Source organism: Narcine bancroftii, chromosome 4, assembly GCF_036971445.1.
Source record: "Narcine bancroftii isolate sNarBan1 chromosome 4, sNarBan1.hap1, whole genome shotgun sequence".
Classification (NCBI taxonomy): Eukaryota; Metazoa; Chordata; class Chondrichthyes; order Torpediniformes; family Narcinidae; genus Narcine; species Narcine bancroftii.
The window spans coordinates 177,290,478-177,505,237 of record NC_091472.1 but is presented as its reverse complement, the minus strand read 5'-3'; the positions used below and the strand labels follow the sequence as shown (position 1 = coordinate 177,505,237).

Here is a 214,760-nt window from a genome sequence, read left to right as displayed (position 1 = left end):
TTCTGCTCACATTCCCATCAATTCCAACCAGATTGCATCACCTTCCTTCACTCTCGGGAAATTTACAGTGCCATTTATCTGACAGGTCTTTTGTACGTAAGAGGGAACTGGCATAATTGGATGAAATCCACACAGAAGCACTAGAGGTCAGGGTTAAGCCCACAACACTGGAGCCATGAGCAGCTGCACAATCAGCTATGCCGTGCCCATGCCAGTGCACTTCCCACCTTTGGAGATGCTGAGTGTAAGGCCATCCTTCTTTACACTTCTGTGAATAAGTTAATGATGGCTTGGAGTTTGTTTTTGTACTACATTTTGACTATTTTTTTGTTGGAATGACCTTGGTTAACACATGTAGAAAAGTTTCATGTTTGTTCAATATTAGCTTATTCTCTTGGGAAGATGCTTGGAGGTAAAGTGTGGCTGATGCCTTTCCTACAAGACTTTCAAATGCATCAAAGAGAATAGACTTTGGATACAACAATTTATACCGTGTAGTCAGTAATAGGTGTTCATTTTAGGATACATCAGTCAGTGTATCAGAAGATGAAAGTACTGTAGGTGGATCATAAGTATTGCAAATTGAGAACTCTTTTAAAAGTGGAATGAAAGCATTAGTTTTGACATCAAATATCTTCTCATAAAGCATTCAGGAATTTTCTTCCTTTGGGATAAAGGAATTACTCAGTGGTAGAAATTGAGGACAATGAGGCTTTGGTGTATGTGCGAAGAAATCTTATCTGCCAATAATGGTCCTTAGCCATGCATCTGACTCAAGCCCTCTGGGTGAATGTCTGGGTGGATTTCCTCCGCACCCTGTCCAATTTATTCATGCCCTTCCACAAAGCCAATTTTGAATTCAATTGGCCAGCTCCCCTTGAAATCCATGCGATTTACCCTGAAAGATTAACCTGCCGTGTGGGTCCTTGTCAAAGGTCTTGCTAAAGAAGACTGCCCTGTCATCATCAATCTGCTTTATCACCTGTTTAAAAATCTCTTTTCAGATTCATGAGACATGATCTCCCACACACAAAAACATGCCGACTACTTCCAATCAGCCCATGCTATCAAATGCTTGTAGATTCTGTCCCTCAGAAACCCTTCTAGCAGTTTTACATAGAAACATAGAAGATAGGAGCAGGAGTAGGTCATTCGACCCTTCGAGCCTGCTCCGCCATTCAACGAGATCATGGCTAATTTTAAAGTTCAGTACCCCGTCCCTGCCTTCTCTCCGTAACCTTTAATACCCTTATACTGAAGAAATATATTCTGACCACTGATGCCAAGCTTACTGGCCTGTAGTCCCCAAACTTGTCTTTGCTGCCTTTTTTTAATAACTGCTCAATATTAGCCACCCTCCAGCTTTTTAGATCTTCACCCAGGCCTAAGATTATGTAAAATATCTCTTCCCTAGCTTCCCACAAGTTACAAGGAATCATTTCATCTGGCCCTAAGGATTGTTCACCTCAATATTCTCCCCCAAGATTACCAATAATTCCTCTTGCTACTTCTGAAATGGTCCTGGACATTGCAATGCATTTCCTTCAATTCCTTCACTTCCACGATCTTCCCCACAGTAAAAATTGAGGACAAATATTCAAGTGAAATTTCACCCAACTTCTGTGAGTCCACACAGAAACAGCCATGTTGATCTTTATTCTAAACTGCAAAGTAATAAATGGATCTAGTTCTTTGTAGCTGGTCTGTTGGCTCCAGCATCAATTTTTACAAAATCAAAACAGTACCCGTGAGACTCTAATCTTTTGCTCTAGTAAATAATAAGATAAATCTATATAAAAATGTAAACCATGAACATGCACTCAAAATGATTTTGATGTTCGTTATCTGGTAGACTGACCTATTTTCCCTTAATTTATGGACGTTATTCACGTTTTAGGTTACATGGGATCCCAATCAGCTCATGATGTTTTACGTGCAAACAACCCGATTCTGAGAGATATAGTTTCCAACAAAAGTCAGTCCTCTTCATCTCACTACAGGATGAATAAAATACTCTGATAATGAATCATTGGCCGAAGATCTTCATGATCAGGTTAATAATGAAGACATATTGTGCCTAATGCATTTTAAGAAAGTTAGAATAGATTACAAATCAAAAATATATGCCACAATGCCAGAAAAACCTAGTAAATTCTTTAAGCAAAAGTGGATTGCAAAAGGAGTTTATTTCACAATTCAAATATGGAGCAAAGAATGGAATCAGTAAAATAAACATGATGCAGTGTCGCAATTGCAATTTAACACCATGGCTGTTCTGCCTTTTAAAAATGTGTCGTAAAGTTTTAAGAGTTCTTGAAAGCAACAGAAAACAAGTACTGGTTTAACAAGGGAGAACCTGGTGCAAAAGCACCACATGACAAAAAGAGTTACAGCTTAAGATAAGCACAATATTTAAAAGTTGCTTCAATTGGATCATGTAGGTACATTTCAACCGCAGTGAACAGTCACAGCCAGCACAAAAGAATATAAGGGCAGAAAGAAAGAAGCATGAATTTGACTTTTTGTTTCTGCTCCACCATTCAATAAGATCGTGGCTGAAATTTCTTCACATCTCAGTTCTAAGTGATGAATACTTGCAATGTGCGTTTCCTCTTCATTCTTAGCCCAGAGACATGTCATCCTCGCATCTTTCCAGTCGAGTCCGGAAGAATGAACATTTAAAAGCCCGCAGATGCTGGAAATCTGAAACAAAGTCAGAAAATGCTCGAGACACTCAGCAAGCCGCACAGCGCCCGTGGAAAGAAAACGGACGATATTTCAGAGTTGTGACTCAGTGTCAAGGCACAAGAGTCTATTAGAGTCCAGTGCCTTTCATTCAGGCCGCCTGCACGCAAGGAACCAGAGGTCCAGAATCCTCCAATGACAAATGGGCCAGCGGGTGAATCCCCCGCCCCCGGGTGTTGTCAAAGATGGGCCAAAATCCGAAATAAAGAAAAACAGAAAGACAGCAGGCGTCTGTGGAGAAAGAAGGAAAGGTTCGCCCAAGCAGGCGAGTATCCTTTGCATTTCGCCTCGTTTGTCATCCGGAACCAAGTCTCGATGCCTGGGGTTCCAGCCGGTGCACTTTGAAGATGGACCGCGATCAGCGGGGAGGGGAGGTGCAGCGGGAGAAAATGTCCGGGTAGTGGGGGACTCCAGCCGGGGTGTTGCTGCTGGAAGTTTGCGGTCATGGACTATGGGCGATAAGGATCTGGCAGCATTTCGACAGCAGTGGAAGGACGAGATCTCGGGCCGCGACCGCACCAAGAGGGGAAACGGCCCGGGCGAGAGGTGCAACAAAAGGCGGCGCCAAGGGGTCCCGGGGCCCGGCTACCGTGGGGACAAAGGGAGCCCGGGGCCGGGTGGTCATGGGACCCCAAGGCCCGGGGACCAGGGCATCCCCGGGCCCGACCCCGAAGGGTCGGCGAGTCGCAGCTCTCCGCCGCCCGATTACTTCTCCCTGGCGGAGAGCCTGCTGGAGGGGCGGACCAGTCCGCTCAGGCACCGCATCCAGAGTGAAAGACGCCGCCGCCCGAGCGGGCACGTCGCTGCAGGCCGCAGAGGGTCGGGCAAGCCGGCCGAAGGCTGCGGCAGTCCTCCAGGCCGAAGCTCACGGGCCGCGGGCGGCGGCATCAGCAGCGAGGAGAGCCTGCTCGACCAGTTGATCAGCGACCTGGTAATCACCACGGCTTCTTCTCCCGACCCCTGGTTTGATCATCGCAGGCAGCCCGCATTTAATTGTTAGGATCATCGGTTCAGTTAGCATTTTGCATATGTCTCGACGTTATTACCTGCTAGACTTGGGGCACTCTGTTCTTGGGATCACTTGTGCATTAGTTCAGTCTTTTATTGCTATGAAGCGATTAGCGATCAATGGAGTCGAGGAAAGCAGAAACTGCGGAATTCCCTGGGGAAAAGCTCCGTGTTTGATATTACTGTAACGTGGTTATTTGCGGTTGTATTGCACCATAAGTCAAACTGTTTGATCACTGATGAGTTAAGGTCAGAGGCGCAGCTGACAGCCGTGATACGACGATTTCACAAGCTGCAATTTTCGAGTTACTGTAAGTGGTGCTCTCTTCTCAATGCTACTTCTCAGCGGAAAATTGCGCTCAGAAACTGAGCTGTGTGTGTGGGAGTGAAAGTCATTAAGGAACTAACCACCAAGGGATCCCAAGGGTACAGTTATGCCTCTTCATTACATCTGCGGCAAGTCATAAAACTAATTGAAGATTGTTATTTGCGAGTGATCAGCTGAGGTATTGGAATTAGAAGCCGTTGTACCGATTCAACATGATGCTTCATAAGTTGTATTCGTTTGTTCCAACGTATCAAAAAAAAAGAGATAGAATGAAAACGTGGAATTGCAGTCATATGACAGCAGATTGTTCTCTTGTCATTTCAGCAGTTAAGAATCCAGCGTTTCCTTCACCAACTAAAACAAAATGTTAGCGATGTTTGTCAGAATAAACATATCATGTTGTTTCCATGTGAAAATAGAATGGTCAAATTTGATAAATCAATTGATTTCTCAGAAGGGCAGTTGCAGAAATTGTATGACTTCTTGTTTCAATATTTTAGATTTTCATGGGTATCATTGTATACTTTTATGAGAAATATTTCAGAATTTTTGGATTCAGATTTAAATTAATTTTGTTATAATGATCGTGATTGAATTATGGCAGCAAATGTAAATGAAAAGCAAAATAATCCTGTAAATTTTATCCATCTATTTCATGAAGAATGCTGGAAATACTCCGCAGGTTGGGCAGCATCTGTGGAGGAAGAAGCAGAGAGTACTGTCCAAGGGTGGTGATCTTTCAGAAGATCCAGGAGAAATAAGAAAACAAAAATGTTTAAAGTTGCAGAAAAGATGGAAATGGGGGTAAGAGAGACAGAGCTCAGTAAAAGTGATAGTGCCTACTGAGTATGGTGAGTATGCTTGTTTAGCATAGAGGAGATGTGAATAGTGGAAGATGAATGAAGATAAAGCAGTTAGAAAAAACAATGCTGAACAGAACACTCTAGTTGCAGAAAGTGCTAAATTCTTTTTGTTTTTCTTTCTCTCTCAGTGGGTTTTTAGGTATTTCCAAGTCTCATTCAAAGTGTATTTAAGATAAATACAATTTTTAAAAAAAAGTAGATTCTTGAGTTGTGTATAATTCTAGAATAATGAGTGGATACAATTCTATTTTAAAGATTCCTCTGATTAAAACTACTCCAAATTCATTTTGATGTTTTATTCCATTTAAGTAATTGCTGGATTGCCTTACACTTAGGGAAACAGCGAAATTTGGTTTATTTGGATTCGATAATTCTTAAAAACAAAGACTCAATTTAGGCAAAAGAGGTTTTGCTTGTTATTTACAAGACATTAACAGATTTCAAGTCTCCTTTCCTCCGGCTCCTCACCCTCCATTCTGAGAGTTACCTCCCCTGATCAGCTTTTTTTTCTCTGACCGTCCATCTGTAACCTCTTACCTGTCCCTCCCACCGCCCATTTTTTTCTCCTGTTTTCTCCTCCCCACGTCATTTTGTTCAGAGACCTGCCTGGTTTTAACTCATGCTTTGTCAAAGGGGTCAGGCCCAAAATATTGGTAATCATTTACTTTCTATAGATGCTGTGTGACTTGCTGAGTTTCTCCAACACTTTTGTGTATTGCACTCAGCTTTACTATTGAAAGGTTCATTCAGTAGTCTAATAACAGCAGGGAAGAAACCGTCCTTGAATCTAGTGGTGTGTGATCTTGCACTCCTAAAATTTTCTTTCCGACTGGGATGGGGAGGGGCAAGGGAAAAAGAGTCTGGCTGGGGTGGGATGAGTGTTTTAATATTTTGACTGTTTTTTCCAAGGCAGTGGGAGGTATAGATGGAGTCAATGGCAGGGAGCGTGTGATGGATTGATTGCTGGGGTTGGGAATTGTCAGGATGGCAACAGAGTACATGGAGGTTCACCAGGATGATTCCGGGAATGAAATGGTTATCATACGAAGAGCATTTGACAGCTCTTGGCCTGTTATTCATTGGAATTTAGGAGAATGGGGCGGGGGGGGGGGGGGGGGGGGGAAAGAAGGGCCTCATTGAAACATTTTGAATTAATAGATTATTTCTGCTCCTATGTCTTATGGTCTTGAAACCTTATGATTATGCATATATCCAATCAGCAGGTGTTTGGCCCCTACTTATTTACGATATACATCCAAGGCTTGGCTGCGACCAATGTAGCAGTGTGAGTGAGGATAAGGATGCAAGTGAACTTCAAGAGCATATTGGCAATCAAACAATGTTAAAGTATGATGTTTGAAAATACAAGTTTTTTCACTATGATATAAAAAAACCTTGAAATGCTGAATATTTTTAGAAATGGTGGGAAAAGAGATTGAAAAATGTTGATATTCAAAGGGACAATGAAAGCTAATATACAGGTGCAGTATACAATTAGAGACAAAAGATATGTTAGTCTCTATTGCAAGAGGATTTAAGTTCAAAAGTAGAAATATATTTAAATTATATAGGTCCAAGATTGGAGAATTCTGCATAGTTTTAGTCTATTATCTGAAAAAAATATACTTTGCATTGTGAGAACATAACAAATCATCAGGTTGATTCTTGGGGTGGTGGGACTTTCATTCAAGGAGAGATTCTGTAGTCTATGCCTTTCTTCTCCAGAATGAAGAAAAATGAGAGGGGAACCGTGTGAAATGTACAGATTTTTTAAAAGACTCCTCTGATAGAAAGAGGGAGAATACTTTTTTTGTCTAAGAAGTCAATAATTAGTGGTCATGGCCTCATACAGAGGAATAGGTCTTTTAGGACTGAAACAAGGAGACGTTTCTTCATTTGAATGGTGGTGAGTCTTTGGAGGGGGGTTTGTGGAGGCTCATTCATGGATTGCATTCAAAACAGAGATTGAATGAATTTCTTATATCAAGGGGATTATGGAATATGGGGATTGGGCAATGAAAATGCTGCTTGTTGAAGAGTAGGGCAGGCTTGATGGAGCAAATAGTTTATCCTTGATCCTATTTTCTGTATTTCCAATAGGTTATTAGCTCATTTTGATCTAGAATTTTTTTATCATTTGATGGATTCTCCACCATAACACACTAATTTTCTCATTGTTGGGAAATTATTGGAGAGCAACATGAGATATACAAATTTACTGAAGTTACCTGCCTAGGCTATTTTCACATCCTGTAACCTTTGGGACAAAAAGATGAGCAGTGAGAGCATGGGTATACCATTACCTGCTGTATTGGTCTGCAACATAATGCTCCCTCCTGATTTGGAAATGTGTTGCTGTCCCTGCATTGTTACTGAGCCTAAATCCTAGAACTCTCCACATAACCACATTGTGGGAGTAGCTGGACCAAAAAAAAATGCAATGGTCCAAGAAGGTGATCCACCTCATTAAGATCTGCTTCCCAAAATTTTAATTTTAAAAATCTGAAATTCTTGGGAAAGCCTTGTGTGATTATGTGAATTTTCCCTCAGCCACATTCTTGTAGATTTCTCTTCGATTTCTTTCCAATGTTTTGGAACATATTTCATTTGCATTATTTAAAACATCCACTTCCTTTGCTTGCTTAAGTGTTCTGACATCTTAGTTTTATTTCATTGAATTGCATAGAAGCTATCAATCACTATTAATTTAAGAGATTACTTTGCTAACTTGTATTAAATTAAATCATTAGGAAGGGAGATTAAACATTGTGGTTAGTTATTAAGTACAAAACAAAAATTGCTTTTGATGCCAAAGATATGAAACACTCTCATTGGGCCTTAAGCTATTTTCCACCTCCATTCCAATGAATAATGTAGTATTCAATATACAGTCAAAATATTGAGCTGTTGCAAATCATATTTTAAAATAAATTATTTTACAAAGTAGCTTCCCCATCAGGCAATTGATTGATTATACCTTGAACTTACTATTATTTGAATAAATATTTCATGTGGTACATTTAACAATGGTCAAAGTAACAAATAGATCTAAATAGAATCAACATCTTGCAGCACCGGTGGAACTGTGCCAGCCTTTTGGAATAACCATCCAATTAGTCTCACTCCCCTTGTTTTTCCCATGACACTTTAAAAATGTATCCAATTCCCAGTTGACAGTTGTGATTAAATCTGTTCTGCACCCTTTCAGTCAGTGCCTTCTAAATCAAAACTTATTGCATTTAAAATGATCTTTTCCCTTCTATGTCTTTTAGTAAATTATTTTAATTTTTTGCCTTGGTTACTGATGCTCCAACCAGTGGAAGCAGCTATTTATTCATTAAAATTCCTCAATCTTTGAGGCCTGTATTTGATCTCCTCTTGATCCTTCTATCCAAATGGCCATATGTCCTGGTTCCAAGATTTCAATAAAATTTAAATCCTTCTTTCTTAGTATAATTTTATAAAATCTCCTTTGTGTTCTTTGTGAACATTCTTCCTAAGCTGTGGGACTCAGAAATTATTACTGTAGTTGAGCTGAAGTTTAACCAACGATTTAGAGCAGGGGTGGCCAAACTTGCTTAACATAAGAGCCGCATACCATAAAATTCAGATGTTTGAGAGCCATGGCAATCACGTGATCGCAAGCCACATCCACTAACACTATCGTTGGCCCCTTTCAGATGGCCATAATACCCGAATGTAAAGCCGCCTAAAATACCCGAATGCGGCTGTCAGGAGGTCACCTGAAAGCGGAGAACCCGTCCCTGAGGTGTACTTTCTCAACCCACATCGGGGAGGTATATTCTCCGCTTCTGAGCGCTCCCCTGCTAGGCACCTGAAAGCAACAGCCTGAAAGCGGCTAGCAGTTTTCAGGTGCGTAGCAGGGGGCGGGCTGATGACAATCAGGTGGCGACCCAACTCCCCGCTGTCTGACGGCCCCTGGGCGCAGGGCATCAGGGCTGGGGCGGCTGGCGCGGGACTACGCAGCTGGGGCAGCCGGCGCGGGGCTGGGGCGGCTGGCACAGGAGGTTGCCCACCCCGGTACAGTTTTGTTGGGGAAAGTATTTTCCAATCCTTGCCTTGCAAATCATCCATTTTGTCTTGCAAATCACTGCAGATCGTGAAGAAGCCCTGTTCCGAAGGGAGCAATTTTGGAAAAGATTTTTTTTCTAATCAACTCTACACACCCAACGTTAAGTTTTTCTGTCTTGCCCCTTTAGCCGCTTTCAGGTGCTTGGATGCAGATAACGTGCCCGTAGAGTCTTTTGCCTGGGAAATGCGGCTCCGGAGCCTTGTGGGTGCGGATCTTTCAGGTGGCAGTGCTGTTCTGCTAACTGAAAGGTCCGCAGCGGGGAGAGGTGCCGCGGAGCAAACGCCGGCTCTTGGGGCTGGGGCGACTGGTGGGGGACGTCGGGGCAGTTTAGTCTGGCCTCGGAGTAAGTGTGGTTCGTGGGTTGAAGGGCCTGTTCCTTTCTATATTTTTATGTTTAATGAAGTTTGTCCATTATTAACTTAATAATGTTAAGATTAACAATAATGGCATTTACTGGTCCTCAATAAATACATATTAAATATAAAATAATTATCAAGATCAAAAATGTATGTAGATAATACAAGCATCAAGACTCCAATCATTCAACAGTGTTGGTCAAGGAAATGATCTGCATGCCCAACAATAGACTTCTGAAACAAGCACTATATTCCCAACTTCATTGTGGGAAAAAGTGCTTCAGGCACCATGGTCTCTGAAGGAGCACACCCTGTCAAGCATCACTACCCCACCTGTCGCTGAGTGTACAAATCTCATATTGTACTCTTCAGCCATGTCAGTACCCACAGTACTGCAGTACTGTGCACCAAACTTGGCCCTAAAGAACTGCTGAAGAAATGGTCTGTTTTTTTTTAAACTCTCTGGAATTTAATGAAAGCTGTTAAAATATAGCCTTGAGCATGCTGAGTATTTACAGGTACATCATCAGTAGTCAATTCATAGCAATCTTTTAAATTGTTTACTGCATCATTACTGCACGCACTATGGCTAGGGCCTAGCAGGTCGAGCAGGGAGCCATTGGAGTTGGGCTCAGAGGCGTCCAGGGGAGGCGCGGTGAGGAGTGACTGACAGAGAGGTAAGTACATAACCTTGTACTTACGGGCAGTCGGGCCTTGTGTGTCGAGGAGTCAGAGGAGCAGGAGGTCGGCAAGAGGAGAGGTAAGTACTGTAATTAAAGTACTTACCAGGGCTAGGGCCTAGCAGGTTGAGCAGGGAGCAATTGGAGTTGGGCTCAGAGGCATCCAGGGGAGGCAGGGTGAGGAGTGACTGACAGAGTTAACTGGAAGAGGGCAAATAAAAAGAGGGTAAGGTAAAAGAGCGGTCAGGGAAGGAGCGGCGAGCAGAGGCTGAGGTCGAGCTTGTCAAGTTAAGATAAGACTGTTTAATTGCTTTCGTATTCTTTAGAAATTTCTGCTTGTTTGAGGAAGGAGGATAGAGAAGGGATGAATGTGAGAGCAGTTTGCTGTTCTCTCTGTGTCAGATGTGGGAAGTCACGGAGTCTTCTCGCCTCCCTGACGTTCATATCTGCAGCAGGTGTGCTGAGCTGCAGCTCCTCAGAAACCGTGTTAGGGAACTAGAGCTGCAGCTCAATGACCTCGCTCTCGTCAGGGAGAGGGAGGTCTTTTAATTCAGATTTGTTTTTTCTTCTTTTTTGGGGTTTTTTTTTTTCTTTTTTCATATATTGTTATTAATTATATCTTTTTTTTAGAGATAGTTCACACCCTAAACTGATCTAAAAAATTTTTTTATGATATATTTTTATTCTGTAATATTATTGTTTAATATCTCTGTATTAATTCATTACTTACTATGTATTTTTTATATCTCTTTGAACTGTATGTGTTTATAAATTATAATAAAAATAAAAAGATTGAAAAAGAAAGAAAGGGAGAGGGAGGTCATCATAGATAGGAGTTACAGCCAGGTGGTCATGCCTGGAGGAGGACAGGTTAGGAGAGGGAAGAGGAATAGTAAGGTTGTAGAGAGGACCCCTATGGCTGTGACCCTCAACAACAGGTACTCCTCTTTGGATACTGTTGGGGGAAACAGCCCATCTGGGGAAAGCATCAGTGGCAGTGCCTCTGGCACTGGGTTGGCCATTGAGGCTGAGAAGGGTAGGGAAAGGAAGAGGAGGGCAATAGTCATAGGGGACTCGATAGTCAGGAGTACAGACAGGGGATTCTGTGGACAGAGCAAGGAGAACAGTATGGTGGTTTGCCTCCCTGGTGCCAGGGTCTAGGATGTTGCTGATCGAGTCCAGGACATCCTAAAGGGGGAGGGAGATGAGACAGAAGTCTTGGTACATGTAGGTATCAATGACATAGGGAGGAATAGAGAAGAGATCCTGAAAAGTGAGTACAGGGAGTTAGGTAGAGAGTTAAAAAGAAGGACCGCAAAGGGAGTAATCCCAGGGGGTCAAGAGGGGGAGGGGTTGCACTATTTATTAGAGAAAATATTACAGCGGTGCTTAGGTGCGATAGAATAGAAGGCACGTCCAGGGAGGCTATTTGGGTGGAATTGAGGAATGGGAAAGGGGAAGTTATAATTATAGGGGTGTATTATAGACCACCAAATGGGAAATGCGAATCAGAGGAACAAATTAGTAGGGAGATAGCAGATATTTGTAATGAGCACAGGGTAGTGATGGTGGGGTATTTAAATTTTCCGAATATTGATTGGGAAACCCATTCCGTAAAAGGGCTGGATGGGTTGGAGTTTGTAAAATCTGTGCAGGATAGCTTTTTACATCAATACGTGGAGGTACCAACTAGAGAGGGAGCTGTGTTGGATTTACTGTTGGGGAATGAGATGGGTCAGGTGACAGAGGTATGTGTGGGGGAGCACTTCAGGTCCAGTGATCATAGTGCCATAGCTTCAAGGTAATTATGGAAACGGATAGGTCTGGGCCCAGAGTTGAGGTTTTTGAGTGGGGAAAAGCTAGGTTTGAGGAGATGCGAAAGGATTTACAAGGGGTGGATTGGGACAATTTGTTTTCTGGGAAGGATGTAATAGAGAAATGGAGGGTCTTTTAAAGGAGAGGTTTTAAGAGAACAAAATCTTTATATACCTGTTAGGTTGAAAGGTCAGGTCAAAAGTTTGAGAGAGCCATGGTTCTCAAGGGATATTGGAAACTTGGTTCGAAAAAAGAGGGAGTAATACAATAAATATAAGAAACAGGGAAAAAAGATGTTTGGGTACGATATTGAATATAAAAAGAATCTTAAGAAAGAAATTAGAAAAGAAGGTATGAGGTGGCTATAGCAAGCAGAGTGAAAATAAATCCAAAGGGTTTCTACAAATATGTAAATAGCAAAAGGAAAGTGAGAGACAAAATTGGTCCAATAGAGAATCAGAAAGGACAAATGTGTGTGGAGCCGAAAGAGATGGGGAGGTCTTGAACAATTTCTTTTCTCAGTATTTACTAAGGAGAAGGATATTGAACTGCGCAGGGTAAAGGAAGCAAAGGGGGTAAATATGGAGACTATAGAGATTAAGAAAGAGGTAGTACTGGAGCTTTTGAAACATTTAAAGGTGGATAAGTCTCCAGGTTCTGACAGTATTTTCCCCAGGTCCTTGAGAGAAGTAAGTGAGAAATAGCGGAGGCTCTGGCAGTGATTTTTCAAATGTCATTAGAGACGGGTATAGTGCCGGAGGATTGGCGTGTTGTGCATGTGGTTCCTTTGTTTAAAAAGGGTTCAAGGAGCAAGCCTAGCAATTATCGGCCTGTAAGTTTGATGTCTGTGGTAGGTAAATTGATGGAAAGCGTTCTTAGAGATAGTATTTTTAAGTATATGGAGGGACAGGGTCTGATCAGGGACACTCAACACAGATTTGTGCGTGGAACGGTGGTGGAGGCAGGGTCAATTTTGTCATTTAAGAAAGAGTTGGATAAGTATATGGATGGGTGGGGGGGGAATGGAGGGATATGGGCAGAGTGCTGGTAAGTGGGATTAGAGGAGAGTTCTTGGATCAGTGCGGACTAGAGGGGCCAAATTGGCCTGTTTCCGTGCTGTAATCATTATAGGGTTATATAGATGAATTTATCGATGGGATCATTGCTTCAAACTGCACTCGCTTTTTCTTTTGAAGTTTATAATTATTAAACATATTCTGGAGAGGAAAACTTAATTTCTGAACGACTCACCATTGTTTTTGCAAGAGACGCTTGTGTTTTAAGCTCTTGGGTCAGTTTTCTATAATGTAGGACTGCTATAGTTATTACATTTTTACTTTTGGTTCGTGTAAGTTATGCACCCCTCACTGAAAACATGAAGGACCTACAAGTGTGCTACAAAAGATTAAATAAATATGTGAACCAATTAATAAAGTCAAAGTTTTGTTCCCTGGAATTAAAAGTGGAATAATTCATAAATGTGGAGCAGGGAAATTGCAATAGTGTGAAAGACCATGAGTAAGTCAGCCTTCCAGAAATGTTAGTGAATCAAGAATCTAATGAAGTTGAAGAACTGAAGAAAATTAGTTCTATCAAGAAAATAGTGCTAGAAAAGCTGATTTCAAAACCCAGAGCCTCTTAATTTGCATCCCATAACATGAAAGGAGGTAGGCATGGAAATAGCAATGGATTGGTTATAATTGTCTGGAATTCTATAGTTTATGCAATTGATCTTCAGATTGGAGGTGTTTTAATACAGAAGAGAGAGAGAAACATGGAAACAAGCGGATGAGTTGAAATTCTAACAGTTAAGGACAAAATGTATAAGATGCGGTGTAATTATAATGGATGAGATAAGGATATATTTGGAAAATATCAATGGGATTCAATAGTCAATATGGAATTCTGGGAAAGAAATTATGTTTGATATATTCACTGGACCTTGATGAAGGGCTCAAGCCCAAAATGTTGGTTATGTATCTATCTTTTGACCTGCTTGAGTTTCTCCAGCATTGTGTTTTTGCTTCAACCTCGATATCTGCAGACTTCCGTGTTTTACTTTTAAAAGATGTAACTGGTTGAATAGAAAAGGGGAAATAAAAACAATGAAAGTTATGTACTTTATAAAATTTTTATCGAAGGCATTTTTGCAAATCCAGGTGCTTGGATTTCAAAAAGCCTTTGATAAAGCTGCACATAATTAGAGTAAAATTAGGGATATTCGGAATAATGTATTGGCATAGATTGAAAATTGATTGTTATAGACAAGAAACTGAATAAAGGGGTCTTTTTCAAGGTTTAACAAATGGTATGCTATAATGATCTGTTTATGTGCCTCAACAATTCATCTTTCTTTGGCTTGGCTTCGCGGACGAAGATTTATGGAGGGGGTAAAAAGTCCATGTCAGCTGCAGGCTCGTTTGTGGCTGATAAGTCCGATGCGGGACAGGCAGACACGGTTGCAGCGGTTGCAGGGCAAAATTGGTTGGTTGGGGTTGGGTGTTGGGTTTTTCCTCCTTTGCCTTTTGTCAGTGAGGTGGGCTCTGCGGTCTTCTTCAAAGGAGGTTGCTGCCCGCCAAACTGTGAGGCGCCAAGATGCACGGTTTGAGGCGTTATCAGCCCACTGGCGGTGGTCAATGTGACAGGCACCAAGAGATTTCTTTAGGCAGTCCTTGTATCTTTTCTTTGGTGCACCTCTGTCACGGTGGCCAGTGGAGAGCTCGCCATATAACACGATCTTGGGAAGGCGATGGTCCTCCATTCTGGAGACGTGACCCATCCAGCGCAGCTGGATCTTCAGCAGCGTGGACTCGATGCTGTCGACCTCTGCCATCTCGAGTACTTCGATGTTAGGGATGAAAGCGCTCCAATGGATGTTGAGGATGGAGCGGAGACAACGCTGGTGGAAGCGTTCTAGGAGCCGTAGGTGGTGCCGGTAGAGGACCCATGATTCGGAGCCGAACAGGAGTGTGGGTATGACAACGGCTCTGTATACGCTTATCTTTGTGAGGTTTTTCAGTTGGTTGTTTTTCCAGACTCTTTTGTGTAGTCTTCCAAAGGCGCTATTTGCCTTGGCGAGTCTGTTGTCTATCGCATTGTCGATCCTTGCATCTGATGAAATGGTGCAGCCAAGATAGGTAAACTGGTTGACCGTTTTGAGTTTTGTGTGCCCGATGGAGATGTGGGGGGGCTGGTAGTCATGGTGGGGAGCTGGCTGATGGAGGACCTCAGTTTTCTTCAGGCTGACTTCCAGGCCAAACATTTTGGCAGTTTACTTCATTGTTGCCCTCAGACAGCTCCAAGAAAAGTGCAGAGAACAAAACAAAGGACTCTACATCACCTTTGTTGACCTCACCAAAGCCTTCGACACCGTGAGCAGGAAAGGGCTTTGGCAAATACTAGAGCGCATCGGATGTCCCCCAAAGTTCCTCAACATGATTATCCAACTGCACGAAAACCAACAAGGTCGGGTCAGATACAGCAATGAGCTCTCTGAACCCTTCTCCATTAACAATGGCGTGAAGCAAGGCTGTGTTCTCGCACCAACCCTCTTTTCAATCTTCTTCAGCATGATGCTGAACCAAGCCATGAAAGACCCCTCAACAATTCATAATATATACATATATATATATATATATATATACAATCCTTTATCTAGAACCCTTGGTGGACAGTGTGTTCTGAATTTCGGGTTTTTCCGGATTTCAGAAAGCCCATCCGAATTGTGCTGCCATATCCACCCCCACCCCCTTCCAGTTGCCCAGCAGTCTCCTCCGACCGCCGCTCCTCCGGCCGCCGCTCCTCCGGCCGCCGCTCCTCCGGCCGCCGCTCCTCAGGCCGCCGCTCCTCCGGCCGCCGCTCCTCCGGCCGCCGCTCCTCAGGCCGCCGCTCCTCCGGCCGCCGCTCCCTCGGCTGCCCAGCAGTCTCCCTCGGCCACCTGTCCCCCAACCACCGGTCCCTTGGCCACCTGTCTCCCGACCACCGGTCCCTCGGCCGCCCGGCAGTCTCCCCCCCCCAACCGCCTGTCCCCGACCCCTCAGCCACCTGGCAGTATCTCCTGGCCACCTCCCCCGACCGCCGGTCGCTCGGCCGCCTCCCCCGACCGCCGGTCGCTCGGCCGCCTCCCCCGACCGCCGGTCGCTCGGCCGCCTCCCCCGACCGCCGGTCGCTCGGCCGCCTCCCCCGACCGCCGGTCGCTCGGCCGCCTCCCCCGACCGCCGGTCGCTCGGCCGCCTCCCCCGACCGCCGGTCGCTCGGCCGCCTCCCCCCGACCGCCGGTCGCTCGGCCGCCTCCCCCGACCGCCGGTCGCTCGGCCGCCTCCCCCGACCGCCGGTCGCTCGGCCGCCTCCCCCGACCGCCGGTCGCTCGGCCGCCTCCCCCGACCGCCGGTCGCTCGGCCGCCTCCCCCGACCGCCTCCCCCGACCGCCGGTCGCTCGGCCGTCTCCCCCGACCGCCTCCCCCGACCGCCGGTCGCTCGGCCGCCTCCCCCGACCGCCTCCCCCGACCGCCGGTCGCTCGGCCGCCTCCCCCGACCGCCGGTCGCTCGGCCGCCTCCCCCGACCGCCGGTCGCTCGGCCGCCTCCCCCGACCGCCGGTCGCTCGGCCGCCTCCCCCGACCGCCGGTCGCTCGGCCGCCTCCCCCGACCGCCGGTCGCTCGGCCGCCTCCCCCGACCGCCGGTCGCTCGGCCGCCTCCCCCGACCGCCGGTCGCTCGGCCGCCTCCCCCGACCGCCGGTCGCTCGGCCGCCTCCCCCGACCGCCGGTCCCCACTTGCTGGATTTTGGAGCTTTCTGGATTTTAGATGTCCGGATGATTTGGATGAGGGAACAAAATACCATATTTGGAACTTTGCTGATGGCACAAACCAAGGTGGATTGTGTCAAGATGAATGAAGTTCAAATTGGGAAGCAGGCTGAGGTTACCAGAGGAAGCAGTTTTGAATGTGTGATTACAGACACAATGATATTTAAAAGATTTATAACAAACATGTACATCAATCTGCAAGAGAAAGAGAACGATGAAATTAGCTGTAAACCCAAACAAAAGTGGAAACAAGATCTAAACATAAAGATAAAGAATGAAACATGGGAAAAGCTATGCTCCGGAACTATAAGAAATACAATAAACACGAGGTTACGCATGATACAATATAATTGGTTACACAGGCTATACACCACGCCTCAAAAGTTAAATAAATGGGATCCAACAGATTCAGATAGATGTTTTCGCTGTAAGAAGGAAACGGGAACAACAGTACATGCAATTTGGGCATGTGAGAAAGTGGAAAAGTTTTGGGAAGATCTAAATCAGATATTAAATAAAATCACAAAAAATAACATGACAAAAAATCCAGAGATCTTTCTTTTAAGTAATATAAGAAGTAAAGAACTTGGCCTCGATTTACAAAAAAGATTTATTATGGTAGCCTCAGCTGTAGCAAAACAATGTATAATGTCAACCTGGAAATCAGAAGAGAGCCTGAGAATACAGCAATGGTATATAGAAATGAATAAATGTATTCCATTGGGAAAAATAACATATAATTTAAGAAATAACATCACAGTATTCGAACAAATTTGGGAACCATACATGGAACACAACAGAGAAGTCCTATCGCAGACCTCCACCAACTAAAATGACAGAATGAGAAGAAGACGAACTGAACTGACCCAGTGTGTAAAAGTAGAAGACACAATTTTCTTGTTTATTTTCATTCTGTGGTGACATTGTTTAATGGGTTTAATGTATCATATTTGTTGAACGTTGAGTGGGTGGGGAGGGGGGGTAAAGGAGGGAAGGAAGGGAGGGGGAAAAGGGGAGAAAATGACACTGTGTATATTCAAGAGGGAAATGTTTATGTGTATTTTGGTCAATATGGTTCATAGTGTGAAAAATAAAAAAATAAAAAAAAATATGAATGAGGTTTAAATGTGACAATTGGGCAAAAGCTTAGCAGAAACATTGTAACACTGCTAAATCTGAAGTCAACCCATTTGCAAGGAAAGTAAAATCAGTGTACCATGGAAATTATATTAAATTAGGAGAGTTGATGTAGAAAGGGACGCGTTTTCTTGATCACCAATCGTTAAAAACAAAAGTCGTGCAAGAGAAATGGTGTAGTTGCTCTCATATCAAGAGGATATGATTGGAAGGAGCAAATACGTCTTATTCAGTTGGCGAAAATACTACCTGGAGGATTCAGCAGTTTTAGTCTCCTGAGGCAAGAAAGGGTATGTGCAGGGGAAGAATTCTATTGGAATTTCAATTGATATCCTTGTCTGAGTTTCCTACATTTTGCATGTTAATTAGAACTATTACCTCAATACTGTGGGGAGAATGGATTATTTGTTCAGCATTGGTGCTGTTTTTCAACTGGAAAAATAAGTAAAACTTCGATGCACTGCCACTGGAATTATTAGAAACAACCAAATAGTTTTGTATTCGCTGAAATTTGCGTAATTTTAAAAAAACAAAGAATAAATAAATCAGCGAAAAATACCTCCTCACACTTTAGATTTCAGTTTCTTCGATCATAATTAAACTTTTGCGGACATTCTCCCTTCTTTAAAATATGCAAACAGTACTAAAGTAAAATATCATAGATAGATTCAGTAGTATGGAGTTCAGGTGTGGGAATAAGCATATTCATGTAGCCAGAGACAGGTAATCTTATTTCATTTGAATGTAATCTCTTGCATTGAAATACATGATCTAATTTCACACTTGTTCTTTTGTTGCAGAATGAAGTAAATGAAATTCCTTTCTTTGATATTGACCTGCCATACGAGCTGGCATTGAGAATATTTGCTTATCTTGGCAGAACTGAACTTGGAAGATGTGCTCAAGTAAATATAGCAGTTGAATCACATTATGAATATTTTGTTTTGGTGTTGGGCTTTTCACCTTACACTGTTTGAATACAAATCTCAGAAAGTCTTTCACTGAGTGAATGTCCATTTGATAAACCTTGAATTTGAACATTAGAGTACCAAAAGAGAGGTTAGAAGCAAATAATGCTGAAATAATCTGTGAATTTGGAAGTGTCTTCAGCAAAATGATCGTAATTTCATTTAATTTGAACTCCATGAAAAACTTTGCAATTCAACAAGTGTCAAAATAAATTCAAGTCTATTTACATTTATGAAAAAATTAATTAGGCTAAGCAGGGTATTATGGAGTTTGATGGCAAATTATTAAGAATAAATCCATTTCCTTTGTCTCTGTTTCTCTTAAGGTTAACAAAAAGCCAGAGAGCAGTGAAACAACTCTTTACACCCAAAGTATTTAAAACCAACAGCTCTTGGGAATGCCTGATCAGGGCCAATGACTTGTTTATTTCTTTTTTGGAAGTTATAAGCATAAATGTACCACTTTGCACATTTCTGGGTAAGGGTAATATTCCTCCAAGTTGGAAATAGATGGCATATCTAAATCCAGATTTAGAATCTTCATTTTCTATTTCTCAGGTGAGTAAAACATGGAAGATAATTGCTGAGGATGAAGTGCTTTGGTATAAACACTGCTTGAAGGAAGGCTACCAGACCAAGGCGGATATTGGTGACTTCACAGGTTGGAAAGCTGTTCTGCGCGATTCCATGCAGAAGGAAGAAACACTACAGACTAATTGGAAGGTAATATCCTTATTCCATAAAGCCTTATTATTTACTTTATTTTAATATCTGAGTTATGACCATGAAGAAGTTAAGTAATCTGAGGCATTTAATATGGAGTCACAATATTGGACCTGCGGAGGTTCTGACCCATCCAACCCTCCAGACAGTCGATGTCCAAATTAATATTGGGAAATTTAAGGTTTCACATGAAGATTACTGATTCTTTTGAAATTTTATGTAATCTGGCAACATAACTGTTCCTCCATCTCATGGTGACTGTTGGGAGGCTTATGCTATAGCACTATCAGACAGATTATACCTTTCTTATTTCTGATTTCTACCCATATTGCTGCAGTAAATGAGCCCACCATTATATCCTCTCTGAGTGCAGCAGTGGCATTCTCCCTAATAATGCAATGTTTCCACCTATTTTACTTTCCCCCTGTTCTTCTAAACCAGTGATTTTCATACTGCCCCCCGAAACTCACATACCACTTTAAGTCGTCGGTGCTCTGTGATTAGTAAGGGATTGCTTAAGATGGTATGTTAGTGGGAAGGGGAGGTTGAGAATCACAACTCTAGACCCAATTGTTACTGAAATATTTTGCTTGAGAAAAATTGTCATTGGCCCGTTTCTTTGGGAGTTATGAAACCGTGCACATAACGAGTCAATTAGATTCAATTAAAACAGTGGTTTTCAACCCTTTTTCTTTCCACTCACATACCACCTTAAGCAATCCCTTACTAATCACAGAACACATGGCATAGGTATTGCTTAAAGTGGATTGTGAGTTTAGGAGGGCAGTATGAAAACCATTATTCTAAAACAACAAAACCCAGGAATGTTGAGCTGCCAATCCTGTCCTCGTTGTAACCAGGTCTCTGTAATGGCCACAACATCATAATTCCAAGTACTGATCTAAGTTCTAAGTTCATCTGTCTTGCCCACAATGCACCTTGCATTGATTTTAGCCCATCACTCTGGCTGTGGCCATTCATCTGTCCTTTTGTATCCCTTCTTTCAGACTTCCTTGCCACAATATCTGCCATTTCTTGAGCTCCTCCACTTGTTCAAACACCTCCTTGCCCTACCACTCCAGTGAAACACTCTTATGTAGCATCAGCAAACTTATCCGTCACCTCCTCCCTCACCACAGTTCTGGGCACCAAACAGGTCTTTTAAGTGAAGCAACACTTCCTTTTGTATCCGCAGGAGTGATTTACTGCATCTGGTACTCTCATTGTGGCCTTCTCTATGTCGAAGAGATTGGGCACAGACTTGGAAATTGTTTCAGAGAGCACCTTCGCTCTGCCCACATCAGTGACAGGGACCTCCTAGCGGCCAACCATTTCAGTTCAGTGTCCCACTCCCATACTCGCATGTCTGTCCATAACTTTATGTGCTATCCCATCAAGATATCCCGTAAATCTGCGCTCTCTCCAGCCAGATGGCATTAACATAGACTTCTCTGATTTCTGCTAACCTACTCTCTGTTCTTCCTCCCTTCTCTTCCCCCTGTCTTCTTTCCCTCAGGTCTCCACCCCCTTCCATCTCTATTCACCTAGCCATCCCTCCTCCCCCTGCTTTGGTGCTATGCCCTCCCTCTTTTATCCTCCCTCCTGCCTTTGGGACTATGTTCTTCCTCCCCTCCCCCCCCCCGCCTTACCTTTTTGTTTGGATACCTTGATGATGGGCTCAAGTCCAAAATGTTGGGTTATGTATCTTTCTTTGGCTTGGCTTCGCGGACGAAGATTTATGGAGGGGGTAAAAAGTCCACGTCAGCTGCAGGCTCGTTTGTGGCTGACCAGTCCGATGCGGGACAGGCAGACACGATTGCAGCGGTTGCAAGGGAAAATTGGTTGGTTGGGGTTGGGTGTTGGGTTTTTCCTCCTTTGCCTTTTGTCAGTGAGGTGGGCTCTGCGGTCTTCTTCAAAGGAGGCTGCTGCCCGCCAAACTGTGAGGCACCAAGATGCACGGTTTGAGGCGTTATCAGCCCACTGGCGGTGGTCAATGTGGCAGGCACCAAGAGATTTCTTTAGGCAGTCCTTGTACCTTTTCTTTGGTGCACCTCTGTCACGGTGGCCAGTGGAGAGCTCGCCATATAATACGATCTTGGGAAGGCGATGGTCCTCCATTCTGGAGACGTGACCCATCCAGCGCAGCTGGATCTTCAGCAGCGTGGACTCGATGCTGTCGACCTCTGCCATCTCGAGTACCTCGACGTTAGGGGTGTGAGCGCTCCAATGGATGTTGAGGATGGAGCGGAGACAACGCTGGTGGAAGCGTTCTAGGAGCCGTAGGTGGTGCCGGTAGAGGACCCATGATTCGGAGCCGAACAGGAGTGTGGGTATGACAACGGCTCTGTATACGCTTATCTTTGTGAGGTTTTTCAGTTGGTTGTTTTTCCAGACTCTTTTGTGTAGTCTTCCAAAGGCGCTATTTGCCTTGGCGAGTCTGTTGTCTATCTCATTGTCGATCCTTGCATCTGATGAAATGGTGCAGCCGAGATAGGTAAACTGGTTGACCGTTTTGAGTTTTGTGTGCCCGATGGAGATGTGGGGGGGCTGGTAGTCATGGTGGGGAGCTGGCTGATGGAGGACCTCAGTTTTCTTCAGGCTGACTTCCAGGCCAAACATTTTGGCAGTTTCCGCAAAGCAGGACGTCAAGCGCTGAAGAGCTGGCTCTGAATGGGCAACTAAAGCGGCATCATCTGCAAAGAGTAGTTCACGGACAAGTTTCTCTTGTGTCTTGGTGTGAGCTTGCAGGCGCCTCAGATTGAAGAGACTGCCATCCGTGCGGTACCGGATGTAAACAGCGTCTTCATTGTTGGGGTCTTTCATGGCTTGGTTCAGCATCATGCTGAAGAAGATTGAAAAGAGGGTTGGTGCGAGAACACAGCCTTGCTTCACGCCATTGTTAATGGAGAAGGGTTCAGAGAGCTCATTGCTGTATCTGACCCGACCTTGTTGGTTTTCGTGCAGTTGGATAATCATGTTGAGGAACTTTGGGGGACATCCGATGCGCTCTAGTATTTGCCAAAGCCCTTTCCTGCTCACGGTGTCGAAGGCTTTGGTGAGGTCAACAAAGGTGATGTAGAGTCCTTTGTTTTGTTCTCTACACTTTTCTTGGAGCTGTCTTTTCGATATAAAGTACATTGGTTGACCTGCTGAGTTTTTCCAGCATTCTGTTTTTACTTCAACCACTGGGTCTGCAGACTTCATGTTTTACTTCCTTGCAATGTTATTGGTCCCTCTCCTGTTCAGGTTTGACCCATCGCTCTTGTACAGGCCATACCTGCCCTGGCTGAGAGCTCAATGACCCATGTATCCCTCCTTCACCATCTCCTTAGCCATGCATTAACTGCACTATCTTTGTATTTCTTGCTTCTTTTGCACTTGGCATAGGTAATAATTTTTTCTAACCTTTGTTCAAGAAGGGAAATAGGGAAAATCCAGGAAATTATAAGCCTTTAAGCCTCATATCAATAATTGCAAAAATAACGGAAAGGATAATTAGCGATAAAATTTACGCATGCTCGGAAAGTCACAGTTTGCAAGTTGCAGGCCATATCTTACTAATTTGAGTTTTTTGAGCAAGTGACAAAAGTAGTTAATAAGGGAAGGAAGTGAACTGACAGTCAATACAGAAACGGTTGGCCCATTGATGACAAAGGATAGATGTAGAAGGTGCTGTTCTGGTTGGAGGTTTGTTGCTAGTATTCCAGAGAGATCAATGTTTAGGCCTCTGGTGTTTATGATTTATATCAGCGACTTGGATGAAAGAGTAGGCAGATGTATTGGCAAGTTTGCAAATTACACAATGATCAGTGGAGATGTTGACAGTGTAGAGGGCTATCAAAAATACAACAGGAGATAGATCAGTTATATATGTGGGCAAAGAAATAGCTGATGGTGTTTAATCTGGACAGGTGTGAGGTGCTGCACTTTGGGAGGTCAAATGTAAGGGAATGTATACATTCAATGCCAGGACTCTGAAATGGATTGATGTGCAAAGGGATTTGGTGGTTCAGATCTACAAATCCTTGAAAGTAGACACACAAGTACATAGAGTGGTAAGGAAGACATAGTGGTAAGGAAGACATAGTGGTAAGGAAGACATAGTGGTAAGGAAGACATAGTGGTAAGGAAGACCTATGGTAAGGAAGACCTATGGTAAGGAAGACCTATGGTAAGGAAGACCTATGATAAGGAAGACCTATGGTAAGGAAGACCTATGGTAAGGAAGACCTATGGTATGCTTTGCTTCGTTGGATAGGGATGACAGTAAATTTTCCTCTTTGGCTGGTATGTTTGAGGGTTTCAAACTACATCTTTATATCAGTGCTCAGTAACTTTGTGTGGTGACAGTTGTACCTAGCGAGCTCTCATCAGTAGTTCTCATTGGAGTTTGTATTCCTCCCAATGCTGATTACAAATAGGCCCTTGTGGAGCTGCATGATATGGCCAGTAAACAAGAGACGGTCCACCCTGATGCACTACAAATCTTAGTTCCAGACAAAAATGGAAGCAACGAAGGATACACGACAGATGTGGCAGGGCCTAAATTTTACATAACTTGCTATAAAACTAAATCTGGTGCAGTAGGAGACAGCAAAGCTTCACTCTCAGATGAACTCGAAGCCTTCTATGTCTAATTTGACCACAAGAACAAGGAAGAGCAACCACTGCACACCCTAATGTCTCCTCTCCTGTCTGTATACAAGGATGACATGCAGGTTGCCTTCAGGAGAGTGAATCCAAGTAAAGCATCCAGTCCAGACCGAGTACCCAGATGAATATTAAGAACCTGTGCTGACCAACTTGCCAATGTATTCACAGATACCTTCACCATCTCACTCCGGCAGGGCATGATACCCACTTGTTTGAAACAGGCTTCAATCGTATCAGTGCCTAAGAAGAGTGTGGCAACCTGCCGAAATGACTAGCAACCAGGGGCACGCACATCCACAATGATGAAGTGCTTTGAAAGTCTGTTGTTAAAGCATTTCAGCTCCTGTCTGAGTGGCAACATGAATCCTTTCCAATTTGCCTATCGTAGCAACAGGTCTACAGTGGATGCCATCTCACTGGCTCTACACAAAACCCTGGAACATCTGGAGAGCAAAGATGCATCCATCAGAATGCTCTTCATTAACTGCAGTTCGGCTTTTAACACCATCAACCCTTCAACAATGATCAGCAAACACCAAGACCTGGGCCTCAATACCCCTCTGTGTAATTGGATCCTGGATTTCCTTGCCTCCAGACCACAATCAGTGAGGATTGGTAACATCAGTACTGGAGCACCACAGGGCTGTGTTTTTAGCCCCCTGCTCTACTTGCTATATACCTATGATTGTGTGACTCGGTATGACAGCAACACCATTTATAAATTTGCTGACAAAACCATGGTGGTGGGTTGTATTTAAAGGGGTGATGAGTCAACATACAGGAAGGAGTTTGAAAACTTGGCTGAATGGTGCACCAACAACAACCTCGCACTCAATGACACCAAAACTAAGGACTGATTGTTGACTTCCGGAAGGGTGTGCAAATTTAAGTTCCTGTGGGGGTTATTATCTCGGAGGATCTTTCCTGGACCCAACACTTTAATGACATTGAGAAATAAGTACATCAGTGCCTCTAGTTCTTCAGGAGTTTGTGGAGGTTGGTATGACTTGGGAAACCTGGCAAATTCCTACAGATGTGTGGTGGAAGGTATGCTTACTGGCTGCATCATGGTCTGATATGGGGTCACCAATGCCCCTGAGTGGAAAACCCTGAAAAAGATAGAAGACACAGCCCAGGGCATAATAGCAAAACCCTTCACACCATCGAAAACAACTACAGGGAACACTCCCTTCAGAGAGTAGCAGCAATTATCAAGGAACCACACCAGGCAGCACTCACTACTACCTCAAAAAAGTGGTATAGGTGCCACGTCTCGCACCACCAGGTTCAGGAACAGTTGCTACCCCTCCACCATCAGACTCCTTAACAACAAACTCAATCAAAGACCTATTTAAGGACTCTTGCACTTTTTTTATTGATTTGTTTTCTCTCTCTGTATTGCACAGTCAAGTTCTTATTTGCATACATGTATATTTATCATCTTGAATACAGTTTTTTTGCACTACCAATAAGTGGTATTTCTGACTTGTCCACACGAAACTCAGGGTCGTATGTGATGTCATGAATGTACTCTTGACAATAAATTTGAACTTTTGAACACACAAATCCAGTTTTGCGTTGAATCTTTTAATGAGCATCAATGCCAAGATTTGTTGGAAAAATTATAAATAAATATTATTTGCTTCAATTTTTTTAATATTCTACGAGACCTTCTAATTTCCAACAGAATCGTATTGGAGCCACAAGCCAGTTACATTATGATGTCGGAGGAATATTATGCGATGCACATTCTTACAATGGAATGGTAGTTTCTGGGTAAGAATACAGTATAACTTAAGTATTTGAATATTGCAAACTTATAGTGATATTACAGTAGAGTTCATTATTACTGTGTAAATATTAACATATTCCCTCGAGTAATTAATAGTTAGAATCTCTGAAGGGTGGGAGCCATATAAATTTGAGACAAAAATGCTTTTGAAATTTTTAAAATATTGTTAATAGTTGCATGTATAATTTGATGCATGCAATTTCATTGCATTTTCTTAATAGTTTATTCTTTTCCTTACCCTTGCATTTGACTTTCCAAAGTGCAATAATTCACACTTGTCCAGATTAAACTTCATCTGGCCAAGCCAATTTTTGTTTAATTCAAGGAATAGGTGCTTTTCATAATCTTAGTTTGACTCTTTTGTTTTTGGATCATTTTATTGTATCATGTAGGAAGGAGACTCAGTTAAGTCTCTAAATTGAAGTTTGGTACTTTTTACAGCTCAGAATAAAATGGATAGAAATGCAATTTCTTTGCATTTCTGACTTAAAAGTGTTGAAAAACCACATTGTAAAAGGATTTGCAAGGTTGAATCTGAGTCAGATTGCACAGTTGAGTTTCTGCCTCTTCCCTTGTACCTCCTCTAGCTACTGCATAATCATAGGACTCTTTCTGTTCCCCAAGCTTACTTGGTGGATCCTTGCCACAAGGTTTTAATGATGCATGTACTCCTTTGGAAACCCAGATCTGTTGCAGGACTGAATATCAGTTGAGAATGACCAATGCATTATTTTCGTTGCTAGAAGTAAAGAAAAAAATAGCAGCACTGCTGAAGCAGTTGCTAGTGCAGACCCGGGGGAGCGGAGACACATTGCTGGTGTGCAGGGTCCTTTTCCCCAGTGCTGATACCAACAGCTCTGTACAAGCTGCAAATGGCCAGTTAAAGATGACAATGGTGGTTTTTTTACTGAATTTGTGGAGGTCGGTGCCCAAGATGGTGATGCCTTTGCCTGATAGCATACCATGAGGAGTTGCAAACTCTATGGGACCAATGCAGGACACTAGAAACAGAGAAACACCTCCCATTGAGATGGAGAAGCAAAGGAAGCAACTCTACAGGATGGTGCTCACAGTAGCAGACCAGCAAGAGCCTTAGCAGCTGAAGGACCCACATGGGCTGCGGGGTGTGGGTAACTTGCAATCGAAGGACTCTCACAGGCTCTAGGCTGCTGGAGACTGGTTCTTGGAAACCAGACTGGAAACAGGATTTGAGAGAGGGCTGAGGGCATGAAGGGCTTTCAAAGGGCCTCGGTTGTTTTTTTTTTAAAAACTTTATTTAAAAGATTATTGAACAACTAACAATCGAACAACAGAAAGAAATCAATTTATATATATATATTTTATTTAAAAAAAAACAAAAACCCCTCCCACCCCTTCAGCCAGCCCCCGTAAGGGGAGCCAAATATAAAAATAAAATGTAGAATATATACAATATTTCAGAGTTTTTCCAAATTCATATATTCCAAATAGGAAGACCACATTTTAACAAAAAAGGAGTAATTATGCAAGTTACATGTAATTTTTTCCTTAGTAATACAAGCTCTCAATTCATTATGTCAATGTGCTATATTAATCTCCACATTATCTAAGTACTAGCTACACATTTTCATGCTACAGACAACACTAAGTGTACAAATGCAATTTGAAATTTATCCAACCCCAATCCCTTCAAAGAGACCATATAGCCTAACAAAAAAAATTGATGGATCTAATAGTAATTTAATTTTAAATAATTTTTCCAAAACCAACCTAATTCCTTCCCAAAATGGTTGTACTTTAACACAAGACCAAACGGCATGTAAAAAAAGTTCCAGTACATAATCCACATCTAAAACAAGAGTCCGAATTACTAAACCCATATTTTTTCAATTTCCTGAGGTTTATAGGTAACCATTGAATTCTTTTTAACAGCATTAATAGTTTGCGATGTCTGTCCGTTTTTAATTGCCATGCTAATACCTTATGAGCTCTCTCACCCAGTTCATAATAAAGTTGCTTAGATCGGTGAATTAAACACTCATACTGGTAAGTTTGTAATGTATTATAATGTAATTTCAACTTCGTTAAAGCAGCTTTTTTATCTTCTGTAACATCTTTCTGAAATTCCTTTTCCAACTTAGTAATTTGTTTCTCCAATGTTAAACTTTCCGCCACATATTGTTTTTAATTTTCGTAATGTAACTGTAATTTGCCCACGCAAATATGCTTTCAAAGCGTCCCACAATACAAAATTACTACTTACTGAATTAATATTCTCAGCCAAGAACAAAGTAATTTGTTCTTTAACAAAAGTAATAAACTCTGGTTTCTCAGTAACATTGTGTTAAACCTCCATCTATAAGACAATTGTACCACTTCTTGACTTGCACAGGAGAAAAACAACATAGTGATCTAATATAACCTGACTTTTATATTCTGCCTGTAGTATTCTACCTTGCAAATGTGCCAATACCAAAAAAAATCTATTCTACAAAATGAATCATGTCTAGATGAATGAAAAGAAAAATTTTTCTCTGTAGGATTTACTCTCCTCCAAATATCAACCAAATTCAAATCTTTCATCAGAGCTCCTATTTGTATTGCTGTATTTGATTTCCTTATACTTTTCGGAAATCTATCCAATAAAGGATCCAAAAGAAAGTTAAAGTCTCCGCCAATCAAAATATTTTAATTGGCCTAATTTAACAGTAAAAAAGCCTCCGACATGAACCGTTCATCATCTACATTATGTGCGTAAATATTTAACAAGGTCCATGGTTCAGCAAAAATTTTACAATTCACCATCAGAACCCTCCTAGCATTTCCTTCAAATGATTCCAATTCAAATGGTAATTTCTTATGAATTAAAATCGCTACACCCTTGCCTTAGAATTAAAAGAAGAAAACACATGACCAACCCAATCTCTCTTCAATTTCAAGTGTTCTTTTTCAGTCAAGTGCGTTTCTTGCAAAAAGCAGTATCAACTTTTTTTAATGTAGGCCAATACTCGTTTATGCTTAATTGGATTATTCAATTAAATTATTAAAAGTTGCAAAATTCAAATTAGACATTTCTTTAATATTATATTTCACACTACTATAAAATATTGCTCCCCTTTCTAATTCCCTTAATATTCTAAACCCTCCCTCCTATATAAAAATTCCAAAAAGTCAAAGAGATAGAAACACAATATACTACCCCCCAACAAACTACTAGAAAGTAGTAACTCCCTAAAAATCTGGGTGTGGTAAAACCCACTAGTGGCAGATGACTATAAGGTCTCAATGTCATCCACCCCCCCCAGTCAGACTTTCACAAAGTACTTCATCAAATATATTCAACCCAATGATTCCAGTCCCAATGATTGTTCCGGGTCATCAATATCAAGAAGACTGGGTCAATTCAACTTTCTTTCCATTCTTTCCGTGTTTTCCATTCTTCCCATTTCCATTTACCCTTTTAGGCGACGATGATGGCGACCGTCCACTTCCTCGCATATCAGGCAATGAATTAGCAAATATTAGTGCATCATGATCATTTTCAAAAAATTGAGATTGGAAATTCCCATAAAAAAACTTTCAATACAGCCGGGTAACGAAAAACAAATTTATAATCCTTTCGCCACAATACTTCTTTAGCTGAATTAAATTCTCGGCGCCTTCTAATAATTTCTTGACTCAGTTCAGCGTAGAAAAACACTCTGTTATTTTGAAGTCTGATTTTGCCGCGCCTTTTGCACCGCAACTCGTAATATCATTTCTCTGTCCTGATATTTCAAACAACGAATCAAAACTGCTCATGGTGGTTGACCTGGAAATGGTTTTTTCCGCAGTTCTCTATGTACCCGGTCTAGCTCCAAACCATCCGGAAAAAAATTCATTGCCCAGTACCTCAGGAATCCATTTCTTAAAAAACTTTACCGGATCTGAACCTTCCATATCTCTGGAAGACCTACTATTTTTACATTATTTCTTTGACCTTTATTCTCTAATGAGTCAATCTTCTTCAATAATTCCTTCTTCTGAATCCCCCAATCCACAAAAGAATCCTCAACTTTTTTCATTTTTTCTCTATTACGATCCACTTTGTTCTTGCATTCAAAAAAAGCTTCTTCAATTTAAAAAAAATTATCCTATACAGTGTCTACTGTTTTAATACATCTACTAACATCACTTTTAACTACAGTCATATCTTTCTCCATAGAAGTCATCTCTTCACATATACTGTTCATTTTAGTTTTCACTTCCATAAATCCTTGATTTATCTGAGTAGACATCTGCATTGACATATTTTCCATTTGATGAGCAATCCCTTCCAATATTGTAAACACAGAATCCAGTCTAGGTTCCATCACTTCTCCTTGAGGCCTACCTTCTCTGGTCCCAGTCCCCATACATTCTTCCTGTGTTGGTTCCAATAGCACTGGGCTCTCTTCCTCTTCTGACACGATGTTTCCTCTTCCAGTGCGGCTGCGGGTCTGAATACCTGTCATCAGCGTGCCGACCTCGTCAGCCCACCGTCTTTTGGGCTCCCCCACAGCCCACACCTTCTCTAATAATTCCCGAACTCGCGACGCATCACTCATGCCCGGAAGAGTCACCGACCGCGCAAGTGCATCCTCTGACACTACACTGCGTGTCCCTAGAGCACCAGGCACTACTGCGGGGTCGCGCGTCTGTCCCCACTTGGCCGATCTGCCTGCACGCCCAGGCTCACAGGGCCGCGAGTCAGGGCCGGCCGAGCTTATCACAGAACCGGCGCCATCATGCGAACGCACGATCGGCGCCGGCATAATACTCAGCCGAGCAGGGGTCCTTTGAGGCTTGGGAGCTCCAGTCAACGACTCCGTGGTTTCAACTTGGTAGGTAAGCTTCAATTCTTCGACACTTTTATAAGGTCATTTCTTTTGTAACTGAGTTTTTGATTTCTTCACGTTTGTAGCCATTTCAATCCTCCACTATTCCAAAGTCTGTAAATACTATTTTTAATCACTTTTACAACTTTTAAAATCGAGTATTTATAAGCCTAACTGGGGAAAGGTGGAACTGCACGTCTTCCCTTTACGCCATCTTGCCACGGCCACCCAGGGCCTCTGTTGTTGAACACTTTCTGATTGTTTTAGAGGTTTGGATCTGGAGCTCGGGTTGCTGATGGTTTGAACTGGAGTCTCTGACGGGACTCTCTTTTGCTTCTCTTTTTAGTATTGTGAGGGGCACTGGACAATGTTCATGGTGACTCTTTGCCTTATGGCAGACAAAAATTGAGGTTTATCCTGTATGATACACTTTTAATGTATTATTATGTGACAATAAAAGAACCTTCTGAACCTTTGATTCTCATTTGAAGTACTTATTTGCACGATTGTGCAGCTATGGATTATTTTATAAAGTTGACCTTGTGGTGATGTGGCTGTTTTGGAGTTTAGGATCATCTTAAACTTATTGTGTTACAATGTGAAAATTGATCTTGTATGACCCTATATGTTTTAATTAATGCTTGCAATTGTTTGAGGTCAGAAATGACAGCACTACTCATAAAATTTTGAGCATGTTTGTTGAATCAGTAATAATGTTAAAATTGCACATTTTGTTTTCTTTGTTTGCTGATTTTATTTTACCCTTGATTTTTTCTTTCTTTCTTTGGCTTGGCTTGGCGGACGAAGATTAATGGAGGAAAACCACTTTTTATTACATTTGTGAATTACATGAGAATGTAACGTTTATTAGCAGATAGCTATGGAATCTTTCTACAGTTTCCAATATTTCAACAGTCAGTAGGCTACCAAAGTATTGAATTTGGTGGAAATAGCTTTGGGATATTCTAAAAGTGACGTAATACAGAATCCGAATCCAGATTTATTGTCGTGAACAAGTCATGAAATTCGGTGTTTTGTGGCAGCATCATGGGGCAAACATACATATTATAATCATCTTACAACATTACTATAAAAAATAAAGTAATAATAATAATAATGCGTGAAAAGTAAGATGGTGTCTGGTTCATTGTTTATTCAGGAATCCGATGGCAGCAGGGAAGAAGCTGTACACAAATGTGTATCTTTTTTTTCTAATGTCTACCTGTAACTTGCTGAAAAACCTCCACTTAAAAACCTTCTGGTGCTCAAAATTTTTCAAGATTTTATTTTGGCTGTCTTAATTAATGGTGCATGCTCATAGTACTCTGATTGGACACAGGATTAACAAAGATTGTTGTAATATGTCCAGTATGTTTCCACTTGGAGAGTAAAGAATTGCTGTGTTTCACAGTGGAGCCGACAGCAAACCATAATTTGACATTTGAAGTAAAATGTGAAGATAACATTCTACTGGTCTTACTATCCTTGAGCAGTAAGGGAATAAATGAGTTTGTTGGCTTGGCTTGAAATGTAAATTCTCTAAGAAATTGTTGCATTGTTTGATATAATAGGGGCACTACAACTGTAGAAAGGGGAGGGGAAAAAAAAACATGCTACCATAAGCTATTTAGCCTGTAGTTAGTTGCTGTGAAAATGTTTGGATTTAAAATTTGACGTACAGTAACAGGATTTTTTTCAAAATGATGGTCACGTTGTGGCAGATCTGCCAAGATGCACCAGATTTGCTGCATCTTGTGGCTTCCACCTGCTCAGTGCCAACTTCCTCAGTTTTCTCCCTTGCAAAGCCTTCCTCACAAGCAATTTATATCCAAGTTGGAAGAGAGTCACAGCTTAACTGGGCATCTTTGAGATATGGTGATCTACCAGCAGGATGATTGTTGTCGTCTATCACTGTCAGACATGTCACTCTGCTATTACTTCTGAATCTTGGAGCCAACTTGAAGAATATGCCAAAGAGATCAACCGTATATACCGTAGTTTAAAAATTAGGTTCCAACTTGCTGAAGCTGCAATACTGGACTGCTAAATAGCAAGAGCTCCAAGCACAGGCCGAGTTGAGGATCGCAGAACCAGTAAATCAAACTAAATTATGATGGATTGCAGTGGGGAGGAAAAAAGTGAAGAACTTGTAATTCTATAGTGTCTAAAGCAATGAGTGGAAGATCTATTTTTGCCATGTTACAAAGTACTTAGAACCATTATAGACTGACATTAATTCATTCCAGCATGGGTTGGGAAACAAATAATCATAGATTCATTGAGTTTTACAGCCCACAGCCCAGCTTATCTATTCCAAACAACAGCCCTCTTGCTTTAGGCCTTGCCTGCATTAGGCCCATACCCCTCAACCCCCTTGATTCATATTGTCCATAAGATATAGGAGCAGAAATAGGCTATTCAGCCCATCAAATCTGCCCCACCATTTATGGAAGCAAATTCCACAGATTTACCACCGACTGGCTGAAGAAATTCTGACACCTCGGTTCCAAGCAGACACCCTTCAATCCTGAAGTTCTGCCATTTTGTCCGAGACTCTCCTACCATGAAAAACAACAACCTTTCTACATCTTCTCTGTCCATGCCTGTCAAAATTTGAAATATTTTAATGAGATCCCCCTCATTCTCCTAAATTCCATTGAATATAGACCAAGAGCTGTCAAATGGTCCTCATACGATAACCCTTTCATTCCCAGAACCATTCAAGTGAACCTCCTTTGAAACCTCCCCAATGTCAGCACATCTTAAATGAGGGGCACAATACTGGAATTGAGGTCTGTATTCAGACCAAGAGCTGTCAAATGGTCCTCATACGATAACCCTTTCATTCCCAGAACCATTCAAGTGAACCTCCTTTGAACCCTCCCCAATGTCAGCACATCTTAAATGAGGGGCACAATACTGGAATTGAGGTTTCACTAGTGGCTTTTCTAGCCTCAACATCACATCCCTGCTCATATTCTATTCCTCTTGAAATGAATGCCAGCATTGCATTTTCCTTCTTCACCACTGGCTCAACATGTAAGTTTACCTTCAGGTTATCCTGTCCAAGGATTCCCAGGTCCATTTGTATCTGGGTATTTTTAAATTTTCATCCCAGTTAAAAATGTATCACCATACACTTTCCAACATTATATTTCATTTGCCATTTATCTACCCATTCTCCTAATCTAAGTTCTTATGCACCCTCTATGTTTCTTCTACACTACCTGATCTTCCACCTACCTTTATATTATCTGCAAATGTGGCTACAAAACTATTAATTCTATAATCCAAATCATTAATATACCACATAAAAAGAAGCAGCCTCAACACTGATCCCTATGGAATGCCACTAGAATCAGAATATGATCCTTGTATTCCAAATCTCTGCTTCCTGCCAATCAGCCAATGCTCTACCCACACTAGTATATTTCCTGTTATTACTATGGGCTCTTGTTAAGTAGCTTATGTGCAACATCTTGTCAAATGCCTTCTGAGAATCCTAATACACAACATTCACTGCATCTCCTTTATCTAGCCTGCTTGTCATTTCTTCAAAGAGTTCCAATAGGTTTGTCAAGCAAGATTTTCACTTAAGCCAGAAACCATGCTGGCTTTGGTCTTTCCTGTCTTGCTCCTCCAAGTACTCCATAACTTCATCCTTTCCAATAGACTCCAACATCTTCCCAATCACTGATGTCAGGCTTACCGGCCTATAACTTCCTTTCTGCTGCCTTGCTCCCTTCTTAAATAGTGGGGTGACATTTGCGATTTTTCAGTCCTCCAGGACCATGTCAGAATCTATTGATTCTTCAGCACCTGAGGGTGGAATCCATCTCATCTGGGAGACTTATCCACTCTTTGACCTTTCAGTTTTCTAAGCATTTTATCCTTTTAAATAGTAACTGCACTCACTTCCCTTCCCTGATACCCTTCAACAACTGGCACACTGTTAGTGTCTTCAACAGTGAAGACTGATGGAAAATACTCATTTAGTTCCTCTACCATCTCCTTGTCTCCCATTATTACTTCTCCAGCATCATTTTCTGATTGTCCTATATCTACTCTGACTTCTCTTTTACTTTTTATGTACTTGAAGAAACTTTTTGTGTCCTCTTTGATATTATTTGCTAGCCTACTTTCATACTTAATAATTTACCTCCTTATGAGTCTTTTTTAGTTACCTTTGTTAAAAACCCCAATCCTCTATCTTCCAATTATTTATTTTCATTGTCTGCCTTCTCTTTTGGTTTGACTTCTCTCATCAACCACAATTGTGACATCTTTCCATTCAAATATTTCCTCTTTTTTGGTACGCATATATCTTCCACCTTCTCAGTTTCTTGCAGAATCACCATCTATTGCCGCTCTGCTGTTTCCCCTTCTTACAATCTACTTTTGCCAGTTCCTCTCTCATGCCACTGAAATTCCCTTTACTCCACTGAAATAATGACACATCTGTCTTCTGTTTCCACTTGTTAAATCTCAAATTAAACTCAATCACATTGTGATCACAGCCCCCTAATGGTACCCTTACTCTAAGATCTCTGAACACCTCACGTGCACTACACTACACCCAGTTCAGTACAGTCAATTCCTTTATGGGCTCATCAACAAATTTCCCTGAAAGGCCTTTTTGTGGGCTTTGTATGAAATCTCTCTCTTGAGATCCAATCCCAACCTGGTTTTCCCAATCTACTTCCATGTTAAACTCCCCATGACTACCATAACATTGTAAAAACACATTTCTGAAGAAACTCAGCTGGTCAAACAATGTCCTTCATATCTTTGGATTGGCTTCGCGGACGAAGATTTATGGAGGGGTAATATCCACGTCATCTGCAGGCTTGTTTGTGGCTGACAAGTCCGATGCGGGACAGGCAGACACGGTTGCAGCGGTTGCAAGGGAAAGTTGGTTGGTTGGGTGTTGGGTTTTTCCTCCTTTGTCTTTTGTCAGTGAGGTGGGCTCTGCGGTCTTCTTCAAAGGAGGTTGCTGCCCGCCGAACTGTGAGGCGCCAAGATGCACGGTTTGAGGCGATATCAGCCCACTGGCAGTGGTCAATGTGGCAGGCACCAAGAGACTTCTTTAGGCAGTCCTTGTACCTCTTCTTTGGTGCACTTCTGTCACGGTGGCCAGTGGAGAGCTCGCCATATAACACAATCTTGGGAAGTTGATGGTCCTCCATTCTGGAGACGTGACCTACCCAGTGCATTTGGATCTTCAGCAGAGTGGACTCAATGCTGTCGGCCTCTGCCATCTCGAGTACTTCGATGTTAGGGAAAGACAGAAGACAGAAATACACAACCAAAGTTTTGGGCTTGAACCCTTCACCAAGTTATGGAAAAATATTAGCAGGCATCTGAATAAAAAGTGGTTGCCAAGGAAGGAGAAAATAGGTGAGATGGGAGGGAGGGCTCAGCAACAGCCAGGGGAGGAGGGATGGCTAGGTGAATAAAGGGAAGGGGTTGGAGAGCTGAGGGAAAGAAGGCAGGGAAGGGAAAGGAGAGAAGGTTAGCATAAACTAGAAAAATTGTACATACCATCCTTCAACGTATGGGTAGGTTTGGTAGGATAGTACATGATCCTCCAATTTATCATAAATTGGAAGATTTTTCATCTGAGCACTCTCCAGCCAGATGGCATTAACATTGACTTTTTGGTTTCTGTTTACCTGCCTTCCTTCCCCCTTATTTCTTTCCCTCAGCTCTCCACCCCTTCCCTCTTTATTCACAGTCATCGCTCCGTCCCTTGATTTTTGCTGTCTTTCACCCTCACCTTTGTGACCATGCTCCTTCCCCTTAACCTTTTTTATTCTGACACCTGCCGATATTTTTCAATACCTTGTTGAATGGCTCAAGTCTGAAATTTTTTTAAAATCTTTTCAATACAAAGGATACTGTTTGATCAGCTGAGTTTCTTAAGCATTGTGTTTTTACTTCAACCACAGTGTCTGCAGACTTTTGTGTTTTTCGACATGACCATAGCATTGCCCTTCTCACACGTCTTTTCTATCTGCTGATGTCCATATCCCAACCCCCAATAATTCTATATCTTTTGATCCTATGTCACCTCTTTCTAATGATTTAATTTTGTTTTTTATCAACAGAGCCATGCCATCCCCTCTGCTTACCTGCCTATCCTTTCAATACACTGTGTATCCTTGGACTTTCAGCTTCCGATGACATCTATCGTTAAACAACGATTCCGTGACAGCCAGAACGTCATACTTTTCAATGTGTATCTGTACTACAAGATCATCCATTTTATTTTTTGTCCTGCATGCATTTAAATTCAGAATCTTCAGCCATTCATTTGTTACATTAGACTGTGTTCCTGCACTCCAGAATTATCGGTGCTCCCGAGCAATTGCTGGGGCAGTACAATAGCAAGTATGTCCGACAAACAACAGGACAAATTTCATATGGCCAAATTCATCTTCATCACAGTATTCTCAGTCTGATTGATTAGCACCATGTTTCCTTTCCCACCATTGGTGTAACTGATCAGCAGTACATCATGTCCACAAATGCAACTTTTTTTTTGTCAGCACCTCCCAAAGATGTGATCTCTGTCAATGACAAGAACATTGAAATGCTACCTCCTTCAAATTGTACCCTGCCCTGATATATACATACTTTGTTGATCTTCATTGTTGTGGAGTCAAAATTCTGAAGCACCCAATCTGACATGCAGACTGGTTTTACTCAAGAAGGTAACTCACACTGCTTTCTCCAAGGCTTGGCAATCATTTGTAATGTCATTGATACTGAGGTCCCAAATGCAAGCAAAACAACAAACAATTTTGGGTATGAATTCTCTTTGAGAAAATTAATACAAATATAACAAAAATACTTTATAAATTGAATTCTTAACTCTTTTGAACCCAGAAAAGAACAAAGACATTTTTCACAATCGTTTAACCACTGTTTGTGTCGTACATTTTCTTTATTTCCTATCATCGCAATTGCATCAAAAAAAGTGTCTGCACTGGAAAATCTCACCAAGATTGATGAAAGAGAAGCTATTTATTTTCAAGGTGCTGTGTGAAATTAATTAAGCAATATACATTTAGGTTCTGGTAGGTTATGGAGTAGTGTCGGTTAGAAATGGATGTTGAGCTACCTGTTTCTGAAGTTTGTGCAAATCATACAGAAGGAGCTTTTCACTGTGTTTACAGTGTAAATTGCTTCCATAAGTTACTATTTCCCCTTTCCTAATAGGCAGAATGTGTTTGGGATTGTCTGATCTTAGAAGCTAAGCAGCCACGGGACTGGTCACTACTTGGAGGGGAGACCGCTTAGGAACACCATGTGCTGTACATTTCTGTGATGGGCGCTTGTCAAAGTGGCAACTCTGTCTGCCTTATGGTAGTCAAAAGTTAAAGGTTTCTATGTATGTTACATTCTAAAATGTAGTTTTACTTGACAATAATGGAACCTTTACCGTTAAAATCGGGAAATATTCCACTCCTTGTGTTATTATCCTTGTCTTTATGGGCAAACAATTTCAAAAGATATAGTATAGTCTGCTTGTTGAGATATTAGATCCTGATTATGCTTCTTTATTGAAGTGTTACTGATTGGTTTCGGAAATTGCTTGAGTGTGCAGATCTCCAATGAATAGGATTACAGTTTTTGTCTTGCAAATGTTGAAAAATCCACAACATGCACTTTCCAATATTTTATTTAAATAGCAACTTATATTATTTGATGGTTTAGAGTGGGCTGACATGAAGTGAAAGCCAGATCTTGTTCATGTCCATTCTCCATGTTTGAGTATTTTTATCAAGGTATTGTTAGACAGAATTGGGGGCCAGGAAGTTTAAATGACAATCCCCAGTTCAGAGCTGAACAACCTTTCTGTTAGCCTAGATTTAATTGCTTAATTTAGGAGTTATCAGGGTTCTCCTGACATTTTGCATCTGTATGACTAATATGTGTGCAATAGTGGGACATGGTAATTAGTACTGGAGCAACTGTGTTGCAGAACGAGAAAATGATCAGACAAAGTCAAATCGAACTTCAGTAAAAGTCGTTACTTAAACATTCACTGGCAGCTTTTGAAAACCCCGCACATTCCAAATTGCGTCATTGCATTGTGACGTCATGACGTCACTTGGAACCTCCTGAGGCGGTTCGATTAAACCTCTGATGAGCTGCTACATGGACCCCCCTTCCCCCAAACCGCTGGTGATAGGAGGCTAAACCTCTGATGCCATTACTGCCCACTGCTCTTGGGCGGTTGTCTGCACCGTCACACCAGGGGTTGTGGCAAGGGCCGATCAAGGCCGAGATGAGTGGACTTTAGTCAGTCAATCATAAATGTTCTGTATGCCCTCCAATGTTCAGTATACAAATTGTATGATTATTTCATAGCACTCTGAAGGGGCCCTCGCATGGCCTCTGTAAGGATAGGCCTTGTGGATCTCAACGCACAAACACAAACGAACAGTTCCAGAGTACCTTTGGGATGAAGGGTGTCACTGTTCCATGCCTTGACATGGGAACTGGGGCTAATTTTCCAAGCCACTCCCGCAGTCTGCCTAAGACTTCGGTTAGTGGCAACTCCTATCCGCGTGCTATGGGCACGAACTCCCCAGATACAATGAGCTGGCCTCCATAAACCAATGACCGTTGATGAGTTGAGATCCTCTTTGGGTGACGTTCTTATTCCCAGGAGGATTCAGGGCAGATCGTCCGCCCAATCAGGACCCTGGAGGTGGGTCATCAGTGCAGTTTTCATGTGCCTATGGAACCGCTCCACCAGGCCATTCGACTGTCGTGTGGTGGAGCTGCATTCTCAGCAGTTGTGACAAAACGTCCCAGATTGTAGAGGTAAACTATGGGCCTCTGTCCGAGGTGATGTGTTGGGTAGGCCAAAATGAGATACCCAGGCAGAAATAAAAGCTCTGGCACATGAATCGGCTGATGAGTCTGCCATAGGAATTGGCTCCGGCCACCTAGTAAATGTGTCGATGACCGTTAAAAAGTACCTAGACACTCGTGACACCAGAAGTGGGCCGACAATGTCGACGTTCACGTTGTCGAATCTGCACTGTGGTGGCTGGAAAGGCTGAAACGGCGCCTTCACGTGCCTTTGGATTTTAGCAGATTGGCAGTCCGTGCACGTCTTTGTCCAGTACGTGACCTGCTGTTTGAGTCCATGCCATACAAACCTGTTGGCTATTAAACAGACCTTAGCTCGAATGGAGGGGTGGGACAGTCCACGAATGGCATTGAAAATGCAATGTCTTCATGCGGTAGGGATGATAGGGTGAGGTTGACCTGTGGAAACATCACACAGGCGAGTTGTACCTTGTGCCCCAAAGGCTACATCCTCAAGTTGCAGGCTCGTGACAGTAGTTCTATAAAGCTGGGAGTTCATTATTCTGGCTCTGGGCTTTGGCAAGCGCCATGTAGTCTACACCCAGAGAGAGGGCACGAACTGCTTGAATGAAGGAGCAGGACAGGGCATCAGCCACCACATTACTGTTAACGGAGATATGTTTAATCCTGGTTGAAAACTCAGATACATAAGATAAGTGGGGTTGCTTGTGGGCTGAGCAGGGATCTGATGCCTTCGTGAAGACAATCGTTTGTGGTTTATGGTAAGTAAAAACAGAGAAGTCCCTGCCTTCAAAAAAAATTGCCTAAGAGTCTGACCACTAGATGGTCCCTTTTGGATGTGCTGTATTTTGTTTCCAGAGAACAGAAATGCCTACTAAAAAACGCTAGAGGCTTCCATTGTCCATTGGTTGTGACATCTATTGTCAATGTGGTTGGTGCAATGTTGCATTCGCTAGGGTGACTTTGGTCTGCTGGAATGCTACCATCACCTTCTTTGTCCACTCGAGTTCTTTGGCACCGCTGGACATAAGGTTAAAGAGGGGTTTCATAACATGAGCTGCAGAGGGTAGAAAGCAGCAATAGAAATTGACCATCCCCACAAATTCTTGGAATCTTTTGATTGTATCAGGTCACAAATTTGTGGGGATGGTCAATTTCTAATGCTGCTTTCTACCCTCTTTGCCTTTGGAACAATGGAACAGTATCCCGGGTGCTGATCTGATGTCCCAAGAACTTGAGAGAGGACTGCTCGAATTTGAACATGGCAGGGTTCACAGTTAGCCTAAACTCCTGTAGGTGGCAGCAGAGTAAATGCAGATGGTGCAGGTGCTCTTTGTGGAAGTGGTTGGTGACAAATATGTCATCCAAGTATCCAAAAAGGAAGTCCATGTCACACCCCACTGTGTCCGTTAGTCACTGGAATGTTTGTGCAGCATTTTTAAGCCCAAAAGGTAGTCTCAAAAATTCGAAGAGGCCAAACGATGTTATGATGGTGGTCTTGGGTGATACCCACCCACCAAGTCAATTTTAGAAAATATCCTGGCCCCATGAAGATTAGCTGTAAAGTCCTGCACTTGAGGAACTGGGTAGCGATCTGCAGTGGTAATTTCCTTGAGATGCCTGTAAACCTCGCAAGGTCTCCAGCCTTCCGTGGCTTTGGGCACCATATGTATCTATCAGACCTGTGTATGATTCTAAGTTCCTCCATTCTGTGTAACTTGTTTGGCAAGCCGCAACTTGTCCGGGGGAACATGCACCCTTGTCGCCGGAACTCGTGAAGCCTGGGCCTTTGGGTGTGACGCAGCACTAATTTCTGTGGACCTTGTGCCTTGCTGTTTCACGCGCCACAGAATGTCTGCACGGATAGCCACTGTTCAAGGGTTATCAACGTCCTCGTCACCCAACGTGAGGTGGTTGTCTTCTGGCATATGTTCTAAAAACAACTGCTCAAAGAGCAAACAAGGCCTATGACTGTCTGCCAGGTCAGCATGTCATTCATTAATTCCGAAGGGGCGCGGTCCCCCAGGCTAGCAATATGGCGATGCTATGCAGTTTGCTAGCGCCGTAAGTGACTGTAAATCCAGAGAAGGAGGGCTTTTAGGGCTTCATACTTGCCGAGAGCTGGTAGGTCCCGAAGGAAATCCACTGCTCGACCAGTCGTACTTAGTGGTGTCCACTTCTATTTTGCGAATGTGGAACTGTGCCTCAGCCTGCCCGAATCAAACTTCAGGTTGAATAGTCCAAAAGATGGGCAGTTTGAGGGAAACTGCTGCATTGTCCATGTTGGTCCAAAATCCGTTTGGGCCCTTCGGGGTCACCACTGTTGCAACTGTGTCGCAGTATGAAATGAAGAACGATAAAATGATCAGACGTAGTTAAGTCAAAGTTCACTAGAAGTCGTTACTCAGTCACCCGCAGCTTTTTAAAACCCCGCATGTTCTAAATGACATCATGACGCCACTCGGAACATCCCGAGTTGGTTCAATTAAACATCTGGTGAGCTGCTACAGTGCACTATTTCCTGGTATTTCACAAATTGAAAACAAGGTATCTGTCTGACAGTTGAGTGGACACATTATAAAAAGTTTATTTACTTCAGTCAGATACAAAAACCTTCAATCCAAGCTATGTGGAATTTGGCATAATTAATTGGCTCCATTTGGAAAAGCTATCTGCTGTAATATCAGGTAGTTGCTTTTCAACAAAGTCCCACGAGGGAGGTCAGTCAGGAATGTTCAGATGCTCATTTTTCATGGTGAAGTAATAAAATGGATTCAACAATGGCTGGACAGAGAAACCAGAGAGTTGTGGTGGATGATTGTTTTTTAGACTGGAGGCCTGTGACAAGTGATGTTCCTCAGGGATCAATGGTATGACCATTGTTGTTTGTCACCTATATTAATGACCTGGATGATAATGCAATAAATTTGATCAGCAAGTTTGCAGATGACACTAAGATTGCAGGCATGGTGGACAGCAAAGAAGGTTTTCAAAGTTTGCAGAGAAATCTGGATCAGCTGGAAAAATGGGCCTAAAAAAAATGGCAGATGGAATATTATACAGACAACTGTGATGTGTGGCAGTTTGGAAGGACAAACCAAGAAAGGGCACACACAGTGGGGCATTGAGGAGTGCAGTAGAACAAAGGACCTGGGAATACAGATATATAATCTCTGAAAGTGACGTCACAGTGGATAGAGTTGTAAAGAGATCTTTTTTGCATATTGGCGTTCATAAACCAAAGTATTGAGTACAGGAGTTGGGGATGTTATGGTGAAGTTGTATCAGACATTGGTGAGGCCAAATTTGGAGTATTGTGTGTAGTTGTGGACACCTAACTACAGAAAATCTATCAATAAGATAAAAAGAGTGTAGACAAGATTTTACTTGGATGTTGCAAAGATGTAGGAATTTAATTACACAAAAGGTTAAATAGATTAAGACTTTATTCCATGGAGCATAGAAGAATGAGGGGAGATTTGATAGAGGTGTTTAAAATTATGAGGGGGATAGACAGTAAATGTAGATAGGCTTTGTCCACTGGGGGTGGTTAAGAGAGAAAGGAGAAATGTTTAGGGGGAACATGAGGAGGAACATCTTCACAGAGAGAGTGGTGGGAGTGTTGAACGAGCTGCCAGCTGAGGTGGTGAATGCAGGCTCAACATTTAAGAATTTGGAGTCAAAATAATGTTAAGAACTAAAGACAAGGTACAAAATACACCTTCCCAAAAATTGGAAAGAGAGGGACATAACCATAACGTATGGTACAGTGTACCTTCTTAAGTTAAACATTTAGCACATTTAAAAGAAAGATTAGAATAGAATTTAGCTAATTGGACTTGGGAATAGTGGATCCGGTGTACTACCTTAAATTGTAATAATGAGGGTCTAGCACAAAGAGAGGATGAATGCACTCACTTCAAAATAAAGTCCCATGTAATTTCAGAAATTAACTGTTGAAAATCTTGTTCCCATAGTCCCTCCTTGGGTCTTAAAAGTAGTTCATAAAGGAATGATCACAGTCATTTGTGATCGGGTTTAAAATTATAAATCTTCCCTATCATATTAGGTTCCAAATCTTGAAGGAGCCGAAAGATCAAAGAATTCAAGAAGTAAATAATGAAAAAAGTAATGTTTAGGTATTAAATTTGGTGGATAATTATTCAAAAGAAGCAAGATTCTGGTCAATTTAAAAAATCTAGAAAAGATTAGAAACCTAAATTTGACCATTGATGGTAACCAGTATCTTGAACCAAAGGTAAAAAGAAGGAATTACCTAAAATAGGACTAATTAATTAAAATCTCTGGTACCCAAAATGTTTTCTGAATTAAAACCAGATTCTCAATGTATCGCTGACAACAAAATTATCAGTTAATTTGGAAGCTGTAAAAGATAGCAGTGCTCCAAGCATCGAAAGAAGAGAATACTTTTGAGTAGATTTAATTTCTAAATTAATCCATCTTAAAGCACTTCAATGTTCCAGATGATGGATCCAATAAAAACCATTTAATATTGGCTGCCCAGTAATAAAACCTCATGTAGGTTAATGCCAAGGCTTTGTTTTTTAAAATATATATTGAAGAAAAACTTTTTTAAGATGGGGGTGCTTATTTTTCCATATAAAAGAAGAAATGAGAGAGTCCAGTGAATTAAAAAAGGATATGGAAACAAAAACCAGTACAGCTTAAAAAATATATAAAAATTTAGGTAGGATATTCATCTTAATAATATTGATGCTTCCAATTAAAATGTTATCAAAAGAGGGCACCACTGTGTCAAGGACTTCTTGACATGATTCATTAAGGTAAGACATTTTTCTTTAAACAAATTATTAAATTTTTTAGTAAAGGTAATACCAATTTTTGTCTTAAGTTCTTGACATTACTTTGACTCCAAATCCTTTTCTTGCTCTGATATTGACTACTTCACAATCCCATGTAGTTGCCGTCACCTCCTTTATTGCAAGAAGGGCCATATTAATGAGATGGAAAGATGCTGGCCCTCCCACTCATACTCAGTGGTTGTCCGATATGATGGCATGTGTGACTTTTAAAAAAAATTAGATGCTCCACTACCGAAATGAATCTTAAATTTGTTTCCTGATGGGATTCTTTTCTTAATTATTTTCTAAATGTGTTCAGTTTTTTTCCTTTTTTTTGATCCCATTGATCACCTTCCCTTTTATTATTAGGTTGTGGGCTGTTTATGTTTAGCCAGTAGCCTCCGAAGGGAGGAGATTGACAATTAGTCTAATATTTTTCTTTAGGTTTTTTCTCTTTTCAGTGTAACATAGGTCTTAACACCATTTTTAATTATTATATGTGATTTGTTAATACTTTATTATCATGTACCTATGTAATATTTACTTGACAAAATCTATTAAAAATATTGAACATTGAAGAAGAATTTGGACAGATACATGGATGGAAGAAGTATGGAGGGCTATGCAGTATGGGTGTGCAGTTTGGTGAGACTAGGTGAAAAAGAGGTTCAGCACAGACTAGAAGGGCTGAAGGGGGCTGTTTCTCTGCTGTATGGTTCTATCAGTTGTTGGAATGAAGTAGAGACACCATAAATGTTCAGAGAGTTCTTGATGCCGATAATGAAGTGGTAATTGAATATTGATCCATTCCTAATAAATATCTACTACCCTCGACAATCCCAAAATGGAAACAACGAAGGATACACGACAGTTGTGGCAGGGCTTAATTCACATAAATTCAGGCAATGGCAAGGCTTCACTCCCAGATGAACTGAATGCATTCTATGCCTCATTTGACCATAAGAACAAGGAAGAACCACCACTGCGCACCCCCATGTGTCCTAATGATCCTCTCCTGTCGGTATCCACGGATGATGTGCAGGCAGCCTTCAGGAGAGTGAATCAGAGGAAAGCATCCGGTCCTGATGGAGTACTCATCCGAGTACTTAAAATCTGTGTTGACCAATTTACCGACGTATTCACGGATACCTTCAACATCTCACTCTGGCAGAGTGTGGTACACACCTGTTTCAAACAGTCGTATCGGTGCCCAAGAAGAGTGTGATAACCTGCCTAAATGACTATCGATCAGTGGTACTCACATCAACAGTGATGAAGTGTTTTGAGAGGCTGGTGTGGAAACATATCAGCTCCTATCTGAGTGGTGACGTGGATCCATTCCAATTTGCCTATCGTAGCAACAGGTATATGGCAGATGCCATTTCACTGGCACTACTCAAAGCCCTGGAGTACCTGGACAACAAAGATGCATACATCAGGATGTTTGGCATTTAACACCAAACTGATTAGCAAACTCCAAGACCTGGGAGTTAACACCCCACTGTTTAATTGGATCCCTGATTTCATCACCTCCAGACCACAATTGGTGAGGATTGGTAAGAACATCTTCTCCACCATCTCCATCAGTACCAGAGCACCACAGAGTTGCATTCTTAGCCCTCAGATCTACTCACTTTACACCTCTGACTATGTGGCTTGGTACAACATCACCATCTAACATTCACTGATAATATCACGGTAGTGCGGTGTATAAAAAGGGGCAATGAGCCATTATAGAGGAGGAAGATGGAAAACTTGGCTGAGTGGTGCACCAACAACAGTGTCACCAAAACTAAGGACTGATCGTTGATTTCAGGTAGGGAAAAGCAGAGATGTATGACCAAGTGATCATTGGGGGATCAGAAGTGCAAAGGGTGAGCAAATTAAAATTCTTGGAATTCACTATCTCGGCGGACCTTTCCTGGACCCAACACAGTAATAACATCACAAAGAAAACACGACAGTGCCTCTTCTTTCTCTGGAGTTTGCGGAGGTTTGGTATGACATCGGAAACCCTGGCAAATTTCTACAAATGTTTGGTGGAAAGTGTGCTGACCAGTTTGATAGGGGGACACCAATACTACTGAGAGAAAATCTCTGCAAATGTATTGGACACAGCCCAGGACATTACAGGCAAAACCCTTTGCACCATCAAGGACATCTACAGGGAACACTACTGTCAGTGAGCAGCAGCAATCATCAAGGATCAACACTACCCAGTACACGCTCTGCTTTTGTTGCTACCATCAGGAAAGAGGTAAAGCTGCCACAGGACTCATACCATCAGGTTCAGGAATAGCTGCTACCGCTCCACCATCAAATTCCTCAGCAATGAACTCAATCAGGGACTCATTTAAGGAATCTTTTGACTTAATTGATTTTTTTCCTCTCAGTTTATGTACAATTCTTTATTTGTTTACATGTGTATGTTGTGTACATTTTTTTCTTGCAATACCAATTATTGGTAATTCTGCCTCACCCACAGGAAAAAGAATCTCAGGGTTGTATGTGATGTCATGTAGGTACAATGACAATAAATTTGAAATCTAAATTGTTAATAAAGCTCAACTCCAATTTGGAGTAGTAAATCTTAATGTTCCATCAGAGCTAATAATGTTAGCTTTATTGAATAAAGTGGATTACATTGATCCATTCAATTCAAATCTCTATAAAGAGTGGCAAAGTTCGCTACAGAGAAAATTTTAGATTTGATTGAAGTCTCCTTAAAAATAAATGGTGCTATTTAAACAATAACCTGTTGATTCTTTTTTTTTGTTGAAAATTTTATTTAATTTCACATATGCATCAAAAAAACTTGTACATAAATTTCTTATTCAAAATTATTAAAAATTAATATATAATGATTTTTTAAAAATTCCCCCTCCCATCCTCCACCCCCTTCCCCCAACAGCCCGATAGAAAAGAAGGAAAAAAAAGAAAACTTACTAAAACTATCAAATAAAGTCTTGCATATTTTAATTTTTAGAAGTCGGAAGATTCAGGTTGGGTGATTACAACTTAATTTCTACAATTTGTAAATAGGATTACCAAATCTTTTGAAAAATTTCAAATTTATTGCATAAATTATATGTAATTTTTTTTAGTATGGCCCTTTCCCAAATACGCATCTGATTTCCAAGTTACTGCAACACATTTTCCAGCTACCGCTAGGGCTATTTTAACAAATGTTAACAAATTATTTATTTAATTTCAATTTCAATTCTGTGTCAAAGATATTTGGATCTTGAGGAAACTTGACTTTTGTAACTCTTTCCAAAAATAAATTACAACCTGTTAATTCAACTGTGCTCTGAACATCTGAAGCTTCTCCTATTCAATATCTTCAGATCGATTGAAGTTTCAAAACTTTGAATTGTAAAATGTGATTAAAGGAACATATTAAAAATAGCTCTTTGATGATTAATAGAGAGGGGCTGATTTTCCTCCCTTTGTCTCTGGGAAAAATTTATACATTACGTAGACCTGGGGGAAAAAAAGTCTGTGTATATATTCCTTCGTATTGCCTCATTATTTTGCAGATTTTTTACACAGGTTAGTAACAATGTTAGGCAGGCAGCTTGCTCTGATTGTACATTCATCATTGAAAGGATAATGTGAATGGAGGAGTACTCTTTCCATATCTTATGTTAATGCTCCAAAAGATAACAATAGGAATTTGTTTGAGGACCCTCTGTAGGTTAGTAGGTCAGAGGTAGATTGGAAATAAAGCAAAAAATTGGAACATAATTGGAAAAATAAGTCCGTTTAATTTTCAAGCATAATATTATTCCAGCTTTTGTTATGCCACAGAGAGCATAACATCAGTGAGCAGATTCACTGCTCTTTCCAATCCTAGTTTCTCAAAACCCCTCTGCTGAAAAGCTTACCAAAATATTATAACACCGTTCATGGATGGATAACACAATCAAATCTGTTGTTCCTATCCAGTATTAATATTTGGCGATATGGGAAATCAGTTAATTGTTTTTTTTTCTGTTAAGACATCTTGTCAGCAAAAGCACCAGGTGCTCAATCCTGTTTAAGGATAACTAACCACTGCTGATCCCTGGCCTATGCTGTAGTAGTTGATCTCAATTAAGCAACAGTTGGGATCCTATAGTTGGCTTCAGTGCTTCCATCTCGTCTAGAAAATTCCACATGGCTTCTTTATGATTGACTCTCATGGACAATCATAATCCTTTTTCACGCATGAAGACATATTATAACCCGAGAAAGTGGTCTGGATTCAGCACCCAGTATCCTTGAAAGAGGGCAGAGGAAAATTGGGAAAAAATTTCAAGAGATTTATTGACCACCCCTACCCCACCCCATTTGGTTACCACCTTGTAATATAGAGAATAATTCTGAAAAATGTTTAGAGCTTGAGGACTTGATTAAAAAACAACTTTTGATAAACAGTTATTTCTACTGAATTCACTGTACCTGTCATATAATGCACATCACTGTGTGGTTTTACGTACTTGACAGTTTCACTGCAAGCATGAATTGTAAATGCTTTTAAAAACTGCTACATTAATGGGGGTAAATCTAGTTTTATGATAATTCTATAAAATTCTGTCAACATTTGATTCAATTTTATCTGTCTCTTATTTAATTTGCCTTAAATTAGATAATTTCAGTAGTGCAACCTACAGGTCCTTTCATTCCCACGAGAGATTCCTCTTTTTTTTTTCATCCCTGCTAATTTACTGAGTGCAACCAAGAAGAACAGAGCAGAATTTCATTTATTGATTTGATGAAATATGAACTGCACAGCAATACAGTCTTGTGACTTTTTCTCATGACAATAGAGCTTCATGTTTACAGTGTGACATAAGCCAATTTAATCCAGCATCTGCTCAGACTGTCTTGCGTATATCATTAAAAATTTATCAAGTGGTAGAAGTGGCTGTATACTTGGTCAACCCTTGATCCTTGTCATTTGAGACCGTGACTGTGGTTACCTCATGCTCAATCAATGTTGTACAATCCAGATTTTCATTGCTTCATTTTCAACTTGCTGAAATTTAAAACCATTTACAAAGTCCTTCATAAATTTCAATTGTAGCAAGCTCTTGCTCCCTGCACAAAATGAAACTAACCAATCGCAATGTATTCCAATGTTACAAGCTGTGTCTCATATTTATAAAAAGAAATTGTTAATTGCACTGTTTTTTTTTGATGCAAGAGGATCCAATATGGTTTTCTCTGTGATAAATTAGCAACAACAACATCGTTTAGTTATATTTAACACTGCTTGAAATTCCTCTGGATATTTTAATCATGTTTCAGTCAAATGCCAATCATGTTGCACAGGAAATTGAATCAAATTTTTTCAGGAACAATCTGGACAATCAGTAGTCATTTGTAGATCAACCATATTTTGTTAACACTAATGGGGAAGAGACACCAAGGTAAAGCAGGTCCTTCTATTCACCTTTTATTCAAGCCCCAACTTCTAATGGACAAAGGACCCATCACTGACCCAACTTTTGATCATTACCCCAGGCCAGACACCTGATCACATCCTCTCACCTGTCCTCTTTCATGAACCTCTCAACCCTTATGGTTTATCGCACACTGTGCCCACACATCAACTGATGTTATATGTGAGCTATTTGTGTGATGTTGTCACAAAGTGGAGCAGGAATAAGATATGAAAAATCTTCAAATCTTTTTAGGTTTCTTGGAATTCATGACTAAGTGTGAGTTGAACCAGGCAACTCTCCGAATTTAATTTTATAACCCTTGTATTTTATGTTATTTGGCTTGAGGTTCATTTCCAGTTCAAGTAAAATTTAAAAACCCCTCCACTTTTCAAGACGATGAATGCTAAGTGTATTGAAGTGGATTATTTAGAAATGCAGCATTTGATTGGAAGAGATTGTGGGGTTATAACATGGCTTTAAGCGCAAACAGCTGTAATATCAATCCGGGGAGGGGAATGGTTGGATGTGAGAAATGTATGCAGGGATAAAGCACACTGATTCATGTGTTTGACAGGCTGAATATTATCTCATCTTGAGCTAAAATATGCACTCAGCATTTTGATGGTACTGGTGTGTACACTGTAAGGGTGCCATTTTGATGGTACTGGTGTGTACACTGTAAGGGTGCCATTTTGATGGTACTGGTGTGTACACTGTAAGGGTGCCATTTTGATGGTACTGGTGTGTACACTGTAAGGGTGCCATTTTGATGGTACTGGTGTGTACACTGTAAGGGTGCCATTTTGATGGTACTGGTGTGTACACTGTAAGGGTGCCATTTTCAGCAAAATGTAATTGTTTCCAAAAATGTGACATTCCTCTTGCATAATTTTGTGATCTGTAGAATAGCAAACCATGGGATTGATTGATCTTAAAAAAAAAAGGCAGACCATTAGGCTGCTGTCTTCCAAGTGATTTGGTGGTGAGTTGGAAAGGGGGGGGGGGAAAAGAGAGAGAGAGAGAGAGAGAGAGAAGAAAATAAAAGTAGGAGAAGGTCACCTGTACTTCTGAGCCATTTGATACATCATGGCTGATTTATGCTGGCCTCAACTCCCCTTCTGTTCCATTTCTCCATACTCTTCTATTTAATCCATCAAATATTTATCCTCTCATTTTAAATGCTTCCACTGATGCAGCTTCCATCACCTGCGTCAGAGAATTCCAGAAATTCAGCTCCCTCTGTGCAAAATATCAATGTACTTGAGTTCTAAATGAACAGTCCTTTATTTTATCGCTATGTCCTGTTGTTCACAGCTCTCCACTAGTTAAAGCATCCCAACATCTACCCTAACAACTGTCCTTGAAATTTTATTTGTTAAGGTTACTCCTCCTTACTCCTCCTTCTAAACTCCAAGGAATACAGACCCAAACTAATTAATTTGTCTTGGTGGGACAACCCTCTCATTCCAGAAATTAACCAAGTAAATCTCCTTGGTTCTCTTTCCAATGCTACTATTTCATTAATTTTAGGTAAAGAGACCAAAACTATATGCAGGTTTCAGGTGAGGTTTCAAAATATTTCTACAGTAAAACCTCTAGTATCCAGAATTCATGCAACGAGCAGCCTCAAGCAACCAGAAAGTAAAATTGAGGAAAATAGATAAAAAAAGTTTTTAAAAAGTAAGAATAAAATAATAGGTTAAAAAAATTACATAAATTTAAAATTGTGAAAAGTAAATGTTCTCCGAAGTAACACATAAATCTTTTTTTCTCTGGAAGCACACCAGTTTCAGTTGCCTGCTTCAATACTTCTTTATATAACGGAAATAACAAATCATTAAATTTTTTTATGAAACTCTGTTATAAATCCATCTTCTCCTGGGGATTTCCCACTAGGCATTAAACGAAGCATCTAAATCTTTAGCATCCACCTCACTCAATAATGGCAAATTCAAATTAGATAAAAAAGAATTAATTTGATCAATTTCTTGATTATCCTCTGGTGTATATAGATTTTGATAAAATTTTTAAAATTCTTCATTAATATCCTCTCGTTTATAAGTAATCTCTCTATTCTTCCTAATAGCAATAATTGTTCTCGATACTTGCTCAGTCTTAAGTTGCCATGCTAAAACCTTATGTGCTCTTTCACCCAACTCATAATAACGTTGTTGAGATCACAAAATCATTTTTTCATATTTATAAGTTTGTAAAGTATTATAACGTAACTTCAATTTAGATAATTGTATCTTATCATCCTCAGTACACTTTTCCTGAAATTATTTCTCCAAACTTTCAATTTCTTTTTCCAAATTTGAACTTTCTAATAAATATTGTTTTTTTTAAATCTTTGCTGTATAACTAATGATCTGACCCCTCAAATATGCTTTCAAAGCATCCCATAAAACAAATTTATTCTGTACTGAATCCTCATTCATTTATAAATAGAAACTAATTTGATCTCTTATAAATTTAACGAAATCTGAACTCTTTAATAACTTCTCATTAAATCTCCAACGATAAGGTGTCTCAATTACTTCAGCACCTAAACATTTAACTAAGAACAAAGAATGATCGGACAGTAATCTACTTTTATATTCAGCATACTTAAATCATCCTAGTAATTGTGCAGAAATCAAAAATAAATCTATTCGAGAAAAAGAATTATGATGAGTTGAATAAAAAGAGAAATCTTTTTCGGTTGGATTTAACTTCCTCCATATTTCAACTAAGTTCAAATCTTTTATCATCTTAAGCATTCTATTTGCCATTTTAGTTCTTTTCACAGTTTTTGGAGATTTATCCAGCAAAGGATCCAAATCACAAATAAAATCTCCCTCGACCAAAACATTTTTATTCGATTGATTCAAACCTAAAAAAAAATCAGAAATAAATGCTTCGTCATCCTCATTCGGTGCATATACATTCATTAATGTCCAACTTTCTGAAAAAAATTTACAATTAACTATCAAAACTCTTCCTGCATTGGCAGAGAAAGAATCCAAACTAAAAGATACTTTTTTATTTACCAGTATTGCAACCCCTCTAGCTTTTGAATTAAAAGAAGAAGCAATAACATGTCCTACCCAATCCCGTTTCAATTTCAAATGTTCTTTCTCTGTCAAATGAGTTTCTTGCAAAAATGCAATAACCATTTTTAGCTTCTTAATATAATCCAAAACACGTTTCTGTTTTATCGTATGATTTAACCCCTTAACATTAAAAGTTGCAAAATTTAAACTATTCATTATATCTTACCAAATGGAACCCAAAACAGTACCCTTACACTATATTTGGCTCCAACTAAAACTAACCCTAAAATAAATAAAGGAAAATATAAAAAAAACACAAACACCCCAACCCCCCCCCCCCCCCCCCAAAATAAGTGCACTAGCAGTATCTCCCCTCTATTAACCAGGTGTGGTTAATACCAACAGTGGCTGATGACTTCGGATTTAGCTGGGTCATCATCTTCTCCCCAACCGGACCACTCCAAATGATCCAATCAAGTATTTGATACTCCTGGAAGTTCCTCTTGTAAACCACCAATTGTTCAGATTCCAGTCTTCTATCACCTTGTCCATTTCCGACTTTATTCATGGTCACCAACGGCTTCGTAGAAAAATCTAGAGTCAACGTAGAATCTGGCAAAGAATTTGCAGAAGTTAATGCATCTTGTGGGTTTTCAAAAAAATTGAGACTGATATTGCCCATAAAATACCTTTAGAATTGCTGGGTATCTAAAAGTAAATCTGTAACCTTTCTTCCATAAAACCGCTTTAGCCACATTGAACTTTTTCCGTCTCATAATAATCCCCTGACTCAAGACTGCATAGAAAAAAACCTTACTATTCTGTATTATCATCGGACCTTGATTCATATGACCCTGCAAAATTGCTGCACGCAAAATAATTTCTCGGTCTTAGTACCTTAAACATCTCACCAAAACTGCCTGAGGTGGTTGACCTGGTAACACATGATGAGCTCTCTCTAACTCCAAACCCTCCGGAAAATATTCTGGATCCAAAACTTCAACAATCCAATCTTTGTAAAACTTTGTAGGATTTGTTCCTTCAAAACCCTCTGGTAACCCCACTATCTTTCCAATGAGTCCATCTTCTGCAAAAAACTTTTCTTCTCTATTTGCCATCCAGCAACCACTTCAACTTGGTCAACTCTGTCTGCAATATTCTTGATTTTATCTTCAACCTTATCAACTGCTGTCAAACACTTATTAACATCCACCTTCATTGAAGCAGTTTCACCAGACATATCAGTAATTCTAAGTCTAATATCAACAAGTTGTTGGTCAACATTTTGAAAACTAGAAGTCATATATTCCATCATACTTTCATTTTGTTTGGTTATTGTTTCCAAAATAATTATCATATCTGAACCAGGCGTAGGGCTCATTGTACTAGGGGACTTATATGGCGAAGGTAATTTTAAAGTTGTAGGTATACCTTACACTTTAGCTGCAGCCATTAAAAGTTCAGTGTCTTCTTCTTCCAGATATTCTTCCAGTTCCTCTTCCACCTCCTCTTCCATTAAATTAACCTCCCTGTTTTGACAATGGGTTTGCACTCCACTCCACATTGTGCTGAATTCATCAGCCCAATGTTGAGAGGGAGCCCCCGCAGCCCTCACCCAATCCAGTGTTTCACGCATGCGCGCTGCATCCCAGCAGCAGCGACAGCGTGAGGGTAGGTTCCCCTCGACGTGTATTTAACGTGCTGCATCAAAGACGCAGCTGTGAGCTCAGCGTCGTGGCCCCCGATGCTTGGCCACGCTATCTGAGGCGCTCAACGCAGCGCTAGCACGCACCTCACGTGTCTCCCAGAGCAATGTCAGGGAGCTCGCGGTGACACCATCTTGCACCGCTGCGCGCACAGAGGACGCCGCCGCTACATTCAACCTTGCTGAAGAAGTTCATGGAGTCTTCGGATCCATCTGTAATTGATGCTGTAGGTAGGCCCAGAATTTTCAGATTTTTCTCGTACTTTAAAATGCAATTTTATTGATTGTTGAGCTTTCCCTCTTCCCACCACTTTCATTCTCATATCATAAGCACTTTTTCCTTGAAATTTTCAGATATTTATCGTCATTAAATTCGGGTTTTGAACTGTCCAATTGAGGAGAGATGAGTTCCCACATCTTCACCCTACACCATCTTGCCACGCCCCCAACACATAAATCTTTGATGAAGATGGGAGCAAAAAATTCAGCTAGTGGAGTGCCTTGGTTGTGCTTTGCTCATAGCAGCTGTTTGAATAAAGTTCTATGTCGCCCAGGATGAAGAGCTGGTTGATGCTGCTCGCCGTTGGAGTGATTCTCTTAAAATGTCTCCTTATCCCCACTTATAAGAATTGCACTGGTCAGAGGCTGTAAACTTGGGGGAGGAGCTGTGTTAATTAAGTATAATGTTACAGAACCCTGACATCCCTCTCTATTTCATTTACTTTGAGGAGAAATTTCTTCATCCAGAAGGTGGTCAGTCTATTGAATTTATTGCCACAAACAGCAGAGGCCAGGTTATATTTAAAGTGGAGGTTGTTAAGTTCTTTAATTAATAAGGTTGTCAAAGTTTATGGGGAGAAGACAGAAGTATGGGTTCAGATGAAAAATACATTAGCCATGATTCGAATGGTAGAGAAGTCTTGATGGGCTGAATGGCCAAATTCTTCCCCAATGTCTAATAGTCTTTCATTGGTCATGCACTTAATATTCTCAAGAATTTATTATGACTGCATGGTGATCATATTCTGTTCACGAGGAAATTTTCAGTTTTATGAGAGTTACTCCAGGCATTTTAGCTACTCTGAAACCTTGGGGTTCTGGGAACTTTCTCACCACAAACATGCATCCTGAACCTGTGAAGCATCCTGGAGATTCCATGAATTCAGGAAACAAGTCCCAACTAGTTAATCGTTCAAATATCCTGTTAGGACTAATTAATGTTCTTTAAAAATGGTGGCTCTGCCAGAGCCGCTGGTAATGGCAGCACTGCTGCTGGTGCAGACCTGTGGAGAGCGAGGGGAGGAGATGCAGCACTCCTCTGCAGGGTTCTGCCCAGTCTGATTGTCGAAGGCTCTGCACAGGCTTTAAACGGCCTGTGAAAGGAGCTGACAGGTTTATTTTAAAATCATGCAACTACAGGGACTGCACCTAAGATGAGGGTGCCTGTGACCGGCAGCACCCAAGAGGGGTTGCAATCTCTGGTGTTAAGAACTCAGACATTCATCAAGACTGTGATATATTTTAAATAATATTTTTAATATTAATAACCAATAAGATAAAACCTTATCTAAACTTATTTGAACTGAACCCTCAACTATGCACAAATGTACTTATGTGTGTGCAAGTACCCCAAGCCATTACAGCTTAGGGTTAATTTTGGAACATCCATTCAAAGTTCAGTCTCAGAAACCCAGTGTTGACACGCAGGCTTTAAATCAGTGTTTCTCAATCTTTTTCTTCCCACTCACAGACCACTTTAAGTAACCCCTATGCCATAAATGTTCTGTGATCAGTAATGGATTGCTTAAGGTGGTCTGTGAGTGGGAAGAGAAGGTTGAGAATCACTGCTCTAGACCCAATCGTTACTGAAATATTTTGCTGAGAAAAATTGTCATTGGCCCATTTCCTTTAGAGTTAAGAAACCGTGCACATAACAAGTCAATTAGGTTTTCAAATGTTTTCTTTCCACCCACATACCACCTTAAGCAATCCCTTACTAACCACAGAGCACTTATGGCACAGGGATTAGTTAAAGTGGTATGTGAGTGGAAAGAAAAAGGTTGAGAACCACTGCTTTAAATTGATGCAAAGAAATAATCACAAAGTAGGTGGGAGGGACTGGATGACAGACTGTTGTAAATTCACAAAATCCTTCTCGACATGCTTCCAGAGAAATGTCCTTTCAGATGAGTGGAAGTCAAAACTCCCTTTTTCTTTGCATATGGGAAATGAAGCGAGTGGCTTTCACTCAGCTTCCAGAACCCTTTTGTGGTTCAACCAAAATGACTGTCACAATGGTCATGGTGTGGTTCTCTAATTCTCCTTACTGGGAGAATACAAACAAATTGTCCATTACCACACGGGGCCACTTCAGCACAGTACTCCTCCAAAGAGCTGCTGCTCCAAGTGTTACTTCCTTAAAATGGCCCTTGATCAAACAATATACTGTTTCTTTAATATGTTGGACACATGACTCTGCACCTATATTCCTGGAACACGTCCACTCTCTTTTCAGAAGTAGCGAAGTGAGTACACGCTATCCCAGTCTGCTGTCAGCCACAATGCTCTCCAAGCTTGCAGCTTGATTGGTTAGCTCTTAAAGTGACAGTCTCACTAAAATGGAAATGAAAATAGGAGCACATAATACCAGAGAAGCAGAGGACTGGTGCAGGGCACTAGAAAATGGACTTAATTATCTAGGTCTCACTATTACTAAAAATTACAATAATCTGTTTAAAGAGAATTTTCTTACTTCATTGAATTACGTAAAGAAGCCCTTTGCTCAAAGTCTTCCTCTTTCAATGCCCTTAATTGGGCAAATTAATGCTGTCAAGATGAACATTTTACCAAAGTTTTTTTTTTCATCTTCCAAGCTGTTCCTGTTTTTGCCTCCTAAAACTGTTTTTTTTTGATTCACTTGACTCAATTATTTCTTCATGTATTTTGAAAAATAACCGTCCTCATCTTAGTAAAGATTTTTGACAAAATCTTAAAAAGAAAGATGGTTTGGCATCTCCTAATTTTAGATTTTACTATTGGGCAGTTAATATTAGATGCCCAATTTTGGATTCATTGTAAGGATAGAATGGACGCTTCAAATTTAATTAATTTAGAAATTAATTCTACTTAAAAAAAATTATATTATTTCAATACTTGGAGCACCATTACCTTTTACAACTTCTAAGTTAACAGATAATTTTGTTGCTAAACACACTTTGAGAATCTGCTTTCAATTTAGAAAATTTTTTGAATATCACAGATTTTTAATTGCTCGCCCTATATTATTTAATTCTTTTTTTTTCTCACCTTCTGTGCAAGACTCGACTTTTAGTGGATGGTTTAATTTGGTTTCCAGTCCTTTCAAGATTTATTTATTGATAATAATTTAGCTTCGTTTGAACAACTATTTTCTAAAAAAAATCAAACTACAGAGGCGGTACTTCTTTAGATACCTGCAAATTAGGAGCTTTTAAAAAAATTATTGTTGAGACTTCCTCAGGACATTTGTATAAATATTATAGGGATGATTTATTATTAAAGTTGAGGGACAATTTCCTAGATAAAATTAAGAAGTTACGGGAGCAATATTTTCAGCTTTCATTTTCGGATATTACATGGGATTCTATTTTAAAATTAGTAAATTCTTCTTTTTGTGCCCATCACTCACTTGCTCAATTTAAGGTCATATTACATCGAGCCAACTTTTCTCAAGTTCAATTGGCTAAATTTTCCTTCCATGTTTCTTTGTAATGTGACAGGTACAGGGCTGAAGAGGGTATGTTACTTCACATGTTCTGGTCTTGTGCTTCTCTTTTCCTTTTTTGGGAAGATATTTTTCGTACTTTATCTTTAGTCCTTAATGTAAATTTGAGACCAAATCCCTTAATTGACCTATTTGGATTAACTAAGAATACTGACTTGAATTTAAAAGTCTCTCAATCCCTGTAATCTCCTTTGCTTCCCTTATTGCTGGACATTCAATATTTATGAAATGGAAAGATGCTGTCCCTCCTACTCATACTCAATGGCATGTTTAACTGGGAAGAAATCAGATGCTCTACCAATATCACGGGTTTGAATTAAAAAAAAAAATTATGGGTTCCTTTCATAATTTATAAGATGATTCAGATTTTTTTTGTGATGTTAGTCTTCTCTATATGGTAGTAAATTATTATGCAGCTACCAACAACTTCAGAAGGGAAGGGGGATTTTGTAGAATAGTAATATTTTGTCTTTTTCAATTAGCCATTTTATATTTGTTTAAGTGTGTAATATACTTTTTTATCTTTCTTTTAGTTTGTTTGTTAAAGAACTTTGTTTATATATAATAGTGTTTTCTACATGTAATTGCTATACCTGTGTATTCCTTTTTTATGTGCTTACTCTGTTTAATGGCTTTTAATTGTTTATTATGCGCACTGCACTCCACCTAAAAGCTCCTTTGCGCAGGCCCGAGGACAGGTCCACGTCCTCCCCCTCCACGTCCTCCCCTCCACGTCCTCCCCCTCCACGTCCTCCCCCTCCATGTCCTCCCCCTCCACGTCCTCCCCCTCCACGTCCTCCCCCTCAAAAGATGCTCACAAACTCAAGCTAGCATGCTGGAACATCAGGACCATGCTAGACAAGGCTGACAGCCACCGACCTGAACGTCGGTCTGCCCTCATTGCACATGAACTCCTCAGACTTGACATCGACACTCTCAGTGAAGTTCGCCTGGCAGATGTAGGCAGCCTCCAAGAATGTGGCGCGGGCTACACACTCTACTGGTCTGGCAAGCCTTCGGATGAACGACGCCTATCTGGTGTAGGCTTCATGGTCAAGACCTTCATTGCCTCCAAACTCGAAAACCTTCCGACAGGCCTCTCGGACCGAATCATGTCCATGCGACTCCCCCTTCAAAACAAGCGTCACATCACCCTCATCAGTGTCTATGCTCCAACCCTCCAGGCGGAACCAGCAGAAAAGGACAAGTTCTACACCGACCTGCGCAACCTCATCCAACGCACCCCTACAGCCGACAAGGTTGTCATCCTGGGCGACTTCAACACTCGTGTCGGCAAAGACACAGAAACCTGGCCAGGAATCCTGGGCAAGCATGGCGTCGGCAAGTGCAACGACAATGGGCGCCTCCTGTTGGAGCTCTGCGCAGAACAGCGGCTTGTCATTACAAACACCCTTTTTCAACAGAGGGACAGCCTTAAGACCACCTGGATGCATCCCCGATCCAAACACTGGCACCTCCTGGACTACATCCTGGTGCGAGAAAGTGACAAACGAGATGTGCTCCACACCAGGGTCATGCCTAGCGCGGAATGCCACACTGACCACCGGCTGGTTCGCTGCAAGCTCAACCTTCACTTCAAGCCAAAGCCCAGGAACAATAAAGCCCCCAGAAAGAGGTTCAATGTTGGAAACCTGCAGTCAGACGAAGCGAGAGGAAACTTCCAGGCAAACCTCAAAGCAAAGCTCGACGATGCAACCCGCCTCACGGACCCGTCCCCTGAAACCCTCTGGGATCAGTTGAAGACTACCATACTGCAATCCACTGAAGAGGTACTGGGCTTCTCCTCCAGGAAAAACAAGGACTGGTTTGACGAAAACAGCCAGGAAATCCAGGAGCTGCTGGCAAAGAAGCGAGCTGCCCACCAGGCTCACCTTACAAAGCCGTCCTGTCCAGAGAAGAAACAAGCCTTCCGTCGCGCATGCAGCCATCTTCAGCGCAAACTCCGGGAGATCCAAAATGAGTGGTGGACTAGCCTCGCCAAACGAACCCAGCTCAGCGCGGACATTGGCGACTTCAGGGGTTTCTACGAGGCTCTAAAGGCTGTGTACGGCCCCTCACCCCAAGTCCAAAGCCCGCTGCGCAGCTCAGACGGCAAAGTCCTCCTCAGCGACAAGATCTCCATCCTCAACCGATGGTCAGAACACTTCCAATCTCTTTTCAGTGCCAACCGCTCAGTCCAAGATTCCGCCCTGCTCCAGCTCCCTCAACAGCCCCTAAGGCTAGAGCTGGATGAGGTTCTCACCCTGGATGAGACATATAAGGCAATCGAACAACTGAAAAGTGGCAAAGCAGCAGGAATGGATGGAATGTCCCCAAGAGGTCTGGAAGGCTGGCGGCAAAACTCTGCATGCCAAACTGCATGAGTTTTTCAAGCTTTGTTGGGACCAAGGAAAACTGCCTCAGGATCTTCGTGATGCCACCATCATCACCCTGTACAAAAACAAAGGCGAGAAATCAGACTGCTCAAACTACAGGGGAATCACGTTGCTCTCCATTGCAGGCAAAATCTTCGCTAGGATTCTACTAAATAGAATAATACCTAGTGTCGCCGAGAATATTCTCCCAGAATCACAGTGCGGCTTTCGCGCAAACAGAGGAACTACTGACATGGTCTTTGCCCTCAGACAGCTCCAAGAAAAGTGCAGAGAACAAAACAAAGGACTCTACATCACCTTTGTTGACCTCACCAAAGCCTTCGACACCGTGAGCAGGAAAGGGCTTTGGCAAATACTAGAGCGCATTGGATGTCCCCCAAAGTTCCTCAACATGATTATCCAACTGCACGAAAACCAACAAGGTCGGGTCAGATACAGCAATGAGCTCTCTGAACCCTTCTCTATTAACAATGGCGTGAAGCAAGGCTGTGTTCTCGCACCAACCCTCTTTTCAATCTTCTTCAGCATGATGCTGAACCAAGCCATGAAAGACCCCAACAATGAAGACGCTGTTTACATCCGGTACCGCACGGATGGCAGTCTCTTCAATCTGAGGCACCTGCAAGCTCACACCAAGACACAAGAGAAACTTGTCCGTGAACTACTCTTTGCAGACGATGCCGCTTTAGTTGCCCATTCAGAGCCAGCTCTTCAGCGCTTGACGTCCTGCTTTGCGGAAACTGCCAAAATGTTTGGCCTGGAAGTCAGCCTGAAGAAAACTGAGGTCCTCCATCAGCAGCTCCCCACCATGACTACCAGACCCCCCACATCTCCATCGGGCACACAAAACTCAAAACGGTCAACCAGTTTACCTATCTCGGCTGCACCATTTCATCAGATGCAAGGATCGACAATGAGATAGACAACAGACTCGCCAAGGCAAATACCGCCTTTGGAAGACTACACAAAAGAGTCTGGAAAAACAACCAACTGAAAAACCTCACAAAGATAAGCGTATACAGAGCCGTTGTCATACCCACACTCCTGTTCGGCTCCGAATCATGGGTCCTCTACCGGCACCACCTACGGCTCCTAGATCGCTTCCACCAGCGTTGTCTCCGCTCCATCCTCAACATCCATTGGAGCGCTTTCATCCCTAACGTCGAAGTACTCGAGATGGCAGAGGTCGACAGCATCGAGTCCACGCCGCTGAAGATCCAGCTGCGCTGGATGGGTCACGACTCCAGAATGGAGGACCATCGCCTTCCCAAGATCGTGTTATATGGCGAGCTCTCCACTGGCCACCGTGACAGAGGTGCACCAAAGAAAAGGTACAAGGACTGCCTAAAGAAATCTCTTGGTGCCTGCCACATTGACCACCGCCAGTGGGCTGATAACGCCTCAAACCGTGCATCTTGGCGCCTCACAGTTTGGCGGGCAGCAACCTCCTTTGAAGAAGACCGCAGAGCCCACCTCACTGACAAAAGGCAAAGGAGGAAAAACCCAACACCCAATTTTCCCCTGCAACCGCTGCAACCGTGTCTGCCTGTCCCGCATCGGACTAGTCAGCCACAAACGAGCCTGCAGCTGACGTGGACTTTTTACCCCCTCCATAAATCTTCGTCCGCGAAGCCAAGCCAAAGAAAAAAAATTATTGAAAACAATAAAATTATTGAAAGAAAATGGGGAGACCACATCCTGTTTGAGAAGAAGAATCAGAGGTGATAGCCCTGCAGGACATTGATCTCTGCAGCAGACTAGTGACGTGCTCTGTGGCTGGGCTGTTGGCATCTTGAGGCAGGTAACCCATGCAGGCTGCAGACTGCTGGGACTGCAGTCATAGGATTCACACTAGGCTGTGGACTGATGGAGACAGGCCTGTCACTGGCTTAAGAGGTACCTGATATCGGAACTGGGATGGGAGAGGGTGCTGAAGGTGTTGGAGACTACCTGATTGTGTTGGTCTTTTGGATAAGATGTTTGGGTTACTGATAGTTTGCACTAGAGTCTATGTAGCTGTGCATGGGAGGGCTGGGGGAAAATCCGGGGGGGATTCATGTTTGCTTCTCTTTCTCTAAATGTAAGAGGCGCCCGACAATGTTTGCTGATAGCAAATCTGTCTGCCTTAATACAGACTAAAGCAAATTTTACACCTATTTTATTACATGACAATAAAACTATCTTGAATCTTGAAATAATTCACTTATATTTATACCGCTCCTTGTATTAAAGCAGTTATAACCCTTTTTCCTTCCATCTTGCCATTTTCAATTTTTGCTGATTTTTCTCTTTGGAAAATTACTGTCATAAAGCAGTCTCATTGGCAAATGGCAATCGAAGAGTCAGTTGGAATAATTAAGTGGCTAGATATTCTTTTATAACTGATTAAAAAAAACCAAGCCTGAAACATTGACTCGGTTTCTCTCCCACAGATGCAACCTGACCTGCTGAGTATTTCTAGTATTTTCTGTCTTTGATTTGGATCTGCATTTTAACTTCTGTTTTAAAAGTCACTTTGTAATCAACTGCACCCAGAATCTTGTACTTTGGCTTGGTGGAGATACTATTCTATTTAAGGTTACATCTATTTGTTATCAATTTATCAAATATACTGATCGGTTTAGTTAACAATTAAAGTGAAATAAATATGGTTGTTAAGTAAAACTCAAATTATTGCATTTTACTTAAAAATATTATTCTAATGTCACAATTAAAGACCAAGAATGAAGCAAAAAATTGGTATTAGACATGTGCGCTCATGGGACATTGGGGAAAAGGCTACATTTACAGAGAACTGTGTAGCCAACAAGTACAATAGTATTCACAGCAACTAGGCAGGATGCCCATCATCCACATGCCATTCAGTAACTTCTGCCAAACCAAAGCTGGGGAAAATTATGCCAGTGGTTGCTATTAGTAAAGCCTGTAGTACCACAAATTGGGTCAGAAACAGCACATTATCAGTTATAAAGAATTCTGGATTTGTTAATAGAAAGTTAGACCTTAGATAAGTTCATGGCTTTGAGATCTTATTTAATTTCTCTATCCTTCAAAACTAATTATTTTCAAATGATGACAGTAGAAGCTATAGAATTAGCCATTGTGGACTTTGTGTTTTTTTTTAGAATACGAATCATGATTGGAGAATCTCTATATTAAGGGTTGCAGTAGCTGAATATTGAGGTCACTGTTTGCAATTGCTTGATTTTTCATGCACTTTTAAGGAGTAGCTGTTCGATTAAAGAATCCTTACTCAGCTCATTCATCTAAACTATGAGATATAAATTAGAATCCTTATTTAATAATTGCTTCTAATTTCTTAAGTGCCTTGTTTATACTCAAAATCAGTTGAGATTACCTTGTATTTATGTAAACCACTGTAATGAAGTGTTTAATTTATTAACAATTCAAAGTAAATGATCTCTTGTTATAAACTAATGCGCTGTATATTTTTTTCATGGATTATCTTTTATCCTTTATATTGTGGCAAAGGTTATAGTTCCCCTTGTGCATTCATCAATGTACAATTTTTAATCCATTTAATATGCATAAAGGTAGTATTGGTGAGCAAAGCAGAGGCCCTCAGACACAAAAGCTAACTTGCAGTCATACAGATTATTAGAAAAAAATGTTATTTTAATGGAATAAACATTCAAGCAGCTTTTCGTAAAAGAGATTGTGAATGTTTCAGAAGATTACTGATGCCTGCTGTTTATCAAGACTATACAACTGCATACATTTACATTTTGCTGAGAATATCCCTATCTTCTGTAGTTTAAATTGTGCTCTGTGATCACATTTGGAGCTTTTGAGTCATAAACATAGCTGCTTATATTATTTCTAATTAGTATTTTCACTAGGTGGCCAGCATTGTGAATAAACAAGCAGATAATTGAACTGGTTCTTTCAGATACACTTCAGGAGACGTGAGAATGTGGGATATAAGCACCTGGGACAGCAGTGCCTTGTATCTGGAAACGTCACGCAGCTCTGCAGAACTTGGACTACAGCCACACGTCTCCTTTGTGAGGATAAATAGCACCATAGCAGTGGCGGCTTACAAGGGTGGTGAGTACCAAAAACACCACCACAGGGCTGTTCAACAATTAACAGTGGCAGCTGCTGCAGACATTCACTGTGAGGTTTAGAAAGGAACACTTCTGGCCAGTAATCTAAATGCATTAGTGGGCACCACAAACCCATTACCATTAAAGTTTCTATTATGTCATCCTAAAAGTGAAATGCCAGTATTTCAGTTCCAGTATTGTATTGAGGAAAGAAAGCATTTTGGCTCTTTGTTGTGGATTTAAACCAAATTCTTAATGCCTTATAAAACTGAACAAGGCAGTACACTTCAAAAGACAAACATGAGCAGCCAATTGACCAAGGGAAATCAATGAAATTACATTGTTTGATGGTACAGGTTTTTTTAAATTTTTATATTCCACTGTAAAAGGTGAGCTGATTTATATTCAAATAATTTATAAAACCGTATATATTTGTAATTTTAATGCAGAAATTTAAATACAGTAAAACTTTGACAATAATTTTCTGGACAATTGGATGTTATTTTCATTTTTACCCCAATACATTTTATTATATATTGCGCAGTGAATTTTCTTGTGATCCAGGCACGTTTACCATGCAGCTTAAAGACTGCTTGGAAATAGATACCTTGTTGAATGTAAAGGGATACGACAAAACTCTTAAATCACGTCGACTACTAAAATAAAAGATTTGTCCGCAGCAGGAAGTTTTTGAAAACTTGCTTTGTTACATATCTCATGTTCGTAACTTAACTGGATCAGATACTCATGGTTTTTATTGCATGATATATTCACAACTCATTTGTAATCAACAGATAAAATTGAGAGAGTAAGTATGTGTTGGTTAATATTAACTTTTTATATTTGGTTTTGATTGACTCTTTAATATTTGGTTTTGATTAACTCTTTGGATAATGCAACTATCTTTTCATTAAAAGAGTACAGAATGTGTTTACATGTATGATTATACAAGATCATCCAAACACTGTGTCACCAACTAATTAATCTCAACATATCTTTAGTCACGTTCAGGATGAAATTACATGATATTTAAAGTGCAGAAACAGACCTTTCAGTCTGGTTCGTCCCAGCTTACCATCCCTCTTCAGCCTGTCAACCTATTTCTTCCTCCTCTAGTATTTATTTAGATTCTCCTTAACCACAACAATAACCCCGTGGCAAAAATGCTAATTCTAACTGCTTTCTAGGTCAGCCATTCTCAACGGGAGAAATATGGCCCTTCTGAGGGCCACAGAACATTTAAGGGGGGTGGGGGGCACGGTCTGAAATCATAAAATGTTTTTTTATGTAGTCAGTAGGATACGGGCATGTGAATTTTCCACACATCTACCTCCATGTTTTAAAATCCACCGTCTCATTTTATTAGGGCCCTCCCAGCCCACTCTGACTCCCTCTGCTCGTTCCGTGCAGTGCTAGGATGTTGCTCAGCTGACTATGGCTGCCACGTTTCCTGCAGTATAGCAGCAGCGACGCATCCCCCCCCCCCCCCCCCCATGCACTCCCCCTCAGTTGCAAAGTGTTTCCGACGTGTTGTAATGCTATGATGTTTGTATTGTGTTTTTATCCTTATCTCAAAAACAATTGGGAAAGACTAATTGCTTTTAAGGTCAGCTGAAGAAAATCCCTGAGTAATAGATGAACATCAGTGCAAAGAAATGGTTAGGGATTGGGCAGGGCCTGCCTGGTGATTGAGGACAGGTTGGGCAGGGGCGCTGCATGGCATGCTAGGTGCTAGTTATGAACAAGTACTGCTTAGTGTCAAGAGAACCAGACAGTCTGGTTTGAGCATAGGTCAAGCAGATAATGCCTGGTGATGTGGAAGGAGCTTGGAGTCTGGGTACAGGGGGTTGTGTCTGATATACTGAGCTTGCTATAAAAAAAAATTGATTTGGTTAAAAATGACTAGTTTTTTAAAAATATCTTGAAACTGGTAATTTTTTGTGTACATTTAAAAAAAACTCCCACCTCCAAGTTATTTGCCTCATGCAAGCGCTTGGCTCTTTTCCTCTTTTTTTTTGACCTCAATCACATGCCTGAGGAGAGAAGTAAGGAAAAAAAAAGCAACTAAACTTGACTGCTTCACAGAGAAGGTGGCACATAAACTATGAGCAAAGTCCCTCAAAAAAATTGAGAATGGATGTATTTCAGGATTAACCTTTCTGAAGTCCTTTTTGACAACGTCCACTGCCTTTCCCTCATCACCACCTTTGTCACCTCCTCAAAAAAGTAAACCAAATTTGTAAGACATGATCTCCCTCACATAATGTTATGCTGACTGTTCCCAATCTGACCAGGCCTTTGCAACAATCTGCAAATCCTATCCCTGAATATTCTTTCCACTAGCTTCCCTGCTATTAATTTCCTGGATTATCACCATTTCCCTTCTTGAACAGAGATACAACATTAGCTCCTCTATAGTCCTCTGGGACCTCACCTGTTGCCAGTGAGGACACAAAGATCTTCATCAGTATCCCAGCAATCTGCTCACTTCCCTCTTTAAATTAGCAGGGATATACTCCATCAGGTTCTGGGGACTTACCCACCGTAAAATGTTAAAGAGACTCTTTCTCGATCTTAAAATGCCCTAACACACTGGCATTCTCCAGACTGCTTTTATCTTCCATGTTCTTCTTCTGATAAATACTGATGCAAAGTACTCATTTTTCACCTCACCAGTTTCTATGACTAGACTGCAAGCATAAATTCTCTCCTTTGTCCGTGAGTATTCCTATCCTTTCCCTAGTTATTCTTTTGCTTTTTAATTTAAGTATAGAATGTCTTGGGATTCTCGTTCATCCTAATCACCAAGGACATTTCAGTGTCCCTTTTGACCTTTGTAATGCTCTGCTTCAAACGTTCACAGGTGTACTGGGGAAACTATACTGACTAGTTACATAGTTTGGTAATTCGTGGGCCCAGGAATGCAGAAGGTAGCAAACATAGCCAAGTCCATCTCAGGTGCTGAGCTCCCATCCACTGAAGTCATCAAAGTGAGACGTTACCTCAAGCGGTAGCCAACATCATGAAGTGCCTCCATCATCCTGCTCATATTTTCCTCTCACTGCTACCTTCGGGCAGAAGGAACAGAAGCTTGAAATCCAGCGCCTCTTGGTTCAAGAAAAGTTTCTTTCCAAAAGCCATCAGTCTCCTGAACCTCCCCTTAGTCGCCTGATCATAAATTACAAAGAGATCTGACTGCACAATTTAAACAGCACTTTTTCTGTCACATTGCTAAAACTGTGAATATGTATTATCAATCTTTTATACTCAGCTCTTTCTGTGTACCGTTATTTAATATTTACTATTGGAGTTGTTTTATTTTATAAAGCACCCGTTTGGCTGCACCAAATAAGAATTTTGGTACATTGCACTTGTGCATGACAGTAAATGCACTTTCATTATCTTTCACTCATCCTTAATCCCAAATATATCCCAGTGGTGTCAAAGACAATAATTCATTTTTATTGCTCCAATCTGCTTCCCTATTCACCTTCTCAAAACCCATGGTGTGACACTCCCTTCTATTGGGAAAGGGGACCAATTGACAGAGATAAAATACCTGGTCTCTTTTGATGAAATTTTTGGTCCTTGAATGCAATTGAAGTTTGATGCAGGATGCTCAAGACAAAGAGACTGGTGGCACCTTACCTCTAGAGTAAGTGCAATGAAATTTCTGAACAAGACTTTGATTTGAGAGTAAATTAAATACCCGTGCAACAGAAGGAGCAAGGACCTAGTGATGAAATAACTGCCAGCTCAATTTAAAGCATTGATAATTGGCACTTTATTGACCATTGCAGGTTGGGGTATCGTCTGATATTTTAAAGGCACATGGGAAATAAAGTGTGTTAACACCAAGCATATTTTATTTCAGTTTGGCTTGAGCACTATTTCTTTGGGTATCCAAGTGATTCCTATCGGGCCAGAAATGCTTCATCTCACAATATTCCAACTTGTACATGTTTATCTCATGAATTATTTTTTTTAAAACAAAGCCATGGAAATGACCAGTAGTCCACAAATCAACCAGTGAAGTTGAAATTTGTAATCCATTTTTCACTGCATGTTGATCATTGATGTTTGTGTTTACATGCAATATTTCACAGTTTATGATCATTTTTTGGCCAAATTATGAATTGTAGGGAGAACTAGTGACCCCTGAGAAGGAGAATGCAGCTAAAAAGGGTACAACTCTGTTATAAATAACCATCAAGGACATAGCTGAAGTGGAGAGTCTGATTGAGATGGATTAGAGCAAGCTCCTTCTTAATAATCCAACAGATCTAGATGATTTTTAAGATTTACAACTGTAAACAAGATTGTCAGAAAAGATGGAAAATCTTTCAGGTCATCATTAGGTACAATCACTGAATCTCTTTTCTTCCCAGTTGTGCAAAAACAGTTGTTTTTTTTGTTGTTTAATTTTTCAAGCAGTCTGAAATGTCTAATCCTTGGAGCAAATGTGAGCCAATTATATTTACAAAGCCTAGATACTATAACTGGAGGCATTGCCAAAATTTTGAAAATACCCCTCTTCCCACTGAATACTCAGAAAAATTGTGGGTACCAGATGGATTATTTTAAAATAAATGATTTATACTCCAGCAAGGAGCAATAATTATACTAAATTAATAATTTATTTATGAGAATTATTCATTACTAACTGATTAATTCAAAAACTGCTTTGCAGGATACATTTTTCAAATTGTAAATCCTTTAGGCAAGGAATTAGATCCAGACTAACACAGTCTGCTAGAGGAATTCAGTGGTTAGTGGAAGAAAAAGAATAGCCACATTTTGGGCCAGCTGGTCAACTGCTTCTGCTGGTCATACTTCACTTCCTCCTGGTCAACCAATCCACCTAGTGACCCCAGTCTAACCTCTTGCACCCTATCCTCATTTTGCCACCTATCTCTTCTCCATACTTTTAGTCTTGATGAAAAGTTGTGGCCTGAAACATTGACAGTTCTTTTTTTGATGATACTTGACCTGCTGAGTTCTTCCAGCAGATTGGGTGCTGCTCCAGATTCCAATATCTGCAGTCTCTCAAATAACTCCTTTGTTCCAGAATAATTGTGTACTGGATTTGAAATGAGAATGATAGAATCTAATGTCATGCTAGCAAAAGAAAATAAGAAGCATGAGCAAAAATTTTTGTCATCAGCAAGGTTTTTTGAATCACAGTAGAATGAATGAAGTGACTAAAAGTGTCAAGTGTGGTGGCTCCTACTCTGCTCCTGCAATAACACACACAACCAGATGGATTGAACTCAGTGAGCAGACTAGTTTTTTGCAGACTGCTGGGCTGCACTTATACTCCCAGCCCGGACCTGGCTGAGGACCACGCTGGAGGGTGCTGACGTCATCTGGGCGTCACGTGGTCCAAGCCTGGGTTTCTGGAAGGAAGGGAAACCACTGATGGCACCATTTTGGCCAGCTGCCCCACCGCGTGGCTTACAAGTGGGGCCAGTTCGCCTGCCTTGTGGCGAGCCGCCACACAGCCCCCCCAGAACCGGCACCAATGTCCTTTTTTGCCGGGCGGCCTCGCTTCTTGGTCTGTGTCACGACCACGGGCTCAGTGGGATTGAGGTGCACTGGCTTCAGCCTGTCCATGGTAAACAGGTCCATAAACAGGTAATGGTTGCCCCGGGAAACAGGTAAGGGCCCGACGATGTCCACGTGAATGTGGCTTAACTCTTCCCGGACATGCTCAACCTCCTGTACGGGCACCCTGGTGTGCCTGTGCACCTTGGCAATGGGTGCATTTTCTGGCCCAGCCTGCGATATGCTTCCGCAGCCCTGCCATACGAACTGTTCGGACACCATCCAGACCGTGGACCTGATGGACGGATGTGAAAGGTCGTGGATGTGACGGAAGACCTGCCTGCACCACTGCTAATGAACCACTGGCCGCAGGGTGCCCAAGGAGATATCACACATGATGGTGCCTTCACCGCTCAGAGTTGGGAGGTCTCGGACCGCAGGCCAGTGATGGCAGTCTTGAAGGCCCTCGTCTCCTCAACTGCTTCCTGGTCCTGGGCAAGCTGGTCGAAGTCGAGGCCAGGAGTCAGCGCGCAGATGGCCGGTCACGAGAGTTCATCGGCAACCACATTGTCCTACCCCGCCTTGTGCCGAATGTCGGTGGTAAACTCTGACACGAAGGAGAGGTGACGCTGCTGGCGGGCCGACCAGGGATCCTTTGCCATTGCGAGTGCCTGGGTGAGGGGTTTGTGGTCGGTGAAGATGGTAAAAGTCCTCCCCTCCAAAAAATAGCGGAAATGCCGCACCACCAGGTACATGCCCAGTAACTCGTGGTCGAAGGCACTATAATTGCGCTCCGGCGGGCGGAGCAGGCGGCTGAAGAATGCCAGCGGCTTCAAATGCCCATTCACCTGCTGCTCCAGGACGGCACCGACAGCTGTGGCAGAGGCATCGACAGAGAGTGCCATATCCAGGTCGGTGTGCAGGTGGATGAGCATGGCGGCCTTCGCGAGGGCGTCCTTGGTGGCCTCGAATGCAGTGCAGTCTTCTGAGTTCCAAGCGAGCGTCTTGTGATTGGCTGCAATGAGGGCGAACAGGGGCTGCATGATGCGTGCAGCTCCCGGGATGAAGCGATTGTAAAAGTTGACCAGACCCGCGAACTCCTGCAGCCCCTTGAGGCTGTTCGGGCGTGGGAACTCCCTGATGGTGGCAACCTTCACAGCGGTGGGCGTGGCTTCTTTGGCCATGATGTTATGGCCCAGGAACTGCATGGACTCTTTCCCAAACTGGCACTTGGCCGGGTTGATGGTAAGGCCGAAGTCAGCCAGCCAGGAGAAAAGGGCACAGGTGGGCCTTGTGTTGCGCCCAGTCCTTGCAGGCGACAAGGATGTCGTCCAAATAAATAAAGACGAAATCCAAGTCCCTGCCCACAGAGTCCATGAGGCGCTGGAAGGTCTGAGCGGCGTTCTTGAGCCCAAACGGCATGTGCAGGAATTTGAACAGGTCAAGGGGATTGATGATGGCCGTCTTGGGTATGTCCTCAGGGTGCACCGGGATCTGGTGATATCCGCGCACCAGGTCAACCTTGGAGAAGACCCTCCCACCATGCAGGTTGGCCGTAATGTCGTGGATGTGAGGGATGGGGTAATGGCCAGGGACGGTTGAACCGTCGAAAGTCTCCGCAGGGACACCAGCCGCCGGAGGCTTTCGCGAACAGGTGGAGCGGCGAAGCCCACGGGCTGTCGGATCGCCAAATGATCCCAAGCTCCAACAGGTGTGAAAACTCCTCCTTCACTACCTGGAGATTGTCAGGTGGGAGCCGGCATCCCTTGGCGTGAACAAGCGGGCCCTGGGTGGGGATGTGGTGGAACACGGCGAGGCAGTGGAGAACTGTGGCTTGAGGAGTGTTGGGAACTCATCCAGGATCTGCTGGAACTTGTCTCTGGGTGTGCTGATCGTGGCCATCTGTGGTTGCTCCGAGCGGGAGGCGTTGAGGCGAATGGCCTGGAAGGTACGGTCATTCACCAGGCTCCTACCTTGAATGTCCACCAGAAGCCCGTGTGCGAGGAGGAAGTCTGTACCCAGGATGGCAGTTGGGAGGGATGAGAGGGTGAACCTCCACGCGAAATTCTGTTGGCTGATCTGGAAGTGGACTGTCTTGTCTCCATACATCCGGATTGCCGTTGTATTGGCCGCACAGAGGGGTGGTCCATGAGGTTGGTTCCTGGATTCAATGGCCGAGGCCGATATGACGCTGATCTGGGCTCCAGTGTCAACGAGGAACCGCCGTCCACTGACTGAGTCCCTCAGGTAGAGAAGGCTGTGTCCTTGGCCAGCCACCGCAGTCATTAACAACGGCCAGCCTGGTCGTTTCCCTGGAACGAGCAGGGCTGAAGACACTTCCGAGGCTTGGCTCCCCAGCACTGGTGGTAGAAGCAGAGGTCTGAAGCGGATGCTGTGGTCTTGGTTATGCTCTTGGGGGCCCCTGCAGAGGCTGGGTGTTCTACCGCAGCGGTAGGGGCGGGCTTGGCGTGGTCGTGGCTGTGCCTCGTGACCTGCTGGACCACTGAGCCTTCCAAGAATTGTGCGAGCCATAGCTCTTGGGCCTTCTGGGTGACCTTCCTCAGGTCAGTGAAGCTCTCCTGAACCAGCAGTGGGCGGATGACCCCGGGCACATGTTCGAGGAAGAGGCGCCCAAAAAGTGGGCAGTTGGTGTGCTCACCTATGAGTCCATCAGTTCCATCGGGAATCTGTCCCCCAGTTCATCGAGGTGGAGCACCCAAGTTGCACGCTGGCGTCTGGATAATCTGAGGGACCCGGTAAGCATTCGCTTGATGGTCTCGTACTTGTCCTCGGCAGGTGGGTGCTGAACAAGGTGCAGCACACGTCTGGCGGTGGCCTGGTCCAGGGCAGCGACCACATGGTAGAATTTGGTCGTGTCAGATGAAATCTGGCGGAGTTGAAACTGGGCCTCCGCGTGGACGAACCAGGTCTCCGGCTCCTGAACCCAGAATTCAGGCAGTTTCACGGCTATAGGGCTGATCCCAAGCTCGCTCCATGATGGGTTCAAAGACGTTTGAACCAGCCGGGGTCACCAATTGTAGCAGCGGCTACACTGTTCCTGCAATAACACACGCAACCAGACGGGTTGAGCTCAGTGAGCAGACTCGTTTATTGCAGGCTGCTGGGCTGCACTTATACTCCCAGCCCGGACCTGGCTGAGAACTGCACTGGAGGGCGCTGACGTCATCCGGGCGTCCCCCAGCGCGGGTTTCTGAGCCCCGAGCTGGAAGGAAGGGAAACCCCCCCCCCCGACAGCGCCATTTTGGCCGGCTGCCCCGCCGCGTGGCTTTCAAGCGGGGCCAGTTGCGTGGTGAGCCGCCACACAAGCAGAAATATGATTATCTGGACGTGCTGAAAAATCTGTTCAGTAACTTTGAAAACATTACTTCGGTCAGTCTAAATATTTCAGGCAAATAATTTAGGCAAATAAAATGATACTAGGAAGTTTAAAAATAACTGAAATACAAGTGCAAGGATTCGAGATGGATAAAATGATTTAATTTCTTTGCAAAATTCTACACACTTTAAGACATTAAAGAGTTAACGACTGAACTGAAGCTGCTTGCAGTCACATTTGTGGCTGTGAAAGAAACTGAATTTTCTGCACAAGATTTATGTTATTCCTGTAATGTGAGAAAAACATCCAAAGACAATGCTCTGTGAGACGTTCAGATGCATAAATGCATTTTACTTGCTTTGAAATTAAGTATGGATGGAGAGTCCAATATTAGTTTGTGGTGAATAATTATCCATTGCTGTTATGTATTACGAAAGGTGTGATCGTAGGAATAATTCAAAGCACTCGACAAAGGAGTCGTATGAGTTTGATGGACCAAGTAGCCTCCTTTTGTGTCATTACATTTCACTGATCCATTCTCCTACTCTTTCTGAGCACTTTTCAACTATTATCTGTTTATGTTCCACCCAATGCTTTATAATTGGAGACAGAGGTCATAAATCAGATCCCAGTGCAAATGCAGCTTTAAATGCATGCACACCCTGTTATGCATGCAATACTTATGCTCTTTAACTATCTGAGTCCCAATCTGTCATGCTTGGCGGTACTCACAGGCAACTTAGTGGACTTCTGGTGTCCAAGGTCCTCTGTTCTTCATATCGGAGAACATCCTGTAGCAGAAGACCAACCTATTTTTCACATAGGTTGGTCTCCTGCCATTGATACAATCTTTGCTCTCTTGGATAGGGCTCTGGACCTTGTTGCTTTTGAGGTTCTTCCATGATGACCACTAGGGCAAAATTATCACTACCCTTGGTTGCTGACGGAGATTCAGTCGTACTCTTGATGTGGCCTGCTGCGTGCATTTTTACCTGTCTGATTTTTTTTCACCGCATTCAAGCAACTGACCAGCAAATTCCCGAAATAAATGCAGTGGGTCAGTGGCCTAATTAACCATATGTCGTATTCTTTAAGAAAATTTAATCCAAATATAAGTTCTGCATGGTCAGTATATATTACTGACATACATTTTATTGGTGCAAAAAAACTAATGATTTCGTTTTTATCTTTTAATGCTGAAAATTTTAAATCCTATGTATTTGTTTATTATGGTCAATTGCAAAATTGGTGCATCCTTTAAAATATGGGACTGCTGAGATACTCCCTCAAGAAACTAGTCTAAATATTTCATGAGATCAAATATTGTCAGTATTGAATCTGGCTACATGATGCAAATAAATTTTTGTCATGAAAGTAGTTGAAATAAAGGGACATGTCGTTAATGTGAAAATATAACAGCAAATCTTTTTATTGAGGTAGAGGGAACAGCTACCATCCAGTGCGAACAGCAAGCACTACTTCATATACTATAAATATAGTGTTTCGTTGTTAAATTTGCACAACCAGTATCTTTGAAAGTGGTCTTTATTAAATTTGTGTGTAATATTCCAGTAGCCTTATGTTGCATAAATATCTCACACACACATGTATGTTTACATACATGTAATCATAGCCAGATACAAAATATAATGATGAAAAATGAATATCAAATCCATTACATGATGATACAAACCCCAAACCTCTCCCCAAAACAAAAGCCAAGAAAAGAAAGAAAAAGATGAAAATAAATAAAATAAGAAAAAGCATAGAAAAGGAATAAAGAAGAATAGAAACCTGGCTGCCGGAGGACCCCCCTCACCACAGGGTATCAATCATTTGTATCTTTTAATATATTTAAAGATGTTGACAAGGCTTGAAGCTTATGGAAAAGGTCTATAGATGAATTCCCTCAATTTGTAAATACAAGCACCAAATTTTCAAAACTACATCATATTTATTTCTCAGATTATGTAATCTTTTGCAAAGGAATGCAGCTATGGATCTGTCCATTCCTCTGCTTCATACCCAAGTGGGTGTCCGATTTCCATGTTACTGTTATACATTTTCTTGCTACTGCTAAGGCAATCTTTAAAAATTCTTTTTGATGTATAGATAATTTCAATTTGGCTCTTATCCCTTCAATGTTACCTAATAAAAATAATATTGGATTTTGTGCAAATTTAATTCCTATAACCCGTTATAAATAAATAAATCACCAAATTTGACCAAAAAGATTTAATTTGGGGAAAGACCAAGTTGAATGTAAAAAAAATGCCTATATCCTGACCACATCTAAAACATTGATCTGATAGATCTGACTTCAATGTATTTAACTTTTGTGGTTTACGGTATAATTGATGTAAAAAGTTATATTGAACTAATCTTTATCTAACATTTATTGCATTTGTTGTACTCTCTCAGCACAAATCTGACCAATTAGATTAATCAATATTAGTATTTAGGTCTGTCTCCAATATTCTCTTAACCTATGTATCCCCTATTTAAAAGTCCCCTTCTGCAATAAAGTATATATACATGGCTGAAATAAATTTCTTGCTATATCTACTACGAGCTCTCTATGGCTATGGCTAGGTTATAGCTCTCGGTTGTAGCCCTAAGGCTCTAGCTCAAATCCGCAGGAGAAGAAAGATACATACACTAGTAGAGTGTATTCGACACTGAGTTTATTCAGTGGCAGCTCTGCCTTTTATAGTCAGCTCGGCCACGTCACCATCAGGGCTTAACTTGAGCAGGCCAGCTGCCAATTGGTTACCTCAGATGCCCAGGCCCTGAGTTAGGCCCCCTGCGATCCACCGGCAGTAATTAGTCAGTTTCACCGCTCTGCCTACAGACTATGGAAATAGATGTTTTTAGCCCTCGATGATTTGCCGGTCGCCACGTTGGTCGGCCATTGCCTGTAGAGGCCCAGGGCCGCCATCTAGAACTGGCCATCGGGGCACTGTTTTTAGAAGACCGACCCCTGCGCCATGGGATCGAGTGAGTGATGGTCTGGTAAAAGTCCAAGTAGGGCAGTTTCAATGGGTCAAGAGTGAAAGTCTCTTCCCTGCTGCCAATGTCCAAAACACAAACAGAGCTGTTGTGTCTGAGGACACGGTATGGCCTCTCATAAGGCCGCTGTGGAGGTGGCTAGTGAGCCCCGCTCCAAACAAATACATATTTACAGTCAACAAATTTCTTTGGGACGTAAGTGCAGGGGTGGCCGTGGGGTCTAGGTTTAGTGGGGTTAGGGTGCTTAGATGCTCGCGAGCCAGAACAGTGTGGTTGCTGGGAGCTCCCTTAAGTCCTCAGGGACCATCACGAATTCGCTCAATATATCTATGCACCATAGACTAACTCGGCAGAGGATGCCTCAAGGTCCTCCTTGGGTGCAGTGTGGATGCCTAAGAAGTTTGTTGGCCCAGTTAGGTGTGGTAAGCCGTGCCATTAAGGCAACCTTAAGGTGTCTGTGGAAACTCTCCACCAACCCATTGGCCTGTGGGTGATATGCTGTGGTGTGGTGGAGTTGGTCCCCAGGGCATGGGCTAAGGCGGTCCACAGACTGGAAGTGAATTGGGCCCCCCTGTCCGATGTAAGTTGTTCGGGGACCCTGAAACACGCTACCCAATTGTTGAGTAAAACCCATGTGCATACTTCTTTGGAAGCCTCTAATAATGGCACCGCCTCTGGCCATCTGGTCAACCGGTCGACCATTGTGAGAAGCTAATGTGCACCTCTGGATACGGGTAGGGGCCCCACAATGTCAATGTGCAAGTGGCTGAAGTGGCAACATGCTGGCTCGAATATCTGTGATGGTGCTTTGATGAGTCTGGATTTTGGATGATTGGCACTGAGTACAAGACCTGGTCCACAGGTCCTCTTTGCGCAGACCATGCCGGACATACGTGTTCGCCACCATTTTGACTGTAGTGCTGATGGCGAGGTGAGCCAAGTTGTGGACCGAGTCAAAAACCCACCTCTTTCATGCAGCCAGAATGACAGGGCAAGGCTTACCTGTCAAGGTGTTGCAGAGCAGCATGCGATTGCCAGGGGCGATCTGGATATCCTCCAGTTATAAGCCAGTGAACGCTGTACAGTACGCTGAAATGTCAGGGTCTGCTTGCTGCACATCAGCCAGGGCTGTGTATTCGATGCCAGAGGTAGGGTCGTTCACCGCCAAGATAGCCGGACGGGATAGTGTCGGTCACCACATTGGATTTGCCGGCTATGTGTTCAATATCTGTTGTAAATTCAGAAATGTAGGACAGTTGCTGCTGTTGCCTGACTGAGCACAGATCTGACACCTTATCGAATGCAAGGGTAAGGGGTTTGTGGTCCGTATAAATTTTGAACTTCCTGCCCTCCAGGATGTGCCAAATTTCCAGGTATAAGGCTAACAGTTCTCTATCAAAGGCACTGTGTTGAGCTCTGTTGGCCTGAGGTGTTTACTGAAAAAGGCCAGCGGTTGCCATTGTCCAATCACCAGTTGCTCAAGTCCACCCCCGACCGCTGTGGTGGAGGCACCTGTCGTGAAGGTGATCAGGGCATCTGTCCGCTGGTGCACGAGGACGGTGGCATTGGCTAGTGCATTTTTGTTGGCCTGGAAGGCCTCGGTTGCCTCCAGTTCCATTGTATGTTTTTACTGGGACCTGCCATGAGGAGAAAAAGCAGGCTCATGATGTGGACCGCTGCAGGTATAAAACGGCGATAAAAGTTGACGATACCTGCAAACACTTGTAGACCCTTCACCGTTGATGGCATGGGGAAAGAGCAGATAATCTCCACCTTAGTGGGTAATGGTCTGGCTCCATGTTGGTCGATACGATGACCCAGGAAGTCAATAGACTCTCAGCCAAACTGGCACTTGGCTGGGTTGATGATTAGGCCAAAATCGCTCAGCCTGGAGAATAATTGTTTTAATTGGGCGGCGGGCTCAGAGGGGGTGTGGCTGGCGATTAAAATGTCGTTGAGTAGACAAAGGCAAAATGCAGATCCCGGCCCACTGCATCCATCAGCCTCTGGAAAGTCTGAATTGTATTTTCTAACCAAAAGGGCATGCGGAGAAATTCAAACAATCCAAAGGGCGTTATGATGGTGGTTTTTGGAATGTCTTTGGGGTGTACCAGGATCTGGTGATAGCCCCTGATGAGGTCTACCTTTGAGAATATCCAAGCCTTGGATATGGGGCACGTGATATCTCTCCTGCATGTTGGCCTTGTTGAGGCGGCGGTAGTCTCTGCATGGCCTCCAACCACCTTGGAGACCATGTGGTGAGGGGAGGCCCAAGGACTGTTGGAGCATTGCACAATGCTGAGTTCCTCCATCTTTTTGAAGTCGTCCCTGGCTAGGTTGAGTTTCTCGGGGGGGGGGGGGTGGAGGAGAACGCTGTGCCCTGGTGTGGAGGGGAGGGCTTTGGTACCTTACCCCATGCTTGGGTTCTTCCAATTGGAAGTGAGGCAGTGATGGAGAGGAATTCTGCTAGGACCCGAGCGAATTCATTGTCGGCAGTAATCACTGAGTGCAGGTAGGGCTTGTGAGTTCAGTGCCCTTGAGCGAGAGTGACTGAAATGTCCGGGTGTGCACCAGCTGGCGCCACTTGATATCCACCAAAAATGAATTGGCCCACAGGAAATCTGCACCAGGAATGGTTGTTGCATGGCTGCCACCATAAACTTCCAAGTGAATTGTCTGTCCCCGAAGCATAGGGGAATGTTGCAGGTGCCGAATGTTCAGTCGTTGGAGCCGTTTGCCGCTCGGAGCTCCAGGCTCATCTTTCCGCAGCAGGCCTCCAAGCTGGTCGGGGATATGATGCTGTATCGTGCCCCAGTGTCCACCAAGAAATGTCAGCCCAACAGGGAGTCTTGAATGTGTAGCAGGCTATGCAGATGGTCAGTCGTCGCAGCCATTAATGACAGCTGGCCTGGGCGTTTCCATGGAATGTGCAGAGGGAGCGGTATCGACAGGCCTTGGAACCCCACAATCGGTGATAGAAACAGTACTGCTCACTGGTGGGGCTGGTTTTCGGATGCAACATTTATAATTGTGGACAACATTTGTGCCAGCGTTTCCCAATCTTGATTAATATGTGCATGTTGTTTGCTGGTTGAGCCAAGGCAGATCTATGAAAGAAAGGGAGGCTTACAATTACATGTTCCCTTTTGTGAACTTGGGACACACCAAAGCACATAGCAGTAAGGAAGTACTGCTTAATGCAGGAAATATCCTTCAGGAATTTCTCCTGATTTCATTGCTGTTAAGAAATATATTTATCAACTGACTAAACAAGAATGTCATAATTTAGAAGCACAGGTACAATTTATTGCATTGTTCATTCTTTAAGATCAAATGATTAATTGAAAAAAATATCTTTAAGAAAATGGAACTCAATTGGTTTCCTGTTGTTTTTCCTCGAATGAGTAACTGAACTGAGGAATGTAAATAGATCTTAAAAGGGCACATTAGTTCTGACAGCAACATAGTGAATGAAAGAACAATAATTTTGTTTTGCAGAAAACTCTGAGCAGTTCTAAGAGAGTAACTTATAATACTGTTTCTTTGGCTTGGCTTCGTGGACGAGGATTTATGGAGGGGTAATGTCCACGTCAGCTGCAGGCTCGTTTGTGGCTGACAAGTCCGATGCGGGACAGGCAGACACAGTTGCAGCGGTTGCAAGGGAAAATTGGTTTGTTGGTGTTGAGTTTCTCCTCCTTTGTCTTTTGACAGTGAGGTGAGCTCTGCGGTCTTCTTCAAAGGAGGTTGCTGCCCGCCGAACTGTGAGGCGTCAAGATGCATGGTTTGAGGCGATATCAGCCCACTGCCGGTGGTCAATGTGGCATCTCGAGTACTTTGATGTTAGGGATGAAGTCGCTCCAATGAATGTTGAGGATGGAGCGGAGACAATGCTGGTGGAAGCGTTCTAGGAGCCGTAGGTGATGCCGGTAGAGGACCCATGATTCGGAGCCGAACAAGGGTGTGGGTATGACAACGGCTCTATATACGCTAATCTTTGTGAGGTTTTTCAGTTGGTTGTTTTCCAGACTCTTTTGTGTAGTCTTCCAAAGGCGCTATTTGCCTTGGCGAGTCTGTTGTCTACCTCGTTGTCGATCCTTGCATCCGATGAAATAGTGCAGCCGAGATAGGTAAACTGGTTGACCGTTTTGAGTTTTGTGTGCCCGATGGAGATTTGGGGGGGGTGGTAGTCATGGTGGGGAGCTGGCTGATGGAGGACCTCAGTTTTCTTCAGGCTGATTTCCAGGCCAAACATTTTGGCAGTTTCTGCAAAACAGGACGTCAAGCGCTGAAGAGCTGGCTCTGAATGGGCAACTAAAGCGGCATTGTCTGCAAAGAGTAGTTCACGGACAAGTTGCTCTTGTGTCTTGGTGTGAGCTTGCAGGCGCCTCAGATTGAAGAGACTGCCATCCGTGCGTTACCAGATGTAAACAGCGTCTTCATTGTTGAGGTCTTTCAAGGCTTGTTTCAGCATCATGCTGAAGAAGATTGAAAAGAGTGTTGGTGCGAGAACGCAGCCTTGCTTCACGCCATTTTTAATGGAGAAGGGTTCAGAGAGCTCATTGCTGTATCTGACCCGACCTTGTTGGTTTTTGTGCAGTTGGATAACCATGTTGAGGAACTTTGGGGGGCATCCGAGGCGCTCTAGTATTTAATACTTAGGCAATGTACAGTTCCCTTGGGGAAAAGGAAATCATGCAAATATAGCTTTTCTAAGTATTTAATCTTTTGTAGTTTGCAGGTGGAGATGCAAATGGGTAAAGGTTAATAGCTTAATGCTTGGTTCATCAGTTGTGTCTGGAGCATCTAAAGTTGATTTCTGGTAAATTGGATATTTAGTTTACATCAGAGGTTTTCAACCTTTTTCTTTCCACTCACATACCACCTTAAGTAATCCCTATGCCATAAGAGCTCTGTGAATAGTAAAGGGTTACTTAAGGTGGTGTGGGGGGGGGGGGGGGGGGAAGGTTGAGAACCACTGCTCTAGACCCTACTGTTACTGAAATATTTTGCTTGAGAAAAATTGAAATTGGCCCATTTCCTTTGGAGTTATGAAACCATGTACATAACGAGTCAATTAGGTACGACTGAAACAGTGGTTTTCAAACTTTTTCTTTCCTCTCACATACCACCTTAAATCACAGAGCACCTATGGCATATGGAATACTTAAACTGGTACGTGAGTGGAAAGAAAAAGTTTGAAAACCACTGTTTACATCAAGTAGAGTTCATCAATTACCAATCATCTTGGAGTGATTAAAAGTCATTATCTCGATGTAGGTTTTAAATAACATCAAGTGGGAGAGTAAAAATTGAACAGTCAATGGCCACATTTTGACAACCAGTATATAATGTACATAATGAATTTCATGGTATCCATATATTTCTTGTTCTTTACTCTCTTTTCACGATCAAGTGGAATAGTATGCACTTGCTGTCCAATGACAACCAAATTAAAGTGTTACCAGTGTCAAATGATTGTCGGATAGGCAGTTTATTATTGGGAAACGTGTTGTCAATATATAAATTATGTAATTATTTATGGAGAATTCTACTGGTTAGGAATTCACACATTGAAGAACAGAAGTTGCATTTGTAAAATTAATGAACTGAAATGCAGCAGCAATGTTTTCCATATGGCAGTAAATATACCATCAACATTTTGACTAGATTGAGGTTATTGCATATTTGATGCATGTTTTGCACTGAAGTTGTTGGTTATGTTTTGTGTGCGACTCTAGTGCCCTTGCATATTAAATTTGTTTTCCCACACTTTGGCATTATCCCAGACTGATTTTTATCCCTAATTGCATTGTGAAAATGTAGCTGAAATGAATCAAATAAAATGCTTTAGTTGAACCATTAGATAAAATGGCAGAGTTGTTTTGATAATGAGCAGATGTAGCTAATGCATGGAGATTTGGCCATTTTCAAGTCCCATCTGCTATATGCCTGCCTGCATTTGGCGGCAAGCCACTGCTCAGCAGCCAGACAACTTCTTCACAGGCACATCATTTGTCTCTTGTAACGAGACTGCCTGCAGAACCATTTTCAATTTGAGCAAAGAAAAGCCATTTAGTGTAAGTGAGCACAGTTTTTCTGTGTAAACACATTTATGCATTCTACATTTTCATTATCAGCAGACGGAGGATGTGAAGAGTTGACCAAAGTTGAGAATTAATCAGTTTATTTATCAGATGGGAAAAGCTGGCTTTCATATTTCACGAATACAAGAAGAATTTTACTTTCAGTTGATGGTAGGGTCAGGAGGTAAGGGGAACAAAATAGGAATTATTGCTGAAGTGACAACAATAATTTAATACATTCTTTCACTGTAACTATACGATTTCCATTGTAGTCTTGTGACCATGTGTGCATGTGAGGTGATTCTGGAACAATATTTAAACGTATTGTTCTCATTTTAAGTGTTTTATACCCTTTCTAATTTTTTTTATATGCCAAACCAAGTTAATCCAACAGGAATACATTAGCTATACCGTAAACAATTCGCGGGGATGAAGGAGTAGAAATTAACTACAAAGGATTAAGCACAGCAGTAAAATATAGAAAAGTAATAAAGACTAATAAGAAATGGATTAGAACAGATTGAATTGCTTTTACTCTATGAGTACCTCAGCACTCTTCCTACCCTAACTTCTCACACAAAAATAATTTCCTGTATTTAGTTGGACTAGTTTATTCACTTATGTTAACATTTCTTTATTCTGTTGGAAAAATATTCATTCATTAATTATATCTGAAATCAGGATCAGGTTTATTGTCATGAACATTTGTCATGAAATTTGTTGTTTTGTGGCAGCATTACAGGTGCAAAAATTGCAATAAATTACATTTCCCTAAATACACTATTTTAAAAAAAGCGATTAAATCAAAAGAAGAGACAAAAGTGATGTAGTGTCTGTGGTTCATTTGTCATCAGATTTCTGAATGGATAGAGGGGAATAAGCTGTTTTTGTAATGTTGAGTGATTGTCTTCTGATTTCTGTACCTCCTTCCTGATGGTGAGAAGAGGTCATGGCTTGGGTTGTGAGGGTCCTTGACGGTAAGACACCACTTCTTGTACGTGACCTTAATGGAGTGAAGACTAATGCCCATTATGGCTCTGGCCGAGTTTACAACCCTCTATAGCCTTTTCCTGCATTGGCACCTCCAAACCAGACAGTGATGTAATCGGTCAGAATGCTCTCCACAGTACAACCTGTAGACGTGTTCGGGAGTCTATGGTGTCATATCAAATCTCCTCAAACTCTGAACAAAATGCAGTCGCTGGCAAGCCTTTTTCATGATTGCATCGACATGAAGGCCCCAGGATAGATCTTCAGAGATGTTGCCACCCAAGAATTTAAAGTTCTTTACTCTCTCCACTGCTGACCCTCTCGATGAAGACTGGTTTGTGTTCTGCTGGTTTCCCTTCCTGGTCCACTGTCAGATCCTTAGTTTTGCTAATATTGAGTGCAAGGTAGTTGTTGTGACGCCACTGAACTAGCTGCTCTGTCTCACTCCTCTATTCTACCTTATTGCCATCTGTGATTCTGCCAGCAAATCATGGTGTTGTCGGCAATATTGGAGATGGCATTTGAATTAGGCTTAGCCACACAGTCATGTGTGCAGAGAGAGTAGAACAGTGCATGAAGAATTGAGAGGATATAAAAATGAAAATAATCTTGTAGATGTATCAAATCTTGTTTTTTTTTAACTTTCTGACAGAAAAAGGAAAGGATTTAATTTGGCACACAATTTTTGGCAAGTCACACATTTACTTCATGATTTACTTACATATGCCTCCAATGCTTCATCTAAATTGTGACTACTTTATAATAATAGCATTTTATCCACACCGTGTTAAATTGGTTTCTAACCTATCCTTCAGCGTGTACTGCAATAAATGAATTGAATTTCATTAAAAGGGCAGAATGCCAAAGCATGTCATCTTTGAAGAAAAATAGAATATATTCATTTTTGGGCTTTGATGATATTTATCATCTTATGTTCTTCTCAAACTGACAGGTTGTTTTTCCTTTGAATTAATTACATAAATTTATTATCTAATGATTGATGAACAGTCAATCCAATTCTCTGACATTAAAATAGAGTGATTCAATGACCATATTATGCAAGAAATATTGGAGCATGCTCTCTCAGTGTAACAAATTGCAGAATGAAGTGAATGGTATCAATTTTTCAGAGGTGTGTCTAAGATGATTTCCAAATGTGGTTGTTGCTTTTTCCAGTCTTTCTGTTTTTAAACTGCTTGAATGTGACATTCTTAGAAATGGGAAATTTCAATCCACATCATTCCTCTGAAGTCTGTGTGAGGCATGTCCAACATGCCCCAGAGCAGTGGGGAATGATTAAACATTCAGTTTGGATAATTATTGAGACTTAATAGGATAGGCCCGAATCACTGCCTCAACTATTAGCGTGGCATAATCTTTGTAATAACTCCCAGTCTTTAAATGTACAGTACATAGAACGCTTCCACCAGCGTTGTCTCCGCGCCATCCTCAACATTCATTGGAGTGCTTTCATCCCTAACGTCGAAGTACTCGAGATGGCAGAGGTTGACAGCATCGAGTCCACGCTGCTGAAGATCCAGCTGCGCTGGGTGGGTCACGTCTCCAGAATGGAGGACCATCGCCTTCCCAAGATCGTGTTATATGGCGAGCTCTCCACTGGCCACCGTGACAGAGGTGCACCAAAGAAAAGGTACAAGGACTGCCTAAAGAAATCTCTTGGTGCCTGCCACATTGACCACCGCCAGTGGGCTGATATTGCCTCAAACCGTGCATCTTGGCGCCTCACAGTTTGGCGGGCAGCAACCTCCTTTGAAGAGCACCGCAGAGCCCACCTCACTGACAAAAGGCAAAGGAGGAAAAACCCAACACCCAACCCCAACCAACCAATTTTCCCCTGCAACCGTGTCTGCCTGTCCCGCATCGGACTTGTCAACCACAAACGAGCCTGCAGCTGACGTGGACATTTACCCCCTCCATAAATCTTCGTCTGCGAAGCCAAGCCCAAGAAAAAGAAACATAACTGAAAAGGAGTTGTACCAACATAGGCACCCTTCCCCCCTTTCTATTTTGCTTTATTTTTTCCCCATTTTTTTTTTGTAGCTGACTCCATATGTTCTATATTGAACAAAAAGGTAAATGACATAAATGAAATTCATGGCATTTTGAGGCATATCAGATATCTCATGGTGGACATAAAATTTCAGATTTATTGTCAGAGTACATGCATGACATCACATACAACCCTGAGATTCCTCTTTCCTGTGGGCGCAGCAGAACTACCACTAATTGCCAGTGTAAAAATTAAACTGTACAGCATAAAACTTGTAAACAAGCAAAGAACTATAATCAGATAACGGATGTAAACAAACTGCAATACAGAGAGAACAAAAAGAAAATCAGTGTACAAGTAAGAGTCCTTCAATGAGTCTCTCATTGAGTTTGTCATTGAGGAATCTAATGGTGGAGGGGTAGCAACTGTTTCTGAACCTGGTTGACCAAGTCTTGGGGCACCTATACCTCTTTCTTGATGCCAGCAGCGAATGCAGAACATGTGTTGGGTGGTGTGGGTCTTTGATGATTGCTGCTGCTTTCCAACAGCAGCGTTACCTGTAGATGTACTCAATAGTGGGGAGGGTTTTACCTGTGATGTTTTGGGCTGTGTCCACTACCTTTTGGAGGACTTGACGCTTATTGGTATTGGTGTCCCCTTACCGGACCATGATGCAGCAGGTCAGCACACTTTCTACCACACCTCTGTAGAAATTTGCCAGGGTTTATGAGGAAGTAGAGGCGCTGACGTGTTTTCTTCATGATGCCATTGGTGTGTTGGGTCCAGGAAAGATCCTCCGAGATAGTGACTCCCAAGAACTTAAATTTGCTCGCCCTCGCCACCTTTTATTCTCCAGTGATCATTGGATTGTGTACCTCTGGGTTTCCTTTCCTGAAGTTAACAATCAGCTCCTTAGTTTTGGTGACATTGAGTGCAAGGTTGTTATTGGTGCACCATTCAGCCAAGTTTTCACTCTCCATTCTGTATGCTGACACATCCCCTTCCTTTATACAATCCACTACCGTGGTATCGTCAGCAAATTTGTAGATGGTGTTACTATACCGAGCCACATAGAAATAGGTGTAGAGTGAATAGAGCAGGGGACTAAGAACACAGCACTGTGATGCTCCAGTACTGATGGAGATTGTGGAGGAGATGTTCTTACCAATCTTCACTGATGATGGTGTGGAGGTGAGGAAATCCATGATCCAAATACACAGTGAGGTCTTGGAGTTTGCCAGTCTGTTTTGAGGGGATGATGGTGTTAAATGCCAAACAGCGACAAGATCTCCATCCTCAACCGATGGTCAGAACACTTCCAATCTCTTTTCAGTGCTAACCGCTCAGTCCAAGAATCCGCCCTGCTCCAGCTCCCTCAACAGCCCCTAAGGCTAGAGCTGGATGAGGTCCTCACCCAGGAAGAGACATATAAGGCAATTGAAGAACTGAAAAGTGGCAAAGCAGAAGGTATGGATGGAATCCCCCCCAGAGGTCTGGAAGGCTGGCGGCAAAACTCTGCATGCCAAACTGCATGAGTTTTTCAAGCTCTGCTGGGACCAAGGAAAGCTGCCTCAGGACCTTCGTGATGCCATCATCATCACCCTGTACAAAAACAAAGGCGAGAAATCAGACTGCTCAAACTACAGGGGAATCACGCTGCTCTCCATTGCAGGCAAAATCTTCGCTAGGATTCTCCTAAAGAGAATAATACCTAGTGTCGCCAAAAATGTTCTCCCAGAATCACAGTGTGGCTTTCGCGCAAACAGAGGAACTACTGACATGGTCTTTGCCCTCAGACAGCTCCAACAAAAGTGCAAAGAACAAGACAAAGGACTCTACATCACCTTTGTTGACCTTACCAAAGCCTTCGACACCGTTAGCAGGAAAGGGCTTTGGCAAATACTAGAGCGCCTCGGATGCCCCCCAAAGTTCCTCAACATGGTTAATCAACTGCACGAAAACCAACAAGGTCGGGTCAGATACAGCAATGAGCTCTCTGAACCCTTCTCCATTAACAATGGCGTGAAGCAAGGCTGCGTTCTCACACCAACCCTCTTTTCAATCTTCTTCAGCATGTTGCTGAAACAAGCCATGAAAGACCTCAACAATGAAGATGCTGTTTACATCCGGTACCGCACGGATGGCAGTCTCTTCAATCTGAGGCGCCTGCAAGCTCACACCAAGATACAAGAGCAACTTGTCCGTGAACTACTCTTTGCAGACGATGCCGCTTTAGTTGCCCATTCAGAGCCAGCGCTTCAGCGCTTGACGTCCTGTTTTGCGGAAACTGCCAAAATGTTTGGCCTGGAAGTCAGCCTGAAGAAAACTGAGGTCCTCTATCAGCCAGCTCCCCACCATGACTACCAGCCCCCCCACATCTCCATCGGGCACACAAAAGTCAAAACGGTCAACCAGTTTACCTATCTCGGCTGCACCATTTCATCAGATGCAAGGATTGACAATGAGATAGACAACAGACTCGCCAAGGCAAATAGCGCCTTTGGAAGACTACACAAAAGAGCCTGGAAAAACAACCAACTGAAAAACCTCACAAAGATTAGCGTATACAGAGCCGTTGTCATACCCACACCCTTGTTCGGCTCCGAATCATGGGTCCTCTACCGGCATCACCTACGGCTCCTAGAACGCTTCCACCAGCGTTGTCTCCGCTCCATCCTCAACATTCATTGGAGCGACTTCATCCCTAACATCGAAGTACTCGAGATGGCAGAGGCCGACAGCATCAAATCCACGCTGCTGAAGATCCAACTGCACTGGGTAGGTCACGACTCCAGAATGGAGGACCATCGCCTTCCCAAGATAGTGTTATATGGTGAGCACTCCAATGGCCACCGTGACAGAGGTGCACCAAAGAAGAGGTACAAGGACTGCCTAAAGAAATCTCTTGGTGCCTGCCACATTGACCACCGCCAGTGGGCTGATATCGCCTCAAACCGTGCATCTTGGCGCCTCACAATTTGGCGGGCGGCAACCTCCTTTGAAGATGACCGCAGAGCCCACCTCACTGACAAAAGGCAAAGGAGGAAAAACCCAACCCCAACCAACCAATTTTCTCCTGCAACCGCTGCAACCATGTCTGCCTGTCCCGCATCGGACTTGTCAGCCACAAACAAGCCTGCAGCTGACGTGGACATTACCCCTCCATAAATCTTCGTCCGCGAAGCCAAGCCAAAGAAAAGAAAAGTCGATAAAGAGCATCCTGCATCTTTGCTGTCTAGGTGTTCCAGGGCTTTGTGTAGAGCCAGTGAGATGTCATCCACTGTAAACCTGTTACTACAATAGGCGAACTGGAATGTATCCATGTCACCTCTCAGACAGGAGCTGATATGTTTTATCACCAGCCTTTCAAAACACTTCATCACTGTTGATGTAAGAGCTACTGGTCAATAGTTATTAAGGCAGGTTACTGCACTCTTCTTGGGCACCAATATGATTGATGCCTGTTTGAAACAGGTGTGTACCATGCCCTGCTGGAGTGAGATTTGAAGATATCATTGAATACCTTGGTAAATTGGTCAGCACAGATTTTTAATATTCTGCCCAGTACTCCATCTGGGCTGGATGCTTCCCTCAGATTAACTTTCTTGAAGGCAGCACGCAGGTCATTTTCAGATATGGACAGGATGGGATCATCAGGGGACGTGGGAGTCCGGAGGGGTGATTCTTCGCTGTTACTGTCGTCAAATTGGGCATAGAAGGCAATGAGTTCCTCTGGGAGAGAAGCTTTGCCGTCTGTTACTTTACTGGATTTGTTTTTGTAACAGGTTGTGGCATTTAGTCCCTGCCACAGCTGTGGGGTATCTCTCGTTGTTTCCATTTTCATCCGGAATCTCCATTTCACCCGGGAGATAGCATTCCACAAGACACACCTGCTTATGTAACGGGGTTTCTGCAGGCCGCAGGAAGTCGCCGTAGGTCATCGGCACCATTTTTTTGTTCATGCTTACAGCTGATGCTAACAACGTTTTAATCTACATAAATTTTAAAAACCAATGAAATCATACTTTGTCTCCACATCTTGTACCAAGAAAAGTACCCGTCAGCCTATTATTTCATGCTTAAAAGTTATGTGATTGATATATATACATGATTCTCAGATTTATCAATTGGTAGATTTATTTCCTTTTATATTACCAGAGCAATAATTCTTTTGCAAAAATTGTCACATTCTTGAAAAGATCTACCAGTGCTAGAATTGTTGGTCTAAAATTACACATAATTTGCAAATTTGCACTGAAAATGCAGTGCAGGCATGACTAAAATCACGATAAATGTTGCCAAAAATCTCAGATAATCCTAATTAAATCTTTAAAAAAAACTTAACACCATTAATGTACCAGTAGTGAATTTTAAAATGTTAATGTAGTGATTTAAAAAAATAACTCTGACATTACATTTGTATATCTTCACATTCACAATTAAAAAAATAATCTCTGAAATAATAGCCATGATACTTAATGTGGTGGGTTTCCAAACAGGAGGTGAGGAGTTTTGGTTGGGAAACTTGAATTGTACATTCCTTGGAGTGTATTTGGACATCGTCCTCAATTGCATTTGTTTTTTTATCTAATTAATAAACTCTTCAACATGAAGTCAGCAGATTTGCAGGCAGAGCATCCTGACAGGATGAGGACATCGCAAAGGTTCTTGTAACAAGAGCAGATAGATTTGTTCCTCTTTGGTGAAGAAATGTTAACAGGTGGTGGAATATAGTAAAGGAGAGGGGCCTGGATCCAAGAGACAGTGTTGGAGGAGCCTCAGCCCTGATTTTGTCTCACAAGTCTGTGATTCTTGCTCCTTATGTGGATAAGAGTGGGCTGTAGGAAGGATGAGCCACCTGACTGTGGCACCTTGGTTCAAGAAACCATTTAAGAGGGAGAGAAGAGAAAAGTAATGGTAATCAGGGATAGTACAGTTAGGGGAATAGACAAAGTTCTCAGTCACAGAGCATCCCAAAGGCTGGGTTGTCTGCCTGGTGCTCGTGTACTTTATCTGATCTGGAGAGGAATTTGCAGTGGGAGGGAAAAGATCCAGCTGTCATGGTCCATGTGGGTCCCAACAACATAGGTAGAACCAGGAAAGAGGTTCTGCTAAGAGAATTTGATGAGATAGGTACGAAATTAAAGAGAAGAACCAAAAAAGTGGTAATCTCTGGATTACTGCCTGAGCCACATGGTCCAGAAGATTAGAGAATTAAATGTGTGGCTCAAGCAGGATTGGTGTGGGAGGAGTGGATTCCAATTCAAGGTAAATTGGCACCAGTATTTGGGAAGGAAGGAACTGTTTAAAGGGGACAGGCTCCATCTGAACCGTGATGAGACATAGATCCTGGTGAATCGCAAAACTAGGACTCTGGACAGGACTTTAAACTAAATAGTAGGGGGGGGTGGGTTCAACAGATTGGAGAAAGATGGATAAAGTAAAAGGGAAGCATGTGGATAAAGTAAAAGCAAAAGTTAAAAAAGAGAAAAGTAAGGGTAGAGATGATAAAATTCAAGTGCAAAAGAGACAAAGGTTACCATATTTTAAAAACACAATGAGTATAAGGGCTATATTTTAATGCCCATAGTATTCGAAACAAGGTCAGTGAACTTGTGGCACAAATCAGTATAAAGGGGTATGATTTAATGGCCATTACAGAAGCATGGTTGCTGGGTGGAGAGGTTTGGGGATTAAATATCTCAGGATATCAGATAATAGGAAGGTCAGGCAGGAAGGTAAGAGAGGTGGGGTAGTGCTCTTAGTTAAGGATGAGATCAGGGCAATAGTGAGAGATGATAATATTGAGTCTATCTGGGTAGAGATTAGAAATAGTAATGGGAAAATAAATCACTGGTGAGTGTTGTCTATTGACCACCCAATAATAGCATTAATGTGGCATAGACAATAAACCAAGAAATATCAGAGGCATGTAAGGATAGAATAGCAGTTATCGATGGGGACTTTAACATGCACTTAGACTGGGTGAATCAGGTTGATCAAGGCAACCTTGAGGAGGACTTCATAGAATACATACGTGATGGCTTTCTTGAACTCCATGTTCCTTGAACTACAAGGGATCTGTCCTGTGCAATGAGATAAGTAAAATTAGCGATCTTGTAGTTAGCAATCCTCTTGGAAAGAGTGATTGAGTTTATCATATTTATCATATAAATAGTGCGGTCTAAAACTGTTGTATTATGCCTAAACAAAGGAAACTACAAGGGATGAGGGAGGATTTGGCCAGGGTAAGCTGGGAATGCAAGCTTTATGGAGAGACAGTTGAGGAACAGTGGTAGATTTTCAAAGAGATTTTTCACAGTCTTCAACAAAAGTATACTTCAGTTAAAAGCAAAGACAGTAAGGATGGGGACAGCCAGCCCTGGATAACTAAGGAAATAAAGGAAGCCATCAAATTAAAAACTTGTGCGTTCAAAGTTGCCAAGAGCAGTGAGAAACCAGAAGATTGGGAAAACTTTAACCAACAAAGGACCATGAAGGAGAGGGAAGATCGACTATGATTTAAAAAATTTGCACAAAATATAAAAATGGACAGTAAAATTTTTATAATTATATAAAAGTGAAGGTTGGTCTCTTAGAAGATGAGAAGGGGGAATCAATACTGGGTAATGAGGAAATGGCCGAAGCTTTGAATTTTCCCTTCACAGTGGAGGACACGTTGAACGTGCCAAAGGCATATGTAATGGGTATGAGGTCCTGGATGTAATAACTATCATTAAAGAAGTTGTACTCAGGAAACTTGAGGGTCTAAACATAGACAAATCCTCTGGTCCTGATGGAATACATCTCAGGCAGAAAGAAATGGCAGAAGTTATAGTTGAGGCTTTGGTGATAATTTACCAAAATTCTCTGGGCTCTGGGCAGGTCCCGGTGGATTGGAAGTCGGCGAATATCACACCACTATTTAAAAAAAGATGTAGGCAAAAGGCAGGGAAGTATAGGCTAGTTAGTTTGACATCTGTAGTTGTGAAAATGCCTGAAATTCTCATTAAAGAAGAAATAGTGAGGCATTTAGAATGAAAGGGATCCATCAGGCAGACACAGCATGGATCCAGCAAAGGCGGGTCTTGTTTGCCAAACTTACTGGATATCATGAGCGCGAAAGGTAGAGGGGAGCAGGTTGATATTGTTTACCTGGAAATCCAGAAGGTGACGCATACAAATCTTATGTAGAATATAAGGATGCGTGGAGTTGAGGGTAATAAATTAGCATGGATAGAGAATTGGTTAACCAATAGAAAGCAGGGAGTTGGGGTACAGGGTTTTTCTGGTTGGGATTCAGTGTTGAATGGTGTGCTGCAGGGGTCGGTGCTGGGCCTGCAACTGTTTACATTGTACAGTACATAAATGATCTGGCAGAGGGGGAACAGAGTGTAGTATATCCAAGTTTGGTGATAACACTAAATTGAGTGGAAAAGCAAATTGTGCAGAGCATATGGAGAGTCTGCAGAGAGATAGAGATAGGTTAAGTGAGTGGGCAGGAGTAGAATGTTGGCCAATGTAAGGCTATCCACTTTGGAAGGAAAATTGAAGATCAGAATACTATTTAAATGGCAAGCGATTGCAGCATGCTGCCATGCAGAAAGACTTGGGAACGCTTGTGCATGAATCGCAAAAGGTTGGCTTGCAGGTACAGGAGGCTATCAAGAAGGCAAATGGAATGTTGGCATTCATTGCTAGAAGGGTGCAATTTAAGAGCAGTGAAGTTATGCTGTAACTGTACGAGGTACTGGTGAAGCTGCATCTGGAGTACTGCATGCAGTTCTGGTCTCCTTACTTGAGGAAGGATGTACTGGCATTGGAGGCCGTATGGAGGAGGTTCACCAGGTTGATTCCAGAGATGAAGGGGTTAGCCTATGAGGAGACATTGAGTTGTCTGGGACTGTACTTGTTGGAATTTAGAAGAATGAGAGGGGATCTTATGGAAACATAAAATTAAGAAAGGCATAGATAAGATAGAGTAGGTAAGTTATTTCCATTTGTAAGGGAGACGAGTACTAGGGGACAGAACCTCAAAATTCAAGGTTGAAGATTTAGGATGGAGATGAGGATGAACTGCTTTTCCGATGGTGAATCTGTGGAATTCACTGCCCATTTAAGCAGTGGAGGCTACCTCAATAAGTATATTTAAGACATGGTTGGATAGACTTTCACATAGTAAGTGAATTAAGGGATACGGGGAAAAGGCAGGAGGTGGAGATGAGCCTATCATCAGATCAGCCATGATCTCATTGAATAATGAAGCAGGTTTAAAGGGCCAGATGGGACCGACTACTGCTTCTATTTCTTTTACTCTTATGAACATTATCTTTTTTGTACATTTGCATAATTTTGCTTTGATTTTGTGTTAAATTATTTATTGCTAGTAAATAATCTTTCATTCATAACTTTAACAAAGTAATGCATTGTAAAATAAATGTAAATTTGGAATGCTGCAAGTTCATTCTTTTATATATTTTAAATTATTATATCTTTTATCATTAAATATGCTTCTGTTGCTTCCCATACTGTGGATCCCTTTGTTTGACTTGGACTTGACATCAGAGAAGCATGATGTAGTCTCAACTTTCAATCTGTTGCCTCATTTTGATGAGCAGAGGGCAGGTGTGCATGAAAAGTGGTCAGAATGGGACTGGCGATTAAGGCAATTGGCTTCCTGTTGTTAGTTGCAGTGAAAGAAATCAAATCACCAGTCATTAATTTGCCCTGGTAATGGCACACTTTGATTTTGGCTAAGCCTTGACTTAATGATTCAAGATTAGTAATCTTGTCCTTTTTCATTTCCAAGCACGAAATTGAAAATGAAAATCAAAGAACTACTAAGATAGATTATAGTCATACGGCCCAGCATGAAGTAAAATTCAATGTGAACATCAAAACAATGGTAACGTCATTTCTGTTTTAATTACCAAATATACGTAATCATAATTTCCCCAGTTAGGTGATACTCTTTTTTCAAGTTTTTTTTCTCAGATTGTAACTATTACAGTGAGAATGGTTCTTCTGTGAGCAAGTCGTCTCAAAAATGCACAAGGGGGAAGAGCATGATTACAGAGCTGCAGTGAAAAAGTCGTATCAGTACCGAGGAAGGGCAGCATGAGAGCACTGTTGTTGAGTTGATTGAGTCTGTGGGAATGAAATGGTCTTTAAGCCTGTTGATGGGGCACAATTTTACACTCTTGAATCTTCTCCCTGATGGGACGAGGGAGAAGAGAACGTGGCCAGCATGGGATGGGCCCTTCATTATTTTGGCTGGTGTTGTAATTGGCAACAAAAATGGAATTGATGATTGAAGTCGAACTGTCGCTGCTAGTTTGGACCCGCGGAAGCAGGGGGTGGAGACACAGCTGTGCTCTACAAGGTTCAACTGCTGGGGGTTCTGTACAGGCTTTTTAAAGGACCCGACGGTGTATCAAATAAAATCCTGCAACATCAGGGTCTGTGCCCAATATGGGAGTGCCTATGCTTGGCAGCGGCCACAAGGGTTGAACACTCCGGAAGAGCAGCAGATCGGCCCATGGCACCAGAAACCCCTTTTGAGAAGCAGAGGAGACGACCCTACAGGAAGATGACCACAGCAGAAGACTAGTGAGGGGTTCAGCAGCTGAAGGACGCACACAGGCTGTAGGCAGTCAACATCTTGCAGTCGAGGGATTGACAGAACCAAGATTCAAGAGGGCACTAAGTGCAAGATGGGCTCCTGAAGGGCCTCAGCCACTGAAGGCTTCCTGATCATGTTGAACTGGAGTTTGGGTTGCAAATGAAACTGGAGCCTGTGCAGTTGCAGAGACTGTGGGAACGCTGGAAGCAAATCCACGGACACTCAACGTCTCTGAAGGGACTCTAATGTCTCTGAAGGGACTCTCTTCTGCTACTCTTTCTTTCTTAATGTAAGGGGCACTGGGCAATACTAATAGTGACGCTTTGTCTGCTTTATGGGAGACAGAAGGAAATTTTATTTAATATTACATTTTCGTTTTTATTTTACATAGCAATAAAGAAATCTTGAATCTGTATATGTCCTTGAATGGCCTTTTTTTTAAAAAAAAGAGCAGTTCAAATTTGTACATACAATGAAGGTTAATGCAAATAGTTTTAATGAAGTATTTTAACAGGCAACTGGGGATGATGAGCATCTTTATATATATTTTGGGCTAATTATTCTCTTAACTCGAAGGTCAAACTTTTGTAAACTACCGGTATGTTCTTTACTTAATGAAATTCCTTTATGTATGGTACTTAGAGCATAGAAAATTACAGCACAGTACAGGCCTTTCAGTTCATGGTGTTGTCCTGATCCATAAAAACCTACTGAACCAAGAAAACCTTCCTTGACTCACGTTACTAACTCTCTATTTTGCTTGCATCCATGTGCCTGCCTAAGAGTCTTTTAAATGTCCCTGATATACCAGCCTCCACCATCACCCTGGCAATGGATTCCATGCATCCACTGCTCTCTGTGTAAAAAAAACAAACGTACTCCTCACATCTCCCCAAAACTTTCCTCCCTCACTTTATTCTGTGACAGAATATTTAGCAATATTTTTGGGAGATAAATTGGTAAAATTAGAGAAGGTTACATACATACACACACTTTAAAACAGATCTTATTTCAAATACTGAAGATTTTATATTCACAGTGACTTTACAGAAGTTATGAAGAATGCTATGGAGATTTCACAAGTGGCTGTTAATTGAAGTGAATGAATGGACTATTGTCTTTAAAGCCACAACAAGAGACAGGCTGTCTTCTAATACCTTTTCACAGAAAGGTCATTGAGAGGTTCTTGTTTACCTAAAACAACAGATTAACCAAAAGAGGAACTCCTATTGTTTGCTGGAGAAGGTCAGGGGTTTTGCAAGTGAGAGGGAAAAGGACATGCTGCCTAACAGTTTGAGTCTCAGAGAGGGAGAGAGAGAACAGAAGGGAGTCTTTGACTGTGTGTGACACAGAAAGCTGTAACAAGCCAGGAGAAGCTTGTTGGAACTGAAATAGAAGCTCCAGAGTGGCGGATGGCTGGAAGTGCTATTTGTCTGATGTTTCTCTTGGAATAAGGGGAACGGAAAGGAACTGTGTGATACCCTGAAAAAAAGAGGTTATCATCTGAAGATCTCTGACGGGGCAAGTTTCATCAGCAAGACATTGAGGTGACTAATGGTGGAACCTCAGTTGTGGAAATCCTGGAACAACACATCTCTCTCTGCAAACCCTACGAGAACCTTCTTGAGTGGTAAACATTTACTTTTCGAGCACCAAAGCCTGGTGAACTTTATACATGTTAAATTCTGTGCACAGTATAAGAATTGTCTGCAATCAGTGAACTTGGAAGAATGAGAAGTGAGATTGAACTGTAAACCAAAGAACTTTTCTTAAATTTACACACATTACATACATGTGTGCTTAGAATTAGAAGGGGGTTAGGTTAGATTAGTTAAGTTATATTAGTTAAGTTAATAGTGATAAGTTAAAGTTTGATTCTTTTTTCATGTTTAAAGATAATTAAAAAATAACTTTTGTTTAAGTAAACATTTGTCGTGGTGAATATCTATTGCTGCTGGGTTTTGGAGTCCTTTGGGCTCGTAACTGTACAGATGGCCTTTGGTGTTTGCTGATCTCACCCCAAGAAAAAGATGCTGGCTGTCCACCCTATCTATGCCTCTCATAATCTTGTAGACTTTTAATAAGCCATCTTTTATCCTTCTTCATTTCAAAGAAAAAAAACCCTTAGCTTTGTTAATTTTGCCTCATTAAATACAGGCAACATCCTACTAAATCTCCTCTACACCTTCTCTATAGCTTCCACACCCTTCTTGTAATGAGGTAACCAGAACTGAACACAACATTTCAAGTGTGCTCTCACCAGAGTTATATAGAGCTGCAGCATTACCTCATGATTCTTGAACTTAATCCCTTGACAAACAAAGGCCAGCATACTTAGAGCCTTCTTAAGTACCCTAACAACCTGTGCAGCATCCTTGAGAGAACTATGGATTTGGATTCAAGGTCCCTCTATTCTTCTGCAATGTAAAGAATCCTGCCATTAACTATGTACTCTGCCTTCCCAAATGCATCACTTTACACATTCAGGCTAAACACATTTTGCCACTTTTCTTCCCAACTGCAAACTTTCTATATCCTGATGTAACCTATGACAACCTTCCACACTATCCACAACATCTCCAACCTTTGCAGCTTACTGACCCATCACTCTCTATGTTAGGTCATTTATTTTTTTGAAAAATCACAAAAAATGGAGATCCCAGAATAGATCCCTGTGGAACTCCACTAGTGACTAACCTCCAGTTAGAATATGTTCCATCTGCTATGACCCTCTGCTTTCTGCAGTAAAGCCAATTCTGAATCCACACAGTCAAGGTTCCATCGATCCCATGCCTCATGACTTTCTGAATTACTCTACTATGTCAAATTATTCTACCTTGTCAAATGCCATACTAAAATCCATGTACATCCCATCTTCTGCCCCACCTTTATCATTTCCCTTATCCAACCATCTTTTTCCCTGTCTCAGTGGGGGAAACCAAACCAGTATCCCATTCAAGTGGTCCTGAAACATGTGTCACATTGATTCTGTGCTTTTCCCTGAGAACATCTGTTCCCAATTTACTCTCCTCAGTTCCTGCCTAATCCTATTGTAATTAGCCCTACCCCAATTAAGCACTTTATCATTTAGTCCACTCCTAACCTCATCTATCGGTTTTGGGAGTCATTAACACAGAAATCTTTCTTCACTGAAGGGTCTGTCGCTTGTCCAGGTTCATTACTCAGTACTATATCTAATATAACCACTCCTCTAGTTGGCTTGTCCTAACACATACTGTGTCAGAAATCCTTCTTGGACACTCCTAACAAATTCTGTCCCATTATCCGTCTTGCACTAAAGAGGTGCCAGTCAATATTTGCGAAGTTGACGTCTCCCCATTCAGTGATTGCTCCTTTCTTGTTTCTGACTTCAACTTATATAACCTCTCCACAATGTCCTCCCTATCTGCAACTGTGATACTATCCTTGATTAGTAATTCTACCCCCTTTTTTTTAACCTCCCATCCTATCCCTTTTAAATCCCAGTACCTGCATCAGCCAAGTCTCTGTAACAGGCACAGCATCGTAATGCCTCTTGCATTGACATAAATATATTTCAAACCCTCCAACTGCTCCCTCCACTGCCCGTGCTTCCTCACAAACCCACTGCACATTGCATCAACTTTTTCATCATCTGCCATATTCTTTGTTCTCTCATTTTGGTTCCCATCCTCCTGCCAAACTAGTTTAAACCATCCCCAAGCAATATCCGGCAGGATATTTGTTCCCCTCCTGTTCAGGTGCAACCCATCCTTTTTGTATTGGTCAGACCTTCCCCAGAGAGATCTCAATGATCCACAAATCTGAACCCCTGCCCCAGCACCAACTCTTCAGCCACGTATTCATCTGCCATAACTTTTTATTCCTGCCCTCACTGACAGATGGCACAGGCAGCAATCCAGAAATTACTATCCTCGAGGTCCTGCTTTTTAACTTTATTCCAAACACCATATATTCCCTCTTCAGGACCTCATCACCTTTCCTATCTATGTCATTGGTACCAATGAGGATCATGATAGCTGAGTGCTTTGCCTTCCACTTGAAAATGCTATGGTCTTGAATTGAGACGTCCTTGACCCTGGCACTTGGGAGGCAACATACCATCTAGGAATCTTGATCTTGATCATACAGCCTCCTGTCTGTTCCTCTGTTGAATCCCCAATCACTATAGCTCTTCTTTTCTTTCCCCTTTTCTGAACCGAAGGGACAGTTTCTGCCAGAGACCTGACCACTACAACTTGTCCCTGGTTAGTCGAACCTCCTAACAATATCCAAAGCATCCAAGTTGAGGGGAAGAGCCATAGGAGTGCTCTTTGGTGATTGCCTATGCTCCTTCTCACTCTCACAGTCACCCAGCTACCTGTCCCTTGCCTCTTCGGTGTGACTATCTCTTTATAGCTTCTGTCTTTCATTCCCTCTGCCTTCCTAATGATCTGGAGTTCATCCAGCTCCCTAACACAGTCTGTAAGGAGCTGCAGCTGGATGCACCTCCTGAAGGTGAAGTCATCAGAGTTCCCACGTCCTGTAATTGAAGCATACTGCTGCCCTTTCCAACATCTTATTCTGGGTTATTATGAAAAGATCTTACCAGACCCTACCTCTAGCATCCCTTCAGCCTCTACTTGCTGAAGCCTCTTGACCCAAATATGATGCATTTATTTTCTCTTTGAACCGCAGTGAATTTCCAATATGTGCTTTACATGCTTATCATTTATTTGTGTATTCTTCCATCTTCCTGTTTTAAAAGAAACAATTTCTACTTTTAGTTATTTGAATGCTTGTAAACATACTTCATTATCTACAGTGCATATTCATTTAGAGTGCTATGAGTGAAGCACTCCTCATTGGTTTCCCACGGGGACACGAAGAAGCTCGATCGAAATAGCAAAAAGATATTTCATTTTACAGCTTCAGGTGTAAAGGACTAAATGATCTTTTCTGCTGCAAGGACAAACAGGAGCAGGAGTAGGCCATGTGTTCCTTGTAGGATCAACTCCTCTCCATTCCCTGTTTAGACTCTCAGTTTATCCATCTTAACTTTATATATTTTCACAGTTCTCTGGGATTGAGAATTCCAAACATTCATGACCCTATGAGAGAAGAAACTCTTTTCATTTCCATTTTAAATAAGCAGTTATTATTCTGAAATTGTGCCCCATTGGTCTTGATTCCCCGGTGAAGCAAAATATCCCCTTTGTTCTTAGCTTGTCAATGCCCCTGAGGAAATTTATAAGGCGGTCTCTCACTCTTCCAAACTTTAAGGTCCACATTTTCATTCCAGGAATCAGTCAAGTGAATCTACTCTGAACTGTCTGAAAATACAAGAATGTCCCTCCACAAATAAGGAAAAGGTCTACCCCTGGCTTAAACCTCTACCAAAAAGTCAGTTCCACATGATCTTTAAGAGCCAGTTAAGCTATGTTGATTAACTGTCAATGTGAACGCTTGTGAATTTCTCTAAAATTTATGAATGTTCATGAATCTAAAAAAAACCAATTAAGCACATTATTAAATATTTAAATAAATTACTTGTAATTTGCCACTCCCTTCCAATTGTTCTTTGCCATTAAAATGAATAGAATCTCTGAACTTAATGCAGGTGCTAAGAAATGTGTGAGAAGCTTTTTGCATCAGACTGAACGATATAATAATTTGTTTAGACTTCTGGAAATTCTGTGATAGGCCCAAACTTGCTGAACTGAAAGCGAGCAATCCAATTGGAACTGCTAATATTTTAGTGAAATTTCAGGTCATTATGTCTTTAGTTTTATCCATGTATCTAAGTTCTGTTTTTAACAAAAAGTTGATTTAATCTCCAATTGGGGTATAAGATCCATGTGAGTGATAAAGTAAATGTATGTAGATATTTCAAACAACAGGGTTTTGTTTAAATGTAAAACAGAATACATCTCAAAATTCATCTGACCAGCGTGAATTTACACACTTATTATGTGCTTATTATTAATTATTCATGTTGTTGTATTCTCTTTCTTGGATATAATTTTTTTTTAAAGAGGTCATTCTGTGGTCAGTAGTTGAAATAATATTCCATGTGCAGCTTCACTATTCCATGTGTTTATTTTTGATTATGTTAAATATGAATTAATAGTGTCATTAATATTCAATTACATAATAGATAAGTGATGAAGAATACATACTTTGTATGAAGAAATATTTGGCAGTGATGTTAAGTTGGAACCGTAGCCTATTCAGGAACTAAATTTAGTCATTTCTAATGTAACAAGTACTAAATTTTGATTTTAAAAAAATCACAGTGGTGTTTTTGTATACCTCTTGAGCTTCCAAAAGATAATTGCAACACTGAATTAACCTTGCTGTGAGATTCAATCGTTAAACAAAGATGGAGTGTTTATTGCATTTACAGTATTTATTGCAGTTTCTTTCAATTGCTTGACGGTTTCAATCTGTATAAGCATCCTCAATTGCTCGAAATTTTTGTGTGCTGAATTTCCCCTGGAGTCCAATGGCTGACCAGGAGCATGTTGCAGTTACTCAGTACTTGCAGTGGGACTTTTGCTCTCTGTTCGTGCACCAGGTCAGACCTACACAAGGAGGCTAAAGATAATGTGGAAACATTGTAACAATACTCAACCAAATGATTATTCACTCAATATCTTCTCTTTTTCTAGCGGAGACTCTACCATCACAGATGTCTGTCTTCAGCCATTTTCATTCACTCAAAGCAATATCAATAAATGGCTCAGATGAATGAATGAATGCTCATATCCCAGTTGATCAGTTCTGATACCTTGAGCTCAGAGTCATCTGCACCTCAATTTAAAGCATCCAGTATAGTTACAATATTTGCAACCAGCTGATCATATGGAAATTTACATGAGTGTATTTTGTCCACAAAATGTGGTTCTAATCTAATCTGGCTAATTACTGCCCAGTTACTCTACTCTCATTGGCCATGTTTCTACTGAGCGTTGAAAATTTGGGGCAATGCGCGGTGATGTGAAGTAACACCTCGAATTTTTCCTCAGTAGAAACACATCGGGTAGTGGTCGATGCGCGATGATGCGAAGTGCTCTGTCATCCACCTTTTGAGGTGGTCGATGCGCGGTGATGCGAGGGACGATTTTTCAGTAGAAACACAGCGAGTAACAAATTCGCGGTGTACCAGAAGTCTCGATTTTTCGCCCGCGCTTTTCAATTGATCATTGCATGCACACACCGGCACAGCGCATTATCTTATTGCATATATATACTGCACAAGCTCCCTACTAGCTAGCTATACTGCGTTCATATCGCCTCCGCTGTTCCTTTGTGTATCGTTAAATTGGAGTAATTTCCCTGGACAAACATCAAGCTTGTCTGTCGTTATAATAACTTTTTCGTTTCTTTGTTGGAATATGTCGGACAGTATCAACTGGAGATTTAATCTTCAGCGATTCTTGATCACAAAATGGCAGGAAATGATGGTGAAGGGCATTTTGGATGGGAAAACAAAATGACCTGATATGTGACCTTAAAATATGCAACTTCCTGGTCATCTTGCATCACCCCGCATCACCCTGCATCACCGCATATTTATCGCTCAGTAGAAACAGTTCGGGTAGTTGTAAAATACGAGCTGATGCGGGGGACAAAAATTTGCGGTGATACGAGGTGTCCCAGTAGAAACACGCTCAATCGTCAGCGAAATGATGGAGGGAATTTTAATTTGTGCCATCAAGCCTCAGGCAATGATATTCTCGAGCAAGAAATACTATAATACCCATTTTGACATTCAGGAGCATGATGGAATGCTCTTCACTTTTCTGGGTGAATTGAACTTTTCAAAACTATTAAGAGGTTCAACACCATTTAGAACAAAGGAGTTCACCTGATTGATTCACCGAGTTCTAGCCCTTGTCTCACTCCTCCCTCCTCTTTATGCTGGCTTTCTTCTCTCTCCACTCTGAGTCCTGATGCAGGGTCTCAATCCAAAAAGTCAATAATGCTTCCATAGATCCTGCTTGATCCACTGAGCTCCTCCTTCAGCTTGTTTTTCGCCCACTACTTTAAACTTGTTGGAGTGATATTGCATGGCATTTAATGACAGGCCTTTTACTGCCTCCCTGCTTGAATTTTTATCGGAAATGCAAGCTTATAATGCTTTGGCTAGGGCATTGAAGCATCTGAGCCTTAAGTAAATGAGTGAGCAACTGTGCATTTTGACGATCAACTTGCTGCAAGTATTAAAAAAAGAACCAGAAAAACAACAGAAAATTAGAGTGAATTTGAGCCAACTTGTATGCAGAAAGAAAATCTGAGAGGAATGGAGAGATTGGACAGAGAAAATGAAGATCAAATGCAAAAGAAAGTGGGAAAAAATCCAATTTTTTTTAATGCAAAAAATGTGATTGAACATATTAAATTGTTCCCTTTCAGGGCCAACATTATTGATTAACTAGGCAATAAACATTTTAGATAGATAGTTATGAAGCAAGAGGCAGTAGAATGTAAACCACCCAGAAGGTTGTTGACATTTATAGCTATTACGATCCTCTGAATTTTCTGGCCCATTTGCACATTATTATTATTAAAATAATTTATATTTCAAGTGGGATTTTGCCAAATATGTTGAATTGGCGTCCATCCTAGGTAGCTATAAAATAATAGTTATGTGTTACTTTCTATTTAATTGTACAGCACTGCATTTATTTTAATTCTTGGAGATTTAATTTATTTGTTAACTTCTTATGAAGTCAAAAGAGAAATCAGCACCAGAATTAAACTACTAAAAGTACAACCATCCCTAAAGAATTGCCAGTTGAGTCAATTAATGTGACACTCTTTCAGAGTTGGATGGGAAAAATGATCAGATTATTTACTGATAATACAGTCAGCTAATGAACTAGACCAGCCATTCTCGATGGGGTTCATAGCACATTGAACTGAAATCATAAAATATTTTGCATGTTTTCTATGTCGTCAGTAGGAGAGAAGCACAGAAGAAACCAACTAAACTCAACTGCTTCACAAGGAAGGGGACCCATAAACTTTGAGCAGAATCCTAAGGGGAGCATGGCCAAATAAAGGTTGAGAATGGCTGGACCAGAGATTATATTGGACATGTGTCTCCCAGCTATTGCATGGCAAAGCAAGTCATTAAATCAAAAAGTAGTGTGTTTACTGAAAAGAGATGACAGAAACTACAGTAACACCTCTCAATAACAGCAGGGTGAATTTTCTTGAAAACTGCAATGAATGGAGGATAGTTACATGCAAATTGTGTTCATAAAATCAAAGTTTAAAAGGATCCCTGTCATCGTCACTCTTGTTGCAATCTGAGATAATGTTGAGACAGTTACCTTTCAGAAACCAGTGAAATAACCACATGAAAAGCAGTTGAAGCACCACATACCTGCCTTTAGTTCCATCTTAGCAGTAAATATTGGAAAATGTTCCAAATAATTTATACTTTGTTGTAAGCTATGGTGAAATCCAGCACAGGTCTTTGTAGATGGGAAACTTGACAAGTCTCGAATCAGCTAAAATCTAAGGCCAAAAAGTGCAAAATACTGGAAATCTGAAATATAAAAGAAAAACAAAAAAAAACAACTGAAGATAAAAACAGAATTAACATTTTAGGTCACTGACCTGTCTTTAATTGCATATGTCAACTGTTACTCTGTCTGCAGATGTTGCTTGAGCAGTTCCAGTATTTTCTGTTTTGGTTTCTGCTTTCCAATCACCTATTTTAAATGCAAGTATGATGATACATTGTGAAGAGAAATTTACCAGAAACCAAAGTCCCTAATGAGTAGGATAGAAGATTGGCTGACAGCAGTAAATTTTTCATCCTGTATGAAAATATATTAATTGCTACATTACCCCATAGGTTCGAGGTCACAGATAATTTTTAGCACATCTTTATACAAATATATTACATGGCTTTAATCATTAGCTATTACATTCTCAGTCACAATCTATTGTTCATTCCTGTGATTTGCTTATGCAGTCACTGCTCCATCCACATTAATGCATTTTATATTGATTCCAACTCTTTGAGTTTAGAGATCTTTTGCAACAAACAAGAAAGAGAGGGAGGTGATTTATTTCAACAACTGTATCATAGCACAAAACAGACATTAATTATTGATTGCTAAGTTGTAAACCGAGACTCAGCTTGAGTTGATTATGTCTGGCCATCAGTGAAATGTCAGATTATCAGACGCATTAGCTATGAGGATTAAATTGGAACTGAATATGGTGCAGGATTGTAGAAAACACTGTCTGAAATGATAAAATTGATTTACACTGATGATCAACATTTAAAGAAAAAAATCATTCCTAAATACTGTTCTGTAAATTCCTAATGTTACTGCAGGAAGGACATAATTCAGATTACGTTTGATACTGAAACAACTCTTCCAAGAGCCTCATCTCTTCTAAACAATTTGGCTAATCTGGAGTTTACTGATAATACCCAACAGTTAGATAAACTATCACTGCAGTCTAAGAAAAATGATGGAACCTCTCAGAATAGATAGTGGTGCAATTTATTGGCACTGACTGAGAAGTGATCTCTTTGGACAATTTCGATGTGAAAGCCTGGTTGGTCATTGACTTCAAATAGTTCACACGTTGTCATTTTTGGTCAGATCATTACTAATTTATGAAGATTTTAGCTAGAAAGATCAATATGGAAGAGTAAAATAGTATATATTTACTCATATTGTTCCAAAAATTACTTTGTGTTAGTCTGACATTTATTTCTTTGTCTCCAAATGGATCCTCTTTGGACATTGAAAGAATGAGATTAAAGCTCCAAGTTTACTCAAGCATGCTTTTTCTAAAGTTTTTTTTTGCTGAACTGGTAAAACAAGACAGTAACTGAGCTGGCCAGCAAATGCCTTTTACTGCTCTTAGAATGATGTCATCCCACTACTCAAGTGGTGCCGATTACTGTACAATGTTGTGCAGAGTGCTTCTACTCCGTCAGTTGTGTGCAGAATTTTGGGACCTGCAGGCATCTGTAACTGCTCTCAGAAAATATTTCACTCCATTGCATACCCCATCAAAAAGTAATTTCGCAGAGTAGTTTCCGGCCTCTTCAAGCTAATAATATTGCTAACACACCAGATTTTCTGATTATGAATAACATAAATTTTCACATTCAACTGAAATAATAATTGAATAATGGGTCATCTAGCATAGGCTTACCTCATGAATTAATGGCAAGAATTGGAATGTAATAAATTTAGAAAGTGTAATTATCACTGGATTTTTGGCTTTCTAAGACGTATGGGGTAAGTAGGTTAATTGGTTTCATGGGTGTATTTGGGCAAGCATGGTGTCGGCAAGTGCAACGACAATGGGCGCATCCTGTTGGAGCTCTGCACAGAACAGCGGCTTGTCATTACAAACACCCTTTTTCAGCAGAAGGACAGCCTGAAGACTACCTGGATGCATCCCCAATCCAAACACTGGCTCCTCCTGGACTACGTCCTGGTGCGAGAAAGAGACAAACGAGATGTGCTCCACACCAGGGTCATGCCCAGCGTGGAATGCCACACTGACCACCGGCTGGTTCGCTGCAAGCTCAACTTTCACTTCAAGCCAAAGTTCAGGAACAGTAAAGCCCCCAGAAAGAGGTTCAATGTTGGAAACTTGCAGTCAGATGAAGTGAGAGGAATCTTCCAGGCAAACCTCAAAGCAAAGCTCGACGATGCAATCCGCCTCACGGACTCGTCCCCTGAAACCCTCTGGGATCAGCTGAAGACTGCCATACTGCAATCCACTGAAGAGGTATTGGGCTTCTACTCCAGGAAAAACAAGGACTGGTTCGATGAAAACAACCAGGAAATCCAGGAGCTGCTGGCAAAGAAGCGAGCTGCCCACCAGGCTCACCTTGCAAAGCCGTCCTGGCCAGAGAAGAAACGAGCCTTCCGTCGCGCATGCAGCCATCTTCAGCGCAAACTCCGGGAGATCCAAAATGAGTGGTAGACTAGCCTCGCCAAACGAACCCAGTTCAGCGCGGACATTGGCGACTTCAGGGGTTTTTACGAGGCTCGGAAGGCTGTGTACGGCCCCTCACCCCAAGTCCAAAGCCCGCTGCGCAGCTCAGACGGCAAAGTCCTCCTCAGTGACAAGATCTCCATCCTAAACCGATGGTCAGAACACTTCCAATCTCTTTTCAGTGCCAACCGCTCAGTCCAAGAATCCGCCCTGCTCCAGCTCCCTCAACAGCCCTTAAGGCTAGAGCTGGATGAGGTCCTCACCCGGGAAGAGACATAGAAGGCAATTGAACAACTGAAAAGTGGCAAAGCAGCAGGTATGGATGGAATCCCCCCCAGAGGTCTGGAAGGCTGGCGGCAAAACTCTGCATGCCAAACTGCATGAGTTTTTCAAGCTCTGCTGGGACCAAGGAAAGCTGCCTCAGGACCTTCGTGATGCCATCATCATCACCCTGTACATAAACAAAGGTGAGAAATCAGACTGCTCAAACTACAGGGGAATCACGCTGCTCTCCATTGCAGGCAAAATCTTCGCTAGGATTCTCCTAAAGAGAATAATACCTAGTGTCGCCAAAAATGTTCTCCCAGAATCACAGTGTGGCTTTCGCGCAAACAGAGGAACTACTGACATGGTCTTTGCCCTCAGACAGCTCCAAGAAAAGTGCAGAGAACAAAACAAAGGACTCTACATCACTTTTGTTGACATCACCAAAGCCTTCGACACCGTGAGTAGGAAAGGGCTTTGGCAAATACTAGAGCGCCTCGGATGCCCCCCAAAGTTCCTCAACGTGGTTATCCAACTGCACGAAAACCAACAAGGTCAGGTCAGATACAGCAATGAGCTCTCTGAACCCTTCTCCATTAACAATGGCGTGAAGCAAGGCTGCGTTCTCGCACCAACCCTCCTTTCAATCTTCTTCATCATGATGCTGAAACAAGCCATGAAAGACCTCAACAATGAAGACGCTGTTTACATCCGGTACCGCACGGATGGCAGTCTCTTCAATCTGAGGCGCCTGCAAGCTCACACCAAGACACAAGAGCAACTTGTCCGTGAACTACTCTTTGCAGACGATGCCGCTTTAGTTGCCCATTCAGAGCCAGCGCTTCAGCGCTTGACGTCCTGTTTTGCGGAAACTGCCAAAATGTTTGGCCTGGAAGTCAGCCTGAAGAAAACTGAGGTCCTCCATCAGCCAGCTCCCCACCATGACTACCAGTCCCCCCACATCTCCATCGGGCACACAAAACTCAAAGCGGTCAACCAGTTTACCTATCTCGGCTGCACCATTTCATCGGATGCAAGGATCGACAACGAGATAGACAATAGACTCGCTTAAGGCAAATAGTGCCTTTGGAAGACTACACAAAAGAGTCTGGAAAAACAACCAACTGAAAAACCTCACAAAGATTAGCGTACACAGAGCCGTTGTCATACCCACACTCCTGTTCGGCTCCGAATCATGGGTCCTCTACCAGCATCACCTACGGCTCCTAGAACGCTTCCACCAGCGTGGTCTCCGCTTCATCCTCAGCATTCATTGGAGCGACTTCATCCCTAACATCAAAGTACTCGAGATGGCAGAGGCCGACAGCATCGAATCCACGCTGCTGAAGATCCAACTGCGCTGGGTAGGTCACGTCTCCAGAATGGAGGACCATCGCCTTCCCAAGGTCGCGTTATATGGCGAGCTCTCCACTGGCCACCGAGACAGAGGTGCACCAAAGAAGAGGTACAAAGACTGCCTAAAGAAATCTCTTGGTGCCTGCCCCATTGACCACCGCCAGTGGGCTGATATCGCCTCAAACCATGCATCTTGGCGCCTCACAGTTTGGCAGGCAGCAACCTCCTTTGAAGAAGACCGCAGAGCCCACCTCACTGACAAAAGACAAAGGAGGAAAACCCAACACCCAACCCCAACCCACCAATTTTCCCTTGCAACCGTTGCAACCGTGTCTGCCTGTCCCGCATCTGACTTGTCAGTCACCAACGAGCCTGCAGCTGACGTGGACATTACCCCTCCATAAATCTTCGTCCGCGAAGCCAAGCCAAAGAGAAAGAGGGTGTATTTGGGTGGCATGGGCTCATGAGCCAGAAGGGCCAGTTACTGTGCTGTCTGTCTACATTTAAAAAGTGAAATAAAAATAACATTTTTGAGGAACTTTCCATCCACTGTTATTCTATCTCACTTGGGCAAACTACTAGAAGGTTTACTAACTGGGGAGGTCTGAAAGATTTTGCAGGTTCAAATCCCAATTGAGGGCAGTTTCATTGGTTAGAGTATGTCCTGTATAAAAAGTGCCAACTCTGGATTTAAAAATGTTGTGAATCAGAAATAAATGTAAATGACATGAATTTGTTTATTTTAAGATCCATTTGGGACCTGACTGTAATACTAATTATAATTCTAATTTTAAAAATTTTTTAATCATTTCATTAAATGTGAGAACCGATTTTTAACATGGTAGGTACTCTCCATCAGAATGTTGTGTGGCACGACCACTGTGCTAAATTGCTTTAATGAAGAATAAAGGTAACAGCTCAAAACGTGTGGGCTGTGGTATTTCAAAAATCCTTGGAATGTATTTTTACCATAATTTATGAGCTTGTGGCTTGGCATATCCTCATTCTATCATTACCATCAAACGAGAATCAAAACTTCTGCATTTGTGTATCATGCCATGGTGCTAGATATCAAACAATTGCAGCATGTATATGACATTACTCATGTTTGGTTGGATGCGTTGCAGAGGGGTCCTGAGCATTTTGCCTTGAAATTTGGTGACACTCCATCAACTTCACTGAGAAGAATAATTATGGATTAGATAGATAAAAATGTAAAAGTATTCATTAACCTGACTTCAATTTTCTGTTTGCAGGAGTGTGTTCCAAATAGCCATCATTTTTTATTTATTTATGGAAATACCTCTTAGCATCCTTCCTGGAGGGTCTAATTTTTAACCTATATGGGGGAAAATAATTTCCTTACTGTTCTCCAGAATGGTGTGGAGATTTTTACAGGCTGCATAGGGTGCCTTGGTTTAAAATCTCACCTGAAAAAATGGCAATTCTAATAGTGTAATTGCCCTTCAATGCTTTATTTGAATATTGGCTGAGATACTTAAGCTCATTTCTCTGAAGTGGGACTTGAACTTGTGAGTGATTCAGTTCAGAAAACCATTAGCTGAATTGTGGCTGATAATGTACTGTATGCTGCCTGTTAGTTCAGAAATCATTCTGGTGTCTTCCTGCAGCTGTCCCTCCAGGGTGCAGTACATCTTTTCTAAGGCCTTGTGCCTTGAATTGGTCTCCATACTTAAGCTGAAGCCTAACAAGAGCATAACTTCCAACAGTTTTTATTTTAGTCCTCTGGGGGTAAAGATCAAAATTCCATTATCTTCATTAACTTTAATAAACTATAGTTTATAGTCATTTTGTACTTTGCTAGATTTTCATCTTTTGTAATATCTCTGTTTTAGACTTTAAATTCAATGTGGATGATCAACTTAAATTTAATTTGCGACATTTTCCCCACATATTTAATCTTAGTAATTTTTATCTCCACTGCTTATAAACTTTCCTAGTTTTGTGTCATTTACAAGCTGCAAATCATTTGTAGTTATCCATGCCTATAATACAAATAAATTGAATAAAAGGATTGAATTCTGTTATTGTTTTGTTGATATTAAACATGATGTTCAAGCCACTTTTGAGCTAGATTGATGTGAAGTTTAATCTATAAAAATTTTGTAGTGATGTGGGTAATGGTACACATTTTTAAAATTAAAATCAATTACTGAGTGACTGAATATACTGGACTTTAAATATAATTGTGGAAGACTATTTAAAAAAATTTAAACTATTAACATTTATGTTCAAAAGTCATTGTTGTATAAACATGCTACCATTTTTGTTCATGTTCACTTGCAGGCTCTGTTGATATATGGAGCACACTCCTTGCTCGAGAACCAATACATCATTATCAGCATAGCCAGGACATACAGGCTATAGCTATTGCATCAGATGCTGCTGTCATAGCAACTTCTTCAAGTTATCAAGTGAGATTAGAATCCAGTGATGAGAGGGGATACTGGCACAAAGCATACCAATTTGAACTTCAGAAACTGGTGGGTTTATGTTTCCATTGTTTCTCTTGTGTACACTGATTTGTTTTCGAGTCACTGGTGAATCTTTTGTGAATTTGTTCATTATTAGAGAATCAAGAAGTTTGTGTGCCCTCAGCCTCCATGAAATGGTTTACTGCTTTGTGGGGTGAGAGCTACTCAAAGAAAGAACAACCATCAGCCAATCAAACCTTTTCAGGAGAAATGTCAATATGAATAAAACAATAGTATTTACATTTAGAGAGCATCTTATTCTATTGAAAAGTCTCAGAAAGCTTCAGGAAATTAATTGCTTCTGAAATGCAGGGATTGTTATGACCTAAGGTCATTGATCCATCAAACCTATTTGCATCCAACTGTCAACAGTGTAACTTCAAAATTATGATACTGAAAACCCTCTCCCAAATCATTTGGAGTTCACAGTCAAAACTCCAAACTAGCATTACATTCATTTTTCAGGCTTGTATTTTCTGTGTTCTAAACAGCACAGGAATGATTATTTATTTTGACAAACCTTTAAAAGCTTCAATCGCTTTCTCAAACAGCTATTTATCTGCTTTTCTTTTAAAGATTTAATTGACATCCCAGTAATTTGACTGTTCTATGTAAAGGTAGCATTTGTTCTTCAATCCTGTTAACTCTTGATTATGCTTTTTGTGTGTTGAAACTCAGTCTCTCACAGTGGAAGAATTTGTGAGTTTGGGCGGCACTGCCAAAATATCCATGACCTCTTGCTACGTTGCTTCTTGTAGACATATAAACACATTTCAGATTTAAGACCAGATTTATTGCCAGAGTACATATGTGACATCACATATAACCCTGAGATTCTTTTTCCTGTGGATGTGGCAGACTTACCACTGATTGGTAGTGCAAAAAAACTGTACACAGCGTAAACATGCAAACAAAGAACTGTAATCAGATAACGAATGTAAACACACTGACTGTGCAATACAGAAAGAACAAAAAGAAAATCAATAAAGTGCACAAGTAAGAGCCCTTAAATGAGTCTCTGATTGAGTTTGTCTAATGGTAGAGGGGTAGCAGCTCTTCTTGAATCTGTGGTGTGAGTCTTGTGGCACCTATACATCTTTCCTGATGGCAGCAGTGAGAACAGAGTGTGTATTGGGTGGTGTGGGTTTTTGATGATTGCTACTCCTCTCCAATGCAGCGTTCCCTGTAGATGTACTGAATAGTGGGGAGGGTTTTGCCTGTGATGTCCTGGGCTTTGTCTACTACCTTTTGGAGGGCTTTATGCTCAGGGGTATTGATGCTCCCATACCAGACCATGATGTAGCCAGTCAGCACACTTTTCACCACATCTCTGTAGAAATTTGCCAGGGTTTCTGGTGTCATAACAAACCTCCACAAACTCCTGAGGAAGTAGAGGCGCTGACGTGCTTTCTTCACGACGCCATTGGTGCGTGGAGTCCAGGAAAGATCCTCTGAGATAGTGACTCCAAGAACTTAAATTTGCTCATCTTCTCCACCTCTGATTCCCCCAATCTGGCTTTACTTTCCTGAAGTCAACAATCAGCTCCTTAGTTTTGTTGTTATTGAGTGCAAGATTGTTGTTTGTGGACCATTCAGCCAAATTTTCAATCTCCATCCTATATGCTGACCCCTTCTTTATACAACCCACTACCATGCTATTGTCAGCAAATTTGTAGCTGATGTTATTGTCATAGCAAGCTACATTGTTGAAGGTTTAAAGTGAGTAGAGCAGGGGTCTAAGAACACAGCCCTGTGGTGCTCTGGTACTGATGGAGATTGTGGACCTATCTGTCATAGTCTAAAATTGGGAAAGGCATGCCAAATGTAATGAAGGGGTGCCAGTGAAGTTGACTGACATTTTTTATGTGTTGAGATTCTTGTGTGCTGTTGGAGCAACACTCCTCCAGGCGAGTGAAGAGTATTCAAACAAGCTGCTGACTTCAGCCTTGTAGATTATGGAAATACTCTGGAGTCTGAATTTGAAAAGGCAAGTAAATTCCCCCTTGCTGAAAATAATGATTTGCTTGGACTTGAACAAAATTGAACCTTCTCAGAGTGTTCATGGATCTGGAAATAACTTAGAAGTGGTAAATGAAATTCAGCACTCTGCTGTCATCAGCTAAAATCCCCTTTTCATATGGTAAACTTGGATTAGATGAAGGATCATTTTCTGGGAAATTCTTTCAATGATGTCCTGTTGCTGAGAAGATTGTGCTCCAAATCTTGTCCCATTTTTCTTGGTGCTCGAAAAAAAGAGTTTTCCCCAGATTGCCATTCTCCTTGGTTTTACTATTGTGATATACTGATGTGTTTTCTGCAGCAGGTCTCTATCACTTAAAGTCTGCAGTTCATTTTTTAATCCACATTTGGACCAAGATTGTCTGGAGCTGAGTAGTCCTTGCAGACTGATGATTATTGAACAGGTAAAGTGTGTGCTGGTCCCCATCTGTCATTACTTTGCTGAGCACTGAGAATAGACTGATTGAGTGTATTTGGCCAAAGAGGATTTATCCTTTTTGTGCTCAGGATATAACTGGGCAATTTTCCACACATTTACTTAGAAGCCATGCTCGTAGCCACACTTGAACATTTGGCTAGTTCTTGAGCTCCAGCCTTCAAAAATGCAGAGACTGCTTTGATTCATAAATGTGCATCAGTTCGCTCAGCAATTGATATAATGGCTTTCATTGCAAGTGTAAGTAAGAATGTATGAAAGCAAGAATGCCTGGCTGCAATTATACAGCTGTTTAATGAGATCACACCTGGAATATTTTGGTCTCCATTCCTGGTAATACTTAAAATTAGTGCAGCATAGATTCACTTTAATTATTACTGGGATGCAGGAGAATTTGGTAAGATTTGTTGATACTTTCCAGAGTTTTCACATAAAAATTTGAAAGTTTGTTTTTTCAGGTTAGAGAATTTAGTTTAAGGAGGTATACAAGGTCTTATAAGACACTGGTGAAGGCACATTTCTTAATTCATAAAACAAAGTGCAATATACACAGATACAGATCCTTTCGTCCACCATTTGCACTAGACATGATGCCAATTTGAACCAATCCCATTCACCCAGCACATGATTTGTATTCCCTGCCTGTTCATATGCCTTTCTAAATGCCATTTTATTGACATTTTCATCATCTGCTTTTACCATCTCCCTTTGTCATGTGTTGCAGCCAAATTCTTTGGGAGGAACAAAAACTTGCTTCGCATACTGTATATTTTGGTGTACATGTCGACCCCCATAATTCTGCCTTATTTCAAGGATTTTATGGTATGTCTGGGCAACCCCCAAAGCTTGCGATCCCTGAGATGAGGCATTGACCGGCATATATGTCCCCCCCCCCCATAGATCACGCAGATTGATCTACTGGACATTGGCTGAAGGTGATTGCTCTCATGGAGGTCCATTGACACGACACAGCATGGGATGAAAATATGAAGCGAGCTTTAAGTTGAAAACCAAAACCTGCGCTGCTGCAAGAAAATTTGATGTGCGTAAGAAGTTGGCAAGGGGAAGAAGAGACTTTAAGAAACATACTAAAAAGGCTGTGTTCTTTGAGAAAAGAAATCACCCCTTGGCCAGAGTTGGAAAATCACATTGCAGAATGGGTATGTGAACAGTGGCAAGATTCCTACATAGTCACCTGAAATAAAATTAAGAACATTAGCACTGCAGTGGGGGCCAAGTCACACCCAGACCTCTGTGATGATTTTGAGGCTACAATCGGCTGGTGCAATTGTTTCATAATCTGGAAAAATATGGTATTATGCCAAAAAACAAAAATTCCATAAAAACTACCAAAAGATCTTGATCATAAGTTGTTAATTTACACCAGTTTATTATATGTACCGGCAGAAACTGGTTTGCATTGGCAAATATCGGAAACATGGACACAACCCCCATGAATTTCGACATGATAGGCAATAGAACAGCGGAATGGAAAGGTGTTAAAACTGAGCAAACCAGAAGTACAGGCCACATAAAGACCAGGTTTACCGTGGCCTTAATCGTGCATGGTCAACGGGACAAATTTAAGACCCATGGTAATCTTCAAATACAAAATTTAACTGAAAATGAAATTCCCTGCAGGTATTTTTTTTAACATTTTCATGAAAAAGGATGGATGGATGAAAATGGTGTAAAACTATGGATAGACAACGTGTGGAACAGGCAGTTTATGCAAAGAACAGAGTTTGCTGGTCTGGGTTATAGTTTGTAGCCACTTAACTGAGAACTCTAAAAGTAGATTAGCACAACATAATACTTACCTGGCCGCTATCCCGGATGGTTTGATGTCTATATTACAACCTCTCAATGTCTGCTTGAACAAGCCACGTGTGCGAGGGATGGAATATATGGATGTTGAGTGTAGAAAAATCATTTACAAAAGGCGAGGCAATGCGTTCTGCATCACTTGATATGCTGTGCAACTTCGTGCTCAAGGCATGGGACAAAGTTAAAGGAGAGACTATGATAAAATCATTTAAAAAGTGCAGTATCTCTTGTGCATTATTCATTGAGTATAGACCTAGCCTGTCCAACTTTCACCCATAGGACAACCATTCCATACTGTGATCTCCTTTTTTAAATTTTTTTTATTTTTCACACTATAAACCATATTGCCCAAGATACATACAGACATTTTTCTTCTTAAATATATACAGTGTTGTTTTCTCCCCCTTTTCCCCCCTCCCTTCCTTCCCTCCCTCACTCCCTTCTCCATTTATTTGAAGTTCAATCTATAAGATACATTAAACCCGTTAAACAATGTTGACACTTAATAAAAATAAACAAGAAATTTTACTGAGTCAGTTCTTTTCGTTATCTTCTCCTTCTGTCTTTTTAGGTGGTGGAAGTCCATGGTAGGATTTCTCTATTGTATTTCATGTATGGCTCCCATATTTGTTCGAATATTGTAATGTTATTTCTTAAATTATATGTTATTTTTTCTAATGGAATACATTTATTCATTTCTATATACCATTGTTGTATTCTCAAGTTGTCTTCTAATTTCCAGGTTGACATAATACATTTTTTTGCTACAGCTAGGGCTATCATAACAAATCTTTTTTTGTGCTCCATCCAAATCGAGTCCAAATTCTTTGTTTCTTATATTACTTAGGAGGAAGATCTCTGGGTTTTTTGGTATATTACTTTTTGTGATTTTATTTAATATCTGGTTTAGATCTTCCCAAAATTTTTCCACTTTCTCACATGTCCAAATTGCATGAATTGTTGTTCCTGTTTCCTTTTTACAGCAAAAACATCTGTCTGATACTGTTGGGTCCCATTTATTTAACTTTTGAGGTGTGATGTATAGCCTGTGTATCCAGTTATATTGTATCATGCATAACCTCGTGTTTATTGTATTTCTCATAGTTCCGGAGCATAGCTTCTCCCATGTTTCATTCTTTATCTTTATGTTTAGATCTTGTTCCCATTTTTGTTTAGGTTTACCATTTGTTTCCTCGTTCTCCATTTCTTGCAGTTTGATGTGCATGTTTGTTACAAATTTTTAAATTATCATTGTGTCTGTAATCACATATTCAAAATTGCTTTCTTCTGGTAACCTCAGACTGTTTCCCAATTTGTCCTTCAAGTAGGTTTTCAGTTAGTAGTATGCAAACATTGTATCATGAGTTATATTATATTTATCCTTCATTTGTTCAAAGGATAAAAATTTATTTCCCGAAAAACAATGTTCTATTCTTTTGATCCCTTTTCTCTCCCATTCTTTAAAGGAAAGGTTATCTATTGTGAAAGGGATTAGCTGATTTTGCGTCAGTATTAGTTTTGGTAGTTGGTAATTTGTTTTATTCCTTTCTACATGAATCTTCTTCCAAATGTTGAGCAGATGATGCAATACCGGTGAATTCCTACGTTGCACCAATTTTTCATCCCATTTATATAGTATATGTTCAGGTATCTTCTCCCCTATTTTATCTAGTTCTAATCTGGTCCAATCTGGTTTTTCCCTTGTTTGATAAAAATCTGATAGGTATCTTAATTGTGCGGCTCTATAATAATTCTTAAAGTTTGGTAGTTGTAAGCCTCCTTGTTTGTACCATTCTGTTAATTTATCTAGTGCTATCCTCGGTTTCCCCCCTTTCCATAAGAATTTCCTTATTATTTTCTTTAACTCCTTGAAGAATTTCTCTGTTAGGTGTATTGGTAATGACTGAAATAGGTATTGTATCCTTGGGAAAATATTCATTTCAATACAGTTTATCCTTCCTATCAGTGTTAGTGGTAAGTCTTTCCAATGCTCTAAGTCGTCTTGTAATTTTTTCATTAATGGATAGTAATTGAATTTATATAGATGGCCGAAGTTTTTATTTAGTTGTATACCTAGGTATCGCAATGTTTGTGTTTGCCATCTAAATGGCGATTCTTTCTTAAACTTTGTGAAATCCGCATTATTCATTGGCATTGCTTCACTTTTATTTGCGTTGATCTTGTACCCCGATACTTCTCCATATTCCTTCAATTTCCTATGTAATTCTTTTATTGATATTTCTGGTTCTGTTAAGTATATTATAATGTCATCTGCAAATAGACTGATTTTATATTCCTTCTCTTTTATTTTTATCCCTCTTATTTTATTTTCTTTTCTTATCAGTTCTGCTAGTAGTTCTATAGCTAACGCGAACAGTGAGGGAGATAGTGGACATCCCTGCCTTGTTGATCTGCTTAAGTTAAATTGTTTTGATATATATCCATTTACTGTCACTTTCGCCAATGGCCCCTTATATAATGCTTTAATCCAATTAATATATTTTTCTGGTAGGCTGAATTTTTGTAGTACTTTGAATAAATAATTCCATTCTACTCTGTCAAAGGCCTTCTCTGCGTCTAAAGCAACCGCTACTGTCGGAGTTTTATTTCCTTCTACTGCATGAATTAAGTTAATAAATTTACAGATATTCTCTGTTGTTCGTCTTTTTTTAATAAATCCAGTTTGGTCTAGATTTACTATTTTTGGTACATAGTCAGCCAATCTGTTTGCTAATAGTTTAGCTATTATTTAATAATCTGTGTTAAGTAGAGATATTGGTTTATATGACACTGATGCAAGTGGATCTTTCCCTGTCTTTGGTATTACTGTAATTATTGCTGTTTTGCATGAATCTGGTATGCCTTGTGTTTTATCAATCTGGTTGATTACTTCCAGGAAGGGAGGAATTAATAAGTCTTTAAATGTTTTATAGAATTCTATTGGGAATCCATCCTCTCCTGGTGTTTTATTGTTCGGTAGTTTTTTTAATATCTCCTGTAATTCTTCCATTTCAAATGGTTTTATTAATTTATTTTGCTCCTCTGTTTGTAATTTCGGTAGTTCAATTTTAGTTAGAAATTTATCTATTTTGTCTTCTTTCCCTTCATTTTCAGTTTGATATAGTTGCTCGTAGAATTCCCTGAAGTTTTCATTGATCTCCGTTGGATTATATGTAATTTGTTTGTCCTTTTTCCTTAATGCCAATACCATTCTTTTAGTTTGTTCTGTCTTAAGCTGCCATGCTAGAATTTTGTGCGTTTTTTCTCCTAGCTCATAATATTTCTATTTTGTCTTCATTATGTTCTTCTCCACCTTATATGTTTGTAGTGTTTCATATTTTATTTTTTTATCTGCCAATTCTCTTCTTTTAGTTGTATCTTCCTTTATTGCTAATTCTTTTTCTATATTTGTTATTTCCCTTTCCAACTGTTCTGTTTCCCGATTGTAGTCCTTCTTCATCTTAGTTACATAACTTATTATTTGCCCTCTGATGAACGCTTTCATTGCGTCCCATAGTATAAGCTTATCTTTCACTGATTCCGTATTTATTTCAAAGTACATTTTAATTTGTCGTTCAATGAATTCTCTAAAATCCTGTCTTTTAAGTAGCATGGAGTTTAATCTCCATCTATACATTCTTGTCTAGCTCTATTGCCAATAACAGGGGTGAGTGGTCCGATAATAGTCTAGCTTTATATTCCGTTTTCCTAACTCTCCCTTAAATGTGGGCTGATAACAGGAATAGGTCTATCCTTGAGTATGTTTTATGTCTACCCGAATAATATGAATATTCCTTTTCCTTTGGGTGTTGCTTCCTCCATATATCCAAAAGTTGCATTTCTTGCATCGATTTAATTATAAATTTGATTACTTTGTTCTTTCTGTTAGTTTTTTTCCAGTTTTATCCATGTTTGAGTCCAAATTAAGGTTAAAATCCCCTCCTATTAGTATGTTCCCTTGCGTATCTGCTATCTTCAAAAAGATATCTTGCATAAATTTTTGATCTTCTTCATTAGATGAGTATACATTGAGTAAATTCCAAAATTCTGAATATATCTGACATTTTATCCATTACATATCTCCCTGCTGGATCTATTATTTCCTCTTCTATTTTGATTGGTACATTTTTATTGATTAATATAGCTACTCCTCTGGCTTTTGAATTATATGATGCTGCTGTTACATCTCTTATCCAATCTCTCTTTAATTTCTTGTGTTCCACTTCAGTTAGATGTGTTTCTTGTACGAATGCTATATCAATTTTTTCTTTTTTCAGTAAATTTAACAGTTTCTTCCTTTTGATTTGGTTATGTATTCCATTAATATTTAAAGTCATATAGTTCAACATAGCCATTTCATACTTGGTTTATCTTTCCTTTCCGTTTCCTCATCACCACCTTCCCTTCTTATCCATTTCTGCTTTCTTTTTTTGAACACATTGTAAGATAACATTTCTAAAACATAAAATATTTCCACTATTCTCATATCTAAAATTCCTTTAACCCCAATAGTCCCTCCCCTTTCTGAGTTGCCCTTTGTCCCTTGTCGGGCAACCACATCTCCCCTCTCCATTTGGATTTGCGAATCCGCTCGCAAGCGTCAACTGATTTCGCAATGACCATAATTCTTCCCCACCCAGAAATATATAACAAAGGTCACTCTCTTAATTCCCTCCTTACTTCCTTTCTTCCCTTTCTTTCCCTTCTTAGTTCTTACCAATACTCTATTTTTTATATATACACATATCCTACATACAAACATACATATAGTTTGTTGTCATTTTTGTACTTGTTACATCTCTTCATCTCTCTGTCTGTTTTGTAGTTGTTCTGCAAATTTTTGTGCTTCTTCCGGATCCGAGAATAGTTTGTTTTGCTGCCCCGGAATAACTATTTTAAGTTCCGCTGGGTATTTTAACATAAATTTATAACCTTTTTTCCATAGGGTCGTTTTTGCTGCATTGAACTCCTTTTCTTCAGGAGTTCAAAACTTATATCTGGATAGAAAAACATTTTTTGACCCTTGTATTCCAGTGGTTTTTTGTCTTCTCTTATTTTTTTCATTGCCTTCTCCAATATATTTTCTCTTGTTGTATATCTTAGAAATTTTACTAGAATGGATCTTGGTTTTTGTTGTGGTTGTGGTTTAGGGGCTAATGTTCTGTGTGCCCTTTCTATTTGCATTTCTTCCTGTAATTCTGGTCTTCTTAGGACCCTGGGGATCCATTCTTTTATAAATTCTTTCATATTTTTGCCTTCTTCATCTTCCTTAAGGCCCACTATCTTTATATTGTTTCTTCTATAATAATTTTCCGTTATATCTATCTTCTGAGCTAACAGCTCCTGTGTCTCTTTAACTTTTTTATCAGATTCTTCTAATTTCTTTTTTAAGTCATCTACTTCCATTTCTATGGCTGTTTCTCCTTCTTCCACCTTGTCTACACTTTTTCCTATATCTGACATGATCATCTCTAATCTATTCACTTTTTCTTCTGTACTTTTTATTCTTTTTGTTTCGCTGAATTCTTGTGACTGCCATTCTTTTACTGTTTCCATATATTTAAAAAAAATATATATCCATGTACTTTCCCTTCCCTTCATCTTCCATTTCTCTGTGTTCTTCCTCCTCCTCTTCTTCTGAGTCCACTACAGGATCTGTGTCCTTTACCTGTGTCTCTTCTGGTTTTCTTGTTGGGTTGTTTGTTTTATTTTGTTGGGTATTTTTGGTCTTCCTATTTTTATTAGAAGTGTCTTGGTGTTGGTCTTCTTCCTCTGGGTTGGTCATCTGTTGTTTCTTTGATTTCTTATTTTTATTCTCTTCCTTCTTGTTCTCGTTATTTTGTATGTTTTCCTCTTGCTATTGTGTTGTAGTTGTTTCAGCTGTGGAGATCGACTCCTCAGCTGGTCCCCCCTCCCGTCAGTGTTATTTTTGTCTTGCGCGAGGATTCGCGCATGCGTGGTTGCGCACTTTTGTTTGGCTCCGTGAGCCATTTTTGTAGTCCCGAGTTCGGGGCTTCCACTGACCTCAGGGAGCGGGCTTCTCTCTCCACGGCGGGCCTCCTCGTACCGGTAAGGCCTTCACCTTCTTCTTCCGACGTCCTTCCTTCTTTTCTTCCCGTTGTTTTTGGTTTTTCTTTCTTTGCTGCCATTTTCTCCACACTTGTACTTTCACTTTTTAACTTTTCTGGAGAGGGCTGGAGTTCCCCTACCGGCCACTACTCCATCACGTGACTCCCCCCACCCCCGTACTGTGATCTCTTTAGTGAACTCTCTTCAATAGTAATATCATGAATAAGGAGAGTAAAATCGTGCACAATTTTAAATAAAAATTTTAAATTTTAGTCATATAGCAAGATTACAAGCCCTTCCACCTCATGGGCCAGTGCTATCCAAATAACCCAATTAGCCTATAACCCTTGTATGTTTTGAAAGATGGGAGGAAATTGGAGTCCTGGAGGAAACTGACACAGATATGGGGAGAACATACAAACTCCTTACGGACAGTGCCGGATTTGAACCTAGCATCACTGCTAGGCTAAGAGTGTCACACGCTCTAGGTCTCACCTGTTCATTGTACTATTGTAGTAAGACTTTCTTAATTTTGATCTCCAACCCCAACATTCTGTTATTTTCCCTGAATGTCTATTGTGCTTCCATGATTGTTTCTTTCCCTCACATCAAAGACTTCCAAATCCTTTGGTGACACAGCTTTCTGCCTGCTTCCTCCATTTGAATAAACTATTTTATTGTAGCGGCCCGCGAACTAAGTTGCGACCCAGCTCACAAAATGGCCAACGAATGTGGCTATCACAAGAGCTTTGCAAGGACCAATGGCCATCATACCACATGACCTCCTGCACAGTGGGAAACCATGGGCACTGACTGGAACACCAGCTAGTCGGAGGCCAGCGCTGCGATGACGTCACTCCTGTCATCAGAGGCAGGGAGAGAATATAAACCGAGCTGGCAGAGCAATAAATCAGTCTTCGACCTCAACTCGACTGTGTGCCGTTTACTCCGCACTTCGCATAGTGCGCACAACAATTGGTGATCCCAGCAGGTCCAACCGGCAATTGGAGCTGAAGATGACAGACCAAGCAGCTCTTCGCGCAGTCTCGCTAAATCAGTCAACGTTCTGAACATCGCAGCCACACGTGTGGTTCGAACAGGCCAAGGTCCAGTTCCACCTTTGAAAGATCGCCGCTGACGTCACCCGCTATTACTACGTAATGAGTTTGCTTGACCAGGTCACAGCAGCGAGGGTTGATTTCCTACAGCTGCTTCCAGATAAAGGCAAATACAGTGCCCTCAAAGAGCTACTAACCAGCACTTTTGGCCTATCATGGTGCAAGCGTGCCACCCATTTGCCACACATGGACAGTTTGGGGGACAGGGCTCCGTCTGCCCTCATGAGCAAGATGCTTGCACTCACCGAGGGGCACAAGCCTTGCCTGTTCTTTGACCATATTTTCCTGGAGCAGCTTCCCAAAGATAGCTGACTCTCTCGCCAACGAGGACTTCAGCGACCCGAAGAAAGTCACAGCTCAGGTGGACGTGCTCTAGAGGGCGAAGAAAGAAAACGACCCCAACAGCCTTTGACACCCGGAATGCCAAGCTGGGCCTGGCATTAAGGGCAGCGAACAGCACCTCGATACGAACTTGCAGCACCCACACTATCCCCCTACGATTTGCTGGCCACTAATTTAAGTGGACTTTTACTGTCGCAGCAGTGGTGCAACTACTCCTGGGAGCCGATTTCCTGCGCGCTCACTGACTGCTGGTGGACTTAAAAGGGCGGTGTTTGGTGCACACCATAACTTTTCAAATGATGCACCTGGGGGAATCCAAACTACCAACCACCTCCCCCACCCTTGACTCCGTCACACTGTCCTGTGACATCTACACACGCATCCTGACGGAGTTCCCCACAATCGTGGTGCTATAATTCTCCTCTGTGGAACTAAAGCACAGGGTAAGGCACCACATCCTCACCGAGGGCCTCCCGCTCCTCGACAGGGCGAGCCGCCTCCCCTCCCGAAAAACTTGCCCTTGCCAAAGATGAATTTAAGAAAATGGAGGAGTTAGGATAGTGCAGCCATCGGACAGCTCCTGGGCCTCCCCCCTGCACATGGTCCCAAAGGCAACAGAAGGCAGTGGAGGCCATGTGGTGATTACCGATGCCACCACACCAGACAGATACCCCATGTCCCATATCCAAGACTTTACTGCCAACTTACGAGGGGCACGGATGTTTTCAAAGGTTGATTTAATGAGGGGTTATCATCAAATCCCAGCGCATCCCAAGGACATAACCAGAACTGCCATAATCACCCCCTTCGGCCTGTTTGAATTCACGAGGATGCCTTTCGGGCTTAAGAACGCTGGCCAAACTTTTCAGTGGCTGATGGACGCAGTGGGCTGGGACCTCCCATTGGCATTCATCTACCTGGACGATATCCTCATTGCCAGCCATAACCATTTAGAGCACACAGCCCACCTCAGCAAGCTATTGATCTGCCTGCAGGAGTTTGGGCTGACCATCAACCCCACCAAGTGTCAGTCAGGTGCGACACAATTGACTTCCTGGGGCATCAGATTACAGGTGCAGGATGGCGGTTCACAAAACCTTGCGCCGTGAAGGGGCTGCAGGCATTCACCGGTATGGTTAACTTCTACTTTCATTTCATACTGGCAGCATCCTGGATCATGCATCCCTTTGGAAAAATAAAGGCATTATCTAGGATGGGGAGGCCTCGGAAATGTTCCAGAAGGCGAAGGTCACTCTGGCCAATGCCTCCCTTCTGGTTCACCCCAGGCCGGAGGTGTCAACTACCCTCACGGTGGATGCCTCCAGCACAACGGTCAGAGAAATCCTCAAATAGCTGATTGACGGGCAGTGGCAGTTCCTGGCCTTTTTTAGCAGACACCTCCAGCCACTTAAACTTAAATACAGTGCCTTTGACCGGGAGCTATTGGCACTGTGCCTGGCAGTCAGGCACTTTCAATACTTTCTGGAAGGCAGACAATTTCAGGTCTTCACAAACCACTGACTTTCACCTTCTACAAAATATCTGACTCATGGTCAGCCAGGCAGCAGAGGCATCTTTCCTACATGTCTGAATTCACCACGGACATCCAGCACATTTCTGGCAAGAGGAATGTGGAGCCTGATGAATTCTCCCATCGAATCCGTCCACGCCCAATCCCAGGGCATGGACTATTGAGCCCTAGCCGTGGCACAACACGATGATCCTGAGATCCCGGCATGCAGGATGTTGCTTTCCAGGCTGCAGCTGGAAGATGTCGTCATCGCCGCTGGCAACCAGACGCTTCGCTGAGATGTCTCCACCGGCAAACCCCACCCCCTTGTGCCGGCAGCATGGAGACAGCGGGTCTTCAACATGGTGCACAACTTGACGCATCCGGCCATCAGAACTACTGAAAAGATGGCAGCCAGCAGATTTATCTGGCATGGGCTCTGCAAGCAGATCAGTCAGAAGGCCAAGACCTGTACATTCAGGCAGGCATCCAAGGTGCAAAATCGCACCTCCCCAGACTTTTGAGCCAGCATGAAGTAGGTTCAGCCACGTCCACATCGCATCGTGGACCGCTACCGGTTTCCTGTGGGGTGAGATACCTCCTCATTATGGTTGACTGCTCCATGAGGTGGCCGGAGCCAGTCCCGTTGGCCAGCACGTTCACGGAGACCTGTCCCAGGGCACTAATCAACACCTGGGTGTCCAGGTTCAGAGTCCCAGAAATCTCACCCCCGACAGGGGTTGAGTTTACTTCGAGCCTCTAGGCAGTGCTAGCCAAACCTTTGGGAACACAACTCCACCGTACCATGGTATATCACCCGCAAGCCAACAGGTTGATGGAGCAGTTCCACAGACACTTAAAAGCAGCCCTGATGGCCTGGCTCAAGGGGCTGAACTAGGCGGATGAACAGCCTTGGGTCCTTCTGGGGATACGCAATGCGCCGATAAAGGACTTTAATGCCTTCATGGCAGAAATGGTCTACTGCACACCCTTGGTGATCCTGGGGGCGTTCTTGGCCACTGCCAAGGATCCGGAAACCCCCACGGTTGCACTGAAACAGCTGAGGGAAAAACTGGGTACTCTAGCCACTCCACAGCCTCTGCTGCGCGGCCAGCCCAAATCTTTCGTCCCCATGTGCGAACATGTTTTTGTGCGAAGGGGAGCAGACCGGGCACTCCTCCAACGGCCATACGAGGGACTGTACAGTGTTCTCAGGCATAATGGGTTGACGTGTGTATTGGAAATTGCCGGCAAAGAGGAAGCCTTCATCCTCAATCCCCTGAAACTACCCCATGTAGAGATTAGCCAGCCAGTTGAGACTCAGATCCCACAATGCAGAGGTAGGCCGCCCAAAGTGGCAGCGGACACTCCAATTGCTGGTTCTGGGGTGTGGTGGTGGGGGGGGGTCACGTAGTGGCCTGCGAACCGAGTTGCAGCTCGGCTCATAAAATGGCTGGCGAATGCGGTGATTGTGAGGGCCCCACAGGGACCAACGGCTTTGTCCTACATGATCTCCTGCACGGTGGGAAACAGCGGGCAATGGTGGGGTTGCCGGCCATTCGGAGCCCGGCGCTGCGATGACATCACTCCTGTTGTCAGAGGCAGGGAGTGAATATAAACAGAGAAGGCAGAGCAATAAATCAGTCTTTGATCTCAACTGGACTGCGTGTGTGTCGTTCTTACTCCACACTTCACGTAGCGCGCATTCTACATTATCATCCTCCATTCCAAAGTGAACAACCTTACATTTTTGCACTTTGGAATTTATTTGCCAATGTTTGGACTGATCATTTAATTTATTAATATCTTTCTGTGAACTGTAGCCTTTCCACAGTTTGCCTTTCCTTTGACTTTTGTGTTATATGCAATTTTAGTTACAGTATATTTGCTGTTTTCCTCTGAATCAGCAATATGTTGTAAACAACTGTCGTCCTCGCCTGATTCTTGTGTCATCCTATGGATTGCAAGTTGCCAACCTGAAAATGATACCCTTCCCCCTTAATTGCTACTTTTTGAAAATTAGCCAAATCTTCCGTCAATGCTTATATATTTCCTGCAGCGCCAGGAGCTCTTTTCTTCCAGACTAAACTTTTGTGTGAAACCTTTTGAAAATCCAAATGAAATGCATTCACAAATACCCCTCTTTTCGTTCTGACTGGTACTTCATCAAAGAACTCACATAAATATGTCGCACATTATTTTCTTCATAAAGCCAGGCTGACTCTGTCTGATCAGATTATGACTTCACAAATGTAATCCTGTTATATACTTATGATGGTGAAAGTTCTGGATGACGGCAACGAGTCGGAGGCATTCCCAGTGACAAATGGCGTCAAACAAGGCTGCATTCAGTATGGTATTCTCTGCCATGCTGACAGATGCCTTCCGTAACTATGAAGAAGGAATCCACGTCAGGTACAGGACTGATGTCAGGTTGTTCAACCTCAGGCGCCTGCAGGCAGTTACAGAGACTTCTTGTTTGCTGATGACAGAGCGGAAGATGCAGCGTGAAATGGACTGCGCCTCACAAGCCTGCGACAACTTTGGTCTCACTATCAGCACCAAAAAGACCGAAGTTATGTACCAGCCTACCCCAGGAAAGCCATACCAGGACCTGCACATCACAGTGAAAGGCCAGAACCTCCAGGCAGTCGACAACTTCACCTACCTAGGCAGCATACCCTTTTCTGCGGTGAACAGAGACGCTGAGGTTAACAACAGGATTGCCAAAGCTAGCGCCACCTTTGGGAGACTCCGTGAGAACGTATGGGAGCGGAGAGGACTCAGCCTTACCACCAAGCTGAAGGTCTACTGTGCAGTGGTCCTTACCACCCTCCTTTATGCCAGCGAGACCTGGACTGTCTACAGCAGACACGCCAAACAGCTTAACCACTTCCACCTGAGCTGTCTCCGCAGACTCCTCCACATCAGGTGGCAGGACAAAGTCCCCGACACAGAAATCCTGGAACGAGCTGGGCTCTGCAGCGTCTACACCCTCCAGCTGAAAGCCCAAGCCAGGTGGGCTGGACATGTGATCAGAATGCCAGACAACCGATTTCCTAAGCAGCTGCTGTATGGAGAACTGTGTCAGGGCAAGCTCTCAGTCGGTGGGGGGGGGGGGGGGGGCGGTGGGCAGAAGAAACGTTACAAAGACTGCCTCAAAGCGTCCCTCAAAGGCCTGAGTGTTGAGTGTTGACATCAACACATGGGAGACCCTTACCCTCGACCGTCCAGCTTGGGGCAGCAAGATCACCACAGGAGCCTGTGCAGCTGAAGTCAGGCGCATCATCGAGGCGCAACGAAAGTATGCTGTGCGCAAGGCCCGAGCAGCATCCACTGCCATGACAGCATCCACCCACATGTGGGCAAGACTCCAGGGCCTGGATTGACCTCACCAATTATCTCCAGACCCACAGCCACCAATCTCCAATTTGGCTTTGAAGCCATGGTTATCTTCAACTATGAAGGATGAATAACAACAACAAATACTTACTAATTTTACCAACAATAGATGACAGGTGAATTTACTTCTGTTGGCTGTCTTTTCAGTCCCTCTCTGATTAAAGGAATTGTATCAAAGGTCTTCTAATCCTTTGGTCCTATCCCTTCAGAAACTAAGGAATTTTGGAAGATTACAACTTATTTATCCATAACCTTTTTCAAAATTCCAGAAACAAACCATCAAGCCCCAAAAACTTACAGTTTCCCCCAGCGATGTTTGGGACAAAGGCACTTTTATTTTTCTTTATTTGCCCCTGTGCTCCACAGTTTTAAATTTATAATCAAACAATTCATGTGGTTAAAGTGCACATTCTAGATTTTATTCAGGGTTATTTGTATACAATTTGGTTTGACCATGTAGAAATTACAGCAATTGTTTATTCATAGTTCCCTCATTTCAAGGCATTCTAATGTTTGGGACATTTAGCTTCACAGGTGTTTGTACTCAGGTATGTTTAATTGCTTTATTAGTGCAGGTATAAGAGAGCTGGGCTTGCTTCTAAGCTTTTGATCACCTTAGTGTCTGTAGTTACCGTTTTTCAACAAGGATTAGAGTTGTGCTAATGTAAGTCAAAGTCGGCATTATGAGGCTGAAGAACAGGAGCAAAATTGTAAAAGATATCGTCCAAACGTTAGGATTACGAAAATCAACTGTTTGGAACATCATTAAATAGAAAGAGTGCACTGGTGAGATCAGTAATCGCAAAGGGACTGGTATTCCAAGGAAGATCTCCATAGCTGATGACAGAAGAATTCTCATCATAATGAAGAAAAATACCCAAACACCTGTCTGACAGATCAGAAACACTCTTCAACAAGCAGGTGTGGAAGTATCAATGAAAACTCTCCACAGAAGACTATGAACAGAAAAACAGAGGCTACACTGCAAGTTGCAAACCACTATATAGCCACAGAAACAGGATGGCCAGATTACAATTTGCCAAGAAGTATTTAAAAGAGCCTTCAGAATTCTGGAGTAAGGTCTGGTGGACAGGCAAGACCAAGGTTAACCTGTATCAGAGTGATGACAAGCAAAGTATGAAGGCGTAAAGGAACTGCCCAAGATCCAAAGCATACCACCTCATCTGTGAAAGATGGTGGTAGGGGTGTTATGCCCTGGGGATGTACGGCTGCCACAGGTACTGCTACACTTGTCTTCATTGATGATGCAACTACTGATAACAATAGCAAAATTAATTCTGTGTATAGAAACTTCTTATCTGTTCAAGTTCGAACAAATGCCTTCATCCTACAGTAAGACAATGATCCCAAACATCATGCTAAAGCAACAAAGGAGCTTTTCAAAGCTAAAAACTGGAAAATTCTCGAATGGCCAAGTCAGTCACCCAATCCAATTGAGCATGCCATCCATATGCTGAAGAGAAAACAAAAGGACAAGCCCCATATCAATCAGGGGCTGAAAATGGCTGCAGTGGACGCCTGGCAGAACATCACCAGAGAAGATACTCAGTACCTGGTGATGTCTACAAATCACAGACTTCAAGCAATCATTGCAAGCAAGGATATGCAACAAATTATATACATACCTTTGCTATGTCCAGAATATTATGGTGCCTTGGAATGAGGGGACTATGTATAAAATGTGGTGTAATTTCTACATGGTCAAAGCAAAATGTGTACAAATAACCTTGAATAAAATTTTGAATGTGCACTTTAAACACATATGAATTGTTTGTTTACAAATTTGAAACTGTGGAGCACAGGGGCAAATAAAGGAAAAGTGTGTGCTTTGTCCCAAGAATGAGCCTTCACCCAGTAGATGATCATGGTAATTAATTTCTCCCTGCTTTTTTTTACACCTTCCTTAATTTATGGACTGATTTCACTACAATATAATATTTCCATATGAATGCACATGAACTATCAATATTATATGCATCTCAGTAAATTGATATTTGTGATCCTGCATTAGGTGAGTATTTTTGTTTCTAGTTTTTAAAATAACACATCTGTCTTATTCAGTGTTTCATCAGTGATGTTCCTACCTTCATAACATCAGACGCTGAGGGTGTTCCTGATAATTACACAGTGTTGAATTTCATTTGAAATTTCTAGTAACATTAGGGCATGAGTTAACAAGTGCAAGTAATGCTCCTACCCCTCAAGAGTAAAACAATGACCATTTCCAACAAAAGAGAGTCCAACGAACACCTACATGCATTTTGCTCGTACCTTGGCGAAGGGCTCAGTCCTGAAGCATTGTTTGTATCCTTTTTCTCCTATGGAAGCCAGGTGACTAAATGAGTTTATCCATCACTGAATATTCATCCCTTCATCAACATCCTGGTGTCACTGTTGAACAGGAGCTGAACCTTTCCAGCCAAATAAATTCTATGGTTACTATAGTAGGTCAGAGGGTGTGTATCCTGCAGCAGATGACATATTTTCTGATACACCAAAGCTTTGCCATCATCCACAATACATAGGTCATGAGCATGTCTATTTGACTACAGCTCCAACAATACTCAAGAAGGTTGACACTATTCTGGAAAAAGCTGTCTACTTGATTGGTACCTCAGCTACCCTAAAAATTCATTAGGGGTTTTTATGCACAAAAGCCACATTATCGCCTGTGCAATTTTTTTTTATAAAAAGCGATGAGCCTTTTATGCAGAGGATGGAAAAGACGGAAAGTGCGGTCCTTTGATGTACCCCAGAGCAGCGCACTGGTTTCCCAGAGCTAAAGAGGGCGGGATGCGCAGCATAGCAGCACCGCCCTGCGTCAGCTCCACCACCCCACTTCCTGACAGCACCCCTGCTTCGCTGCCTGTTTCCCCTCCCGCCCCGCTACCTAACCGTTCCCTGCAGAGTCCTGGCCATTGGGTCCAAGGGGTGGCGCGAGGAGTGTGGCAGAGTGATTGAGTGCAGCCTGATAGCTCCACCAGCTGCTCTGTGACAGTTCACCGGGGCGACAGGGCTGTCAGTGCACCCTCAGCTTACAGTTTGGAGCTGCATTCAGCAGCAATCCCTTCATGCAGGAGGTGGAGCGACTTTGCTCCATTTCTGATGCTACCCCCCTAGGCAGAGGGAACGTGGAGCAAGTTGGACCAGCCAATCCTCCTTTGGACCTTTAATGGAGGTAAGTGGAGCGTCTTAAAGGCAGAGGAAATCTTTCTTTACAAATCGCTAATTTTCACTATAAAAGGACCTGTTGAGTCATACAGCATGGAACAAGTCTTTCAGTCCAACTCAAAGTTGGCATTCTGGTCATTTGGTGCATATCCTTCTCAACCTTTCCCATCCATGTATCTGTCCAAATAGTCGTTGAAATTGCACCAGGTTCAAAAGTTTCAATCGTTTATTCATTCCTTTCACCTCTGGTGTAATGTTGCTACAGCATGAGTCCAAAAAGCTTCTTTATTTTCTCCTATTATTTCCTACCAGTTTGCCTGTGCCTCTCCCCTTTCCCTTTCCTCCAACCCCACATTTTTATTCATGCATCTGTCTGATTTTCCACACTTCTGATGAAGGCCTCAGGGCCGTATCATTGACTGCCTTTTACTTACTATTCATGCTGTGTGACCTGCTGAAATTAAAGTATTTTTTTCTGTGGTTTCTAAATCTACTGCTTGATGTGTAAATCAAGCAGAAGGTTGGTTCTGGTGTTAAACTTGTCTTGAGCACAGTGAAATTGAACAATCCAGCATAAAAATGATATCAAATGCTGCCAGTGTTAAATTATGTCAGCTTTCATATAAACTTTAATGGTTTTGTCTCTTCAACAATACTTTTATTACATACTAAATGTTGGAACCACGAAACGAGCTTCACTGATAATAGAGTTGGCAAATATTCTGTGCAAGATGCAAAAGAGGTGTAATGCAATACTGCCAAGTGTAAAAAGCAGAAGATCCAAGAGATGACCTGAACTAAAAGCTTACAATTTGCACCTCTTTTTTTAAATAAATAATTTATATGCAGTCTGACTCAACAAGGTGAATTATATTTTGGAAACATGGTTCATGAATATAATTAAAGAGTAAAACAAATCTATGTAATTGTGGAGCCATCCTGTGGTCCATGGCATAACCTGGTTTATTCAAGAAAATAGTGCAAGCAGATCTGTTACATTCGCCTTGTAAATTTTGTCTTGTAACCCCACCAAAATGTTTTGAAATTTCTGGCCTTATGATTTGCTATGGTCTAAACTGAGAATATCTTTGTGTTGTTTGGTTCTTGCTGTGCCTTTTTTGCATCTCTAATTTCATATAAATAAATTAATTAATAAATAAATATATATAGAGAGAGAGAGAGACTCAGTGTGATGCGATGACTGCATTATTCACTGGAATTCATGAAACTTGTGGGTTTGTTGATGCATTTTACTCAGATAAATTGTATGTCCTCTTTATCATAGTGACCACATTTTAAAATTTTCACTCCCAGTCAAATATTTTGGAACATTAACAGAAAGGGCACACTTGATATGAAAGCCAGTTTGTTCTCAAGTGTGTATTTTACTTCTTAAGAAATTTGGAATGCTTTTAAAACTGTTACTTTGTAAATTGGACAATAGAACTGTGAAGTACTGGCCTCTGTGCCCAGTCTGTAGAACAAATGTGTTTTTAAAGTTTCCTTTCAAGTTGATAAGGCTAAAAAAAAACTGTGTAAAATATAGGTACATTAGATATTTCCCATTTTATCAAGCAGTAAAGCTCGCATTTAACTGGGATACAAAACTGAACAGTTGGTGGTTTTATGAGGAAATAGTTTCTGGAAATTTGAATTAATGTGAGAGACAAGTTATTTGCACAGTAGTTTATAAAATGAGTGAAACCTCACCGTTGGAGTCTTTTAATTACAGTACGTTTCCGATTATCCAGTATGTTTGGGAATGGACATGTATCAGTCAACTGCACTTTCCAGATATCTGAGAACTGGTTTAAGCAGCAGAATACTTGTATCGGCCATTGCTAATCTCGACACCTCCCACCGCTGTTGCCCAGGTGCCTGAGGTCCCCGCTCGGATCCCCAACACCTCCCACTGCCGTCGCTGAACCTACCCGGAAGCCCAAGGTCCCCGCTCCGATCCCCGATGCCTCCTCACTGCCGTCGCTGCACTATCTTAGAGCCCGTGGTACCTGCTCTGATCCCAACCTAGTAGCATCAGCATAAAACAACAACAAAGAACAAGGGAAGGTTTTTCAAGCATGAAATAAAGTTTAAGTCTTATCTTGCATACACTGGAGTACACGAGAGCCCCGTTGGATTCAAAATGGCAGTAACAGTCCATCAGAGTCCTACTTATGCATGGCAGGTTTAAAAAAATAAACTTTTTTTTAACTTGTGGCGTCGATAATTTTCTTGGATAACTGAGAATTTCGATTTCGGTAGTGTTCTTTGGATAATCGGAAACGTACTGTATTAGATTTCTTTTCAGATTTATTGTCAGAGTACATCAAATACAACACTGAGATTCTCTTTCCTACAGGCAAATTGGTCGTGCAAAACAACTGCTCAAGAAGATACATATGCATGTAAACAAATAAAGAAATGTAAATAAACTGACTGTAATACACAGAGAAAAAAAAATAAAGTGCAAAAATAAGACTCCTTAAATGAGTCCCTGATTGAGTTGTTGTTGAGGAGTCTGATGGTGGAGGGGTAGCAGCTGTTCCTGAACCTGGTGGTGTGAGTCTTGTGGCACCTAGACCTCTTTCCTGATGGTAGCAACAGTGAGAACAAAGTGTGAGCTGGATGAGGTGGATCCTTGAAGATTACTGCTGCTCTCCAACAACAGCATTCACTGTAAATGTTCTCGATGATGGGGATGGTTTTGCCTGTAATGGAGGACTTTATGCTCAAGGGTATTAGTGACCCAGACCATGATGCAGCCAGTCAGCACACTTTCCACAACACACTGGTAGAAATTTGCCAGGGTTTCTGGTGTCATACCAAACTTTAGCAAACTCCTGAGGAAGTAGAGGCACTGGTGTGCTTTCTTCACGATGCCATTAGTTTGTTGGGTCCAGGATAATCCTCTGAGATAGTGACTCCCAACTTGATTAACTTGATCAGTCCTTTCTAACTATGATGAATATCACAAAAGTTCATGAATTCTTGTCATTTAATAATGGTCACTGTTTGCACCCACTGAGTTGCTATGACATTGTTTTCTTTCCAAGAATCCTATCATTTTCATTGTTTAATCAGAAGAATATAGAGGCATTGATTTATTTGTACCAAATAAATAAGAATTTTGACAAGATAAATAAGAAATATTCAATCTATTTAAAAGCATTCAATATCTTTGTCCTGATATAATCAGACAGGCTAGCTGTTAATTTTAAATTTAGCAACTCTGCAATGCTGTTTTTACTGAAATTTGCGAATAGCATAACTAGAGGTAGTTCTTATAGCCTTCCTCCATTACTGGTGGTGATTGTCGACTGAGCAGCATGTTTCATCCAGTTTTCTTGGGTTTGTGTGTTGGTCAGGTGTTTTGTTCTGGTACATTATCAGTTCTGATGCCATCTTACTTGCCTGCCAGAATATGGGTGAGAGGAGTAGAAATAAATCCATCTCGCACTGATCTGTTTTAATCCCAATATTCCTGCAGATAATCAAGAACTAGAGTCTTTGAGAATGAACTCATATTAAGGAATAGCTTTACATCAAGATCTTAACTTCCTTCCAATGATCCACAATGTATATCAAACATGTTTAATTGGTATTTCTTTTGTGTGCTGAGACGTAATCTCCAAATGTGCTTGAATTCATTTGTTCTCATTATTTTGTAGGTTAGCGATCTTCAGCTGGTTCCAGACGTTCTGAGCACAAAGGGAAATGAAACTCTAGTAGCAGCAGCTGAAGATACTGTTTATGTGCTCAAGCCTGATGCAGAACCAAAGGTGATTCACTCCATATACGGAAATACAGTGACCTGCCTTGATGTATCCATTAATCAGATTGCCTGTGGAGTCAGAAATTTTGGCTGGATAATGAGTGATGGCAATAAGGTAAACAATATTCTAATTCTACAATAAAAACTAACGTTAAAACCGTGACAATATTTACTTCTGTCATCGATATGTTGGGTGGAGTTGATGATACTAAATGATGAGAGTTTATTCACATATACATAAGTATAATGTATATGGAAATTATTACTTGCTGCAACCAAACAAGTACATAAAATACACCAACTACAATAATACAAATAAAATTACCACAATATGCCAGAATAGATAAATAAATACGAAAGCCTGGATAGATAACTATTCAGTTATATTTCATGCAAGTGAAAAAAATGACCTTTCAGTCCACTCAGGCAGATATTTTGATGTTTCCAGAGTAGTTTATGATTAGGGCAATGGGGAGAGGTTCAAGAACCTGATAGATGTTGGAGAGACACTGTTCTTGAACCTGGAGGTGCTGAACCTCAGATGTCTACACATTCTGAATGGAAGTAGCAGCGAGAAGAGATTGAGACCAGGGTGATAGGGATCCTTTACGATGTTTGCTGCCTTCTTGCAGCAGGGTCTCACATAGATTTTTTTCAATGGTCTGAAGGTCAGTGTCCATAATGGACTTGCCCAGATTTGCCACTTTCTGCAGCCCTGCTGAATTTCTGGGCTCTTGAGTTTCCAAACCAGACTGGAACAACCAATCAGAATACTTTTGACATTATACTTGTGATCATTTGATAGCATATTCAACAACATGCCAAATCTCCTCCTCCTTCATGATGTGCTAGCTCCAGGAACTTAAAGGTACTAACCCTCTCCACAGCCATTCCACCAATGAAGGTAGGTCTGTGGTCCTGCAGCCTCCACTTCTTAAAGTCCACAATAAACTCCTTGGTCTTGGTGACATTGTTGTAGCACCATACTTGCTTGGAATACAGATGATACATGAAGGTTCTATTGCATCACCCACCTCTGTCAGCATGATGTGACTGGATTTAATCAAAAACCTGATCCCTCAATATGATTGGGTCCTTGTTTCCCCAGAAGATGGATTTTTGTTCCACCTCGTGTGTTTATTTAGCATATGTGCAAAACGGTCACCAGGCACATCCAATGATGTCAGACAATGTATAACAACGATTTTGATACTGTTTGGAAATGAATTACCTGGTAAGGATGGGAACAAGGTTTGCATTCCTGGGAGGAGAACATGGATTGTGACTTTGGGAGAAGAGGCTGAGTCACAAGTTAATCACAAGATTGAGGGAGCAAATGAATCTTGGGAGGTGGAAATCTGAAACTATCACTAAGTTTGGGCTTTCTATGCTTGACGATGACCAACAGATTTACTTCCATTTGTACAGGAGTTAGATGGTGGTTCTGCGCAGAGTCTCCAGGACTTATCAGCAAAAGTATTATAAATGGGACCTACTAGATTACATATTCTAGTGTGCGTGCACATAGTAATTGTGAATCAGAACAGGTATCTGCCAGGGATTAATCCTTTGGAATAATCAGATAATATAAAAAGATGAAAATGAACTTTGAGCTCTTGCCTGAATGTTTAAGATAGCATTTTAGTCTTGTGATCCATGCTTGGTATCTGTAATTGATTTTAATAAATGTACGGTCTCAGTTCTGGGGAAGGTCATTATCTTCTTAGTCACTTTTTCTATTAGCCATTGTCAGCCTGCCACATGATACATGTTGACATTCACACAAAGAGATTAATGAATGTGCCAGTATTACAAATGGAATGACTTGCAACTGAGTATCAGATAAACATAAAACTTACCGAGCAGAAGGTTGTTTGTTAGATGTCTAAAGATGTAGGATGTTGTTCCAATTACCATCTCTTATGTTGGTACTTTCTATTTAAAGGCTTTTTTTTAAAAAAAACACACACTTTAATTGTTTTGAGTACATTCTCCCCAGTCACTTCATGTAACTCTTTAAACTTCAATTCCAGCAGCAATATACTAAAAGTAGTTTTTTTTTCAAAATATAAGTATAATACATTTCATTAATATTTTTAATCACCTTCTGAGAAACTGGTGGTCAATATTAGAGATTGAGTCAGACAGCACTGAAGCAGACCCTCTCTGACAATCAAGTGCCCATTTATACTAATCCAATATACCAGCTTCTGATCCATAGCTCTCTGTTCCTTAGTGACTCCAGATAATAGAGTACAGCACAGAACAGGTCCTTCAGCTCATCTCATCCATACTGACCCTGGTGGCATTCTGGGCAGGTTCCATTTGCCTGCCTTTGGTCTAAAGCCTTCTACACCTTTCCTGTCCATTTATCTGTCCAAATGCTTTTTGAACATTGTAATTGTACCAATTTTAGCTACAACTGTCCTCTGAATGAAAAGGTCCCTCTTAAATATCTCACCTTAAACCTATGTCCTCTAGTTCAAGAAATGTTTCTCCTGGAAAATAGACTGTGAGCATTCATTTTCTCCACACTTCTCATGTTTTTATAAACCTTTATAAGGTCTCCCCTCAGCTGACTATGCTGTAGGGAATAAAGATCCTCTTTCTATAACTCAAGTCCTCCAATCCTGGCAATATCTTGGTAACTCTTCTCTGTGCCCATTTCAACTGATTGATATCCTTAGGAAAGTTATGTGAATAGAATTGCACTCAGTACTCGAAGTGGTCTCACCATTGGTATGTAGAGCCGTATCATGAGGACCAAACTTTTGTACTCAGTACCCTGCCCGATAAAGGCGAATGTACCAAATTTCCTCTTCACCATCCTGTCAACCTGAATCATCACTTTCACGGAACTATCCCTGCATCTCTCCGTTCTACAGCACTCTCCAGAGCCCTTCCATTTATTGCCTATATCCTATCCTGGTTTGAGTTACCAAAGTCCAATACCTCACACTTGTGACCTTCCCAACTGATATATGGATCCTGTTGTAAAGTTCCTCACTGTTCAATATACCATACATTTTGGTATCTTCTGCAGATTTACTAACCATCCAAATTCTTAACATAGATGACAAACATCAGAAGACCCAGCACTGATCCTTGAGACATACCTCTGGTTACATGCTTCCACTCAAAGTAATAACTCTTCTACCGTCAAGCCAATTTTGAATCCATTTGGCCAGGTCTCTTTGGATCCCATGTGATCTAAATTTTCAGACTAACCAGCCATGCAAGACCATGTTAAAAGTTTTGTTTAAGTCCATACATACAATGTCCTCATCAATCTGCTTGGTTACCTCTTCAAAGAAAACTCTTTAAGAGTCACATACTAAACTTCAACCAGACCCTGTCTATTCAAATGCTGGGACATCCGGTCCCTCAAAAACCCTCTCATCAACTTTCCCATTACTACTGTCAAGCTCACTGACCTGGAGTTCCCTGCCTTGCCCTTACTGCCCTTTTTAAATAATAGCACAGCATTAACCATGTGACTGCCCTTTTTAAATAATAGCACAGCATTAACCATGTGCCAGCCTTTTGGATGTTTACCCAAAGCCAAAGATGATAAAAAATACATATCTCAGCAAGTGCATCCACAATTTCTTCCTTAGCTTCACACAACATCTGAGACAATGTTGCGAGAGATTCTGCCTCTATGACTGCTCAAGCTGAGTATTCCAAATTCCAACCACCCTTCACGTGAAAAACTCTTCCCTAAGTTCTATCAAAAAATTTTTATGCCTCGATCATGCACTCTCTCAGCCTCCTTTACTCCAAAGAAAACCAACCAAGCCGATCTAGTCTCTCCTCATAATTGAAACATACCATTCCAGTAAACAACCTGGAATCTTCTCTGCCCCCTTTCCAGTGCAAACATAGAGCACTAAAGCACAGTAAAAGCACTCCTGCCCTCGACATTGTGCTGACCCATACATTCCTTTAAAAAAGGTTTTAAACCCATTATACCCCATAACCCTCTATTTTTCTTTCAAACATGTGCCAGTCATTTAAGAGTCTCTTAAATAACCCTAATGTTTCAGCCTCCACCACCATTCATGGCAAGGCATTCCACTTTGAACATAGGTCCCCTGGTATTTGCTCTTCCTGCCCTGGGAAACAGACACTGGCTGTCCACCCTATCGATGCCTCTCATAATCTTGTAGACCTCTATTAAGTCAGCTCGCATCCTTCTATGCTTCAAAGAGAAAAGTCCCAACTCTGCTAACCTTCCCTCATAATACTTATTTTCCAACAAGGCAACATCATGGTAAATTTCCTCTGCATACTTCCTATAATGAGGTGACCAAAGCTGAACACAATACTTCACGTGTGATCTCACCAGAGATTTGTAGAGTCGCAACGTGACCTCTTGACTTTTGAATTCAATTTTCCAATTAATGAAGCCCAACATACTATAGTCCTTCTTAACTATCCTATCAACTTGTGTGGTGACCTTGAGGGATGTATGAATTTGGACCCCTAGGGCCCTCTGTTCATCAACACTCTTAAGTAACCGACCATTAACCCTGTACTCAGCCTTCTGGTCATCCTTCCAAAATGCATCATCTCACACTTATCCAGATTGAACATCCTCATGTCATATTGTATAGGTTTGACAAACTATCTGTTACTGAAACAGAAATCTACTATTGAACAAGAACTTCTTGAAAATTTCATTATGAAAGTTGAGAAAAAATTATCTGTTTTTATTTAAGCAGTAGTGGAAGAGTTTTAAGAAGGCAGATACTGAGAGTGGTTTGAAAGTGTTGTAAATTATAGAAAAACAAATCCATGAAACATTTGGTTTTGCATTTCAGATTTTCACATTTGTTTTACTTTTCATCTCTTCGACTTAATGCAAGGTATCCACAAAAATATTTCATGGATTTTCATTTTTCAATCCATTTTCCAGTACAGTACAGGTATATTCAATCTTCTTCAGCATGATGCTGAACCAAGCCATGAAAGACCCCAACAATGAAGATGCTGTTTACATCCGGTACCGCACGGATGGCAGTCTCTTCAATCTGAGGCGCCTGCAAGCTCACACCAAGACACAAGAGAAACTTGTCCGTGAACTACTCTTTGCAGATGATGCCGCTTTAGTTGCCCATTCAGAGCCAGCTCTTCAGCGCTTGACGTCCTGCTTTGCGGAAACTGCCAAAATGTTTGGCCTGGAAGTCAGCCTGAAGAAAACTGAGGTCCTCCATCAGCCAGCTCCCCACCATGACTACCAGCCCCCCCACATCTCCATCGGGCACACAAAACTCAAAACGGTCAACCAGTTTACCTATCTCGGCTGCACCATTTCATCAGATGCAAGGATCGACAATGAGATAGACAACAGACTCGCCAAGGCAAATAGCGCCTTTGGAAGACTACACAAAAGAGTCTGGAAAAACAACCAACTGAAAAACCTCACAAAGATAAGCGTATACAGAGCCGTTGTCATACCCACACTCCTGTTCGGCTCCGAATCATGGGTCCTCTACCGGCACCACCTACGGCTCCTAGAACGCTTCCACCAGCGTTGTCTCCGCTCCATCCTCAACATCCATTGGAGCGCTCACACCCCTAACGTCGAGGTACTCGAGATGGCAGAGGTCGACAGCATCGAGTCCACGCTGCTGAAGATCCAGCTGCGCTGGATGGGTCACGTCTCCAGAATGGAGGACCATCGCCTTCCCAAGATCGTATTATATGGCGAGCTCTCCACTGGCCACCGTGACAGAGGTGCACCAAAGAAAAGGTACAAGGACTGCCTAAAGAAATCTCTTGGTGCCTGCCACATTGACCACCGCCAGTGGGCTGATAACGCCTCAAACCGTGCATCTTGGCGCCTCACAGTTTGGCGGGCAGCAGCCTCCTTTGAAGAAGACCGCAGAGCCCACCTCACTGACAAAAGGCAAAGGAGGAAAAACCCAACACCCAACCCCAACCAACCAATTTTCCCTTGCAACCGCTGCAATCGTGTCTGCCTGTCCCACATCGGACTGGTCAGCCACAAACGAGCCTGCAGCTGACGTGGACTTTTTACCCCCTCCATAAATCTTCGTCCGCGAAGCCAAGCCAAAGAAAGAACAGGTATATTAGTCAAACAACCTCTTCCTGTGCTGTTTCTTTTCATAATTAATGGAAGATTTAGTTTGCTGCATATTGGTTCAGTCAAACCTCACAAGTGGTGGGAAGTAATTCCGCATTTTACTTGGTTTGCCAGCTGTCAGAATTTTAATTACACTTACTGGTAAATTTAATAAACAGTAGGATCTTGTAAAAGGATCATGTCAGGGTGAGAATGGATTTCATTATCCACAGTAGCTTGAGATCAAACTGTATGTTTTTGATTTAGAAATAAGCTGTCACAGCTCTCATGAGATGTGTGTCAAGGAAGGTCATATTAGATAAATTGTATTTTCTTTTCTGTCTTCAGCACCCTGTCTTTAACAGTTAAGATGGCTTATTCCTCACACATATCAAAGCTGCTTCAGCTTGCAGCATTACAAAGATTTTTTTTATTCAATGAAAGCCACGTGTAGGGCACAGAATATTTTGTGGATTGTCGATAAGGTTTTGCACGTGAGCAATTCCAATAATATTTTATTCAAGGTGTAACATATCATTAGTGAAACATTTTAAAAAATGTTTTGTTTAAATGCCCAAGCTTTATTAACATCTAATACTTCAGAGTTTATTTTTCCTCCATTTAATCTGCTGTATTGTTCAGTCAGCTCAAGAGACTGTTGTGGCAGGGCACACTGAAGCCAAATGTACATTTTACTTTCTTGTTAGAAATGTCTTTCATTGCACCAGTGGAGAACATGAGTTCATATCTGCTACTAATTGTGGTGGTAATCAATAGAATTTCATGTACCAATGTTCTAGGGTACATCTTCATGAACTAAAGTCTCTGCCAGCATAATTGATGTTTAGATCAGGTACCTGTTTTGATTGGACAGTGCAATTAGATGGGCTGCCTGGAGTTTCTCGATATTAAAAGTCTGATTTGTAAAGTAAAGTTTTTTTTTCTGTTATCTTTTGACTTCCCTTTCAACAGATTTAGCTGGTACATTTTTGATGAATTTTCTTAGTCAGAAAAGCAAACTTTATTTGTGAAGTTAGAATCATTTACTTGCATGGATCCCCTCTTAATATATCTTCTGCCCTGAACTTAGGCCTTCGAGTTTTAGATAGCTCTGCCACAGGAAGAAATTTTTGACTCTTACGTCTGTTATGATTTTGTATACCTCCGTTAGAGCCTCCCCAACACAGTCCTGAACCATCCATTCTTTGTCATAATTGAAACCCCTATCTCAGGCAACTTTCTCGCAACTCATCTCTGCACCTGCTCAAGTGCATCACATCCCTGTGGTGCCCATTACTCCAGTTGGAACCAAACCAGTGTTTTACAAAGTCCTACCATAACCGCTCTGCTTTACTATTCCATGCCCTGCCAAATAAAGGAAAGTATTCCATTTGCCTTCTTTCCCACTTCATCTAGAAATGTAAAAGGCAACCTCAAAATTATCTGGTGTAGTCAATGTTGTAACTCATACAGCTTCAAATTGCTTATTGATTTGTAAACGTGACACATTTGTAGAGACACTGCTCTATGCAGTTTTAAAAAAATAGCTGAAGTCATGCTTTGAAATGCAGATTTCTTGCATGAAGCTATCCAAAGCTGCTCTCAGATAGAACCTAGCTCCCCACTGTGAGCCAAGTGGGACTCTACTATGTGTTTGGTTCACGTTGGATTGGCTGCATGGTCTATTGACACATTATGGCTGGTCATTCTGTGCTGATCAGGCTCAGTCCTCTATCCAGCTCAGTTTTGACTCTGTATTAGTTAGATATTCGGCCAGGAACAAAGGACTTCTCTTGGTTTTGGAATGGGATTTTCAGGCATGGATATCAAGTCTGATTCTGTGTCAACAAATGCCTTCTGATCAGGTGTAGAAAAATTGTAAGTACACAGGATTATGTGACGTTTATATTAACCATGATTGGGTGAGATTTTAATTTCATCCCCAAATTATCACTTTTCAAAAACATACACAGCATGCCCAGTAAAATCTAATAACATTTTTTTGCTGATCCCCAGTGGTTCTGTAGCATTACTGCAAATTGATTCAGGGCCAAAGACCTGTCCTGATCCAGCTGGACACCAAAAATTAGCATAAAATTATTCCAAGGATTTTAAGTAAAGTTTTTCAAATAATTCTTTATGCTCTTAATGTTTGTAAAAAAAGGTCAAGATCTCTTATTTTATGTCATTAATATATGCTTTGCCAGCATATGCCTATGATGTGGCATTGTTTCTCATTATTATATTCAAGAATATTTAGTGCCATTTAATTTCAATGAAGGGGAAAAATCTCTCATTGTACCTTAAAGCACCGACCGGTCAGTCAGGGACACAAAACTTTTGCAGCATTGCTTTAATCATTTTAAAACTTATCTGAACATGTTTACAAAACTTTTCAATTGGAAGGTGAAAGGTACACAAGAATAAGATAAAAATAAAATGAAACTGCTTTTTTAAAAATGTTTTGGTAGTTATTTAATTTTCACGATATAGGAGCAGAAGTAGGCCCATTGAGTTCACTCCACCATTCTTACCATGAGCTGATCCATCCTCACTCCCCAGCTTTCTCCTGTAATGCCCTAACTTTATCAAATACCTATAAATCTCTGCTTTAAATACACTATAGCCCTCGGCTAATTCTGGCCATTTACAACATTTTCTTCATTGTAAACATGTTTGCTTCACTGTAACATGTACAAATGCATCAAATATATAGATACTTACAGCAATGGTACATAGAAATGAATAAATGTATTCCATTGGAAAAAATAACATATAATTTAAGAAATAACATCACAGTATTCAAACAAATTTAGGAACCGTACATGGAACACAACAGAGAAGTCCTATTGCGGACCTCCACCGCCTAAAATGACAGAAGGAGAAGGAGACGAAATGAACTGACCCAGTATGTAAAAGTAGATGACACAAATTTCTTGTTTATTTTCATTGTGTGATGACATTTTTTAATGGGTTTAATGTATCATATTTGTTGAACGTTGAGTGGGTGGGGAGGAGGGGGTGAAGGAAGGAGGGAAGGGGGGGGGGAAGGGGAGAAAATGACACTGTGTATATTCAAGAGGGAAATGTTTGTGTGTATTTTGGTCAGTATGGTTCATAGTGTCAAGAAAAGAATATATATTTAGATACTGCTCTCCAGTAACCCAGATTGTAATCAAGCAACCTCCAAGAGGTCAGCTGAAGAATAAGATTATTTCCTGCCCAATAACTTTGTGATGAATAAACTTTGTCTGTTTACCTGTTCTGAATGTGAAATTTAAGCTAGGAAAATGGAACCACATGGATAGAAAATCTATACACACAAGTTTAGTGATCCAATGAGGAGTAGGTTTGCGAAGTAGAGAGTAACACTTCCACAAAGTGTAATGAAAAGGTGATGAAATATATATATAAAAAAACAGCCATTGAAGTGAAGTGTCATTTATTAGGATTTCATTAATAATATCAATCATTACCATTGTTTGTATCTTTAACAGTGTAATTGGATCAGAAAGCAATGTCTAGGAAGATGACATACTTGCAATCAACTAGCCATTTGAGTCAAGTTACTGGAGGCACTCTTTATACCCTGGAATTAATATGGGAAATGTGACTTGCAATATCATATTATTTCCCATGCTGAATGTAATTCCAAAAGTATACTTCTTAGCATAATGCTTGTTGAGAAGTATGAAAATTCTGTTTTCTATCATGCACAATTATTAAATAGTTTTTATTCCTGTCGTGGAAAAACGCAGTCAAGTCATTTGTTTTTAAGTCACAAAAGAAAATAATCTGAATTTTATTGAACCGGTAAAAACTAGGTAAACATTGGATCATCTGCTGCATATCTTGTGAGAATATATTCAGAATAGGTTTGTGTAACTGGAGAGAGAGGTTGGATCCTAAAATCATGATTGGGTTATTTGTATTTGCATAACCAATCAAGTGACTTAATTTCCATGCAGATGCTGCTAGGTGAAAGTTGGTACAGGTGTCTGGATCAACCAACAGGGAAAAATTAGAAATCGGTGACATCACTTTGATTGTCAGGCAGCACAATATTTACCGACTCTGTTTAGCACATGGTTGTGTTTATTTTCTAAAATGGGATGTCTTCATCATTCTAAGAGAACTTAAGCTTGATTGAAACATGAAACATTAGTTCTATTAAATATGGACTGAAAAATACATACTTTATTTGAAGGAAAGAAAATGTTTATTACAGTTGATGACACTCTTTACAATTAAAAATAAACCTCAGGTTGGTTGCTTTTAGAGTATTGCAAATCCTTTTGCTTTCTACCTGGTACTGTTTTTTGATAGTTATTTATTATTTGTGTGTGTGTGTGTGTGTGTGTGTGTGTGTGTGTGTGTGTGTGTGTGTGTGTGTGTGTGTGTGTGTGTGTGTGTGTGTGTGTGAGAGACAGACAACCTGTTACCAGAATAATATTCCTCCCTATCAAAATATTTGTTATCATAAAATCTCATCTTGACTTGGCATATCGTGACTTGATTTGGCTTTCAGCTTTCATTTGTTGATCGCATGATTTTTTTCCCCCCTTGAATGATGCTTTTCCTTTGAAGAAAACAAAATTATAAATGTAGAGACACCAATTTCTTCAAGTGATAGGACTGCAAATTTATTTTAGTTTGTCTGTATGGGTGACTGTTAATGTGGAACATGATCAAAACTAGATTATTCATTTTAGAAATGATTCTGCAGCTTGGCACTTGCAGAATGCAACGTGATCAGATGTGTCTGCTGTAAACTTAACCGATAAATGGTTTGGCATGTATTCAAAGATTACCTCATTTAAAATAAGAGTAAAACTGCTCTTCAGTTTGCTATGCATTATTCATGCACATAAGTTGCTTTGTTATTCTTCCTCACCATTTACTGTATGAATTATTTCATAATTTTTCCTCCCTGGACTATACTGCAGAGTCATTGCAGATCCATCAACTGCACTTAAGTAGTAGGTCTCCAGTCAGCCTCCTGGCCATCACAATTGCTGCTTTTTGTAAATTTGAACTGCAGATGAAGCATTTCTCTGTCCCAAGATGAACTTTTTCATCAGCACCTGTCACGTTAGGACTTCTTGGCCTTTCTAATACCTCAGCTGCTTGACATTTAGGGATTACCAATTCAAACTCGAGTCAGCTTTGATGATTGGAAACATTTAAAGGTACATTATTGTGCCACCCAAGAGCTTATGGTCAGTCTTTATTCCAGATTTTGCTCCAAAGTTTTCACATACATGTCATAAAGCATGTACCATACCAAGTCCATTATTTTGAATCTATTTTACTTTGGAAAAATATTACATTCTTCGTAATTCAAAGCTTCATTTAAAAATAATGCTGTCTTTAGCCCTTTTTTTTATTCTGGCATCCAGTTAATTGGCTGTTCAGTGTCCTGGTTGGAAATAAAACCAGAAGTATGCTTGCTCTGCCATTCAGTAAGATCGTGGCAGCCCTTTTATTTCATCATCCTTCAATTCCCTTTGATCTAATAATCTACTTAACTGTCTTGAGTGTACACATTAGTAATCCTCTGAAGCAGCAAGTTCCAAAGGCATATTATTCTCCAGTCCCTACTGAATGGCTGACCCCTCATTTTGAGATGCTAACTTCTGGTTGTAAACATTCCAGGCAGGATTTTGCATATTTCAGAGGATTTCTTCAAACCTCAACAGAGCATCTCTCTGAATGGTCCATTCACGCCTCCTCCCACTCATCCCAGGGACAGACTATTAATTGTCTAAAGTATACTTCCATTGGTTGAGTGAACATTACGTGTAAACTCCATGATGATGACTCATTTTAAAAAAGTCAAATGTACTTATTTTAGAATTTGAATTTACAAACATGTTGCAAAATCATCTGATGGAGTTGATCTATTGCTTGTAGCAAAGAAATCAGAATCCTAAAAATATGTAGAGCCAAGCACAGAGACAATTCAGCTCCCATTGTATAGATTTTTAAGTAAAATATTTGAACATAAAATTCTAACTTCATCTTGCAATGTTCTTTAATTGAAAAAGTTTCTTAGGCATGGTGCAATTTACTATAAGGTTCAAATCAAATCAGTTTAGCATAATGTCGAGCGTGTTGTTTTATTCAGGGGGTGTTATTGGATGAATAAATGTTTAGTCACAGAAAAGCAGACTATTATAACCATATAATCATTTACGGAGCCTTCGAGTCCGCACCGATTCACTGATTTTCTGCGCCCTCTTCAGGCATTGGTCCCGGTAGATCTTGGGCGAATTCAATGCAGGTGGAATCAGTCGTAGAAATGTTTGTGAAACGTGCAGTTCAATACTTCATAGCTACTCTTCGAAAATTGAATATTCTCTTGTGCTAAAGATCCTAAACTCTGAAAAACACTTTTGATGAAATTATCCTCGAGGTCACAATTCTGTGGGGTAGAGCATTCCAGAGATATTCCAAAGGGGTGGTACAGTAAGCATAGCAGTTAGTGCAATGCTGTTACAGTACCAGCGAACGGAACTTGGGTTCGAATCTCGCACTGTCTGGAAGGAGCTTGTACGTTCTCTCTGTGTGTGCATGGGTTTCCTCTGGGGGCTCCAGTTTCCTCCCACTGTTCAAAACGTATTGGAGGTGTAGGTCCACAGGTGTAATTGGACTGCATGGGTTTGTGGGCTGAAAGGACCTGTTATGGTACTATCTATATTTAAATTTTAAGATATAGCTCCTTTGTAAGGAGAAATCCCATGCACCACAATAGCCTCTCCTTAACTTGTAACTATGCCTCCTCATCCAAGTATATCCCACTAGTAGAAATGCCTTAACATTTACCATGTCATGCCCCTTTACCGTCCTATATGTTTCAACACTGATTTAAACAACACAACATTGTTTAAAACTCCAAAGGATACAGATCCAACTCGATTAGCTGTAAGTGATAAGGCAATTCTCTCATCCCTAGGATTAATTTAGTGAATCTCTCCCATGCTGGTACATACTTAAAATCAGTGCACCAGAACACTCCAGGTACAGCACCACTCACACCCTATACAATTTTAAACTCTGTCCCTATTTGCCTGTGTAAACAACTTGCTACACTGGTATGCTCACCCTTTGTGCTTCATGCACAAGAATATATCGATCTCTCTGTACTCCACTCATTTGCAAATTTTCTCAATTTAGACTGGCTATTGATTGCATCTTCTGAAGCATATGACCTCACACTTTCCTATTACATTATATTTTCCTATGTTACATTAAATTTCCCCACTCACAACCTATTTATATCATTTTGCAGAGTCTAGGAATTCTCATTTCAGCATGCCTTTCCGCCTGTTTTTATGTCAGATAGCCTGCACTCTGCCCTCTCCTCCAAGGCACCTTTCATAAAGCGTCAACAATTTTGGATCAGCTTGGTTGGGCCCTGTTTCCCACTCTTCATTTGAAATTCATTGTGGCGCAATTTTCCATTTTGCCTTTAAATTCACTGGGGGCCCTGTTTTCCCTTCCTGTTTCATGTACTCCTTTTAAGTTGACATGGGTCTCATTTTCCCTGATCCTGTTAGCAGGGTCTTTGTTTTACTGGTTCTCTATAAACTCACTGGGTTTGTTGGAACATTTATTGCACTACAATATAACAATTTTTTTTTTAAAAAGTCAATTGAAGATGTGTCTGAATAGGAGTAATCTCTAAAAGTAAGGAAAATCTGTTACCTGGCACAAATGGTGCTGGATTAGCAGAGTTTTACCACATGTGGATAGTAGATAATTAACACAAACAATCCTTGATGAGCAGATACTCCACAATTTACATTCTTCCAGACTGAAAAGACCCATTTAATCTAACTCTTCAATCAGTCTTGAAGATAACCATCCTTCAATTGATTTTAACATACTTCCCTCAACACCATGAGCTCTTGATCATGAAACGGGCAAGGTTATTGACCACCATCTATCGAGAGCTTCCTGGCTAACTGCATCACTAAATGGTATGGTTGCTGCAGAGAAATGGATCAGAGGTCAATCCACAGGACATAAATGTGTCAGAGAGGATCACTGGAGTCTCCCTCCCTCCATCAATATTGACATGATCTACCCAGATTGTTGTCTGAAGAGGGCGTGCCAAATCATTGAGGATCCCTTCCACCCTTGCACACAGCACCTTTCAGCTACTCTCGTTGGGAAAGCAATACAGGAGCATCAGAGCCAGCATTACTAGGTTGAGAAACAGCTTCTTCCCATGGGCAGTGAGGATGCTGAATGACCAAAGGAACTGCTCACACTAACCATCTGAGACTCTCATATTTACAAAGCAATATGTATATTTATTTGTATACATGCGTGTTTTGTACCAAGGACCGGAGAACATTATTTCGTTGGGTTGTATTTGTAAAAACTTGATGTGTACTTGGTCTTGAACTCTTATCTTATTCACCAGCCTTTTATGTGGCACCTTCTCAGAAAATCAGATGGATTCACTTGTTCTCCTCCTACTTGTTCTTCCATTGGCTTTTTGTGCAAACAAGCTTCATCCATTAGGCTAGAACAATGCACTCAAAGAATCAGATTTAAGAGCGATGTACTTAAAACCCCCTTCCAAAGTCTAAATACCTGGTCCCTGTTTTATTCTTGCTGACTGTAATTGGTCAATTTTAAATCTCCCTTTTATTTGCAACTCTGGGACCTATCATGGTTGTGGGATTGAAGGCATTTAAACTTGGGTCTGATGGAACACTCACTGCAGCTGCCCCAAGTTATACTTGTAGGAAAAGAACCAGAAGTCCTGAAATGGTAAATTTGAACTTAATTTGTGGGGTCAGGACAATTTTGGACAAGCATATCTCACTTTAGGCAAGAAACTGACAGAGAAATTAAGTTAGGCCCAGGAGGTATCCCACTGCAATATTTGTCATGCTCATTCACCTCATCTCATCCATTCACATAAATCTTAGATTTATTTATCCTTTCAGATGTGTCAAATATCTGAATATGGTTATAATGGGAGTGGAAACTAGTAAATTTCTTGGGACAAATAATCAACAAGCTATTACAAGCTCCTGTTTCATTTATAGTGACTCTCACTTAAAGGATTAATATAGGCTGCAAACATTCACAGCTTGAGGTGAAACTGAATGGCACCATTAAGAGCTCTGGAAGAAGAGCAAAAAACAATGGTTGTTTATCCAGAAAAACTGATGGGTCACTCATGTATTTGGGACACTTAAAGAAACAGGATTCATTAATTGACCACCAGCCATCTAATGAACACAGAGGTGGAGTGTCTTTGTGTGAAATGGACAATTCGGATGATTCTTCCTGTCAGGGGAATCTTTGAACCACAATGACCAAAGGAACAGGCACTTTGACTGACCTGTACCTGGATCTTGGAAGCATCACGGAAGTCACATGTTTTGTTTCCCCCCCAAGCATGGAAAAGGGGAGTTGTGACATTTCTCTGGAAGAAAATCGACAAGGATTCGTGAGTTTTCAGCAGTCCAGTCAGTTAGTCTCTCCCACCTCCTTAATGTTTTCTTTAACTGTTCGTACAAGAAAAAAATGGTGACGCTTTCAGAGGTGCTATAACAGCAGCACTGCCGCTGATTCAGGCCCAAGAGAGCGGTGATACAGCACTGCTGTGAAGGGTTCAACCGCCCAATCCTAATACTGGCAGCTCCATACAGGCTTTAAACAGCCCGTTAAAGGAGCCTCCTGCAACTGTGGAGGTCTGTACTCAAGATGGCAGCGCCTGTGCTCAGCAGTGGCCACAAAGGGTTGTAAACTCTGGGGAGCAACGGACTGGTGCAGGGCACCAGAAATGGGAAGAACACGCCCTTGAAAAGGAGAAGCAGAGGAGACGACCCTACAGGACATGACCACGGTGGCAAACCAACGAGGGGCTGAGCAGCTGAGCGACTCACACAGGCTGCAGGCTGCTGGACACTAGGTCATGGGAACTAGGGATTGGTGCCGGGATTCGAGAGGGTACTGAGGGCAAGAATGGCTCCTGAACGGTCTTTGGCACTGTAGACTTCTTGATCGTGGTTGAGGTTTGGATCTGGAGCTTGAGTTGCTGATGAATTGACTGCAGCTGCAGAGGCCATGGGAGGGCTGGAGGCGAATCCACGGACACTCCAGTAGGGGGCGATACTAATGGTGACTGTTTGTCTGCCTTACGGTAATATAACATGTTCTGCACTATAACATGACAATATGGGAATCTTGAAGAAAACTTGCCTTTTAATAATTCTATGCTGTACACCTCAGTTATTCTTCACAAGTTTCACATTCCAAAAATTCAGGATAAAGAAATTGTTCAAGAATATCCTTTTGGATTTATCAATGTCATTATTGAATGAACTTAACAAGATATTGTTCACATCCTAGTTATTTTGAGACTTGCCTTGCCCTGAGTTCTGATTTCTATTCAAATGGAAAGCGTCATTTTTAACTGCATCCTTGTTAATAACATTTGTCACTAGTTATGAACAAGATTTGAAGTCAATCAAAGATTGATCTTGAATACCTATACATAAGGTTTTTTGTGGATGAAATCGTTTATGTTTTCTCGAGGAAAGAATGGCAATCTGATCTTTCCTACTCGATATACATTGTGGTTTCTCTGATTGCTACTGTTACACACGCACACACACACACACACACACACACACACACACACACACACACACACACACACACACACACACACACACCCCTGTTCCAGTCCAAGCTGCTGTTACTGACTGTATCACTGTAGAACTGTTCTATGTGTGTGTCTCTCTCTCTCAGAGAGAGAAAGCCTGTTTGATTCTCTCTGCTTGCAAAACCTCATGTCCCTCCTAGAACAGCATGTTCCCCTCCAGACAGAAGGCAGCTTTGACAAGCTCTTTCATCTGTCGCCTTTTTGTAAACAACAATCCATTAGTGAGGTCTCTTGGGCACTCTCCAAAGTTTTTGCAAAGGCTTTTGGTCCCGACATGTCTAGCATGAGCAGAGCTCCAGTATTTTAAACAAGATCTGTTTTAGAGCATTTGTATGTAACACTAAAAGACCTGCCCCAAGTTATCTCCCCAAAACTTATCTATATTCTGACACACACCACACACACATGCAATTAATATTTCTGCCATATCAACACCATTACCGAGAGAATTGATCCAAGACTTCTGTTGAGCATACATTCTGCTTTTACATTTCCAGTGCTATTTCTAGTTTTGTTTTAGTAATTCTTTCCCGTTTATTCCCAGTTCCATCCTCATACTCTGTTTTGGCAGTTTATGAAATATTTGTTATTTAATTGTTTTGTTCACAATCCTTACCGTAAATATTTATTGGAGTGTGATCATTACAGTATACATGTTCATTTTTGAACATGTTTCAGTTCATTTCCCAGTAGAAAATTGTAGCATTATGCTTAAATTACTGAAAATAAGTTGAAGTTAATGGTAATTTGAAAGTCTGGGCTAAAGAGCCAATGACGTGTTCAAGGTCACAACAGTTGGGAAATGTAAAATCAGCAAATTGAAGATAAAGTAATAGATAATGAATTATGACCATGGATGCATGACTGCCCTCTGAAGTGGCTAAAACATAACAAAATTTGCATCATCGGCACTATATCTATTCGGAATTACTCGTCAGTACCTTCCCAAAGACAATATTAGATTGAATTCTCCAAATAGAGTTTGCTATTGATTGCTGGGCCCTCCCTGGTGATTGACTGGGAGTCATTTCTCAGATATGTCCATTTTGGGATGCATACAAGGTACCTCTGAGAAATGAGACAAAATTTTTCCATCTCGGCCAACTGGGAGGAAGAGTAAAAAATTCAAGAAAAATCTTGAATCCATCTTTGTACTCTTATAAATTGCATGTATGCCCCCCTCAAATGTGGGACCAAAGCTCAGTAGTGTATTAGTGCTTGACACAACTCCACCCCACCCCCGATCCTTTCCAATTCTAAATCCCACCCTCAATATAGTACCTTACCCTTCATTCTTCTCATCCCAGATGAAACTAATGATCCTATTCCTTCCCAGGTGCCACTCATGAGAAACTTTGTTGGAATCAGGATCACTGAAATAGGAGGTTGTCCACTGGAAGCATGGACCAGTTTGACCAGAGTGCAAAACATTGGCAGTTTAGCAATCACCCAATAGTCTTCCCAATCTCATCACCACCTAAATGGAAGCAAAGGCAAGTAGCAGCGGTTTCTCCTGAGAACTATTCGCTGCTTAAGATTAGATCTATCTAATAATGCAAGTGAATTTTGGCACAGGTTCATTTTACTGTGGTCAAGGTAAAGTGTTTATAGTCGATTATTATTCAAGAAGAATGAATTATACTTTCCAGCATATTCCTTTGTGTATATGCTAGCATATAAAAACAGTAGCACAATTAAGGGGCTGCAGAGTGTAACATATGCATTTGTTGCACTCTTCTAAGTGCCATACATGTATGAATAATTTATCATACAGGGAAAGGAAAATGGATGGCTTCTTTGGTCAGCTTGGAAGGAAGAAATGGTGTATGATACTTAAAGCATCTTCATTTATCAATCATCTCTACTGAGATCGCTAATGTTCTTTATCTTTCTCATAATGATAATAACTGAATCTAATAGTAAAGTTCATTTGGGATTTGTAAATGAGTAATATCTTCTCTTAAGTAACTTTTAATCTTGTTCTAATTATGCAGATATTTTGAAGGTAAAATTTCAGTTATTATGAGATTCTCTTCAAGGCTCGCATTAGTCTGCCAATTCCTGGTTATTTATTTGTTTCTAAGCTTTGCTGAATCGCATCCACTTTGTTCACAAGCATTGCTTTGTTTGTGAAAGCCTATTGCAGAAGTATAAAGAAAAACTCCACAAATAAGACACTTGAATTTATGTTGGAAAGGATTTCCTTCATGAATAATTAACGGATGATTGGCCCTCAACATTTGTTCCAACACATGTTGCAAGAGAACCGTAAGTGAAGAGAATACAGCGTGATGTTGAGGAGGTACAAATAAAACAAGCTGTGTAGACTTCACTTCAGAAAATCTTTGTTCTACAAACATGTTAAGTTTAAAGAAGATGTTGGATCATAAAATGAAGATAATTGATATCAAAATCAGAATTTATTGTCATGAACAAGTCATGAAATTTGGTGTTTTGCTGCAGCATCTTAGTGCAAACGTTCACATTATAACCATCGTACGATGTTACGATAAAAAATAATAGTGCACAAAAAGTAAGGCAGTGTCTTTGGTTCATTAATTATTCAGGAATCTGATGGCAGCAGGGAAGAAGGTGTCCTTGTGCCATTGTGTGCTCATCTTTAGGCTCCCCAGTGATCTTTTTAAGACACCTCCTCATGCACATGTCCTCGATGAAATGAAGTCTGGAGCTTGTGATGTCACAGCTGAGTAAACAACCCTCTGGAGTATATTCTTGTCCTGAGAGTTGGCATCTCCATACCAGGCAGTGATGCAACCAGCCAGAATCCTCTCCACTGCACCTGTAGAAGTTAGCGAGAGTCTTCAGTGACATGCCGAATCTCCTCAGTCACCTCACAAAGTATAGCCGCTGGCGAGCCTTCTTTGCGATTGCATCAGCTTGGAGGCTCCGGGACAGATCAACGGAGATGTTGGCACCCAGAAATTTGAAGTTCTTGACCCTCTCCACTACTGAGCCCTCAGTAAGGACTGGGTCGTGTTCCCCAGACTGGGGAATCATCTCCTTGGTTTTACTGATGTTGAGCGCAAGATTGTTGTTGTTACACCATTCAATGAGCTGATCTATCCCCCTCCTGTACCTTCCTCATTGCCGTTTGTGATTCTGCTGAGATGTTGTTTCCAATTCGTACAGACTGTGGTCTTCCAATGAGAAAGTCGCAGTGAGGTTACCGAGGCCTAGAGATTGTAGCTTCTTGACCAGCACTGAGGGAATAATGGTATTGAAGGCTGAGCTGTAGTTGATGAAAAGCAGCTGTATTTATGAATTGCTGTTTTCGACGTGATCCAGAGCTGAGTGGAGACCCATCAATATTGCATCTTGTGTATTTTGTGTATAATTTTACTTTACATTTTAACATACAAACTTCGAACTGCAAGACCCTGCAGAGGATAGTGAGGTCAGCAGAAAAGATCACTGGGGGCTCTCTTCCTACCATGAAGGACATTACAACACTCGATGCAGGCAAAAGGCAGTAAACATTGTGAAGGACTTCACATACCCCTCAGATAAACTGTTCTCCCTTCTGCCATCTGGTAGGAGACACCGTAGCACTCTGGTTCTAACGTCCAGATTAGGCAACAGTTTTTTCCCCCAAGCCATCAGGCTCCTGAATTCCCAAAACATATGTGGATAGTGTACCATGGACTTTTACTGTATATGTCTTTAATATTTTAATGTGTTTAACTTCTATTCTAACTTATATTTATGTAACTATGCTCCAGGGTCCTGGAGAAACACTATCTCATCTTTACCATGTGAGCATGGTATGAACTATAATTAAAGATGAATTGACCTAACTTGATTTATGTTCATGACTTAATACAAATAAACATGTTAGAGACATAGCTGTCTTTAGCATTTAGTAGTGTAATTTGAAACAAACGTTGATTAATGGGAAGGAAAGGGGTACATTGAGATATGATGTTTGAGGAGTGGTGATCCTTGCAATTGATGGTATTGTGTATCAATAAATGAAGGGGTTAGCTTATGAGGAGAGATTCATCAGCCTGAAACTATACTGATTGGAGTTTATAAGTATAAGGTGGGGCTTAAATAAAATAATGAAAATAATTGACAAGATAGAAGCAGGGAGGTAGATTCCTGGGAAACCAGGGGGCATCACCTCAGGATTTGGAGTAGATATAAGACAGAGATAAGGAGGAACTGCTTCTCCCAGACAGTAATAAATCTGTTCAGTTCTCTGCCCAAGGAAGCTGTAGAAGCTGCTTCATCAAATGTTTTTAAGACACTATAGGTAGATTTTTTGAAGAATAGGTGTTTGTTGATGCATTGAATAACTAGACAACACAAAGTGGCAAACTCTGACGAATGCTTTACTGTTAAATTCAACAATACAGGTGCCCCTGGAAATGGTGTCCACCACCAGCCAAGCTCCGTCTCTTTTTTTTAAACTAATGCACTTTGCGGGCACCCGCGCATGTGCAATAGCATAATGACGAGTGCAGTGGGTGCAGACAGCCAATAGAAGTGGCTGTCTACAATAGGGGAATTAAAGGTTATGGGGAACAGGCAGTTCTGGCCTCATTGAATGGAATGATCATTGGACCAGATGGTCTGCTCCTGCTTCTTTTTCTGATGTTCTTGATATGAGATAAATAATGGAAAGATAGAGCTACTTTGGAAAACTGCCTCATTAGGGATCATAAGGGGCAGAGGATGAATGAACTCTGTATTTTTAAGTTGAAAGCACCTTTTCTTGGTGCATTAACACATAGGAATATTTAGTTCTAATGAGGTCCCCAGCAAAAATGAAATTTGTTCAAAGTGCTGTTTGAAATGGTGTTGAGAGTGTTTTCTCTAGAAACTTCTTTGGCTTGGCTTCGCGGACGAAGATTTATGGAGGGGGTAAAAAGTCCACGTCAGCTGCAGGCTCGTTTGTGGCTGACAAGTCCGATGCGGGACAGGCAGACACGATTGCAGCGGTTGCAAGGGAAAATTGGTTGGTTGGGGTTGGGTGTTGGGCTTTTCCTCCTTTGCCTTTTGTCAGTGAGGTGGGCTCTGCGGACTTCTTCAAAGGAGGTTGCTGCCCGCCAAACTGTGAGGCGCCAAGATGCACGGTTTGAGGCGTTATCAGCCCACTGGCGGTGGTCAATGTGGCAGGCACCAAGAGATTTCTTTAGGCAGTCCTTGTACCTTTTCTTTGGTGCACCTCTGTCACGGTGGCCAGTGGAGAGCTCGCCATATAACACGATCTTGGGAAGGCGATGGTCCTCCATCCTGGAGACGTGACCCATCCAGCGCAGCTGGATCTTCAGCAGCGTGGACTCGATGCTGTCGACCTCTGCCATCTCGAGTACTTCGACGTTAGGGGTGTAAGCGCTCCAATGGATGTTGAGGATGGAGCGGAGACAACGCTGGTGGAAGCGTTCTAGGAGACGTAGGTGGTGCCGGTAGAGGACCCATGATTCGGAGCCGAACAGGAGTGTGGGTATGACAACGGCTCTGTATACGCTTATCTTTGTGAGGTTTTTCAGTTGGTTGTTTTTCCAGACTCTTTTGTGTAGTCTTCCAAAGGCGCTATTTGCCTTGGCGAGTCTGTTGTCTATCTCATTGTCGATCCTTGCATCTGATGAAATGGTGCAGCCGAGATAGGTAAACTGGTTGACCGTTTTGAGTTTTGTGTGCCCGATGGAGATGTGGGGGGGCTGGTAGTCATGGTGGGGAGCTGGCTGATGGAGGACCTCAGTTTTCTTCAGGCTGACTTCCAGGCCAAACATTTTGGCAGTTTCCGCAAAGCAGGACGTCAAGCGCTGAAGAGCTGGCTCTGAATGGGCAACTAAAGCGGCATCATCTGCAAGGAGTAGTTCACGGACAAGTTTCTCTTGTGTCTTGGTGTGAGCTTGCAGGCGCTTGAAGAGACTGCCATCCGTGCGGTACCGGATGTAAACAGCGTCTTCATTGTTGGGGTCTTTCATGGCTTGGTTCAGCATCATGCTGAAGAAGATTGAAAAGAGGGTTGGTGCGAGAACACAGCCTTGCTTCACGCCATTGTTAATGGAGAAGGGTTCAGAGAGCTCATTGCTGTATCTGACCCGACCTTGTTGGTTTTCGTGCAGTTGGATAATCATGTTGAGGAACTTTGGGGGACATCCGATGCGCTCTAGTATTTGCCAAAGCCCTTTCCTGCTCACGGTGTCGAAGGCTTTGGTGAGGTCAACAAAGGTGATGTAGAGTCCTTTGTTTTGTTCTCTGCACTTTTCTTGGAGCTGTCTGAGGGCAAAGACCATGTCAGTGGTTCCTCTGTTTGCGCGAAAGCCGCACTGTGATTCTGGGAGAATATTCTCGGCGACACTAGGTATTATTCTATTTAGTAGAATCCTAGCGAAGATTTTGCCTGCAATGGAGAGCAACGTGATTCCCCTGTAGTTTGAGCAGTCTGATTTCTCGCCTTTGTTTTTGTACAGGGTGATGATGGTGGCATCATGAAGATCCTGAGGCAGTTTCCCTTGGTCCCAACAAAGCTTGAAAAACTCATGCAGTTTGGCATGCAGAGTTTTGCCGCCAGCCTTCCAGACTTCTGGGGGGATTCCATCCATACCTGCTGCTTTGCCACTTTTCAGTTGTTCGATTGCCTTATATGTCTCATCCAGGGTGGGAACCTCATCCAGCTCTAGCCTTAGGGGCTGTTGAGGGAGCTGGAGCAGGGCGGAATCTTGGACTGAGCGGTTGGCACTGAAAAGAGATTGGAAGTGTTCTGACCATCGGTTGAGGATGGAGATCTTGTCGCTGAGGAGGACTTTGCCGTCTGAGCTGCGCAGCGGGCTTTGGACTTGGGGTGAGGGGCCGTACACAGCCTTTAGAGCCTCGTAGAAACCCCTGAAGTCGCCAATGTCCGCGCTGAGCTGGGTTCGTTTGGCGAGGCTAGTCCACCACTCATTTTGGATCTCCCGGAGTTTGCGCTGAAGATGGCTACATGCGCGACGGAAGGCTTGTTTCTTCTCTGGACAGGACGGCTTTGTAAGGTGAGCCTGGTGGGCAGCTCGCTTCTTTGCCAGCAGCTCCTGGATTTCCTGGCTGTTTTCGTCAAACCAGTCCTTGTTTTTCCTGGAGGAGAAGCCCAGTACCTCTTCAGTGGATTGCAGTATGGTAGTCTTCAACTGATCCCAGAGGGTTTCAGGGGACGGGTCCGTGAGGCGGGTTGCAACGTCGAGCTTTGCTTTGAGGTTTGCCTGGAAGTTTCCTCTCGCTTCGTCTGACTGCAGGTTTCCAACATTGAACCTCTTTCTGGGGGCTTTATTGTTCCTGGGCTTTCGCTTGAAGTGAAGGTTGAGCTTGCAGCGAACCAGCCGGTGGTCAGTGTGGCATTCCGCGCTAGGCATGACCCTGGTGTGGAGCACATCTTGTTTGTCACTTTCTCGCACCAGGATGTAGTCCAGGAGGTGCCAGTGTTTGGATCGGGGATGCATCCAGGTGGTCTTAAGGCTGTCCCTCTGCTGAAAAAGGGTGTTTGTAATGACAAGTCGCTGTTCTGCGCAGAGCTCCAACAGGAGGCGCCCATTGTCGTTGCACTTGCCGACGCCATGCTTGCCCAGGATTCCTGGCCAGGTTTCTGAGTCTTTGCCGACAACCTTGCACATGAACAACCTTGTCGGCTGTAGGGGTACGTTGGATGAGGTTGCGCAGGTCGGTGTAGAACTTGTTCTTTTCTGCTGGTTCCGCCTGGAGGGTTGGAGCATAGACACTGATGAGGGTGATGTGACGCTTGTTTTGAAGTGGGAGTCGCATGGACATGATTCGGTCCGAGAGGCCTGTCGGAAGGTTTTCGAGTTTGGAGGCAATGAAGCTCTTGACCATGAAGCCTACACCAGATAGGCGTCGTTCATCCGAAGGCTTGCCAGACCAGTAGAGTGTGTAGCCCGCGCCGCGTTCTTGGAGGCTGCCTACATCTGCCAGGCGGACTTCACTGAGAGCGGCTATGTCGATGTCAAGTCTGAGGAGTTCATGTGCAATGAGGGCAGACCGACGTTCAGGTCGGTGGCTGTCAGCCTTGTCTAGCATGGTTCTGATGTTCCAGCATGCTAGCTTGAGTTTGTGAGCATCTTTTGAGCGGGAGGACGTGGAGGGGGAGGACGTGGAGGGGGAGGACGTGGAGGGGGAGGACGTGGAGGGGGAGGACGTGGACCTGTCCTCGGGCCTGCGCAAAGGAGCTTTTAGGTGGAGTGCAGTGCGCGCAGTACTGGCCCCACCCTTTACACCCATGGTTCGTGTGCCGTGGCCAAGCAAGCTGGGACGTGGCAGCGAGGTCCTTGGGTCGTAGGTTTTATATCGGAGTGGCCTTCTCCTATGCAGGTTTCTTACCCGGGCTGGAGGGGCCTGCCTCCCCTCCTAGGTCGGTCCATACTGCCCGGACCGGGGCCGAGGCCGCCGCAGTTCACCCTGTGCCTGGATTGGGGCCGCCGCCTCCCACTCTCTGCCCGGATCGGGGCCTTCGCCTGCCCCACTCGACCGAGGCCGGGGCCGCCGTCTCCCCCTTGCTCCTGCCCGGATCGGGGCCGCCGCCGTCTACCCTTCGCCCGGACCGGGGCCGGGGCCGCTGCTGCTCTCCCTGTGCCCGGACTGGGGCCGCCGCCTCCCACTCCCTGTCCGGACCGGGGCCTCCGCCTGCCTCACTCGACCGAGGCCGGGGCCGCCGTCTCCCCCTTGCTCCTGCCTGTATCGGGGCCGCCGCCGTCTACCCTTCGCCCGGACCGGGGCCGGGGCCGCTGCTGCTCTCCCTGTGCCTGGACTGGGGCCGCCGCCTCCAACTCTCTGCCCGTATCGGGGCCTCCACCTGCCTCACACGACCGAGGCCGGGGCCACCGTCTCCCCCTTGCTCCTGCCCATATCGGGGCCGCCGCCGTCTACCCTTCGCCCGGACCGGGGCCGGGGCCGCTGCTGCTCTCCCTGTGCCTGGACTGGGGCCGCCGCCTCCCACTCCCTGCCCGGACCGGGGCCTCCGCCTGCCTCACACTCTGGTATCCACTGTCTGCAGTATCCCACCATGCCCAGGAAAGAAACTTACAGTAAAATAAAATGTGCACAATCCCCGATAAGATTTCACTAGATATAACATGTTAGCATTTTCAGCTGTCATGATGGCAAGTCATATATGTTAGTCATATGCATGCAGGAGGATTTGAGTATGATTAGAGATGCCTATCTCCAACTACATGCTACAATATTGAATCTTGAATATTGTGTCAATGCACAGGCAATGCCAATTTTATCCACAAAGCAAAAACTTTTCTGAAATAAATAATCCCTATGGCATAAGTGCTCTGTGATTAGTAAGGGATTGCTTAAGGTGGTATGTGAGTGGGAAGGGAAGGTTGAGAATCACTGCTGTAGACCCAATTGTTACTGAAATATTTTGCTTGAGAAAAAATGTTGTTGGCCTATTTCCTTTGGAGTTGTGAAACCGTGCACATAACAAGTCAATGAGGTACAATTAAAACAGTGGTTTACAAACTTCTTCTTTCCACTCACATGCCATATTAAGCAATCCCTTACTAATCACAGAGCACCTATGGCATAGGGAATACTTAAAGTGGTATGTGAATGGAAAGAAAAAAGTCGAGAACCACTGTTTTAGAGGAAACCGGAGCACCCTGAGGAAATCTACGCAGATACGAAGAGAACGTACAAACTCCTTATGGACAGCGCCGCATTTGAACCTGAGTCACTGGTGCTACAATCATATGGTGCCACTACGCTAACTGTAACTTGTAAACACCTAGAAATTCTGTGGGGCTCGGAAAGGCATATTAAACAGTCATGTTCCGTGGAACCATTATCACAAAATATTAATTTTTTTTCTAATTAAGAAAATATTAGACATACTGCACGGTAACAGGCCCTTCCAGCCCAGACACCCACCCCCCAAATATGCCAATTAACCCCGTATGTTTTGAATGGTGGGAGGAATCTGGAATACCAGGAGGAAACATGCAGTTTCAGGGAGAATGTACAAACTCTTTACAGACACTGCCAAAGTCGAACCCGGGTTGCTGGGACTATAATAGGTCTGTGCAAACTACTGTGCTAACCATGCTGCCCAATTACACCAAATCAACCTACAACCCCGAACATTTTAGAGGATGAGAGGAAACCAGAGCACTCTGAGGTAATCTACGCAGACACGGAAGAACGTACAAACTCCTTACGGACAGTGCCGCATTTGAACCTGGGTCACTGGTTCTACAGTCACATTGTGCTAACCACTACGCTAACCGTGTCGCGGAAGGCACACGCACAAATGAACGCTGTGGTAGTGATATCTGAACGTGCTTTCATGCATATGCACATGCCTCAATGTCAATGTGGGCCTGTTCCATAATTGCATGGAGGATCTAGAAACAAAAGCATGAACTTTGAGATAAACTCAATAACAATGCAAGGCTGCTGAATCAATGTACGTACCCACACAAAAAAAAATCTTCTTAATAAGCTAAGCAAAAGGGTGTATATAACTGGTCTCTCATCTTTGGCTTGGCTTCACGGACGAAGATTTATGGAGGGGTAAATGTCCACGTCAGCTGCAGGCTCGTTTGTGGCTGACAAGTCCGATGCGGGACAGGCAGACACGGTTGCAGCGGTTGCAGGGGAAAATTTGTTGGTTGGGGTTGGGTGTTGGGTTTTTCCTCCTATGTCTTTTGTCAGTGAGGTGGGCTCATATCTTTGAATGAAATTATGTCAGTTATTTATTCTTTCTTACCATGCAACTAGTTTTGTTCGGTGGCTGTACCTACTGTAAACTAATTTAAAATATCTTGAGTTTTTCACATGGGATTCTTCACATTTTCATTATTAAAGATCCTTATCCCATGTGTCTTATGTCTGCATTGCATTTGATTCACGGCTCAGAGGTGATGCACTGTGTTCTCCATACACCCCCAGCTATTTAAATAAATTTCCCGAGTGACCTTACAGTATTGATTAATGGTGTATTTTGTTGATTCCAAGATGGTCCTGCAGATTTTTACTCATAGAATTCTGCAGCTTTATTTTGAAGTGTTCTGATATTTGAATACAGAATTCAGTTTTGCAGGTTTCTAAAAGGCTTTTTGTTAAAAACTTATTGTCTGGACTGTTGTTTTACTGTGTTTTAGGACTGCAAGGCCACAAGTGGAGTTATGACTCTCACAAGTATTCTCTCCAGAGAGAAGATCTTAAAACTATACAATAAATCATGTCAGGCATTCAAATTATGATTTATAGCATTTTTATGAAGTAGAATATTACAGTCATATGAATGGTTAATTTTGATCGGTTTCATATCTATTGAATGGCTTGTGGTTAGGATTGCTACAAACTAATTGCACTGATTTACAATGACATTTAATTCCATTATTTTCCTGAACTGTGTTAGAGGACTTCATAAACCTGGGTCTAGATGAAATTACACATAATCAAAACTCTATATTTGCTACATTTATTCAATTGCTAGAATTCTTTAGTTCACCAATGATAGTAAGAAAAGTAACATAAATTTGATTAGCAACTTACTGTAAACAAAATTTACTGTTTTGCAAATGTTGCTTGATCTATTCTCTCTCCTAAACATTTATTCTAACATATTGAATCTACAGTAAGCCTATTTGCAACTGCAATATGTAGCATAATGGTTCATATATTATAATATAGATCATGAAACCACTTTACTAATGCCTCTTAGATCAATACTTTGTGTTTTTAATTTAATTAATACATTAATGAAGACATCCATATGTTACTAACGCCTTGAAAGCTTTTGTATCGTATTTCGAACATTGAACCCTTCTGGCTCAATTAAATATAGAATGTATGTGGATTACAAATTTCACATGTTTGAGTTGGGAACAAAATAACTTAGTAACAATAATCTTCGATATTGAAAAAGAAATGTTTGAGTAGTCTTCAGATTCTTAAATCTAAAATTGAAAAGATCTTTTGGTACTCAAATAAAATCAATTGGATCTTTCAAGGGAGAAGGGAAGAGAGAGAGAGAGAGAGAGAGAGAATCCATCATAATGGTTCACTGTCCTCTGCAATCTTGCAGGATTTTTACAATGTCAGCAAAAAAAGAAATGTCAAAGCACCTCCAATTCATTGCTACATGATTGGAAAACAAGATTTGTAAAGATGGTTACTTGATTACTAGCATAGACATAGTGGACCCAAGGGTTAGTTTCTATGGTATATGAATGTTGCCCAGACACCAAATTGCACAACATTTCATTTTTCAGAATTATGTCATTGGAAATGTGAACAGAAAGCCTATAACAATTCCTTCTGCATTGTTATTTCTCAATCCAGATATTTAATGTGATACATCAGGAGCATAAGACATCCTTGTTTTTTTTTGTGTGTCAGAGCCACATGGGATGTCATCATTCCCAATGGAAAGCTCCTTTTAGAAGATATTGGACCAAGGTGTCCTGGCAGCAATCTCCTGGGATGACTAGGTCTCAACAGCACAACATCAAAGTGCCAAGCAGGTCAATGACTTAATTTCATACTTTGGGGATGCTATGGTCTCCCTTACTCCTCCATACCTGATCTTCATGCAATCCCCAGTGATTACCAAAAGTCACTGATCTTCCACCCCACAATTGTTTTAGTCCAAGGCTCCGACCCTCTCCACAACCATCAGTCGCCCTGATTTTCTACCCAATGCCTGAACCAGCATCTTTTGCTGCTAGTCGTCTGATTACCTCCTCCCAACCTCATATCCCAACCAAAATTCACCTCATATTGTGATATTCCTTTATACAAAACAACTTTTTATCAGTGCTGGTGTCCCATGTTTTTAATCTCTTCCTGTTCATGGCATTTACGAGCTGTGGACACCGACACTCCTACCTGCCCTGACAATTAACCTCTGCACAGAACCATTCGGAAGTGTAGCTGCTGGTCACCTCAAATCAGATTCAGAACAGAGAAACCAGATGGCACATATTTGATCATTGTTGCAGATGGCCTCGGTTTTCTCTCAAATAGGACAATAAATGTATCATCCACAGAAGACCCTATTGTATCAGCCTATGGAATAGGATTGTGAGGTTTTTTTTAGACCGCTCCTTCTAACAGCTTAGAAGTCATTTTCAATTGCATCACTTCTTATTGCGCAGATGGGGTTTATTAGGAGGCAGTGAAGGTTATGAATAAATACGTCTGGAGGAGTAATAAATAGAAAATTGCTAATAAAACATAGATGCAAGAAATGCAGCTCAGGCAGCAGCTATAGAGAGAAAATGGACTCAACAGAGGAATTACTTAGTTCACGTTCTCAGCCACACTGGACCATGAAAGATTATTGTAATCCCCATCATCTCCAGATATTGTTGAATTACTGGCACACTTGCAGGCTCATTTAAGACAGCACAGTACCTTAAGAATAGTCTTAAATAAGTGTGATACAATTACTGCCATTATTACATTTTAGCCATCGTGGAATTATTCATGATCTTGAAGAAGGAATTCTGCATTATGAAGCAATTATGAATAATATTCCCCATTATCTGTACAATACCTTGACATTTCAACTTGATTTTTCCTCATCAGAGGCTGAATACCAAACAGCTCTTTCCACTGACCACTCTTAAAAATCTAATGTCCCACTGAAGAAAATAATTATTTAGAATCAGAACAAAACAAATAAGTTGAACTACTCAATGAGTTCATAAGCCCACTTAATAGAGTCGTAACGATATATAACATAGAATTGAGGCAACTTGCTGGGAGGTAGGGAAGATCCAAAATGAATACTTTGCTTCAGTGCTAATGGCAGAGGTTAAAGGTAAAGGTTCCATTATTGTCACCTAATACTAGAATGTAACATTCATGAAATTCTTTTAACTTTTGTCTACCGTAAGGCAGACAGAGAGTTTCCACTTTGTCCAGTGCCTCTTCTAGAAATCTACAGCACCTAGTGTTCCTAGACAGTCTCCCCTCCATGTACTTACCAGGTCTGAGCCTGTTTAGCTTCCAAAACCAGACAATCTCAGGCGTATTCAGGCTAATAGGGTTCTGAGAGGTTTCTTAAGGTTATAGGTGAGTGGAAAAAATGTTGAGAACCACTGGTGTAGAACGTTGTCATAGGTTACAACAGGATATAGACAGGAAGCAGAATTATGTGGAAAAATGTCAGATGGAGTTCAATCCAGTTAAGTGTGAAGTGATGTACTTTGGAGATCAAACTTGAAGGCAGAATACATGGTTAATGGCAGGATTCTTAACAGTGTGGAAGAGCACAGGGACCATGGGGTCTGAATGTATGCCTCTCTCAAGATTGCTGCACAGGTTGATAGGGTTGTTAAATGGCTTTTGGTTCACTGGTCTTCATTAGTTGTGAAATTGAGTTCAAGAGTCGTGAAGTACTGTTGCAGCTCTATAAAACTCTGGTTTAGCAACACTTTGAATATTGTGTACAATTCTCATCACCTCATTACAGCAAGGTTTCTTTGGAGTGAAGAAATATGAGAGGTGACTTAATCGAGGTTAATAACATTATGAGAGGCATAGATAGGGTGAACAGCAAACATCTTTTTTCCCAGGGCAAGAATAGCAAACACTAAAAGACATCTGTTCAAAATGAGAGAAGGAAATAAGTTTTTTTACAGAGAGTAGTGGATGCTTGGACTGCATTGCCAGGGCTGGTAGTGGAGGCTGATACAATAGGGACATTTAAAAGACTCTCAGACAGGCACCTGGAAACAAGAAAAATAGAGTGTAATGGGTGTGAGGTAGGGAAGGTTTAGTTTGATGAATATGTTTCTATTAATTGGCACAACATTGTGGGCCAAAGGGCCTTTAATGTGCTGTCATGTTCTACATTTAATTCAATGAAACAAGCCTTTCAGTCCAACTCATTCTTGAGGTAGTCCCATTTGTCTGCATTTGGCTCATATCCCTTTAAACCTTTCCTTGTACCTATCTAAATGTCTTAAGAAACATTATAATTGTACCTGCCTTTATCACTTCCTCTGCTAGTTCATTGTGATTTTACAAACCTCTGTAAAGTCACCCCTCATCCTCTTTTACTCCAAGGAAAACAGTCCTGGCTTATTCTGTCTCTCCTTCTAACTCAACCCCTCCAGTACTAGCACCATCCTTGTGAATCTTTTCTGAACAGTCTCTAGCTTAATCATATCCTTTCAATTGAATGACGATCAGAATTGCATGCATTATTCCAGCTGCAGTCACACAACATTTGTGCACTCTAACACGATATCCCAGCTTATAACTTCAGCGGCCACTCCAATGAAAGCAAGTGTGCTGTACACCTTCGTTCCTACCTTCTACACCCATATTGCCACTTGCAAGAAAATATTTATCTGTATCGATTGGTCTCTCATATGCATCTTGAAGAAGGATTTAAATTCCATCAACAATTGGTTGGCGCACTTTCATATTTCTAGATCCTGTTGTAGCCTTGGATAACATTGGTCAATCTTGGTGTCATTGGAAAGTTTACTTATCATGCTGGTGACATTCTCATCCAAACCATTAGTACATGTGATAAACAACAATGGAGCCACCACCCTTCCTGGTGGCACACCACTGGCCATTGCCCTCCAATCTGAAAGACAACCTTTCACTACCACCTTCTGACTCCTACTATAAAGAAGCCAGTTTTGTATCCAATTGGCAAGTTTGCCCTAATCCCATGTGATCTAACCTTCCAAACTATCCTAACACACAGGACCTTGTCAAAATCCATGTATATTACAACTACCTTCCTCCTGTCTTCATCACTCCTTTTGGTTATCTCTTCAAAAAACTCAATAAACAAATTCCTAAGACACGATTTTCCATGCACAAATCCATGCTATCCCTAATCAGTCCTTGCCTTTCCACATACAAATAGACCCTGTCTCTCACAATCTCTTGTATTAGTGTTTGGCTCACTGGCCTGTAGTTGCATGGCTTGTCCTTTCTGGCCCTTCTTTAATAAAGACACAACATTAACCACCCTCTTGTCCTCTGGTAACTCACCCATGGCTAAAGAAAATATATCTTTCCCAGGACCCCTGCAATTGCTTCCTCAGTTTCCAATAATGCCCATGAATAAACTTGATCAGGCTTTATCCACTTTTGTGTAACTCAATACTGCCAACACCATGGAGATAAATCCAACCCTAAACAAGTATTCTTTACCAAGCAATGACCTTCAGATTATTAACATGGGAAGGCTTAAAGTATAGCCCACTGTTTGAATGATTTTTTTAAAACTGCAAATGTTGAAAATATGAAATAAACAGAAAATCATCAATCCCATCAATGGATCAGATCTAACAAAGGGTCTTTATAAATAAACTCAGTTTATTTTGCAAATTATATTCATTTACATGGCATTTTTCTTATGCTTTGCAGGGACAATGCACAAACACTCCCATGCATTCAGCTGATTTACCTTGGTTAAGTCAAGGTTTCCTGACAGATAAATCTATTTAAGTGACTTCACATGGCATGAGCTGCACAAATGAGCAACAATTTTAAAGCAGAATATTTGGTTGCAAAAGAAACTCCGAAACGATAAATCCAGTCACTGGTTGTGTCTCGTAATTTTTATAGTTTTCAATATAGGCTTGGAAACCCGACAACTCCGCCACCGTTCTTTCCGTCCAGCTGCCATCTGGCTCTAGGAGGCTGGCTCTCTTTTTAGCTTAGAGATACAGATGTCCTCTGAAAATGCCCATGCTGAGTGTGTGCTCATGGTGAGCTGTGACGTACCATGACTCTGGAGTAGCAAGCTAAGGTGCAGGTTGCCTGAGAGCTGGAGACCACAGGTTGGATCCTGAGAGGGGGCAGGATTCTCGGTTCCTAAACTGCCAACAAGACTTTCACGGTACCATGGAATGGTGTGAGCAGTTGTTGTTGGCTAGATTGCGTGACAGCCAATCATGGCCTTTAGCCACCTGCCGAGGTTGGCAAGTAAACCCTGGAGCACAGCTGACTGCTCCTTGATAGCACCACCGGTGTCCTGCAGAGCACCAATCTGTTGTCCCTGCTGCTGATTCCGGACTAGCAGAACTCTAGAGTGCCTCACTGAAGGCTAATACAAGCTCCTTCAGCCACCATGTTACCTCAGAATTGCCATTGCTTCAGCCAGAAGGCCTAATTTGTTCCAAAGTGGAAGCAAAGTTCTCCTGGCTCTGCATTGTCTTCTAAGTTAATGTGGATATCAATTCCTTAATCCTCCTCATCAGAACACTGTTGTAAGTATTCTAGATTACCTAGCATAGAAGCTGTTGAATATTTCATTCTCCTGGGTGCGCTCTTTTTTCCAAGGCAATGCCGCTGACTGGACTCAACCTCGATAAATTGAGAACTTCTGTCGGCATCTGACAGACTGCCTCCAAATAGTAACAGGTTTATCCTCTCATACACCCAGCATCTCTCTGCAGGTATCTATGTTGGATATCTTAGATGTGATTATCTGTTATTTGTGATGAAGTTAATAACTCAGAATTGGCAGGGACCATTGGTCACACTTATCAGAGAGGAGTTTTCATTAAATGCTGAAATTACCTATGACGATCCAAGATTATGATGGAGAACCAGATTACAACCTTATATCAGATATCTATGTTTCAGCTATAGTAGGGGTTTGTACAAGTAAAGACGCTTTGATCCCCGAGTCTTATATGGCATGCCACGTGGACTTACTGCACTCTTATAATATTTATACAGTAATCATATCTGGAAATGAGTCCATCTGCAATAAATGAGTTGATGTAAGGCTTGAGAATGTGATAGTATCTCTGACATTTTACACTGGATTGTAAAGTACAAATATATAAACTTTAACATGCTGCATGGCATAAACCTTTGACTCTTTTTGGATGTCCACTTGGCCATGAATGGCTCAGTGATGTGTGTGCTATATGTGATGGCCAGTTTAAATTTCTATTAATGTCAGGACTTGTAAATGAGCCCTTCTGGATATAGGTGGTACGTACACATACAAATGCGTTAGTTGTGGTAAGATGCTATGAATGCTCACTTGATGATCTCAGATTCAGTTGTCTTTCCCTTGGATCAAGAACTTGCTTGTCCCAGCTCACTCTTGACAGGAGACACAACCAGTTTCCCTGAGGTAGACCTCTTTCAGTTTGTTGTGGTAGGCACCTATTTCTGTTGATCCTTGTTTGTGATAGGAAACCATAGCAAGAAATGGATGAGTTGACGTGACTGTGTAGTCTTCGGAGAACTTTGCACAGGATTGCCATGTGGAATGAAGAGTATAGATGTGGGAGGAGAATACATTTGAGGGCAAGTGCACAGTGATTGTCCATATACATTATTAACCATGTATGTGTTTTAAGACAATGGTGTTAAGTAGGACCACGGTGGTCCAGCAGCAACCTGTGCATGTGAATGATGGGGTAGACCAAGAGCAGCAGGAAGAGAAGTGAAATAGCATGACAGTATCTCATTAGTTAAAGGATGTCACCTTTCAAATGTCAGAATCAGAATTTATTGTCATGAACAAGCCATGAAATTTGGTGTTTTGCGGCAGCGTCATAGAGCAAATATTCATATTATAACCATCTTACAACATTATCATAAATAAAAATATAAAAATTGTAGAGCATGAAAAGTAAGGCAGTGTCATTCAGAAATCTGATGGCAGTGGGAAGAAGCTGTCCTTGTGCCGCTGAGTGCTCATCTTTAAGCTCCTGTACCTTTTTCCCGAGGGTAGCAAAGTGAAGAGGGCATGGGCTTGGCGGTGTGGGTCTTTGAGGATAGAGGCTGCTTTTTAAAAAATCTTTCTCTGGAACCTTTCGCATGCTGGAAATAAAGGACATGCAGAATATGTGGAAAGAGAAACAGTCACCACTGCCCCGAAGGTGAGCTTTCATTGGGTCTCATTGTAACAGAGCAGTAGAGATCAGAATTGGTGTGGTACAGTGAATTAAAATAGAAGGTGGATTGAGAGGCTAGTGTATCACAACGCAATCGCTCAATTTGGCTCCAGCGTAGAGCAGGTCGCAATGTGAACACTAAATGCATTACGCAAGATTGGAAGAAGTGCGAGCGAATCCCTGTTTCACCTGGAAAAATTGTTTAAATCTCTGTACTGTGCGAAGGGAAGAGTTAAAAGTGTAACATCACCTGCAGTTGCAAGGGGAAGTGGTTGGCAGATTCAGAAGAGCAGACAAAGAAATAGCAAAGGGAGCCATCCCTACCGAAAACTTCATGGAAAAGCAAATGTGTCTGGAGATGGAATTCTAAACCTTCCATTTCTGTCTGGCCAAACTACTTTTAAATGTAATAATTGTACCCCTCTCTTCAGCTTTTCCTGGCAGCTTGTTCCACATGCACATCACACCCTCGGTTGTTCCACAGTTCCCTTTTAAATCATTACCCTCAGCTTAAACCTATGTCCTCTAGTTTTAGAATTCCCTAGGCTGGAGTAAAGATAATGGTTATCATCGTCTTTACCCCAGTCTACAACTGTGATGGAGAAATAAACAGATAGCAACCAAAGTATAGGGAATGAGGTACATTGCGAACCACTGGAACCAGTACAATGAAAGAAGGGAGCCAAAATGGGGTTTATCTTTGACTGTGAGATTGTTGTGAGAAAAGGTGTGAATGAGGCATGAATGGAGGTGAAAACAATTTTTGCTGATATGATGAGAATTGTAGATATTGAATGAAACATCATACAAACTCTTCAATGCGCAATGTCTGTATTGTCCATTAAGTACCAATTATATTCATTCCATTTTCCAGCCCTCGGTTTCTATCCCATTGCATTTGTATATTTCCAAAATGTGTGGGGATGTCTACCTCCATGTCTTCCTTCAAGGTTTTATGATGCAAACTTCAACCAACCTCTGGGTGAAAAAGATTCTTCTTGAGGCATCTGACAAATCATCTTACAACTAATCTACCTCTGATCATTAACAACGATCCAATGATAATCGGGGGATAAGAGGTGGAGAGTGTGAGCAAATTTAAATTCTTGGGAGTCATTATCTCGGATGGTATTTCCTGGTCTCAACACACTAATGGCATCGTGAAGAAAGCACATCAGTGCTTCTACTTCCTCAGGGGTCTGCGAAGGATTGGTATAACATTGGAGACCCTGGCCAATGTCCGCAGACGTGTGATAGAAAGTGTGCTGACTGGCTGCATTATGGTCTGGTATGGGGACATCAGTACCTTTGAGTGTAAAGCCCTGAAAGGTAAAGGGCACAGCCCAGGCAAACCCTTCCCAACCATTGAGAACATCTACAGGGAACGCTGCCGTCAGAGATCAAGGATCCACACCACCCAGCACGTGAACTATTCTTGCTGATACCATCAGGAGAGACTCCTCAACAACAAATTCAATCAGGGACTCATTCAAGGACTCTTACTTTTGCACTTTATTTTTTTTCCTCTTTTTATTGTAGTCAGTTGCTTACATTTCTTTATTTGTTTATGTGTGTACCTTGTCTATTTTTTTTGCACTACCAATTAGTGGTAATCCTGCCTTGCCCACAGGAAAAAAGAATCTCAGGGTTCTATGTGATGTCATGTACTGTATGTATTGTGACAATAAATCTGCTAAGAGAATTGTTTCTCATTATCTGCCCTATCTGTGTCCCCTACCCCAATTACTTTGTATACTTTAATCAGGCCCACCCACTGCTGCCTCTTATCCAAGGAAAACATCCTCTTCTTAAGCAGTCTCTCCTCATATCCTGGTGGTTCTCTGCTCCCTCCCTAGTGCAATCATCCTCTTCATGTAATGTCATGAATGATCAGACAAGGTACTCTTATCTGTGGGTATTGATGTGGATGGGTGTATGGTCTCTGCATCCCCCCTCCTGAAGTCAGCAATCATCTCCTTCATCTTGCATTGTGTTCACTCAACTTTGATTCATGCAAATTCCTCCAAAGCTTTTCAGTAATCCCTGATGACCCAACAGCGCTACTTTTTTAAATCACAAAGTGAAATACAGAATCACTTTAGAGCTTTTTAAAACATCATCAATTCCTGAAGCAACCCATTTCCAGCTCTATGTTGCCATCTCCAACTCCAATTTCATCACCTCAAACTTGTGCAAAATTCCACGAGTCTAATCATATTCAAATGAAATCACACTAAAGCGTCAAGAGCTTTTCTGCCCATCTCTTGATTGTCATTAGCGGCGACTTGATTAAAAAAAAACCCTTACTCTTCTTTCTAATTTAATTCTGCTGTCCAGTCTTTCTTGCTGGCTCCAAAACACAGATCATACTCTCAGTTTGTCCAGATTCTGTATCCACCCACCTCCCTTCAAGTGATGTTTGCAAAAGAGCAGTGAAGCATCATAGTTAATGGGCGAAGAAATGAAATTGGACAAGTTTCTGGTTGTTTTTTTTTCCCACAGATGTACGATCCCCACTGTTTTATAGAAAAGTGAGAAATATTCAAACCTTTTTTTCAATCTTTATAAAGTTCTCTCTACTTCACCACATGATACCAAATTGCATGACATGTAAATCTTTGTCAAGACCACATTGGCCATTTTCCTACACTTTTAAAAATGTAGAAGTGAGGCTCTAAGTTTATGACATGGAATTCTAATATCAGAAAATAGGATATTTTCACCTGGTTCTCCCTCTTTTATAGAGTATTTGCAATTTATTTTAAACTGGTTAATCTTCTGAGTAGTTGAAAGATGCATTTTAAAAATAATATTTTATGTAACTTAGCAGCCTATCCAAAAGTAAAATAAGGATCTTAACTTTATCTGTGACCTTGGAATAATAACAAGGTAACTGGAGTAGGCTATTTAATCTTTAAAGTATGTTTTGGGATTCAGTGAGATCATGGCTGACCTGTAACCTAACTCCATATACCCACCTTTTCTGCCCATTACATAATATTCTGGATCTTATAAAATCAATTTTTTTCTGGTTTAAAGTTAACAATTGGTTGATCATCAATTGCTTTTGGCCAAAATGAAATTTACATTTCTAGTAACTCCTATTTATGGATCCCATTGCACATTTGAACCTGAAAGATCTTGGTCTAACGTTTGGACTGGATCTAGTTCAGGACTCCGAAACCACTGGAAATGTGTTGCTGTATCTATTCAAAAGATCTCCTTAATAGCTTACTTATTGACAACGGGTGCAAATTCAAGAATGGTTTCAGTCTCCATATTTAGGATTTACTAAGCAACATTCAGTATTACCTGATGTTAGGGGATATATATGCTTCCACATTCAAACACTTAACCATTTAGCATCTTACTGCCAATTTTTGTTTACTAATATTTTCATGTATTTGAACATATTTAATCCATATAAAGTAAAAGAGATACATGAATTACCATATGTTGATTTACAACAAAATAATTTTACAATATTTTAGACTTCTATTGGTATTATTCATTTTCTGTAGTTATTTATTTACAAGGTATTTGTACAGTTTAAGTAATTAAAGCATTAAAAATATATGAAAACTAGAATTGTAAATTTCAAGAAATCTGTTCAGAAATGAGACATGCACATCCCGAAGTGGTCCAATTCTACAGCTTCTAAATTATGCTTTGATTACATTTGATACCAATGGTTTGTCTACTGTTAGTTTTTAAGTGCAGTAATCAGATGCATTTTGAGTTTTTTTGGTAAAATATAGCAGTAATTATGCATAATTCTAGCCTGCATTCTGCCATTCACTCCTGATAGTGTGACTCATTTTCCAATGTGGAATTCTGAAAATTGAATTATTCACTTAGTAGCTTCTTGCAGTCAGTCCATTATTGTTTCAAAAGCCATGGTGTGCTCCTGGGAACATTACTTAACTCTTTTTGATGACCTTCTTAAAATGTTGACGAGTTGACCAAGTACTGCAATAATCAATACATTAGGTAACAAAGAAAATAATCAATTAACTGAGTCTGTAATGGATTCAAAGGACTAATCCTGTGACCTATATAAGATAGCATAAATAGCAGGAAAATTTTGCTGCACATAAATTCAACAGACAGAGCATTCCTACTTTAAAAATGTTTAATTTGATTTTATTAATAATGAGTAATTTATAGTTATCCATCTGCAAACCTGATATCACTCAATACTATACAGCATTTTTTACATGTTGTGAAAAAAATTGCATTCCTTCAATCACAAGAAAGCACTAGATTTTAATATGCTAGTTCACTACATTGGTTGCATGGGCAGATTTGAATTTCAGATCACTACATTCTTCATGCATTGACAATGGAAAAAATGGATTAAAATGGATAATGAATGATTATTCCATTGTTGTAGATATGAATGTTTATAAAAATGCCGTAGAAGGATGGTGTTTTTAAATTGTTTCTTCAGATCCCTTGTCAGTCTTACTTTGGTATAGTTTATCATTACAGAACTTTCATTATCTCCTAGGTCCACATTTATTGCCTACAAACAGCACGTCCTTTGGCAACACTGAGTAACGCTGCAGGAGACTTTACCTGCATCAACTTGAGGGATAGTCCTCCTCATCTGGCTGTTACTGGAAACAAGGACAGGAAGTACGTAGAAAATATTTATCTAAGACTAAATCTTAACATTCATTTCATTTTCATTCCTTTTTCTCTGTTTCTTTAGCAATGAGAAAGAGACAATGTAATTTTGCTTCAGCATTTTAAAGAATTTTTTTGTCAGATATTATTAAACCATATAAATTTCATTTGATCAAATGTTGGGGCACTATTGAATATTATTGAGCTTTATTGTATAGTGACAGTCAATTTATAATTGACTTATGAAAACAAAATTAGAAATGTAAAAATTCCATAAATAACTATAGTCCATAAATTCCTGGATTCATCTCAGAATTAGTGTTGATATGAATATTTAAAGCAAGGAAGGAAGAATTTTCTTGTACACTTATGAAATGAGAAAAGCTTTTGCCTTAAATTTCAAACATACATTCCGATGTTTTGAAGCATCTTCTAGTATTGTTGAGCTTTTGCTAATTTTCCTTTTAATTTTATGTGGACTGTCACTGTTACCTCTGTAATGGATAAATATTGGGAGGAATTTGGTAAGATTAGAGTGGGTTACATACATACACACATTTTAAAACAGATCTTATTTGAAATACTAAGAATTCATATTCAGTAACATTGAAGAAACTTTCGAGAATGCTAAGCACATTTCACAAGTAGGTGCTAATTGAATTGACGTCATGAAATGAATAGACCATTATCTTGGAGGAGACAAACTGGCTGTTTGCAAGTACCTACAGAGTACTCACAGAAAGGTCACTCCTGGGTTTTGTTCACCTAAGACAACAGCTTGCCCAAGGAGAACTCCTACGGTTTGCTGAAGAAGGTGGGGGTTTTTGCAAGTGCGAGAGTCACACGGGCTTTCTGGCAGTTGGAGAGAGAGAGAGAGAGAAAGAGAGAGAGAGAGAGAAGACAAGCTCAACAAGCTCTCTCAGCCAGTGTATGTGACACTGAAAACAGCTGAACAGTGCAAGCCAGGAGAAGCTGGTTGGAAACAGAAAGCTTAAGAGTGGCGGATGGCTGGAAGTGCTATCTGTCTGATGTTTCTCTTGGGATAAGGGGAACAGAAAGGAACTCTGGTAGCCTGAAGGAAAGAGGTGACCATCTGAAAAACCCTGATGTGGCAAGTTTCATCAGCGAGACATTGAGGTGGTACCTCAGTTGTGGAAATCCTGGAACAAATCTCTCTCTGCAAACCCTACAAGAACCTTCCTGAGCGGTAAACATTTACCTTTCGAGCACCATAGCCTGGTGAACTTTATACATATTAAATTCTGTGCACAGTCTAAGAATTGCCTGCAAGCAGAGAACTTGGAAGAAGGAGAAGTGAGATTGAACTGTGAACCAAAGAACTTTTCTTAAATGTACACACACCTCATACACGTGCACTTAGAATTAGAAGGGGGTTAAGGTTAGTTAAGTTAATAGAGGTAAGTTAAAGTTTGATTCTGTTTTCATGTTTAAAGATAATTAAAAACAAATGTTGTTTAAGTGATTACTTGTCTTGGTGAATGTCTATTGCTACTGGGTTTTGGGGTCCTTTGGGCTCATAACACATTATTTCATAGCATATTGAAATAGAAGGGATACAACTCTCAACTATTGGGAGTGAAACAAGGAAGTCTGCTGATGCTGTGATTGTAATGAATACACAAAAGTACTGGAGAAACTCAGCAGGTCCCACAGCATCCAAAGGTGGAAAAGATACTTTAATGAAGGTCTCAGACCCAAGATGTTAGTAAAATATCTTTGCCTTCTATGGATACTGCAGGGCCTGTTGAGTTTCTCCACCTCTTCAGTGCATTCATCTATTAGGAATGTGAAATCTTTTCCAGTTACTAACTTACGGAATTTATACGGCCTTTGGATTAACATCTAGAACATTAGTTCACCAACAAACTATTGCACTTATTCAATTATCTATGTTCAGCAACAGTTTCTTCCTTTAATTTTCACTTTCTTTCATGTTCAATGTTTCCAATCAATGAAATGTGCTGTACCACTCACAAATACACTAGTGTGATGGATGCTCTTATCGAGTATTTACACAATTCCGAGAAAACGGAACTGCATCTTGAGTTCAAGTTTTTTTTTAAAAGTCACTCCAGCAGCACATCAACTGAAAAGACTGCTCCATGCACCTTAGCATGCTTTTAAAGCAGTCTCCTTGCTTTCAAAATGTGAAACACATCCTATGCCTCAACTGCGTTGGAAATAAGACCAACAAATTATTTATCCTGTCATTTTTGGCTTTATTGTTATGATCATTAGGGAAATTATTGATGCAGTAATCTGCTTGGATCAGTTTTACTTGGGTTGCAGAATTATTATTCTGGATCTGGATTCATTAAAAAACAATCTAAATTTGGACAACGAATGGAAAAATTGTAATTTTATCAACAAGTATCTTTTGGGACTAATCGTGCTCAAATATAAATTACAAAATATTGTGGAAGCTTTTTGTTTTATCGTACAGGGGAGCTACATTACTAAACTTGAGCAAGACCCTCTCTGCTGAATATTATATATATATATATATATATATATATATATATATCATGGTGGAGTCATGTACAGAAAGAAGCCTCAGATCTTTAGTGGACAGAAAATGATGAGGAAGGGCAGAAGAGATAAAGGCGAGGGAACTGTTCGAAAATTTTAAAAAATGACGAGGTTAACTTTTCTTTTGAAAGTGTGCTTTGTGTGCTTCGCAAGACAGAGGCTGAAAAATGGGAAATAATAAATCAGAATGGCTACGATTATTTCTTGCAGGAGTGCAATAGAGTTAGCTCAGCAACAAAATATTACAATATTTTTATGATATTTCTGTTGCTATGTTCAGCAAGTTAATATGATAACACTATCATGAACGCTCTCTCTCTCTCTCTCTCTCTCTCTCTCTCTCTCTCTCTCTCTCACACTCACAATTGTGTGATGCTGAAGTCAAGTTCGTACACATTTCCATAAAATCAGAACTGGCTTTGAGTTGAAAGGTTTAAAAAAAAACATTGTACCAACACATCAGGGGCTCGGACTGGGATTATCTGATGTTAACTGACTTCGTTTTTAAATTCAAAATACATTTCAACTTACCCTTTTTCTCTGTGGAAAAGAGCATGGGAAAAGAGAACATATTAAAGCCATTCAAAGAATCTGAAAGAAATAATTATTTCCAGTGTTTTATTTTGAAATTAAAATCTAAAACCTGCAAAATGAAATAATGTTTATTATGAAAGAAAATTGAACCTTTCCAAAATATGAGGTCCCTTCCTACTGACTGCAGCAATTAGGGCTTTCTCTTTTTATAATTTTCCTCTTTTTGGTAAATATAAAAAATACTTTTACATACAACATAAAGTGTGGCTTAGTAGGTCATTTTTATCATTCATTGGTGTAACTTTCCACTGTTTCTGCTACATTTGTGTAGAAAATGGGAAGGACTGCTATGTATCAATAACGTTCCCATGCAGGTTTGAGCCAGAGATATACCTAAACAATACTTTGAACTTGTCATCTCAATAGGGGTCATGAAAAACCAGAAGAGGGTTAGGATGAGTGAAGGCTAAGGAAAAATAGTTTCCACGTTAACATAACGTGAATTTATCAAGGACTTCTATTTAAAACTTGAGTCCCGTGTAGGACTTAGGAAAGTTGACAGCATCAAATATGTGGTAGGAATTGCAGAGGATGAATCCACGTTCTGCTGATGTTAAGGTTGAGGGAAAAAGAGATACTTAGATTGAAGGATATTTGGATGAAGTAAACACTTATTGGGGGGGGGGGGGGAACACCCTCCAACTACGCAACATTTAGTACCTAGAAGGACAAGGGCAGCAAACCTCCATGTTTGTCTTAAAATTTCACACGTTCCCTCTTTTGAAATGTACCTGTTATGCTGGGTCAAAATCACAGAATTCCTGGCAGTTTTAAGGGCCAAGAGTAACGAGCAATAATTAGTGGTTAAAATTGATGAGAAAAAAATGTTTTTTTTTCCCGCAGGTCATGCAGCTTTCATTGGAAACCAATAGGCAGTCAATGTTTTGGGCCTGAGCCCTTCATCGTGGAGTCCAAGATCAGGCAAGCACCTAAATGTGGAGGGAGGCACATAGATCACAGAGAGAATATTGCAAGCAGTTTGCTTGGAAAGTATTGCAAGCATATGAGCTATTCTGGGTCAAAGAAGACCATTGTCTTCTCCAAGCTCCACCATCTGCATTATTTAACACCTGAACGTTATTTTTATGTAAAACATATTTGGTATTGCAACAGAAATATTGACAATTTGTTCATTAATTTATGAAGCTATTGTGATGGCCTGCTGCCGCAGAAATCGAGCCGGCGCTCCGGGCAGCGAGAGCAACCAAAGGCCAGCAGCCTGCGCACTGGCACTGGCCCTAACAAGCCAACCCATTGGGTGAATTGCAAGGGCAGCTTAAAGGCCAGCGACCCCAAAATGGGGCTGGCCTTGCTGCACATCCAACAGACAGGGCCAGCGCACAGGGAAGAAGGGTATTGTTAGGGCATTGTTAGTCAGGAAAGTACCCGCGCACAGGAACCCGCTTTTGTTATGCATGTTGTGACGTCAGCCGGGGGAGGGGGGGGGCACGGCAGGAAAAATGCAAGTATAAAAGTCAGGCCTGAGCCCTAATAAAATTCAGAGCTTAACCTGACTACACAACGTGTGTGTGTGTGTGTGTGTGTGTGTGTGTGTCTTCTTTTGAGTAGCGCGCGGCTACAATTGGTCACCCTGAAGTTTAGACGGCATCTAAACCCAGTGAAGAGCGAATATACAGCAGTCAAAACGCTCATTCTCTAGCTGCCGACCTTCTGGACGAATTGAACACACATGTGGTTTGACCAGGCTGAGGCACAGTTCTAGATCCAGCACATCACAGCAGAATCCACCTGGTACTACCATGTGGTGAGTGCCCTGGTCCAAGATGCTTCAGGCCAGGTGGCCAACTTCATCCAGGAGCCCCCGTAGAAGGGGTGTACACCACCTTCAAGGACTTGCTGATCAGGGAGTCACGTGATGGAGTAGTGGCCGGACGGTGAACTCCAGCCCTCTCCAGAAAAGTCGGGAAAAACAAAGGAAAACACAAAGGCACAGAAATAAAAGTTACAGAAAAGTGAGTATAAAGGTGGAAAGAAGATGGCGACAAAAAAAGAAAAATCGAAAGCAACGGTAAGAAGAGAGGAAGAGAAGACAAAGGAGGAAAAAGGTGAAGGCCTTACCTGTCCGAAGAGGTCCGCTGCGGAGAGAGAAACCCGCTCCCTCAGGTCGGTAAATAATGGACTACAAAAATGGCTCGCAGAGCCGATGCGAATGAAAAAAAACACACCGACGGGAGGGGGGACCAGCTGGGGAGTCGATCTCCACAGCCGGCAACGACAGCTGCAGAACACCTGCAGCAAGAAGAGACCACAGAAGACAATAGAAACAAGAAAGAAGAGGAGGAAAGGGCACCAAAGAAACAACAGATGGTCAACCCAGAGGAAGAAGAAGAGGAAGAGGAAGAGTACAGGGAAATAGAAGAAGAAAAGAAAGGCAAGGTAAAGGATATACTTGCTCTTATTAAAGGATACATGGAGTCATTTAAAGAATGGCAAACACAGGAATTTAAGGATTTAAGAAAAAGAATAAACAACACAGAAGAGAAAATAAATAAAATGGAGATGACCTTAACAGAAATGGGAAAGAAAATGGACAAGATGGAAGAGCGGGCAGTAGCAGCAGAAATGGAGGTAGAAGACTTAAAAAAGAAATTGGAGAAATCTAATAAAAAAACTAAAGAGACACAAGAACTACTAGCTCAAAAAATAGATACAATGGAAAACCATAACAGAAGAAATAACATAAAGATAGTGGGCCTTAAGGAAGATGAAGAAGGCAAGAATATGAGGGAGTTTATAAAAGAGTGGATCCCTAAGACCCTAGGATGTCCAGAACTACAGCAAGAAATGGAAATAGAAAGGGCACATAGAGTATTGGCCTCTAAACCACAACCACAACAAAAACCAAGATCTATTGTAGTAAAATTCCTAAGATATACTATAAGAGAAAGGGTACTGGAGAAGACAATGGAAAAAGTAAGAGAGGGCAACAAACCACTGGAGTATAAAGGGCAAAAAATCTTCATTTATCCAGATATAAGTTTTGAACTCCTAAAGAAGAGAAAAGAGTTCAATACAGCAAAGGCGATTTTATGGAAGAAAGGGTATAAATTTATACTAAAGCATCCAGCGGTATTGAAAATATTTATTCCAGGACAACAAAACAGACTATTCTCGGATCCAGAAGAAGCACGAAAATTTGCAGAACAATTACAAAAATAGACTGAGGGAGGAAGACGGGTAATGAGAGTTAAAATGATCACGATTGATATGTATGTGGGTAAAGACAAAAATAGACTGAGGGATGAAGATGGGTAATGAGAGTAAAAATGATCACGATTGATATGTATGCGGGTAAAGAGGTATAAGAGTGAATAGAGACAATGAGCATACATGAATGTATCTGTACTTAGAGGAAAATATAGATAGTATAGACAAGAATTAATAAGGGAAGGTAATGGAATAGAGAGAATAAGGAGGGAATTAAAAGAGTGACCTTTGTGACATATGAAAAGTGAAATCTTTTCTGGGGAGGCGGGGTGGGGGGAAATAGCGGTCACTGCAAAATCAGTTGACGCTTGCGAGTGGATTCGCAAATCCAAATGGAGAGGGGAGATGTGGTTGTCCGACAAGGGATAAAGGACAACTCAGGAGGTGAAGGGGAGATTGGGGATAAATAAGATAGAAATAGGAGAATAAGGAAAATGTTGGATGTTGTAGAAATGTTGTCTTATAAAGAGTTGAAAATAAGAAAACAGAAATGGAAAAGGAGGGAAGGTAATGATGGAAAAACGGAAAGAGAAGATAAACAAAATATAAAAGGGCTATGCTGAACTATATGTCTTTAAATATTAATGGAATACATAACCAAATTAAAAAGGAAGAAACTACTAAATTTAAATGAATAAATGTATTCCATTAGAAAAAATAACATATAGGTTAAGAAATAATATTGAAATATTCGAACAAGTATAGGAGCCTTACATTAAATACAATAGCGAAAACCTACCGGGGACAAACATTACCTAAGTTGATGGAAGGAGAAGGAAAGAAAAGAATGGACTCAGTAGAATTTCTGGTGTAATTTTGTTGAATGACAACATTGTCTGACTGGCTTAATGCAACCTAGATTGTATACCTAAAATGGATGAGTGGGGGGGTGAGGGGGTTGCTTGGGAGTGGGGGGGGGGGGGAGAAAAAGTCACTGTATATGTGTGAAAAAGAAATAGTGTATATCATGGCTAATGTGATTTATGGTGTGAAAAATAAAAAAATTTTAAAAAAAAAAAGGACTTGCTGATCGAGACCTTCAGGCTCTCACGGCATGAGAAAGGGGCACCTCTGCTCCACCTAGATGGGCTAGGGGACAGGCCCCCGTCAGCCCTTATGAATGAGATGCTGGCCCTCCTGGGCAAACACGAGCCCTGCATCATGTTTGAGCAGGCATTCCTGGAGCAACTGCCCAACAATATCTGACTGCTCCTGGCTGATGCGGATTTCAGCGACCCTCAGAAAGTCACAGCATGAGTGGACATTCTGTAGAAACAGAAGAGAGAGTGCTCTGCATCCATGGGGCTCGTCACTAAGCCCCACAGCAAGACCTGTGCAGAACCAACGAGAGAACAGCAGCGCTCTAGAGGTGGTGATCCAGACGTCCAGTGATATTTGTACCACCAAAGATGGGGCACTGGAGCCCACCAGTGCAGGCTGCCATGCACATTTCAGGTACGTCACTAATGGCTACGACAGCTGGTCACCAAGACAGCCTCCTGTACGTTTGGGACTGACAGTCTGGAAGACGCTTCCTTGAGAACACAGTAGAGATCAGCGTCCTGCCCCCGTCGGACTCCACACTGATGGCTGCCAACAACAGCACGATTCAGACCTACAGTACCTGTAAGGTTCAACTGCAGTTGGGAGGCAGCTTCTTCTCATGGTTGTTCATGGTGGCCACAGCGGAACAGCCGCTCCTCAGGGCAGACTTCCTGCGCGCCAACAGCCTGCTAGTGGACCTCAAGTAAAGGAGATTGGTCCACGCCAAGACACTTCAAACCTTCCCCCCTCAAAGACGCCAGGTTCCAGCACTTCACCTGGACTCTGTACGAGGACAGACAAGTACGCCAGGTACCTGGCCGAGTTCCCTGCAGTGCTCACCCCCAAATTCACCATGGTGATGCCCCGACCGTCCCACATTCTGACCCAGGGCCCACCAATCCACGCAACGGCAAGACGCCTTCCTCCGCTCCAACTAGCGAAGGAGGAATTCAGGAAGCTGGAGGAGCTGGGACAGCCCATGGGCTTCTCCCCTGCACATGGTACCCAAAGCAAATTGGGGCTGGAGACTGGGCGGAAACTACCGCCAGCTCAAAGAGGCCACAACACCGGATCAATACCCTGTGCCACACATCCAGGTCTTAGCGGCTAATCTGTGCGAGGCAAGGATCTTCTCCAAGGTGGACCTCGTGCGGGGATATCATCAGATCCCGGTACACCCCAATGATATCCCCAAGTCTGCCATCATTCAACCCATTTGGCCTCTTCAATGATAGGAAAAAATGAGGTTGTTTTGTGTAAAGTAAAAACAATGCTGGAGAAACTCAGCTATTCAAACAATTACTTCAAGGTACCTTCCTTGATGAAGGGCTCAAGCACAAAACATTGGTTATGTATCTTTATCTTTGCTACATAAAATACACTGTTTGAACAGCTGAGTTTCTCCAGTGTTGTGATTTTACTTTAACCATGGTGTCTGCAGACTTTCATGTTATAGTTTTATTTAAAACTTTGTTTGAAAAAACATGTATTGGGGGGGAAAGACACATAAATTGAAGGCTTTAAGGATGTGAGTCCCAAGGGTTTGACTTTTCCTTCATCGTCTATGTGCGCCATTTGGTTGATTGAATTGATATTCCAGTGAGAACTGTTAAAATTATTCTTTATGTCAATAAAATCTATTTGGCAAGAAAAGTCTAGCTTTAAAATTAAAGACTGAACACTTTTATATAAAACCAGGGAACAAATGTGTCTGCATTGCAGGTTATGGTAGCTTGTGACAAGCTCCAATGAGCAGATTTCAGATTCCATTTAGTTGATTAAAGGCACCCAAAAGATACTTGTTTCAAGTGCTTTAGAGATTTCCTCAGACAGTCTTTTTGGCTGAGCTGCTCAAAATAATAATCCATAAACAGTGGGCAAATGGAACTCGAAGCACAAATATTACAGAATTGTGGCACAAGGCCAAGGTTTAATGGATTTTTGTCTTTGCTTCTGAGAAAACGACTTTTAGTTGTAAATTGTGGGTGCAGTTGGCAGCCCAGTCGCATGGTGGGTGTCAGATTGTGGGGTATGGTGTGCCTGCCAAGGAAAGGATACTCGTGTCTGAGGAGCAGCTTGCAGAATAATTGATTAATTGTCAAATTACTTTATGAACTTTAGATTGAATCATTCTAGAGCACTTTGCCTGGAAAATTCTTACAAATGAATAATAAAAGCTCTTGTTTGTCTTTGTATTTAAATTGATACTAATTCTGCATTAGCAGATGGGAGTGTCTGTAAAAGCATGGGCATGGTAATGAAAGCTCATTGCCCATTGATAATTCTCTTGTCAGGGAAACAATTTGATTTCATAAGTAGCTTTTGGGGAAAAAAGTAGGCATTGGTTTTGTGGCCATTTTGAGTGACAAGCACACACTAAAAAAGTTGAAATACAGAGACAGATGAGAAGTTTATAACTGGGTTCTGCTATACAAGGAAATAATGTGACAAAGTAACTGTGTGCACGAATCAAGAAGAGGCAGAGCTTCTTTTTGAAGATACGCAGGAGCTCAGAACATAAACACAATGCAGTATCCCCCTTGGCCCCTCAAACCTTTGTTCCACCATTTAATGGGCAAACCTCGACTCCACATTTTCAACTACACACAGTATTTTTTTTTCTCCTTTCCTTTTAAATATCTATGATTTCCTGACAAATATTCAACAAATCTATTTCTTCTGTCCTTCAACAAAAGGATCATCAGCCTTTAGGAGAATAAATTACTTCAATTCAGTGTTAAATGGACTGTTCTAGATTCTCCCACAAGAAAAAAAAGTCCTTATCTCATTCACCCTGTCATGATCCCTCCGGATCTTTTGTTTCAATCAGTTTCCCTCCTATTCTTCAGAACACCAGCCTCGCCTGTCTAATCTCATAAGACAACTTGTACATTCCAGGCATCAGTCTAGTAAACCACCTCTGAACTGCTTCCAAAACATTAACGTCCTTCCTTGAATGAAGCACAGAACTCCAGATGTGGTCTCACCAATGATCTACATAACCTCCCCACTTTTGTGTACAATTCTCCAAGCAATGAAAGATTACATTTTGCTCAATAGTCTCAGTCGAACTGTCGTGTGTAAAATAAAGTTCATGATTAGGAAGCTCACCTTTTGCAAATCTTGCAGAGAACTGCTAGATTCTTCAGCATATCATGCGGATAATATAGAACTTGTTTATTTTTACACTGAAATGGACAATTGTGTATTTTCTTGCACTATACTCCATTAGCTGAAAGTTTGCCCAGTGTCTGAGCTTATCTGACTCCGTGATGTCTCCATATGTCTATTTTTATGTAATCAGCAAACGTAGCAGCCGTGCTTTTGGTACCTTTCGCTTTGGGGAAAATAGAGAATGAAAATATCAGAGTAAACCATGTTACATTTGTCTTTTCTTCCTCTTGACATCAATCAGAATCGAGTGCACTTTGGATTCATTTATACAAAAGCAGAAAATTGGTGCCCCAGCACCAATCCTTTGGAAAGCACTTGCTGTATTTTGCCCCATTTATGCCTACTTTCTGTTAGCCAGCCAGTTTTTTATTGATGGCAACATGAGCTTTAGTTTTCCACAATATCCTTTAATACTGCACATCAAATGCTCGTGGAAATCTTGGAAGCTTTCCCTTTATCCACAGCACATTATTCACTTAATGAATTTCAGTAAATTGGTCAAACACAAGTTCCCTCTCAGAGGAGTATTTGTTTTTGGATCCCCTGCCCTTTGAATAAAACTTCAATTTTTAGAAAAAGCAATTTTCAAAAAAAAAATTGAAGTTCATCTGCCTTCTGCTCTATACACTCTCTCTCTCTCTCTCTCTCTTTCTCCCATCTGGAGGTTGAATTTGTTATAATTGCAGGAACCCCCGCCCCCTCCCCCCCCCGTACTATATCAGAATATTCATCTGATGCTTGTTCCCATGCAGCATTGAAGCCTAATTTCACAACTATTGGTGTTGTGTATGGAACCTGGGAAACCAAAAGGACCAGGCTTTCTTGGATTGAGATCATCCATTGGAGTTAAAAGTGTTGTTTAAGTTTCTGACTCAAACCTCATGAGCATTTCAATTTTTCAAGATCTCTCTGTGAATTTACCTTCTCAATTAGAAAAAAAGCGAATTAAATTGAGAAATATATTGAAAATAAACATCAATAATGTAGAGGGGGATGTCTTCATTTTTATCAAAATGATTGTGTGAATGAGTAATTGATTAGACCTTGACGGAGGTTTGGATTAATGTTCCTACTGCAAACATATGAACAATGTCAGCGGTGCAGCTCAATTGTTTCCCAGGAAACCAAGAAATAAATGGGGTGAATTTTTAAAAACTAACAAAGTAATAATATAGCTGTAATGGAATGGAGGCACAGGTCAGACAACCTCTATGGGAAGACAATAAGAGTTAATGTTTCAGATTGAAGATTCTTTATTCAAAGTGTTTGATTTCTCTTTTCACAGATGCTGTGTGACCTGCAAATGTTCCTGCATTTTCTGTATCTCTGTTCATATTATGAACATTAGAGGTAAACAGAAAACCAGCAGATGCTGGAGTCTAGTGCAGTACATAAAAATGCTGGAGAAACTCAGCAGGTCACGTAGCATCCATAAAAAGCACACAGTCAACATTTTTAGCCTGAGCCCATCTTTAGTATGGAAGTTAGAGCATACTCTGCTTCCTGGCTCATCTGTAGGCCCAGTCTATGTTCTCGGGTGGTTCTCCTGAATAAATGTGTACCTCTGACTGACTTCAGTAGACTGTGTTTTGGGTAGATTCCTTCCAATTGTTTGTTTGAATACAACAGGATCTAGATAAAGTGGGCCAATGAATGGTAGATGGAATTTAACTCAGACAAGTGTAGAGTATTGGATTTTGTTAGGTTAAACCAGGGCAAGGCTCTGGGGACTATTGTAGAAGAAAGAGACTTATAGGTTGTTGTTATTTGGCATGGATGATCATATCTCTCCATCCATCATAGTCTCTAACCCTCCCAGTTGTAGTTGTTGCTTCCCTTGTTTCTAACCATGATGTTAATCCATCTATCATTTTCATTCTTTATCTGCTTCTACTTCTTTTTCCTTCCAGCTTTCCAGTTGTAACTAAATGTTCTAATATATCTCTTCGCATGATGTGTCCAAAGAATTTTGATTGATATTTTCTGATTCTTTTAAGTAATGTACGCTTTGTTTTTGTTTTTTGTAGAACTTCTTCATTTGTTATCCTATGCGTATATGATCTGCATAGCATTCTTCTGAGAAACCACATCTCTGCTACATTGATTCTTTATCCCCATTGCATTTGTGATGGTCCATGATTCACAGCCACACATCAATATAGGAAGAATGTAGCAGCTGAGAGTTCTAAGGCGGACGCCAATTGCTATTTTCTTGTTCGTTAGGATGTTTCTCATTTCTATAAATGCTGTTCTTGCCATTGCTATTCTTGCTAATATGTCTAATTCGCATTTGCCATCAGATATTACCCATGATCCAAGGTACTTGGAAGTTGTGAATTTGTTTCAGGATTTAATTTCCCAATACGATCCTACAATTTGGAATATCAGGTTTCCTTAATATTACCATTACTTCAGTTTTCTTTTTGTTTAAAGTTAGACCAAGACTTTCACTCTCTGTGTTGATGGTAGATATTAATGTCTATAAATTTACTCCACTATTTTCTATCAGAACAGTATCATTTGTATAGCGGAGGGTGTGTTTTCCTATACTTATTTGAGGTAGGCCTTGTACGGTTCTCATGATGTTTTTACTGTACAGGGAGAATAGGTCTGGTGATAGGACACAACCCTGTCTGGTTCCTCACTTTATTAGCTGATAGTCACCAATCTCATTGTCTATCCATATGGCTGCACTTTGTTGCCAGTAGAGATCCCTGATTATTCTTGGATCTTTTCCATCAATATTAATATATTTAAGCATTTTCATGATGACATGATGTTTCACTGTGTCAAAAGCTTTTGTGTAGTAATGAAACAGAAGTATAGGTCTTGTTGTACTTCAATTGACCTTTCGATAATATTCCTGAGAATATTAAGTGGCGGTTGATATTACCTTGCCTTCGACAAAGCCGCACTGCCCTTCGCTGATCTGTGCTTTAATTTTGTTTCTTATTCTGAGCAGGATGATTCTAAGTAGTGTCTTTGTGAGGTGGCTCTCATCAAACTAATTGTTCTGTGTTGTCCACACTCTGTTCCAACTGGTTTCTCATTTTTAAAGGATCTTCTGGTATGTTGCCACTGTTATATAGTCTATTCAATATGATTGCTAATTTCTTTTCACCAAAATCTTCTCGCACTTCATACAGTTCAACTGGAATGTTACCTGGTCCTGATGATTTCCCCTTTCGCATTTTCTTCATAGCATGTTCCACTTCTTCCATTATTGCTTGGCTCTCGTTGTTGCTGCCAATATCAAAGTTGTCCTCTTTGTCATCAGATAGATCTTTGATGTATTCTGGCCATACAGCTGTCTTTTGCTTTTATACATCCTGTTGTTATCCTGGTTTACTTCCGATCTGTGACCTCTGTAATGTCATCGTGCATACGTTTACTGTTGTTGGTCATCTGCAATTGTTCTATGAACTCACATTTGTCTTTAAACCACGTTTCTTTTGCTTCCTTGCACTTGGTTGTTATCTGTGTTTGCAAGCATATGTAGACTTCTAGATTTTCCTTACATTTCTTCTATGTTCCATAAGATTCAGAATTTCTTCTGTCATCCATTTATTTTTTTAGCTTTTTTCTGTTGTTTGGGAATAACCTCTTGTGCTGCTTGTGTTACGTTGTCTTTGAGGTTTCCCCATTGCTGTTCTATAGTGTAGTGATGTTTTGTAGAGCCTCGAATTCATTCTTCACTGTTATTTGGAATTCATTTTTGATGTCACTGTTTTTTCTCAAAAGTCCCAAATTCAGCCTTTTCTCTACTTTTGGTCTTTTAAGACTATTGTAGAACAAAGAGACTTGTAGATACAGGTACACAATTCCATTAAAGCGGTGGCGCATGTGGTCAGGTTGGTGAAGAAGGCATTTGGCATGCTTGCCTTCATCAGTCAGACCATTGAATCGGAACAGGGAGCTCATGGTGCATGGTATTGATGAGACCGTACGAAGAATTGTGTGCAGTTTTGGTCACACCGTTATAAAAAATTATATCAATAAGATGACCCTAAAAAAAAATAAAAGAACGACGTTGTATTTTCAAAATCAGGATATTGTGTGACTTTATTTCTGACCCATTGGCCTTTCCATGTGGTGAAGTTGTTGCAGTGAATTTGAAATTGGAGGTACTCATGGCCAGATGGGACATATCTAATAGTCTTTCAATATTCCTATGCAAGATATAGTTGCCTCCAAGCAACTATACAAGTTAACAGGAAGGAAGTCACGACAAGTCCTTTAACGTGAAGTTGCCAATGACCCTATGCAAAATAATTTCTTCTAATTTTCCCTCTTATTTATATCTTTGACTTTTGGTCACCAACTTACTTACCAGAGTAAATAGTTTCTGACTCATTATATTATACATCTTCATTATTCAAAAGTACAGTTCAGATCTTAATACAGATATTATTTATTGTTATGAAATAAAGCAGAAATGTAATATTGCACCAAATTGTCTTTCGTCTGCCATAAGGCAGACAAAGATTCGCCATGAGCATTAGCATTGCCCAGTGCCCCTTTCAGTCAGGAAAAGAGAAGCAAAAGCGAGTCCACTCAGTCACCGAGTGTCTGTGGATCTGTCCCCACTGCTCCTGCAGCTGCACAAGACTTCAGTTCAGTTCAAACCATACCTCTGACATGATGACGAAGCCCTCATGAGCCCTCCTTGCCCTCAGCATCCTCTTGAATCCCAGTTCCGATACCCAGTTCTCATGAGCCAGTCTCCAGCAGCCTGGTGTGAGTCCTGTAAGAGCCATAAGCTTAGTCCTTACCATCAGCTGGTGTCCATCAGGGTCCATAGGCCTCTTCCCGTCAGTGCATGTGGTTAGCTCGGCCCTGGCGGTGGCAATGCCAGCGGGGACTGGCGTGTCCACCTACACGCATACACCATGGAGTGTGGTGACGCATGCGCGCTCAGGTCAGCCCACAGCGCAGCAGTTGGAGCCGGGGCCAGCACTCCACTCAAAGGAGCATGCACAGCGGTTATGTGCATGCTAAAAAGAAGGTTCACTTGCTCATGTCGACAGCTGGAAACGAGAAGGAGGGTAATCATTCAAGTTTCAGGATCATTTAAGTATCATTTGAACATCGGTTAGGCTTGGTTAACTTTTATATGAATCTTTTTTTGTTAAGAATATACTACATAGAATATCAGAAAAGAAGGTTATAAGTTTTGTGTGTTAAAAATAAAGGATTTAAATACAACTGAACTTGTATTGGAAATTATTGAAAACGCATTGCAGACAAATGCTTAACTTTGCCTCCAAGCAACTATACAAGTTAACAGGAAGGAAGTCACGACAAGTCCTTTAACGTGAAGTTGCCAATGACCCTATGCAAAATAATTTCTTCTAATTTTTCCTCTTATTTATATCTTTGACTTTTGGTCACCAACTTACTTACCAGAGCAAATAGTTTCTGACTCATTATATTATATATCTTCATTATTCTCATTACTTTTCATCTTCAAGAGCAATCCCAGTTTTTCACATCTCTTCTACACATGAACTTTCTTGTCTCTGATATAATTCTGGTGAACCATCCCAGTACTTTCTGTGCGGCTTTCACAATCTTCCTCAAGTTTAATTCCCAGAATTATACACATTACAAACCTCTTGCTGGATCTCAGTGCAGGTTTAGCTTAGTTTCCTTTTGTTTTCATTGAATTCCATTATTTACTAAGCTGAGTTGCTAAAATCCTTTCTTGATTATGTTAGAAATTTGCCTTTTCACTTACAAAGAATTTTAAAATTGCTCCTCCCTAAATAGTACCATTAGATGTAAAAACATAATTTGTGGAAATGATACGGCCAGTCAAAACATTTGTCGGAACTAATTGGATCATTTATATCTACTTGTTTCGTATTCCAAAGTTCATAGGTTATAATCAACTCCATTAAATTACTTCTGTATAAATGTTATTTCATAGTGTGTCTCTTACTAAAACTTAATACTACAATTTTGCCAAAATTTATATTCCAGAAAACTTTGAAAGTGTTCCACTACGCAGGACTAGACCTCTGATATGTAATGTAAAAAAAACAATAATTCAAGGTTCCTTTTATTGTCATGTAACAATACATAAAAATGTTTTATACATGATGTACTTCAACTTTTGTTTGTAAAGTCACTCTGAATATTGCCTGACGCCCCAAACAATAAGGGAAAGAGAAGCAAAAGAGAGTCACTAAATGCCCATGGATTCATCTCCCGCACTCCCACGGCCTCTATAGCTGCACAGAGTCCTGTTCAAACCATTGGCAGCCCGAGCTCCAGGTGCAAACCTCTGATACAATCAGGAGGCCTTAGGTGCCCAGAGCCCTTTGTGTCCTCAGCACCCTCTCGAATCCTGGTTTTGATACCTAATTCCCGTGAGCCAGTCTCCAACAGCCAGTAGCCTGTGTGTGTCATTCGACTGCAAGCCACCAGCAGCCTTCAGCCACTGAGCCCCTCACTGGTCCACAGCCATGTTCATCTTTGCTGTAGTGCCATATCCTGTTTCTCCTTCTCAATGAGGGATGTGGGGTTGTTCTCCTTGTTTCTAGTGCCCTGTGAAGGTCTGCTGCTCCTCTGGAATTTGCAGCCCCTTGTGGTATGCTGCCTAGCATAGGTACCAGTATATTTTTTTTAATTGTCTCCTTTAACAGGGTGTTAAAAGTCTGTATGGAGCTGTCAGCATCAAACCGGGCAGTAGGATCCTGAGGAGCTGCATTGTGTCTCCACTCCCTACTCTCCACACCATCGGCAGCACTGCAGATCCATTTTATTGCACTGTTTTATAAACTAGGATTAGAATAATAGAAACTTGATTTATCTGTTGTAATTTGAATTTAAAATTGATGAATATTTATATAAATTTCCACCAGATTGCTTTGCTATAAGGAATATGAATTAGTGGATAATTATTTTATAACTAATAACATTCAATTTGCATTGATAATAAATCAGATCTGATCTGATTTAGTTATTTTCATTGGGCTTATGAGGCCTTTTATATACAAGTGTATATTTCACATCAACCCAATGAATACAACAGACAGATCGGACAGGCTGGATCTTTATTCATTAGATTATAGGATGTTGCAGTGTGGCCTTATAGAGGTATATAAAATGATGAGGGGCGTGGATAATGTGAATGCTCACAATCTTTCCACACACCACCCCCCCCACCCCCCCCTGCATGGTAGATGATTCTAGAACTAGAGGTCTTAGGTTTAAGGTGAGAGGAAAAAGATTTAAGAGGGACCTTGCAAATTTTTTGCTGAAAGGCAGTATGTATCTGAAATGAAATGCCAAAGGAAATTGTAGAAGCAGGTATAATAATGGTGTTCTAATGACACCTGGACAGATAATATTGATAGGAAATGTTTAGCCAGTTAGGGGCCAAATGTTGGCAAGTTGAACTTGGCCTGTTCTGCGCTATCTGTCTCTGCGACCGTAACTTTGTAAATATTAGGGCAGCACAGCTCATTCTAAACAATCTGCTAGAACTAGATTCGGAGGAAGAGCAGCATTTTAATTCTTGTTCCATTAACTGGGGATACTTTGCTTACATCTAATGTAGTCATTATATATTAATTTATTGAAAGCTAACGTGTTTCACAAATAGACATTTCACTGTATTTTTAATAGACTTGGAAAAAAAATGTGATAGCACAAGAGCCTAACCTTGCCCTATAAAACTGTTTACCTGCTATTTAGGAAATTAATACATCAATAAAATGTTTTACGCATTCCCATCAGTCAATGGAGCATTATTTATAGTTTGCAGCTCCTAATATTGGTGGGAATGTGTATGTTATAAAGATGGACTATGCTCTTCACAAATGGTAAATAATTGAGGAAAGAAGATTTTACAGGAAAAAAAACAACTGCTTGAATTTGATGGAAAACATTTAAATTTCTTTGGCCAAGAAGCTGTCATGTATAACACGTTGGAACTGCTTTTAGTGTCTGCAATTTTCTTTCTTAGGGTGAGAGTATATGATCTAAGGACAAACAAAGCAGTCACCTCTCTCGACGGCCATCAACTCGGTGTGTCCTGTGTGCAGATGGATGACTGGAAGATTGTCAGCGGTGGTGAAGAAGGATTGGTGTGTGTGTGGGAACAGAGAATGGGAACAAAACTCTGGGAAATGCATTCCAGGTACAAATTTGGAGTCTTTTTTTTTTGGTAAATACTCATTTGCTATTTCTGTGAGTTGAAGAGAAAGGAATATTATTTATAACAATGCGTTCACTAAATTGTAGACTTGATTCTGACAGTCAAAATCATAAAAATCATTAAAGCTTTCCGGGACTTAATTTGTGCTTCCCACTTTTGGAAACTTCAATTTTTGTGTGCACATCCAACAACAGATCTCAAATTCTGATGTATATTCAATATACGGTGACTATTAAGTAGGTAATGTTATTGTTTGCTAACAACCCAATGATAGTAAATAAACAGAGACATTAGAATGGCCTTGCCTGCTCAATTGGTCAATAAAATAATGGCTGATCTTGTAGCAGCATTTTTCTGCACTAACCTTATAATTCAAGGTTCCCATTATAGTCAATGAGATTGATAACGGGAATATATTTGACTGATTAAGAATCGTCAATCAGACAACCAAGAAAATCCCTTTTTTTGATTAATGCCAAAGCATTTCTTTGAAACATATACAGTACTCCCCAATTTACGACCTACTTGACTTATGTCCATCCGCACATACAACCAATTTTTTAAAAATATATAAAATTTATGCGGTTTATGTTGTTTTTAACAAACTATAACAGGGATAAAGGGCACGTAAGAGGCAAAAAGACCTACTTACCTTGTTATTCGGCATCCCGGGATCCTTAGGCTGGGTGCGGTCATCTTGATTCCTGTGTGCATGCGTTAGTCTTCAGTGGCCACATGTGCAGTGGTTTCGTGTATTGGAGTTTGGTTGGTGTGCGTGCAGTGGGTTTGCTTATTGGGAGTTTGCTTGGCGGATATTTGGTGTGTTCGCATATTGGAGTTCGGTTGGCTCATGCGTGAGAGTTAAGGGCGCGAATTCAATATTGTCAGGGCGCTTACCTCTGCTGCATGCACCAACTAAACTCCAAAATGCGAACCCATCACCCATGCGCCAACCAAACTCTAATACGTGAACCCACCGCGCATCCACCAATCGAAGACAAATGCATGCACACAGGAATCAAGATGGCTGCACCCAGGGATGCCGACTAACAAGTACGCACATTTTGGCCCTTGCAAGCCCTGCATCTCTGTTATAGTTGGTCAAATACAACAAAAATCTAAAATGAAAAACGATTTGATTAAAAAGTTTGCTTTAAGATTTTGGTACTCCACGTGTTCAGGCAAAATTCTGACTTGCGTCCATTCCGAGATACAACCAACCCTTCGGTCCCAATTACGGTCGTAAGTTGAGGAATACCTGTACTACATTTTACTAAAAGAGCATCATCTTATTTGTCTCTGTGTACTGTTGCAGTTTTGATATTTACTGACGAGTGCAAATTAAACTTGAACCTCTTCCTATTCTTGTTGAAGGGTTCAGACCTAAAACATTGACAATTCAAGTTCAAGTTCAAATCTAATCAAGTTGCAATTTGCAGTCAGAGTACTTAAATAACATCACATACAGTGTCCTCCAATGTGTTTGAGACAAAGACATTTTTTCCTCTATTTGCCCTCTGTCCTCCACAGTTTTAAATTTGTAATCAAGTAATTCACATGTTGTTAAAGTGCACATTCTAGATTTTACGCAAGGTTATTTGTGTACATTTTGAATTTACCATGTAGAAATTACAGCACTTTATACATAGTCCCCTCATTTCAGGCATCATAATGTTTGGGACATTTGGTTTATGAGTACTCGGGTATGTTTAAATACTTTATTGGTGCAGGCATAAGGGAGCTGGGCTTGTTTCTAAGCTTTTGATCACCTTTGGTGTCTGTAGTGGCCATTTTTCAGCATAAGGACCAGAGTTGTGCCAATGAAAGTCAATGAAGCCACGATGAGGCTGCAAAACAATAAGAGACTTTGCCCAAACCTTAGGATGACCAAAATCAAATGTTTGGAAAATCATTAAGTAGAAAGAGTGTACTGGTAAGCTCAGTGATCGCAAAGGGACTGGTATTCCAAGGAAGACCTCCACCGCCGATGACAGAAGAATTCTCGTCATAATGAAGAAAAATCCCAAATCTGTCCGACAGATCAGAAACGCTGTTCAGGAGGCAAATGTGAATGTGTCAACGACTACTGTCCTCAGAAGATTTCATGAACAGAAATACAGAGTCTACGCTGTAAGATGAAAACCACTAGATAGCCACGGAAACAGGATGGCCTGATTACAGTTTCCCAAGAAGTATTTAAAAGAGCCGGCAGAATTCTGGAAAAAGGTCTTGTGGACAGATGAGACCAAGGTAAACCTGTATCAGAGTGATGGATCCAAGGTACTGGCCAACATCCAAAGCATACTTTATCTGTGATAACATAATGATGAGGGAGTTATGGCCTGGGCATGTTTGGCTGGCACAGTGCATTTATCTTCATTGATGATATCACTGCTGCTGGCAATAGCAAAATGAATTCTGAGGCGTACAGAATCATCTTATCTGCTCAGGTTTGAGCAAATTGCTCCACTCTTCATCCTACAGCAAGAGAAGGATCCCAAACTTAACTCTGAAGCAAGAAAAGAGTTTTTCAAAGCCATAAACTGGAAAATTCTTGAATGGCCAAGTCAGTCATCCACTCTAAATCCAGTTGAGCATGCCTTCCACATGCTGAACAGAAAACATAAGGGGACAAGCCCCCAAAACGAGCAGGAGCTGAAAATGGCTACAGTCGGGGTCTAGCAGAGCATCACCAGAGAAGATACTCAGCACCTGGTGATGTCGATGAGTCACGGGCTTCAAGCTGTCATTGCATGCAAGGGATATACAGCAAAGTACGACACATGACGAACATACATACTATAGCTCTGTCCAAAAATACTAAAATGAGGGGACTGTGTATAAAAAGTGCTGTAAATTTCTGCATGGCATACAAATAACCTTGAATAAAATCTGGAATGTGCACTTTAATCCCGTGTGAATTGTTTGATTGCAATACTAATTTAAAACTGGAGCATGGGGGCAAATAAAGGGAAAAAAAACTGTCTTTGTTTCAAACTTTCTGGAGGGCCCTGTACAATTCTGAGCTTCCCTTTTCCTGTAGGCCAGGCAGCATTTCTACGTATTGGTAGTGCAAACTATACTCAAGAAAAGGAATACGTTTAAAATGTTTCTCTCAATGATGCTGCTTTACACACTGGGTTCCTCCTCCAGCACATTGTTCCTGTTCTTCCACCTGGTAATGTTGTCTCTTTGATTGGTCGTAGTCTCATTACCACTGGAGCCTCCAGGACATTATTAATGTCCTATCCTTGTTGATGTGCATTTTCAGACTAAAACCTGCCATCGTCACAACTGAACCCAGTTATATTTTGAGCAAGGCTCCATAAATGCAGAGCAAAATTCATTGGGCTGTAAAGTTAAAAAAAACATTATTGAGAAATAAATAGAAGGAAACTAAACACCATAGATGTAAATAAAGACAGAAAACGGTGCATGGATGATTGTTTAATATTTGAAAGGAAAGGATGCATTAGTGTTTTAGATCTTTAGAATTGGTATTCTTTTAGATAAAGAAGAGATCATTGCAAACAAGAGAATCTAAGTTAGTTGTGTAACTGCTATTCCAGACACCCTGTACGGCACCTACGTTTTGCTGCGCATATACTTATCACAGCAAATATACCCAATGAGAAATATCCAAGAGGCGCCAGCATCATGGATGACGACTTAACTGCTCATCGTAGGTAAGACATAGTGCAACATGTTTAGGTTATCTGTGAATGCATTTAACAAATTGAAAAATCTGTGCCTTCTCAACATAGAATTAATGATCAAATGTTACTCCCGTGACTGTATTGTGTATTTGTGAAGGCTTCAGTTCATCCTCTAATGAACCAGAATTAGATTAGTTCTCACTCAGAAACATGGTTACTTCGAGGCCTCTAATCTTTTCCCATAGACTGAAATAGTCTATGGGAAGCGCCATTCAGGGCATTTCTGAAATTGCATCCAAGATATACTGTTAAAATGTGCAATTCAAACAGAAAATTCTGAAAACACCTAGCAGGTCAGTCAGGCTTAAAACCAACTTGTTCTTTTTTTTGTTCCTAATTCAGGACTTTGATTTTGGCAATGCAACTAATTTTCACATTAGTGTGTCTACCCATGGAGAGTGTGTTCCATTGATGAAGAAGCCTCCATTTGTAGTTTTTAAATCATTCAACATTCATCAAAATTATAAAGATTTATTCATCTTGAAAAAGGCTTCTTTCATTACAGTTTCTATCTTTATAGTCACATCTCAAAATATATTTGAAGACTAGGTAGCCAGATTTCATGCTTTTCTATCCAGTTCCATGGTGATTAAATTATTAGTCCAATAATCTGCTTCACGAATGCCCTTTGTGGAAGAAATCTGTTGTCTTATGTAACTTAGCCTACATTATGGTTCACTCTAAAATCCTGCAAGTCGTCGTCTACTATCCAACGAAACTGCGTTCACCAGTCCTCAGTGCAAAACAGGCAGACACACAACCAGACATAACACACATACAGACAAACAATACACATGCAGGACAAGTATTCGTATATACAAATAAATAATTAAGTATTGTTTTGAAAATATGAATGTCTCGGATGGATAGTGTGAGCAGGTCCTTTGGTCTTCCAGCATTCTCTCTGCCTGTGGGAAGAAGCTGTTTCTCAGCTTGGTGGTGTTGGTTCTGATACTCCTGTATCTCTTTCTCAAAAGGAGCAGCTGAAAGATGCTGTGTGCATGGTGGAAGGGGACCTCAATGATTTTGCACCCCCTCTTCAGACAATAATCCCAGGATATCACGTCAATGGGGGAGGGATGAAGACTCTAGTGATCCTCCCTGCCATTCTTATAGTCCTGTGGATTGATATCTGATCCATTTCTCTGCAGCACAACCGTATGATGCAGTCAGCCCGGATGCTCTCGATAGAGCTCCTAGAGAAGGTTGACATATGTAAGGTAAAACATCATGAGATGGGAATGTGTAGGGAGTTACCCTGTACAGGGCTGTAACAAGAAGGGGAGGTGTCCTTGTACTCCTGTTAGGTAAAACATCATGAGATGGGAATGTACAGGGCTGTAACAAGATGTGAATGCATCCTTGTACTTACAAGATAAGAGAGACATTGATGGATTGAGAGGCAGGAAGCTAGCAGGGAAAGGATAGCAACAGTTTTAGTCATTGGACAAGTAATGATATGATGATGTTCTAAGCACATATCCAAGGGTATAAAAAATCACCATTTTGCTGATAACGGCAGAATGCATTCTCCGACTAACATGGTTGGTCGCAAGTGTTACAATCCGGTAATAAAGAACAAAGAACCCTGATTTCGACTCAGCCTGGTGTTTGTCTCACTCATTCATGAACAAAGCAGACCTAACACATAATGGAGGCTGGTAGCCTTGCCCTCTTCAGTCTTCTCAGGAAGTGCAGTCGCTCAAGTGCCCCCTGACAAGTGAGGAGATGCTGAGTGTCCATAATTGTTCTCTAGTTAAGTAAACTCTAAGGAACTTGGTGCTCTCCAGTCTCTCCACTGCAGAGTTGTTGATGTATAGTGGAGGGTAGTCATTCCTGGACCTCCTGAAGACAGCGATCATCTCCTTCATCTTGTCTACGTTGAGATTTAGGTTGTTACTCTTGCACCATTTCACGAGTTCAAAACCACAAGATTGAAATGCAGAAGTGCAGTGGAACAAAGCTTCTCAAGGATAGTTAGAAATGAACAATAAATGTTGGGTTTACCACTGACATGGCACAGTTCATAAGCAAATGGAAACAAAAGAGGTTGCAGTGTTCAAATCCCCTGTAACAGCTTCTTCCTATTGCTGGATCGTCACTTCTAGTATTCCCCAAGGATCTATCCTGTCACACTCCTGTTACTTTTCTATGTTCTGTCCCTTGCTCACCTAATCCAAAAATATAGCTAATGTTCATACATTTCCTGATGATGCCCAGCTTTGTATTATCACCATCTCTCTCTCTCTCTCTCGCATCCTCCACTGTTATTGAATGGAAAAAAACCAAAGCCATTGTCTTCAGCTGCATCAGAAATTCTGCTCTCCAGATTCAAACTCCACCCCTTCCTGTATTCTTGTCTGAAACCAGGCTTGGCTTCTCACTTCACTGGTGGTGCACTTGACACAGAAAGTAGCTTTGACCCACTGTGCCAGGGCCACCTGTAGCCACCTCCACCCTTGTCTGACTCTTCCTGTCTCACCTCATTGGCCGCTGAAATCCTTATGATTTATTCCACTTCACTCCCGGCTGCCTTTCTCATTCTTGACACTCCTGGGCTGTCTTTCTCATTCTGCTGTCTATTACGAAGGTCAAGTCCACCTATGCTGCATCAAATTCCATTCTTTAGCACCTAAACCTTCATTTAGGCTATGGTTAAGCAGAGCTTTGATTTTAAAATTCTCAACTTATTTTCAAATCCATACATGACCTCACCTCTCTTCTTTCCTGTAATCTCCAACAACCATCCCAGATCTCACTGCTGCTTCATTTCTGGCTGGTTAATTATTCCTGAACGTAATTGTTCCCCTTGTAGTGGCTGTATTTCACTCACAAAGCCCTCAGCCTCCACTGTTGCTTTGTCTTTAAAGTTCCTTCAAGTATATTGCTTTTAGCAAGTTAACGGCCATCTCCCTTATTTTGCTTTATTTTTCATTTTCTTTGATATTGCTGCTGTGAAACACCTTGGGATGTTTCTTGCTACATTAAACCAGCAATACCTCGACTATAATTCTTCCACTTAGCAGACAAATCCCAACAAGCTAAACTGATTATATTTCCCTTTCATAGCTCCCTTCTCCCAACTTAACAATGAGCTCCACTTCAGTATGACTTTTTTTACTAATCTCACTTCCCCTTTTCCCAGTCTTTTGAGCCATTTTTAGCAGCCATTTGCAAACTCCTACAGGTTAAGGGTTAGACATCAAGTAGGATTCCCTACTGATTAAGGTCAGTGAATTGCGCCTGGCTTGCTGTGCGGAGAAGAGATGAGTTGGCTGGATGTAGTAATAATTATGATTATCAATTAAGGGTTTCAGCCGCCAAAATTATTATTTGTATTCCTTTAGGGTATGCAAGAAGTATTGCAGCAGTTAAGTTTTGTCTTCCAGGCAGTTCTATAAATTGTGGAATTATTCAAATAGTCACAGGGAGATACAACACAGAAACAAGCTGAGTCAACCATCAGCACCTACTTACACCAATCCTAAATTTATCCCATTTTATTCTCCCCACATCTCATCAACTCCCTCCCAGAGTCTCTCACTCATCTCAGGCCAATTCGCCATGACCATCTAACCTATGGGACATGGGAGGAAACCAGAGCACCTGGAGGAAACCCATGCAGTCATAGAGAGAACATATAAAGTCCATCCATCGGCATTGAGGTCAGGTTTGTACCCAAGTCTTTGGTGTCGTGAGCCAGAGGTTCCACTGGCTATACCTCTTGCCTTACCACCAAAAATGGCACCAGGGTGCAGCACAACCCACTGATCCCTAATTTAAAGGGTTTGTCTGACCCTGAGCCAATACAAGTGCTTTGATCCCATGGAGGCAATCTCATTTACCGTCGAGTTGACTACATTTCCATGGCTAATAAAATTACTAAGCTACTGCCACAAATGTTAAGACTGTTACTGCCAGTGGCACTCACAATAACAATTAAAATTAGCTCTGATTCAAAATTCCTTTAATGTCATAAAGAGTTCCTTCAGAGTCACGGAATTTCGGTGGATTTGCCTCCAGTGTTCGTGCGGTTTCTGCGTCCGCACAAATTCCCATTCAATCCATCAGCAAACTAAAGCTCCAGTGTGATCATGAAACCTTCAGCCCTGAGGCCTGTCAGGAGCATTTCTTGCCCTCAGCACCATCTCGAATCGCGATTCCGATGCCTGGTTCCCATCAGCCAGTCTCCAGGAGCCTGTAGCTCATGTGGGTTACCCAACCGCAAGTCACCCCCAGCTTGTGTGGGTCCTTCTGCTGTTGAGCCCTTCACTGCCCATTGCCGGGGTCATATAGGGTCGTCTCCTCTGCTTCTCCTTCTCAGGGGGGGGGGGGGGTTGTTCTCCCATTTTCTGGTGCCATGTGTCAGTCCACTGCTCTCTGGAGTCTGCAACCCCTCATTGCAGGATTTTACTTACAAACACTATCAGTCCCTTTAATAGGCTGTTTAAAGCCTGTCTGGAGCCACCAGCATTTGGACTGAGCAGTTGAACCCAGAGCAGTGTGGTGCTCCCTGATCTCCCAGGTTTCCACTAGCAGCAGATCTGCCATTTTTCCAGCAGTGCAATTAACTACAAACATCACCTAAAATCTAATTATTTCTGTCTCAAGAAGTAGTTAGTTAAAAATACAATATCCAAAGTTCACACATATTCTTCCTTTCTCTTTCCTTCCCCTACACTTTCAAAAGGACCAGAGATAGAGAAGTCCCTTTTCAAAAGTAAACTTATTCACTAAGGAGAAGGATATTGGGAGATGTGAGATAAAAAAAGCAAATTGGGTAAATATGGGGAATATAGAGATTACAAAAGGTGTAGTTTTAAGGCTTTTGAAGAATATAAAGGTGGATAAGTCTCCGGGACCAGACGGGATCTTCCCCAGGACATTGAGAGAAGTGAAGGAGGAAATAGCAGAGGCTCTGGCGGTAATTTTCCAAATGTCATTAGATATGGGGATAGTGCCGGAGGATTGGCGCATTGCGCATGTGGTTCCGTTATTTAAAAAGGGTTCAAGGAGGAAGCCTGGCAACTATCGGCCTGTAAGTTTGACGTCTGTGATAGGTAAATTAATGGAGAAAATTCTTAGAGATAGTACTTATAAACATCTGGATAGACAGGGTCTGATCAGGAGCACTCAACATGGATTTGTGGGAGGAAGGTCATGTTTGACCAATCTGATTGAATTTTTTGAAGAGGTGACTAGGAATGTGGATGAGGGTAGCGCAGTGGATGTTGTCTATATGGACTTCAGTAAGGCCTTCGATAAGGTACCACATGGAAGGTTAGTTAGGAAGGTGCAGTCTTTAGGTATAAATTTTAAGATAGTCAAATGGATTGAACATTGGCTGAAAGGGAGAGGCCAGAGAGTGGTAGTGGATAATTGTCTGTCAGGTTGGAGGCCGGTGACCAGTGGTGTGCCTCAAGGATCTGTATTGGGCCCATTGTTGTTCGTTATATACATTAATGATCTAGATGATGGGGTGGTGAATTGGATTAGTAAATATGCAGACGATACTAAGATAGGTGGAATAGTGGATAATGAAGAAGGTTTTCAAGGATTGCAGAGGGATTTGGGCTGCTTAGAAAAGTGGGCTGAAAAATGGCAGATGGAATTTAATGCTGATAAGTGTGAGGTGCTTCATTTTGGTAAGAAGAATCAGAATAGGACATACGTGGTAAATGGGAGAGCATTGAGGAATACAGAAGAGCAGAAAGATTTAGGAGTGACGGTACATCATTCCCTGAAGGTAGAAACTCACGTGAATAGGGTGGTGAAGAAGGCTTTTAGTATGCTGGCCTTTATCAATCATTGCATGGAATATAGGAGTTGGGAGGTGATGTTGAGATTGTATAAGACGTTGGTGCGGACTAATTTGGAGTTCTGTGTGCAGTTCTGGTCGCCTAATTATAGGAAGGATATAAACAGAGTGGAGAGAGTGCAGAGAAGGTTTACCAGAATGTTACCTGGGTTTAAGCATCTAGAGTATAGGGAGAGATTGGACAGATTAGGTCTTTATTCTTTGGAGCGTAGAAGGTTGAGAGGGGATTTGATAGAAGTATTTAAGATTATGAAAGGGATAGACAGAGTGGATGTGGATAGACTATTTCCGTTAAGAGGAGGAAAGATTAAAACAAGAGGACATGAGTTAAGAATTGAGGGGCAGAGGTTTAGAGGTAACATGAGGGGGAACTTCTTTACTCAGAGAGTGGTAGCCGTGTGGAATGAGCTTCCGGGAGAAATAGTGGCGGCGGAGTCAATTGTATTATTTAAGAAAAGGTTGGACAGGTATATGGATGAGAAGAAGATGGAAGGTTATGGGCATTGTGCAGGGAGGTGGGACTAGAAAGGGGTGTTTGGTTCGGTGCGGACTAGAAGGGCCTGTTTCCGTGCTGTAATTGTTATGTTATGTTATTTTCCAATTCTTTAACTGCACACTCTGCCTACATTTTGATCATCTTTTTGAAAGCCTGCACTAATTTAGGAATTAAATTATAAATTTACTCCCAGAGTTTTAAATATCTCTTAAAATCATTTGCTATCATTTATTGTTTTACAGACATCGTGGAATTATTTCTGTCTACGACTTTTCGGTCAATAAATCAGCTCCAGTGTTACCAATCTGCCGTTCATCGTATGATGAAGATGTTGGCTACAATTACAACATAACACTTTCAATGCCCTATGACCAAATCAAATGATGATCTGTCATCTCATGAGTCCATGACAAGTATGCAGTAATTCTGAAAGTAAGCTTGGATTTAAATTGCATTTCATCATGTCAGGAAGTATTGCTTCACCGTAAGACAAAGGAGGCAACGAGGACATCGGAGAGACAACCGAACTGCAAATGAACTTTGGCCTTGATGCTCCAAAGGCATTTGCTCATTTCCGGTTGAACTGCGAAGAAAAATGACATTTTTTTTAGCACTGGTCCTTTGGAATGCTGTCTGCCCCGAAACATTTTGTGAAAGACTTCATCTTTACTTTTTAGTGTTATTATCCATTTTATTTGCTAATCCCTTTTTTGTTTGTTTCACATGATAATTCAGATGATTTTAGAACAAGGTTGGGGAGGGAATGGGGGAGTGGGGCAGTCGTATAAACTTGATTTGGATCCAATTGCACAAATCACAGGACGGAATGCCTCTAAATTAAAAAGTGCAAATAATGTGAAGAAGACAAATATATAACTATTTTCAATATGGTGTTTGGTCTTGAATTTGATTTTTAATCATTTTGAAACATTGAGATTGACTCTTTTCTGAAAGTAGGCCTTAAATCAAATCTTGTCAGTATTAACCGAGAGAATCAATCCAATAAAAAAGTAGTTTACCACACTTCTGCAATTTGACCATGAGTTGTGTGATTAAAGGCAGTGAAAGGCAAGCAACGTTTTGTCCTCATCTTTCCCGCAAGGATCCTTGGGCTGTAATAGAGTGTGGATATCATGACTGGTTAATTTTTTAATTGAAGTCAGGGTTTGACAGCCCTTCATCCCAACTTGTCCACTTGAATCAAGCTGTCTATCCAAGCTAGTCCCATTTGCCTGCATTCGGCCCATATCCCCTCAAAACCATTCCTATTTATCAACAAGCTCAAGGACCAGGCCGGTATATATAATTACCTTTGGAGGATTGTGGCAAACAGCCTTCTGCAGCTATTCTGGGAAATAAGATGAAGGCATCGCAAAGCAGTGTTGGTAGCAAGTTTATGGCAGATGACTGTGAATTAGCTGCACTATTTCTGATTCAGAATGGTCTGTGACATGGCTGTGGCCATGCAGGTGGAGATATTCCAATGCATCCACTAACCTTTCCCTCCTTGGTGAAAGTGGTTACAGATTTGAAGATTGCTGTCAAAGAAACCTTGGTGAATATTTGCTGTGCATTTTGCAGGGGGTTCGCAGAGCAGCCACAGTACACTGATAATCACATGAGATACTTTGTCTAAGCTACTTTGTGTTGGAACAGCAAGAATAAAGGCATTGAAATTATTCCATCACACTCCTGACATAAGCCGTTATATGATAGAAAACTTTGGGAAGTGAGAAGTGAGCCACTTGCTGCCAATAGCCATCTTCAAACCTGACCTGAAGTGGCCCTTCTCTCTCCTTGGATCTTAACATTGAGAGAGGGATGATGTAAGGAGAAGGTGGATGATCATTGCCTGACCCTTGTATGGTGCGAATGTCATGTTACTCAGATCTCCCTTCACCCAGCCATGGACTATTTCATTATCGGCCCTGAAAGTGGAGGGAAGGATAAAGCAACTGAAGATTGATTGAGCTTAGGCTACACAAATAAATGACTTCTACACCAGTGTCTGGAGGCTGAAAATGGCAAACCTCCAGCAACTACGGGGATTTTCCTTTGAGACCGATATGATTCTAGTCAGTTTGGAGTTTTCCTGCACTAAAGGTGCCCTGATGCTATGCTAAGGTCGGGTGCTCCATTGCTCTCAAGTTTAGTCACTCTCACCTTTTTGAACATTCTGCTCTTGTGTGCTGTGGTTCACGTATTGGTGATTGCACTGCAGAGAAGTCCATGGGGTCTCGTGGCCCTGTCACTTCAATTCTCTGACCTCCATTGAGAGACATTTCAATCTCCTCTTTTACATTCATACATTGTGGGGTTTTTTAAAGCTTTCTAGATTCATCAAATGAATTGAACATTCTCAAGTAACTGGCATTCCTGTCTTGCATCTCTCCTTTTATATGAAATTACAGTTGTTGCCTTCTTTGTCAGCCAACAGCACCGTGTTATGAATTCGTTCCTCATCTCCGCACCCTCCCATCCCTTTTGTTGACTCCCCTGGTGCATGACTCCACAACTTGAAATGGGCTTCACTTATATTTCTTAGTTTTCCTTCCCCTGAAGCACTAACTCTGCTGCTTTCTCCTCAGTTGCCACCTGATCAACCTTTTCTGTTTCCGCTTCACACTTCCGGTGTGCCTTGTGGGTCGCGGAGTCAAAGATCCAGGCACTTGCCAAAGAATGGCCCAGTCACTGGCCTCTTGTGCTGCAACATTGGATTGGTGGATGCAGATTAGTTTGCTTGATGATGTTCAGAATCAGATTTCTTGTCATGAACCTGTGTCACAAAAACATGTTTTGTGGCAGCATTATTGTGCATTACAGGCACAAAATTCCAGTAAATTACAATTCTGTAAATACAAGATTTAAAAAAAAAATAAAAAGAGAAAAAGTGAGGTAGTATCTGTGGTTCATTGTCTGTTCAGAAATCTGATGGCAGAGAGGAAGAAGATATTTTCGTAACGTTGGGAGGCTTCTGTACCTCCTTCCTGATGGTGCAAGTGAGAAGAGGGCATGGCCTGGGTGGTGAGGGTCCTTGATGATAGAAGCTGCTTTCTTGAGACACCGCCTCTTAAAGGTGTCCTCAATAAAGTGAAGACTAATGCCCATGATGTGGCTGGAAGAGTTCGCAATCCTCTGTAGCCTTTTCCTGTCCTGTGCATTGACACGTCATACAAGTCAGTGATGCAACAAGTCAGAATGCTCTCCACATTAGACCTTTAGAAATGTGCAAGAGTCATTGGGGACTTACCAGATTTCCTTAAACTCTAATGAAATATAGCCGCTGGCGAGTCTTCATGGTTGCATTAATGCAATGTTGACCCCCAGGAATTTAAAGTTCCTGACTCTCTCCATTGCTGACCCCTCAATGAGGACTGGTTTGTGGTCTCCTGATTTCCCCTTCCTGCTCCACCAATGCCTTAGTTTTGGTGACGTTGAGTGCAAGGTTGCTGTTGTGGCACCACTCAACTAACTGGTCTATCTCACTCATGTGCGCTTCCTCATTGCTATCTGTGAATCTGCCTACAACCATGGTGTCATTGGCATGTTCTCAAGAATCCTGAATTTACCAGTGAATGTCAAGGATAAGTGGTGAGAATGTTGATTAGAAGTGATCATGTGCTTGGTGAGTGACATGTGAATGTCACAACCCATACCTAAATATGGCCCATGTCTTCCATTGCACAGATTAGGCCTACTTTATCTTCTAAGAAAATAAAACATTATTAGAACTGCTCAATAGGCCTATGAAGATTGAGAGAAATAAAGGAATACATCGCATCTCAGATCAATGATCTATTATCAAAACTTGGAAGACAGAGATAAAGCAAGTTTTAACATGCATGAGAATTGGAGAGATGGAGAGAATATTGACATTTGTCTTAGAGTAGAAGAGGAAAAATGAAGTGTCGAAAGGAGTAATTGAGCAGGGTTAAGAGGGCGGTAAAGACTAAATGTTAGATCCAGAGTTTTAGATAGAATAATGCCAGTAATATTGAAATTGTGAGATATTAAGGATGGAATTTCAGATTATTTTAAATAGTTCACCTCAATATTGAGCGCAGGAGACTATACAGTGCATTGTCAAACGGTTTCTTAAGCTTGCATTGGACAGCATTGAAATGATTTAAAAGGCGGAGGATAAATGGGAAGGAAGAAGGTTGGGGTGGTACTTCCAGAATCCTCTGCAAATGAGAGGTCATAATTTTTGTTAACAAATCTTGTAAAAGTATTCCTTGCTCAAATAGTGTTTTAAATCATCGTTTAATTCACCTTCACTACATGAGAGGACTGAACTGAAGTGTCAGAATCAATAGGTAACAGGCAAACCAGTCAAATTTTATATTAAATGTTTGCTCTATGTAACTAAATATATTTAAAACAAATAATAGTTGTCTAATGGATTTTAAATACTATTATAATGATGAATTAATTATTTGAATAACATTATTAACAATTACATCAACAAGTTGCCTTGACTGATTTACATTTCATGGTTTTAATGATTCCCAAAACTGAAGCAAGTTTCTCCATCTTGTTTAAATAATAAAAACTTATCAGGTTGTACAACTCCAAGATTATGACTATTCACTTTGTAATTGTTTGAAAATTGTTTTGAATTAAATCAAGTGCAGATTTATATTAGTGAACATTAAAACTGTTCCGAGTACAAATGACAAAGCAAAATCAACTTCCTTATCCTTGAAATGTATGAATGCTGATCACAAAAGTTAATCCAAGGATAACAACCCTATCACACGCAACAATACGACCATTAAAAGGAGCAAACTCATCTGCCTGGACAAATGACAGTGCAGCAATACAACAGGGGCACAGAGGACTAGAGTGGTCAATCCATTCCGAACCTTTCTGGAGAATGGAAGGCCTCGTTTTGAGAGCAGACACAGCAGAGGCCAAGAAACTGGAATGGCATCCTTACAGGACGAGATGGGAGAAGGAATAGTCCAGGTGGCTGTGGGAGTCAGTGGGTTTGTAGTAAATGTCTCCTGAGGTAGAGACAGTGAAATCAAAAAAAAAATGGGAAGTATCAGAAATAATCTGACTAAATTTGAGAGCCAGTGGAGGTGAGAAGCACAATTGATGGGTTCTGCGCAGGTGCACCAAGTAGCATCAATTCAGTCATTGATGTAATGAGGAAAAATTGGGGATGGTGCCAGGTTAGGTTTGGAACAAGGCGTAGCCAACAAAAAAAAACACAAGCAAAGCTGGGACCTGTCCGAATGGCCATGGCTGATTTGAAGGAAATGAAAAATGTCAAAGGAGCAATTATTCAGGTTAAGAACGAGTTCTTCCAGGCAGATGGTGTTCCAGGAAAAAGCCGAGAGCTTTCAGACCTTCACAATGGGGGAGGGAAGTGTACGGAGACTGGACATCCATGGTGAAAGCACAGAAATGCTGGAGGTACCTAGCAGGGTCTCTCAGTGTCCATAGGAGGTAAGAATATACAAGGTGAAGATTAAACAGTGGGGGCCAAGAATTGTAAGTTGCCAGAAGAGGTCCCAGACGTAGGTCGGAAAGAAATGAACAAGGTGAGAAAGGAGAGAGTCAATGTACAAGGGTAGAAGTTCTGTCGGGAAAGAGCTGGCGGAAACAATGGTCCCACTGGTGGAGTCCTGTTGGATTCTAGGTAGGAGATTGAAGCAGGAAGTGTGGGGTTGGGGCACTCTGAGATAGAAGGCTATGGACCAGAGATCTCCTGATGCGATGGTGTCTGTAACAGCGTAGAAGACAGTGGCCTGGTGTTTGTTGTGCCCAAGGTCCAACGGTAGGTATGAGGAGGTGTTGAATATTGTTTGTGAACATTTTGAATATTTTTAAAACAGTTTTGACACATCTGTTTGTCATCTGGCACCATTTTCTTGAAACATTTTAGCTCACTATTTCAGTGTCAACACAGGTTTAAACCTGCTGCTGTCTGTGAAGAGTTTGCATGTTCTTCCCCCTGACCGCATGGATTTCCTTCAGGTGCTCCGATTTCCTCACAAATTCCAAAGACATACAAATTACTAGATTAATTAGCCACATGGGTGCAATTGGGTGGTGTGGGTTTATGGACTGGAAGGGCCAGTTGCAGTGCTGTATCTAAATTAAAATAACTATTTTGAATTGTGTCATCAATCCCTGAAAATTGTTTTGAGAATATTGGAGTAAGTCGTTTCAACCACTAGATGGCAGTGCAGTACCATTATGTTTTTTACAAAGATCCAATACTCATGCTAATACCAAGGCACCACTCAGTGGTGGGGGATGGTAACAGCATCTGTAATGGTCAGAGTGATCATGTGCAAGAGAGGCTGAATTAAACAAAATACAGGTTCAGAATCTTTAATCCAAAACATTTGGGACCAGACACTTTTCGGATAAGAGAATAACAAGCCCATTTTCCAGTTAATTTGGCCGTGCAGTGTCCTCTTTCCACTGGGCCACCTTTAACCGGGACACTGTCTGCTTTTCCACTGAACGCATCTCATCCCCGGGGATCAAGAGTCACCTGCAAATGGACTGGAATGGATGGAAGTTGTCCTTTATCCACTGGTTTGGTCGGCACGCCAGTGTCAGCAGACGCCAGGGATATGAGTAGGGGTAGAGGCCGTCAATCCCTGGCACGATTTGACGCCGGCGTGTTGATTGTTTTCCTTTCATCTGGACACTTGACCGGTTAATTCCCCATTAATTCTTGGGACAAGGCACCAGTAGAAAAAGGCTATAGTAATTGCGCTGATTTCAGATTCACTCAAAACAAAGACACACTCCAACTAGAAGGGTTTCTGGACTGGGGTGAGGGGCTGTGGCGGCAGCGCTGGATGGGAGGTTTGCAGTAGCACTGGACAGGAGCGGGGGGGTTTGCAGCGGTGACACTGGATGGGGTCGGTGTTTTTCGCAGCACTGGACTGGGTGGGGAGCATCCAGGCATCGGGCCGTCTACGACGAATTGGGCATCTGTATATGGTGAATGGAGGCGCTGGGCTCTTTCCGCTGGCACCTATAAAGTAAGGATTCCCTAGGGTTCCACTAATTACCGACACCTTGGAATGGCCAATGCAGAAGTCTGCACTCTCCCCAGCTCATGGTTGCATGCCATTTCAACTCCCCATCCCATCCCGGTACTGACCTGTCCATCCTTAACCTTCTCACTTGATGTCCAATGCAAACTAGAGGAAACACACCTCATATTCTGCCTGGGCTGTCAACAGCCCTATGGTAGGAACATTGAATTGTCCAATTTCATTGCTCTCTCATCTTCTGATCTTCTGTTCCTTCCCCTCTTCCTCCCCTGCCCCCCTCCATAATTTTTGTCCCCTCTCCCACTCTAATCCCCACCCATTCTCATCCCCTGCTCCCTTCTGGTTCCATCTTCTCCCCACATTCCATCAGCAGAAAGCCCTCCTCCTTTGGTTTCATCTGGTATTATTTCTCCTTTAGCTCTCCCCTGCTTTCATTACATCATTATCACGTTCCCTCCTTATCAAATTCCAGCACTAGTAGCCTTTGTTTCCACATCAGCCATCTCCAGCTCCATTCTGTACGATTCATCTTCCTCCAGCTAACCCCTTTTTTCACTTGACTCTCTCTCCCCCTGAGTGGCATCTGCTTATCATCAACTGCCTCTGTCTGCCCACTCCACTCGTCATCCTTCCTACATTCACCATTCTTTACCTTTTGCTGATTCACCACTCTTCCATTAGTCCCTGTCCAACCCCTATCACCGCCCTCATTACATAGGGTATCTGCCCTCTGTGCCCAGTATTGACGAAGGGTTCCAATGTGAACCATTCTTTTTTTCCCCACTAATGCTGATTGACCTACTGAGTTCCTCCAACAGATGAAGTCAAACAAGAACATCTGCAGAAGTTGTGAATGTAATTTAATATGGGAGAAGTTAGAGAGTGGTAGTGGACTATTGCTTCTCAGACTGGAGACGTGTTACTAGTGGTTTTCCTCAGGGATCTGTATTGGGACCATTGTTGTTTGTTGTCTGTATCAATGATCTGGATGATAATGTGGTAAATTGGAATAACAAGTTTGAGACTAAGATTGGAGATGTTGTGGACAGTGAGGAAGGCTTTCAAAGCTCGCAGAGGGATCTGGACCAGCTGGGAAAATAGACCAGAAAATGGCCGAAGGAATTTAATGCAGACAAGTGTGAGGTGTTGCAATTTGGAAAGACAAACCAGTAAATGGTAGGGAACTGAGGGGTGCGGAGGAGCAAAGAGATCTGGGAATACAGATACGTAATTCCCTGAAGGTGGTGTCGCAGGTGGACAGGGTTGTAAAGAAACTTTTTGCATCTTGGCCTTCATAAATTAAAGTATTGAGTACAGGGGTTGGGATGTTATGGTGAGGTTGTATAAGATATTGGTCAGGCCAAATTTGGAATGTTGTGTGCAGTTCTGGTCATCAAACGACAGTAAGATTGAAAGAGTGCAGAGAAGATTTACTAGGATGTTGCCAAGTCTTCAGGAGTTGAGTTACTGAGAAAGATTAAACAGGTTAGGACTTTATTCCTTGGACTGTAGAAGAATGAGGGGAGATTTGATAGAGGTTTACAAAATGATGAGGGGTGTAGACAGAGTAGATGCAAGTAGGCTCTTTCCACTAAGATTAGGAGAGATAAATACAAGAGAACATGGCTTTAGGGTGAAAGGGGAAAGGTTTAGGGGCACATCAAGGGGAACTTCTTCACTCAGTAGTGGGTGTGTGGAATGAGTTGCCATCTTAAGCTTTAAGATTAAAATGGATGGGAGAGGGTTATGGAATGGGTGCAGGACAATGGGCTAGCGAAATGCTGTTTTTGCACAGACTAGTAGGGCCAAATGGCCTGTTTTTTATGGTTCTAATACACAGTGTTCTTTCTGTCGCAAAGATATATAACCAACGTTTCGGGCCTGAGCCCTTCGTCAAGGTGCGAACTACAGCAGGAGCAGGTGTCTGAATAAAAAAAGTGGGAGAAGGGGTGGGGGGAAGCACAGGCAAGAGGACATAGGCAAGAGATCATAGATTGATATGGGTGGGAGGGCAGAAGAGAAAAAAGCTGGGAATTGATGGGGAGAAGATAACATAACATATAACATAACAATTACAGCACGGAAACAGGCCATTAGGCCCTTCTAGTCCGCACCGAACCAAACACCCCTTTCTAGTCCCACCTCCCTGCACAATGCCCATAACCCTCCATCTTCTTCTCATCCATATACCTGTCCAACCTTTTCTTAAATAATACAATTGATTCCGCCGCCACTATTTCTCCCGGAAGCTCATTCCACACGGCTACCACTCTCTGAGTAAAGAAGTTCCCCCTCATGTTACCTCTAAACCTCTGCCCCTTAATTCTTAACTCATGTCCTCTTGTTTTAATCTTTCCTCCTCTTAACGGAAATAGTCTATCCACATCCACTCTGTCTATCCCTTTCATAATCTTAAATACTTCTATCAAATCCCCTCTCAACCTTCTACGCTCCAAAGAATAAAGACCTAATCTGTCCAATCTCTCCCTATACTCTAGATGCTTAAACCCAGGTAACATTCTGGTAAACCTTCTCTGCACTCTCTCCACTCTGTTTATATCCTTCCTATAATTAGGCGACCAGAACTGCACACAGAACTCCAAATTAGGCCGCACCAACGTCTTATACAATCTCAACATCACCTCCCAACTCCTATATTCCATGCAATGGGGTGGGACAGAGAGAAAAAGAGGGAGACAGGGAAAGGGCCTAACAGAAAGCAGAGAAGTTGATGTTAATGCCATCTGCTTGGAGAGCGCTCAGATGGAATATTAGGTGCTGTTCCTCCAGTGTGCAGGTAGCCTTGGTTTGGCATTTCATGAGGCCATGGACAGATATCAGCATGGGAATGGGAATTGAAATGGTTGGTCACAAGGAAATCCACACTACTGCAGTAGAGAGAGTGAGGGTGTGCAACAAAACGATCTCCCAGTTAAGTTGTTCCTTCAGTACGCCGTGGATTTGCTCCAGATTCCAGTATCTGCAGTGTCTTGTGTCTTAAGATTGGCTTAGACTGAGTGAGAGGCTGAACCAGCTGACAAAGCACTTCAGTGCGATGTGCTTCTTCATTCCTCGACACTGAGTGCCTGGAAGTCCAGAAACAGAACCACAAAGCCTCCACAGGAAGGATGAGACTGACACAGGCAAGAACAGATCCGGAAGTGATGGAGGACAAAGCTGTCATTCTCTCGACCTTACCTTCAATGCCAGCGTCATTTTAATCTGCCACAGTCCTGTGTGACGAAGATACACCCACAGTGCGATGAGCCACATGTGCCAGCCGCTGGACAATAAAAATAATTCATTTCCACGTCAAGGTGGAAGAGTTTGAAATCTGAAGCACCAGAATGATTGGATGAATCGGAGTAACGTCAATGAAAGTGTTGGTGTCGTTTGTTTTAAAAGTAATTTGTATTGAGGATATTGTTTGGATGCCATGTTATT

General features: G+C 41.4%; 1 protein-coding gene and 2 long non-coding RNA genes across 4 annotated transcripts; 1 reads left to right on the top strand and 2 right to left on the bottom strand.

Annotated features, from left to right (window-relative positions):
- Positions 1-2,167: 2,167 nt before the first annotated feature.
- Positions 2,168-4,081, bottom strand: LOC138761278 (uncharacterized). Its single transcript, XR_011356234.1, has 2 exons — positions 3,792-4,081; positions 2,168-2,703 (listed from the first exon to the last, which is right to left on the bottom strand). It is a non-coding gene; the product is annotated as an uncharacterized lncRNA (long non-coding RNA).
- Positions 2,873-208,866, top strand: fbxw8 (F-box and WD repeat domain containing 8). 2 transcript variants are annotated; one of them, XM_069933150.1, is made up of 12 exons: positions 2,873-3,676; positions 18,631-18,735; positions 19,357-19,521; positions 25,862-25,950; positions 64,707-64,864; positions 111,357-111,553; positions 135,128-135,346; positions 175,389-175,516; positions 179,495-179,572; positions 194,070-194,243; positions 197,831-197,947; positions 204,534-208,866. In XM_069933150.1, exons 1-12 carry the CDS (start codon positions 2,888-2,890, stop codon positions 204,673-204,675), a joined length of 2,361 nt encoding a protein of 786 aa, XP_069789251.1. In that variant the 5' UTR covers positions 2,873-2,887; the 3' UTR covers positions 204,676-208,866. The 2 variants fall into 2 exon arrangements, with proteins under 2 accessions (XP_069789251.1, XP_069789252.1); XM_069933151.1 differs by lacking the exon at positions 179,495-179,572.
- LOC138761279 (uncharacterized) lies at positions 101,899-137,165 on the bottom strand. Its single transcript, XR_011356235.1, has 3 exons — positions 137,091-137,165; positions 104,833-104,997; positions 101,899-102,035 (listed from the first exon to the last, which is right to left on the bottom strand). It is a non-coding gene; the product is annotated as an uncharacterized lncRNA (long non-coding RNA).
- Positions 208,867-214,760: the final 5,894 nt, after the last annotated feature.

Bases quoted from the DNA above. Each gene is read 5' to 3' on its own strand.
- fbxw8 (XM_069933150.1), top strand. From the start codon at position 2,888: ATGGGCCAGCGGGTGAATCCCCCGCCCCCGGGTGTTGTCAAAGATGGG. The intron at 18,736-19,356 runs GTAAATATAGCA...TCTATTTCTCAG, and splicing joins AACTTGGAAGATGTGCTCAA to GTGAGTAAAACATGGAAGAT. The intron at 111,554-135,127 runs GTGGGTTTATGT...ATTATTTTGTAG, and splicing joins AATTTGAACTTCAGAAACTG to GTTAGCGATCTTCAGCTGGT.